General features: G+C 44.1%; 4 protein-coding genes and 1 non-coding gene across 9 annotated transcripts; 2 read left to right on the top strand and 3 right to left on the bottom strand.

Annotated features, from left to right (window-relative positions):
- Positions 1-59986: 59986 nt before the first annotated feature.
- Positions 59987-85346, top strand: FADS1 (fatty acid desaturase 1). Its single transcript, XM_069738773.1, has 12 exons — positions 59987-60473; positions 66524-66634; positions 66721-66918; positions 74469-74570; positions 76342-76470; positions 79780-79840; positions 79926-80002; positions 80363-80460; positions 80757-80853; positions 83172-83251; positions 83335-83460; positions 85037-85346. Exons 1-12 carry the CDS (start codon positions 60285-60287, stop codon positions 85086-85088), a joined length of 1320 nt encoding a protein of 439 aa, XP_069594874.1. The 5' UTR covers positions 59987-60284; the 3' UTR covers positions 85089-85346.
- Positions 85347-96601: 11255 nt separating this feature from the next.
- On the bottom strand, positions 96602-106418 carry FEN1 (flap structure-specific endonuclease 1). Of its 2 annotated transcripts, none has more exons than XM_069738357.1 (2): positions 106319-106418; positions 96602-97952 (listed from the first exon to the last, which is right to left on the bottom strand). In XM_069738357.1, exon 2 carries the CDS (start codon positions 97909-97911, stop codon positions 96763-96765), a length of 1149 nt encoding a protein of 382 aa, XP_069594458.1. In that variant the 5' UTR covers positions 97912-97952; positions 106319-106418; the 3' UTR covers positions 96602-96762. The 2 variants fall into 2 exon arrangements, with proteins under 2 accessions (XP_069594458.1, XP_069594459.1); XM_069738358.1 differs by having other exon boundaries at positions 106323-106351.
- Positions 106419-106590: 172 nt separating this feature from the next.
- Positions 106591-122020, top strand: TMEM258 (transmembrane protein 258). The gene is made up of 4 exons (XM_069739749.1): positions 106591-106693; positions 115863-115972; positions 117984-118118; positions 121846-122020. The coding sequence occupies exons 1-3, from the start codon at positions 106691-106693 to the stop codon at positions 118108-118110; spliced, it is 240 nt and encodes a 79-aa protein (XP_069595850.1). The 5' UTR covers positions 106591-106690; the 3' UTR covers positions 118111-118118; positions 121846-122020.
- Positions 122021-122508: 488 nt separating this feature from the next.
- MYRF (myelin regulatory factor) lies at positions 122509-268311 on the bottom strand. 4 transcript variants are annotated; one of them, XM_069739745.1, is made up of 27 exons: positions 267895-268302; positions 165197-165281; positions 159903-160226; positions 157711-157772; positions 154238-154517; positions 152300-152394; positions 151033-151156; positions 150536-150731; positions 146736-146812; positions 146522-146632; positions 141052-141142; positions 137166-137366; positions 136643-136751; positions 135957-136066; positions 135601-135746; positions 135404-135476; positions 132585-132673; positions 131812-131880; positions 130765-130845; positions 130596-130669; positions 130356-130508; positions 129492-129719; positions 128846-128933; positions 128682-128756; positions 128499-128601; positions 125162-125266; positions 122509-123209 (listed from the first exon to the last, which is right to left on the bottom strand). In XM_069739745.1, the coding sequence occupies exons 1-27, from the start codon at positions 267938-267940 to the stop codon at positions 123126-123128; spliced, it is 3279 nt and encodes a 1092-aa protein (XP_069595846.1). In that variant the 5' UTR covers positions 267941-268302; the 3' UTR covers positions 122509-123125. The 4 variants fall into 4 exon arrangements, with proteins under 4 accessions (XP_069595846.1, XP_069595847.1, XP_069595848.1 ...); XM_069739746.1 differs by having other exon boundaries at positions 152321-152394; XM_069739747.1 differs by lacking the exon at positions 130765-130845 and having other exon boundaries at positions 267895-268311.
- On the bottom strand, positions 193783-193864 carry TRNAS-AGA (transfer RNA serine (anticodon AGA)). Its single transcript has one exon. It is a non-coding gene; the product is annotated as a tRNA-Ser (tRNA).
- Positions 268312-288358: the final 20047 nt, after the last annotated feature.

Below are 288358 nucleotides of genomic sequence, written 5' to 3'. Positions count from 1 at the left end.
TATATACGGGGCCTCCATATAGCTGTAATTACAGGGTACTCTGACTGCTCTGTATACGGGGCCCCCATATAGCTGTAATTACAGGGTACTCTGACTGCACTGTATACGGGGCCTCCATATAGCTGTAATTACAGGGTACTCTGCTTTGTATACGGGGCCCCCATATAGCTGTAATTACAGGGTACTCTGACTGCTCTGTATACGGGGCCTCCATATAGCTGTAATTACAGGGTACTCTGACTGCTCTGTATACGGGGCCTCCATATAGCTGTAATTACAGGGTACTCTGCTCTGTATACGGGGCCTCCATATAGCTGTAATTACAGGGTATTCTGACTGCACTGTATACGGGGCCTCCATATAGCTGTAATTACAGGGTATTCTGACTGCACTGTATACGGGGCCTCCATATAGCTGTAATTACAGGATACTCTGACTGCTCTGTATACGGGGCCTCCATATAGCTGTAATTACAGGATACTCTGACTGCACTGTATACGGGGCCTCCATATAGCTGTAATTACAGGGTACTCTGACTGCACTGTATACGGGGCCTCCATATAGCTGTAATTACAGGGTACTCTGACTGCACTGTACACGGGGCCTCCATATAGCTGTAATTACAGGATACTCTGACTGCACTGTATACGGGGCCTTCATATAGCTGTAATTACAGGGTACTCTGCACTGTATACGGGGCCTCCATATAGCTGTAATTACAGGGTACTCTGCACTGTATACGGGGCCTCCATATAGCTGTAATTACAGGGTACTCTGCACTGTATACGGGGCCTCCATATAGATGTAATTACAGGATACTCTGACTGCACTGTATACGGGGCCTCCATATAGCTGTAATTACAGGGTACTCTGACTGCACTGTATACGGGGCCTCCATATAGCTGTAATTACAGGGTACTCTGACTGCTCTGTATACGGGGCCCCCATATAGCTGTAATTACAGGGTACTCTGACTGCACTGTATACGGGGCCTCCATATAGCTGTAATTACAGGGTACTCTGCTCTGTATACGGGGCCCCCATATAGCTGTAATTACAGGGTACTCTGACTGCTCTGTATACGGGGCCCCCATATAGCTGTAATTACAGGGTACTCTGACTGCACTGTATACGGGGCCTCCATATAGCTGTAATTACAGGGTACTCTGCTCTGCATACGGGGCCCCCATATAGCTGTAATTACAGGGTATTCTGACTGCTCTGTATACGGGGCCTCCATATAGCTGTAATTACAGGGTACTCTGACTGCTCTGTATACGGGGCCTCCATATAGCTGTAATTACAGGGTACTCTGCTCTATATACGGGGCCTCCATATAGCTGTAATTACAGGGTACTCTGACTGCTCTGTATACGGGGCCCCCATATAGCTGTAATTACAGGGTACTCTGACTGCACTGTATACGGGGCCTCCATATAGCTGTAATTACAGGGTACTCTGCTTTGTATACGGGGCCCCCATATAGCTGTAATTACAGGGTACTCTGACTGCTCTGTATACGGGGCCCCCATATAGCTGTAATTACAGGGTACTCTGACTGCTCTGTATACGGGGCCTCCATATAGCTGTAATTACAGGGTACTCTGCTCTGTATACGGGGCCTCCATATAGCTGTAATTACAGGGTATTCTGACTGCACTGTATAAGGGGCCTCCATATAGCTGTAATTACAGGGTATTCTGACTGCACTGTATACGGGGCCTCCATATAGCTGTAATTACAGGATACTCTGACTGCTCTGTATACGGGGCCTCCATATAGCTGTAATTACAGGATACTCTGACTGCACTGTATACGGGGCCTCCATATAGCTGTAATTACAGGGTACTCTGACTGCACTGTATACGGGGCCTCCATATAGCTGTAATTACAGGGTACTCTGACTGCACTGTACACGGGGCCTCCATATAGCTGTAATTACAGGATACTCTGACTGCACTGTATACGGGGCCTTCATATAGCTGTAATTACAGGGTACTCTGCACTCTATACGGGGCCTCCATATAGCTGTAATTACAGGGTACTCTGCACTGTATATGGGGCCTCCATATAGCTGTAATTACAGGATACTCTGACTGCACTGTATACGGGGCCTCCATATAGCTGTAATTACAGGATACTCTGACTGCTCTGTATACGGGGCCTCCATATAGCTGTAATTACAGGATACTCTGACTGCACTGTATACGGGGCCTCCATATAGCTGTAATTACAGGGTACTCTGACTGCTCTGTATACGGGGCCTCCATATAGCTGTAATTACAGGGTACTCTGCACTGTATACGAGGCCTCCATATAGCTGTAATTACAGGGTACTCTGACTGCTCTGTATACGGGGCCTCCATATAGCTGTAATTACAGGGTACTCTGACTGCACTGTATACGGGGCCTCCATATAGCTGTAATTACAGGGTACTCTGCACTGCATCCGGGGCCTTCATATAGCTGTAATTACAGGATACTCTGACTGCACTGTATACGGGGCCTCCATATAGCTGTAATTACAGGGTACTCTGACTGCACTGTATACGGGGCCTCCATATAGCTGTAATTACAGGGTACTCTGACTGCTCTGTATACGGGGCCCCCATATAGCTGTAATTACAGGGTACTCTGACTGCACTGTATAAGGGGCCTCCATATAGCTGTAATTACAGGGTACTCTGACTGCTCTGTATACGGGGCCCCCATATAGCTGTAATTACAGGGTACTCTGACTGCTCTGTATACGGGGCCTCCATATAGCTGTAATTACAGGGTACTCTGCTCTGTATACGGGGCCTCCATATAGCTGAAATTACAGGGTACTCTGACTGCTCTGTATACGGGGCCTCCATATAGCTGTAATTACAGGGTATTCTGACTGCACTGTACACGGGGCCTCCATATAGCTGTAATTACAGGGTATTCTGACTGCACTGTATACGGGGCATCCATATAGCTGTAATTACAGGGTACTCTGACTGCTCTGTATACGGGGCCTCCATATAGCTGTAATTACAGGGTACTCTGACTGCACTGTATACGGGGCCTCCATATAGCTGTAATTACAGGGTACTCTGACTGCACTGTATACGGGGCCTCCATATAGCTGTAATTACAGTGTACTCTGCACTGTATACGGGGCCTCCATATAGATGTAATTACAGGATACTCTGACTGCACTGTATACGGGGCCTCCATATAGCTGTAATTACAGGGTACTCTGACTGCACTGTATACGGGGCCTCCATATAGCTGTAATTACAGGGTACTCTGCTCTGTATACGGGGCCCCCATATAGCTGTAATTACAGGGTACTCTGACTGCTCTGTATACGGGGCCCCCATATAGCTGTAATTACAGGGTACTCTGACTGCACTGTATACGGGGCCTCCATATAGCTGTAATTACAGGGTACTCTGCTCTGTATACGGGGCCCCCATATAGCTGTAATTACAGGGTATTCTGACTGCTCTGTATACAGGGCCTCCATATAGCTGTAATTACAGGGTACTCTGACTGCTCTGTATACGGGGCCTCCATATAGCTGTAATTACAGGGTACTCTGCTCTATATACGGGGCCTCCATATAGCTGTAATTACAGGGTACTCTGACTGCTCTGTATACGGGGCCCCCATATAGCTGTAATTACAGGGTACTCTGACTGCACTGTATACGGGGCCTCCATATAGCTGTAATTACAGGGTACTCTGCTTTGTATACGGGGCCCCCATATAGCTGTAATTACAGGGTACTCTGACTGCTCTGTATACGGGGCCTCCATATAGCTGTAATTACAGGGTACTCTGACTGCTCTGTATACGGGGCCTCCATATAGCTGTAATTACAGGGTACTCTGCTCTGTATACGGGGCCTCCATATAGCTGTAATTACAGGGTATTCTGACTGCACTGTATACGGGGCCTCCATATAGCTGTAATTACAGGGTATTCTGACTGCACTGTATACGGGGCCTCCATATAGCTGTAATTACAGGATACTCTGACTGCTCTGTATACGGGGCCTCCATATAGCTGTAATTACAGGATACTCTGACTGCACTGTATACGGGGCCTCCATATAGCTGTAATTACAGGGTACTCTGACTGCACTGTATACGGGGCCTCCATATAGCTGTAATTACAGGGTACTCTGACTGCACTGTACACGGGGCCTCCATATAGCTGTAATTACAGGATACTCTGACTGCACTGTATACGGGGCCTTCATATAGCTGTAATTACAGGGTACTCTGCACTGTATACGGGGCCTCCATATAGCTGTAATTACAGGGTACTCTGCACTGTATACGGGGCCTCCATATAGCTGTAATTACAGGGTACTCTGCACTGTATACGGGGCCTCCATATAGATGTAATTACAGGATACTCTGACTGCACTGTATACGGGGCCTCCATATAGCTGTAATTACAGGGTACTCTGACTGCACTGTATACGGGGCCTCCATATAGCTGTAATTACAGGGTACTCTGACTGCTCTGTATACGGGGCCCCCATATAGCTGTAATTACAGGGTACTCTGACTGCACTGTATACGGGGCCTCCATATAGCTGTAATTACAGGGTACTCTGCTCTGTATACGGGGCCCCCATATAGCTGTAATTACAGGGTACTCTGACTGCTCTGTATACGGGGCCCCCATATAGCTGTAATTACAGGGTACTCTGACTGCACTGTATACGGGGCCTCCATATAGCTGTAATTACAGGGTACTCTGCTCTGCATACGGGGCCCCCATATAGCTGTAATTACAGGGTATTCTGACTGCTCTGTATACGGGGCCTCCATATAGCTGTAATTACAGGGTACTCTGACTGCTCTGTATACGGGGCCTCCATATAGCTGTAATTACAGGGTACTCTGCTCTATATACGGGGCCTCCATATAGCTGTAATTACAGGGTACTCTGACTGCTCTGTATACGGGGCCCCCATATAGCTGTAATTACAGGGTACTCTGACTGCACTGTATACGGGGCCTCCATATAGCTGTAATTACAGGGTACTCTGCTTTGTATACGGGGCCCCCATATAGCTGTAATTACAGGGTACTCTGACTGCTCTGTATACGGGGCCCCCATATAGCTGTAATTACAGGGTACTCTGACTGCTCTGTATACGGGGCCTCCATATAGCTGTAATTACAGGGTACTCTGCTCTGTATACGGGGCCTCCATATAGCTGTAATTACAGGGTATTCTGACTGCACTGTATAAGGGGCCTCCATATAGCTGTAATTACAGGGTATTCTGACTGCACTGTATACGGGGCCTCCATATAGCTGTAATTACAGGATACTCTGACTGCTCTGTATACGGGGCCTCCATATAGCTGTAATTACAGGATACTCTGACTGCACTGTATACGGGGCCTCCATATAGCTGTAATTACAGGGTACTCTGACTGCACTGTATACGGGGCCTCCATATAGCTGTAATTACAGGGTACTCTGACTGCACTGTACACGGGGCCTCCATATAGCTGTAATTACAGGATACTCTGACTGCACTGTATACGGGGCCTTCATATAGCTGTAATTACAGGGTACTCTGCACTCTATACGGGGCCTCCATATAGCTGTAATTACAGGGTACTCTGCACTGTATATGGGGCCTCCATATAGCTGTAATTACAGGATACTCTGACTGCACTGTATACGGGGCCTCCATATAGCTGTAATTACAGGATACTCTGACTGCTCTGTATACGGGGCCTCCATATAGCTGTAATTACAGGATACTCTGACTGCACTGTATACGGGGCCTCCATATAGCTGTAATTACAGGGTACTCTGACTGCTCTGTATACGGGGCCTCCATATAGCTGTAATTACAGGGTACTCTGCACTGTATACGAGGCCTCCATATAGCTGTAATTACAGGGTACTCTGACTGCTCTGTATACGGGGCCTCCATATAGCTGTAATTACAGGGTACTCTGACTGCACTGTATACGGGGCCTCCATATAGCTGTAATTACAGGGTACTCTGCACTGCATCCGGGGCCTTCATATAGCTGTAATTACAGGATACTCTGACTGCACTGTATACGGGGCCTCCATATAGCTGTAATTACAGGGTACTCTGACTGCACTGTATACGGGGCCTCCATATAGCTGTAATTACAGGGTACTCTGACTGCTCTGTATACGGGGCCCCCATATAGCTGTAATTACAGGGTACTCTGACTGCACTGTATAAGGGGCCTCCATATAGCTGTAATTACAGGGTACTCTGACTGCTCTGTATACGGGGCCCCCATATAGCTGTAATTACAGGGTACTCTGACTGCTCTGTATACGGGGCCTCCATATAGCTGTAATTACAGGGTACTCTGCTCTGTATACGGGGCCTCCATATAGCTGAAATTACAGGGTACTCTGACTGCTCTGTATACGGGGCCTCCATATAGCTGTAATTACAGGGTATTCTGACTGCACTGTACACGGGGCCTCCATATAGCTGTAATTACAGGGTATTCTGACTGCACTGTATACGGGGCATCCATATAGCTGTAATTACAGGGTACTCTGACTGCTCTGTATACGGGGCCTCCATATAGCTGTAATTACAGGGTACTCTGACTGCACTGTATACGGGGCCTCCATATAGCTGTAATTACAGGGTACTCTGACTGCACTGTATACGGGGCCTCCATATAGCTGTAATTACAGGGTACTCTGACTGCACTGTATACGGGGCCGCCATATAGCTGTAATTACAGGGTACTCTGACTGCACTGTATACGGGGCCTCCATATAGCTGTAATTACAGGGTACTCTGCACTGTATATGGGGCCTCCATATAGCTGTAATTACAGGGTACTCTGACTGCTCTGTATACGGGGCCTCCATATAGCTGTAATTACAGGGTACTCTGACTGCTCTGTATACGGGGCCTCCACATAGCTGTAATTACAGGGTACTCTGACTGCACTGTATACGGGGCCTCCATATAGTTGTAATTACAGGGTACTCTGCTCTGTATACGGGGCCTCCATATAGCTGTAATTACAGGGAACTCTGACTGCTCTGTATAAGGGGCCTTCATATAGCTGTAATTACAGGGTACTCTGACTGCTCTGTATACGGGGCCTCCATATAGCTGTAATTACAGGATACTCTGACTGCTCTGTATACAGGGCCTCCATATAGCTGTAATTACAGGATACTCTGACTGCACTGTATACGGGGCCTCCATATAGCTGTAATTACAGGGTACTCTGCACTGTATACGGGGCCTCCATATAGCTGTAATTACAGGATACTCTGACTGCACTGTATACGGGGCCTCCATATAGCTGTAATTACAGGATACTCTGACTGCACTGTATACGGAGCCTCCATATAGCTGTAATTACAGGGTACTCTGTACTGTATACGGGGCCTCCATATAGCTGTAATTACAGGGTACTCTGACTACTCTGTATACGGGGCCTCCACATAGCTGTAATTACAGGGTACTCTGACTGCACTGTATACGAGCCTCCATATAGCTGTAATTACAGGGTACTCTGACTGCACTGTATACGGGGCCTCCATATAGCTGTAATTACAGGGAACTCTGACTGCTCTGTATACGGGGCCTCCACATAGCTGTAATTACAGGGTACTCTGACTGCACTGTATTCGGGGCCTCCATATAGCTGTAATTACAGGATACTCTGACTGCTCTGTATACGGGGCCTCCATATAGCTGTAATTACAGGGTACTCTGACTGCACTGTATACGGGGCCTCCATATAGCTGTAATTACAGGGAACTCTGACTGCTCTGTATACGGGGCCTCCACATAGCTGTAATTACAGGGTACTCTGACTGCACTGTATTCGGGGCCTCCATATAGCTGTAATTACAGGATACTCTGACTGCTCTGTATACGGGGCCTCCATATAGCTGTAATTACAGGATACTCTGACTGCTCTGTATACGGGGCCTCCATATAGCTGTAATTACAGGGTACTCTGACTGCTCTGTATACGGGGCCTCCATATAGCTGTAATTACAGGGTACTCTGCACTGTATACGGGGCCTCCATATAGCTGTAATTACAGGGTGCTCTGACTGCACTGTATACGGGGCCTCCATATAGCTGTAATTACAGGGTACTCTGACTGCACTGTATACGGGGCCTCCATATAGCTGTAATTACAGGGTACTCTGACTGCTCTGTATACGGGGCCTCCATATAGCTGTAATTACAGGATACTCTGCACTGTATACGGGGCCTCCATATAGCTGTAATTACAGGGTACTCTGACTGCTCTGTATACGGGGCCTCCATATAGCTGTAATTACAGGGAACTCTGACTGCTCTGTATAAGGGGCCTTCATATAGCTGTAATTACAGGGTACTCTGACTGCTCTGTATACGGGGCCTCCATATAGCTGTAATTACAGGATACTCTGACTGCTCTGTATACAGGGCCTCCATATAGCTGTAATTACAGGATACTCTGACTGCACTGTATACGGGGCCTCCATATAGCTGTAATTACAGGGTACTCTGCACTGTATACGGGGCCTCCATATAGCTGTAATTACAGGATACTCTGACTGCACTGTATACGGGGCCTCCATATAGCTGTAATTACAGGATACTCTGACTGCACTGTATACGGAGCCTCCATATAGCTGTAATTACAGGGTACTCTGTACTGTATACGGGGCCTCCATATAGCTGTAATTACAGGGTACTCTGACTACTCTGTATACGGGGCCTCCACATAGCTGTAATTACAGGGTACTCTGACTGCACTGTATACGAGCCTCCATATAGCTGTAATTACAGGGTACTCTGACTGCACTGTATACGGGGCCTCCATATAGCTGTAATTACAGGGAACTCTGACTGCTCTGTATACGGGGCCTCCATATAGCTGTAATTACAGGGTACTCTGCACTGTATATGGGGCCTCCATATAGCTGTAATTACAGGGTACTCTGACTGCTCTGTATACGGGGCCTCCATATAGCTGTAATTACAGGGTACTCTGACTGCTCTGTATACGGGGCCTCCACATAGCTGTAATTACAGGGTACTCTGACTGCACTGTATACGGGGCCTCCATATAGTTGTAATTACAGGGTACTCTGCTCTGTATACGGGGCCTCCATATAGCTGTAATTACAGGGAACTCTGACTGCTCTGTATAAGGGGCCTTCATATAGCTGTAATTACAGGGTACTCTGACTGCTCTGTATACGGGGCCTCCATATAGCTGTAATTACAGGATACTCTGACTGCTCTGTATACAGGGCCTCCATATAGCTGTAATTACAGGATACTCTGACTGCACTGTATACGGGGCCTCCATATAGCTGTAATTACAGGGTACTCTGCACTGTATACGGGGCCTCCATATAGCTGTAATTACAGGATACTCTGACTGCACTGTATACGGGGCCTCCATATAGCTGTAATTACAGGATACTCTGACTGCACTGTATACGGAGCCTCCATATAGCTGTAATTACAGGGTACTCTGTACTGTATACGGGGCCTCCATATAGCTGTAATTACAGGGTACTCTGACTACTCTGTATACGGGGCCTCCACATAGCTGTAATTACAGGGTACTCTGACTGCACTGTATACGAGCCTCCATATAGCTGTAATTACAGGGTACTCTGACTGCACTGTATACGGGGCCTCCATATAGCTGTAATTACAGGGAACTCTGACTGCTCTGTATACGGGGCCTCCACATAGCTGTAATTACAGGGTACTCTGACTGCACTGTATTCGGGGCCTCCATATAGCTGTAATTACAGGATACTCTGACTGCTCTGTATACGGGGCCTCCATATAGCTGTAATTACAGGATACTCTGACTGCTCTGTATACGGGGCCTCCATATAGCTGTAATTACAGGGTACTCTGACTGCTCTGTATACGGGGCCTCCATATAGCTGTAATTACAGGGTACTCTGCACTGTATACGGGGCCTCCATATAGCTGTAATTACAGGGTGCTCTGACTGCACTGTATACGGGGCCTCCATATAGCTGTAATTACAGGGTACTCTGACTGCACTGTATACGGGGCCTCCATATAGCTGTAATTACAGGGTACTCTGACTGCTCTGTATACGGGGCCTCCATATAGCTGTAATTACAGGATACTCTGCACTGTATACGGGGCCTCCATATAGCTGTAATTACAGGGTACTCTGACTGCTCTGTATACGGGGCCTCCATATAGCTGTAATTACAGGGTACTCTGACTGCACTGTATATGGGGCCTCCATATAGCTGTAATTACAGGGTACTCTGCTCTGTATACAGGGCCTCCATATAGCTGTAATTACAGGGTACTCTGACTGCTCTGTATACGGGGCCTCCATATAGCTGTAATTACAGGGTACTCTGCTCTGTATACGGGGCCTCCACATAGCTGTAATTACAGGGTACTCTGACTGCACTGTATACGGGGCCTCCATATAGCTGTAATTACAGGGTACTCTGCACTGTATACGGGGCCTCCATATAGCTGTAATTACAGGGTACTCTGACTGCACTGTATACGGGGCCTCCATATAGCTGTAATTACAGGGTACTCTGCTCTGTATACGGGGCCTCCATATAGCTGTAATTACAGGGTACTCTGCTCTGTATACGGGGGCCTCCATATAGCTGTAATTACAGGGTACTCTGCACTGTATACGGAGCCTCCATATAGCTGTAATTACAGGGTACTCCGACTGCACTGTATACGGGGCCTCCATATAGCTGTAATTACAGGGTACTCTGCACTGTATACGGAGCCTCCATATAGCTGTAATTACAGGGTACCCTGCACTTTATACGGGGCCTCCATATAGCTGTAATTACAGGATACTCTGACTGCACTGTATACGGGGCCTCCATATAGCTGTAATTACAGGGTACTCTGACTGCACTGTATAAGGGGCCTCCATATAGCTGTAATTACAGGGTACTCTGCTCTGTATACGGGGCCTCCATATAGCTGTAATTACAGGGTACTCTGACTGCACTGTATACGGGGCCTCCATATAGCTGTAATTACAGGGTACTCTGACTGCACTGTATACGGGGCCTCCATATAGCTGTAATTACAGGGTACTCTGCACTGTATACGGGGCCTCCATATAGCTGTAATTACAGGGTACTCTGACTGCATTGTATACGGGGCCTCTATATAGCTGTAATTACAGGGTACTCTGACTGCACTGTATACGAGGCCTCCATATAGCTGTAATTACAGGGTACTCTGACTGCACTTTATACGGGGCCTCCATATAGCTGTAATTACAGGGTACTCTGCACTGTATACGGGGCCTCCATATAGCTGTAATTACAGGATACTCTGACTGCACTGTATACGGGGCCTCCATATAGCTGTAATTACAGGGTACTCTGCACTGTATACGGGGCCTCCATATAGCTGTAATTACAGGATACTCTGACTGCACTGTATACGGGGCCTCCATATAGCTGTAATTACAGGGTACTCTGACTGCACTGTATACGGGGCCTCCATATAGCTGTAATTACAGGATACTCTGACTGCACTGTATACGGGGCCTCCATATAGCTGTAATTACAGGGTACTCTGACTGCACTGTATACGGGGCCTCCATATAGCTGTAATTACAGGATACTCTGACTGCACTGTATACGGGGCCTCCATATAGCTGTAATTACAGGGTACTCTGCACTGTATACGGGGCCTCCATATAGCTGTAATTACAGGATACTCTGACTGCACTGTATACGGGGCCTCCATATAGCTGTAATTACAGGGTACTCTGACTGCACTGTATACGGGGCCTCCATATAGCTGTAATTACAGGATACTCTGACTGCACTGTATACGGGGCCTCCATATAGCTGTAATTACAGGGTACTCTGACTGCACTGTATACGGGGCCTCCATATAGTTGTAATTACAGGGTACTCTGACTGCACTGTATACGGGGCCTCCATATAGCTGTAATTACAGGGTACTCTGACTGCACTGTATACGGGGCCTCCATATAGCTGTAATTACAGGGTACTCTGACTGCATTGTATACGGGGCCTCCATATAGCTGTAATTACAGGGTACTCTGACTGCACTGTATACGGGGCCTCCATATAGCTGTAATTACAGGGTACTCTGCACTGTATACGGGGCCTCCATATAGCTGTAATTACAGGCTACTCTGACTGCACTTTATACGGGGCCTCCATATAGCTGTAATTACAGGGTACTCTGACTGCACTGTATACGGGGCCTCCATATAGCTGTAATTACAGGGTACTCTGACTGCACTGTATACGGGGCCTCCATATAGCTGTAATTACAGGGTACTCTAACTGCACTGTATACGGGGCCTCCATATAGCTGTAATTACAGGATACTCTGCACTGTATACGGGGCCTCCATATAGCTGTAATTACAGGATACTCTGCACTGTACACGGGGCCTCCATATAGCTGTATTTACAGGATACTCTGACTGCACTGTATACGGGGCCTCCATATAGCTGTAATTACAGTGTACTCTGACTGCACTGTATACGGGGCCTCCATATAGCTGTAATTACAGGGTACTCTAACTGCACTGTATATGGGGCCTCCATATAGCTGTAAATACAGGATACTCTACACTGTATACGGGGCCTCCATATAGCTGTAATTACAGGGTACTCTGACTGCACTGTATACGGGGCCTCCATATAGCTGTAATTACAGGGTACTCTAACTGCACTGTATACGGGGCCTCCATATAGCTGTAATTACAGGGTACTCTGACTGCTCTGTATACGGGGCATCCATATAGCTGTAATTACAGGGTACTCTGACTGCACTGTATACGGGGCCTCCATATAGCTGTAATTACAGGATACTATGACTGCACTGTATACGGGGCCTCCACATAGCTGTAATTACAGGGTACTCTGCACTGTATACGGGGCCTCCATATAGCTGTAATTACAGGATACTGACTGCACTGTATACGGGGCCTCCATATAGCTGTAATTACAAGGTACTCTGACTGCACTGTATACGGGGCCTCCATATAGCTGTAATTACAGGGTACTCTGCACTGTATACGGAGCCTCCATATAGCTGTAATTACAGGGTACTCTGCACTGTATACGGGGCCTCCATATAGCTGTAATTACAGGATACTCTGACTGCACTGTATACGGGGCCTCCATATAGCTGTAATTACAGGGTACTCTGACTGCACTGTATACGGGGCATCCATATAGCTGTAATTACAGGATACTCTGACTGCACTGTATACGGGGCCTCCATATAGCTGTAATTACAGGGTACTCTGACTGCACTGTATACGGGGCCTCCATATAGCTGTAATTACAGGGTACTCTGACTGCACTGTATACGGGGCCTCCATATAGCTGTAATTACAGGGTACTCTGACTGCTCTGTGTACGGGGCCTCCATATAGCTGTAATTACAGGGTACTCTGCACTGTATACGGGGCCTCCATATAGCTGTAATTACAGGGTACTCTGACTGCTCTGTATACGGGGCCTCCATATAGCTGTAATTACAGGGTACTCTGACTGCACTGTATACGGGGCCTCCATATAGCTGTAATTACAGGGTACTCTGCTCTGTATATGGGGCCTCCATATAGCTGTAATTACAGGGTACTCTGACTGCTCTGTATACGGGGCCTCCATATAGCTGTAATTACAGGGTACTCTGACTGCACTGTATACGGGGCATCCATATAGCTGTAATTACAGGGTACTCTGCACTGTATACGGGGCCTCCATATAGCTGTAATTACAGGGTACTCTGCACTGTATACGGGGCCTCCATATAGCTGTAATTACAGGGTACTCTGACTGCGCTGTATACGGGGCCTCCATATAGCTGTAATTACAGGGTACTCTGCTCTGTATACGGGGCCTCCATATAGCTGTAATTACAGGGTACTCTGACTGCTCTGTATACGGGGCCTCCATATAGCTGTAATTACAGGATACTCTACACTGTATACGGGGTCTCCATATAGCTGTAATTACAGGATACTCTGACTGCACTGTATACGGGGCCTCCATATAGCTGTAATTACAGGATACTCTACACTGTATACGGGGCCTCCATATAGCTGCAATTACAGGGTGCTCTGACTGCACTGTATACGGGGCCTCCATATAGCTGTAATTACAGGGTGCTCTGACTGCACTGTATACGGGGCCTCCATATAGCTGTAATTACAGGGTACTCTGACTGCACTGTATACGGGGCCTCCATATAGCTGTAATTACAGGGTACTCTGACTGCTCTGTATACGGGGCCTCCATATAGCTGTAATTACAGGGTACTCTGACTGCACTGTATACGGGGCCTCCATATAGCTGTAATTACAGGGTACTCTGCACTGTATACGGGGCCTCCATATAGCTGTAATTACAGGGTACTCTGACTGCTCTGTATACGGGGCCTCCATATAGCTGTAATTACAGGGTACTCTGACTGCACTGTATACGGGGCCTCCATATAGCTGTAATTACAGGGTACTCTGACTGCACTGTATACGGGGCCTCCATATAGCTGTAATTAAAGGGTACTCTGACTGCACTGTATACGGGGCCTCCATATAGCTGTAATTACAGGGTACTCTGACTGCTCTGTATACGGGGCCTCCATATAGCTGTAATTACAGGGTACTCTGACTGCACTGTATACTGGGCCTCCATATAGCTGTAATTACAGGGTACTCTGACTGCACTGTATACGGGGCCTCCATATAGCTGTAATTACAGGGTACTCTGCTCTGTATACGGGCCCTCCATATAGCTGTAATTACAGGGTACTCTGACTGCACTGTATACGAGGCCTCCATATAGCTGTAATTACAGGGTACTCTGACTGCACTGTATACGGGGCCTCCATATAGCTGTAATTACAGGGTACTCTGACGGCTCTGTATACGGGGCCTCCATATAGCTGTAATTACAGGGTACTCTGCACTGTATACGGGGCCTCCATATAGCTGTAATTACAGGATACTCTGACTGCACTGTATACGGGGCCTCCATATAGCTGTAATTACAGGGTACTCTGACTGCACTGTATACGGGGCCTCCATATAGCTGTAATTACAGGGTACTCTGACTGCACTGTATACGGGGCCTCCATATAGCTGTAATTACAGGGTACTCTGCACTGTATACGGGGCCTCCATATAGCTGTAATTACAGGATACTCTGACTGCACTGTATACGGGGCCTCCATATAGCTGTAATTACAGGGTACTCTGACTGCTCTGTATACGGGGCATCCATATAGCTGTAATTACAGGGAACTCTGACTGCACTGTATACGAGGCCTCCATATAGCTGTAATTACAGGGTACTCTGACTGCTCTGTATACGGGGCCTCCATATAGCTGTAATTACAGGGTTCTCTGCACTGTATACGGGGCCTCCATATAGCTGTAATTACAGGGTACTCTGACTGCTCTGTATACGGGGCATCCATATAGCTGTAATTACAGGGTACTCTGACTGCACTGTATACGAGGCCTCCATATAGCTGTAATTACAGGGTACTCTGACTGCTCTGTATACGGGGCCTCCATATAGCTGTAATTACAGGGTACTCTGCACTGTATACGAGGCCTCCATATAGCTGTAATTACAGGGTACTCTGACTGCTCTGTATACGGGGCCTCCATATAGCTGTAATTACAGGGTACTCTGACTGCACTGTATACGGGGCCTCCATATAGCTGTAATTACAGGGTACTCTGCTCTGTATACGGGGCCTCCATATAGCTGTAATTACAGGGTACTCTGACTGCTCTGTATACGGGGCCTCCATATAGCTGTAATTACAGGGTACTCTGACTGCACTGTATACGGGGCCTCCATATAGCTGTAATTACAGGGTACTCTGCACTGTATACGGGGCCTCCATATAGCTGTAATTACAGGGTACTCTGCACTGTATACGGGGCCTCCATATAGCTGTAATTACAGGGTACTCTGACTGCGCTGTATACGGGGCCTCCATATAGCTGTAATTACAGGGTACTCTGCTCTGTATACGGGGCCTCCATATAGCTGTAATTACAGGGTACTCTGACTGCTCTGTATACGGGGCCTCCATATAGCTGTAATTACAGGATACTCTACACTGTATACGGGGTCTCCATATAGCTGTAATTACAGGATACTCTGACTGCACTGTATACGGGGCCTCCATATAGCTGTAATTACAGGATACTCTACACTGTATACGGGGCCTCCATATAGCTGCAATTACAGGGTGCTCTGACTGCACTGTATACGGGGCCTCCATATAGCTGTAATTACAGGGTGCTCTGACTGCACTGTATACGGGGCCTCCATATAGCTGTAATTACAGGGTACTCTGACTGCACTGTATACGGGGCCTCCATATAGCTGTAATTACAGGGTACTCTGACTGCTCTGTATACGGGGCCTCCATATAGCTGTAATTACAGGGTACTCTGACTGCACTGTATACGGGGCCTCCATATAGCTGTAATTACAGGGTACTCTGCACTGTATACGGGGCCTCCATATAGCTGTAATTACAGGGTACTCTGACTGCTCTGTATACGGGGCCTCCATATAGCTGTAATTACAGGGTACTCTGACTGCACTGTATACGGGGCCTCCATATAGCTGTAATCACAGGGTACTCTGACTGCACTGTATACGGGGCCTCCATATAGCTGTAATTAAAGGGTACTCTGACTGCACTGTATACGGGGCCTCCATATAGCTGTAATTACAGGGTACTCTGACTGCTCTGTATACGGGGCCTCCATATAGCTGTAATTACAGGGTACTCTGACTGCACTGTATACGGGGCCTCCATATAGCTGTAATTACAGGGTACTCTGACTGCACTGTATACGGGGCCTCCATATAGCTGTAATTACAGGGTACTCTGCTCTGTATACGGGGCCTCCATATAGCTGTAATTACAGGGTACTCTGACTGCACTGTATACGAGGCCTCCATATAGCTGTAATTACAGGGTACTCTGACTGCACTGTATACGGGGCCTCCATATAGCTGTAATTACAGGGTACTCTGACTGCTCTGTATACGGGGCCTCCATATAGCTGTAATTACAGGGTACTCTGCACTGTATACGGGGCCTCCATATAGCTGTAATTACAGGATACTCTGACTGCACTGTATACGGGGCCTCCATATAGCTGTAATTACAGGGTACTCTGACTGCACTGTATACGGGGCCTCCATATAGCTGTAATTACAGGGTACTCTGACTGCACTGTATACGGGGCCTCCATATAGCTGTAATTACAGGGTACTCTGCACTGTATACGGGGCCTCCATATAGCTGTAATTACAGGATACTCTGACTGCACTGTATACGGGGCCTCCATATAGCTGTAATTACAGGGTACTCTGACTGCTCTGTATACGGGGCATCCATATAGCTGTAATTACAGGGTACTCTGACTGCACTGTATACGAGGCCTCCATATAGCTGTAATTACAGGGTACTCTGACTGCTCTGTATACGGGGCCTCCATATAGCTGTAATTACAGGGTACTCTGCACTGTATACGGGGCCTCCATATAGCTGTAATTACAGGGTACTCTGACTGCTCTGTATACGGGGCATCCATATAGCTGTAATTACAGGGTACTCTGACTGCACTGTATACGAGGCCTCCATATAGCTGTAATTACAGGGTACTCTGACTGCTCTGTATACGGGGCCTCCATATAGCTGTAATTACAGGGTACTCTGCACTGTATACGAGGCCTCCATATAGCTGTAATTACAGGGTACTCTGACTGCTCTGTATACGGGGCCTCCATATAGCTGTAATTACAGGATACTCTGACTGCACTGTATACGGGGCATCCATATAGCTGTAATTACAGGGTACTCTGACTGCTCTGTATACGGGGCCTCCATATAGCTGTAATTACAGGGTACTCTGACTGCACTGTATACGGGGCCTCCATATAGCTGTAATTACAGGGTACTCTGACTGCACTGTATACGGGGCCTCCATATAGCTGTAATTACAGGGTACTCTGACTGCTCTGTATACGGGGCCCCCATATAGCTGTAATTATAGGGTACTCTGACTGCTCTGTATACGGGGCCCCCATATAGCTGTAATTATAGGGTACTCTGACTGCACTGTATACGGGGCCACCATATAGCTGTAATTACAGGGTACTCTGCTCTGTATACGGGGCCCCCATATAGCTGTAATTACAGGGTACTCTGACTGCTCTGTATACGGGGCCCCCATATAGCTGTAATTACAGGGTACTCTGACTGCACTGTATACGGGGCCTCCATATAGCTGTAATTACAGGGTACTCTGCTCTGTATACGGGGCCCCCATATAGCTGTAATTACAGGGTATTCTGACTGCTCTGTATACGGGGCCTCCATATAGCTGTAATTACAGGGTACTCTGACTGCTCTGTATACGGGGCCTCCATATAGCTGTAATTACAGGGTACTCTGCTCTATATACGGGGCCTCCATATAGCTGTAATTACAGGGTACTCTGACTGCTCTGTATACGGGGCCCCCATATAGCTGTAATTACAGGGTACTCTGACTGCACTGTATACGGGGCCTCCATATAGCTGTAATTACAGGGTACTCTGCTTTGTATACGGGGCCCCCATATAGCTGTAATTACAGGGTACTCTGACTGCTCTGTATACGGGGCCTCCATATAGCTGTAATTACAGGGTACTCTGACTGCTCTGTATACGGGGCCTCCATATAGCTGTAATTACAGGGTACTCTGCTCTGTATACGGGGCCTCCATATAGCTGTAATTACAGGGTATTCTGACTGCACTGTATACGGGGCCTCCATATAGCTGTAATTACAGGGTATTCTGACTGCACTGTATACGGGGCCTCCATATAGCTGTAATTACAGGATACTCTGACTGCTCTGTATACGGGGCCTCCATATAGCTGTAATTACAGGATACTCTGACTGCACTGTATACGGGGCCTCCATATAGCTGTAATTACAGGGTACTCTGACTGCACTGTATACGGGGCCTCCATATAGCTGTAATTACAGGGTACTCTGACTGCACTGTACACGGGGCCTCCATATAGCTGTAATTACAGGATACTCTGACTGCACTGTATACGGGGCCTTCATATAGCTGTAATTACAGGGTACTCTGCACTGTATACGGGGCCTCCATATAGCTGTAATTACAGGGTACTCTGCACTGTATATGGGGCCTCCATATAGCTGTAATTACAGGATACTCTGACTGCACTGTATACGGGGCCTCCATATAGCTGTAATTACAGGATACTCTGACTGCTCTGTATACGGGGCCTCCATATAGCTGTAATTACAGGATACTCTGACTGCACTGTATACGGGGCCTCCATATAGCTGTAATTACAGGGTACTCTGACTGCTCTGTATACGGGGCCTCCATATAGCTGTAATTACAGGGTACTCTGCACTGTATACGAGGCCTCCATATAGCTGTAATTACAGGGTACTCTGACTGCTCTGTATACGGGGCCTCCATATAGCTGTAATTACAGGGTACTCTGACTGCACTGTATACGGGGCCTCCATATAGCTGTAATTACAGGGTACTCTGCACTGCATCCGGGGCCTTCATATAGCTGTAATTACAGGATACTCTGACTGCACTGTATACGGGGCCTCCATATAGCTGTAATTACAGGGTACTCTGACTGCACTGTATACGGGGCCTCCATATAGCTGTAATTACAGGGTACTCTGACTGCTCTGTATACGGGGCCCCCATATAGCTGTAATTACAGGGTACTCTGACTGCACTGTATACGGGGCCTCCATATAGCTGTAATTACAGGGTACTCTGACTGCACTGTATACGGGGCCTCCATATAGCTGTAATTACAGGGTACTCTGACTGCTCTGTATACGGGGCCCCCATATAGCTGTAATTACAGGGTACTCTGACTGCTCTGTATACGGGGCCTCCATATAGCTGTAATTACAGGGTACTCTGCTCTGTATACGGGGCCTCCATATAGCTGTAATTACAGGGTACTCTGACTGCTCTGTATACGGGGCCTCCATATAGCTGTAATTACAGGGTATTCTGACTGCACTGTACACGGGGCCTCCATATAGCTGTAATTACAGGGTACTCTGACTGCACTGTATACGGGGCCTCCATATAGCTGTAATTACAGGGTACTCTGACTGCTCTGTATACGGGGCCCCCATATAGCTGTAATTATAGGGTACTCTGACTGCTCTGTATACGGGGCCCCCATATAGCTGTAATTATAGGGTACTCTGACTGCACTGTATACGGGGTCTCCATATAGCTGTAATTACAGGGTACTCTGCTCTGTATACGGGGCCCCCATATAGCTGTAATTACAGGGTATTCTGACTGCTCTGTATACGGGGCCTCCATATAGCTGTAATTACAGGGTACTCTGCACTGTATACGGGGCCTCCATATAGCTGTAATTACAGGATACTCTGACTGCTCTGTATACGGGGCCTCCATATAGCTGTAATTACAGGGTACTCTGCTCTATATACGGGGCCTCCATATAGCTGTAATTACAGGGTACTCTGACTGCTCTGTATACGGGGCCCCCATATAGCTGTAATTACAGGGTACTCTGACTGCACTGTATACGGGGCCTCCATATAGCTGTAATTACAGGGTACTCTGCTTTGTATACGGGGCCCCCATATAGCTGTAATTACAGGGTACTCTGACTGCTCTGTATACGGGGCCTCCATATAGCTGTAATTACAGGGTACTCTGACTGCTCTGTATACGGGGCCTCCATATAGCTGTAATTACAGGGTACTCTGCTCTGTATACGGGGCCTCCATATAGCTGTAATTACAGGGTATTCTGACTGCACTGTATACGGGGCCTCCATATAGCTGTAATTACAGGGTATTCTGACTGCACTGTATACGGGGCCTCCATATAGCTGTAATTACAGGATACTCTGACTGCTCTGTATACGGGGCCTCCATATAGCTGTAATTACAGGATACTCTGACTGCACTGTATACGGGGCCTCCATATAGCTGTAATTACAGGGTACTCTGACTGCACTGTATACGGGGCCTCCATATAGCTGTAATTACAGGGTACTCTGACTGCACTGTACACGGGGCCTCCATATAGCTGTAATTACAGGATACTCTGACTGCACTGTATACGGGGCCTTCATATAGCTGTAATTACAGGGTACTCTGCACTGTATACGGGGCCTCCATATAGCTGTAATTACAGGGTACTCTGCACTGTATATGGGGCCTCCATATAGCTGTAATTACAGGATACTCTGACTGCACTGTATACGGGGCCTCCATATAGCTGTAATTACAGGATACTCTGACTGCTCTGTATACGGGGCCTCCATATAGCTGTAATTACAGGATACTCTGACTGCACTGTATACGGGGCCTCCATATAGCTGTAATTACAGGGTACTCTGACTGCTCTGTATACGGGGCCTCCATATAGCTGTAATTACAGGGTACTCTGCACTGTATACGAGGCCTCCATATAGCTGTAATTACAGGGTACTCTGACTGCTCTGTATACGGGGCCTCCATATAGCTGTAATTACAGGGTACTCTGACTGCACTGTATACGGGGCCTCCATATAGCTGTAATTACAGGGTACTCTGCACTGTATCCGGGGCCTTCATATAGCTGTAATTACAGGATACTCAGACTGCACTGTATACGGGGCCTCCATATAGCTGTAATTACAGGGTACTCTGACTGCACTGTATACGGGGCCTCCATATAGCTGTAATTACAGGGTACTCTGCACTGTATCCGGGGCCTTCATATAGCTGTAATTACAGGATACTCAGACTGCACTGTATACGGGGCCTCCATATAGCTGTAATTACAGGGTACTCTGACTGCACTGTATACGGGGCCTCCATATAGCTGTAATTACAGGGTACTCTGACTGCTCTGTATACGGGGCCCCCATATAGCTGTAATTACAGGGTACTCTGACTGCACTGTATACGGGGCCTCCATATAGCTGTAATTACAGGGTACTCTGACTGCTCTGTATACGGGGCCCCCATATAGCTGTAATTACAGGGTACTCTGACTGCTCTGTATACGGGGCCTCCATATAGCTGTAATTACAGGGTACTCTGCTCTGTATACGGGGCCTCCATATAGCTGTAATTACAGGGTACTCTGACTGCTCTGTATACGGGGCCTCCATATAGCTGTAATTACAGGGTATTCTGACTGCACTGTATACGGGGCCTCCATATAACTGTAATTACAGGGTATTCGGACTGCACTGTATACGGGGCCTCCATATAGCTGTAACTACAGGGTACTCTGACTGCTCTGTATACGGGGCCTCCATATAGCTGTAATTACAGGGTACTCTGACTGCACTGTATACGGGGCCTTCATATAGCTGTAATTACAGGGTACTCTGCACTGTATACGGGGCCTCCATATAGCTGTAATTACAGGGTACTCTGCACTGTATACGGGGCCTCCATATAGCTGTAATTACAGGATACTCTGACTGCACTGTATACGGGGCCTCCATATAGCTGTAATTACAGGATACTCTGACTGCTCTGTATACGGGGCCTCCATATAGCTGTAATTACAGGATACTCTGACTGCACTGTATACGGGGCCTCCATATAGCTGTAATTACAGGGTACTCTGACTGCACTGTATACGGGGCCTCCATATAGCTGTAATTACAGGGTACTCTGCTCTGTATACGGGGCCCCCATATAGCTGTAATTACAGGGTACTCTGACTGCACTGTATACGGGGCCTCCATATAGCTGTAATTACAGGGTACTCTGACTGCACTGTATACAGGGCCTCCATATAGCTGTAATTACGGGGTACTCTGACTGCTCTGTATACGGGGCCTCCATATAGCTGTAATTACAGGGTACTCTGCACTGTATACGGGGCCTCCATATAGCTGTAATTACAGGGTACTCTGACTGCACTGTATACGGGGCCTCCATATAGCTGTAATTACAGGATACTCTGACTGCACTGTATACGGGGCCTCCATATAGCTGTAATTACAGGGTACTCTGACTGCTCTGTATACGGGGCCTCCATATAGCTGTAATTACAGGGTACTCTGACTGCACTGTATACGGGGCCTCCATATAGCTGTAATTACAGGGTACTCTGACTGCACTGTATACGGGGCCTCCATATAGCTGTAATCACAGGGTACTCTGACTGCACTGTATACGGGGCCTCCATATAGCTGTAATTACAGGGTACTCTGACTGCACTGTATACGGGGCCTCCATATAGCTGTAATTACAGGATACTCTGACTGCACTGTATACGGGGCCTCCATATAGCTGTAATTACAGGGTACTCTGCACTGTATACGGGGCCTCCATATAGCTGTAATTACAGGGTTCTCTGACTGCTCTGTATACGGGGCCTCCATATAGCTGTAATTACAGGGTACTCTGACTGCTCTGTATACGGGGCCTCCATATAGCTGTAATTACAGGGTTCTCTGACTGCTCTGTATACGGGGCCTCCATATAGCTGTAATTACAGGGTACTCTGCACTGTATAAGGGGCCTCCATATAGCTGTAATTACAGGGTACTCTAACTGCTCCGTATCCGGGGCCTCCATATAGCTGTAATTACAGGGTACTCTGCACTGTTTACGGGGCCTCCATATAGCTGTAATTACAGGGTACTCTGACTGCACTGTATACGGGGCCTCCATATAGCTGTAATTACAGGGTACTCTGCACTGTACACGGGGCCTCCATATAGCTGTAATTACAGGGTACTCTGACTGCTCTGTATACGGGGCCTCCATATAGCTGTAATTACAGGGTACTCTGCTCTGTATACGGGGCCTCCATATAGCTGTAATTACAGGATACTCTGACTGTATACGGGGCCTCCATATAGCTGTAATTACAGGGTTCTCTGCACTGTATACGGGGCCTCCATATAGCTGTAATTACAGGGTACTCTGCTCTGTATACGGGGCCTCCATATAGCTGTAATTACAGGATACTCTGACTGCACTGTATACGGGGCCTCCATATAGCTGTAATTACAGGGTACTCTGACTGCACTGTATACGGGGCCTCCATATAGCTGTAATTACAGGGTACTCTGACTGCTCTGTATACGGGGCCTCCATATAGCTGTAATTACAGGGTATTCTGACTGCACTGTATACGGGGCCTCCATATAGCTGTAATTACAGGGTATTCTGACTGCACTGTATACGGGGCCTCCATATAGCTGTAATTACAGGATACTCTGACTGCTCTGTATACGGGGCCTCCATATAGCTGTAATTACAGGATACTCTGACTGCACTGTATACGGGGCCTCCATATAGCTGTAATTACAGGGTACTCTGACTGCACTGTATACGGGGCCTCCATATAGCTGTAATTACAGGGTACTCTGACTGCACTGTACACGGGGCCTCAATATAGCTGTAATTACAGGATACTCTGACTGCACTGTATACGGGGCCTTCATATAGCTGTAATTACAGGGTACTCTGCACTGTATACGGGGCCTCCATATAGCTGTAATTACAGGGTACTCTGCACTGTATATGGGGCCTCCATATAGCTGTAATTACAGGATACTCTGACTGCACTGTATACGGGGCCTCCATATAGCTGTAATTACAGGATACTCTGACTGCTCTGTATACGGGGCCTCCATATAGCTGTAATTACAGGATACTCTGACTGCACTGTATACGGGGCCTCCATATAGCTGTAATTACAGGGTACTCTGACTGCTCTGTATACGGGGCCTCCATATAGCTGTAATTACAGGGTACTCTGCACTGTATACGAGGCCTCCATATAGCTGTAATTACAGGGTACTCTGACTGCTCTGTATACGGGGCCTCCATATAGCTGTAATTACAGGGTACTCTGACTGCACTGTATACGGGGCCTCCATATAGCTGTAATTACAGGGTACTCTGCACTGTATCCGGGGCCTTCATATAGCTGTAATTATAGGATACTCAGACTGCACTGTATACGGGGCCTCCATATAGCTGTAATTACAGGGTACTCTGACTGCACTGTATACGGGGCCTCCATATAGCTGTAATTACAGGGTACTCTGACTGCTCTGTATACGGGGCCCCCATATAGCTGTAATTACAGGGTACTCTGACTGCACTGTATACGGGGCCTCCATATAGCTGTAATTACAGGGTACTCTGACTGCTCTGTATACGGGGCCCCCATATAGCTGTAATTACAGGGTACTCTGCACTGTATACGGGGCCTCCATATAGCTGTAATTACAGGGTACTCTGCACTGTATATGGGGCCTCCATATAGCTGTAATTACAGGATACTCTGACTGCACTGTATACGGGGCCTCCATATAGCTGTAATTACAGGATACTCTGACTGCTCTGTATACGGGGCCTCCATATAGCTGTAATTACAGGATACTCTGACTGCACTGTATACGGGGCCTCCATATAGCTGTAATTACAGGGTACTCTGACTGCTCTGTATACGGGGCCTCCATATAGCTGTAATTACAGGGTACTCTGCACTGTATACGAGGCCTCCATATAGCTGTAATTACAGGGTACTCTGACTGCTCTGTATACGGGGCCTCCATATAGCTGTAATTACAGGGTACTCTGACTGCACTGTATACGGGGCCTCCATATAGCTGTAATTACAGGGTACTCTGCACTGTATCCGGGGCCTTCATATAGCTGTAATTATAGGATACTCAGACTGCACTGTATACGGGGCCTCCATATAGCTGTAATTACAGGGTACTCTGACTGCACTGTATACGGGGCCTCCATATAGCTGTAATTACAGGGTACTCTGACTGCTCTGTATACGGGGCCCCCATATAGCTGTAATTACAGGGTACTCTGACTGCACTGTATACGGGGCCTCCATATAGCTGTAATTACAGGGTACTCTGACTGCTCTGTATACGGGGCCCCCATATAGCTGTAATTACAGGGTACTCTGACTGCTCTGTATACGGGGCCTCCATATAGCTGTAATTACAGGGTACTCTGCTCTGTATACGGGGCCTCCATATAGCTGTAATTACAGGGTACTCTGACTGCTCTGTATACGGGGCCTCCATATAGCTGTAATTACAGGGTATTCTGACTGCACTGTATACGGGGCCTCCATATAGCTGTAATTACAGGGTATTCTGACTGCACTGTATACGGGGCCTCCATATAGCTGTAACTACAGGGTACTCTGACTGCTCTGTATACGGGGCCTCCATATAGCTGTAATTACAGGGTACTCTGACTGCACTGTATACTGGGCCTTCATATAGCTGTAATTACAGGGTACTCTGCACTGTATACGGGGCCTCCATATAGCTGTAATTACAGGGTACTCTGCACTGTATACGGGGCCTCCATATAGCTGTAATTACAGGATACTCTGACTGCACTGTATACGGGGCCTCCATATAGCTGTAATTACAGGATACTCTGACTGCTCTGTATACGGGGCCTCCATATAGCTGTAATTACAGGATACTCTGACTGCACTGTATACGGGGCCTCCATATAGCTGTAATTACAGGGTACTCTGACTGCACTGTATACGGGGCCTCCATATAGCTGTAATTACAGGGTACTCTGCTCTGTATACGGGGCCCCCATATAGCTGTAATTACAGGGTACTCTGACTGCACTGTATACGGGGCCTCCATATAGCTGTAATTACAGGGTACTCTGACTGCACTGTATACAGGGCCTCCATATAGCTGTAATTACGGGGTACTCTGACTGCTCTGTATACGGGGCCTCCATATAGCTGTAATTACAGGGTACTCTGCACTGTATACGGGGCCTCCATATAGCTGTAATTACAGGGTACTCTGACTGCACTGTATACGGGGCCTCCATATAGCTGTAATTACAGGATACTCTGACTGCACTGTATACGGGGCCTCCATATAGCTGTAATTACAGGGTACTCTGACTGCTCTGTATACGGGGCCTCCATATAGCTGTAATTACAGGGTACTCTGACTGCACTGTATACGGGGCCTCCATATAGCTGTAATTACAGGGTACTCTGACTGCACTGTATACGGGGCCTCCATATAGCTGTAATTACAGGGTACTCTGACTGCACTGTATACGGGGCCTCCATATAGCTGTAATTACAGGGTACTCTGACTGCACTGTATACGGGGCCTCCATATAGCTGTAATTACAGGATACTCTGACTGCACTGTATACGGGGCCTCCATATAGCTGTAATTACAGGGTACTCTGCACTGTATACGGGGCCTCCATATAGCTGTAATTACAGGGTTCTCTGACTGCTCTGTATACGGGGCCTCCATATAGCTGTAATTACAGGGTACTCTGACTGCTCTGTATACGGGGCCTCCATATAGCTGTAATTACAGGGTTCTCTGACTGCTCTGTATACGGGGCCTCCATATAGCTGTAATTACAGGGTACTCTGCACTGTATAAGGGGCCTCCATATAGCTGTAATTACAGGGTACTCTGACTGCTCTGTATCCGGGGCCTCCATATAGCTGTAATTACAGGGTACTCTGCACTGTTTACGGGGCCTCCATATAGCTGTAATTACAGGGTACTCTGACTGCACTGTATACGGGGCCTCCATATAGCTGTAATTACAGGGTACTCTGCACTGTACACGGGGCCTCCATATAGCTGTAATTACAGGGTACTCTGACTGCTCTGTATACGGGGCCTCCATATAGCTGTAATTACAGGGTACTCTGCTCTGTATACGGGGCCTCCATATAGCTGTAATTACAGGATACTCTGACTGTATACGGGGCCTCCATATAGCTGTAATTACAGGGTTCTCTGCACTGTATACGGGGCCTCCATATAGCTGTAATTACAGGGTACTCTGCTCTGTATACGGGGCCTCCATATAGCTGTAATTACAGGGTACTCTGACTGCTCTGTATACGGGGCCTCCATATAGCTGTAATTACAGGGTACTCTGACTGCACTGTATACGGGGCCTCCATATAGCTGTAATTACAGGGTACTCTGACTGTATACGGGGCCTCCATATAGCTGTAATTACAGGATACTCTGACTGCTCTGTATACGGGGCCTCCATATAGCTGTAATTACAGGGTACTCTGACTGCTCTGTATACGGGGCCTCCATATAGGTGTAATTACAGGGTACACTGACTGCTCTGTATACGGGGCCTCCATATAGCTGTAATTACAGGGTACTCTGACTGCACTGTATACGGGGCCTCCATATAGCTGTAATTACAGGGTACTCTGACTGTATACGGGGCCTCCATATAGCTGTAATTACAGGGTACTCTGACTGCTCTGTATACGGGGCCTCCATATAGCTGTAATTACAGGGTACTCTGACTGCTCTGTATACGGGGCCTCCATATAGCTGTAATTACAGGGTACTCTGACTGCTCTGTATACGGGGCCTCCATATAGCTGTAATTACAGGGTACTCTGACGGCTCTGTATACGGGGCCTCCATATAGCTGTAATTACAGGGTACTCTGACTGCACTGTATACGGGGTCTCCATATAGCTGTAATTACAGGGTACTCTGACTGCACTGTATACGGGGCCTCCATATAGCTGTAATTACAGGGTACTCTGACTGCTCTGTATATGGGGCCTCCATATAGCTGTAATTACAGGGTACTCTACACTGTATACGGGGCCTCCATATAGCTGTAATTACAGGGTACTCTGACTGCACTGTATACGGGGCCTCCATATATCTGTAATTACAGGGTACTCTGACTGCTCTGTATACGGGGCCTCCATATAGCTGTAATTACAGGGTTCTCTGACTGCTCTGTATACGGGGCCTCCATATAGCTGTAATTACAGGGTACTCTGCACTCTATACGGGGCCTCCATATAGCTGTAATTACAGGATACTCTGCACTGTATACGGGGCCTCCATATAGCTGTAATTACAGGGTACTCTGACTGCACTGTATACGGGGCCCCCATATAGCTGTAATTACAGGATACTCTGCACTGTATACGGGGCCTCCATATAGCTGTAATTACAGGGTACTCTGACTGCACTGCATACGGGGCCTCCATATAGCTGTATTTACAGGGTACTCTGCACTGTATATGGGGCCTCCATATAGCTGTAATTACAGGGTACTCTGACTGCTCTGTATACGGGGCCTCCATATAGCTGTAATTACAGGATACTCTGACTGCACTGTATACGGGGCCTCCATATAGCTGTAATTACAGGGTACTCTGCTCTGTATACGGGGCCTCCATATAGCTGTAATTACAGGATACTCTGACTGCACTGTATACGGGGCCTCCATATAGCTGTAAATACAGGGTACTCTGACTGCTCTGTATACGGGGCTTCCATATAGCTGTAATTACAGGATACTCTAACTGCTCTGTATACGGGGCCTCCATATAGCTGTAATTACAGGGTACTCTGACTGCACTGTATACGGGGCCTCCATATAGCTGTAATTACAGGGTACTCTGACTGTATACGGGGCCTCCATATAGCTGTAATTACAGGGTACTCTGACTGCTCTGTATACGGGGCCTCCATATAGCTGTAATTACAGGGTACTCTGACTGCTCTGTATACGGGGCCTCCATATAGCTGTAATTACAGGGTACTCTGACTGCTCTGTATACGGGGCCTCCATATAGCTGTAATTACAGGGTACTCTGACGGCTCTGTATACGGGGCCTCCATATAGCTGTAATTACAGGGTACTCTGACTGCACTGTATACGGGGTCTCCATATAGCTGTAATTACAGGGTACTCTGACTGCACTGTATACGGGGCCTCCATATAGCTGTAATTACAGGGTACTCTGACTGCTCTGTATATGGGGCCTCCATATAGCTGTAATTACAGGGTACTCTACACTGTATACGGGGCCTCCATATAGCTGTAATTACAGGGTACTCTGACTGCACTGTATACGGGGCCTCCATATATCTGTAATTACAGGGTACTCTGACTGCTCTGTATACGGGGCCTCCATATAGCTGTAATTACAGGGTTCTCTGACTGCTCTGTATACGGGGCCTCCATATAGCTGTAATTACAGGGTACTCTGCACTCTATACGGGGCCTCCATATAGCTGTAATTACAGGATACTCTGCACTGTATACGGGGCCTCCATATAGCTGTAATTACAGGGTACTCTGACTGCACTGTATACGGGGCCCCCATATAGCTGTAATTACAGGATACTCTGCACTGTATACGGGGCCTCCATATAGCTGTAATTACAGGGTACTCTGACTGCACTGCATACGGGGCCTCCATATAGCTGTATTTACAGGGTACTCTGCACTGTATATGGGGCCTCCATATAGCTGTAATTACAGGGTACTCTGACTGCTCTGTATACGGGGCCTCCATATAGCTGTAATTACAGGATACTCTGACTGCACTGTATACGGGGCCTCCATATAGCTGTAATTACAGGGTACTCTGCTCTGTATACGGGGCCTCCATATAGCTGTAATTACAGGATACTCTGACTGCACTGTATACGGGGCCTCCATATAGCTGTAAATACAGGGTACTCTGACTGCTCTGTATACGGGGCTTCCATATAGCTGTAATTACAGGATACTCTAACTGCTCTGTATACGGGGCCTCCATATAGCTGTAATTACAGGGTACTCTGCACTGTATACGGGGCCTCCATATAGCTGTAATTACAGGATACTCTGACTGCACTGTATACGGGGCCTCCATATAGCTGTAATTACAGGGTACTCTGTTCTGTATACGGGGCCTCCATATAGCTGTAATTACAGGGTACTCTGACTGCACTGTATACGGGGCCTCCATATAGCTGTAATTACAGGGTACTCTGCTCTGTATACGGGGCCTCCATATAGCTGTAATTACAGGGTACTCTGACTGCTCTGTATACGGGGCCTCCATATAGCTGTAATTACAGGGTACTCTGACTGCACTGTATACGGGGCCTCCATATAGCTGTAATTACAGGGTACTCTGCACTGTATACGGGGCCTCCATATAGCTGTAATTACAGGGTACTCTGCACTGTATACGGGGCCTCCATATAGCTGTAATTACAGGGTACTCTGACTGCGCTGTATACGGGGCCTCCATATAGCTGTAATTACAGGGTACTCTGCTCTGTATACGGGGCCTCCATATAGCTGTAATTACAGGGTACTCTGACTGCTCTGTATACGGGGCCTCCATATAGCTGTAATTACAGGATACTCTACACTGTATACGGGGTCTCCATATAGCTGTAATTACAGGATACTCTGACTGCACTGTATACGGGGCCTCCATATAGCTGTAATTACAGGATACTCTACACTGTATACGGGGCCTCCATATAGCTGCAATTACAGGGTGCTCTGACTGCACTGTATACGGGGCCTCCATATAGCTGTAATTACAGGGTGCTCTGACTGCACTGTATACGGGGCCTCCATATAGCTGTACTTACAGGGTACTCTGACTGCACTGTATACGGGGCCTCCATATAGCTGTAATTACAGGGTACTCTGACTGCTCTGTATACGGGGCCTCCATATAGCTGTAATTACAGGGTACTCTGACTGCACTGTATACGGGGCCTCCATATAGCTGTAATTACAGGGTACTCTGCACTGTATACGAGGCCTCCATATAGCTGTAATTACAGGGTACTCTGACTGCTCTGTATACGGGGCCTCCATATAGCTGTAATTACAGGGTACTCTGACTGCTCTGTATACGGGGCCTCCATATAGCTGTAATTACAGGGTACTCTGACTGCACTGTATACGGGGCCTCCATATAGCTGTAATTACAGGGTATTCTGACTGCTCTGTATACGGGGCCTCCATATAGCTGTAATTACAGGGTATTCTGACTGCTCTGTATACGGGGCCTCCATATAGCTGTAATTACAGGGTACTCTGACTGCACTGTATACTGGGCCTCCATATAGCTGTAATTACAGGGTACTCTGACTGCACTGTATACGGGGCCTCCATATAGCTGTAATTACAGGGTACTCTGCTCTGTATACGGGGCCTCCATATAGCTGTAATTACAGGGTACTCTGACTGCACTGTATACGAGGCCTCCATATAGCTGTAATTACAGGGTACTCTGACTGCACTGTATACGGGGCCTCCATATAGCTGTAATTACAGGGTACTCTGACTGCTCTGTATACGGGGCCTCCATATAGCTGTAATTACAGGGTACTCTGCACTGTATACGGGGCCTCCATATAGCTGTAATTACAGGATACTCTGACTGCACTGTATACGGGGCCTCCATATAGCTGTAATTACAGGGTACTCTGACTGCACTGTATACGGGGCCTCCATATAGCTGTAATTACAGGGTACTCTGACTGCACTGTATACGGGGCCTCCATATAGCTGTAATTACAGGGTACTCTGACTGCTCTGTATACGGGGCCTCCATATAGCTGTAATTACAGGGTACTCTGCACTGTATACGGGGCCTCCATATAGCTGTAATTACAGGATACTCTGACTGCACTGTATACGGGGCCTCCATATAGCTGTAATTACAGGGTACTCTGACTGCTCTGTATACGGGGCATCCATATAGCTGTAATTACAGGGTACTCTGACTGCACTGTATACGAGGCCTCCATATAGCTGTAATTACAGGGTACTCTGACTGCTCTGTATACGGGGCCTCCATATAGCTGTAATTACAGGGTACTCTGCACTGTATACGGGGCCTCCATATAGCTGTAATTACAGGGTACTCTGACTGCTCTGTATACGGGGCATCCATATAGCTGTAATTACAGGGTACTCTGACTGCACTGTATACGAGGCCTCCATATAGCTGTAATTACAGGGTACTCTGACTGCTCTGTATACGGGGCCTCCATATAGCTGTAATTACAGGGTACTCTGCACTGTATACGAGGCCTCCATATAGCTGTAATTACAGGGTACTCTGACTGCTCTGTATACGGGGCCTCCATATAGCTGTAATTACAGGGTACTCTGACTGCACTGTATACGGGGCCTCCATATAGCTGTAATTACAGGGTACTCTGCACTGTATACGGGGCCTCCATATAGATGTAATTACAGGATACTCTGACTGCACTGTATACGGGGCCTCCATATAGCTGTAATTACAGGGTACTCTGACTGCACTGTATACGGGGCCTCCATATAGCTGTAATTACAGGGTACTCTGACTGCTCTGTATACGGGGCCCCCAAATAGCTGTAATTACAGGGTACTCTGACTGCACTGTATACGGGGCCTCCATATAGCTGTAATTACAGGGTACTCTGCTCTGTATACGGGGCCCCCATATAGCTGTAATTACAGGGTACTCTGACTGCTCTGTATACGGGGCCCCCATATAGCTGTAATTACAGGGTACTCTGACTGCACTGTATACGGGGCCTCCATATAGCTGTAATTACAGGGTACTCTGCTCTGTATACGGGGCCCCCATATAGCTGTAATTACAGGGTATTCTGACTGCTCTGTATACGGGGCCTCCATATAGCTGTAATTACAGGGTACTCTGACTGCTCTGTATACGGGGCCTCCATATAGCTGTAATTACAGGGTACTCTGCTCTATATACGGGGCCTCCATATAGCTGTAATTACAGGGTACTCTGACTGCTCTGTATACGGGGCCCCCATATAGCTGTAATTACAGGGTACTCTGACTGCACTGTATACGGGGCCTCCATATAGCTGTAATTACAGGGTACTCTGCTTTGTATACGGGGCCCCCATATAGCTGTAATTACAGGGTACTCTGACTGCTCTGTATATGGGGCCTCCATATAGCTGTAATTACAGGGTACTCTGACTGCTCTGTATACGGGGCCTCCATATAGCTGTAATTACAGGGTACTCTGCTCTGTATACGGGGCCTCCATATAGCTGTAATTACAGGGTATTCTGACTGCACTGTATACGGGGCCTCCATATAGCTGTAATTACAGGGTATTCTGACTGCACTGTATACGGGGCCTCCATATAGCTGTAATTACAGGGTACTCTGACTGCTCTGTATACGGGGCCTCCATATAGCTGTAATTACAGGATACTCTGACTGCTCTGTATACAGGGCCTCCATATAGCTGTAATTACAGGATACTCTGACTGCACTGTATACGGGGCCTCCATATAGCTGTAATTACAGGGTACTCTGCACTGTATACGGGGCCTCCATATAGCTGTAATTACAGGATACTCTGACTGCACTGTATACGGGGCCTCCATATAGCTGTAATTACAGGATACTCTGACTGCACTGTATACGGAGCCTCCATATAGCTGTAATTACAGGGTACTCTGTACTGTATACGGGGCCTCCATATAGCTGTAATTACAGGGTACTCTGACTGAACTGTATATGGGGCCTCCATATAGCTGTAATTACAGGGTACTCTGACTGCTCTGTATACGGGGCCTCCACATAGCTGTAATTACAGGGTACTCTGACTGCACTGTATACGAGCCTCCATATAGCTGTAATTACAGGGTACTCTGACTGCACTGTATACGGGGCCTCCATATAGCTGTAATTACAGGGAACTCTGACTGCTCTGTATACGGGGCCTCCACATAGCTGTAATTACAGGGTACTCTGACTGCACTGTATACGGGGCCTCCATATAGCTGTAATTACAGGATACTCTGACTGCTCTGTATACGGGGCCTCCATATAGCTGTAATTACAGGATACTCTGACTGCTGTGTATACGGGGCCTCCATATAGCTGTAATTACAGGGTACTCTGACTGCTCTGTATACGGTGCCTCCATATAGCTGTAATTACAGGGTACTCTGCACTGTATACGGGGCCTCCATATAGCTGTAATTACAGGGTGCTCTGACTGCACTGTATACGGGGCCTCCATATAGCTGTAATTACAGGGTACTCTGACTGCACTGTATACGGGGCCTCCATATAGCTGTAATTACAGGGTACTCTGACTGCTCTGTATACGGGGCCTCCATATAGCTGTAATTACAGGATACTCTGCACTGTATACGGGGCCTCCATATAGCTATAATTACAGGGTACTCTGACTGCTCTGTATACGGGGCCTCCATATAGCTGTAATTACAGGATACTCTGACTGCTCTGTATACGGGGCCTCCATATAGCTGTAATTACAGGGTACTCTGACTGCTCTGTATACGGGGCCTCCATATAGCTGTAATTACAGGGTACTCTGCTCTGTATACGGGGCCTCCACATAGCTGTAATTACAGGGTACTCTGACTGCACTGTATACGGGGCCTCCATATAGCTGTAATTACAGGGTACTCTGCACTGTATACGGGGCCTCCATATAGCTGTAATTACAGGGTACTCTGACTGCACTGTATACGGGGCCTCTATATAGCTGTAATTACAGGGTACTCTGCACTGTATACGGGGCCTCCATATAGCTGTAATTACAGGATACTCTGACTGCTTTGTATACAGGGCCTCCATATAGCTGTAATTACAGGATACTCTGACTGCACTGTATACGGGGCCTCCATATAGCTGTAATTACAGGGTACTCTGCACTGTATACGGGGCCTCCATATAGCTGTAATTACAGGATACTCTGACTGCACTGTATACGGGGCCTCCATATAGCTGTAATTACAGGATACTCTACACTGTATACGGGGTCTCCATATAGCTGTAATTACAGGATACTCTGACTGCACTGTATACGGGGCCTCCATATAGCTGTAATTACAGGATACTCTACACTGTATACGGGGCCTCCATATAGCTGTAATTACAGGGTGCTCTGACTGCACTGTATACGGGGCCTCCATATAGCTGTAATTACAGGGTACTCTGACTGCACTGTATACGGGGCCTCCATATAGCTGTAATTACAGGGTAGTCTGACTGCTCTGTATACGGGGCCTCCATATAGCTGTAATTACAGGGTACTCTGAGTGCACTGTATACGGGGCCTCCATATAGCTGTAATTACAGGGTACTCTGCACTGTATACGGGGCCTCCATATAGCTGTAATTACAGGGTACTCTGACTGCTCTGTATACGGGGCCTCCATATAGCTGTAATTACAGGGTACTCTGACTGCACTGTATACGGGGCCTCCATATAGCTGTAATTACAGGGTACTCTGACTGCACTGTATACGGGGCCTCCATATAGCTGTAATTACAGGGTACTCTGACTGCTCTGTATACGGGGCATCCATATAGCTGTAATTACAGGGTACTCTGACTGCACTGTATACTGGGCCTCCATATAGCTGTAATTACAGGGTACTCTGACTGTACTGTATACGGGGCCTCCATATAGCTGTAATTACAGGGTACTCTGACTGCTCTGTATACGGGGCCTCCATATAGCTGTAATTACAGGGTACTCTGCACTGTATACGGGGCCTCCATATAGCTGTAATTACAGGGTACTCTGACTGCTCTGTATACGGGGCCTCCATATAGCTGTAATTACAGGGTACTCTGACAGCTCTGTATACGGGGCCTCCATATAGCTGTAATTACAGGGTACTCTGACAGCTCTGTATACGGGGCCTCCATATAGCTGTAATTACAGGGTACTCTGACAGCTCTGTATACGGGGCCTCCATATAGCTGTAATTACAGGGTACTCTGACTGCTCTGTATACGGGGCCTCCATATAGCTGTAATTACAGGGTACTCTGACTGCACTGTATACGGGGCCTCCATATAGCTGTAATTACAGGGTACTCTGACTGCACTGTATACGGGGCCTCCATATAGCTGTAATTACAGGGTACTCTGACTGCTCTGTATACGGGGCATCCATATAGCTGTAATTACAGGGTACTCTGACTGCACTGTATACTGGGCCTCCATATAGCTGTAATTACAGGGTACTCTGACTGTACTGTATACGGGGCCTCCATATAGCTGTAATTACAGGGTACTCTGACTGCTCTGTATACGGGGCCTCCATATAGCTGTAATTACAGGGTACTCTGCACTGTATACAGGGCCTCCATATAGCTGTAATTACAGGGTACTCTGACTGCTCTGTATACGGGGCCTCCATATAGCTGTAATTACAGGGTACTCTGACTGCTCTGTATACGGGGCCTCCATATAGCTGTAATTACAGGGTACTCTGACTGCACTGTATACGGGGCCTCCATATAGCTGTAATTACAGGGTACTCTGACTGCACTGTATACGGGGCCTCCATATAGCTGTAAATACAGGGTACTCTGACTGCACTGTATACGGGGTCTCCATATAGCTGTAATTACAGGGTACTCTGACTGCACGGTATACGGGGCCTCCATATAGCTGTAATTACAGGATACTCTGACTGCTCTGTATACGGGGCCTCCATATAGCTGTAATTACAGGGTACTCTGCACTGTATACGGGGCCTCCATATAGCTGTAATTACAGGATACTCTGACTGCACTGTATACGGGGCCTCCATATAGCTGTAATTACAGGGTACTCTGACTGCACTGTATACGGGGCCTCCATATAGCTGTAATTACAGGGTACTCTGACTGCACTGTATACGGGGCCTCCATATAGCTGTAATTACAGGGTACTCTGACTGCACTGTATACGGGGCCTCCATATAGCTGTAATTACAGGGTACTCTGACTGCTCTGTATACGGGGCCTCCATATAGCTGTAATTACAGGGTACTCTGACTGCACTGTATACTGGGCCTCCATATAGCTGTAATTACAGGGTACTCTGCTTTGTATACGGGGCCCCCATATAGCTGTAATTACAGGGTACTCTGACTGCTCTGTATACGGGGCCTCCATATAGCTGTAATTACAGGGTACTCTGACTGCTCTGTATACGGGGCCTCCATATAGCTGTAATTACAGGGTACTCTGACTGCACTGTATACGGGGCCTCCATATAGCTGTAATTACAGGGTACTCTGACTGCACTGTATACGGGGCCTCCATATAGCTGTAATTACAGGGTACTCTGACTGCACTGTACACGGGGCCTCCATATAGCTGTAATTACAGGATACTCTGACTGCACTGTATACGGGGCCTCCATATAGCTGTAATTACAGGGTACTCTGACTGCACTGTATACGGGGCCTCCATATAGCTGTAATTACAGGGTACTCTGACTGCACTGTATACGGGGCCTCCATATAGCTGTAATTACAGGGTACTCTGACTGCACTGTACACGGGGCCTCCATATAGCTGTAATTACAGGATACTCTGACTGCACTGTATACGGGGCCTTCATATAGCTGTAATTACAGGGTACTCTGCACTGTATACGGGGCCTCCATATAGCTGTAATTACAGGGTACTCTGCACTGTATATGGGGCCTCCATATAGCTGTAATTACAGGATACTCTGACTGCACTGTATACGGGGCCTCCATATAGCTGTAATTACAGGATACTCTGACTGCTCTGTATACGGGGCCTCCATATAGCTGTAATTACAGGATACTCTGACTGCACTGTATACGGGGCCTCCATATAGCTGTAATTACAGGGTACTCTGACTGCTCTGTATACGGGGCCTCCATATAGCTGTAATTACAGGGTACTCTGCACTGTATACGAGGCCTCCATATAGCTGTAATTACAGGGTACTCTGACTGCTCTGTATACGAGGCCTCCATATAGCTGTAATTACAGGGTACTCTGACTGCACTGTATACGGGGCCTCCATATAGCTGTAATTACAGGGTACTCTGCACTGTATCCGGGGCCTTCATATAGCTGTAATTACAGGATACTCTGACTGCACTGTATACGGGGCCTCCATATAGCTGTAATTACAGGGTACTCTGACTGCACTGTATACGGGGCCTCCATATAGCTGTAATTACAGGGTACTCTGACTGCTCTGTATACGGGGCCCCCATACAGCTGTAATTACAGGGTACTCTGCTCTGTATACGGGGCCTCCATATAGCTGTAATTACAGGGTACTCTGCTCTGTATACGGGGCCTCCATATAGCTGTAATTACAGGGTACTCTGACTGCTCTGTATACGGGGCCTCCATATAGCTGTAATTACAGGGTATTCTGACTGCACTGTATACGGGGCCTCCATATAGCTGTAATTACAGGGTATTCTGACTGCACTGTATACGGGGCCTCCATATAGCTGTAATTACAGGGTACTCTGACTGCACTGTATACGGGGCCTCCATATAGCTGTAATTACAGGATACTGACTGCACTGTATACGGGGCCTCCATATAGCTGTAATTACAGGGTACTCTGCTCTGTATACGGGGCCTCCATATAGCTGTAATTACAGGGTACTCTGACTGCTCTGTATACGGGGCCTCCATATAGCTGTAATTACAGGGTATTCTGACTGCACTGTATACGGGGCCTCCATATAGCTGTAATTACAGGGTACTCTGACTGCTCTGTATACGGGGCCTCCATATAGCTGTAATTACAGGGTACTCTGACTGCACTGTATACGGGGCCTCCATATAGCTGTAATTACAGGATACTCTGACTGCACTGTATACGGGGCCTCCATATAGCTGTAATTACAGGGTACTCTGCACTGTATACGGGGCCTCCATATAGCTGTAATTACAGGGTACTCTGCACTGTATACGGGGCCTCCATATAGCTGTAATTACAGAGTACTCTGACTGCACTGTATACGGGGCCTCCATATAGCTGTAATTACAGGGTACTCTGCTCTGTATACGGGGCCTCCATATAGCTGTAATTACAGGATACTCTGACTGCACTGTATACGGGGCCTCCATATAGCTGTAATTACAGGGTACTCTGACTGTACTGTATACGGGGCCTCCATATAGCTGTAATTACAGGATACTCTGCACTGTATACGGGGCCTCCATATAGCTGTAATTACAGGGTACTCTGCTCTGTATACGGGGCCTCCATATAGCTGTAATTACAGGATACTCTGACTGCACTGTATACGGGGCCTCCATATAGCTGTAATTACAGGGTACTCTGACTGCACTGTATACGGGGCCTCCATATAGCTGTAATTACAGGGTACTCTGCTCAGTATACGGGGCCCCCATATAGCTGTAATTACAGGGTACTCTGACTGCACTGTATACGGGGCCTCCATATAGCTGTAATTACAGGGTACTCTGACTGCACTGTATACGGGGCCTCCATATAGCTGTAATTACAGGGTACTCTGACTGCACTGTATACGGGGCCTCCATATAGCTGTAATTACAGGATACTCTGACTGCTCTGTATACGGGGCCTCCATATAGCTGTAATTACAGGGTACTCTGCACTGTATACGGGGCCCCCATATAGCTGTAATTACAGGGTACTCTGACTGCATTGTATACGGGCCTCCATATAGCTGTAATTACAGGATACTCTGACTGCACTGTATACGGGGCCTCCATATAGCTGTAATTAAGGGGTACTCTGACTGCACTGTATACGGGGCCTCCATATAGCTGTAATTACAGGATACTCTGACTGCACTGTATACGGGGCCTCCATATAGCTGTAATTACAGGGTACTCTGACTGCACTGTATACAGGGCCTCCATATAGCTGTAATTACAGGGTACTCTGACTGCACTGTATACGGGGCCTCCATATAGCTGTAATTACAGGGTGCTCTGACTGCTCTGTATACAGGGCCTCCATATAGCAGTAATTACAGGGTACTCTGACTGCACTGTATACGGGGCCTCCATATAGCTGTAATTACAGGGTACTCTGACTGCACTGTATATGGGGCCTCCATATAGCTGTAATTACAGGGTACTCTGACTGCACTGTATACGGGGCCTCCATATAGCTGTAATTACAGGGTGCTCAGACTTCTCTGTATACAGGGCCTCCATATAGCTGTAATTACAGGGTACTCTGACTGCACTGTATACGGGGCCCCCATATAGCTGTAATTACAGGGTACTCTGACTGCACTGTATAAGGGGCCCCCATATAGCTGTAATTACAGGGTACTCTGACTGCACTGTATACGGGGCCCCCATATAGCTGTAATTACAGGGTACTCTGACTGCACTGTATACGGGGCCTCCATATAGCTGTAATTACAGGATACTCTGACTGCACTGTATACGGGGCCTCCATATAGCTGTAATTACAGGGTACTCTGACTGCACTGTATACGGGGCCTCCATATAGCTGTAATTACAGGGTACTCTGACTGCACTGTATACGGGGCCTCCATATAGCTGTAATTACAGGGTACTCTGACTGCTCTGTATACGGGGCCTCCATATAGCTGTAATTATAGGGTACTCTGACTGCTCTGTATACGGGGCCTCCACATAGCTGTAATTACAGGGTACTCTGACTGCACTGTATACGGGGCCTCCATATAGCTGTAATTACAGGGTACTCTGCTCTGTATACGGGGCCTCCATATAGCTGTAATTACAGGGTACTCTGACTGCTCTGTATACGGGGCCTTCATATAGCTGTAATTACAGGGTACTCTGACTGCTCTGTATACGGGGCCTCCATATAGCTGTAATTACAGGATACTCTGACTGCTCTGTATACAGGGCCTCCATATAGCTGTAATTACAGGATACTCTGACTGCACTGTATACGGGGCCTCCATATAGCTGTAATTACAGGGTACTCTGCACTGTATACGGGGCCTCCATATAGCTGTAATTACAGGATACTCTGACTGCACTGTATACGGGGCCTCCATATAGCTGTAATTACAGGATACTCTGACTGCACTGTATACGGAGCCTCCATATAGCTGTAATTACAGGGTACTCTGTACTGTATACGGGGCCTCCATATAGCTGTAATTACAGGGTACTCTGACTGAACTGTATACGGGGCCTCCATATAGCTGTAATTACAGGGTACTCTGACTGCTCTGTATACGGGGCCTCCACATAGCTGTAATTACAGGGTACTCTGACTGCACTGTATACGAGCCTCCATATAGCTGTAATTACAGGGTACTCTGACTGCACTGTATACGGGGCCTCCATATAGCTGTAATTACAGGGAACTCTGACTGCTCTGTATACGGGGCCTCCACATAGCTGTAATTACAGGGTACTCTGACTGCACTGTATACGGGGCCTCCATATAGCTGTAATTACAGGATACTCTGACTGCTCTGTATACGGGGCCTCCATATAGCTGTAATTACAGGATACTCTGACTGCTGTGTATACGGGGCCTCCATATAGCTGTAATTACAGGGTACTCTGACTGCTCTGTATACGGTGCCTCCATATAGCTGTAATTACAGGGTACTCTGCACTGTATACGGGGCCTCCATATAGCTGTAATTACAGGGTGCTCTGACTGCAATGTATACGGGGCCTCCATATAGCTGTAATTACAGGGTACTCTGACTGCACTGTATACGGGGCCTCCATATAGCTGTAATTACAGGGTACTCTGACTGCTCTGTATACGGGGCCTCCATATAGCTGTAATTACAGGATACTCTGCACTGTATACGGGGCCTCCATATAGCTATAATTACAGGGTACTCTGACTGCTCTGTATACGGGGCCTCCATATAGCTGTAATTACAGGATACTCTGACTGCTCTGTATACGGGGCCTCCATATAGCTGTAATTACAGGGTACTCTGACTGCTCTGTATACGGGGCCTCCATATAGCTGTAATTACAGGGTACTCTGCTCTGTATACGGGGCCTCCACATAGCTGTAATTACAGGGTACTCTGACTGCACTGTATACGGGGCCTCCATATAGCTGTAATTACAGGGTACTCTGCACTGTATACGGGGCCTCCATATAGCTGTAATTACAGGGTACTCTGACTGCACTGTATACGGGGCCTCCATATAGCTGTAATTACAGGGTACTCTGCACTGTATACGGGGCCTCCATATAGCTGTAATTACAGGATACTCTGACTGCACTGTATACGGGGCCTCCATATAGCTGTAATTACAGGATACTCTACACTGTATACGGGGTCTCCATATAGCTGTAATTACAGGATACTCTGACTGCACTGTATACGGGGCCTCCATATAGCTGTAATTACAGGGTACTCTGCACTGTATACGGGGCCTCCATATAGCTGTAATTACAGGATACTCTGACTGCACTGTATACGGGGCCTCCATATAGCTGTAATTACAGGATACTCTACACTGTATACGGGGTCTCCATATAGCTGTAATTACAGGATACTCTGACTGCACTGTATACGGGGCCTCCATATAGCTGTAATTACAGGATACTCTACACTGTATACGGGGCCTCCATATAGCTGTAATTACAGGGTGCTCTGACTGCACTGTATACGGGGCCTCCATATAGCTGTAATTACAGGGTACTCTGACTGCACTGTATACGGGGCCTCCATATAGCTGTAATTACAGGGTAGTCTGACTGCTCTGTATACGGGGCCTCCATATAGCTGTAATTACAGGGTACTCTGAGTGCACTGTATACGGGGCCTCCATATAGCTGTAATTACAGGGTACTCTGCACTGTATACGGGGCCTCCATATAGCTGTAATTACAGGGTACTCTGACTGCTCTGTATACGGGGCCTCCATATAGCTGTAATTACAGGGTACTCTGACTGCACTGTATACGGGGCCTCCATATAGCTGTAATTACAGGGTACTCTGACTGCACTGTATACGGGGCCTCCATATAGCTGTAATTACAGGGTACTCTGACTGCTCTGTATACGGGGCATCCATATAGCTGTAATTACAGGGTACTCTGACTGCACTGTATACTGGGCCTCCATATAGCTGTAATTACAGGGTACTCTGACTGTACTGTATACGGGGCCTCCATATAGCTGTAATTACAGGGTACTCTGACTGCTCTGTATACGGGGCCTCCATATAGCTGTAATTACAGGGTACTCTGCACTGTATACGGGGCCTCCATATAGCTGTAATTACAGGGTACTCTGACTGCTCTGTATACGGGGCCTCCATATAGCTGTAATTACAGGGTACTCTGACAGCTCTGTATACGGGGCCTCCATATAGCTGTAATTACAGGGTACTCTGACAGCTCTGTATACGGGGCCTCCATATAGCTGTAATTACAGGGTGCTCTGACAGCTCTGTATACGGGGCCTCCATATAGCTGTAATTACAGGGTACTCTGACTGCTCTGTATACGGGGCCTCCATATAGCTGTAATTACAGGGTACTCTGACTGCACTGTATACGGGGCCTCCATATAGCTGTAATTACAGGGTACTCTGACTGCACTGTATACGGGGCCTCCATATAGCTGTAATTACAGGGTACTCTGACTGCTCTGTATACGGGGCATCCATATAGCTGTAATTACAGGGTACTCTGACTGCACTGTATACTGGGCCTCCATATAGCTGTAATTACAGGGTACTCTGACTGTACTGTATACGGGGCCTCCATATAGCTGTAATTACAGGGTACTCTGACTGCTCTGTATACGGGGCCTCCATATAGCTGTAATTACAGGGTACTCTGCACTGTATACAGGGCCTCCATATAGCTGTAATTACAGGGTACTCTGACTGCTCTGTATACGGGGCCTCCATATAGCTGTAATTACAGGGTACTCTGACTGCTCTGTATACGGGGCCTCCATATAGCTGTAATTACAGGGTACTCTGACTGCACTGTATACGGGGCCTCCATATAGCTGTAATTACAGGGTACTCTGACTGCACTGTATACGGGGCCTCCATATAGCTGTAAATACAGGGTACTCTGACTGCACTGTATACGGGGTCTCCATATAGCTGTAATTACAGGGTACTCTGACTGCACGGTATACGGGGCCTCCATATAGCTGTAATTACAGGATACTCTGACTGCTCTGTATACGGGGCCTCCATATAGCTGTAATTACAGGGTACTCTGCACTGTATACGGGGCCTCCATATAGCTGTAATTACAGGATACTCTGACTGCACTGTATACGGGGCCTCCATATAGCTGTAATTACAGGGTACTCTGACTGCACTGTATACGGGGCCTCCATATAGCTGTAATTACAGGGTACTCTGACTGCACTGTATACGGGGCCTCCATATAGCTGTAATTACAGGGTACTCTGACTGCACTGTATACGGGGCCTCCATATAGCTGTAATTACAGGGTACTCTGACTGCTCTGTATACGGGGCCTCCATATAGCTGTAATTACAGGGTACTCTGACTGCACTGTATACTGGGCCTCCATATAGCTGTAATTACAGGGTACTCTGCTTTGTATACGGGGCCCCCATATAGCTGTAATTACAGGGTACTCTGACTGCTCTGTATACGGGGCCTCCATATAGCTGTAATTACAGGGTACTCTGACTGCTCTGTATACGGGGCCTCCATATAGCTGTAATTACAGGGTACTCTGACTGCACTGTATACGGGGCCTCCATATAGCTGTAATTACAGGGTACTCTGACTGCACTGTATACGGGGCCTCCATATAGCTGTAATTACAGGGTACTCTGACTGCACTGTACACGGGGCCTCCATATAGCTGTAATTACAGGATACTCTGACTGCACTGTATACGGGGCCTCCATATAGCTGTAATTACAGGGTACTCTGACTGCACTGTATACGGGGCCTCCATATAGCTGTAATTACAGGGTACTCTGACTGCACTGTATACGGGGCCTCCATATAGCTGTAATTACAGGGTACTCTGACTGCACTGTACACGGGGCCTCCATATAGCTGTAATTACAGGATACTCTGACTGCACTGTATACGGGGCCTTCATATAGCTGTAATTACAGGGTACTCTGCACTGTATACGGGGCCTCCATATAGCTGTAATTACAGGGTACTCTGCACTGTATATGGGGCCTCCATATAGCTGTAATTACAGGATACTCTGACTGCACTGTATACGGGGCCTCCATATAGCTGTAATTACAGGATACTCTGACTGCTCTGTATACGGGGCCTCCATATAGCTGTAATTACAGGATACTCTGACTGCACTGTATACGGGGCCTCCATATAGCTGTAATTACAGGGTACTCTGACTGCTCTGTATACGGGGCCTCCATATAGCTGTAATTACAGGGTACTCTGCACTGTATACGAGGCCTCCATATAGCTGTAATTACAGGGTACTCTGACTGCACTGTATACGGGGCCTCCATATAGCTGTAATTACAGGGTACTCTGACTGCTCTGTATACGAGGCCTCCATATAGCTGTAATTACAGGGTACTCTGACTGCACTGTATACGGGGCCTCCATATAGCTGTAATTACAGGGTACTCTGCACTGTATCCGGGGCCTTCATATAGCTGTAATTACAGGATACTCTGACTGCACTGTATACGGGGCCTCCATATAGCTGTAATTACAGGGTACTCTGACTGCACTGTATACGGGGCCTCCATATAGCTGTAATTACAGGGTACTCTGACTGCTCTGTATACGGGGCCCCCATATAGCTGTAATTACAGGGTACTCTGCTCTGTATACGGGGCCTCCATATAGCTGTAATTACAGGGTACTCTGCTCTGTATACGGGGCCTCCATATAGCTGTAATTACAGGGTACTCTGACTGCTCTGTATACGGGGCCTCCATATAGCTGTAATTACAGGGTATTCTGACTGCACTGTATACGGGGCCTCCATATAGCTGTAATTACAGGGTATTCTGACTGCACTGTATACGGGGCCTCCATATAGCTGTAATTACAGGGTACTCTGACTGCACTGTATACGGGGCCTCCATATAGCTGTAATTACAGGATACTGACTGCACTGTATACGGGGCCTCCATATAGCTGTAATTACAGGGTACTCTGCTCTGTATACGGGGCCTCCATATAGCTGTAATTACAGGGTACTCTGACTGCTCTGTATACGGGGCCTCCATATAGCTGTAATTATAGGGTATTCTGACTGCACTGTATACGGGGCCTCCATATAGCTGTAATTACAGGGTACTCTGACTGCTCTGTATACGGGGCCTCCATATAGCTGTAATTACAGGGTACTCTGACTGCACTGTATACGGGGCCTCCATATAGCTGTAATTACAGGATACTCTGACTGCACTGTATACGGGGCCTCCATATAGCTGTAATTACAGGGTACTCTGCACTGTATACGGGGCCTCCATATAGCTGTAATTACAGGGTACTCTGCACTGTATACGGGGCCTCCATATAGCTGTAATTACAGGGTACTCTGACTGCACTGTATACGGGGCCTCCATATAGCTGTAATTACAGGGTACTCTGCTCTGTATACGGGGCCTCCATATAGCTGTAATTACAGGATACTCTGACTGCACTGTATACGGGGCCTCCATATAGCTGTAATTACAGGGTACTCTGACTGTACTGTATACGGGGCCTCCATATAGCTGTAATTACAGGATACTCTGACTGCACTGTATACGGGGCCTCCATATAGCTGTAATTACAGGGTACTCTGCTCTGTATACGGGGCCTCCATATAGCTGTAATTACAGGATACTCTGACTGCACTGTATACGGGGCCTCCATATAGCTGTAATTACAGGGTACTCTGCTCTGTATACGGGGCCTCCATATAGCTGTAATTACAGGGTACTCTGCTCTGTATACGGGGCCTCCATATAGCTGTAATTACAGGGTACTCTGCTCTGTATACGGGGCCTCCATATAGCTGTAATTACAGGATACTCTGACTGCACTGTATACGGGGCCTCCATATAGCTGTAATTACAGGATACTCTGACTGCACTGTATACGGGGCCTCCATATAGCTGTAATTACAGGGTACTCTGACTGCACTGTATACGGGGCCTCCATATAGCTGTAATTACAGGATACTCTGACTGCACTGTATACGGGGCCTCCATATAGCTGTAATTACAGGGTACTCTGCTCTGTATACGGGGCCTCCATATAGCTGTAATTACAGGATACTCTGACTGCACTGTATACGGGGCCTCCATATAGCTGTAATTACAGGATACTCTGACTGCACTGTATACGGGGCCTCCATATAGCTGTAATTACAGGGTACTCTGACTGCACTGTATACGGGGCCTCCATATAGCTGTAATTACAGGATACTCTGACTGCTCTGTATACGGGGCCTCCATATAGCTGTAATTACAGGATACTCTGACTGCACTGTATACGGGGCCTCCATATAGCTGTAATTACAGGATACTCTGACTGCACTGTATACGGGGCCTCCATATAGCTGTAATTACAGGGTACTCTGACTGCACTGTATACGGGGCCTCCATATAGCTGTAATTACAGGATACTCTGACTGCACTGTATACGAGGCCTCCATATAGCTGTAATTACAGGATACTCTGACTGCACTGTATACGGGGCCTCCATATAGCTGTAATTACAGGGTACTCTGACTGCACTGTATACGGGGCCTCCATATAGCTGTAATTACAGGGTACTCTGACTGCACTGTATACGGGGCCTCCATATAGCTGTAATTACAGGGTACTCTGACTGCTCTGTATACGGGGCCTCCATATAGCTGTAATTACAGGATACTCTGACTGCACTGTATACGGGGCCTCCATATAGCTGTAATTACAGGATACTCTGACTGCACTGTATACGGGGCCTCCATATAGCTGTAATTACAGGGTACTCTGACTGCACTGTATACGGGGCCTCCATATAGCTGTAATTACAGGGTACTCTGACTGCACTGTATACGGGGCCCCCATATAGCTGTAATTACAGGGTACTCTGACTGCACTGTATACGGGGCCTCCATATAGCTGTAATTACAGGATACTCTGACTGCACTGTATACGGGGCCTCCATATAGCTGTAATTACAGGGTACTCTGACTGCACTGTATACGGGGCCTCCATATAGCTGTAATTACAGGATACTCTGACTGCACTGTATACGGGGCCTCCATATAGCTGTAATTACAGGATACTCTGACTGCACTGTATACGGGGCCTCCATATAGCTGTAATTACAGGGTACTCTGACTGCACTGTATACGGGGCCTCCATATAGCTGTAATTACAGGGTACTCTGACTGCACTGTATACGGGGCCTCCATATAGCTGTAATTACAGGGTACTCTGACTGCACTGTATACGGGGCCTCCATATAGCTGTAATTACAGGATACTCTGACTGCACTGTATACGAGGCCTCCATATAGCTGTAATTACAGGATACTCTGACTGCACTGTATACGGGGCCTCCATATAGCTGTAATTACAGGGTACTCTGACTGCACTGTATACGGGGCCTCCATATAGCTGTAATTACAGGGTACTCTGCTCTGTATACGGGGCCTCCATATAGCTGTAATTACAGGGTACTCTGACTGCACTGTATACGGGGCCTCCATATAGCTGTAATTACAGGGTACTCTGACTGCTCTGTATACGGGGCCCCCATATAGCTGTAATTACAGGATACTCTGACTGCACTGTATACGGGGCCTCCATATAGCTGTAATTACAGGATACTCTGACTGCTCTGTATACGGGGCCTCCATATAGCTGTGATTACAGGGTACTCTGACTGCTCTGTATACGGGGCCTCCATATAGCTGTAATTACAGGGTACTCTGACTGCACTTTATACGGGGCCTCCATATAGCTGTAATTACAGGGTACTCTGCACTGTATACGGGGTCTCCATATAGCTGTAATTACAGGGTACTCTGACTGCTCTGTATACGGGGCCTCCATATAGCTGTAATTACAGGGTAATCTGCTCTGCATACGGGGCGCCCATATAGCTGTAATTACAGGGTACTCTGACTGCTCTGTATACGGGGCCTCCATATAGCTGTAATTACAGGGTACTCTGACTGCACTGTATACGGGGCCTCCATATAGCTGTAATTACAGGGTACTCTGACTGCACTGTATACGGGGCCTCCATATAGCTGTAATTACAGGGTACTCTGACTGCACTGTACACGGGGCCTCCATATAGCTGTAATTACAGGATACTCTGACTGCACTGTATACGGGGCCTCCATATAGCTGTAATTACAGGGTACTCTGACTGCACTGTATACGGGGCCTCCATATAGCTGTAATTACAGGGTACTCTGACTGCACTGTATACGGGGCCTCCATATAGCTGTAATTACAGGGTACTCTGACTGCACTGTACACGGGGCCTCCATATAGCTGTAATTACAGGATACTCTGACTGCACTGTATACGGGGCCTTCATATAGCTGTAATTACAGGGTACTCTGCACTGTATACGGGGCCTCCATATAGCTGTAATTACAGGGTACTCTGCACTGTATATGGGGCCTCCATATAGCTGTAATTACAGGATACTCTGACTGCACTGTATACGGGGCCTCCATATAGCTGTAATTACAGGATACTCTGACTGCTCTGTATACGGGGCCTCCATATAGCTGTAATTACAGGATACTCTGACTGCACTGTATACGGGGCCTCCATATAGCTGTAATTACAGGGTACTCTGACTGCTCTGTATACGGGGCCTCCATATAGCTGTAATTACAGGGTACTCTGCACTGTATACGAGGCCTCCATATAGCTGTAATTACAGGGTACTCTGACTGCTCTGTATACGAGGCCTCCATATAGCTGTAATTACAGGGTACTCTGACTGCACTGTATACGGGGCCTCCATATAGCTGTAATTACAGGGTACTCTGCACTGTATCCGGGGCCTTCATATAGCTGTAATTACAGGATACTCTGACTGCACTGTATACGGGGCCTCCATATAGCTGTAATTACAGGGTACTCTGACTGCACTGTATACGGGGCCTCCATATAGCTGTAATTACAGGGTACTCTGACTGCACTGTATACGGGGCCTCCATATAGCTGTAATTACAGGGTACTCTGCTCTGTATACGGGGCCTCCATATAGCTGTAATTACAGGATACTCTGACTGCACTGTATACGGGGCCTCCATATAGCTGTAATTACAGGGTACTCTGACTGTACTGTATACGGGGCCTCCATATAGCTGTAATTACAGGATACTCTGACTGCACTGTATACGGGGCCTCCATATAGCTGTAATTACAGGGTACTCTGCTCTGTATACGGGGCCTCCATATAGCTGTAATTACAGGATACTCTGACTGCACTGTATACGGGGCCTCCATATAGCTGTAATTACAGGGTACTCTGCTCTGTATACGGGGCCTCCATATAGCTGTAATTACAGGGTACTCTGCTCTGTATACGGGGCCTCCATATAGCTGTAATTACAGGATACTCTGACTGCACTGTATACGGGGCCTCCATATAGCTGTAATTACAGGATACTCTGACTGCACTGTATACGGGGCCTCCATATAGCTGTAATTACAGGGTACTCTGACTGCACTGTATACGGGGCCTCCATATAGCTGTAATTACAGGATACTCTGACTGCACTGTATACGGGGCCTCCATATAGCTGTAATTACAGGGTACTCTGCTCTGTATACGGGGCCTCCATATAGCTGTAATTACAGGATACTCTGACTGCACTGTATACGGGGCCTCCATATAGCTGTAATTACAGGATACTCTGACTGCACTGTATACGGGGCCTCCATATAGCTGTAATTACAGGGTACTCTGACTGCACTGTATACGGGGCCTCCATATAGCTGTAATTACAGGATACTCTGACTGCTCTGTATACGGGGCCTCCATATAGCTGTAATTACAGGATACTCTGACTGCACTGTATACGGGGCCTCCATATAGCTGTAATTACAGGATACTCTGACTGCACTGTATACGGGGCCTCCATATAGCTGTAATTACAGGGTACTCTGACTGCACTGTATACGGGGCCTCCATATAGCTGTAATTACAGGATACTCTGACTGCACTGTATACGAGGCCTCCATATAGCTGTAATTACAGGATACTCTGACTGCACTGTATACGGGGCCTCCATATAGCTGTAATTACAGGGTACTCTGACTGCACTGTATACGGGGCCTCCATATAGCTGTAATTACAGGGTACTCTGACTGCACTGTATACGGGGCCTCCATATAGCTGTAATTACAGGGTACTCTGACTGCTCTGTATACGGGGCCTCCATATAGCTGTAATTACAGGATACTCTGACTGCACTGTATACGGGGCCTCCATATAGCTGTAATTACAGGATACTCTGACTGCACTGTATACGGGGCCTCCATATAGCTGTAATTACAGGGTACTCTGACTGCACTGTATACGGGGCCTCCATATAGCTGTAATTACAGGGTACTCTGACTGCACTGTATACGGGGCCCCCATATAGCTGTAATTACAGGGTACTCTGACTGCACTGTATACGGGGCCTCCATATAGCTGTAATTACAGGATACTCTGACTGCACTGTATACGGGGCCTCCATATAGCTGTAATTACAGGGTACTCTGACTGCACTGTATACGGGGCCTCCATATAGCTGTAATTACAGGATACTCTGACTGCACTGTATACGGGGCCTCCATATAGCTGTAATTACAGGATACTCTGACTGCACTGTATACGGGGCCTCCATATAGCTGTAATTACAGGGTACTCTGACTGCACTGTATACGGGGCCTCCATATAGCTGTAATTACAGGGTACTCTGACTGCACTGTATACGGGGCCTCCATATAGCTGTAATTACAGGGTACTCTGACTGCACTGTATACGGGGCCTCCATATAGCTGTAATTACAGGATACTCTGACTGCACTGTATACGAGGCCTCCATATAGCTGTAATTACAGGATACTCTGACTGCACTGTATACGGGGCCTCCATATAGCTGTAATTACAGGGTACTCTGACTGCACTGTATACGGGGCCTCCATATAGCTGTAATTACAGGGTACTCTGCTCTGTATACGGGGCCTCCATATAGCTGTAATTACAGGGTACTCTGACTGCACTGTATACGGGGCCTCCATATAGCTGTAATTACAGGGTACTCTGACTGCTCTGTATACGGGGCCCCCATATAGCTGTAATTACAGGATACTCTGACTGCACTGTATACGGGGCCTCCATATAGCTGTAATTACAGGATACTCTGACTGCTCTGTATACGGGGCCTCCATATAGCTGTGATTACAGGGTACTCTGACTGCTCTGTATACGGGGCCTCCATATAGCTGTAATTACAGGGTACTCTGACTGCACTTTATACGGGGCCTCCATATAGCTGTAATTACAGGGTACTCTGCACTGTATACGGGGTCTCCATATAGCTGTAATTACAGGGTACTCTGACTGCTCTGTATACGGGGCCTCCATATAGCTGTAATTACAGGGTAATCTGCTCTGCATACGGGGCGCCCATATAGCTGTAATTACAGGGTACTCTGACTGCTCTGTATACGGGGCCTCCATATAGCTGTAATTACAGGGTACTCTGACTGCACTGTATACGGGGCCTCCATATAGCTGTAATTACAGGGTACTCTGACTGCACTGTATACGGGGCCTCCATATAGCTGTAATTACAGGGTACTCTGACTGCACTGTACACGGGGCCTCCATATAGCTGTAATTACAGGATACTCTGACTGCACTGTATACGGGGCCTCCATATAGCTGTAATTACAGGGTACTCTGACTGCACTGTATACGGGGCCTCCATATAGCTGTAATTACAGGGTACTCTGACTGCACTGTATACGGGGCCTCCATATAGCTGTAATTACAGGGTACTCTGACTGCACTGTACACGGGGCCTCCATATAGCTGTAATTACAGGATACTCTGACTGCACTGTATACGGGGCCTTCATATAGCTGTAATTACAGGGTACTCTGCACTGTATACGGGGCCTCCATATAGCTGTAATTACAGGGTACTCTGCACTGTATATGGGGCCTCCATATAGCTGTAATTACAGGATACTCTGACTGCACTGTATACGGGGCCTCCATATAGCTGTAATTACAGGATACTCTGACTGCTCTGTATACGGGGCCTCCATATAGCTGTAATTACAGGATACTCTGACTGCACTGTATACGGGGCCTCCATATAGCTGTAATTACAGGGTACTCTGACTGCTCTGTATACGGGGCCTCCATATAGCTGTAATTACAGGGTACTCTGCACTGTATACGAGGCCTCCATATAGCTGTAATTACAGGGTACTCTGACTGCTCTGTATACGAGGCCTCCATATAGCTGTAATTACAGGGTACTCTGACTGCACTGTATACGGGGCCTCCATATAGCTGTAATTACAGGGTACTCTGCACTGTATCCGGGGCCTTCATATAGCTGTAATTACAGGATACTCTGACTGCACTGTATACGGGGCCTCCATATAGCTGTAATTACAGGGTACTCTGACTGCACTGTATACGGGGCCTCCATATAGCTGTAATTACAGGGTACTCTGACTGCTCTGTATACGGGGCCCCCATATAGCTGTAATTACAGGGTACTCTGCTCTGTATACGGGGCCTCCATATAGCTGTAATTACAGGGTACTCTGCTCTGTATACGGGGCCTCCATATAGCTGTAATTACAGGGTACTCTGACTGCTCTGTATACGGGGCCTCCATATAGCTGTAATTACAGGGTATTCTGACTGCACTGTATACGGGGCCTCCATATAGCTGTAATTACAGGGTATTCTGACTGCACTGTATACGGGGCCTCCATATAGCTGTAATTACAGGGTACTCTGACTGCACTGTATACGGGGCCTCCATATAGCTGTAATTACAGGATACTGACTGCACTGTATACGGGGCCTCCATATAGCTGTAATTACAGGGTACTCTGCTCTGTATACGGGGCCTCCATATAGCTGTAATTACAGGGTACTCTGACTGCTCTGTATACGGGGCCTCCATATAGCTGTAATTATAGGGTATTCTGACTGCACTGTATACGGGGCCTCCATATAGCTGTAATTACAGGGTACTCTGACTGCTCTGTATACGGGGCCTCCATATAGCTGTAATTACAGGGTACTCTGACTGCACTGTATACGGGGCCTCCATATAGCTGTAATTACAGGATACTCTGACTGCACTGTATACGGGGCCTCCATATAGCTGTAATTACAGGGTACTCTGCACTGTATACGGGGCCTCCATATAGCTGTAATTACAGGGTACTCTGCACTGTATACGGGGCCTCCATATAGCTGTAATTACAGGGTACTCTGACTGCACTGTATACGGGGCCTCCATATAGCTGTAATTACAGGGTACTCTGCTCTGTATACGGGGCCTCCATATAGCTGTAATTACAGGATACTCTGACTGCACTGTATACGGGGCCTCCATATAGCTGTAATTACAGGGTACTCTGACTGTACTGTATACGGGGCCTCCATATAGCTGTAATTACAGGATACTCTGACTGCACTGTATACGGGGCCTCCATATAGCTGTAATTACAGGGTACTCTGCTCTGTATACGGGGCCTCCATATAGCTGTAATTACAGGATACTCTGACTGCACTGTATACGGGGCCTCCATATAGCTGTAATTACAGGGTACTCTGCTCTGTATACGGGGCCTCCATATAGCTGTAATTACAGGGTACTCTGCTCTGTATACGGGGCCTCCATATAGCTGTAATTACAGGGTACTCTGCTCTGTATACGGGGCCTCCATATAGCTGTAATTACAGGATACTCTGACTGCACTGTATACGGGGCCTCCATATAGCTGTAATTACAGGATACTCTGACTGCACTGTATACGGGGCCTCCATATAGCTGTAATTACAGGGTACTCTGACTGCACTGTATACGGGGCCTCCATATAGCTGTAATTACAGGATACTCTGACTGCACTGTATACGGGGCCTCCATATAGCTGTAATTACAGGGTACTCTGCTCTGTATACGGGGCCTCCATATAGCTGTAATTACAGGATACTCTGACTGCACTGTATACGGGGCCTCCATATAGCTGTAATTACAGGATACTCTGACTGCACTGTATACGGGGCCTCCATATAGCTGTAATTACAGGGTACTCTGACTGCACTGTATACGGGGCCTCCATATAGCTGTAATTACAGGATACTCTGACTGCTCTGTATACGGGGCCTCCATATAGCTGTAATTACAGGATACTCTGACTGCACTGTATACGGGGCCTCCATATAGCTGTAATTACAGGATACTCTGACTGCACTGTATACGGGGCCTCCATATAGCTGTAATTACAGGGTACTCTGACTGCACTGTATACGGGGCCTCCATATAGCTGTAATTACAGGATACTCTGACTGCACTGTATACGAGGCCTCCATATAGCTGTAATTACAGGATACTCTGACTGCACTGTATACGGGGCCTCCATATAGCTGTAATTACAGGGTACTCTGACTGCACTGTATACGGGGCCTCCATATAGCTGTAATTACAGGGTACTCTGACTGCACTGTATACGGGGCCTCCATATAGCTGTAATTACAGGGTACTCTGACTGCTCTGTATACGGGGCCTCCATATAGCTGTAATTACAGGATACTCTGACTGCACTGTATACGGGGCCTCCATATAGCTGTAATTACAGGATACTCTGACTGCACTGTATACGGGGCCTCCATATAGCTGTAATTACAGGGTACTCTGACTGCACTGTATACGGGGCCTCCATATAGCTGTAATTACAGGGTACTCTGACTGCACTGTATACGGGGCCCCCATATAGCTGTAATTACAGGGTACTCTGACTGCACTGTATACGGGGCCTCCATATAGCTGTAATTACAGGATACTCTGACTGCACTGTATACGGGGCCTCCATATAGCTGTAATTACAGGGTACTCTGACTGCACTGTATACGGGGCCTCCATATAGCTGTAATTACAGGATACTCTGACTGCACTGTATACGGGGCCTCCATATAGCTGTAATTACAGGATACTCTGACTGCACTGTATACGGGGCCTCCATATAGCTGTAATTACAGGGTACTCTGACTGCACTGTATACGGGGCCTCCATATAGCTGTAATTACAGGGTACTCTGACTGCACTGTATACGGGGCCTCCATATAGCTGTAATTACAGGGTACTCTGACTGCACTGTATACGGGGCCTCCATATAGCTGTAATTACAGGATACTCTGACTGCACTGTATACGAGGCCTCCATATAGCTGTAATTACAGGATACTCTGACTGCACTGTATACGGGGCCTCCATATAGCTGTAATTACAGGATACTCTGACTGCACTGTATACGGGGCCTCCATATAGCTGTAATTACAGGATACTCTGACTGCACTGTATACGGGGCCTCCATATAGCTGTAATTACAGGGTACTCTGACTGCACTGTATACGGGGCCTCCATATAGCTGTAATTACAGGGTACTCTGCTCTGTATACGGGGCCTCCATATAGCTGTAATTACAGGGTACTCTGACTGCACTGTATACGGGGCCTCCATATAGCTGTAATTACAGGGTACTCTGACTGCTCTGTATACGGGGCCCCCATATAGCTGTAATTACAGGATACTCTGACTGCACTGTATACGGGGCCTCCATATAGCTGTAATTACAGGATACTCTGACTGCTCTGTATACGGGGCCTCCATATAGCTGTGATTACAGGGTACTCTGACTGCTCTGTATACGGGGCCTCCATATAGCTGTAATTACAGGGTACTCTGACTGCACTTTATACGGGGCCTCCATATAGCTGTAATTACAGGGTACTCTGCACTGTATACGGGGTCTCCATATAGCTGTAATTACAGGGTACTCTGACTGCTCTGTATACGGGGCCTCCATATAGCTGTAATTACAGGGTAATCTGCTCTGCATACGGGGCGCCCATATAGCTGTAATTACAGGGTACTCTGACTGCACTGTATACGGGGCCTCCATATAGCTGTAATTACAGGATACTCTGACTGCACTGTATACAGGGCCTCCATATAGCTGTAATTACAGGATACTCTGACTGCACTGTATACAGGGCCTCCATATAGCTGTAATTACAGGGTACTCTGACTGTACTGTATACGGGGTCTCCATATAGCTGTAATTACAGGGTACTCTGACTGCACTGTATACGGGGCCTCCATATAGCTGTAATTACAGGGTACTCTGCTCTGTATACGGGGCCTCCATATAGCTGTAATTACAGGATACTCTGACTGCTCTGTATACGGGGCCTCCATATAGCTGTAATTACAGGATACTCTGACTGCACTGTATACGGGGCCCCCATATAGCTGTAATTACAGGGTACTCTGACTGCACTGTATACGGGGCCTCCATATAGCTGTAATTACAGGATACTCTGACTGCACTGTATACGGGGCCCCCATATAGCTGTAATTACAGGGTACTCTGACTGCACTGTATACGGGGCCTCCATATAGCTGTAATTACAGGATACTCTGACTGCACGGTATACGGGGCCTCCATATAGCTGTAATTACAGGATACTGACTGCACTGTATACGGGGTCTCCATATAGCTGTAATTACAGGATACTCTGACTGCACGGTATACGGGGCCTCCATATAGCTGTAATTACAGGATACTCTGACTGCACTGTATACGGGGCCTCCATATAGCTGTAATTACAGGGTACTCTGACTGCACTGTATACGGGGCCTCCATATAGCTGTAATTACAGGGTACTCTGCACTGTATACGGGGCCTCCATATAGCTGTAATTACAGGGTACTCTGACTGCACTGTATACGGGGCCTCCATATAGCTGTAATTACAGGGTACTCTGCTCTGTATACGGGGCCTCCATATAGCTGTAATTACAGGGTACTCTGACTGCACTGTATACGGGGCCTCCATATAGCTGTAATTACAGGGTACTCTGACTGCACTGTATACGGGGCCTCCATATAGCTGTAATTACAGGGTACTCTGACTGCTCTGTATACGGGGCCTCCATATAGCTGTAATTACAGTGTACTCTGCACTGTATACGGGGCCTCCATATAGCTGTAATTACAGGGTACTCTGACTGCTCTGTATACGGGGCCTCCATATAGCTGTAATTACAGGGTACTCTGACTGCACTGTATACGAGGCCTCCATATAGCTGTAATTACAGGGTACTCTGACTGCACTGTATACGGGGCCTCCATATAGCTGTAATTACAGGGTACTCTGACTGCACTGTATACGAGGCCTCCATATAGCTGTAATTACAGGGTACTCTGACTGCACTGTATACGGGGCCTCCATATAGCTGTAATTACAGGGTACTCTGACTGCACTGTATACGGGGCCTCCATATAGCTGTAATTACAGGGTACTCTGCTCTGTATACGGGGCCTCCATATAGCTGTAATTACAGGGTACTCTGACTGCACTGTATACGGGGCCTCCATATAGCTGTAATTACAGGGTACTCTACACTGTATACGGGGTCTCCATATAGCTGTAATTACAGGGTACTCTGCTCTATATACGGGGCCTCCATATAGCTGTAATTACAGGGTACTCTGCACTGTATACGGGGCCTCCATATAGCTGTAATTACAGGGTACTCTGACTGCTCTGTATCGGGTGACGCAGCTCAGGATTCCTGTGTAACTCCCTATAACCTTTATGTATGATGTATTTCCATACACCGCCTCTTGGAGCACTCAGCCCTCGCCATACAGCGCGGTGCAGTCAGGTCGCCCGGATGTCACCAGTCAGTGGATGTAACTACCCCGTGCACACTGAGGCTTTGCGCCGGCAGCGCTCCTCACCGGGCGGCCAGTCTACAGCACACAGCATAACTGTATCAGCGCCGACACTGCCACCTGCCGGCCACCGTCATATTACATAACTTCTTGTCATTGCCTGTGTCAATAAAGCTTATTTTATCCACAGGGAATATAACGGGTTATCAGGCAGCAGCGCGTCATTTAGAGTGAATATCCAATGTGGATTGGTGGAATGAGAAACAACGTGATCCATATCTGGCCAATCATAGACGTCGGGAGGATACTACTGACAAGAAGGCGTGTGATAGGTTAGTACGGGAACCAATGGCTAGAGAGGTGGGTGTGTCTTGCCGCCGCAGTCCAAGAACTACTGGTGCTGAAGCTCAGAGCCGTGTAACCGGGCACTGGGAGGGAGCGCTCAGCCGCAGAGTGTAGCGCAGGCTGGTGGTGCGCACCTACGGGAGTACTTACGGTACACATAGGGGAACAGCTGTAAGTGGTGCGGATTCCCAGAGGACAATGGCGGGGATGTGCCAGCACGATAGGAGCGGGGCTCTGCACACACTATGAGTGCCTGCACCTGTGCTGTGCTCTGAGCATTGCAGAGTTTTCTAGGGAAGGTGCACAGAGACCATCATGGCTGCTGAGGTGACAGGTTCTGGAGGAGAGCTTCCATATTTCACCTGGGAAGATGTTCAGAAGCGCAGCAGCCGCGAGGAGCGCTGGCTGGTCATTCACAGGAGGGTATACGACATCACCAGGTTCTGCTATAAACACCCCGGCGGATCGCGGGTCATCAGCCACTACGCCGGCCAGGACGCCACGGTAAGTCCAGGTGTGACCGTGGTGCCACGATGTGTGAGGCTGCCTGAATTGTCCAGCGCGCTGCACGCCCTCGTTCACACTGTGCGGTAAGGGGGCGCAGAGGCTGACACCGTCCAGGGGTCTTCATGAGACGGAGAGCAGAGGAGGAGCGTGGGGGACGATCTGGCCAGACCTGTGCTTGGCCTGTGGAGCGCACCGCTTACAAGACAGTGCCTTTTACTTAGGCGACCGTCCACCTCTGATAGACTGCAGAGGTGGCCGGTAAACTGGCAATGGGCTATAACTATAGAATTATAAATCCCTTTAATAATGGTACATTGCAAAGTTGCCTGCACTTTGTAATTGTATACTTTTAATTGGGAGCGGAGCGTGCGGCTCCATGTGTTGCTGTGCGGCCGCACGCTCCGCTCTGGAGTGCTGGTGCCAGAGCTTGGTTTTCACATGCGAGACACGGACGTTTATCTCACAAGTGGAAAGGAGCCCTTATAGGTTTTGTCCTTTAAAAATCCCCTGCAATAAAACAATATAATGAGCTGACCCAGCTGTGACAATGTGTTTACATGTCATACATGATAGCATTTGACATTAGTCATCACAGGATCATTTGCAGTTTTTTGTCCTCTAATTTGAGAGCAGAGACCCTGATTCCAGCAATGTGTCACTTACTGGGCTGCTTGCTGCAGTTTTGATAAATTCAGTTTTATTATCAGGAGATTATCACTAGAGTACTAGTAAACCCGCTGCCATGTAGTCCTCCATATTCATAGGCTCTGTGTAACCCCGCCCCCACCACTGATTGGCAGCTTTCTGCCTATGCACAGTGTACACAGAAAGTTGCTAATCAGTGACGTGGGCGGGGTTATACAGAGCTCAGCAGTCGGAGAACTGCTAGATTTGCAGCAGAGAAAACTGATTTTATGAAAACTGTAGAAAGCAGCTGAGTATGTGACACATCACAGGAATTGGGGTCTCTGCCCCTACGTCATGCTGCTCTCAGGCAGTGAAAACCTGTTGACAGATTCCGGTTAGGCTAGGTTCACATTGCATTAGTGCAGTCCGTTCTGTAGATATATTATTGATCGGCCATCTGATGATTGTTCGATCTTAACAGGGTTGTCCAATACTTGAACAACCCCTTCTTAAAGGGAATTGGTCACCACGGTTTGACTGTTCAATCCAAGTATAGGCATCAGTGCACCCTTGTCGTGGCCAAACATTTATCTACACTGTAGCCCCCTCACTAAACTAAAAAATGATTAAATTCTCACACCAGCGATGCCAAAATGCCAGGATCCGTGGTGCTTGTGTGACATTGTCATGTGACTGCTGCAGCCAATCAGTGACTGCTGATTGGCTGCTTCACTCACGCTTCCCTTGGATGAAAGTCAGACATTCCGAGAAGCGTGAGAGAAGAACCCATCAGTGGCCAGTCATGCGTCATCGCAGAGTCACGTGAAGGCCGTGCCCACATAGCTGGAATGGCAATGGTACCGGAGGAGAGTAGAAGATGTGTTGTTGTTTTTTTTTTTTTTTTTTTTGACATTTTACTCTGGGTACTACAATATTTAAAAAGGGATGTGTAAGTGGTGGACAGCCCCTTTAAGTTTTACTGGATGAATGATCGTTTCCAATTGCATCAGTTACTGTTAGTGTGAGATGTCCGGCTCCTCTAGAGTTCTGATATATATGCTGTATGGCATTGATATGGCTGTACGGAGAACAAAAGTTGTAGTTGCACCTAGTAATGTTCAGATGGACACATAATATAGTGAATTAGGAATGGAAAGAGTCTCATGTAGTGATGGAGAGAGAGATGGGACTGGCCCTCGGGGGAGCCGGAGAATCCCCTGGTGGGCCGCAGTGCAGGGAGCAGCCACCCACCTACAGGAGCAGGATTCATCACATACAGACAAAGGCGGCAGCTCACCACTCATGGAACACACTATTATATAAAGGAAAGGTACATTTCTGAATGAGGGTAATGTAATATATGCAGGAAGCTGAACAGTGGCCCCAGAGACGATGTTACTGGAGGGCCCTTGTCAGCTTAGTCCACTGATTGTGGAAACTTCGCACTAGACCTCCAGCAGCTTGGATTGTGGCCTCTCCACTCTTCCTCCAGACTCTGGGACCTTGATTTCCAAAGTCTAGTGTGAAGTTACCACAATCAGTGATGGTTTGGGGAGCCATGTCATCTGCTGGTGTAGGTCCACTGTGTCTTATCAAGACCAAAGTCAGCACAGCCGTCTACCAGGAGATTTTAGAGCACTTCATGCTTCCCTCTGCCGAAAAGCTTTTTGGAGAAGGAAATGTCATTCTCCAGCAGGACCTGTCCACACTGCCAAAAGTACCAATACCTGGTTTACAAACAACAGTGTCACTGTGCTTGATTGGCAGCAAACTCGCCTGACCTTAACCCCATAGAGAATCTATGGAATATTGTCAAGAGGAAGATGAGAGACACCAGACCCAACAATGCAGACGAGCTGAAGGCTTCTATCAAAGCAACCTGGGCTTCCATAGCCCCTCAGCAATGCCACAGACTGATCGCCTCCATGCCACGCCGCATTGATGCAGTAATTGCGTAATCTCCGGTCCTCCCAAGACCTCCTCCTCTCCTCTACGCTTATTCGCTCCTCACCTAATCGCCTCCAAGACTTCTCCCAAATATCCCCCATCCTCTGGAATTCTGTGCCCCAACACGTCCTGTTATCCACTACTTTTGGATCCATCAAACGCAACCTGAAAACCCATCTCTTCAAGGAAGCTTACAACTTGTAAAGACCACACGGCCACCTCAACACCATCGGAGCTACTGCAACCCCCGACCTCCTGTCTCCCTCCCCATAATCCTGTAGAATGTAAGCCCGCAAGGGCAGGGTCCTCGCCCCCCTGTACCAGTCTGTCATTGTTAGTTTGTTTAATGTAAGTGATATTTTTATTTTGATGTAACCCCTTCTCATGTACAGCACCATGGAATTAATGGTGCTATATAAATAATAATAAATAATAATAAAATTGATGCAACAGCCCCCCCTCCCCCACCCCCCCTCTTGTTTCTTCTTCTCTCTCTCTGCTTTTCCTTACTTTCTTCTTTGTCCGTTAATTGTAGTACTGGTTAAAATTTTGTTATGGCTATGAATAGGAAACAATTCGGATACTCTACTCTGGCAATATACCCCATCCTAGTTAATAATACGGGTTCCAGTGATATGCATTCTTACTAAAAATGTATTTCATCGCCAATGGTGATACCTCAATACATGGTTAATGGGTGTTCTTGGGTTCTCACCCTAGAATTAACTCACTGATTTATGATTCTCTTTGAAGAGTTACTAGAATAGCTCTTTATTCTAGAGGAGACAAAGGAGCCATTGTATGGGATTGTACGGTAACGTTTATTGCATTTTCTTTTGGTTACAGTGTCAACAATCCAAATGTTATCCTAAGTTGTATCAATCTGCTACTATTTTACTTTGATAGTATCTGTATATGTGATTTCATTTAATAAACCTGATTTACACAAAATTGATGCAGAAGGACCCCCGACCAAGTATTGATCGCATTTACTGAACATACATTTCAGTAGGACAACATTGTGGATGTCAAAATCATTTTTTCAAGCTGGTATTATAAAGTATTCTAATTTACTGAGATAATGACTTTTGGGTTTTCATTGGCTGTAAGCCATAATCATCAACATTAACAGAAATAAACACATGAACTAGATCACTATTTGTAGTGATTATATAATGTACGAGTTTCACTTTTTGTATTGAAGAGCTGAAATAAATGAAGTTTTTGATGATATTCTAATTTTATGAGATGCACATCTATCTGTCTGTGAGTTTCTTTAGTCCCTGTGCCTCTGTATGGGGCCGCCGTGCTCCCTAATCCCGTCCCCTGTATACGGGGTGTACAGGGCCGTGCACAGTCAGGTGTTGGCGCTCCAGCCCTGGCTGTCATGTCGGTGCCTAGGATTGGTGCAGCCCTGTGGTCCCACTCTGTGCTCGGCCCACTTCATCTCTGTATCCCCGGGGTGGGGCCTCTGCTGCTGACGGAGGACAGGCATCCACCACAGATTAACCTCTGCTGTGCAGGAGAATCATGGTGATTCTAGAGGACGTGACGGTGCTGTGTGATCGCCAAGAACATGAGCATAGTACAAATAATCATGATTTTTATTTTATCCTCTTCCTCCACATATAATATTACTTAAAGTTCTATCTATCCTTAGGGACATTGCCCCTTAGTCTCACACATGCCGCTGTCTGACAATCCGTGGGGCTGCTGTCCCTCCACACCCCTCTAATTACATACCAAATCTAGCAGAAGAGAAATGTCTTATGATTGCTGCAGGATTAGACTAGAGGAGTTGTTGTACCAAGTACGGAAAGTGATCCCCCATCAGTACTGTAGGGAATAAGTTATTGATCACTGGCTCCAGCGCTGGGAGTAGGGATCAGCAGAGCCCCGTCTGAATGGTCCGAGGTTGGAGCTTCCACAGCCACTTAGCTCCATTCATTCTTTATGGGGCTGCTGGAAATGGTGATTTATCCATATATTTCCACCAGTCCTATAGAGAATGAATGGAGCGGAGGTGCATGCCCGACCTCTGTCCTCATCAGCTGGGGCTCTGCAGAGGTTGGACCCCCCTTCCCCTCCCCCCCCCACTTCCCCCGCCCAGTGATCAATGTTTTTCCTAATATAGTGATCGGGGATAACCTATACTTTGCTTAAAGGGAACCTGTCACCCCCAAAATCGAAGGTGAGCTAAGCCCACCGGTATCAGGGGCTTATCTACAGCATTCTGTAATGCTGAAGATAAGCCCCCGATGTATCCTGAAAGATGAGAAAAAGAGGTTAGATTATACTCACCCAGGGGCGGTTCTGGTCCGATGGGCGTAGCGGTCCGGGGCCTCCCATCTTCTTACGATGACATCATCTTCTTGTCTTCACGCTGCGGCTCCGGCGCAGGCGTACTTTGTTTGTCCTGTTGAGGGCAGAGCAAAGTACTGCAGTGCGCAGGCACTGGGCCTCTCTGACCTTTTCCGGCGCCTGCGCACTGCAGTACTTTGCTCTGCCCTCAACAGGGAGATAAAGTACGCCTGTGCCGGAGCCGCAGCGTGAAGACCAGAAGAGGACGTCATCGTAAGAAGATGGGAGGCTCCGGACCGGACCCCAACGCCCATCGGACCTGAACAGAACGGGGACCGCCCCTGGGTGAGTATAATCTAACCTCTTTTTCTCATCTTTCAGGATACATCGGGGGCTTGTCTACAGCATTACAGAATGCTGCAGATAAGCCCCTGATGCCGGTGGGCTTAGCTCACCTTCGATTTTGGGGGTGACAGGTTCCCTTTTAAAGAGTTATTCTTATTATATTAAATGGGTACAATTGCAATGTTCTTGTAAAAATATACCACTTTGCAAATTATTTATTACAAATACAAGAAAGAAGGGTTTTTAACTTTGTTTACTCGTTACATGGATTAATGGCCACCATTAAAGTCTTCTAATCAAGGAGTGCAGCGCTTCCAAGCTCCTTACATTAGTGCTGTGGAGTTGGCTGGAGCTGTGGAACGCACGGCGTGCTCCCAGTCCAGTCAGAGTCACTTCCATTGTGCTCCTCTGATGCTGCAGAAGTAAAGCTGCCTCTGCTTGCAGCATCAGAGAGCTCGCAGTTTGGGTCTGAAGTGTCAATCAATCAAGAGGCCACACGCCTCCCAGCAAGCAGGAGGCAGGGAGACTGGGGAGCCATGTGCTCCTGAGAACAGATGAGACAACCCCTTTAATTTGCAGTTTTGTATATTGGATCCAATACCAGTTATCACCTAGTTTACTTACCTTGGGAGCATGGGAAAGGTAAGTGACTAACTCTGTTGGGCTTTTTATCATTAAACCCGGTGAATACTGCAATTGCCACCTCCCAAGCCTAGTATGGCTGACAACAGGGAACAATAGATTGAATCTGACTTCAACAAATGGAAATCTTGTACAATATAGAAATTTTTATTAAATCTCAATGTATCGGACTGTCCCCCACACAGGACCCGTTCACTGCATTCCACATTGATAAGGAGTTTGTACAGAATCATATGAAATGTCTTCTGATCGGGGAGTTGGCGCCCGGAGAGTCTTGTGTGGAGCCCAGCAAGAACGTAAGCTTTCCACGTAACGGTGTCTGTGCCCTGTGTAATTTGTCCTTTTCCCCCCAATAATTGCTGGTGTTTTCTCTCTACCATAGGCCGCTCTTGTCAATGAGTTCCGTACCCTGCGTTCCACTGTGGAGAAGATGGGACTCCTCAAACCCAATAAATTATTTTTCTTTGGTGTCCTGCTGCACATCCTGCTGATCGATGCACTGGCCTGGCTGAATCTGTATTATTTTGGCCCTTCTCTTATTCCATTTCTCATCACCGCTTTACTTCTTGGCACTGTACAGGTAGGTAAACCGAGGAACACTGTTATCGTATTTTAGTTACAGGATCTTCAGTCTAAGCCAGGCTTTAAAAAAGGCTTTATAGTTAAAGAGGGTCTCTGGAAACAGAAGAACATAAATAACTATAGGAAATGTTGTTCCAAATAAATTCCAAAATACATTTATTTAGCAAATCGCAATTATTTTGTTTATGGAGATAATCACTATAGCATTAAATTAGCCTCCTCCTTGTTAAACTGATTAAAACCTGTGATAGAATGGCCTCTACTAACCTCTGTACCACTGGTATCTCCACTATTAGGTCAGAAAAGCAGTTTGAGCAGCCTCTTCTTACCTCACTCCCCTGGTATCTCCAGTATTAGATCAGTTAGACAGGGTGGACAACAGTGTGAGCAGCATCTTCTTACCTCAATAGCCCTGGTATCTCCAGTATTAGATCAGATAGACAGGGTGGACAACAGTGTGAGCAGCCTCTTCTTACCTCAGTAGCCCTGGTATCTCCAGTATTAGATCAGATAGACAGGGTGGACAACAGTGTGAGCAGCATCTTCTTACCTCAGTAGCCCTGGTATCTCCAGTATTAGATCAGATAGACAGGGTGGAGAACAGTGTGAGCAGCATCTTCTTACCTCAGTAGCCCTGGTATCTCCAGTATTAGATCAGATAGACAGGGTGGACAACAGTGTGAGCAGCATCTTCTTACCTCAGTAGCCCTGGTATCTCCAGTATTAGATCAGATAGACAGGGTGGACAGCAGTGTGAGCAGCATCTTCTTACCTCAGTAGCCCTGGTATCTCCAGTATTAGATCATATAGACAGGGTGGACAGCAGTGCGAGCAGCCTCTTCTTACCTCACCACCCATGGTATCTCCAGTATTAGATCATATAGACAGGGTGGACAGCAGTGTGAGCAGCCTCTTCTTACCTCACCACCCATGGTATCTCCAGTATTAGATCATATAGACCAGGTGGACAGCAGTGTGAGCAGCCTCTTCTTACCTCACCACCCCTGGTATCTCCAGCATTGGATCAGATACACAGGGTGGACAGCAGTGTGAGCTGCATCATCTTACCCCAGGATTCACAGGGCTTCCAGTACTAGATCAGAATATTCCTAGTGAACCCATCTATACATAAAAGGAAGGGGCTAAGTTCCTACTGCACGCTGTTCCTAATATTCTAGGATGGGTTTGTCAGTCTAACAAGATGGCGGACATTTTATTTCTAAAGCGATTGTGAGTTCCTAAGTAAGGGAATTTAGGAATTTTATTTGAAACTACCTGAAGACCCCGGCGTTGCCTGGGCATAGTAAATATCTGTGGTTAGTTATAGCACCTCACTTCTCTTATTTTCCCATTACGCCTCTCATTTTCCCAATCACATCTTTCATTTTCTCCCTCACACCTCTCATTTTCTCCCTCACTCCTCTCATTCCCCCCTAACACTTGTCATTTCGACCTCACATCTGTCATTTTCCAATCACTCCACTATTTTCCCTCACTCCTCTCATTTTGCACTCACACCTTTTCATGTTCACCTCACACCTCTCATTTTCACCTCAGTATATACATGTTTGTCATCTCCCTTATATATAGTATACACCTGTATGTCATCTCCTGTTTATACCTGTATGTCATCTCCCCTGTATATAGTATATACCTGCTGTGTCATCTCCCCTGTATATAGTATATACCTGTATGTCATCTCCTTCTATATAATAATAATAATATATAGTATATACCTGTATGTCATCTCCTCCTGTATATAGTATATACCTGTGTCATCTCCCCTGTATGTAGTATATATCTGTGTGTCATCTCTTCCTGTATATAGTATATACCTGTATGTCATCTTCTATATATAGCATATATCTGTATGTCATCTCCTGTATATACTATATACCTGTAGGTCATCTGCTCCTGTATATAGTATATACCTGTGTGTCATCTCCTCCTGTATATACCTGTATGTCATCTCCTCCTGTATATAGTATGTACCTGTATTTCATCTCCTCTATATAGTATATAACTGTGTCATATCTCCTGTATATAGTATATATATCTGTGTGTCATCTCCCCTGTATATAGTATATACCTGTGTGTCATCTCCTCCTGTATTAGACCTCGTTCACACGTTATTTGGTCAGTATTTTTACCTCAGTATTTGTAAGCTAAATTGGCAGCCTGATAAATCCCCAGCCAACAGGAAGCCCTCCCCCTGGCAGTATATATTAGCTCACACATACACATAATAGACAGGTCATGTGACTGACAGCTGCCGTATTTCCTATATGGTACATTTGTTGCTCTTGTAGTTTGTCTGCTTATTAATCAGATTTTTATTTTTGAAGGATAATACCAGACTCTTGTGTGTTTTAGGGCGAGTTTCATATGTCAAGTTGTGTGTTGAGTTGCGTGTGGCGACATGCATGTAGCGACTTTTGTGAGATGACTTTTGTGTGGCAACATGCGTGTAGCAACTTTTTGTGTGTCGAGTTGCATGTGACAGGTTAGTGTAGCAAGTTGTGTGGCGCAAGTTTTGCGCATGGCGAGTTTTGCGCGTGGCGAGTTTTATGTGTGGTGCCTTTTGAGTATGTGCAAGTTTTGTGTGAGGCAACTTTTGCATGTGTTGCAACTTTTGTGCATGTGGCAATTTTTCCGCGTGTGCAAGTTTTGCGTGTGGCGAGTTTTCCATGAGGTGAGTTTTGCACTTGTGGCGAGTTTTGCGTGAGCCTAGTTTTTGCATGTGGCGAGTTTTGCGGGTGGCGAGTTCTGAGCAGCGACTTTTGTGTTTCGACTTTTATGTGGCGAGGTTGGTGTATGTGTGGTGAAATGTGTGCTGAGGGTAATATGTGTTCAAGCACGTGGTAGTGTGTGGCGCATTTTGTGTGTGTGTTAATATCCCCGTGTGTGGTGAGTATCCCATGTCGGGGCTCCACCTTAGCAACTGTACGGTATATACTCTTTGGCGCCATCGCTCTCATTCTTTAAGTCCCCCTTGTTCACATCTGGCAGCTGTCAATTTGCCTCCAACACTTTTCCTTTCACTTTTCCCCATTATGTAGATGGGGGCAAAATTTGTTTGGTGAATTGGAACGCGCGGGGTTAAAATTTCGCCTCACAACATAGCCTATGACGCTCTCGGGGTCCAGACGTGTGACTGTGCAAAATTTTGTGGCTGTAGCTGCGACGGTGCAGATGCCAATCCCGGACACACACACACACATTCAGTTTTATATATTAGATGACATTTCTTTTAGGCCATGTTCACACTATGCGGTTTTTACTGCGGAACCGCCGCGATTTTGCCGCTGCGGGTCCGCAGCTGTTTTCCATGCAGGGTACAGTACAATGTTACCCTATGGAAAACAAAAACCGCTGTGCCCACAAAAATCCCGAAAATCCCGAAAAAAACCGCGCTGAATTGCTGCAGAAAAAAAGGACCATGTCACTTCTTTGTGCAGAATCGCAGCGATTCTGCACCCATAGAAATGCATTGATCCGCTTACTTCCTGCATGGGGCTGTGCCCACCATGCGGGAAGTAAGCGGATCATGTGCGGGTTATACCCGGGGTGGAGGAGAGGAGACTCTCCTCCAGGCCCCGGGAACCATATTTGAGTAAAAAAAAAAAAAGAATTAAAATAAAAAAAATCATGATATACTCACCCTCTGAAGTCTCAGCGCTGCACGCGGCCGTCCGGTCAGAGTTGCTGTGCGACCAGGACCTGCGGTGACGTCGCGGTCACATGACCGTGACGTCACGAAGTTCCTTCTCGCACAGCATCTTTGGAACCGGACCGCCGCCTGCAGCGCCCAGGAGATCGGGACGTCAGAGGGTGAGTATATCATGATTTTATTATTTTTAACATTACTATTGATGCTGCATATGCAGCATCAATAGTAGGGGTAAAATCCCGCAGCGGAACCAGCAGGACAAACCGCGATAAATCTGCAGGGATAACCGCAGCGGGTTTGCCCTGCAGATTTATCAAATCCGCTGCGGGAGAACCCGCAGGACAGGACGCAACGTGTGAATGTGGCCTTAGTTCTTTTTCCAGAGCATCCATTTAAACACTTTCCATTAAAGTTATATTTTGTGGGTTTAAGAAAATAAAAGAATAGCTAAAAATTCTATTTGCTAATGAATGTAAATAGGTTCAAACTTTTTAGAGGAGAACATGTCACCTGATTTTTCTGTAAGATTTCTGTGAATCCAATATTTTGAAATAAAAGACATTCGTAGCATTTTTTTTTCTGTCGGGTTTTATATAAACTGCGATGTTCTGTTTTGTTCAATCAGAGGCCAGAATTTGGACATAAAGGCTTTCATAAATTGGGCCCATGTTCTTTTCATTTTAGACTTAATGGAAATGATAAAATACATTTAAATTTTATTTTTGCGGATAAGATTTCTATAATTCAGAATTAATGATTGAGCTTATGCACAATTAGATTTTATTATGGAGTTTACAACAAAAAACAATTGTTGATATAGTAAAATGATGAAGTTAGAAGAAAAAAAAAAACAGGAAAGCAGGAAAATGAAGAACTACATCTGTTATATAAAACTGTATAATGTTTGCTAAATGACCGGCATTCTAGTTAATGGCTGACATTAATGACGTGTTCTCACGCTCTACATCCTCTAGTTGGACCCAATCTATTTTGTACAGACTAAAGTAATTTGACAGGAAGTGACCCTGTTCGGCTTCCGCTCGGAACATCTGATTTTTTTTTTTCCCCTTTTTTAATGCATGAATTTGGTGCTAGAAATCATCGTTTTTGCTATTTGATTTTATGAAATGTTTATAAATGAATTGAGACGAATTCAGCAACAGAACAATGAGAAACTGTCCCATCACCCAATGTGCTATATTCTATAAGCTCACGCATAGATTTCCAGTTAACTCCTTCTGCAGCCAGCTATAGACAAAACACAGAGGCTGTAGAAGGCAAATGATGCAACATTTTAATGAAACCCTTATGCAGAAATGAATTTTTAACCCCGAGTATAATAGAATAATATTATAGACTAGATGGTGGCCCGATTCTAACGCATCGGGTATTCTAGAATATGTATTTATGTATGCATATAGCAGCCACATAGTATATAGCACAGGCCACGAAGAATATAGTATGTAGTATATAGCAGACAAATACTACGTGGCCTGTGCTATATACTATGTGGCTGCTATATACATACATATTGTAGAATACCCGCTGCATTAATACAGGCCACTCAGTATATAACGGTGGCCACGCAGTATATAACACAGCCCACGTACTATATAACACAGCCCACGCAGTATATAGCAGCCACGCAGTATAGAACACAGGCGACGTAATATATAACACAGACCACGCAGTATATAACACTGGCCACGTAATATATAACACTGCCCACGTAATATATAACACTGCCCACACAGTATATAGCAGCCACGCAGTATATAACACAGGCGACGTAGTATATAACACAGGCCACGTAATATATAGCACAGCCCACGCAGTATATAGCAGCCACATAGTATATAACACTGCCCACGCAGTTTATAACAGTGGCCACATAATATATAGCACAGCCCACGGAGTATATCACACAGCCCACGCAGTATATAACACTGCCTATGTAGTATATAGCAGCCACGCAGTATATAACACAGCCCACGTAGTATACAGCAGTGTGGGCACCATATCCCTGTTAAAAAATTAATTAAAATAAAAAATAGTTATATACTCACCCCCTGGGATCCACCGAAGCTCCGGCGATACGCGCGCGGCTGCCGCCATCTTCCGTTCTCAGGATGCATTGCGAAATTACCCAGATGACTTAGCAGCGGCTCGGCGGACTACGGAGGGTGAGAATAGCAGGTTTTTTGTTTTTTTTATTATTTTTAACATTACATTTTTTTTACTATTGATGCCGCATAGGCAGCATGAATAGTAAAAAATTGGGGACACACAGGGTTAACAGCAGCGGTTACGGAGTGCGTTACCCGCGGCATAACGCGGTCCGTTACCGCCGGCATTAACCCTGTGTGAGCGGTAACCGGAGGGGAGTATTCAGGCGCTGGGCACTGACTGCGGGGAGTAAGGAGCGGCCATTTTCTTCCGGACTGTGCACGTCGCTGATTGATCGTGGCTGTTTTGCTGCGACCAATCAGCGACTTGGATTTCCATGACAGACAGAGGCCGCGACCAATGAATATCCGTGACAGACAGAAGGACAGACAGAAGTGACCCTTAGACAATTATATAGTAGATTGTCATTAATGTTGATATATTATCACATTATTATAACCCTTTTTTAATAGGTTTTATCCCACACTACTGTATGTTCTTGTCTGTGTCGTATTTATGGTGCAATTATTCTTTTAGAAGTTTTTAGGGGAGAATGCTTCCATAGGAGACCTGTCGCTTGCCATATACATGTAGTTTACTAAATTCTGTTTTGAATTTTTTTTTGTTATATTTTTGTGTGTTTTTATTCCAACTTATGGCCCCTCCTCCTTGTATGTAAACCTAACCTTGTTAGCCAAGTGGGTTTGTTCATCTACTTTTTGCTTTGGGCGTCTTTATGAGAATGATGACCCTCTTGGCTAACAAGACTAGGTTTGCATAAAAGGAAGAGGGGAACAGAGAGGCACAGGAACAAAAAACAACATCCGATCACCAACACTTCCACCAGGTAGCACAAGAACTTATTAATGGCAAGTGACAGGTTCCCTTTAAACATGCATGCATGACACATTTTTTTTCTCTTTAAATGGGTTGTCTGGGACTTTAACAGTAATGGCCTATTCTTAGGATAGGTCATCAATGTCTGATCGGTGTGACACCCAGCGCCTCTGCCAGTCAGCTATTATCGGTGTTGTGGAGCTGCACAACTGTGTCAGTGGACTAGGGCCGCAGACGGGTACTGCACATCCACTGCAGATGTGCAGTACCCGGCCGTGGCCACTATGCAGTCGATGAAGCTGTGCTGTGCAGCTCTGCAACTTAGCACTTCCTGACATCGGGAATAGCTGATCGGCGTGCGCGCTGGGTGTCACACCTCCACCGATTGATGACCTATCCTAAAGGGGATATCCGGGACTTAATAAAAAGGCAAAAATGTACCTAAGCACTAACAGGGAGGTAGTTGCTACTTACCTGCACGGCGCCGTTCTTCCCTGGCACAGAGCTGTCACAGACACTCCTGCTGGGGATTCAGCTGCCTCTGCTGACGTCACGTCTACATAGCGGAGGCTTCTTTTCCCTCCTCTCTGGCGAAGGGACGGGATTTCTGACCTCATTCTGATTAACAGCTGGATCCCGGCTGCCTAACTGGGGGAGCTGACTGTCAATCAAAATGACATCAGAAGTCACGCCCCATTGCATCAGCAGAGACAGCTGAATCTCCAGCAGGAGCTGTGACCGCTCTGTGTCACTACAGCCAGGTAAGTTGGAATTACCTGCCCGTTACTGCTTGGGTACAATTTTTGCTTTCTTGTAAAGTCTCGGATCCCTTTAACCCAATTGTCTACTAAATCTCTCTTTCTCTGTTCTCTCAGGCACAGGCCGGGTGGTTGCAGCACGACTTTGGTCACTTATCAGTTTTCAGTAAATCCAGATGGAATCATTGGGTGCATAAATTTGTTATTGGACAATTAAAGGTAAGAAATCATTAAATCCAAGCTTTCATTCTGAGATTTGACTTTATTCTTGTTATAATGGTTGTGCGTGTTCAGACAGGATGGCGCAGATTTACTTGGTGAAATACTTCAACATTTTGTTGCCGTTTGTGCCAAGGTTAGTCATACGTGCCCTCACCCAAACTTATCATGTGTTTTAGTCACTTGCCCTTCTCGCTCTGTGAAAGGGGATGACTTATCTGGAAAAGAGAATGTCTTCAGATAGCGGCAGGCACAGATTAAGATGTTACACTGTGTGCCAACATTTTCTTGCAAATATTTGGTGCAAAATAAGCCGACTTATAGGAGTAAATGTATACCAAGTAGTCTGAAGATGGACCAGATTTATCCTGCACGAGTCACTGATACATGTGGCTAATTTTTAGACCGTCTAGTCTAAAGTCCTCCATACATATTGGATGAAAGTCGGCCAAACAATCCAATTTCGGTTAGAACAGTTGATCATTGTGTGTATGGGGCTCCCTGACTCTACATCGATAGATGATGTTGGGGGTGAAATAGATTGGACAACTGGAATTTCAGTGTTTTTAGGAAAGATAAGTTGCTGCTAGTGGTGTCTAGTCGTGGATTTCTTCACTATCCCCTCTAAATACCCACAAAAGCTTGGTCGGTCCTAATGCCCATGTGTCAGCTGAATGAGGGTTCAGTTGGCATCTATCTCATGTGGATGCTCAACTTGGGTTAAAACTGTCTAAAAATTATACAGTTTTAGTAAATCTTCCAATTAACTCTTTATGGGATAATTTTTTTTTTCAGTTCTAGCACCGAGTGGCTATGGACAGTGGCTATGTTTTGTGATGTCCTCCTAGCCTGTATTTTGGGAGAGCTCCTGGTATTCTCACTGAGAATATCGCTAGGGCTCCATTAGCCCAAAGGTGGCCCCAAAGCGGTTCTTTTAGCCTCAGGTAGGCCAGAAAGTATACTGTTTAAAAAAGAGGACCGAATAGTATACTTTAAAAAGGACTTTCAATGGATTTTTATAAATTGAGTACTTCCTTCAATTGCCAATGCTCTGCAACAGTTTGTGTTTTTTTGTTTTTTAGCGTCTTTTCCCCTCCGTTCCAAAATTATACCCCCTAGAAATAAAGATGCAAACTTTCCCTTGAACCAACCTTGTGTATACCACACGAGGGGCACAGACGAAATAGAAAAACTGTTCCAGAATCAGTGGAGCAGTGACATTTGGAGGGGGGACACCGTTATAAAATCCAGTGACAGGTCCTTTTTACCGTGCCATTCACAATATACGGGCGATGCTACTACGTGGCATTCACAATTACGCCTCCCAGTCTGGACCTTAGTCACCAGGCACGGGAACTATATTCACACCCTGGATCTTCTACGGAGCCGTGCAGGACGTCTGTGTGCGGAAACCTTTATGCTGTGGAGTAAAATCTTCCCGTGTTCACATTGACCCTATTGTAGATCTCCTGACAGCTCCGATCGTTAACATGTCAGATTTATTACAGTTCTGATGGCAGTCACTGCGATCACTTTGGGCTCTGACTAGAATCACTATTTCATGGATCTAATTATGTATTGTAGATACGAGTGTTACTTGGATCATCACTGGTTTTGTACGTTCCCTCAGGTGGATGATTATATCTGCGGATTCTCCTATGAGAATTGACATCTCTCTTTTTCTTCCTCTGGGGATTTTTCTATAGTCTCACAATTGGCTGTTTGTGTATCTTTTGTATTGACTTCTCCGTTCCTTCTGTCCCACACCCAGGGTGCTCCTGCCAGCTGGTGGAATCACCTACACTTCCAGCACCATGCCAAACCCAACTGCTTCCGCAAGGATCCTGACATTAACATGCACCCTCTATTCTTTGCACTGGGCAAGAAGCTGTCAGTGGAGGTGAGTTCACGTGGTCTCTACATCTGAGAAAAATGAAAAGGGGACGGTCCATAAATCGTCTACGTACCTGCTAATCATTGCATAGATGGGCTAATTTCTGAGCACCAGTTGACACTGGCCAAGAAATTGTATGGGGATAGAACATTGGTTACTGTGATTGTTGTGTCTGCTGATTGGCAGCATGTGTGCACGGGTAGATGACAAGGAATGAACGTTTTGTTTTTTTTTCGGGCCTGTGTAAATGTATCTTTAGTCTCATCAATGATGCCAAGTGTCATGGTGTGCCGGGTGGTGTTAGTACCTGTAATAATGCCAAATGCCATGGGGTGCCCAGTGGTGTCAGTACTCTGTAATGATGCCAAGTGTCATGGTGTGCCGGGTGGTGTTAGTACTCTGTAATAATGCCAAGTATCATGGTGTGCCCAGTGGTGTTAGTACTCTGTAATGATGCCAAGTGTCATGGTGTGCCGGGTGGTGTTAGTACTCTGTAATAATGCCAAGTGTCATGGTGTGCCCAGTGGTGTTAGTACTCTGTAATGATGCCAAGTGTCATGGGGTGCCCAGTGGTGTCAGTACTCTGTAATGATGCCAAGTGTCATGGTGTGCCGGGCGGTGTTAGTACTCTGTAATGATGCCAAGTATCATGGTGTGCCCGGTGGTGTTAGTACTCTGTAATGATGCCAAGTGTCATGGTGTGCCGGGTGGTGTTAGTACCTGTAATAATGCCAAATGCCATGGGGTGCCCAGTGGTGTCAGTACTCTGTAATGATGCCAAGTGTCATGGTGTGCCGGGCGGTGTTAGTACTCTGTAATGATGCCAAGTATCATGGTGTGCCCGGTGGTGTTAGTACTCTGTAATGATGCCAAGTGTCATGGTGTGCCGGGCGGTGTTAGTACTCTGTAATAATGCCAAATGCCATGGGGTGCCCAGTGGTGTCAGTACTCTGTAATGATGCCAAGTGTCACGGTGTGCCGGGCGGTGTTAGTACTCTGTAATGATGCCAAGTATCATGGTGTGCCCGGTGGTGTTAGTACTCTGTAATGATGCCAAGTGTCATGGTGTGCCCAGTGGTGTTAGTACTCTGTAATAATGCCAAGTATCATGGTGTGCCCAGTGGTGTTAGTACTCTGTAATGATGCCAAGTGTCATGGTGTGCCGGGTGGTGTTAGTACTCTGTAATAATGCCAAGTATCATGGTGTGCCCAGTGGTGTTAGTACTCTGTAATGATGCCAAGTGTCATGGTGTGCCCAGTGGTGTTAGTACTCTGTAATGATGCCAAGTGTCATGGTGTGCCCAGTGGTGTTAGTACTCTGTAATGATGCCAAGTGTCATGGTGTGCCGGGTGGTGTTAGTACTCTGTAATGATACCAAGTGTCATGGTGTGCCCAGTGGTGTTAGTACTCTGTAATGATGCCAAGTGTCATGGTGTGCCCAGTGGTGTTAGTACTCTGTAATGATGCCAAGTGTCATGGTGTGCCCAGTGGTGTTAGTACTCTGTAATGATGCCAAGTGTCATGGTGTGCCGGGTGGTGTTAGTACTCTGTAATGATGCCAAGTGTCATGGTGTGCCGGGTGGTGTTAGTACTCTGTAATGATGCCAAGTGTCATGGTGTGCCCAGTGGTGTTAGTACTCTGTAATGATGCCAAGTGTCATGGTGTGCCCAGTGGTGTTCGTACTCTGTAATGATGCCAAGTGTCATGGTGTGCCCAGTGGTGTTAGTAGTCTGTAATGATGCCAAGTGTCATGGTGTGCCCAGTGGTGTTCGTACTCTGTAATGATGCCAAGTATCATGGTGTGCCCAGTGGTGTTAGTACTATGTAATGATGCCAAGTGTCATGGTGTGCCCAGTGGTGTTAGTACTCTGTAATGATGCCAAGTGTCATGGTGTGCCCAGTGGTGTTAGTACTATGTAATGATGCCAAGTGTCATGGTGTGCCCAGTGGTGTTAGTACTATGTAATGATGCCAAGTGTCATGGTGTGCCCAGTGGTGTTAGTACTCTGTAATGATGCCAAGTGTCATGGTGTGCCCAGTGCTGTTAGTACTCTGTAATGATGCCAAGTGTCATGGTGTGCCCAGTGCTGTTAGTACTCTGTAATGATGCCAAGTATCATGGTGTGCCGGGTGGTGTTAGTACTCAAATGAAAGTACACAAATGAAATATATCGGTATGTGTTAGTCTACTATATAGGAAAAAATGCAAATGGTGATGTCACTGTGGGGTAATAAGACGTATAGTGATATTTAGAGTGAATTATGTACATATTGATGTCACAGTGCAGACATCATGCACAGTGATCTCATAACACAGGAATAACGTCAGTTGTTGTGAATAATGTACATTGATCTGCAAGCACATGGATAATGTCCACTGATAATGTCATGACTCGGAAGGAATGCACACAGTAATGTCACTGTATTGGGACATTATACACAGTAATGATACAATATTGTTTTGTATATTGACCATCATACATGGTCACGTCAGGGCTTATGGATAATAAAAACTCCAGTAATGGGTTAAACAGGTTGTCCTACAAAGGACATTTATCACCTATCCACTCGCAGCTAATAAGTGTCAAAGCCGTGGGCTCCACATATAGGACCCCCGCTAATCACTGGAATAGGGGTTATGATCTCACCGGCCCTTCACACCTGCAGGGAGGAGGAATCTGAATGTAGCGTTGGTCCCGCGTGCAGCCGGCTGATCCAATCATTTCTGTTGGGTCTTGCTGCAATCGGCTGTTTTCTGGGAGCTTCATACTGTGGATGGGGCAGCAAAGCTCATGTGTGACCACTAGTGATGAGTGCGTGTGCTCAGATAAGGTGAGCGAGCTCTAATACCATGTTTGAGTCCCCGCGGCTGCATGGCTCATGGCTGATAGACAGGCGCAACACTTGCATGGATTGACGATTTGTCAGGCATGTGTTGCGCCTGTCTATCAGCCATGAGCCATGCAGCCGCGGGGACTCAAACATGGTATTAGAGCACGACGAGGACCCTCAGCACCAGAGCATGCTCAGATAACACCTTATCCCAGCATGTTCACTCATCACCAGAGACCACCGCTCTATTATAAGATGGTAGTTCTAACAATCTTGAGGATCCCGGAGATGGTGCCTCCATTTACGAGATATTTATCAGCTGCGGAGAGTTGATAAATGTCATTTATGGCACACCCTCTAAACATCTGGATTGCAGTAAAATTGTCTTTGACTAAAGGGCAGGGAGTCATCAGTACTGTATGGCAGTAACCCACATTGTCCAGGACTCTCACCCATGATAATCCTCTGCCATTTCCTGCAGCTTGGAGTTAAAAAGAAGAAATACATGCCGTATAATCACCAGCACAAGTACTTCTTCTTGAGTGAGTATCTGACCCTAGACCTGACCCATGTGCAGAATATTGTCCTGACCTTGGTGTCTTACATTCGGCTTTGTGTCCTCCGTAGTTGGTCCTCCGGCACTGATCCCGCTCTATTTCCAGTGGTATATCTTCTACTTTGCTGTACAACGCAAGCAATGGGCGGTGAGTGTGTCTTGGCTCTACCTAGAAGATGCTTTGTAGCAGTCATCTTACATCTCCTTAAGACTTAAAGGGTTTGTGCCACATTTCAAAGTTGTTCCCTATCCATAGGATATAACTTACTAATAGGTGGGGGTCGGACCGCCGGGACAGACAGTGTGCGCACACATCAGTAGTATAGCACTTGGCTTGGGTATAACCTATACTGTAATGTCAGTTACTACTATTGGATGTTCAGACATTTTTGTCCCAAAAAGTGCAGCCATCATGTCCTGCAAACGGGCAAAGGTTTATTGGGCACCAACGGGAAATCCTAAACTCCTCTAAAACAATTTGAGAGCCTTTTCCCCATTTCCTCCACAGGATCTGGCCTGGATGATTTCCTTCTACGTGAGATTTTGCCTGACCTATATTCCTCTGATTGGGATCAGCGGCACCATCACATTATTTGTGATAGTCCGGTACGTGACTATTTTATAATACGGGATTGCAGTGTTGGTGTGTGACCCAGATTCTTACGCAGTGTGCTCATCAGAGCAATAATCCAGTTTGGTAAGACGTCGTATCCTGAAGGTTTCTAGAAACGTCTTACATTGCAGAGAAGTCACCGACGTCCATGATGTCCTGTTTTATTACTGAAGTTTATGGCTTGTGTGCTTGATCTGACAGCAGGATGATATCAAGCTCCAAAATAAAGACCTGAAGATGGCCAGTTTGTAGGTGACACTCCTGTGACCCTTCTTGTACTCCATTTTAGATTCCTGGAGAGTAACTGGTTTGTCTGGGTGACACAAATGAACCATATTCCGATGCACATAGACTATGATGACAACAAAGAATGGCTGTCTGCACAGGTATTCATTCTGCGCTGTACTACCTACTACTCACTAAATGGCTGAAAAAGTACATGATCTGATTGCATCCACTGGTGGATTACGGCCCCCATGCACATTACGTGATAGTCGGGCGAACTTGTCAGTGTCGAAGGGGCCAACGTCTGAAGTTATGGGGTCTCCAGACTCTTAAGGTACCTTCACACTGAGCGACTTTAGAACGATATCGCTAGCGCTCCGTGACGTTGCAGCGTCCTGGCTAGCGATATCGTTGTGTTTGACACGCAGCAGCAATCAGGATCCCGCTGTGACAGCGCTGGTCGGAGCTAGAAGGCCAGAACTTTATTTCGTCGCTGGACTCCCGCAGACATCGCTGAATCGCCGTGTGTGACGCCGATCCAGCGATGTCTTCACTTGTAACCAGGGTAAACATCGCCGCGCTTAGTAACCTGATGACTACCCTGGTTACCAGTGTAAATGTAAAAAAAAACTAACACTACATACTTACCTTCCGCTGTCTGTCCCCCGGCGCTGTGCTTCTCTGCACTGTCAGCGCCAGCCAGCCGGAAAGCAGAGCGGTGACGTCACCGCTGTGCTTTACGGCCAGCGGGCGCTCACAGTCAGTGCAGGAAAGCACAGCGCCGGGGGACAGACACCGGAATGTAAGTATGTAGTGTTTGTTTTTTTTTTTTTTACATTTACACTGGTAACCAGGGTAAACATCGGGTTACTAAGTGCAGCCCTGCACTTAGTAACTCGATGTTTACCCTGGTTACCCGGGGACCGGCATCGTTGGTCGCTGGAGAGCTGTCTGTGTGACAGCTCTCCAGCGACACTGCAGCGATCGGCATCACTGTCTATATCGCTGCAGTGTCGCTTAATGTGACGGTACCTTTACACTACAGATGAAGTTACAATTTCCCTGAAGAATCCTCTTGTTTTCAGGGGAGATAAGCAGCTGCCAAATGTGTCTGCCAGTGACTTTCTTCTCTGTCCACAATGAAAACAAAAGAGTGCTCGGCCAACCGCTTATGATTATGGTGGTTGGGGAGAAAGATATCTGCCAAACTATTATTCAGCTGACAGCTTTAACGGAATCTGTCAGTAGGATCATCCCTCCTAACCTGTCTTTATGGGCATGTAGATCATAGGAAGCTGAATAACATAATACCTTCATATCTGATATCCAATGTCTTAATCCAGAGAAATCCACATTTTTCTTACTATGTAGATGAGCTGTTAAGATCTATGGGCCGGACATAGATCTCCCTGAGAATCTGCCTCCAGAGGTTATATTAAAGGAAAGGGAGAGTTACCAGTGTGAGACATGTAATGACTGACAGTTCTCCCATGATCTACATGTCTCACATTGGTAACGCCTCTGATCATTTAAATTAAGCTCAGATCCCCGGGGAGATCTTTTGTCCAGCCGATAGATCTTAACAGCTCATTTGCATATAAGAAGAACATGGGGAATAAGACCTTGGATCTCAGATACCAAGGTATGATGTTATTCAGCTTCCTATGACCTACGTGCCCATGTAGACGGCTTAGGAGATTTGATCCTACTGATGGAAGCCCTTTATTGAATCTGAGTTGAAGAAAGGTGCTAACATGTGGGCACAATCTAAAGATGTTATCGTTCTCCCTCCCCACCGCCTCCATACATGTGTACACTCTGTAAAGCATGCGTGTGTTCTCAATAGATAGGGTGGGTGTAAGCCACGGTCTGACACCTCCGCGGGCAGCTAATCTGCCCTTCATAAGTAGGACACATCTGTATGAAGCTGTTCTGACTTCCTCCCACAAGCTGGTGTCAGTGTAACGAATGATCATATATATTGAATTTGATCTGGCGCTATCCTAAATTATCCTTTTTATAACCATTATCAGTGCTCGATGTGCTCCTCCGACTGGGGTGGAATTGAATATACGGTATTCATCCATACTGATTAGAGGAGAATTTTATGAGTGCTATCGGGTCCTCAAACAGTAATATTAGTGTCCTAATACTTTTGCTCCTTGTCCTCAGCTGGCATACCCTATACCCTGGAAGGTTTTACCTTTTTTTCCTTTCCTTATGTATGGTACAGTTTGGCGCACCGATTTACCAATGATTTAGTGGTTAATATAAGTTGAGTATTATGTCCTCTGCAACCTGGGGTCTTAGCTGCTGTCCCAGTTATGTTGGGTTGTCCCCATAAGAAAACCAGATTATAATTTTTATAGTGGCACAGAAGTGAGTGAAAGCACCTTGTGGCTGTAGCCTGCTCGCCTATATGGTATTTGGACAACTAAACTACATGATTCACATTTCTCCTTTTTTCTGTCTCGGACAGCTGCAAGCCACTTGCAACGTGGACAAGTCTTTCTTTAACGATTGGTTTAGCGGACATCTCAATTTTCAGATTGAGCATCAGTAAGTACAAACCACCCTGGAATGGGGCTCGTACGTAATCCAACTGATCCTAATATTTCACCATCTTCAATTTCTGTCTCCAGTCTATTCCCCACAATGCCAAGGCACAACTACGCAAAAGTCGCTCCTCTTGTCCGCTCACTGTGCAAGAAGTATGGCGTAGATTACCAGTCCAAACCACTGTTCACCGCATTTGCTGACATAGTTGAGTAAGTGTCTTTATTTGGGATTTAACTATAATGACATCTCTTGTCCCTGCAATTTAAATAAATATATATATATATATATATATATATATATATATATATATATATATATATATATATATATATATATATATATATATATATATATATATACATACATACACATATATATTTTTTAAAGATGTTGACACCATCAGGGGCAATTTATTTTTTTCTTTACTCAAATCGGTATTTTGATGCGATCTCTTGGGCAGCTCCTAGCTCTGAAGTCTATCCTTCCTGGCTGCTTGCGGGGTGGGTGTTTCCTCCTTGACTGACAGTTCTGGTGGGTAGCTTCAATCTGCTGCTACACTAGCGGTCTTTCAGTCTGTTCTGCACCTATAGTGTTATCACTGTTTACATATACTGATAACAGGGACTTTGGACAAGCACATGGCTCAGGAAAGTAAGAGCAATGCTTAGCAGTTTGGAAATGTGATTCTACCTGACTGATAATAGCAGCTTGGTCAGGAGCTAAGAGAGTGGAGGAGGGCGCTGAGCAGATAACTGCTGAATAAAAATCAATGGATAGGGCTGACTGGAATGTTAGGAGTTAACTCTTCTCCTAGAATGTAACTAACACACACTCTTGGCCAGACTCTGGTGGCCAAGCTCCTCGAAAACAAGCTGTACACTATGTAAGATAAAATCTCTCTTGCAGGAGAATGACAGCAGATGGAGAACGCTAATCTGTTGATAATACTGTTTAATTATGGGGGAGGGGGGTTAAAAATGACTTTCACTATTCAGTTTCATTGCAAATTTTGCAGATTTGATTATCACAAGTACCTTGTTGCTTTTCATTTCGCTGGTTGTTGGAGATGATTGAAACTATAAAAATTCACATCCATCAAATAATGCAGATTTTACAGGGAAATTAAATTTGCAGTTATGCTATTCTCTGCAAATTTAATGTTCTTTTATCATGCTCTCAGATCTCGCCAAACCCCAGAACATACGGCAAGTAGGATTAAAAAACAAAAAACAAAAAAAAAAACCTGTGTGTATAAATACATATGTTATAGTGTTTTTTTTAAAGATTTATGACCACAAAGTACAGCTCAACTTTCATGTGGTCATAAGAACTAAAAAATAGAAGCATAAGTGCTCAGAGGAAGACAGATAAGTTACAAATTCTCCCAGTTAACCCTTTCAGCAATGTACAGTGCAACACAGATGCTATAGGAGGTAAACAATACAACCTTTTTTTATTGTAAGGTGTCCATATCCTTTAAAGGAAAGTCCAACTAATCTGTTTAACCCTACCCCTAATTGAAAGCTTTCTGTGTATACTGTACATAGGCAGAAAGCTGCCAATCAACGGTGTGGGCGGGGTTGTACAGAGCTAAGCATTCCGAGCACTGCCGCAGCAGAGAAAACAGGGATTCTATCAAACTTGCACCAAGCAGTCTAATAAGTGATACATCGCTGGAATCAGGGTCTCTGTCCCTATATTACGCTGCTGTCCGATTCCATAGCAAACACCTGGTGACAGATTCCCCTTACTATATAGAATGTTGACTGTCTTTGTTTCCTGCAGCTCTCTGAGAGAGTCTGGTGAACTCTGGCTAGATGCCTATCTACACAAGTAAGAAGAGCGCCCTCTGTCTAATGCTGCTGGATTCACTCGGATCTATTGGAGGTGAAGAATTTGGATTGGACGGTGATGCTGCGACCTTCTCCACATTCCCGGTCTGCAATGTGATTGGCTTATTTTGTACTCTTCAGGACTGAGGCTGAAATCTCAGTTCATGGGAGCAGTGACATGTGATTGCCTACTACCATAGATACTATTAATTTTGTATCCTGCATTTGTTTCACTTTGGCTATAAAATTAACAATGAAAGCAAGTCTGATTTCCGATGGTGTGTGGTGATTACCGTGGAGCTAAGCACATTCTTGCTGCAAATCCTCTGAGCTTAGCCCGGCTGCATTCCCAGCGCTGACTGGGTAGAACGCTGTGGTCCCATGCCGTGCCCTCATAGGAAGAGTCTTTCTTTTTTGGGGGGAGATTTGTGTACTTCATCACAAACTGTTCTAGGCTGATTGCACAGAAAAACAAATGGAGCATTTGTAAGAGTTTTTGGGTCAAAATGTATTTTTTTTATCCTTATGTAGCAGGCACTAGGCATGACATTTTTCATGCATTTGCAATTAGCTTTTCTATAAGGAAAAATGAACGGGAAAAAAATAGTTTAAAAAAATATTCCCATGTAACCTTGAATGAAAACCGCAAAAGACACTAAGTGGGTTGGTATCAAAGACTTTCGAAGAAAAGACTTCTTACACACTCGGTCACTTTTTAAAAGTTATAAGAAAAGAGAATGGGTTTTATCAAAACCTTCTGCTGACCTACAGGTTTACCATCACTTATGCCAGGACTTGATGAAGATTATAGACCGTCTTTCTGCATCTTCGGGAGTATATGGTGCTGTATAGGGGCATCAGAGGGCGGGCGGACAGGTATAAAATGTGTTTGAGGTCCCCGTGTGCACCACTTGGGTAGGATTTACCAAGACTGGTGTTTCATCATATGCCAGCCTGGAACTTGGGAGCATGGTAGAGTATACAGATGTATCACACTGCACAGTCCTCTGGCGTCCATTACATTTGTTGTGTTCCACTTCTTTGTGAAGTTTTTGGGCTGCACAAACATTTGCAAACTATGATACTTGTGTGAAATGTTTTTATGCCAATTTTTGGGCGTAGAGTTGATAAATCTTCACCTTCAGTGTCTGAAAAGTGTTAGGTTTTGGTGTCCAGAAACGGAGTTGTGATCTTAAAAACTATATAAAGGTTGAATCATGACAGTAAGTAGCCATTGAAGAGTTCAGATATTTTTATACTGGACTGTTATAATAAGTCTATGGGTCTGGCATCCTAAAGGGCATCTCCAGCAAAACTGCTAAAGGAAACCTGAGAGGATTCATGCTGCCAGTACCATGGGCCGCATGAATCGGACAATGGCTGCGTTATTGCGGTAGGGAATGTTGTATTCTGAAATACTGTGGCTTGTAAGAGAAAGCGTGAAAAGTCAGCCGGGACTATGCGTCTCGGACGTCTAGTCCAAACAAGGTCCTTGGTGGCTTCTCATGCCATGATCTCCTTGACGGACAGGTCTCTCCCCATGTGTGCGCGTAGGTAGAGCCCTGTCAGCCCAGGGGTCAGGGTGGGTTCTGGCCTTGGACTAGTCATCTGAAATGCAGTTCTTTCCAGTGTAGGTGGGTGGATCGATACGCAGGACTCCGTTCCATGGACCAGGTCAGTAATCTTTGCATGGAAGGCTTGCAAATCTCTTTCCTTCTGGGATTCCCGAGGCTGCTTTTCACCAGCTGTGCTGGTTGGACATCCTCTGTGTGACCCAACACAATGACGCTACGCCAGCCCTAGCTAGTCAGTGGCCATGCCAGGGATCCCGGAAGGTAAGAGATTTGCTACTCTCGCGGCTAGAGACTACGGACCTGGCCGACGGTCAGGAGTTCTGCGACTCGATCTGCCCATCTCTTTAAAGTAGTTTTTTTCCTTTACAATAAGCAGCGTTTCAGAATAAAACGCACCTGGCTGCAGTAACACTACCAGTGGTTCCGGCAGTATGAAGAATCGCTTTTAGATATGGAAATGGAATTTCTGCGGCCATCACAAATCTGAATGAGGATTTAAGCCAGAAACCATCCCAGCTACATTTATGCTACAGATTTGTGTCTCTCATAAATCCCCAAAACACATCTCCTATATGTGAGCATAACTGCAGTCCGCAGGAGTGTAGACACATGCAGTGACGGATTATTCTAGAGGTAAGTATATGACATTATTTATTAAATATAATTTTTTTTTTCTACAGATAGGGGAAATATAGGGAGGAATTTATCAAGGCTTTTGCACAATATTTGGCAAACGTGATGTGATACTTGATACTCGCCCCTCTGTATCAGTCCGTCATTGTTAGTTTGTTTACTGTATGTGATATCTGTAACTTGTATGTAACCCCTTCTCATGTACAGCACCATGGAATCAATGGTGCTATATAAATAAGTAATAATAATAATGTGGTACAAATAATGGTAAAGCAGACTTTAAACCCCCCCCCCTTCTGAGGAATCCCCCCTATTGTAGTGTATATTACTGACATCTGGTGGTTTAGTTTTGTACTGCACCCAGAGATCAGCTGCCTGAACAGTAGATATGGAGCATGTTAGGGTTAAACGGAGGGACACACCAGTAGGGTAGAGGAGCGTTGGGCTGGGCTAGATTTTATATTAAGCTAATTCTATAGAACACTACAGTAAAACTGTAAATATTTAAGGATTTTTCTAGTTAATCCCCAACCAATAACATTGAGATTGTCTAATCTATTATTTTTTGATTAGTACTTGCTCCACATTTTACAGCTTTATAACAAAATCTTGTGCTGCCACTTTACAGTTTCTATTAAATATAGAGCCGAGATACAATAGTGAGGTTTCCAGACGTCAGCTTTGGACATTGCACCCTACTAATTTATTCTTAATATAAACTGTTAGTTGATTCCATAGATTGTATTCTTAATGTGTTTTTCTATATCCTTGTAATAAAGGCTGCTAGGCTACGAAGCTTTGTGGTACGCCGTGCATTTTAGAGTTTATTTAGTAGTTGCTGGTTTAGTACCGGCATGTTTTGCTCCAATCGTTTTTATCCCCATTGTAACCTACTTTGGGGTTTAACCCCTTAATGACCGAGCCAATTTTTGCAATTCTGACCACTGTCACTTTATGAGGTTATAACTCTGGAACGCTTCAACGGATCCCGCTGATTCTGAGATTGTTTTTTTCGTGACATATTGTACAATATGTCACAAAAATAGTTAATAAACAACATTTCCCACATGTCTACTTTACATCAGCACAATTTTGGAAACAAAATTTTTTTTTTTAGGGAGTTATAAGGGTTAAAAGTTGACCAGCAATTTCTCATTTTTACAACACCTTTTTTTTTAGGGACCACATCACATTTGAAGTCATTTTGAGGGGTCTATATGATAGAAAATAACGAAGTGTGACACCATTCTAAAAACTGCACCCCTCAAGGTTCTCAAAACCACATTCAAGAAGTTTATTAACCCTTTACGTGCTTCACAGGAACTGAAACAATGTGGAAGGAAAAAATGAACATTTAACTTTTTTTTGCAAACATTTTAATTCAGAACCATTTTTTTTATTTTCACAAGTGTAAAAACAGAAATGTAACCATAAATTTTGTTATGCAATTTCTCCTGAATACGCCAATACCCCATATGTGGGGGTAAACCACTGTTTGGGCGCACCACAGAGCTTAGAAGTGAAGGAGCGCCGTTTGACTTTTTCAATGCAGAATTGGCTGGAATTGAGATCGGACGCCATGTCACATTTAGAGAGCCCCTGATGTGCCTAAACAGTGGAAACCCCCCACAAGTGACACCATTTTGGAAACTAGACCCCTTAAGGAACTTATCTAGATGTGTGGTGAGCACTTTGAACCCCCATCTGCTTCACAGAAGTTTATAACGTTGAGCCGTGAAAATAAAAAAAATCGCATTTTTTTTCTACAAAAAATGATCTTTTTGCCCCCAAATTTTTATTTTCACAAGGGTAATAGGAGAAATTAGACCACAAAAGTTGTAGTGCAATTTCTCCTGAGTACGTCGATACCCAATATGTGGGGTAAACCACTGTTTGGGCGCACCGCAGAGCTTGGAAGAGAAGGAGTGCCGTTTTACTTTTTCAATGTAGAATTGTCTGGAATTGAGATTGGACGCCATGTCGCGTTTGGAGAGCCACTAATGTGCCTAAACAGTGGAAACCCCCCACAAGTGACACCATTTTGGAAACTAGACCCCCCAAGGAACTTATCTAGATGTGTGGTGAGAACTTTGAATGCCCAAGTGCTTCACAGAAGTTTAGAATGCAGAGTCGTGAAAATAAAAAAATATTTTTTTTTCCACAAAAAAAGATATTGTAGCCCCCAAGTTTTTATTTTCACAAGGGTAACAGGAGAAATTAGACTGCAATAGTTGTTGTCCAATTTATCCCGTGTACACTGATGTGCCATATGTGGGGGTAAACCACTGTTTGGGCGCACGGCGGAGCTCGGAAGGGAAGGAGCGCTGTTTTGGAATGCAGACTTAGATAGAATGGTCTGTGGACGTTATGTTGCGATTGCAGAGCCCCTGATGTACCTAAACAGTAGTAACCCCCCACAAGTGACCCCATTTTAGAAACTAGACCCCCCCAAGGAACTTATCTAGATGTGTGGTGAGAACTTTGAATGCCCAAGTGCTTCACAGAAGTTTAGAATTCAGAGTCGTGAAAATAAAAAAATATTTTTTTTTCCACAAAAAAGATTTTGTAGCCCCCAAATTTTTATTTTCACAAGGGTAACAGGAGAAATTGGACCCCAAAAGTTGTTGTCCAATTTATCCCGAGTACGCTGATGCCCCATATGTGGGAGTAACCCACTGTTTGGGCGCACGGCAGAGCTCAGAAGGGAGGGAGCACCATTTGACTTTTTGAGCACAAAATTGGCTGTCGTGTTTGGAGACCCCCTGATGTACCTAAACAGTGGAAACCCCCCAATTCTAGCTCCAACCCTAACCCCAACACACCCCCAACCCTAATCCCAACCCGATCCATAATCCTAATCACTAACCCTAACGATAATCACAACCCTTACCCCAAAACAACCCTAATGTCAACCCTAACCATAACCCTAATCAAAACCCTAAATCCAACACACCCCTAATCCTAATCTCAACCCTAACCCTAATCCCAATACACCCCTAATCACAACCCTAACCTTAACCCTAATCCCAAACCTAACCCTAATCCCAAGCGTAACCCTAATGCCAACCCTAATACCAACTCTAATCCAAACCCTAACCCCCAAATCTAACCCTAACATTAGCCCCAACCCTAACCCTAAGGCTACTTTTACACTTGCGTCGTTTGGCATCCGTCGCAATCCGTCGTTTTGGACAAAAAACGGATCCTCCAAATGTGCCCGCAGGATGCGTTTTTTTTGCCCATAGACTTGTATTGCCGACGGATCGTGACGGATGGCCACACGTCGCGTCCGTCGTGCACTGGATCAGTTTTGTTTTGGCGGACTGTCGGCACAAAAAACGTTCAATGTAACGTTTTTTTGTACGTCGCGTCCGCCATTTCTGACCGCGCATGCGTAGCCGTAACTCCGCCCCCTCCTCACCAGGACATAGATTGGACAGAGGATGCGTTGAAAAACTACATCCGCTGCCCACGTTGTACACAATTTTCACAACGTGCGTCGGTATGTCGGGCCGACGCATTGTGACGGCCCCGTACCGACGTAAGTGTGAAAGAAGCCTAACCCTAAATTTAGCCCCAACCCTAACCCTAAATTTAGCCCCAACCCTAACTGTAACCCTAGCCCTAATTTTAGCCCCAACTGCTCTTCTCCTGTCGGCTGGTAGATGGCGATAGATGGCGGGCGCACTGCATTTTCTTTTCCCCGGCAGCCAGGAGGAGCAGCAGGAGGATCCAGGGACACCGGTAAGTATAATAGGGTCCCCGAATCCCCCTATTTCTCTGTCCTCTGATGTGCGATCACATCAGAGGACAGAGAATTACACTTTGATTTTTTTTTTTGCGGTCGCCAGTAAAGTTAATTACCGGCGATCGCAAAACGGGTCGGTAAAATCGACCCCGATCATGTTCTTTGGGGTCTCGGCTACCCCCGGCAGCCGAGACCCCAAAGATTCTCCCGGTGCCGGCCGGCGGGCGCACTGCGCATGCGCCCACCATTTTGAAGATGGCGGCGCCCACCGGGAGCCACGAGGAGCACCTGGGGAGATAGGTGAGTATCGGGGGGCTATCTGGGACCCCTTTTCTCTGTCCTCTGATGTGCGATCACATCGGAACACAGAGAAATTAAAAAGAGATCGCGTTTTTTTTTTTTTTTTTTTGCGATCGCCGGTAAACGGTTAATTACCGGCGATCGCAAATGCGGGGTCGGTTAAAACCCCCCGAATCATGTTCTCTGGGGTCTCGGCTACCCCCGGCAGCCGAGACCCCGGAGAAAATCCGACTCTGGGGGGCGCTATTCACTTTTTTCACAGCGCCGTTAATTAACGGTGCTGTGCTTTAAGTACCCTTAGCGGCCGCCGTTAAAAGGCGTATCGGCGGTCGCTAAGGGGTTAATTTGCCTCCACAAACCGTTACACACCTCTATAGGACTGTAGCTCAGCGATGGAGGTGATCCATTGCCTTATACAGTGAAAGCGGCTGAATATTGCCGATTCCATTCCGGACCATGAGCGTGGCAATGTGTTATACCAATGGGATTCAGGACCGCTGATTGCAGAGCTGTGTGCGGGTTTACATAGAGATTAGGCCACTTTCCAACCCAGTGTGAAATCTATGGCAGTACGTCCTGAGCCAACATCTGCCAATAAAGGTAAACTGTGGCAGACATAAAATTTTAACTGCCATATGGCCTCCATAAAAATGTCCCCCCACCTCCCAAGGAGTATTTCGTCTTACTCCCACAATGTTAATTGTAGACATTACTTTCTGCCAATAGTAGCGCTGATAACTACATGCTCCATAACGCTTTGCTTAGGTAGGGACGGAGGTCAGATCACAGAAGAAATTGATATATAAATCAGGTGAAGAGAAATCTGCGGACCATCACTATGCAGCACTGTTATGTCACTGTGCAGCTGTATGTAAGGGCTGAGAAAACGTGCAGACCACCCAGTGCGTGTACAGATCCTCTGCTGACGGCGGATATTATTTACAAATATAGATGAGACACTAAGCAGATAAACATTCACATTGGAAACTGTATATCACTGCCATTATCAGTCACAACTGCTGAGATGCTTCTGGGTTATCAGGTAGCACCCTGAGACACTACCCACTCTTAAAGGGACTGTTCACACCAAATACAGGCGCTCAGTGCTTCACATCGGGGCCAGTATTTATATACATCTTCTCATCTGATTGTTTCCATCTATCCTCACACTGTTCTGAGTTTATGATGCCAGAGCTGTCAATCACAGAAGAGGGGATGGAGACAGACAACACACAGGTGTGAAGGGTCACTTGGCCCCACCATGAAGCCCCTGCACTTGGTTTGAACAGTTATTTTGCGCTGATAGAGTCCCTTTTAAGAACCCTCGGGTCTGGGGGCCTCGATGACCTTTTATCCGGCCCCTCGAGCAGATTCCTAGACACTGCAGTACTTGGGCCTGTCAGCTGTATGTTGCCGGCCCATTAATTTCTTCTTGCTCTGTGAGCTCACACATGCAGTCTTCACTACTGAACACTGAGGCACGTGCAATGACAGAGCTTTGTGGGCAGAATTATCACACAATCTATACGGCCCCCGAAAGGATGGTATAAATATCCAAATGGCCCTTGGCAGAAAAAAAAAAAAGCTCCATCCCTGATTTAAGGTCTCATTTGATCAGCACAATTTACCATCCATAATACAGACAAGTCCTGGCTGCTGACTGTGAGGAAAATGTATAAGTTTTAGTTTCTCTTGCCAGCACATATAGGGTGGGCGTTGACCCCCCTTCACTCTGTATTTAGCTGAGGGATTTTTGCACTTCTGACCATGGTCCTGAAAGCACATGGCAGCTGTAAAACCCCCCTTCTCTCTTTGCTTCTATGTGTGTGTGTGAAGCTATTCTTCTCAATGCTCTGCCCTGCCCCCAAGCCAGGAAGGTTTATTGCGCTAGTAGCAGCACAAATCTCCCTCCAGCTAGAACTGGTCTGATATCCCTCTCAAGACATGCGGTTCTTTGTCCTGTTATAATGAGATATTGGGCCAACGATTTTGGCTAGGAAAATAAATCCATTTTGCGAATCTCCATCGGCGGATCTATCAGCCACTGTAAGCGCGAGCCTCTACTTCTAACAGGTAAAAATGTACGGATTCCTCCGGAACTGTGTGTCCCAACTAGCCCGAATTTAGTACCAATAGAAAGCCAATGATAAAAGATGAATGAGGGGTGTTCTGGGATTCTGACATGTTCTGGAGCGGAAATAAGGCCATTATAAAAATTTGTGTTAAATTTGGTAAGTTTGAGGAGAGAGGAAGGTCTGAGGAAACCGAACCTTTTAGTGATGTCACCAGGCTGAGCTATAAGTTTCATGCAAGGCACCCAGCAGTGAGTCTTACCTGAGGTGTTCCAACCCAGACCTCCTGATGCACTGGGACATTTGGGGTTCCGCCTACCAGCATGGTTTTGCCTGAAATGAACTGAGCACATGTGAGTGTTTACCCTTTCTCATTGAATCCCTTTATTTTATAATTACCTTGTACATATTTTCAATTGTCTCATATTGTAACATCTTTATATACCTTTGTAAACACTGCCTTAATCTTTCAAAGTAAAATATTTAATACTAGTTTCGTTCTCCTGCTCTAAAACGTACCCTACGTAGTCTGAAGGCAATTACGCTACTGTTTTGGGTTAGCTTCGGACCCGGTTAATCAAAGCTGGTGGCAGCATACCGTGTTCTGTGCCTTTGGGAGTCGTAGCGACTGCGGCGTTGATAATTATTGTTCCTGCCTGAGTGGGAGTAGTTATATCGCCTCGCTGCAGCGTGCCCAATAGCCAGTACATAGCAGGCAGCCTTTCTGGCGACTAATTACCCTAGTTGCAGTACCTAATCTGACCTGAGGGTAAGGGGCGCCAGAGAGCTGCAAGTTTTCAAGCCGAACTGTAGAGCGCGATATACATAAATCCCTGCAGTTCGTGTTATATTGAAGAGCAGTGGGATAACTAAAATAAGCCCCTGCTGTAAACGGATAGGCCAATAGCCTTGTTTGTTTTCATCACATTGTTAGCAGTGGAGGGATAACTAAGATAAGCCCCCCTGCACAAGTGATAGCCATCTGTTGGCCTAAAGTCACCCCGATCCGTGACGTAGGGGTGACGGTCACCGTGTGAATCGTGACACTGACCATAACAGCATCATGGCTCCCTACCATATTGGTAGCTTGGGTCATTAGACAAATTGTTAGACCAGAAGTCACAGTTACTTTACTGCCATCCAAGACTTAAAGGGGTACTCCGGGGAAATTAAAAAAAAAATCTCCTAATGCTCATACCTTCAGGAACGATTAGGATAACATGAATAGTGCGGTTTTCCATCCTCACAGTAGCTATAATTCTGTGATGCTGTAGCTGCTCCTCGGTGCACCTCCCCCCCCCGCACACACACACACTTTTGTGGGACGTTCGGTCGCTCATCCGGGAATGAGGCCCTATCCTAGCAGCAACCAACCTGCTGATGTTATCTGCTTGTATTCACTCATAACAGTGTGTGTGGCCTGCTAGTTGCTGCCAGCCCTGCTGATCTATCAGTGGGCATGCCCTTCTTCACACTGCACGCAGCAGCCAGCCCGATATTTCCTTCCCTGTCCTAGATCATGGAGCACGCCATGTCCCCAAATATCAGACTGAATACAAGCAAATGGTATCAGGGGGCTGGCTGTTGCAAGCATTTTGGAGCAGACCCCACCGTCTGATGAGTTAAGGTACCTTCACACTGAGCAACTTTAGAACGATAACGATAGCAATCCGTGACGTTGCAGCGTCCTGGATAGCGATATCATTGTGTTTGACACGCATCAGCGATCAGGATCCTGCTGTGACATCACTGGTCGGAGCTAGAAGGCCAGCGATGTCTTCACTTGTAACCAGGGTAAACATTGGGTTACTAAGCGCAGGGCCACGCTTAGTAACCCAATATTTACCCTGGTTACCATTGTAAATGTAAAAAAAAACAAAAAAAACCCACTACATACTTACATTCCGGTGTCTGTCGCGTCCCCCGGCGTCAGCTTCCCTGCACTGTCAGCGCCGGCCGGCCATAAAGCAGAGCACAGCGGTGATGTCACCGCTCTGCTTTACGCCCGGCGCTTACACAGTGCAGGGAAGCTGACGCCGGGGGCCGCGACAGACACCGGAATGTAAGTATGTAGTGTTTTTTTTTAACATTTACAATGGTAACCAGGGTAAACATCGGGTTACTAAGCGCGGCCCTGCGCTTAGTAACCCGATGTTTACCCTGGTTACCCGGGGACTTCGGCATCGTTGGTCGCTGGAGAGCTGTCTGTGTGACAGCTCTCCAGCGACCACACGAAGAAACAGCGACGGTACCTTTACATAACATCCCATAAGGGAGGGGGAGCAGCTCCAGTGTCACAGTAATACAGGTAGTGTAAGGCTGGATAACAGCGCTATTCATGCTATGTGGGTCTTTTTTGGTTAGTACCAGCTCAGACTAGTTTTTTTGTTCAGTCAGTTTATCATTACTAGCCATCTCCTAGGAGAGCTTTTATTTTTTACAGTGTACAGCTGGTTTCCATGGAGTTCAGCCACATGTACCTGCCCAAGTGTTCACATTTTGTACATTCCCGGAAAGGAGTTAACTCTTATTACAGTCAGCCCTCTCTCCCGCCGCCCATCGAGATATATATATATATATCAAAATTTTTACAGCTGCTCACCTCCCACCTCTGCTTCTGACCTAAATGCTGTTATTAATCATAGTACAGAGCACGAAGCATCATGGCTCTAACTATCCCCAGTCGTGTGCTTGTTTAAATGCCCTGTTATCTCTATAGGTAAAAATAGTGATAGCAGTGTACACTCCAGGACAAAGCACTAATAGCTGAATGTGTTACAGCAGAACTCATTCTGAGCTTTATAGTTCTATTGATACTACAGCTCTGCTGCTCACCAGAACGGTCACACAGTGAGGCAGCCCAAATGCCAGGAAATAAGACACTGCAGGGTTGTAAGCTGCTCAAAAGACAACTCTATCAGTTTCAATGACAGGCTGAAAGTGAAAGCCTCTGCCTGTGTCCTCTACAGCCTGAAATCACTTAACAGCAGGAAGCAGTAATTTTTAATAGTGGATTGGAACTATAAGTTTAGTCACTGAGGTGCAAACCATAAGATGAGCTTTTACATGTCCGAGTCATAGTACAGCTGCGGCATTTAGTAATCAGAAGGCAACGCATGCTCAAGGAACATCAAGTCGAAGAAAAAAACGCCTTTAGCAACAGAATAAAAAACTGAATAGTGCAGTCAGTATACAGAATACCTTGTATATTTCATTGCTCACAGAAAACTAACAATATATACATATTTTTTGCTTTATTTCAATCGTCAGAACATATAATTGTCATTCACACATATACTACTACTTAATAAACTGTCCCATCTCCCTTTTACAACCAGTCCATGTGGTCTCATCATTTGCCCCTCTTGAACTTCCCAGATGGGGTGCTTGCAGTCTTTGCCTTTTTCTTAGCAGATCCTTTAACATCAGTTACCTTCCTTTTGCTAGAGGTGATGGACCCAGTCACCTTGAAAAAGTCATCTAGTCGGCCCTGTGTGCTGCCATGACGATTCTTGACCAGCTTCTTGGCTCCATTACGTATACGGTCCTCACTGAATTGCTTTTCTCCACACATGAACGCCACCAAGCCTTCTTCATCCGGATCTACCCACTTCAATTCCACATTATCTACATCGACCACTTCAGGCTCGAGGAAGAGCTGGCGAGCTTCTTTGTGCAGCCAGTTCTCGGGCACGGGGTATTTTTTTAAATCAATGTTATCCATGATTTCTTCTATACTTTTGTGCTGCCGGATCAGTTCAATAGCCCTCTTTGGACCGATACCACGAATGGTCTCACAGTAGTCACTGCCTAGCAGGATACAGAGGTCGATAAACTGATCTTGTGAGATGCCTATATCCTGCAGGGCCCGGCTGAGATGAAACTCCTGGATCGGCAGCTTTTTGGCCTCACTAGCAGTGAGGTGACGCAGCAGGAGAGGAGTGCCGAAAGTCAGCGCATCCATATCTTCAGTGGCTGCAGCGTACACTTTTCCACCTTTTACCAAAGCAGCACACGTGGCCTCAGCCTCACAAGGTGCATCAACATAAGGAATACCCATTAATTTAAGAAGTTGTTTGCACTCTTCATTGTGTTGCTTGGTCACCTTTACGAGCCTCTTATTGAACTTCTCGATGTTCTCCACTTCGCCTGCTTCTTGCGCTGCCTCTAGCAATTTCTCAGCTTCTGCCCTCCTTTCGCTGCGCTTGGCCAGCTCACCTGACTTCAGCTGAGGTGGTTTGCCATCAAACACATAAACGGGCTTGATGCCGTGCTCCACCATACGGATTGTACGATAGAACATACCCATCAAGTGACTGGTGGTTTCACCTTCCTCGTTCTGAAGCATGTTACCATCCTGCCGCACAGCAATAAGAAACTGGTAGATGCACATAGAAGCGTCCACTGCCACTTTACGCCCAAAGTAACTCTTTATGTCATTCTCTTTTATCGCTCCGGGCGCCACATCAGCAATCAGCTTAGCCAGGCCTTGAATTCCCATTGTAGACAAGTGGGTGATAGAAAACTTTCTAAACTGTCAACCTGAAATACAAGAAAGACTGCATTACTGAAAGTGGCTATAAAAGGTAATTGTATAATGACTGCAAAAGTAAAGACCGCAAATCATGCAAAAAATAGAGGAATTATTCAACCTGATGCTTCTGTTATTCAAATGCACATATAGTAGAATAGATCAATAATGGCACATTCACAGGTTTTTACATTCTATTTGTAGGGACTGAAAAACAGAATTAATGTTAAAGCTGAATGCTGATGCAAATGGAAGCAATAATCATTATACCTTTGTAGAAAGGAAGAAACTTTCGTCTATTCTAAAAAGTCAAACATAACAGAACCCAGACGATAATGCTAATTGGAATAATTTAGGTGGGTGCGGATGCTCCAGACTTCACCTTAGTAACATTTAACGAATACCCAACAACAAAGGCCCAGTGTGCCGACATATGATCTTCAAAAGGGTCATCCATTGAATATTTACCGTATATACTCGAGTATAAGCTGAGATTTTCAGCCCATTTTTTGGGGCTGAAAGTCCCCCTCTCGGCTTATACTCGAGTCATATACCGGGGGTCGGCAGGTGAGGGGGTCGGGGGCTGTGTAATTATACTTACCTACTCCCGGCGCGGTCCCTGCAGTCCCTGCTTCCCCAGCGCTGCAGATTCTTCTGTATTGAGCGGTCACATGGCACCGCTCATTACAGAAATGAATATGCAGCTCCACCTCCCATAGGGGTGGAGCCGCATATTCATTGCTGTAAATGAGCGGTGACGCTGCCCACTCAATACAGGAAGATGCAGCGCCGGGAGAAGCAGGGACCACGCCGGGAGCAGGTAAGTATACGGGGAGGGGAGTGCTGCGCGATATTTGCCTGCTCCTCGCTCCAGTGCGGTAACAAAATTTTGATCATGGGTGGTGACGCGTAGTTGAGGTCTTCCACAGACAACTTCTGTCCCCCGACTATAAAATGACAGTTTTAACTGGAAAACACTCCTCAATTAAAGGGGTTGTCCACTACTATGATATTGATTGCTATATTCTTTTTAATAGACACTGATCTAGATTACGGTAGTGTCTAGAACAGCAATCTACAGACTGGCCATACATACAGCTGTCGTGCTCCGGTCAGGAAATCCCCAGCCAGTCCGTGATCACACAGAGATCCACAGTTGTCTGCCCTTAAGATTAATATGCCTGCTCTGCTTTAATGATTAAGACCGCACTATTAAAATGTATTTTATATACCGCAGTGGTTCATGCAGTTTGATCAATTTAGTGCCTATTGCCAGGTTTTAAGTCAAAACATTGAAGCGTGCCTATATTGTTCAATTTTACACTGATCAGCTTATTGCCAAGGGACCTAACAAATAGTAAATCAACCCATATGTACTAAAAAGTGATTGCCCACAACCAGACAACCCCAGCTTCATCAATCCAGGACCGAAATGAGTTGCAGCCAGCATGTGAAAATATCACGTCACTGTCAGCAACAGCGAGGCTGACATTGGAACCGCGTGGCTGCAGGAAGTGAGAGTACTCAGATTTTATTGAAATTTGGGTCTTGAATTGTATAAGCTGGTGTTGACCGGTAACTGACAACACCACTTTAATCGGGGAATTACATCTCCCGAGCAGGGCAAGTCCCAGCATTTACAGACCAAAGTGATCCTGCAGAGAAGGCAGAAGCTGTTTATTGCTGCCTCTGTCTTATTGTTCACTGGCTTTATAACGCTTCTTATATATAATTGTGTAAGGGTCACTTCCGTCTGTCTGTCTGTCTTTCTTTGGGCTCTCCCTTCGTTGCCCTTCACTTGCTAGCTGCCCAGTCCTTGCTATATTGTCTCTATATTTTGTGAGCCTTCTGTCTGGATCACCTTCTAGCTGCCGCAGCATGTTCCCCTCTTATGCTCAGGACGGGTGACAGCCGTGCTCCTTCTTCCTATTTGGGGTAATTATTTGGCCGTATTTGCATGTGCCCTACTCATTACATACCAGGACTATTTGCTGTGGGTAAGCTGCAGCCTGTCAGGGTTCTGCTATTGACAGATATATCTTTTGCTGATCAGGACAGGGCGGCTTTGCCAGTAATCACTGGGGAACACAATTTTTTAAGAGTTAGGTGAGACAACTGTTCTTAATTAATTTTTGGATGCCGAATCCAGAAATGATCTCAGTTTTTCTCTATCACGTCAAGTTTTTGAACTATAGGATTTTTGTCTTCTCAAAACTATGTAAACTACTGTACCTAAAAAGTGTTGTTTTGTTTTTTTAAATAGTACAAATATGAACAAAAAATGAAATATATAAGAAATAGGCATGACAAAGTTGTGGCTACTCTTACAAGTTGCCACGTAGCTCTATATGAGTCGAATTGTAATCAGATAACAAGTCTTATTACAGATATCAGTGCAATTGTGCTTCTCTGGCAGGTAAGTTGTGGAGGAAAAACTTGACGTGCTAGAAAAAAACTGACTACATTTTTGGAATTAGCATGCCAATTTTAGTATAAATCAGCTCAAAAACCTAACTCAACAGAAAATGTTTTTCAAATTGTTCCCTGTGTTATTTATGTGTATACTATGTGATTATCTGCCATATTTGATGCATGTTTTCCACTACTATATGGAAGTATTGTGTATTGGGCACACGTATATGGAGGGAGTTTTGTGTGTATGGTTTTAATTGTTTTTATATGTTACCAATAAAGCTTGTTTGACTTATTATAACTTTTGGTGGTGTGCATACATTATAGTGGCTTTTCTTTTCTTGTTTATTATCTGCTCTGCGTATTAGCCATTGTTTTGCACCCCCAATATATATTTATTTGATATCATTGTGGTGCGCCAACTAATTTTTCTATGATGCATCTGTCTGTCCTTCTGTCACGGTTATTCATTCGCTGATTGGTTTCGGCGGCTGCCTGTCATGACAGCCGCGACCAATCAGCGACAGGCACAGTCCAGAAGAAAATGGCCGCTCCTTACTCCCCGCAGTCAGTGCCTTTCGCCCGCATACTCCCCTCCGGTCACCGCTAACACAGGGTTAATGCCGACGGTAACGGACCGCGTTATGCCGCGGGTAACGCACTCCGTTACCGCCGCTATTAACCCTGTGTGTCCCCAACTTTTTACTATTGACGCTGCCTATGCGGCATCAATAGTAAAAAATGTAATGTTAAAAATAATAAAAAAAAAAAAAACCTGCTATACTCATCCTCCGTAGTCGCTCGCCATCCTCCGTTGCAGGTTGCGGTGGCAAAGATGGTATGGGAGAAGGACCTGCCATGACGTCACGGTCATGTGACCGCAACATCATCACAGGTCCTGCGCTCATACCAACCCTGGGACCGGAAGCTGCCGTGGACTACAAGGGGCCCTCAGAAAGATGAGTATATGTTTATTTTTTAACCTGTGACAAACCTGGCTGGGCAATATACTACGTGACTGGGCAATATACTACGTGGCTCTGTGCTGTATACTACGTCACTGGGCAATATACTACGTGACTGGCCAATATACTACGTCGCTGTGCAATATGCTACGTGGCTGGGCAATATGCTACGTGGCTGGGCAATATGCTACGTGGCTGGGCAATATGCTACGTGGCTGGGCAATATGCTACGTCACTAGGCAATATGCTACGTCACTAGGCAATATGCTACGTAACTGGGCAATATGCTACGTAACTGGGCAATATACTACGTGGTTGGGCAATATACTACATGACTGGGCAATATACTACGTCGCTCCTTCCGGTCCCAGGGTGTGATGATGTCGCGGTCACATGACCGTGACGTCATGGCAGGTACTTGTCGCATACCATCATTGCCACCGGAACCTGCCGGTTGCATGGAGCGGTCACCGGAGCGTCGCGAGGAGTGGCCCATATGACCTGTCACCACGCCCATATGTCCTGACCAGCGTGAGTGACAGCCCAAAACGGCGACTTTACAAAGGTATTTCGGCAGCATAGGTGGGGAATAAAGGCTCCAAAATACACTAATGTAAAGCCCAGCTCTGCCCCTATTTAACGCTATTTTTAGCTCTTCTTGAAAAAACGGGGTGACAGGTTCCCTTTAAATGAAGATAATAATACCAAACAATTTGTGTTTGCAATCATTTTCAGGAAGAAACTGAGTATTATCTGACAGAATTGCAGGGGTGTCAATACTTTTGGCCATGACTGTAGTGTATGGAGCCATCATACGGATATGTCGACTCGTCACCATACGGATACGTCGCCATCATACGGATACATCGTCAGCATACGGATACGTTGTCACCATCGAAACCTTCAAAAAGGAACTGAAGACCTACCCCTTCCGACAAGCCTACAGCCTGCAGTAACCACCGATCGACCAGCTCTATCCTCGCCTACTATATTCTCACCCATCCCTTGTAGATTGTGAGCCCTCGCGGGCAGGGTCTTCTCTCCTCCTGTACCAGTCGTGACTTATATTGTTTAAGATTATTGTACTTGTTTTTATTATGTATACCCCTCCTTACATGTAAATCGCCATGGAATAAATGGCGCTTCGCTATAATAATACGGATACGTCATCATCATATGGATACGTCGTCACCATACGGATATGGAAACATCATACGGATACATCATACGGATACGTCTCCACCACACGGATACGTCATCATATGGATGTCGTCACCATACGGATATGGAAACATCATACGGATACGTCTCCACCACACGGATACGTCATCATATGGATGTCGTCACCATACGGATATGGAAACATCATACGGATACGTCTCCACCACACGGATACGTCATCATATGGATGTCGTCACCATACGGATATATCGCCGCCACGATACGGATACATCGTCACCATACGGATACATCATACGGATACGTAGTCACCATACGGATACATCATATGGATACGTCGCCACGATACGGATACGTCGTCACCATACGGATACATCATACGGATACGTCGCCACGATACGGATACATCATACGGATACGTAGTCACCATACGGATACATCATACGGATACATAGTCACCATACGGATACATCATACGGATACATAGTCACCATACGGATACATCATACGGATACATAGTCACCATACGGATACATCATACGGATACATAGTCACCATACGGATACATCATACGGATACGTCGCCACCATACGGATACATCATACGGATACGTCGCCACGATACGGATACATCATACGGATACGTAGTCACCATACGGATACATCATACGGATACATAGTCACCATACGGATACATCATACGGATACCTAGTCACCATACGGATACATCATACGGATACGTCGCCACCATACGGATACATCATACGGATACGTCGCCACCATACGGATACATCATACGGATACGTAGTCACCATACGGATACATCATACGGATACGTAGTCACCATACGGATACATCATACGGATACGTCGCCACCATACGGATACATCGCCACCATACGGATACATCATACGGATACGTCGCCATCATACGGATACGTAGTCACCATACGGATACATCATACGGATACGTAGTCACCATACGGATACATCATACGGATACGTAGTCACCATACGGATACATCATACGGATACGTAGTCACCATACGGATACATCGCCATCATACGGATACGTCGCCACCATACGGATACATCATACGGATACGTCGCCATCATACGGATACGTCGCCACCATACGGATACATCATACGGATACGTAGTCACCATACGGATACATCATACGGATACATCGCCACCATACGGATACATCATACGGATACGTCGCCACCATACGGATACGTCGCCACCATACGGATACATCATACGGATACGTCGCCACCATACGGATACATCATACGGATACGTAGTCACCATACGGATACATCATACAGATACGTAGTCACCATACGGAAACATCATACGGATACGTAGTCACCATACGGATACATCATACGGATACGTCGCCACCATACGGATACATCATACGGATACGTCGCCACCATACGGATACGTTGCCACCATACGGATACATCATACGGATACGTCGCCACCATACGGATACGTCATACGGATACGTAGTCACCATACGGATACATCATACGGATACGTAGTCACCATACGGATACATCATACGGATACATCATACGGATACGTCGCCACCATACGGATACATCATACGGATACGTAGTCACCATACGGATACATCATACGGATACGTAGTCACCATACGGATACATCATACGGATACGTAGTCACCATACGGATACATCGCCATCATACGGATACGTCGCCACCATACGGATACATCATACGGATACGTCGCCATCATACGGATACGTCGCCACCATACGGATACATCATACGGATACGTAGTCATCATACGGATACATCGCCACCATACGGATACATCATACGGATACGTCGCCACCATACGGATACATCATACGGATACGTCGCCACCATACGGATACATCATACGGATACGTCGCCACCATACGGATACATCATACGGATACGTAGTCACCATACGGATACATCATACGGATACATCATACGGATACGTAGTCACCATACGGATACATCATACGGCTACGTCGCCACCATACGGATACGTTGCCACCATACGGATACATCATACGGATACGTCGCCACGATACGGATACGTCATACGGATACGTAGTCACCATACGGATACATCATACGGATACGTCGCCACGATACGGATACGTTGCCACCATACGGATACATCATACGGATACGTCGCCACCATACGGATACATCATACGGATATGTCGCCACCATACGGATACATCATACGGATACGTAGTCACCATACTGATACATCATACGGATACGTCGCCACGATACGGATACATCATACGGATACGTCGCCACGATACGGATACGTCGCCACGATACGGATACATCATACGGATACGTCGCCATCATACGGATACGTCGCCACCATACGAATACATCATACGGATACGTAGTCACCATACGGATACATCATACGGATACGTCGCCACCATACGGATACATCATACGGATACGTCGCCACCATATGGATACATCATACGGATACGTCGCCACCATACGGATACATCATACGGATACGTAGTCACCATACGGATACATCATACGGATACGTCGCCACGATACGGATACATCATACGGATACGTAGTCACCATACGGATACATCATACGGATACGTCGCCACCATACGGATACATCATACGGATACGTCGCCACCATACGGATACATCATACGGATACGTAGTCACCATACGGATACGTCGCCACCATACGGATACATCATACGGATACGTAGTCACCATACGGATACATCATACGGATACGTCGCCACGATACGGATACGTCGCCACCATACGGATACATCATACGGATACGTAGTCACCATACGGATACATCATACGGATACGTCGCCACCATACGGATACGTCGCCACCATACGGATACATCATACGGATACGTCGCCACCATACGGATACTTCATACGGATACGTAGTCACCATACGGATACATCATACGGATACGTCGCCACGATACGGATACGTCGCCACCATACGGATACATCATACGGATACGTAGTCACCATACGGATACATCATACGGATACGTCGCCACCATACGGATACGTCGCCACCATACGGATACATCATACGGATACGTAGTCACCATACGGATACATCATACGGATACGTCGCCACCATACGGATACGTCGCCACCATACGGATACATCATACGGATACGTAGTCACCATACGGATACGTCGCCACCATACGGATACATCATACGGATACGTAGTCACCATACGGATACATCATACGGATACGTCGCCACGATACGGATACGTCGCCACCATACGGATACATCATACGGATACGTCGCCACCATACGGATACATCATACGGATACGTCGCCACCATACGGATACATCATACGGATACATCATACGGATTCGTAGTCACCATACGGATACGTCGCCACCATACGGAGACATCATACGGATACGTCGCCACCATACGGAGACATCATATGGATATGTAACCAGACAAATAAAGTTGTGGTGCTTGGAAGAAGGCGAGGAGAAAAGGAAAACAGAAAATGTCCCAATCAAGAAGGGGTTAAAGTGACTCCGTCCACGCAGAACATGGGTGAAGCCCCTCCAGTGACGTGATACAGCGGTCTGTACGGTAAGCCCCTGCATACCGGCCGATGGTGGTCGGCAGACAGGTATGCCTAGGAGAGAAACCAGTCCCCAGGCAAAGTGACGGCCAGCATTCACACACCAGCGGTCCGCCATAGAAACGCATAGTAAACTGATGAATGCCGCAGCCATTATCTCTCCTCACACTTACCAACCTCCTCCAGATCTTCGCGGGCTTAAAGTGACGTCACTCAATTTCCCGCCGTTCTGAATCCGAGTGCCTTGGGGGACAACGCGTGTTCTGATTGGACGTCCTGTGCCTAAAAGCGTTCTGATTGGTTACTAGAAAAACGTCAGCCTACAGGTCTCTAATTGGCTTAGGGGCCATAATGTGGTTGGCAAGATAACAGTTTGCGCCTCGCACTGATTGGTCGCTCTTTGAAAAGGCTTCCCTGATTGGTACATTTTCTCACGTGTTCTTGAGGTGACGTGTTCCGGCGCTCCCATAGTTCCTTGCTGTGCCCTCTGACACCTTTTTGATTGTAAGAGACGTGGCGGAACCGGGAGCGCTGTCACCGAAGAAATGGTGAGAAAGAATCTGTCCGCAGCGGCGGTATCGTGTTAGTCACGAGCTGAGGTGTGCCGGTATTGCTGGCCGTTGTGTGGTGGACGGCTGTGGCGTGTGACACTGACGTATTATCACGTCCTACTTTTCCCCTTGAGAGGATCTTGCAGTTTAAATAATCTGCAACCCTTTTTTAAGAATAAGCTGTCATGTCCACTGCTTGCTGTCAGTGAGAGGAAACGTGTTCTCTTTATAAGTGTTCCCGAGCCGGCACTCCCCACAGCAGAGCTTTGCTACAGTGTGTCAGTCCTGTCAGCTACATAGGGCTGCACAGCCCTGACTGGTGCTGGCTGACACAGTGTAACAAGATGCAGCTGTGTGAGTGCAGCCTGGCAATGCCCTGCTGGTCTAGGGGGTGGGCAGGGGGATGATGGTACCAAGTGTCTGAGCTGGGATCTTTACCCGAGGAGACTGTACATGGGCCGCGCTATCTCTGCTGATACTTGCTTTATAATGAAGAAAAAATTATGCAAAACGAAAGTATCAAGAAAATCCGAGCATTATTAGAAGGCGTTCCACCATCCTGAGTGCGGACACTGTAAAATGTGAAGGAACAGACCGCAATGGTGTAGAAATCGTAGGGTAGGTGCAGGTGATCAGGAATTGCAGTGCTTTGGAAGCAGCACATCTACGCGGTGTCCAAAGCGCTGCTGCTATTGAACGCAGGTGAATCCGCGTGTGATCACTGAACAGAGCCGAATCACCGTGCCCAATACATTAGGTGGGTGATGTTTACGAGCCTTCTCAAGAGAAGTAGACGTGCTGCAGTCTGGAGAGACACACCACATGTCTGTCTCCGCAGGTGCACAGGTGATCCGCCGGGGTCTCTGGACGCATAGTGGACATGGGACTTCTTAAAGGGAACCTGTCACCCCCAAAATCAAAGGTGAGCTAAGCCCACCAGCATCAGGGGCTTATCTACAGCATTCTGTAATGCTGTAGATAAGCCCCCGATGTATCCTGAAAGATGAGAAAAATAGGTTTAACCCCTTTACCCCCAAGGGTGGTTTGCACGTTAATCACCGTGCCAATTTTTACAATTCTGACCACTGTCCCTTTATGAGGTTATAACTCTGGAACGCTTCAATGAATCCTGGTGATTCTGACATTGTTTTCTCGTGACATATTGTACTTCATGACAATGGTAAAAATTATTTGATAGTACCTGCGTTTATTTGTGAAAAAAACGGAAATTTGGCGAAAATTATGAAAATTTCGCAATTTTCCAACTTTGAATTTTTATGCAATTAAATCACAGAGATATGTCACACAAAATACTTAATAAGTTACATTTCCCACATGTCTACTTTACATCAGCACAATTTTGGAACCAAAATTTTTTTTTGTTAGGGAGTTATAAGGGTTAAAAGTTGACCAGCAATTTCTCATTTCTACAACACCATTTTATTTTAGGGACCACATCTCATTTGCAGTCATTTTGAGGGGTCTATATGATAGAAAATACCCAAGTGTGACACCATTCTAAAAACTACACCCCTCAAGGTGCTCAAAACCATATTCAAGAAGTTTATTAACCCTTCTGGTGCTTCACAGGAATTTTTTGAATGTTTAAATAAAAATGAACATTTAACTTTTTTTCACAAAAAATTTAATTCAGCTCCAATTTGTTTTATTTTACCAAGGGTAACAGGAGAAAATGGACCCCAAACATTGTTGTACAATTTGTCCTGAGTATGCCAATACCCCACATGTGGGGGTAAACCACTGTTTGGGCGCATGGCAGAGCTCGGAAGCGAAGGAGTGCCATTTGACTTTTCAATGCAAAATTGACTGGAATTGAGATGGGACGCCATGTTTCGTTTGGAGAGCCCCTGATGTGGCTAAACATTGAAACCCCCCACAAGTGACACCATTTTGGAAAGTAGACCCCCTAAGGAACTTATCTAGAGGTGTGGTGAGCACTTTGACCCACCAAGTGCTTCACAGAAGTTTATAATGTAGAACCGTAAAAATAAAAAATCATATTTTTTCACAAAAATTATCTTTTTGCCCCCAATTTTTTATTTTCCCAAGGGTAAGAGAAGAAATTGGACCCCAAAAGTTGTTGTACAATTTGTCCTGAGTACGCTGATACCCCATATGTGGGGGTAAACCACTGTTTGGGCGCATGGCAGAGCTCGGAAGCGAAGGAGTGCCATTTGACTTTTCAATGCAAAATTGACTGGAATTGAGATGGGACGCCATGTTTCGTTTGGAGAGCCCCTGATGTGGCTAAACATTGAAACCCCCCACAAGTGACACCATTTTGGAAAGTAGACCCCCTAAGGAACTTATCTAGAGGTGTGGTGAGCACTTTGACCCACCAAGTGCTTCACAGAAGTTTATAATGTAGAACCGTAAAAATAAAAAATCATATTTTTTCACAAAAATTATCTTTTTGCCCCCAATTTTTTATTTTCCCAAGGGTAAGAGAAGAAATTGGACCCCAAAAGTTGTTGTACAATTTGTCCTGAGTACGCTGATACCCCATATGTGGGGGTAAACCACTGTTTGGGTGGATGGGAGAGCTCGGAAGGGAAGGAGCGCCGTTTGACTTTTCAAAGCAAAATTGACAGGAATTGAGATGGGACGCCATGTTGCGTTTGAAGAGCCACTGATGTGCCTAAACATTGAAACCCCCCACAAATGACACCATTTTGGAAAGTAGACCCCCTAAGGAACTTATCTAGAGGTGTGGTGAGCACTTTGACCCACCAAGTGCTTCACAGAAGTTTATAATGCAGAGCCGTAAAAATAAAACAAAATTTTTTTCCCACAAAAATTATTTTTTTAGCCCCCAGTTTTGTATTTTCCTGAGGGTAACAGGAGAAATTGGACCCCAAAATTTGTTGCCCAATTTGTCCTGAGTGCGATGATACACCATATGTGGGGGGAACCACTGTTTGGGCACATGGGAGGGCTCAGAAGGGAAGGAGTGCCATTTGAATGCAGACTTAGATGGAATGGTCTGCAGGTGTCACATTGCGTTTGCAGAGCCCCTAATGTACCTAAACAGTAGAAACCCCCCACAAGTGACACCATTTTGGAAAGTAGACCCCCTTAGGAACTTATCTAGATGTGTGCTGAACGCTTTGACCCACCAAGGGCTTCACAGAAGTTTATAATGGAGAGCCGTAAAAATAAAACAAAAATTTTTTCCCACAAAAATTATTTTTTAGCCCCCAGTTTTGTATTTTCCCGAGGGTAACAGGAGAAATTCGACCCCACAATTTGTTGTCCAATTTGTCCTGAGTGCGCTGATACCCCATATGTGGGGGGGGAACCACTGTTTGGGCGCATGGGAGGGCTCGGAATGGAAGGAGCTCCATTTGGAATGAGGACTTAGATGGAATGGTCTGCAGGTGTCACATTGCATTTGCAGAGCCCCTAATGTACCTAAACAGTAGAAACCTCCCACAAGTGACACCATTTTGGAAACTAGACCCCCTAAGGAACTCATCTAGATGTGTTGTGATAGCTTTGAACCCCCAAGTGTTTCACTACAGTTTGTAACGCAGAGCCGTGAAAATTAAAAAAAAAAATCTTTCCCCCCAAAATTATTTTTTAGCCCCCAGTTTTGTATTTTCCCGAGGGTAAGAGGAGAAATTCGACCCCAAAAGTTGTTGTCCAATTTGTCCTGAGTACGCTGATACCCCGTATGTTGGGGGAAACCAACGTTTGAGCGCATGGCAGAGCTCGGAAGGGAAGGAGCGCCATTTGGAATGCAGACGTAGATGGAATGGTCTGCAGACGTCACATTGCGTTTGCAGAACCCCTAATGTACCTAAACAGTAGAAACCCCCCACAAGTGACCCCATATTGGAAACTAGACAACCCAGGGAACTAATCTAGATGTGTTGTGAGAACTTTGAACCCCCAAGTGTTTCACTACAGTTTATAACGCAGAGCCGTGAAAATAAAAAATCTTTTTTTTTTCCCACAAAAAATATGTTTTAGCCCCGAGTTTTGTATTTTCCCAAGGGTAGCAGGAGAAATTGGACCCCAAAAGTTGTTGTCCTATTTGTCCTGAGTACGCTGATACCCCATATGTTGGGGTAAACCCCTGTTTGGGCACACGGGAGAGCTCGGAAGGGAAGAAGCACTGTTTTACTTTTTCAACGCAGAATTGGCTGGAATTGAGATCGGACGCCATGTCGCGTTTGGAGAGCCCCTGATGTGCCTAAACAGTGGAAACCCCCCAATTATAACTGAAACCCTAATCCAAACACATCCCTAACCCTAATCCCAACAGTAACCCTAACCACACCTCTAACCCTGACACACCCCTAACCCTAATCCCAACCGTAAATGTAATCTAAACCCTAACTGTAACTTTAGCCCCAACCCAAACTGTAGCCCTAGCCCTAACCCTAGCCCTAACCCTAGCCCTAACCCTAGCCCTAACCCTAGCCCTAACCCTAGCCCTAACTCTAACCCTAGCCCTAATGGGAAAATGGAAATAAATACATTTTTTTAATTTTTCCCTAACTAAGGGGGTGATGAAGGGGGGTTTGATTTACTTTTATAGCGGGTTTTTTAGCGGATTTTTATGATTGGCAGCCGTCACACACTGAAAGACGCTTTTTATTGCAAAAAATATTTTTTGCGTTACCACATTTTGAGAGCTATAATTTTTCTATATTTTGGTCCACAGAGTCATGTGAGGTCTTGTTTTTTGCGGGACGAGTTGATGTTTTTATTGGTAACATTTTCGGGCACGTGACATTTTTTGATCGCTTTTTATTCCGATTTTTGTGAGGCAGAATGACCAAAAACCAGCTATTCATGAATTTCTTTTGGGGGAGGCGTTTATACCGTTCCGCATTTGGTAAAATTGATGAAGCAGTTTTATTCTTCGGGTCAGTACGATTACAGCGACACCTCATTTATATCATTTTTTTATGTTTTGGCGCTTTTATACGATAAAAACTATTTTATAGAAAAAATAATTATTTTTGCATCGCTTTATTCTCAGGACTATAACTTTTTTATTTTTTTGCTGATGATGCTGTATGGCGGCTCGTTTTTTGCGGGACAAGATGACGTTTTCAGCGGTACCATGGTTAGTTATATCTGTCTTTTTGATCGCGTGTTATTCCACTTTTTGTTCGGCGGTATGATAATAAAGCGTTGTTTTTTGCCTCGTTTTTTTTTTTTTTTTTCTTACGGTGTTTACTGAAGGGGTTAACTAGTGGGCCAGTTTTATAGGTCGGGCCGTTACGGACGCGGCGATACTAAATATGTGTACTTTTATTGTTTTTTTTTTTATTTAGATAAAGAAATGTATTTATGGGAATAATATTTTTATTTATTTTTTTTTCATTATTTTGGAATATTTTTTTTTACACATTTTAAATTTTTTTTTTTTACTTTTTTACTTTGTCCCAGGGGGGGACATCACAGATCAGTGATCTGACAGTGTGCACAGCACTCTGTCAGATCACTGATCTGACATGCAGCGCTGCAGCCTTCACAGTGCCTGCTCTGAGCAGGCTCTGTGAAGCCACCTCCCTCCCTGCAGGACCCGGATCCGCGGCCATCTTGGATCCGGGGCTGGAGGGAGCAGGGAGGGAGGTGAGACCCTCGCAGCAACGCGATCACATCGCGTTGCTGCGGGGGGCTCAGGGAAGCCCGCAGGGAGCCCCCTCCCTGCGCGGTGCTTCCCTGCACCGCCGGCACATCGCGATCATCTTTGATCGCGGTGTGCCGGGGGTTAATGTGCCGGGGGCGGTCCGTGACCGCTCCTGGCACATAGGGCCGGATGTCAGCTGCGATAAACAGCTGACACCCGGCCGCGATCGGCGGCGCTCCCCCCGTGAGCGCTGCCGATCGCATATGACGTACTATTGCGTCCTTGGGAAGTAAAGCCCACCCCACATGGACGCAATAGTACGTCTAATGGCAGAAAGGGGTTAATTATACTCACCCAGCGGCGTTCCCGCTGCGGTCCGGTCCAATAGGTGTCGCGGTCCGGGGCTTCCCATCTTACGATGACGCCCTCTTGTATTCACGCTTCAGCGCAGGCGTACTTTGTCTACCCTGTTGAGGACAGAGCAAAGTACTGCAGTGCGCAGGCGTCAGGAAAGGTCAGAGAGGCCCGGCACCTGGACACTGCAGTACTTTGCTCTGCCCTCAACAGGGTAGACAAAGTACACCTGCGCCGGAGCCGCAGCGTGAAGACAAGAAGAGGACGTCATCGTAAAAGAAGATGGGAGGCCCCGGACCGCCCACGCCTGGGTGAGTATAATCTCTCTCTTTCTCATCTTTCAGGATACATCGGGGGGGGGGGGCTTATCTACAGCATTCCAGAATGCTGTAGATAAGCCCCTGATGCTGGTGGGCTTAGCTCACCTTCGATTTTGGGGGTGACAGGTTCCCTTTAAAATCCCATCCACTACGTTGTAACATCTGGCCGCTGCACAAGTACAGAGTGTCCAACCCACAGTGTTTAGTGATCATCTGCACATACCCTTATAGTCCTATCTTATTCACATAGATCAGAAGAAGAATGTTTGATTGACAGCTGACTGCACAGATGTGCTGCAAAGTGAGTTGTCAATCAAACTGCCAGGGTGGGCTCACATCTGCGCCTCACTGCATAGTGAGCAGAAACTGAGGCCGCGCCTCTATGACGGAAAGTCTGAAGGGAGAAATAAAGTTGATTTCCTCCCGATAGCCTCGCTCTGTTTGGTACCCGGACAGCACTGTAACCCTATTAGCCTGCAAATTAACCCTATAACTGTAAACGGTGTTTGGGGACATTACAGATTACCTTTATCTTGCATTTGTGTTCTGTGTTCAGACAATGAGTTCTGGGAGTATCCCTGGGACCATGGAGATATTTACACCACCAAATCGTGTCGGGTTTTAATACCGTGCTGCCTGAGGGCTTTTAATCACAAGCATCCAATATTTACTGTGAGCCTTGTTCCTTGTGCACAAGGACTTCTCCAGAATCTCTAAATCTTTTCTTTTAATATTCTAAGCTGTAGATGGTGGGATTTTCAAAAGTCCTTGCAATTTTATGGTTTTCCACACGCACAGTTGTTAAATTTGTGAGCCTCTAACCATCTTTGTTGGGGGAGGCTCTGCCTCTCTAACATGCTCCTTGTTAGACAGTCATATGACTTCTTGAAAATTGATCCACCCCCAGCTGTTTTTCATTACTACCATTTACTTTTCCAGTCTTTTTAAAATGTTGTGTTGCTAATAGAATATGGCTATTATAGATTTCCATATCACTGCAAAATATGCAGGAAACTGTAATACTGCCCCATTGTAGTTCCCTGCACAGTGGACAGTTGGGAAAGTAAAGGAGGCACGGCTCTTAAAGAGAATCTGTCACCAGGTATTTTCTGGCCCATCTCAGGATAGCATGGTGTTTGAGCAGAGACTCTGATTCCAGCGGTGTGTAACTTACTGGGCTGCTTACTGCAGTTTTGATACAATCCCTGTTTTATCTGCTGCAGATGTAGCAGATCTCTGAATGCTGAGCTCTGTATAACCCTGCCCGCACCATATAGAAGCAAAAATAAGCTCATTGTATCCATAGGATGATTTATATTCCTCTGAAATATCATCCTACTATTTTTTTGTGGATTGGTGGACCAGATCCTCCTCTGCACTTTCTCTACATATACGCCATATCCGCGCCTAATGATTGTGGGATTGGTTGTAACTGGTTCCTATAATGTGAACACCGTTATAGAGCCAGTGATTGTGTTTACTGAGGGATCTGCTGTATTCTGCTCCTGTAATGTGAAAACCGCTTTAGAGATTGATGTGGTTATTATATGAAGCCATCAATGACAACTACGGTAATTATATTTACCTTAGCCAGTTTTGACGCTCAAAGATCACCTCTGTACCCCTGCCTAGTCTATATATCTACTTCTGCCTAGTCTGTATATCCACTGGGGATATTGATAGCTACTACGTACTAGGAATGGACTTGGCATTAACACTGCTCCAGCATTCACTTGACTATAGGTTCAATCTTTGATCCTTATCTGGGTCAATGAAAAAAGTGTCTCAGTAATGGTATATGTACCTGTGGTTAAGGAGGCCACATGTTATATTTAACCCTGTAGCAAGTAGTTTGGGGGGATCTCTCTTGATACCAAATCTGGTTGTTGTGTCCATTATTGTGGCACATTTGCACTTTTTGTTATGTGACTCTTTTAGATTATGGTTTTTAAAAGTTAAATTTCAGATCCCAGTTTGCTGTATCTGTTACTGTATCCGTTGTGCTTATATACTAACTGTGAGTTACCATTCCCACATATAAAAGGGATGTGCTCCTGCACAGGGCAACACTGCCGGATCTAAACTGAACGATGAGTGATTGTGTGGGAACACGAAATATAAACTATAATGTTAACGATCCTTGTTTTTACAAGCACTTTGCAATTTAACAAACTTGAGACAACCCCTTTGATAGATTTCGAGAATGAAAAACTGGAGCAGTGCAATGATGAGCTTCAAGGAAACTTGATCCAACTTGGTGATCCTCTGGGGAATACAAGTTTTTACTAAAACAGACCTGTTCTTAATGAGGATAGGGACACTTAATGGTATCTCTATTAAATAGATAATCCCAATAAAGCAAGTTATCCCCTAACCAAAGGATGGGGGCTGGGGGGATACTAGATGGAGGTCATGACTGGAAGCCCCAGTGACCCTAATATCAGGACTCTGCAGCCTCTCTCTGAATGGAGCAAGGGGGCTCATGTTGGACTTCTGCTTTATTCATCGTCTGTTGGTTTGCGGGAGAAAGCAGAGGTCTGTCCTCTGTTATTTCTGGCAGTCTCATTGACCATGAATGGGGTGGATACTGAGCATGTGCACCCTCGCTGAAGAGCTTGTTCTTGGTGGTCAGACCGCCAGTAACTTATCACCTTGGTTGTTGCTCGGAGGGTGAATTGGGGACTCCTGTGTGCCGGTGATAAATGTCCATTTATTATAAGTGTCTTATGAGAATGAGCCCCTGTGATTGTCCAGCTGCCGTCCGTACCCACTTATTAGCTACACGTGACATATCTCCGTGGGTGTTTCAGCACTGGGCAATGTCATGCTGCTGTTCATGTCTTATTTACTTGGTCTCATCACTTTCTTATCTTTTTATCCCCAGGAGCTGGAAGCAATGAGCAGATATACAAGTCCGGTGAATCCGGCCGTGTTTCCACACCTTACAGTCGTGCTTCTGGCCATTGGAATGTTTTTCACGGCGTGGTTCTTCGTGTATCCTTTTACTGCAGACCGATAGAACAAGGACCCTTTTGTGCATGACACTATCTTCCAAAGGAAGTCAGAAAGTGGAGCGATGTGAGAAAGTCTGTTGTACAGTACAGGGGGCTCAGCATGTGGCAGCATTTTGCTATAAAGTCCTGACATGTAAATGTAATATCGCACTTTCCTTGTTTTTTTAAGGCCATATTCACACCTGCATTCGGGAAAGTTTTGTTTTTAGGAACAGGTAAGAGGAATTTATGCATAACTGCAAAAGGTTGCAAAGGAGCTCCAGAGACTATGATCATGTGGATATGTTTGGAATGAAAAAAAAACCTGACACAACAGAACCCAGACAGACCCCATAATAGTCCACAGGGCCTCTCTGCTTCCAATGCAAAGGATTCATTTTCAGCATAACTTTTGTTTCTGTTCCTAAAAACAAAAGAGACAGACTATCCAACCGCAAGTGTTAACGAAGGCATACTGGGAACATATACCTCCTCCTGCTGCCTGGGAACTATCAACAAGCTGGCGTCAAATTTGATATATTTCCATATTTTTTTTATGTATTTGGTGCATTTTTGCACTCTGAACATTTATACCATATTAACAGGATATGTTATAATTGTCAGATAGGTATCAATTGTTTCACATACAACATATTTGGAAATTTTTTTTTTTTTTTAATTTTAAGAAACCAATATACCCTCCTGCAATTTTGTTTCTCTGGGTATGTAGGTAACCCTGCAACAATAGGATTTACCTATTGAACTCAGGGAGGAAAAAAAGAACATCTACAGCAAACCCTTTTTGCCCCAGAAAGTAATATTCGCAACCAGTCTATTTTTGTCAGTAAAAAATATGCAGCTGAAAGATGAGGTTTCTTATTTGCATGACTTGTTACTTTAGTCTGCTGCATTTTTACCTGTGTGCATCCATAGGTACAGTCTGTAGCTTTTCTTCAGTGTATGATTTCACCCCAAAATCTCTCTCAAATCTGCAGCGGCTGTGGATGGGTGCAGAACGCCCTCCTATTTCATGCACTCTTCTGGGCTGCAGAAATAGAATAGTGCTGCAATTGTTTGTTTTATCCATTCAATGCGGAAAATCGCTTGTGTTCTCTTGCACATGGATAAGTATTGGTCAGCGTGTGTGCAGGGGCTGTCCATTACTCACACTGACCCCAAATACAGCGGTCCGAAGGAGGCCTTGTAGTGCACCTCCAACAATCTGCTTAAAAGCCTATAAAGTCCTGGTAATGGCACAGTATCTGTGCCGGCGGTGTGCCCACATCGTCCACATCATGTGTCAGTCTAATTCATTCTGCACCAGTGGAGGGGATCATGCATCAATGATTATCCAAAATGTAGGGTCCAAAAAATCATAGCTTTAGTGCCGATTTCTGGAGCAAAATGTTTGAAAAGTTGTAAAATTTAGGCGACTTTTTGGGGTCTTCACCCCAGTTTCTCCCTGCTCTGCTGAAATGGGTGTAACCGGGGCGGGATACCAAAGCTTGTGTAACTCGTGAAGAGCTGCAGCAGTATGTACACTGGAAATGTCATTCCAATACCTGACAGGAGTGAGACTTCTGGCGCAGTGCACGGAGGCGCACGCCACTCGTCTGACGCTCCAGATGCATGAAGAAACATGCACGTTAGTGATGAGTGAGAGTGCTCGAATAAGGTGTTATCTGAGCATGCTTGGGTGTTATCTGAGTATCTTGGACGTGCTCGTATATTATGTTTGAGTCCCTGCGGCTGCATGATTCGTGGCTGTTAGACAGCTGTGACACATTGTTGTGGTTGTCTATCAAACAGGAAATCCCTGCATGTGTTACAGCTGTCTAGCAGCCATGAATCATGCAGCCGCAAGGACTCGAACATATACACCTGTAGCTGCAATAGGCTAGAAGCCACGTATTGCCCCAAATCGTAGATTTACACAGTGAACCTTTTATGTGGAAAGTCCTGCGTCCTAGTGTCCTCTTCAGAAGCTGCTCTTCCTTAATGGATTACTAAAGCTACGAGGTGACGTCCACCAAATACACAAGGGACGTTTACAAGGAGCTCCTTATTTCACTGGTGGCCTCGCTCTTCATGGGATTTGGAGTTTTGTTTCTTCTCTTGTGGGTCGGGATTTACGTGTGACCATGGTGGTAAGTAGAAGATGGTGACCCTGAGACTCTGGCTTATTTCATACCGTGTTGAGTAACAGCGGAGAATATTGTTCCCATTTTTTTTCCATAAGCCTTTAATGGTGACATTAGAAGAAGCACAAAAAAGGCCACAACTAATCTATCTTGGGGTATGTGCATACAAAGTCTTTTTTTAAGCAGGTCCTCCCTGAAACCCACCCCAAAAAAATGCTCAGAAAACGCTCAAAACCATGAACATCTGCCTTTCTGTATCATAGCTACTCGCTGTTCACATGTTCAGGCTTTTGACGTCTTTTAACCACTTCAGGTTTCCAAAGACTCATCAAGAAAAACAACAACTGAGCCAACCAGGGTCAGGGCGTTAGGACCCACTACGAGGTTTGCCGTGACGGGGCAGTGGGCTTCATACAGTCTGATCAGAATGTTAAACTGAAAACCTCATATTCAGTTATATTAATTTTTGCCTAGCGGCTTTAGATCAACGTATGATTTTGGGATGTGCGGTTCATGCTTTTTTTTTTTTTTTCTTTTTTGCAAAGCATGACCCAACCATTCTCTTGTGTATTGCACACGGACGACACTCTGCTTTATCAGAGGGAATAGTCAAGACGCTCAGACTTTTTTTGAGCGTTTTCTCAGGGTCTTCACCTCAGTTAGTGATTTCTTCATTGCTGAATGGAGTAATAAAACTTTTAAAAAAAATTCCTGTCAGAAAGAATAGATCCAAAAGTTTTGGAAAAGCATTAGAAAAAAATACCAGTGGTCAGCAGCGATAAAACAAACGCTCAGGAAATGACCAAAAAGTGTGCTTCAGGACAAAAAATACTGACTCGTCCTTAAAGGGAATCTGTCAGCAGTTTATTGCTATGAAATCTGATGACAGCATGAGAAGGGGCCAAGAGCCTGATTTCAGCGATGTGTCACTTAGCAGGCTGTGTGCTGTAGTTTCCATACAACAAATGTTTTATCACCACAAGATTATCACTGCCCAGACTAGTTTCCCAGTGCCAAGTGGTCCAACCGCACACCCTCTACTGATAAACAATAGTGATGAGTGAATAGCATTGTTGCTCGGGTCTCGAGTATTTGTTAGTGCTCAGACATTTAGTTTTCATCGCTCCAGCTGCATGATTTATGGCTGCTAGACAGCCTGAGTACATGTGAGGAATGCCTTTTTGTTAGGGAATTCTTCACATGTATTCAGCCTGTCCAGCAGCCGTAAATCATGCAGCTGGGGTGAAGAAAACTAAATGTTCGAGCACTAACAAATACTCGGAGACCACCCGAGTAACAATGCTATTCGCTCCTCCCTAGTAAACAACTCACTGGTAATATACAATGTACACAAGAGCTGTGGTGTGGGCAGCTTTCTGAGCTCTGCTTCATCTAAGAACTCTGTGATACAACCGCTTCACCCAGTAAACTAAGTGACACATCGCTGGAACCAGGGTCCCTGCAGCTACATTATGCTGCTTTCAGATGAGGTAGAATAAGCCTAGTGGCAGATCCCGTTTGTGTCCTTCTCTTGGACTCTGCGGGTTGGCACAAGTGTATCAGATGTCTGGTGCACACAGCCTTGGATGGATGGGTTGCTGGATCAGGCTCGCTGTAGAGATGGAGCATTCAGGTCGTCCCATTATCCCCACATCGTACATATGCAGAGTCCTAGACAGATCACAAGCACCATACTCCTATAGCCCCTCCAGTGTGTACCCCCAGAAACCTGCTGCTGAAACTAAAAAGGGGACATCTCCATACAACCCCTTTAATGTATCTGAGCAATGTAGGCTAGGCAGGGATTGCTTCTTCCCCTTCCAGCACTGCTTGTAAGCGTCCACACATCCATATGCCATCAGTGTCCTGCACAATGTAATATGCAAATTGCCTCTTCTGAGAAAAAGAGGACGTAAACTCTATAGCGCCACCTGTTGGAAGTAGCGATCCTACAAGTCACAATCAACCCTTTAACGAGTCCTGCAATATGACTTAGGATAAAAGCCAAATCAGTATCTTAATTTGCAGACAATTGATTCATTGGATATCACACAGACTCGCGGAGTAATGTGCTATTCTGAGCCTCCGCATCACATCTGTATAGGAAATGCTGAGTTTCATAGATCTCGCCCATCCGTCATTGTTCACAGATGTGTATATGGATCTGTGGATCCGACTGCTGTGGAAAAAAAATAAAAAATCGTCACCACTTTGGACTTCTCAAACAAAAGTGTGAATGCACGCTTACCCCGTTGTAGACGGGGAGGCTACCTAATCAACCAGCAATCGTTTTTCCACTGTGGATTTCACCCATTGCACAAAAAATGTAGCTATACTGTAGTAAATCTCCCTGTATGTGGCTGAGATGTCTGTGGTGGGAGTAAGATTTCTGGCACATGGAGGAGCACGTCACGGGTAAGCTGTGCCAAAGTCATTGTGGCACGCGGCTCTTACTGAATTTGGCGCTTCGTATTCCTGCACAGTCATCGTTAAGACTGGCGTACGAGAGATCAGGGCCTGTGTGTTTGAGGTTGTTTGCTATAGACCATGCTTTTTACTGCAATGACTTATTAAAAGGAGTTGCCCCCAGTAAAATAACACTTGTACTCACCTCTGGTGCTGGCAGCGTTCAAGCACAGTTTCTCCCGGGGCTTGCGTGATATTAAGTCACGTGATTCTTTTGGCCAATCAGCAGCCACTTCTCACCACATATATCTGGAGGAGATAAGAGCTGCAGTAGCTCTCGCTTCCTCTGGATGTAAGCGATTAGTCCAAAGTTTGGGAGAGTGAAGTGGCCACTGATTGGCCAAAGGGATCACGTGACTTAATATCACGCAAACCCCGGGAGAAACTGTGCTGGAACGCTGCCCGCACCAGATGTGAGTACAAGTGTTATTATTTTACCAGGGGCAAACATCTGGGTTGAAAAAGGGTTGTCCAAGTAGTGGATCACCACTTTTAGGTGACTTTTGGACATAAGCTATAATTGTGGGGAAATGTAACTCTTTTGTATTTTAAAGGAACCTGTTATTTATAGAAACACCAGTTACTCTGTAAGGCACTGTGGAATATGTTGGCGCTATATAAATAAAGATTATTATTATTAGTGATGAGTGAGTATACTCGTTGCTCAGGAGTGTTTAGTGCTCAGAAATTTAGTTTTTGACACGCAGCTGCAGGATTTGCGGCTACTAGCCAGCCTGAGTACATGTGGGGGTTGCCTGGTTGTTAGGGAATCCTCACATGTATTCAGGCTGTCCAGCAGCCATAAATCGTGCAGCTGCGTTGACAAAATCTAAATCTCCGAGCAGGCCGAAATACTCGGTGATCACCTGAGGGGAGACCCAAGCAACAATGCTATTCACTTATCACTAATTATTACCCGTAAATTAGTCCTATTTCAATGACCCCTATATCTACAGGTAAATAACGTGTCTTTAGGTGACAGATTCCCTTTAATTCCTCTACAGCACCACCACCACAGGAGAAATGGATAAAATTCATGGGCTGTCTTGTATGCTTGGTCCAGCTGAGCTACAGATGAAATATGAGTGTCCCCCTTTACTAACTACAGGGTTTTTTTTTTTAATATATGACCAGGGGTTTTGTACACGCGCCAGCGCCCATAATCCAGTCTTTTTCCTATAGAGGCTCTCTGGATCATAAGCTGATGGCTGCAGATGAGAGCGGTATGATGCCACTTACTGACAGTTTTTTTTTTTCTGTTTTACAGATTCTAGCTGGAGCGGTAATGTTTGGGTTTTTCTTTTTTCCCTTCACTCTGGGGACCAGTACTGGCCGTGGATGGCGGCGTCCACTCAGTCGTTGCACTGTCATTTCTGCAATGGAGATTTTTCTCACGGTGACTTGCTCACCACTTACAATAAAACACTTTATTATTACATACACCAGCGCCTGTCGTCTCCGTGTTTGTACAGTCACACAACAGCACAAAGCATTACTCAGATATTTATATTGTGGTATTTATACGTTGCAGGATATTTTTTTTTTTCAGACCCACAGACCAGGGTAGAGATGGGGGAGAACAGTGCTGTCAAAGGAAGAGAAATATAAATACAAATCAGACATTTAAAAAAAAAAATATTAAAAATGTTTTGAGCTCGTAAGTCAAAAGATCCCATTTTACCCCTTCCACTACTTTTGGTACAGTACATGCCGTGTAATGAAAGGGTTAAAATGCTAACACGCGATTAGTGTCTTATAATTAATGTAAAGGGGGGGATATTTACAGGATTTAAAAAGGAGAATTTTTTTTTAAGGGGTCCAGTTTTTAGGTCTTCTTAAAGTCCCCAATGCATCTCTTTGGACAGCAAACGCACGCTGGGTGCTCAGTCTTTGGTGTGCTGCCTCACCATCAGGCTTTTTTTTTTTTTTTCGGATGCCCCTTTAAAAGGGCGGACTTTGGTCCTCAACTGTCTTGTTAAGATTAAGTGCACTTCTGTGGTTAGGGAATTAAATACAAAACACAAAACGAGAAAAAAAAAATCACACAAAATACAATAAGACGCAAAATCTGTTCCAGTTTTCAGTAACTTGCAGCGGCCTCGGGCTTAGTGGCAGCATCTAACAGTTCAGATTGCGCCAGTACGAAGGACTGAGGACGCCGTCCCGGTAACTTCGATTAAGTATGGGGATGGTCAATATTAGGTGGAAGATTTGTAACAGAATCGTAATAATAAACATACAGAAAATCATTAGGATGGAGAAGAATCTGCACCCATCTTCAGCCATTCATTTCCTCCTCCTTGAATAAGAAATCCCATGTTTCTGGCTTGGGGATAGTTCCCTGTGTCTCCAGTGTGAATGCCTTAAGATTTCCAGTTGGTCCCATTAGGATCCAGTGCTACTTGGTTTGGTCCAGTGTTGCACATCCAGTGACGGGTAGGATTGCCCCGTGGCTGCCTGCAGTCTGGGGGAGGAAGGGGCAAAGGGAGGACACATGGTCTGTATCCACGTGAATGGGGGACATTTCCCAGCTGACCAATGAGCGCTTCAGTTGCAGAGTCGGTAAAAATTAAAATAATAGTCTGTAACTTCTGAAGAATCCACAGTCGCGTCATAACAGGTTGATGCGCCCTATGAGAGAAAGAGACACTGGTCAAGATTTCTAAAAGGGGTTGTTACTTTTCAAGCTTCATCGTACCATAGTTTTGGTGACCCTATGGCAAACTGCGGTTTCTCACCTTCTGTGGGTCCAGTGCTACCTCTCCACCAGTTCTTATTGATGACCTGTAGCAGTGATGTTACATCTACAGTGTTCGAAACCGCTGCAACCAATCACTGAGCTCAGCAAATCATGCTATCAAAAGTAGCAGTGTGTCCTGAACTCATTGATTGGCTACAACAGTTCTGTAGATGTGACGTCACCAATGCAGGCGATCAACAAAGACTGCACCAGCGGTGGAGAGGCAGCACTGCACCCGGGAAAGGAGAACAATGGCTCCATTCAATATTTTACACTTCTGCAACCCTATGAGAATCCCTTTAACGAGCAGTAGATGCATATGCCGAAAGGGCCTAAAGGAAGCACATTATACCGCTACAATTAGAAGAGGGTGAGGCTGACGATACGGGGAAGTCCCAGATGGGCTCAGATCTGCCAGAACAGTAGCCATGTTTACAAGGTAGCTTTCCATTGTATGTGATAGACAGAGGTCCCAAAGTTTGGGATTCCGATCTGACATCCATATGCCCAATAGGCCAGCGCAAGCAAGAATATAACAGTAATGCATATCAGCATGCCATTGATACTGCTTACATGTTACCACTATTCCGCCACTGGAACTTGTACATGTCATGTTGCTGAATGTGCTGATCTATTACTTTGATGTTGCTCTAAAAGGGCGTGTGGACGTGGGTTATAATTTGAGATGCTCTTAAACATTCGTGTGCACCATGTTTTAGGTCCTGTGTTCTGCAGTGACCAGTTTTCACATTTTGTAATATTATAATTTAAAATGTGTCCTCCGGCATCTACTAGAGGGGATAATGGAGTTTTATGTCTACATAGTGTGCAGTAAGCGCCCTCTAGTGGAGGCTGCAGGGAATCAGGATCTTGCTTACAGAGGACTACTGATGAGCATGCATGCTCTGCTGCCAATGGAGTGCTAGAGTAATGTTTTAGTCCCCGCGTCTGCATGTCTCACGGCTGTTCAACAGCTGCAACACATGCAGGGATGGCATAACAAACAGGCCATCCCTGCATGTGTTGGACTGTCTACAGTGTTCCCCAAGTTCAGTCCTCAAGAGCCACCAACAGGTCATGCTTTTAGTATTTTCTTGGTATTGCACAGGTGATAATTGCATCACCTGCACTGACAATAATTCCATCACCTGTGCAATACTAAGGAAATCCCGAAAACATGACCTGTTGGTGGCTCTTGAGGACCGGAGTTGGGGAACACTGGTCTAAGAGCTGCAGGGATTTAGTCACTCGTTTAGCACCAGAGCATGCTCAGATAATACCTTATCCAGGCACGTTCCCTCATCACTACAGAGGACCTGTTGCAGGTAAAGAGACTGCTTTTACTCTAGTAAACACCATGAACACAAAATTTAAATGTCTATCTCTGGACCTGTATGGTAGAATAAAAAAAAACCTGAATCCACGTGACCTGGTGACAGGTTGTCTTCTAAATGAACCAGTCTGATTGATCAAGCAGTCCACCATCGACATGCTATAGTTCAGAGCTTGCTAAGCAGATTGGAGATGCGCCAAATGTTAGCGGCGTGCGCCTCTTAACGAATTTGGTGCATCTTATTCCTGCACGCCCACCATTGACTTGTGCATGAAAACGCCAGTTGTAATGAATAGGAGCGCTGTAACATGCAGGCAGATGGGACAGCATTTTCCCCTAAGTTTAGGGGATTCTTTTAAGAATTGGCACAGAATTGTGAACCTGTCCTCACAACTAAACTAAAAAAAAAAAAGTGTTCCAGAGTGTGGACATGTATGGCGGTATGTTATATGGGCATAAGTATACGGTATATGAGCGGAAGACACAGATCCAGGACAGCGGATCACTCACCGGAGGAGACACTTGAAGATGGAATGAGAAATCCTGGGCGGGAGACAGCTGGAGAGACCACAGGTGATGTGTTGATGGGGCTGGTGCGGCACAGACTCCTGAGACCTGGTGTAGAGACCATGACACGGTGACCATACAGTGGGAAGAACTACAGGTAATTCATTACAGCACCACAAGTCCCAGGTAACGGACACTGGACTGGAGGCATTATTAATCTCACCATAAAGCACAGTCCCCTCATGTTTCCTGGCTACTTAGTTTTTTTTAATTTAAAATCACATTATAGGATCCGTATATCACCGGATATGTCTGGAGCTGGCTGCAAATTAATCTCCGCATGACAGTTTTCTTTTCCTGCCATCAGATGGGTCACCATGATATGAATCAAGGGTAAATTACTAGTATTAACGTGCTGATCTTTGGGGGTCCCGAAAAAAGGGATCTGCGTAACACAGTAGTGATTTCAGCAGGGGTGCACTTTTTTTTTACCTCATTTATTGTCTATGGCATTACTATAAAGTGCTGAATTCCACCTTCTCCAGCAGTTCTATAGACAATGAAGGTTGAGGTCCCAGCTGCTGTAAGTGGCAGCCAGATGAAGACATAATGCATTGGAAAGTGGGGAAAAAAATCCAAGTGCATTGAAATGTAAAAAAAAAAAGTGGAATTTCACAATTGTTTTTGTTTTTTTTAACTTACAATGGTCATTATACAATAAACCTGACAACGCGATATCATTCTCTAGGTCAGTTCCATTATGCAAATAGCAAACGTACAGTTTTGTTTGGTTTTTCATTTAAGTGTTGGAAAAAAAATGGTAAATTTGTAAAAAAAAATAAAATAAAGATCATTGTGTCACCATTTTCCGAGACCCGTAACATTTTCCATTTTCGGGATTTGGGGCTGTGTGAGGGCTTATTTTTTGGTGCCCTGAACTGATGTTTTTATTGATACCATTTTGGGGTAGATACAATGGTTTGATCGCTTCCAATTGCATTTTATTGCAATGTTGAGACGACGAAAAAAAAAAAACAGTTCTGAGATGTAAATTTTTATTCTCACTTCACAGTTTACCAATCGAATTTAATGTACCATATTTTATATTTTGATAAATCGGACTTTATGAACCCGCCAATACCAAATATGTGTATTTTACTTATTTTTTTAAATGCTTTATATCACTGCAATTGTTACTCCTTTTAGGGGACTTGAAAGTGCGATCGTCTGATCACTTGTGCTGTGTATAGTGCATAATCACTACTATGTATAGGGAAAATCACAGTCTATGAACGGCCACAGGCTGGTTTTCACAGGAGAACAGTCATGACAAGCACGGAGGTGTTCAGCAGACCCCCAGCTGTCATGGCAACCCATCGGCATCCCGCAAATATATATCGCGGATGGGCATGTAAAACAATGTGTCCCCATGCCAGTGCACATTACATGCCTCAGTCAGAGATGGACAGGGGCATTTAACGGGTTAATAGCTCTGGGCAGAGTGGAGCTCCACCCTCGGCTGTTAGTGGCAGATGATGGCTAAATAATTCAGCCAGGAAAGATGCAGGCTCGGCTTGAGAGCCCGCATCAGTCAGGAACCCGACATATGACTTATAAAAGCAGCTTATAATGAAGGACTAACAATATACAGCAAAAAGATCTCTTCACAACCAATATAATAACTTTTAATCGATTATTAAAATATTTCTATTGTAAAAGAACCTGAGCTCAAAACATACATCACAATATACCGTAATAAAGTGCTCAAACCCTAATAAAAAGGTCCCTCCTGATGCATTTCTTTCCATTGGAGGCGGTTCTTAGGAATCCCCTCTGACAAATAAACTCCCCTGATGAGACCCCAAAGCTGGGGCATAAACGCCAAATTCATTAAGTGGTATCCGCAACATGAGTTTGGGACATCTTCCAGCTGATGTGCACCACAGCAATGAATGCTCTCCATTATGGCGTAAATTATTAATTTGCCAGCTGCCCCTTTCCACAAAAGTCCGACTACTATTCAAAAGGTGTGTGGAGCTGGCTGAGAAGGCCGGAGCATCACCAGACGTTCCAACATTTATGTGCACACAAACATGGGCAACATTTCAGACAAGTATCCTCCACAATTCTGGAGAAGATTGATGAATTTGGGCCATTGAATGGAGCTGCTGATTACATCAGGCCGGTGTTTATAAATGCTGAGTGGGGGTGCCAGCAGTCAGAACCCACCGACACTAAGGAGAGGGGTCGTCAATATTTTTTAAACTGGAGAACCCCTCTAATATAAGGTGTGCAGTTTTTATTATGAAATTTAATGAACTGGATTTGCCAGAGGCCAAAGCCTCATTCAGACGCCAGTTTTCTTGCCGTACGAGAAAAATAGACTGGGTTTCATCAGTTTTTTTTCAGGGATGAAAAAAAAAAAGTCTCCAACTTATCCTATCACTCAACAGAAACCAGACAGCACAGATGACATCCGAGTGTGGTCTGATTTTTTTTCACGGACACATAAACTTGCATTGATGATTTTCATCCAACACTTGGACCAATATTGCCATCTGTGATTTTGCACAGCCCACTTGGTCTGAGAAAAAAAAGTGACATGTGAACAACCCCATAAACTGTCACAGGAACGAGTGCTATCCGTGAAAAACAGACGTGTGTATGAGCCCTAAGGCAGCATGCACACATCCGTGTTACACGTCCAACTCGGACAGCACATTGACCCAAAAGAGATTCACTCATCAGTTTTAAAGATGGATCCATGTCTCCAGTCCGGGAGACTCTGAACATGTCCTGTCCTCGTTTGTTTTATGGAAAAGAATCAATTTTTCAAAGTCTATGGGGATCCCAATAAATGGCTGAAACACCAAGGAGGGACATCTTTCAGTTTTCCATCCAAGTTTCTTCCGTTTTTAACTGATACATTAAGAATTTATGGATATAAACTTCACCTCCTTGAAAAAGAAAAGGTAGAAAAAACGGAAGCAACTAGGATGATAGTTGAGAAAAAAAATTGATCCTCTTGTAACATACTTAGTCCAGAGAACAATTCTCATGAGCCATTGGGGACTCCGCACCAACTCGGTAAGACCCCCACAAAGTCCAAGGCACCAGAGAATAATAGACAGCCGTTATTCCATCCTTAAAAGTCGCATCGTGAGATACAAAAGGGAGGTAGACCAAACAACGTTTCGGCCCAAAATGGGCCTTTTTCAAGCCGGAGATGCAATAAAGTTGCAGCCAAGGGTGGTCCTATGGTAGTCCCCACATGGATGTGTGAATGCAGCCTTATTCACTGGGACAAAGGTGATACATTTCGGGTTTGCTATACCCCTACCTTAGAGCAGCTCTGGATTTCAGATGATCCCCGGGTCACAGACGTCTCGCAGTTTCTTCCAGCTGTTGCTTCACACAGATTTACTGATATGGGAGTAGAGGCGCTAGACGGAGAGAGTTTAGTTTAATACTACAAATGACCCGTAGTCACAGAAGACGACATGTCTGGGGTGAGGACACCTACTTGAACTCCAGTGTAATGTGCCCCGATAAAGAGCTGTACTTCTGTAATGGGAGTACGTATGTGTAATTCCCTGCCCTGCGGAGAGAGAAGACATTGAATGTGACAATCTGTGGTTGTCTTGTGCCGTCGGAGACACGGACGTGACATGGGAGCACATAAATCACCTGCAAGTGTCCGGGGAGGCACATAAGTGATCCGTGAGGAGCGTGTCAGTCTCCAGGAGCCGAATGGAAGTAAGAGAAGCACGAGATCCTGGAAAAGATGTGACGTAACATGAGTCACAACTTAGAAAGATAAAGCAATGTACCTTTAAATGGACATTCCCATCTCCAAGATCCTATCCCAATATGTAGTAGGTGTAATAATAATAATATTACCAAATACCTCCAATTAGAAATGTAGTGTAGTTTTTCTGTTTTTCTACGTCTCTTTCCTCATGTGCAGGCATTGCAGGACCTTAGGTATCCATGGTTACAACCCCTAGCAACTAGCTGTCACTTCATCAGTGGTCGTAGCCATGGATACCTAAGGTCCTGCAGTGCCTGCAAATGAGGAAAGAGACGTAGAGAATCAGAAAAACTATACTACATGTCTATTTAGAGGTATTTGCTAATATTATTACACCTATTACATATTGGGATAGGATCTTGGCCATTAAAGGGGTATTGTCATCTCCAAGGCTAAAGTTGAGATACCAGATGAAGCCTGTAGACAAGGCAGAAACCCATACAACTAGAATGTAAATGTCTCTGGATGTTTTTCACATTCACATTTTTCTACACCATGTAATAATCTTTTGGTACCGCTCACCATTTCCATAGGTAACGTCAGAGACCGTGGTTGACCTAGTGTCCTCCTCTTCTACGTTTCGCCTGTTCCGGACGTCCTGTCCTGGTAGGCTGTTAGGACTGTGCTTGGTTTTTCCCTGGGTATATTGAGGAGGGGGGCTTACGGGGCGCGCCGGTGTTTGGAGGTGGTTCCGACTCTTGTCTAGGAGTCTGGATTTAGCCTTTCTGTTAGTGGTAGCAGATGCGTTGTCTGTGGTGGGGATGAACAGATCAGTTAATAAAGTGCACAATAGGGCAGGAATGTTAAGACGAGGAGCGAAGACCATGGGTGTAACTAACAGTAGCACAAATAATGGGGCCCATTGCTCCTCCCCCCTGAATTGTATTTACTGATGATTATAGGGGTACATGCTGTGTCCACTGCGGGATTTTTCTAAGGACAATACATTTTGGTTATAGAAACAGTGCAGATTTGCTACACATATTACCCTTTTTTTGTTCTCTGCAGGGTGAGCGAGATTTTAGATTTTCTGCATTTAATTCTGCAATAGAAAATTCACTGCATAGTTGCCCTTTAAAAAAGTACCCTGGATGATGAAAAGGGGTGTTTGAAATTGAACAGGTCCCTATTGTAGCTTCCCTCTCTTTTGCGGCATCATTACAGGGATTATTCCTGTGCAGCCATACTGTCACATCACTGTGTGCATGACAACTGAATGGTTATGATCCTGCTCCGATGTCACGGCGTGCATAGTGATATTGGTGTATGCACGATTCCTGTGCTCGTATGGATAGCACATACTGTATTAGGCCCCCACTATGGGACACACGCCATGTAACCAGGCAGACACAGCCATGTGAGTGTTTCGTCTATTATGGATCTCACCGGTTATTGAAGTCTCCACTCGAGAAGCCGTCTTTCCTACTGTAACTGCTGGAGATGTGGAGGAGCTCGGGGCACTGGAGCAGCAGAAGGTACTGCATGGAGGATTCAGGCAGAGGTCTATTATGATGGAAAGGTTCCGGCTATGCCACCAATCTGCAGACGAAGAAATACGCAGGTATTAGTCTGACCACACAGATGGACTGGCAGCATTGAAATAGAGACTGGATCCCAGTGGATCACCTGTGCCCTCTGTGACCCGTAGTGGAGGTGTGGTGGAACTCTTCAGCTGGGTGGTATCAAAGTTCTGGCTTGAGCTGAAGAAGTGAAAAACAAACAAAAGAGAGATCTGTAAAATGAATGTATGGCGCCGAATTCTAGCAAATATGGCATCAGCCAGCAAGAGACATACCGACTACAGAGAGAGAAAGGGAGAGTGAGCCGAATCTGTCTGCGGAAAGTCAGAGTGCAGGTTCCAGATGGAGCGAGAGGACTGCCGGCACAGAGCAAGCAAAGGAGACAGGAGGAGGACGGACAAGAAGGGAGAAGTCAGTTCTAGACACCATACAGTAGCACAGCGCCAACAACCCAGCAGATAAAGGGTTAATGATCAGCGATTAGCAAACTGATTACCGATGAGCAACTCAACTCTCGCTGACCAGGTCCTGCGTCCGGTCTGGTCCTCCATGGCAGCCGGTCATCACTTTAGGCATCATGAGTGGCTCTAACGCCTAGAAGTCCAAGATGTTCACCTCGATATCGGGGCCAAGTAAGCACCAGAGGTGTCCATAATGCTGGGCTGAAGATGTGGGGTAGAGAAGTGAAGACCGGCTGCCATGGAGGGCCGGACCAGGGCAGTGCGAATCAAATTGCTCATCTCTGAATCTGATCCATCAAGTTTAGGGTTGATATTGAGATTCAACTCATCAAGGTTATAACTAATTGGTAGTGCAGGAGGAGGTTGTTGGGCTCAACTATTATAGACCAAAACTTTAAAGGGAATCTGTCAGCAGGTTTTCTCTATTTAATCATAGAGTAGAATAATATAGGTCTGTGTGTCGTAGTTTCAATACAATTAGTGTTTTATCAGCAGGAGATGAACACTGACCAGCAGTCAGGCTAATTTGTGTAACCCCGCCCCCACCACTGATTAACTGATCGGAATGTACAGTGTACACAAGGAGCAGCCAATCAGGCTTGTGGGCATGGGGCCAAACACAGCTCAGAAGTCTAAGCTCTGCTACATCTACAGTGGAGAAAACAGGTATTCTGTAATAACTACAGATGCAGCCCAGCAAGTGACACATCGCTGGAATCAGGCTTTCTTGCCCTACATTATGCTGCTCTCTGATTATGTAGCAAAAGCCGGCTGAAGGATTCCCTTTAAGTTTTGCATAATTTTCCTGAAGGCACTGTAAATTAGCTCTAATTCTTAAAGTGACAGAGACATTGTATTTACCCATCCATGTCCAGGAGATCATCTTCACTGCGCAAATTCAACACGTAAAGAGTAGTCATGGAGATAACACTGCGACAGATAAAAATGTGTTTAATGAATGGAAATTCCATGAGAATTTGATATTTTTACCAGCTAGTATATTTAATATTTAAACTTTAAATTAATGTTAAAAACTTGGTAAGGGGCGGAGTCCACATTGTGAATTTTCATAATCATCCATTTCAGGTAATATCCTTGAGGTCTTTAACATTGTTGATGTGATTTACTGGTCTAGAGGATTTCATGGAACCATTGCATCTTCTGTTAAACCTCATTTCATATGGGGGGGTATATACGTATGATAAACACGTATAGGTTCCACCCATGTGCCATTACATATATGTAATTATATTAGAAGTATATTGTCTGAATTAAATATTTTTACCATATTTAAATATTTATTTTATTACTATTTTATTACTATTTAAAATTGATGGTTAATATTGAAAATCTGGACTATTCTCAGGGCTGTGCTTTGGTTGGAAACTGGTAATAATGGACAGCTATACAGGCACAGTGGAGCGGTTTTTCTTAAGGCAGGAGGCAGCTTTCAGTGGATATTTTGGATTATATGTATTGAATTAATAAAACAAACATTTTTTTACATTGATGTTACAAGCACTTCTTTATCCTCTAGGTTAGAGGTCAGTATGTGTTCAATGTTTAACCCCTTTGATTAACGGGCTTGTTTTTCTTTTGGATCAGTCTGGTTTCTAACTATCTGGGCCACTTACCTGAAAGCCATTATAATTACTAGGGCGATGATGGTTGCTTGAAGGAAACGTTGACTAACACAGCTATGATCAGTGGGGGCCGGAACCGTCTGCGGAGAGAAAGGAAATAGATGCCAAACGCAAATTTATATTATATATATATATATATATATATGTATTATAGGATCAACCTCCTAAGCCGTCTATATGCACGTGTAGGTCATAGGAAGCTGAAGAACATGGGACCATGATATCTGTGATCCAATGTCTTATTCCAGAAATCCACATTTTTCTTGATATGTAAATGAGCTGTTAAGATCTATCGGCCGGACATAGATCTCCCTGAGAATTTTTACCACACTAAAGTGAAAAAAAGGTCCATGAGCACTGAGGGTAGCCACCCCAAGGATATAGTGTTGAGGTGAGACAGCCCCTTTAGGGTATGTGCACACGTATCTGTGAGGGCTGCGGATTTTTCCGCAGCGGATTTGATAAATCCGCAGTGCAAAACTGCTGCGGTTTTTCCTGCGGATTTATCACGGTTTCTATTGCGGATTCCGCTGCGGGTTTACACCTGCAGTTTTCTATTGGAGCAGATGTAAACCCGCAGCGGAATCCGCACAAAGAATTGACATGCTGTGGAACGTAAACCGCTGCGTTTCCGTGCGTTTTTTTACGCAGCATGTGCACTGCGGATTTTGTTTCCCATAGGTTTACATTATACTGTAAACGCATGGGAAACAGCTGCGGATCCGCAGCAAAATCCGCAGCGTGTGCACACACCCTTAATGTTTGAGGCTTCTGTCTAGTGATGAGTGAATATACTCGTTACTCGAGATTTCCCCAGCACGCTTGGGTCTCCGCCGAGTATTTTTTAGTGCTCAGAGATTTAGTTTTTCTTGCCACAGCTGAATGATTTCCATCTGTTAGCCAGCATAAGTACATGTGGGGGTTGCCTGGTTGCTAGGAAATCCCCACATGTACTTATGCTGGCTAACAGATGTAAATCATTCAGCTGCGGCGATTGAAAACTAAATCTGAGTACTAAAAAATACTCGGAGGACCCCCGAGCGTGCTCGGGAAATCTCGAGTATCGAGTATATTCGCTCATCACTACTCCTGTCCTCTTCTTTATATAGTTACCTGTACTTTATAACCAGTAGGCATTTAATAGAGGATGTTGATCACCTTATCTGATGGATACTATATTTACTAAGTGGGTAATTATGCCTCGCTCACAGCAAATAGCAAATGCATTTTATCATGTCCAAAAAACTTTATATCATCTCCATCTAATACATTGTTTAAACTTAAAAATCTTATTATTGGATCTAAAACATGAAAAACAAAATAACATCTGTTTTAATAACGTATGGTGAATTAAAAGCAGGAAAAAAGCATAAAAATACTCCAGGGAGACCACTTTATTGTAGCTTTTACCTCCTAACATGTAACATTTGGCCAATGTATGGTCGGATACTGCCGGGAACTCTTATTTTTGCACTTTATAGAGGTTTGCGAGCGACTACGTCGCTGTGCGATTCCATCTGGACTACGTCGCTGTGCGATTCCATCTGGACTACGTCGCTGTGCGATTCCATCTGGACTACGTCGCTGTGCGATTCCATCTGGACTACGTCGCTGTGAGATTCCATCTGGACTACGTCGCTGTGCGATTCCATCTGGACTACGTCGCTGTGCGATTCCATCTGGACTACGTCGCTGTGGGATTTCCATCGGCCTACGTCGCTGTGGGATTTCCATCGGCCTACGTCACTGTGCGATTCCATCTGGACTACGTCGCTGTGCGATTCCATCTGGGCTACGTCGCTGTGCGATTCCATCTGGGCTACGTCACTGTGGGATTCCATCTGGGCTACGTCACTGTGGGATTTCCATCGGACTACGTCGCTGTGCGATTCCATCTGGACTAAGTCGCTGTGCGATTCCATCTGGACTATGTCGCTGTGCGATTCCATCTGGACTACGTCGCTGTGCGATTCCATCTGGACTACGTCGCTGTGAGATTCCATCTGGACTACGTCGCTGTGCGATTCCATCTGGACTACGTCGCTGTGCGATTCCATCTGGACTACGTCGCTGTGGGATTTCCATCGGCCTACGTCGCTGTGGGATTTCCATCGGCCTACGTCGCTGTGCGATTCCATCTGGACTACGTCGCTGTGCGATTCCATCTGGACTACGTCGCTGTGCGATTCCATCTGGACTACGTCGCTGTGGGATTCCATCTGGACTACGTCGCTGTGCGATTCCATCTGGACTACGTCACTGTGCGATTCCATCTGGGCTACGTCACTGTGGGATTCCATCTGGGCTACGTCACTGTGGGATTTCCATCGGACTACGTCGCTGTGCGATTCCATCTGGACTACGTCGCTGTGAGATTCCATCTGGACTACGTCGCTGTGCGATTCCATCTGGACTACGTCACTGTGCGATTCCATCTGGGCTACGTCACTGGGATTTCCATCGGACTACGACGCTGTGCGATTCCATCTGGACTACGTCGCTGTGCGATTCCATCTGGACTACGTCGCTGTGCGATTCCATCTGGACTACGTCGCTGTGCGATTCCATCTGGACTACGTCGCTGTGCGATTCCATCTGGACTACGTCTCTGGATTTTGTTTTGTAGCTAAAGTCCCTTTCTTTGATTTCCTAGAACGTATTAGGAGCCTCCCACAAAACTAGATACAGTTTTTAAGCTTTTAGTGTATGGATTTTATGGATTTGGCCAAAAATGCTTTTGAAAACTTCTATCTACATCGTGTCCAACTCATCCAAAAACTCACAGACCACTAGATACAGTATATGCCTACCTTGCCTATGACTTTGGAAGGACGTTGCTTGAAGGGGATGCTCCCTGCACGGCTGAACTGACTTCCGGTGTGACTAAAGGGTAAGAACAAAAATGATCGTGGGAAGAAGGGGAGGAAGAAGAAGAAGAAGAATTATTTTTAATAATGGGCAAGGAAACCATAAAGAATGATGAAAATAATAAGAATTGAATCTTAACCTGTTGGTGCTTTTCATGCTGTCGAGCCTCCGGAGTTTGGCAAGTTTTCGACTCCACCTTTCTAGTTCATCAATCCGAGTCTCCAAGTTATCCGTCAGCTTGCAGAGCTCTTTCACAGCTCCGACGTTCTCCATAAATATTCTTTCCTGCCAGTTAAAAAAACAAAAAACGATTGTCACTTCACGTAAATGTGCCTGACCTGAACTTGTGATGTCGGATCCCATCTTGATGAAATGTCTGACATAAGCCGGGGATCCCTGACATCGGATAGATTTGGGGATCCTATATTAGTTTCCTGCACCCTGTAAGACTCGCGCTCTGCACACATTCAGCTCTTTCATAGATGAAGACCGTACCTTGTTTACTACTAAGAAATTCTCTATAGTTTCTCCGTTGGCGCACACCACATCCCCAGTCTCTTTTACAGCTTCAGGGAGAATCTCCTGAACTTCCTGAGCAATGACTCCTACAAGAAAAAAATTAAAGGGAGTCTGTCACCAGGTTTTTTCTCCTCCATCTGAGAACAGCGTAATGTAGTGGCAGAGACCCTGGTTCCAGCGATGTGTCACTTACCGTGCTGCATGTTGTCATTTTGATAAAATTACAGTTTTCTCTTCTGCAGATCTAGCAGTTCTCTCAATGCAGAGCGCTGTATAACCCCACCCACAGCACTGATTGGCTGATTTCTGTGTATACTGTACATGGGCAGATAGCAGCCAATCAGTGGTGTGGGGGCGGGGTTATACAGAGCTTATGAATATGCTTGACTACCTGGCAGCAGGTTTACTAGTCCCTGATGATCTCCTGCTGATAAAACAGGGATGTCATCAAAACTACACCAAGCAGTCCAGTAAGTGACACATCACTGGGATCAGGGTCTCTGCCCTTACATTATGCTGCTCTCAGGTTAGGCAGCAAATATCTTGTGATAGATTTCCTTTAAGCTAAAATCCGGGGCATTTACTATTAATAAGAGAATACAGAGAGTGTTGACTTGACTCATGTAGTCATTCATAGTCACACAACTGTCTATGTGATGTACCTGTCTCTGCCGCGTCATCTAGGCCGACTGTACTAGCAAACTCCGGCTTGTAGTGATACTGGACAAGGCGCATCTGAGAGATCCGCTTCAACTGCTCGGTTGTATCAACCTGAAATAAGAGACACGTGATCAGTGAGGAGTTAACGGATAATGGTGAAAAATCTACAAAAATCTACCCAAATCTGTTAGTAGGGTTGTTTCACAGCAATGCATACAAAATGTCATTAGGTTGTGAGAAAACTTGTAAAGAGTGTGTAATGAGAAGCCATGATTGCTGCAAATCCCCTGACAAATTAAAGCGTCTGATAAAATTGTAGGTTATTATCCTCTATCAGCAGTGGATGTCGTTAATGTGGGCTTTATTACAGGGTTTCCCTAATGACAAGCTGCCCGTGGGATGTCCCTCTGGGGATCCAGCTTTTCATTCCTATACAGCACTATCATAGGGTGAATTCATCATTACATGGTTCCCCTTGAAATGAATGATGTCAGCACTAAGCACAAGTATTCGTGGACTTCTCACCTCTTCAATGTCCTCCTTGGCTCTGATGTCGGAAGGATGCAGTAGTGATCCCATGATCTTGACATTCCCATGAACCACAAGGGCTTCATCTGGCCGCTCAGTGTTAATGCCGATACGTCCATGGTGAAAAACAGTGTCTGGAAGTTGACCACGCTGCCAAAGCACTTCACTGTCACTCTCAAACTGACCAGGATTTGATGCCTGTGAAGTATAAGTTCAGTGAGAGAGGGTGGAAGAACTTAGTGATAAAAAGCGGGTCACATCAGAACCAGAGCAGTGTAAAAGCAGGACATTAATAAAGTCTTAAAGAAACTAACAATCTCGAATAGGGAATTGCTGCTGCATTTAAAATAATTGTCCTCAGAGAAAAGGAGCTGATCTGCAGTACCCAGCAGCTGCCGCTACACACACAATGGAGCTGATCTGCAGTACCCAGCAGCTGCTGCTACACACACAATAGTGATGATCTGCAGTACCCAGCAGCTGATGCTGCACACATAATGGAGCTGATCTGCAGTACCCAGCAGCTGCTGCTACATACACACAATGGAGCTGATCTGCAGTACCCAGCAGCTGCTGCTACACACACAATGGAGCTGATCTGCAGTACCCAGCAGCTGCAGCTACACATACAATGGAGCTGATCTGCAGTACCGAGCAGCTGCTGCTACACACACAATGGAGCTGATCTGCAGTACCGAGCAGCTGCTGTTACACACACAATAGTGATGATCTGCAGTACCCAGCAGCTGATGCTGCACACATAATGGAGCTGATCTGCAGTACCCAGCAGCTACTGCTACACATACAATGGAGCTGATCTGCAGTACCCAGCAGCTGCTGCTACACACACACACAATGGAGCTGATCTGCAGTACCCAGCAGCTGCTGCTACACACACAATGGAGCTGATCTGCAGTACTGAGCAGCTGCTGTTACACACACAATAGTGATGATCTGCAGTACCCAGCAGCTGATGCTGCACACATAATGGAGCTGATCTGCAGTACCCAGCAGCTACTGCTACACATACAATGGAGCTGATCTGCAGTACCCAGCAGCTGCTGCTACACACACACACAATGGAGCTGATCTGCAGTACCCAGCAGCTGCTGCTACACATACAATGAAGCTGATCTGCAGTACCCAGCAGCTGCTGCTACACACACACACAATGGAGCTGATCTGCAGTACCCAGCAGCTGCTGCTACACACACAATGGAGCTGATCTGCAGTACCGAGCAGCTGCTGCTACACACACACAATGGAGCTGATCTGCAGTACCCAGCAGCTGCTGCTACACACATAATGGAGCTGATCTGCAGTACCCAGCAGCTACTGCTACACATACAATGGAGCTGATCTGCAGTACCCAGCAGCTGCTGCTACACACACACAATGGAGCTGATCTGCAGTACCCAGCAGCTGCTGCTACATACACAATGGAGCTGATCTGCAGTACCCAGCAGCTACTGCTACACATACAATGGAGCTGATCTGCAGTACCCAGCAGCTGCTGCTGCTACACACACACAATGGCGCTGATCTGCAGTACCCAGCAGCTGCTGCTACACACACAATGGAGCTGATCTGCAGTACTCAGCAGCTGCTGCTACACACACAATGGCAGCAAAGCCACAAAAGAGGACTAAAAATCCTCAAAAAATTCAAGAATTAACACTCATACAATAGAAACACAAGAGAAATATAGAGCAAAAATAGTCCCAAATATAAAAATATCAAAAGTTTATTTAAAAAAAAATTAACATTTAAAAATGGGTAGCAACAATCAAATTTCAGATTATTGCTACCCCTTTTTTCATGTTCAATATTTTTCTGAATAAACTTTGATATTTTTATATTTGGGACTATTTGTGCTCTATTTTTCTCTTGTGTTTTCATTAATCATGGGAGCTTCCCGAGCTGTTATAGCCCACCTCACCACTAGGTATAGGGTTTAACGGATCATTAATATGTTTTCTGTTCTAAGGATTTTACGTATACACACATAATGGAGCTGATCTGCAGTACCCAGCAGTGGCAGCTACACACACAATGGGGCTGTGCAGTGCAATTCTTACATCTAGCCACCACTGGAGCGAATAACAGCTGATCAGTATGGGTGCCGGGTCGTGGAACCCCACCGATTTAACATAGATGACCTTGTCTAAAGGATACGTCATCAATATCTTATGATTGTTCAATCCATTTAAATGGGTTTTTGAGGGAAAAAATTATTTTGTTAATAGCATTGCTATGTGGAGTGGCAGATAGGGGGCGCCGAGCACGGTCTGGAGACTCCCATCAGATCGGTCAATAATGGAGCGTTGGACAACTTCACAGCTTTTTTTGGGGGGGGGGTTTCAGGGTATTCGGTGCTGCCTGGGGAATATATGGCCTTAGAAATGTCTTACAAGGCTGGAGAAGTGGTTACAACGGTTTCTATAGTGAAAACCTGATGACAGCTTCCATTTAAGATGCTAAAAACCTTATAATCAACACAAATGCCAGATAAATCGATCCCAAACTAGGAATTTGCCAGATTCTTTACATACTTATGTGAGATGAGGCCAGGGAGGTAGCCATGGCCGAGAGCAATCCCGGTATCACACCCTGGCCCCGTCTCTATACAGTAATGTCTCTTCCTCTGCATACCTGGATACTGCATCTCTGTGCCGGCACGGTCCCCCCTGAGCTGTACTGGGCTCCTTGCAGGCGGTTTCACAATAACAGAGATACAGTCCGGTTTTACTTCAACATCAACAGCTTTACTCAGCACATCCAAGACATTTCCAGTATCATCTTCAGGCTTCACAACAGGCGACGTTCTTTCTGTCCCTTTCCTTTTCTCCCTCTCACTAAGCTCGTTCCCGGGACGGACCGTACTTTTAGGTCCCACATCGTCCTCTCTGTCCAGATTCCTTGCCTCTTGTGGGGTGTCCTTAACCGCTTCGCCCCGGATCTAAGGACCGTTGCCCACGCAAAAATGTGCCACATGATGAGCGACCTGCCCGTTCTGCTTAGCCTCCTTCTTAGCACATACAATCCCAGTAATACTGCATCCGCTAGCCCTGCTGCTGTTGTTCCTTCAGATGAGAACCGGCCCCGCGATGCAATAGGCTGGGTCTCACTCTCCTTGAACCTTGCTTGGCATGGTGTCGCCCTGGGCTAGCCAGCCCACGTGAGCTACACGGGCGCCCGGCCCTGACTACACCAGGAAGCCCTGTCTATCTTAGGCTACTTTCACACTAGCGTCGGATTTGGCCCGTCGCATTGCGTCGGGCCGAGATTCCGACGCTAGCGTTTGTTGTGCCGCACAATGGAGGCAGCGGATGCATTTCTCCGGCGCATCCGCTGCCCCATTGTGAGGTGCGGGGAGGTGGGGGTGGAGTTCCGGCCACGCATGCGCGGTCGAAAAAAGCGGTCCGTAGGTTGCAAAAAATGTTACATTTAACGTTTTTTGCTCCCGGCGGTTTGCCACAACACGGCGCAACTGTCGCAAGACGGTTGCGACGTGTCGCAATACGTCGCAATGCGTCGGTAATGTAACTATGGGGCAAAAACGCATCCTGCAAACAACTTTGCAGGATGCGTTTTTTCCCCTAAACGACGCATTGCGACGTATTAAAAAAAAAAATGCCAGTGTGAAAGTAGCCTTAACCCACCATGCCCCTCCTATGTTAACTATTTGCAAGACCTAATTCTAGAAACTGAAGTGTGCCCCATCTTGTGGTGAAATGTGGGTACTACTCTTCCCCTGAATACCACAATGCACACATATATGCAGTTATAAATTACAACATTACAATACAACAGTAACATTAAATATGTTTAAAGGGGTTGGGGAAAAGTGCTATATGTATATATTTCAACCCCTTACACTCACACGGACAATTATGCGTTCAGATCCATGGGCTGCAACAAGATATGTTTGATTCTGTGTGTGGACTTGTAGAGCCACCACCAAGAGAAAATACCTGCAAAATGCATAAAAATGGATGAAAATAGCAGAAAGTAATATGCTGGGGTTAAAGAGTAACTGTCATTTTCATTTTTTTCATAAATCAATAATACACATGAAAATAAGCAACTGTGTAATATGTCCGATCAGAGCAATCGCTCATTCTCTAATCATCTCTGTTCAGTGAAGACAGATTTTCCCATAACTGAGTTAGGAGATGACACTTGATGCTTTTCAAATTCTATGGAGGAAGGAGCTAGAGACCGACGCTGACATTGTGCTGCAAGTTCTCCTGGAATTACAGTTACAGTTCTCCATAGAACCTTATGAGCTCCAACTGTCATCTATCTCAGGAATGGGTAAATCTGTCTTCACTAAATACAGATTGTACTGATGATTAGAGCATGGATGATCAGTACAGGAGGAGAAAGATGCAGATTTCTCTGATGAGATATATTACAAAATGTCTTATTTTCATGTGTACTGTTAATGAAACAAATAAATACATTAAATAACGGTTACTCTAGAAGGCAAAAAGCAAAACATTTTATTGTAGCTTTGGTCATTTTTAAAAGATACATTTGCCATAAAAGATTAATTAAGAATATATTATCCCATTGTGATAATGCCATCTCTGCACACCTATGATTTCATGTAGTAGGATGCAAAGGGTTATTTCCACTTGAATCCCAAAGAAAAAGTGGTCCGCTCCATCGAGGGCCATATATTAGGAGAGTTTTCTTTAAAAGAATTGTTTTGATGGGAGAACCTCTTCTTTATAGGCACTGAGTAGTAACCCATAGAGTGCCTACAGCTCTGGGTTTGGGAGCACAGAAGCTCTACATTATGGGCTGCTGCCTCTGCCATGTACAAAGGGCCTAAAGCTGCTGCTATTATCACTAATGTGTTTTCTATAATGGGATTCTATCTTACAAAATCTTGAAAATTCACCCATAAGTGCTGATCTCATCAGACATCTTTTAGGACATAGGTAGGTCTATGGATGGATGCAAGCGAGCACACCTTCTGCTTACTGATAATGTAGCGCCATATGACATTTATTAAGCTTCAAGCTTCAAATCACTGAATTACATAACCCTATTCAAAAGAGGAGACTTATGCTTAAAAAAATTACACAGCTTCCTTAAAGGGAACCTGTCACCCCGAAAATTGCGGGTGAGGTAATCCCACCGGCATCAGGGGCTTATCTATAGCATTCTGTAATGCTGTAGATAAGCCCCCGATGTATCCTGAAAGATAAGAAAAAGACGTTAGATTATACTCACCCAGGGGCGGTCCCGCTGCTGGTCAGGTCGGATGGGTGTCTCTGGTCCGCTCCGGCGCCTCCTATCTTCTTTCCATGACGTCCTCTTCTGATCTTCAGCCACGGCTCCGGCGCAGGCGTACTTTGCTCTCCCCTCTTGAGGGCAGAGGATAGTACTGCAGTGCGCAGGCGCCGGAAAGGTCAGAGGCCCGGCGCCTGCGCACTGCAGTACTTTGTCTGCCCTCAACAGGGCAGAGCAAAGTACACCTGCGCCGGAGCCGTGGCTGAAGATCAGAAGAGGACGTCATGGAAAGAAGATGGGAGGCGCCGCAGCGGACCAGAGACGCCCATCCGACCGGACCAGCAGCGGGACCGCCCCTGGGTAAGTATAATCTAACATCTTTTTCTCCTCTTTCAGGTAACATCGGGGGCTTATCTACAGCATTACAGAATGTTGTAGATAAGCCCCTGATGCCGGTGGGATTACCACACCTGCGATTTTCGGGGTGACAGGTTCCCTTTAATTTGAAATTGACAACAAACAGTATTAAAATTAAATGACTTCAAAGAGGTAATACAAAAAACAACAGACCACGCAGCATAGCCCTACATTATATACATACACATACATATATATTATATGCATACAGGGTCCCCCGACGCGCGTTTTGCATGAACTTCTTGAGGGGTCAAGAAGAAGCTCACACAAATCGTGCGTCATGTGCTGATGTATATAATAGGATTAGCGGGGAACCATCTCTGTTCTATACTTTATGTACCTATTAGGCCAATTGATCCTTGGGAAAACATACTGAGTGCCCGTGTTTAATATAGGCAATCTTGGGAATGGCTTTCATTTTTAGCTCACTTGACATTTATGTTTGCAGGCCAGTAGATGGGATTCAATATCTGTACTGATGTCTGTTTAGTCACAGTTCATTCTGTAGATATATTTAATTGAGTATATAGAAATACTTGTTTGCACTCAGCATTTTATTCTTATTTCTTTGAGGATTATTAAGTAAGGATATTAAATACCGACCCCGTGATGACATTCAACATGTGGCACTTTAAATTAAAAATTCTCTGTTGTTTTATATATGTAAGAAAACCAGAGCAGCACAACGTCCCACACACAGAGAAACTTACAATAGGCTCATTTGTTTTGATCTAGCAGTCTGGGAAAGAGAGGGAGGTGCTATTTGCATGAAAAAAGTCTGTGTAAATCCAACATAGTAAGAAAGGATTGCAAATGCACTCACCGACTGCAGTTCAAAGTGTTTATTCCAACAACAAGTGAAACATCTTCACGGCACGGGGGAAAGGAAATTAGCCAGGGAGAGTGCGGCAGACGAGACGACGGCCGTTTCGCGCTGCACAAGAGCGCTTCTACGGACCCGTAGAAGCGCTCTTGTGCAGCGCGAAACGGCCGTCGTCTCGTCTGCCGCACTCTCCCTGGCTAATTTCCTTTCCCCCGTGCCGTGAAGATGTTTCACTTGTTGTTGGAATAAACACTTTGAACTGCAGTCGGTGAGTGCATTTGCAATCCTTTCTTACTATGTTGTTTTATATATGTGTTTTCTGTACTAGGCACTTTACGATTTTTTCTATGGATTAATAGAAATCCTGCCGTTACCTGTGTGATATTCATACTAAGCTGGCTACAGCACAATATAAGAGAAATGCATATAAGAATTAGTGATGAGCGATCCTGCTCAGATAAGGTGATAATCATGCACGCTCTGGTACTAATAGAGTATCTACGGCGTGCTCTAGTACTATGTTCTAGTCCCCGCCGCTGCATTTCTCACGGCTGTTTAACAGTCATAACACATGCAGGGATTGACTAACAAACAGGAAACTCTTGCATGTGCTGCGGCTGTCGAACAGCCGGGAGACATGGAGCTACGGAGCCTCGAAGATAATATTAGAGCACGGCAAAGATACTCTATTAGCACCACAGCGTGCTCGCTGATCATTAATAATGATCTTATTCTTATGTAAAGCTCTGTATAATTTCCATACAGTTGTACATGTGATAGATATAAGTATGTATGTGTATATTAATAAATATATATATATATATATATATATATATATATATATATATAGACACACATATATAGCTATACAACGTGCGTCGGGGGATCCGGTGTGCATTTTTGTAAGGGCTACTGTCGTCGTACACTTGATATACACAGGATTCGGCCGGCTGGGCGCGACCAATCAGTGAAGCCAAGGCCTGCTCCAGGTTTTTGAGGGCCCCAGGCGAAAGAGTCTCACCCACGTAGCATATAAGCATATAGCACAGCCATGTAGCATATAACACAGCCCATGTAGCATATATCACAGCCACGTAGTATATAGCACAGTCACGTAGTATATAGCACAGCCCACGCAGTATATAGCACAGCCCACGCAGTATATAGCACAGCCCACCAGTATATAGCACAGCCCACGCAGTATATAGCACAGACCACGCAGTATATAGCACAGTCCACGCATTATATCGCACAGCCCACGCAGTGTATAACACAGCCCACATAGCATATTACACAGCCCACGCAGTGTTTAACACAGCCCACGTAGTAGATCGCACAGCCCACGCAGTGTATAACACAGCCCATGTAGTATATAGCACAGCCCACATAATATATAACACAGCCACGTAGTATATAGCACAGCCACGTAGTATATTGCCCAGCCACATATATTGCACTACTACGTAGTATATAGCACAGCCACGCAGTATATTGCCCAGCTATGTAATATATTGCACAGCCACGTAGTATATAGCACAGCCCACGTAGTATATAACACAGCTCACGCAGTATATAACACAGCCACGTAGTATATTGCACAGCCACGTAGTATATTGCACAGCCACATAGTATATAGCACAGCCCACGTAATATATAGCACAGCCCACATAGTATATAGTACAGTCCACGCAGTATATTACTCAGCCACGTAGTATATTGCCCAGCCACGTAATATATTGCACAACCACGTAGTATATAGCACAGCCCACGTAGTATATAGCACAGAGACGTAGTATATAACACAGCCCACGTAGTATATTGCCAGCCACGTAATATATTGCACAGCCACGTAGTATATAGCACAGCTCATGTAGTATATAGCATAGAGACATAGTATATAACACAGCCCACGTAGTATATAGTACATCCACGTAATATATTGTACAGCCACGTAGTATATTGCACAGCCCACGCAGTATATAACAGAGGCCACGCACTATATAGCACAGCCCATGCAGTATATAACACAGCCCACGTAGTATAAAGCAATGCAGGCACCATATCCCTGTTAAAAAAAATAATTAAAATAAAAAATAGTTATATACTCACTTTCCGGCGGCCCCCGGATCCAGGCGAGGCGTTTACCGATGCTCCTTGCGACGCTCCGGTCCCAAGAATGCATTGCGGTCTCGCGAGATGATGACGTAGCTGTCTCGCGAGAGCGCTACGTCATCATCTCGCGACCGCAATGCATGACCTGGAGTGTCGCGAGGAGCGGGGAAAAGGCCGGAAGGTGAGTATATAATGATTTTTTATTTTTTTATTATTTTTAACATTAGATCTTTTACTATTGATGCTGCATAGGCAGCATCAATAGTAAAAAGTTGGTCACAGAGGGTTAATAGCAGCGTTAACGGACTGCGCTACACCGTGGCATAACACGGTGTATCGCAGCCATTAACCCTGTGTGAGCACTGACTGGAGGGGAGTATGGAGGGGGCACTGATGGAGAGTAGGAAGGGGCAAATTCGCGGCCGGACTGTGTCCAATTAGCGACGCAGGATTTCCATTACAGACAGACAGACAGAAGTGATCATTAGACGATTATATAGATAGATATAGCTATGCGGCATGATGTATTTTCTTTTGTATTACCTCTTTGCCTTTAATTTTATTTTTTAATATAGTATGTTGTCAATTTCAAATAAAAAAAAAAAAACTTTGTAATTTTTTCATCAAAAGTCTTTTATTTTGAATAGGATTATATAATGTATTTTTGGAGGTGCTTTAAATAATTAATTGTTAGCCCTTGTATTGTTAATCACTGAATTACATAGTCTATCGATGCCTGTATGTCCGCCATACTCACCTCTGGTCTGGATTGGGCTTTCCTTTTTTTCTCATGTTGTTTGCTGTAGTTTCGCTGAAATGGAGCCGCCCAACTGTGATTTTAGTGACCTGTTCTGGTGGAAGGGACAACCTAAGACGACCACAGAGAGAGAATAGGGACATATTTTGAGTTTCCAAGTATAAATTGCACCTAGCACACATCTAAACATATTTTTGACCTTCCCGTTACTTACGTGACTGGATGAAAAGGACGCTTGCTGCGATCAGACTGCGATTGCTCAATACTGATGCTTTGATTGATGGCCTCCAGCTGCAAACGACACAAGGAGAAGGACACAGGTTAGAGTTGTACAAGCTAATATGGATGCTAAAAACATAGTAAGCTGAGCAAGATAATGTCAGAATTACTAACAGACAAAGCCGAAGGATCCTGATCTTGAAGAATCAGAGCTGATGACTTATCTCCAGTCTATGGCCTTCATTAGGCTGGGACTATACAGATTACTACAGTATGTGTCAGTACACCGCTATGTGTAGCTCTAACGTCAGGGACTATCAGGATAACTTTTGTCTAGAAGCCTTACTAGGACATCACAATTAGCGAAGAATAGACAGTCTTCTAAGGCTGTGTTCACATGTCCCATAACCATCTGTTAGAACGGATCCAGAAGCAGTCAGTTGTTAAAAAAAAAGTTGAGTGGACACAAAGTTTTTAATCTGTATATAAATAAATGATTTTTACTGGTTCTGTTATTTTTAGCATTGAGGTCTAAGCAAAAATGGATCCATTAATTAGTCATCCATTTTTTTCCATGTGTAACGAATTCAGTAAGCGAAAAACGGATCCATTACAAATGAAAGAAAAACGGATGGCTAATTAATGGATCCGTTTTCCATAGTTTTCAATGTTAAAAATAACAGTTTTTGAAAAAACGTACTAAAAAGTTGTGTCTGCACAACTTTTTTCCCAACGGATCGCTGCTATATTCGTTCTTTCTGATCACTACTGGTCATGTGACCTCATCACAGTTCATTCCAACCCTAACACACCTCTTCAACCTCGCACTCACAACTGGTGTCTTCCCCTCATCCTTCAAGATCACACCCATCCTCAAAAAGCCCTCCCTCGACCCATCCTCTGTGTTCAGCTATCACCCGAAATCTCTTCTCTCTTATGCCTCAAAACTACTGGAACAGCATGTCCATCTTGAACTGTCCTCCCACCTCTCCTCCTGCTCCCTCTTTGACCGCTTATAATCTGGCTTCCGATCCCATGACTCAACTGAAACTGCCCTAACTAAAGTCACCAATGACCTACTAACCGCCAAGAGCAAGCGACACTACTCTGTCCTCCTCCTCCTGGACCTGTCTTCTGCCTTCGACACTGTGGACCACTCCCTCCTGCTGCAGACCTTCTCATCTCTTGGCATCACAGACTTGGCCCTATACTGGATCTCGTCATATCTATCAGACCGGACATTCTGTGTCTCCCTCCCCCACACCACCTCCTCATCTCGCCCCCTATCTGTCGGTGTTCCCCAAGGCTCAGATTTGAGACCCCTGCTCTTCTCCATCTACACCTTCGGCCTGGGACAGCTCATAGAATCCCACGGTCTGCAATATCATCTCTATGCAGATGACATGCAGGTCTACCTATCTGGAGCTGACCTCACTTCTTTACTGACCAAAATCCCACACTGTCTGTCTGCTATCTCGGCCTTCTTTTCTGCTCGCTTTCTAAAACTGAACATGGACAAAACAGAATTCATCATCTTTCCCCCATCTCATTCTACCCCTCCACCAGACCTATCCATCAATGTCAATGGCTGCTCACTTTCCCCAGTCACACATGCTCGGTGCCTCGGGGTGATCCTCGACTCTGCCCTCTCTTTCAAGCCACATATCCAAGCCCTTCCCCCTCCTGCCGTCTCAATCTCAAAAATATTTCCTGGATCCGCGCATTCCTTGACCACGAAACCACAAAAACGCTAGTGCATGCCCATATCTCCCGCCTTGACTACTGCAACCTCCTACTCTCTGGTCTCCCCTCTAGCACTCTGGCACCACTCCAATCCATCCTACACTCTGCTGCCCGACTAATCTACCTGTCCCCCCGCTATTCCCCAGCCTCTCCTCGATGCCAAGCCCTTCACTGGCTTCCTATCGCCCAGAGACTCCAGTTCAAAGCGCTAACTATACATACAAAGCCATCCACAACCTGTCTCCTCCATACATCTGTGACCTCATCTCCCGGTACCTACCTACATGCAACCTCTGATCCTCTCAAGACCTCCTTCTCTACTCCCCTCTTATCTCTTCTTCCCACAACCGCATCCAAGACTTCTCCCGTGCTTCCCCATACTCTGGAACTCTCTACCCCAACACATCAGACTCTCGCCTACCATAGAAATCTTCAAAAAGAACCTGAAGACTCACCTCTTCCGACAAGCCTACAGCCTGCAGTGATCCTCAACCTACTGAACCACCGCACAACCAACTCTACCTTCTCCTAGTGTTTCATCACCCATCCCCTGCAGACTGTGATCCCTCGCGGGCAGTGTCCTCCCTCCTTCTGTATCTGTTAGTGCCTTGTTTTTTGCTCATGTTTATTGTATTTGTCTATACTTGCCCCCTTTTTCACATCTAAAGCGCCATGGAATAAATGGCCCTATAAAAAATGTATTATAATAATAATAATGTGAACATAGCCTTACAGGATTGCAATGTAATGCTCGGACTGGCCGGCGGCTTTCCTGACCTGAGCGTGAGAGCATGTATTTCTATGCAGCGGTCATACTCGGGTCAGGAAAGCCGGCGGCCAGTCCAAGCACTGCGTTGCGATCCCCGTCCGAGACTATACAGTCGTTTGACTCTTCCCTTAGGCAGAGCAATAGTAAATGCAAAAATTGTATCTTGCTTTGGAGGACTTGTCATAGTGTAACTTCACAGCTGCCATGCAATAGTACATCTATGATGTAGCACATATGCTGAAGAGGCAGCAGTTGCACCTGATAACTGGAGGGTCCAAAAACCAGACTCCCGACCATCAGCTCACCTTCTGGCAAGCTTTGTAATAAAAAAAAGCAGAATGTGCAGGTTCTTTAAGTGTAAGGCTACTTTCACACATCAGGTTTTTAGCATCTGGCACAATCCGGCAGATTGTTAAAAACTGATGCGACGGATCCGTTTTTACAACAGATCCGACTAGCATATCCATAAACCGGGAACGGCAGATTTGACGGATCCGGCGAAAACCGGACGAAACACAATGTCATCCGGCGCAATGCGGCACTAATACAAGTCTATGGGAAAAAAACAGATCCGGCGGCAACGTTCGCCGGATCCGGTTTTTTGAAATTTAGCGGGATTGAGCCTAGCAGCAAAAACCTGATGTGTGAAAGTACCCTAATAAAAGGAAAGCTCTGTTATTTTAGATTATATCTTTATTTTCCATGTTTAAATTTATTGCTGCCTGTCAGTGTTTATGGTGTTAAAGGGAATCTGTCAGCAGGATTTTACCCTTAGCTATTTATCTGTGCATGTAATTCTTTCACCGACAAGTCCAGCAATATCTTTACATGGCCAGTCCGTTCCTCCATTACTGAGAAATCAGCGATTGAATTGATATACAAATAGCCATGGTAGATCAGAAGCCTCTGTCATTCCAGCTCTATTACACACCCAGCGCCATCTTCTGTTTAACCGACTGTGTAACCATGTGAAAGAGCCATCAGTCAAGCAGGAAGCCATGCTGCTGGGTGGGGAATAGAGCCGGAGTGACAGAGGCTTCAGATCTACCATAGCTGTTTGTATAACAATTTAATCGTAATGGAGGAACAGACTGGTCATGTAAGGGGATTGGTGGACTTGTATTCGAAAGAGCTACAGGCACATATAAATAATTTTGGGAGTGAAATTCTGCGGACAGTAATGATGAAAATGGGTGAACCTTCCTAGTGCTGACACCTATGCCAAGTTGGCCCCACAACCATGTTCCCCTATGTAAGTTGGGTGCGTAGTACTTAATTCTCACCTTCACACCATTTAGCTTTAAGTAGAAGCACTCAATAGGTAGGATGCCTTCTGGGGTCTTGACATATTTGGGTTCTCCGATCATGCCGATGTACACAGTCACCTGAAAATGGTTTTTCTTTTGGCACACAAAGGCATCATCTCCCACTGAGAAATTAAACCCTTTATCTGCATCCACCTTGTAAGTGGGCATGGGGCTGCAAAAAAAAGACCATTATATCATAAATTACAACAATAAGTCCGAAGCTAAACTTATACTCTGATGAATCAGTGCATGGCTCCAGTACCAATACTGGACCACTCCCGGGGGGCTGCATTTAAGGCAAAAAAATAACCATCTACAGAGGGGTCTCAGCTACTAGTGCAGGAGAGTCAGGATGGAATGATGTGGGACAGAGCTAATTTACATACTTTTCCTATAAGTTATTGCCTATGGGTCCCTTCAGTGAGATATAATCCCTCCCCCGGTATATAATGATGTAACAGGCTTAGACTTACAGTTCTTTGCAGTTACTGTCATACAAGGAGACCCACTTATTCTGTAGGTGCGGCTGCCATTTGATAGACTGATAATTGGGGTCCAGGTAGGAGCCATTTAGACTGTCATTATCTTGCATAAGACCTGGATTAAAAAAAAAATAATTATACTAATAATTATAATATAATGATGAGGGTTGTAGCCATAATCCAACCCCAAATCCCCCCTTGTTATTGGATGTTATGTAATTGCAGTGATGGTAGTGCCTTCAGTGAGTGCTCTCTATATTAAGTGTCCATACATTAGTGCAGTCACGCAAATCAACATGGGTTCTGTTCACACATATTTCATTATGTAGTACAAAAAGGTATTTTATAAGCACAAAATCAGATTTTTTTTTTTAGCAAAAAACTGATTTAGAAGTTTATTTTTTGGATTACACGTAATGTAACATCTGACAATGACCTACTGTTAAATCAGGTTTTTCTGTTAAATATATATATTTTTTTGCAGAGTTTTTTTTCAGCTGTATTAAGAAAATTGAAAAATTTTGCAATTTTCACATTGGTCACTGAGGCCATTTTAGACTCATGTTTGGCAAAATAGTTGTCGGCAGTCTCAATATCATCACAGGAAAGATTATAATGACTGAAATGAATGATAACACCTCTACGCACAGCTGATAACACAGGACGCACCAATCACAATGTGATGTCACAGCTGACTTCCTCCCTCTCCCTTCACAATGATCTTTGCACACACTCATTAGATGCTTTAACGACAGCCAAGTTGCTGCTAATATACATGTGTATTTCCTGAAAGAACAGGAAGACTGTACAAATTGCACGATATCTATTTTTTATTAAATGTCATGATATAAAAAATACAAAAATACATATAATATATAAACCAGACTTAAACAATAAGTCATTTTCTATATCCCCTCTAGGGACATTTGCTTTGCTGTCTTGGCAATGCCGATCATTTGGCCATAATCAATCAATGCATTTATACTACAAAATGAAATGTTCACAAACAACTCCATTTAAAAAAAAAAGAAAGCACACACTATCACAATGCGTCTTCGGTCACGCTGTGGTTGTATACTGATGCCAATAGTCCGCGCTCAGACTTTGGTATGTGAATAGTACTTTATCCAAGCCTGGGTGTATGTGAATGCTTCTCTGTGACCCTCAGACAGTAAGTACGTGAAGGCCAGCGGACGTCTTGTCCTTTATGTGCCTGCTCTACATACATGTGTGTGGGTCTATGTCAGTGTGTCAGTACCCGGCTCCTGTTTCACCATGCCTCCACTGGGTACTTGATCCCTCAGATTAGGAGAATCTGAGTGTTTCCTCTTCTTGGCAGGATGCACGGGCAACCTGCAGTAAAAAAAATGTATATATTGTTAAGAACCTGAAATCAATAAGTCTTTTTCAGTCAATCTTGTTTTGTGGAATTTTTTAGAGTTAAACCTCAAATATAGAAAAAATTTAAAAAAAGTAGTGTGCCATTTCACTTTTTTTGTTTTACTATGAAGCGAATATATTATTTCATTTTTTTATTATGGTGTTCTTTTTATTTATTATTGTCTTTTTATTTTATTGTTTTTTGTTATCCGTTTCTATTAAGACTAATCGGCTTGTGGCCCATGCCGGGCGCCCATATGATCAATAGGGTCAATCAGCGAGCCGCATATTTTAATATAAGGCGTCCATCAGTGCCATGTTTTTATCATAAGGAAGGCGAAAAGCGGTATAACCCATCTGGTTGTTGAAAGAAGATAAAAATTGTCTATGGGTATGTGCACACGTTCAGTATCTGCAGCAGAAAAATGTGCTGCAAATACTACAAAAATGCTTTGAAAAACATGCGCATTTTTTAGGCTTATTTTTGGGGGCGTTTTTTCCCCCCTATCATTAAATGGGTGAAAAATGCTGCAAAAAAGCTTGAATGAATCGACAGGCTGCAAATTTGCAAGAAAAAAATAAGCAACGTGTGCAAAAGATTTCAGATATCTCACAGTTTGCTGCTACAGTAAATGCGACAATAACGCAACGTGTGAACACAGCCTTAGGCCGGTTTCACACGTCAGTGGCTCCGGTACATGAGGTGACAGTTTCCTCACGTACCGGAGACACTGACTCACGTAGACACATTAAAATCAATGTGTCTCTGCACATGTCAGCGTGTTTTCACGGACCGTGTGTCCGTTTGGAAAACACGGACACATGTCAGTGTTCGTGGGAGCGCACGGATCACACGGACCCATCAAAGTCAATGGGTCCGTGTAAAACACGTACCGCACACGAATGTGGTCCGTGTGCAGTCCATGTGCCGTGCAGGAGACAGCGCTACTGTAAGCGCTGTCTCCCCCCCCCCCCCCCCCGCGTGTGGTGCTGAAGCCCCATTCATTTCTTCTCTCCAGCAGCGTTTGCTGGAAAGAAGGAATGAAAAATCTTTTTTATAAATTTATTTTTGTTTTTCAAAAAAAGTTGCCGGTAATCTGCCCCTCCCACCCCCTGTGCGCCCCCCCGCTGGCATTAAAATACTTACCCAGCTCCTCTGGCGCTTACATCCTCTAAGCGTCGCTGCTTGTCCTGTATGAGCGGTCACGTGGTGCCGCACATTACAGTGATGAATATGCGGCTCCACCTCCCATAGGGGTGGAGCCGCGTATTCATTACTGTAATAAGCGGCACCACGTGACCGCTCATACAGGACAAGCAGCGACGCTGAAAGGATGTAAGCGCCGAGGGAGCTGGGTAAGTGTTTTAATGCCAGTGGGGGGGGGGGGGGCGCACAGGGGGTGGGAGGGGGCAGATTACAGGCAACTTTATTTTAAAAACAAAATAAATAATAAAAAAAAAAGATTATTAATTCCTTCTTTCCAGCGAACGCTGCTGGGAAGAAGGGATGAATACCGGCTTCTGCACCGCACGCAGGGGACAGCACTTAACTCTAGCGCTGTCTCCTGCACGGTCCGTGTGGTCCTCAGTCAGCACACGACTGCTGCACGTGTGCCACACTGATGTTCAACGTAAGCACACGGACACACGGTCACGGATAATTCCGGTACCGGAATTATCTGAACGTGTGAGACTGCCCTTACAGACAAACTGTTGAGCAGGACTGGTCATTAAAGGGTCCATTTCAATAAGTGAGTGAATGGAAAGATCCCCTAACTATTCCCATGACCAGCAGAGTCCCTCCTGTGGTACATACTCGGATCCATGCTGCTGCTGGAGAAGCTGCTGAAGCATCTGAGATTGCTGCGTGTGATGGAGAACGGTGGGTGGAATACCAGGTCCAAGCGGTGGGTATGGGGGCATTAAGGACTCCACTTTCAGGTACAAGTCCCGCTGCATGTTGGGGTAGTGCTGCTGGTGTGCAGGGTGCGGTGGAGGTGGGCCCTGAAGGTGAGAAGGTGGCGGGTGCTCCAAGCGAGAAGGTGGGTTGATGTGGCAAATATTTTCTGGGGTCATAGTGCGAAGCAGATGAGGATCTATAAAATAAGAAGAAACACACAAGTAAGAAATCAACTACTAACCAGCAGAAACTCTAACATCATGGACATTGTCTATGCCAGTAAATGTGGTCTTATTGTGGAAAGCTAGACATGTGCTGGGCTGGGAGAGAGCTAGAAGTAGATGGAACATTGAATTGTAGCTAGAGATTTGATAATACAAGAGTCACTTGGATGGGAATCGCAACCCAATGCGATAACATGCATAGAAATACATGCAGTCACACTCCGGTCAGGGGAGCCAACGGCCAGTCCAAGCATTGCGTTGCGATCTTCGTCCAAGTTATATGGCCGTCTGACTCTTCCCTAACTGCTGCTAATTTCAGCTTTCAGCAGAATCGTTCAGCACTCAGACATTGCGGACGGATAATTGTTTTACTTTGGACACACAGTGTTCATAAGGAATATGAAGGATTATGGGAGAAAATTACATAAAACAAAGAGGTCACACATACAGTATTATCAAACTCCAACAACTAACAGAGCACCATGTTCTCAACACCGTCTCCACATAAGCTGGCAGCTGTTGTACACCCCAACAATAACAGTTACACAACTGAGCTGATCGTGTTGATTTTAACTTTATATGTATAACGGATAGCCATCCTCCACCATCTCCATATGTCCCATCAGCGCAAAGTGGTAAGCAGCTAAAGGCCAACGTACTTTTAACGAAATCACTGCCTAATGCACATAAAATAGTGAAATAATCACAGAGGACTATGGAAGAGCTCTACGGTCCTGTAAAACGTAACAACAATGTTATGGTATAAAAAACAAAACAGTTTTTCTTTTTACTATGTCAGAATTGTCTAGTTGTTAATTGTGTTCTTGCTCATTCAGTTTCTCTTAGCGTGTCGTCTCTTATAGGTGTAAGCAGGAGTCTTGACAAACATCTAGGTGTCAGTAGAGAGTCATCAGTCTAATGGTAAGAGCAGAGGCCTGCAGAGTGCTGGCTGAGTGCATGGAGGCACAGGCGGAGCCAGCACCCAGAGCAGCTGAATAGCCTGGCACCCGCAGCGTATACAGCGATGCAAGTCGTCCAAGGTACTGGTCTCGGATATGGACAGTCCTGTGCCCAGAGGTGGATGTCCTTTGCCCGAAAGAGAGGAATGTGGACAGTCCTGTGCCTGGAGGTGGATGTCCTGTGCCTGAAAGAGACGGATGTGGACAGTCCTGTACCCGGAGGTGGATGTCCTGTGCCCGAAAGAGGACTAGCATGTGTAATGATTGCAAACAGGTGGATATGGTGCCAGGCTGCTATCTGGAGGATATCCTGGGCTGTGTATGGCTGTGTGAGTAAAGGCAGTTAACTGGTTCATGCAGCTTTACATGAACACCCGAGCCTTACACTATGGCCGGTCCGAATAACTAAAGCAATTGTTACCATCCACCTCTCGTGTCTCCCCTTTTCCTCATAGTCTGTAAGCTTGCGAGCAGGGCCCTCATTCCTCCTGGTATCTGTTTTGAACTGTATTTCTGTTATGCTGTAATGTCTATTGTCTGTACAAGTCCCCTCTATAATTTGTAAAGCGCTGAGGAATATGTTGGCGCTATATAAATAAAAATTATTATTATTATTATATTATAAAGACACTGTAAGAGACTGTGATACAGTGATGCTGGACACCCACAGGAACTAGTCAGAGGAGGGTTGGCGCGTGTAGTGTCTGCAACATATGAGGCTGTGTGTATGGAGACTGTAATATGGCGTGCGGTCGCCCAGGGAAACTGGACAAGGGAAGTCTGGCCTGTTTAGGGACTGTAAATCTAAAGCCATATGATATGTATTGCTATGAACTGGTGTGAACTGAACACTGATAATATACACTGAAGTCATATGCATTTGTGTGAATTCGACTTTAATGCTGTGAGGAAAGACATTAAAGAGACTTTTGTGTTGGAACTTTGTGGGTCACTGCCTCTTCACTACGTACAATGCTACTGCAGCCTGACAAGTTACACGTGTCTAATAGAAACAGGACAGCAACTCTATCAATAGGAAAGTCATGGAATATTTACATGATTATTGGATAAAACTGGAAACTTTCATTGAGTCATGTAAATATTTTAACATAGCATGTGATGGGTGGATGGATAGATTTGAGCTTGTTGGTAAATGCTAGAAAATATAAAGCTTATTCCCTTGAGTTTGTGGCGCTGAATAGTCAATCAATCTCAGTTCCAACTTCTTAACCCGAGAGAACTACCGTTTTGCTGGTGAGAAGAGCAGTTGAAGGGTGGCCACCAGGTCCCCATTAGGAGCGTCCTGCCAAATAATCCACCTTCCCAATCCTACTGGATCCTCGGCATGGAAAGAGGAACCACATAACACCATCACCTATAACAGTATGGTACTTTACTACCTCAGTAGTTACAAAATATTCAACAAGGGGAATGTGTGTGGGCCAGACCACTTCTCCTGATAAATTTAGGGAGGGGCAGGAAAAGAATTCCAGACATTTCTTTGCTCTGATAAACAAGGATTCAAGTTTGCGCTCACTGGATGAGCTCCACAAAGACACCAGCCCAAATATTGTCACCTGCTGCCAAGTTCCCGAGACACCTGTCATGTCAACAATAAGGAACGGGCGTGAGGTATCTTCACCAATCTATAGACAAGTTTACCTTCTTGAAGATCTCTCACCTGTCATCAGTCATCTGTTCACTCCCCCATTCCCCATATAGAGTCTTGAGAAGTGTTGTGGTATAGCAAGGTGACCATGATAGGGTTAATGAAGTTATTAGAGGTGGACCTCTCTGTGGAATGTCCATCTCACTTTTCACTTTCCAAAGTCCACACCTTAGAGGGTAGATCAGTCTTCAGAGTTCGGTTTAGCCTATCCCTTTTTTTAGCAATCCTAACACACAAGTCATCCCTTTTACCGTCACCCCTCCCTCTGCACATCTCACCTCTTTAGACCTCCTTGTACCAAGTTGCCACAAAACTCTACCTACTTCTTCTCTCGTCTTCTACATTCACTCTCCAGGTCATTCTTCATCAGAGGTTCCTTCCCCGGACGCTCACTTCTCTCCCATCGGCTCACACCACAGGATAGCCGCCGTATTTACACACATGATCTGCTTCTTACCTTCGCTCTTTCCTGACCGATAACTCCAGCTGGATAAAAAGCTCTAATGAAGGAGGGGAAAATTCTAAACAGGCACTTACCATTCAGCTGCGGGGGGGAGTACGCCTCTGATCCGGAGTCTGGGGGAGAGTCAGGTAAAGTGCTGACGAGAAAGAAGATGAAGAGAATGTTTTATGGTTATCCCATGTATTGTTCATGTATTCCTACTATCTTTCAGTATATATAGCTTTCATATCCATTTTATATCCTGTTCTTAGAGTTAGAGACACTTTAAGGAGGAACTGTCATCAGGTCAAAAGTGGCTAATTTTTGCTCTTATTTTATTCCCTCTTCTCCCCTGAGCATTCAGTTTTTTGCTGTTTTTAAATCCGCCATACGGCTCCAGAGATATGGGCTTTTTAATTTAGTGCTAATGTTTCTAGTCTTTATCAAGGTGGGTGTGGCTCACAGGATTCTCAGGAGGCGTGTCTTTAGAATGTTCTGCATAATTAAACTGTCAGCCATGCCCCTTTTGGTAAAGGCCATAAACAGTAGCACTAAATAAAAAGGCCCATATCTCTGGAGCCGTATGGCGGATTTGAAAACAATAAAAAACAGTATACTCAGGGAAGAAGTGGGAGTAAGATGAGAGCAAAAACATCTTGGGCCCCTATGTGACTGCACTGGGTGCACCAATGGTATGTCAGTCTCTGCTATGAGGGATGTTGGGAGTTGTAGTTTTAGTGAGCCATAAATTATAGCACAGCTTATTAATGGACATTAACATGTAAATTTCTGAATAGTATGATGCATATTTGCACACCCAATTCAGGGGGTATTAGGTGTACACCTTGTGACAGTTACAGGTATTCCACAATTGCTGAAAAATACTATTGTTTTCTCAAAAGTTGCAAAAATAATACTTAAAAAAAATCAATCACATTGTGTGAATACAACCTTAAAATAATATAATATAATATAAAATAAATAATAATGATAATACTATTATTATTTCTGCTTTGATGCAATTAAAGCCTAATTATTGAGATGAACTTTCTAATATACTTTGTACTTAAATTGTTCTCCATTTTCATGATCTCTTACAGCTGAACGTGTCCGGGGAATATTTTCAGTGGCAGGCTTCAATCGTTTTCGCCAAATCTAAGGCCTGGGTGCGATATGATGCCTCGTGTGTATTAGTGATGCTCCTGCCCCTCTTATAATGTGCAACAACCAGGTGACATCATAGAGGTCTCTTCTAAAACTGACCATAAACCTAATAGGCATATTTATTCATTTATTATGGGATTTTTTTTTACTTAAATGCATGGATTTGAGGCTAAAAAATTTTTTGCAATTGGGTCACATAAAACATTTTCAACAGTTTGGCTTTTTCACATTCTACTTTGATGTGATCTGTGGTCATAACTTAGCTGAGAGGAGATCACAAAAAGACAGGTAAGATTTACAATCTCCCAGTCAGACCATAAGGGCTCATACTCACATGCGAGAAACTCGGATGAGTCTCCCACGTCAATACCCGGCGCTGCACCCGACACTCGGGAGCGGAGCGTGCGACCGCGTAGCAATACATGCAGCCGCACGCTCCGCTCCTGAGTGCTGGGTGCAGTGCCGGACATTGACATGCGAGACTCATCCGAGTCTCTCGCATGTGAGTATAAGCCCTAATAGCAGGCTGACTGATGGATTCTCAGTTAACTCGTTCTGCAGCCAGCAATAGAAAGTGCCACACTGAGGCTATAGAAGGCAAACGGTGCAAAATTTATAATGAAACCTGAATGCAGATAGATCATTTTGAGCCCAAAATACAAATATTTATGTAAACAAAAATAAAATAAATTATTCTGAAAGATTGATAGCCTGACGTGAATAATGTGAGACAAATGCTGTCTGACAACTTTGGTTTAAATGGTTTTTCAGGGCGGAGATATTGTTGACCTTCTCCATGGGTTCACGTCGGTGGGGGGGCCCAACAACCGGCACCTCCACCGATCAGCTCCGGCAGTGGCTGGATATAAACTTTAGGTGAAAGTTGCAGCTTTCATCTGGTTGCTGATAACAAGTGATCGGTGAAGGGTCCGGTTGTCGGACCTTCACCAGCCTGATCTTCTATAGATAGATCCTCAATATGTTAGTCCAATAAAACCATTATAAGATCCTGAATGTGTTGGGCATTCTCTCCCGGTTACAAATAAAGGGGTTATTGAGCTCAAGGCTCATGTCACAGTCCAACTGTATCCCTCAATGTTCCTCCATATTTGCTGCTACTCACCCGGCTGCATAGCTGGTCTTCGGTTCCGCTTTGATGGGCAGCTCGGGTCCGCTCATGCACATAGGTGGACCCTGGTATCCTTTGGGATTGACCATGACATTGTTGTTATTGCAGTTGAGGTGTGAGTGGAAAGGAGGCCCCCCACATGTGCCACTCATACCAGGCCGCACTGGCATTTGCGGACCCATGTGGAGGACTCCGCCCGAGTGGGCTGCTCCACCATGCCCTAAATTTGAAATCACCCCAGGTCCATGGACTCCACCGGAGGTACAAGGCTGACCAGGGTTTGCATAGCCGGAAGAAGTGGGTATGTCGGGAAAACAGCTGTGTGGAAAACAGTAAGAAAATATATCTTAATATATAGAAACAACAACAAACAGCATATGTATAGGGGATATGTAAAGTCTACACACTGCAAGGCTTATGTCATGTACAAAATCATATCAAGAAGAGCCAATTCAGAAATATTTCCACGTTTAGTGTCACTCATAAACAGCACAAAACCATTGGCTATTTTACACCAAAAGCTATGGGCCAAAAACAGCTTACAACACAGCCAAGGGATCTCACTGATGGCAGTTATCAGTCAGGAGAAGGGTAAAAAAAACTTCCAAGTCATTAGATACACCATGGGACACTGAAGTCAGTCATCAAAAAGTGGCCTAAATTGGGCACAACAGTAGCATTACCTAGAACTGGACATCCCTCAAAAAGTGATGAAAAACAAGAAGAAATTTGATCAAGGAAGCTGACAAGAGGCCTACAGCAACATCATAGGAGGCAAGTACTGGTTGTATACCGAATCAGACAACAATCCAACAATACTTTTCATATGCCTGGTCTGCAGGGTTAGGATGGAAAGACAGCAACCTCATCATATATTGAAAGACATCCAAACTAGGTTATGTTTTGCCACAACCTACATCAAGTCTGACAAAAGCATGTGGAAAAGAGTGTTATGCCAAAAACCTGAAGATGAAGAGTAATTTCACTTTCAGCATGACAATGACAAAGCATACCTCCAAACTAACAAAATAGTGGCTTCACCAGAAGAAGATCAACATGTTAGAATGGCCCAGCGAGAGCCCAGACCCGAATCCAAATAAAAATCTGTGGGTGACCTGGAGAGGGCGCTGTACACAAGGAGACACCCTCACAATGTGACAGATTTGGAGCTACAATAAGGAAGAGTGGCCAAAGATTGCCAATTCTAAATGGGCTATGCTGACAAACTTCTACCCAGAAAGACGGAATGCTGTAATAAATTCAAAGGGAGCTTCAACAAAGTATGAGTTGAAGTATGTGAAAATGTATGCAAACACATTATTTTAGTTCTTTATGTTTCTTTTTCCACCAGAAAAGATTAATTTGTTTGTCAGTTTAATTAAACAGATTATGGGTGTGTCGTGGCTCGATTTGGGAATTTGATCTGATAACCTGAGCTGCATGGTCAATTCCTCTTTCTGCTGAACTATTGCCTTTTATTCACTGTCCAGATGCTAATGGTTCCAATTGTCTTTGTTCCCCCTTCGTGGTTTGCTCCTCTCCAGATGTTTTCCATTTTTTCATTTTGGTCTGCCCGATCACATTCTGGGTTGTATTTTATATGTTCACCCTTCACTGCACTTCCTTGCTGGCTATACCTCTAGGTGGACTTGGGTTTAGGAGTTCCAGCCCTTATTATTATTATTATTATTATTATTATTAGGAGTCTACCTTGCATGTTAAACACCAGTTGAATTTATGCAGTGAGTCTGTTTTCATTCCCAGGTCCTTTTCAGATTTCTGTGAGGTTATACATGTTCTGTTTACTTTTGGCTCTCCTTTTTACCCTATATGAATGTGTTTCAATATTCTCACCCTGGGTTTTCACATTTTCACACTTTCCTCTCCTCTTGATGGCAGTGTGATGTACTTCCTGAGGAACCAGAGGGAAGGCCACAAGAAACCCCTCGATGGCCTTTTAGGTAGTCAGGTCCAAGGTGGTATTTTTTAGCTATGTGGCTTGGGTCTTTCTAGTCTGTACAGGGACCAGTTGAGTGTAGGTGAGGCGTCTCCCTCTAGCAGGTCTTCCCTTATTTTCTATTAACAGTGAGCATGTATTACATTCATAACGGTGACTTTAAAGATGGAAAAAGTTTTGCAATTATTTTTCTTGGCATGATTTTTCTTACATGACAAAACCCTGTAGACTTTTTATATCCACTGAAAGCAGTGCAATGAATGTATTTACACGCTGTGCATATGACTAAAGTTTTAGGAGTCAGCATTTATAACTCCATGGTCCCCATGTGGCTGCACATGTACAGCTATTGCCATTGTCTTCCATGGGAGTTCCAAAAATAGTTGCACAAGTGTGGTTGACTATTTTCTGGAATCCCATAAAATTGAATGACGACAATTGTGCATGCTCCACTTCTCCATCCACAGTGGTGACAAGACAGCACCCTAAAGGTTGGATCTGTACAGACATTCCTGGAATATCCTGCGCAGATGCCATAAAGCATAATTATACAGACATGATTGGGTTAAACGGACCCCATGTAGTTCTTTTATTTGTTTTGGACAATTGAACACTGGACAGAAGGTTCTGGCTGGTTGCTGGAATTCTCAGTACTGGGAAAGTTTTATTTTGGGGGTAAAAGTTGTAATTTAAAAGGAATTCACCATGGCAAGCTACAAAATTCTTTTCATCTTCTACGTTACGTGCCTGATCGTAGAATTTTGGGGATATGAATGGAAAAAAAAATTATAAATCAGTAAAGCAAAGTTTTTGAACTGTAAGAAGATACTGGGGTATGTAGAGAAGATACTGGGGTACGTAGAGAGAGGATTTCCAATGTTTGACGAAACCCAGTGTTGCAATACTAGTCATTCAGCCATCATACCGCTAGATCATTCATTTCATATTAATAAAATCTTTCAAGATGCACTTGAAAAATAAAAGCTGGAGTCTGATGAGTTACTATGAGAAACACTTCTATTTTTCTGTGTTAGGTTTCATGGAAGAGTCACACTTTTTTTTTTTTACAAGTTTGACAAAGTGCAAAATCCTCTTTGTCCAGTAGAGGGAGACAATAAAGTATAATGTGTGCTGCAGGTATCAGAATTGCGCACAGGATTCTGTTTTCCGTTTAGTTTAGAGATGAATAACCAATCCAGCAGATCCGAAGTCCAGCAACCCCGATGTGCAATGCTTTACATAAAAAGAGTTTACGTCACAAAATATCTGACGCTCTGCATGGGCTGGTCAAGTGGTCATACCTTATACGGTTTACTTTAATAAAGTGATTTTAGCACCTTTGCTTCAGTACAGATAATGCGTTACTTTTTTCAATTTTTTTTTTATCCAACTGGGAATTCCAATTTTTTTTTTTTTTTTTTAGAAATATTGAATATTTATTGTATAATATATGGTAAAAAGCCTTTCTTTTCCTACTTCAAACAGGTTTTTTTTTTTTTTAAATCACTCAATAAACCCTCTGAAATAAATCTATGTTGATCTGCGGCATTTTTTGTCATTTATTTTATGCTGTAGAATAACATCGGTCCGAGTGCGATCCCGTGATTTCTCGGATCTAAACTACGGTCATCTGCACGAGCCATAAGGTCACTCTGTGCGCAGAGCTTCAGGTCTAATCACCCAGGGAGGGGTTATATTCACTTTTTTATCTTTAATTACTATTTCTTTGAAAGGTCAAAAAGATCTTTAATTAAATTATTTAGTTGATTTTTTGGTCCATTTTCTCTATGACTGGAGCTATTATAAGAGCCTCCGTTAAGGGGAGAAAAAAACCTTCAATAAGTTACAATCAGGTCTGGGTAGACAAAACTACAGGATCCAGGTTATGAAAAGGAATCTGTCACCAGATTTGTGCTACCCCATCTGTGACCAGCATAGGGTAGGGTCAGAGACGCTGATTCCAGCCATGTATCACTAAGGCTACTTTCACACTAGCGTTAACTGCAATCCGTCACAATGCGTCGTTTTGCTGAAAAAACGCATCCTGCAAAAGTGCTTGCAGGATGCGTTTTTTCCCCATAGACTTGTATTGACGACGCATTGCGACGGATTGCCACACGTCGCATCCGTCATGCGACGGATACGTCATGCTTTGGCGGACCGTCGGGAGCAAAAAACGCTACATGTAACGTTTTTTTGCTCCTGACGGACCGCTTTTTCCGACCGCGCATGTGCGGCCGGAACTCCGCCCCCACCTCCCCGCACCTTACAATGGGGCAGCGGATGCGCCGGAGAAATGCATCCGCTGCCTCCGTTGTGCAGTGCGTTAAACGCTAGCGTCGGAATCTCTGCCCGACACATTGCGACGGGGAGATGCCGACGCTAGTGTGAAAGTAGCCTTACTGGGCTGCTTGCTGCAATTTTAATAAAATCAACCTTAATCTGTTACAGATCTAGCAGTTCTCTAAATGCTGAGCCCCGTATAACCCCACCCACATAACTGATTGGCAGCTTTCTGTGTACACTGTGCATAGACAGAAAGCTGCCAATCAGTGGTGAGGGCGGGGTTATAGCAAACTCATGAATATGGAGGACTACCGGGCAGCAGGTTTACTAGTCCTCTAGTGATAATCTCCTGCTGATAAAACATTATCAAAACTACAGCAAGCAGCCCAGTAAATGACACATCACTGGAGTCAGGGTCTCTGTCTCTACATCATGCTGCTCTCAGAAGAGGGAGAAAAAACTTGGTGACAGAGTTTTATTAATAGGGGCTTAAATATTAAATATTTCCGATTCGACCTAAAGGGTATGATGGGGCAGAGAAGAGCATTGGTGGTGAATGTGATCTGCACACCTCAAATCTCAAGAAACAAGACGCTAAATGGCTTTAGGATTCACAATAATGATGTAGAGAATTTCAAGATCAAGTTTCTGTCCAAATGGGAAACGTTCATAGTCATCATAAAATTTGGGAATTATTATTTGTGCAATTGTCTAATGTAGTCTTTACAGTGGCTCCCATCTGTATCACTGCACAGATCTGGTTATTGTAGGATAAATGGTCTAGTTATCACAAGCAATGGCTCATGGCAGCGCGTCCAATGCCTCATAAAATTATTGTTTTATTATCACATTATTATACACAGACAATGATGGATGGATGGTCGTGAGCGTTGAATGTGTTTTCAACCCTTAATATATTTTTCAACCCATGTGTAAAGGCAGCAAGACACTAAGCAATGCTGCAACCATTGTGGCCGCCTGTACTCGGCTTATGGGGCAAGTACTGGCCGTCATAACATAGAATCTGTAGCGATGAAGAACTCACATTTCTGAAGAATCCTCTTTACTGATGTATTCCTCTAGGATACTTGTGTCAATTGATGGTTCCAGAGCGCCACTGATATCATGTCCTGAAATGCAGAATATAAAAATATATTAGGATTCAAATTAGAATTGAAAGAAAGAAAGAAGGTCCAGCGGACGCCCCACCAGGTGCATAGGTGCATAGATCACATAGTCTAAAGAAGGTCCAGCAGACTCTCCACCAGGTGCATAGATCACACAGTCTAAAGAAGGTCCAGCTGACTCTCCACCAGGTGCACAGATCACACAATCTAAAGAAGGTCCAGCGGATTCCTCACTAGGTGCACAGATTACACAGTCTAAAGAAGGTCCAGCAGACTCTCCACCAGGTGCACAGATCACACAGTCTAAAGAAGGTCCAGTGGACTCTCCACCAGGTGCAGGGACCACACAATCTAAAGAAGTTCCAGCGGATTCCTCACTAGGTGCACAGATTACACAGTCTAAAGAAGGTCCAGCAGACTCTCCACCAGGTGCACAGATTACACAGTCTAAAGAAGGTCCAGCAGACTCTCCACCAGGTGCACAGATCACACAGTCTAAAGAAGGTCCAGCGGACTCTCCACCAGGTGCACAGATCACACAGTCTAAAGAAGGTCCAGCGGACTGCCCACCAGGTGCACAGATCACACAGTCTAAAGAAGGTCCATTGGCCTCCTCACCAGGTGCACAGATCATACAGTCAAAAGAAGGTCCAGCAGACTCCCCACCAGGTGCACAGATCACACAGTCTAAAGAAGGTCCAGCAGACTCTCCACCAGGTGCACAGATCACACAGTCTAAAGAAGGTCCAACGGACTCCCCACTAGGTGCACAGTTCACACAGTCTAAAGAAGGTCCAGCGGACTGCCCACCAGGTGCACAGATCACACAGTCTAAAGAAGGTCCATTGGCCTCCTCACCAGGTGCACAGATCATACAGTCAAAAGAAGGTCCAGCAGACTCCCCACCAGGTGCACAGATCACACAGTCTAAAGAAGGTCCAGCAGACTCTCCACCAGGTGCACAGATCACACAGTCTAAAGAAGGTCCAACGGACTCCCCACTAGGTGCACAGTTCACACAGTCTAAAGAAGGTCCAGCGGACTGCCCACCAGGTGCACAGATCACACAGTCTAAAGAAGGTCCAGCGGACTCCCCACCAGGTGCACAGATCACACAATCTAAAGAAGGTCCAGCGGACTCCCCACCAGGTGCACAGATCACACAGTCTAAAGAAGGTCCAGTGGACTCTCCACCAGGTGCACAGATCATACAGTCTAAAGAAGGTCCAGCAGACATCCCACCAAGTGCACGGATCACACAGTCTAAAGAAGGTCCAGCAGACATCCCACCAAGTGCACGGATCACACAGTCTAAAGAAGGTCCAGCAGACATCCCACCAAGTGCACGGATCACACAGTCTAAAGAAGGTCCAGCAGACACCCCACCAGGTGCATAGATCACACAGGCTAAAGAAGGTCCAGCAGACATCCCACCAAGTGCACGGATCACACAGTCTAAAGAAGGTCCAGCGGACTCCTCACTAGGTGCACAGATCACACAGTCTAAAGAAGGTCCAGTGGACTCTCCACCAGATGCACAGATCACCCAGTCTAAAGAAGGTCCAGTGGACTCCCAACCAGGTGCATACATCACACAGTCTAAAGAAGGTTCAGTGGACTTCCCACCAAGTGCATGAATCACATGGTCAATGTGCAGAAATAAAGGAAAGGACATCCATCTCCAGCAATATAGTATAATCCCATGATGGCTTTAATGAACGATCCACAGAAAATGAAACACACAGGTACAATAACCAACGCGTTTAAGATCATGTATGGGCCTTATCCATGATCACACTTGATCCGAAATGCGTCAGTTTCGTCTTTAGATCGTTTAATAAAAGAGTAATGGGATTTTAATGCATCGCAGGAACTGGATGTCTTTTTTGCTCAAACTAGAATTGTAATTTATTATATTTGTACAGATCTGCATTATAATAATGTTTCTATATGGACATCAAGCAACTTGCAAACAATAATAAAAAAAAGACAAAAGGTCGCATTCATCATTTTTCCCTTTTTTTTTGTCTTGTGTATTTTTGTTTTGTTTTAGACAACTACATCAAAATTAGAGCTGAAGAGTGATGTAAATTCAACAAATGCCTTTTTCTTGTTTTGTTTTTTTACACCTTTTTAGATCAAAACAGAACACACGTTAGTTTTCAGCGGCGCAAAAGAAAAGAAAAATGTAAAAAATTAAACAAAAATTTGTGCTCCACTAAGGTACTGGAGTACAATTGCGTAAACATTTTGGGACATTTTGAAAAAGTTACAAATGGTGACTGGGGCTACAATATCCAAAATCTGTCCAAAATGCTATACAAAAACACAAACAAACCAAAAAATAACTTTACCTGGTGTCATCTGTGTTAACGTATAAAACGGTGTATATTAAAAAAACGAATAGAGCACAATTGTAAAAGTCACTATTACAATCATTTATTCCAGACAAAAAGACACAAAGGCAATATCAAATCGGAGACTTGGACTCAAAAAAATAAAAATACTTGTGTTTTAACCCTGTTCTGAGAACTTCCACCCAAAGTTTTTTTGTTCTTTTTTTCTAGTAAAGTTTAATAATTGCACTTTTTTAACCTTGTAACATCTAAGGATTATTTTCTTGGAGATCAGCAAGCGTGAGTCATCTAAAGGAAGATTTTTTTTTAGATTCTACGCCAATACAAGATTTTATGATGCTTACCCAGTGGTATATATATACGGTATTAGTCTAAAAAGGGAAGACCAGAAAGGCAAGCAGGGGACCAAAGCACTTCCAGCACCCAAGAAACAAGATGGCTGAATCAGAACAAAAGAAACCTATTTAACCCTTAGCACTCTTCATGGCGGATGCCTGATGAGTGTCCATTGCAGATGTTCTAGAACGAGTCTCTTCTCTACGGCGTTTTCTCTCTGTTGATACAATGTGCTCTGTTTTATCTGCCTCCCGTGTGTGGGATGTTAACATCCTCGCCGGGCGTGTGCCAACCATGGATACCACTCGATTTCCAGAGAACATGGTTTACCGCCCCCGCAAGAGCAATGGAAAGTGTCCCAATACGTAAAAAACAAAGAGGATGCATGAAGCCAAGGAAGGATAGACACAGACGTAACAAAAAAGCAAAAAAAATACACTTTCCTAAGTATTTGTGCCTCGCACTGAGGTCCAGGGATTTGGGCCTCGTTTAGACGTCCGTAGTTGTCCTATTTTCAGCAGTGCTTTGGATCTGATTGTTTAATCCGTCATTATAACATGAAAAAAATAAAATTGCAAAGCATCTATAGTCACTTGCAAACGTCTTCACCCCCGTTGGCATTTTTAGTTTTTCTACCTCACAACCTCTCTTAGCAGGTCTGTTGTTGTGCACCATGTTCTTTCCATTTGACGGTAATGGATATTTCTTCAATATGACTTGCGTTTATTTGTGAGAAAAAAAATGGACATTTGGTGAAAATTTGGAAAATGTCGCAATTTTCAAACTTTTAAGTTTTATGCTATTAAATCAGAGAGTCATATCACACAAAGTAGTCAAGTAGATTACATTTCCCACATGTCTACTTTACACTAGAACAATTTTGGAAACATGATTTTTTGGGGGGTTAGGATGTTATAAGGGTTAAAGGTTGACCAGCAATTTCTAATTTTTACAACAAAATTTACAAAACCATTTTTTAGGGACCACATCACATTTGAAGTGACTTGGGGGGTCAATATTATTATTATACATTCTTATAGCGCCATTTATTCCATGGCGCTTTACATGTGAATACGGGGCAGATATAGACAAATACATTAAACATGAGCAAAAAACAGGGCACCAACAGGTACATAAGGAGGGAAGACCCTGCCCGCGAGGGCTCACAGTCCAATATAACAGAAAATACCCAAAAAGTGACACCATTCTAAAAACTGCACCCCCCAAGGTGCTCAAAAGCACATTCAAGACGTTTATTAACCCTTCAGGTGCTTCAAGCAAGGATTTTATCCAGGGGAATAGTGAGCATTTTGAACTCACAGATATGACACAGAATTTGATACCATTAGCCCCTTTCTGCCAGCTGACGGAATAGTACGTCAGCTGGCAGTATCCCCCGCTTTGGAGGCGGCTCCGGCAGTGAGCCCACCTCAAAGCAGCAACATCTCAGCTGTTTTCAACAGCTGACATGTGCGCACAATGGAAGCGAGCGGAATCACGATCCGCCCGCGCCCATTAACTAGTTAAATGCCGCTGTCAAACTCTACTCGTCACGTGATTGGGGGTCATCGGTGCGTTGCCATCACAACCAGAGGAATCCTTGAGACCTCTATGGTTGTTGATCACAGATTGCAATGAGCGCCACCCTGTGGTCGGCGCTCATACCAAGCCTGTAATTCTGCTGCATAGAGGTGATTTGTGCTTCTAGCCTCCCATGGAGACTATTGAAGCATGCCAAAATTAAAAAAAAAAAAAAAAGAGTTTAAAAATGTAAAAAAATAAAAGTTCAAATCACCCCCTTTCGCCCCAATCAAAATAAAAAAAAAAAAAAAATCAAACCTACACATATTTGGTATCGCTGCATACTGTGCGAGACAAGATTGCATTGCGCACGTGCGAACTATGGAGGATACCTACTCAAATTCCCGAAAATATTGCGGACAGCGGAGAAGGATGGGGTGGAGGAAAGAAGACGAAACACCGCCCATCTGACCGAACACAGGGCATTTACATAGCCCGCCAATTCGAGGTGACAGATTCCCTTTAACCCTTACACAACCCTAACCCCAACCCTAACACTAACAACCCTAACCCCAACTGCAAAGAATGGAAAAAATTTGAAAAAAATATATAGATATCATTTTAATCTAACTAAGGGGATTACAAAGGGGGATTTGATTTACTATTTTTTTTTTTTATCACTGTGATAGTCTCCATCACAGTGACCAAAAGGAACCAATAGGAAAAATTTCCTACTGTTGCCGGGTGCTGATAGGCAGATCTCAGCGGGCGCACTGGGCATGGGCCTGACATTTTTTCTTCCAGGAAGATAACACCGGGTTTGGGGGACTGATCAGGAGGAACTGGGGGATGGCGAAGGCCTCAGGGTGCATAATTTCTCTCTCGTTTGTCATGTATATCCTGTCAGAAGAAAGAGAAATCATTGAAACAGCCGACTCACTTTTTCTGGGTGTTTTTTTGTGATCGCTGTTATTATTATTATTTATTGTTATAGCGCCATTTATTCCATGGCGCTTTACATGTAAGGAGGGGATTCACTGACACTGGAAAATCTGTCCCTGATCATGTTCTCCGGGGTCTCAGCTACCCCCCCCCCTCCCCCACTCGGTAGCCGAGACCCCAGAGATTTTCCGACTCTGGGGAGCACTACAACCTTATTCCCGATCACCGTTTTATAACGGCGATGAGTGATTAAGTATCCATAGCAGCCGCTGTTTTAATGCGTGTTGGCGGTCGCTAAGGGGTTAATGGTGCTGCAGCCTCTGTGGCCTTCCCGAAAAGGTAAAGTGTATATACTGACCGACATGTGACACTTAAGATTACACACAGGGGGACGTCCTGTCACTAAGCATGGGCCTCATGAAAAGAATTGCTTCCACCAGAACTTTTTAGGGGCTGCATAGCAAAATGGGTGACTATATATGCACATGCCAATGTTTAGTTATTTTATCCCATAAATGTAATTTATGCCTATATTTTATCGTAGATTATTTAGTGTTGAGGCATCACACAGAAATCAGATTACAAAAATATTGTAATGAAACAAAATAGGTAAAAAGCCAAGGGGGTGAATACTTTTGCAAGTCACTGTAAACATTACAGTGTTAATCAGACAGCTGTGTGCAGTCACTCATTTTCAGGGACCGATGGACTTGTATGGGTAATTTTGATCCATGACTCCGACCAAAAATGGACATGTCTCTGTGACTTTTTCATTTACACGTGTACCTACAATAAAAGTACAGACCTCTCCATTCTTTGTAGGTGGGAAAACTTGCAAAATCTGTAGTGCGTCAAATACTTATTTTCCTCACTGTACTTGTAAATTATACAGTACCTGGTTTGATGGTAGCGAGCGATCCAATCAGGACTGCAGAATAAGTTGGCACAACAAATTGGGTCATAAATAAACGTACTTGCCATCGGTTACTGAAGTGGCATGAACACAAGTTAACAATGTCATTAACAGGAACTCCACCTTTGGAGCCACTTTATAGATTAGATTAAAGAATTACATAATAGGAAATTAAACGATACACCGGGCTTGCAACCAACTGTGTGATGGAATGAAAAGGTCAATGGGTTTGATTCATCAAGATTGACACTTTGTACACACTCTTGGTGAAGGATGTACTGCAGTAAGAGGCATCAAATTCTTTAAGACGCATGTGCATCTCAATGGAGCTGGTGCATCCTCCGATTGCCGCGCGCCACCGCCAGAAGTGTTAAGCCAGTAAGTGGCATAAATTGTCAAAAATTATTCTGACTTACTTGGTCACACCCCATCACTGCCTACTTTTCTAAAAGTGATCACAGCTGACCTGGAGTGGCGTAAAAACATAAGAGTTCAAACACCATAAAGGGTCTCAAACCAAGTACAGGCGCTCGGTTCATCATGGTGGGGCCAAGTATTTAACTACACCTTCCCACCTGCTTTTTTTCCAACCTTCTCCACACTTCTCTGGCTCTATGAAGCCAGAGCTATCAATCACAGAGGGGTGGTGGAGATACACTCCAATGATTGGCCCTGCCATGGAGCCCCGAGCGCCTGTACTTGGTTTGAAGAGTCACTCTGACAGTCCCTTTAATTAATGGGGCCTGATGGGTTTCTCAAAACATTCAGCACAGATCTTGTTTGTTCCAGCAAACGCAAAGACACAAGGTATTTCCAAACGCACATTCTACTTGTGAGATGGGAAAGTCACTTGTGGATAAACTGGGAAGTATTTTGTCTACCATGGTAATAATTCCGGAGTTAGACTAATGTGCATAGAAGTTTAAGAAAGTTTAAAAAGTGAGATGTGAGAATTTCCTCTCTAAAGTGAAGGTCTGCTACTCCCAGGATCCTCAAGAACGCCACAGCCCTTGCTATCATGGGGCCGACATTTAACTAATGTGTAAGCAGTAGTAGGACAAGAGAAGGAGACAACAAGAATATGTTTTTGGAGACTTCGGAATAATAAGAACATATAAGGTTTTCTTTTAATGGATCTTCATAGGCTGCATACTGCTTGTGCGCACGGCAGGTGGAAGTTGTCTGTGAATTCCTGTTCTAGATACTTGTTTCTGGGACTTGTTTGTGAGGAATGCGGGAACTGTGCACATCACCAGACGCAGCCTTCCCTCGCACCTAAAGCCAGCTTTACATGATTAGAGGCTAATACATCGCTTGATGGTCACGGGACTCAGCCAAGGGATTAGGAGAAAAACAAAAACTTTAGAGAAAGCTATAGAAGCCACAGACTGAGAGTCATATTACAGGACCACCAAGATAAGGTCACATTGGGGGACAACCAGGATCAGGTCGCACAGCAGGACTAAGAAGATAACTTTACGTAGTGGGACCACCACGACGGGCCTCGGTCCTACAGATCAAGTCCATGGCTGCTGTATTACTGCAGCCAAGGGCATAGACCCTCCAAAGTCTATGCCCAAGCAGCTTTGCAAAATGTGAAAATACCCGAAATTTAACAATTATTTGTATTTCTTACTGGTGAGGTATCAATATATTTTGTACTTTGACCAGTCTGTGTCCTCAGTGGGGTTCACAATCTAATTTAGTCTAGACAATTTCATAGGAAGCCAATGTTTTTGGGGTGTAGGAGAATCCGAGCACATGAAGGAAATCCAACTAAATACTAGAAGATCATGAAACACTATGCAGATATAGCCTATGGTTAAAGTTGATCCTAGGACCTTGGTGTTACCCACTGGGCATAGACAGGTTACCAGAGTCATAATGATAGTAGAATGGCCTCTATCTAACTTTTGTCCCTAATGTGAATCGGCATCCACCTCATAGGAAGTTTTGTCTTCCTCTGGATCAGTGTAGAAGGATTATAGGTCGGACTTGATGGTCTGGTCTTTTTGACCTTGTCTCCTGCATGTGGTGGACACATAGGTGTATGGTTCGTCACAGCACAGTCTTGTTGTGAGCCAATCACCTGTGTGCCCATCACATGACCAGGACACATTTTCATAATTTGAAAGAAAACAAAAGATTTCTATTAATTCACTACATTTCTTGGACACCGTATAGATCTGATACACAAAGAACATTACAGAAGGTCATAATTATTCGTTAAGCAATGGCCAACTTGTATCTGTTAAATCTGGACTATCCTTTTAAGTTCCAAAAATCTTTATGGTTTACAAACAATCTTAGTGCTACTAAAACACTTGACCATTCCGATAGTTAAAAAGAAGCAAAACCGCCCATATACTTGGTGGAGTCGAATGTAATCGGATGGAGCACCATGTCGGGCAGGACGCAGACTGTAGTTAGTCGGCCCTGTTTGCCAGGACTCCACGCATCTGTTTTCATGAAGACGAACAGGTCTGCTTCTCTTAACTGTCAGCCTTTCATTCCATGTACACAATCTTTCAGAGCTCTTTACAGGCTGCCAGCTATTTAGTAAAAACAAACCCATTTTATTAACCCATCCAGCATATTATTGGAATGAGACATGGCATCTGGTACTTTTCACCAAGCTTGCAATTATGCCAGATGTGGTCATCAAGGCTCATAAATATCCCCAAGTTGCAATATTTCATGCGTTTTCTTAATTCTCCACCGAGGACCCTCTTTGTGCTCTGCACAGTCTCCGTACAGCAGGCAGACTAGATGGTACCATGTAGACTGTCACCTGTGCCCTCCAAGCAATGGCATTCCCATATCTCTTAATCATGAATAATCCCATGCAGTCACCCCTTAGACGCAACTCATCCCACCCTGGAACCCCTTAACAAGAAGCAGATGTGTGAATGCGAGAGGGGAGCAGGGTCAAACATTTTAATGAGCTGAGGAGTAGTGGTGAGAAGGAGGCTCCTGCCTCTCCTGACAAGGATTTTTAGGATTCTTTTGTTCCCAAGGAGTGAGACATCAGACAAGAAGGAGACTTCTAACAGAAATGAGACATCTGATAGGAATGGAAAGTTACATTTTCAGATAATAGTAAATCAAGTGGTCTCTCTTAACGCATACGTAACCAGACACAGAAATCACCACAATGCGTTAATCCGACTAAACCAACTTTTATGTCCATTTAATACGTGATTGCAGTGAGATGCTTGATTAATGGTTCATGACTTATTGCAGATAAGGTGTATTTGCAAATGTCATAACCTTTAAGACTATTGGTCCACAGTACCACACCTCATGGTGAGATCTCAGAACTTCCACAATTCGTGGCATGACTATTTGGCCATAACCAGATGGTCACTTGGAACTTCTTTATAACATGAACCGTTGACGTTAAAGAGCAAGCTGTAGTAATGCCATGGTTTTACCATGACCTTGATGTGCAGCGCCCCAGAGATCTGGTCGTTGCAGTATGACACTCTGCCGCTAAGGAGAGTGGCGGTACGTCTGATGGCACTGAAGGAATTCTCCTGACCAGGTATCACCAGCACACATTACACTTCACACTCCGGCCACTAGGGGGAGCAAAAGGTTTTATTTATTGGGCCACTCCTCACACTGGTAAAACTAGGGGTTGGATAGAAAGTTAGTCAGAAGCTGACTGGGTTGGATTCAGGCAACATCCCGTGGCAGGGGGTGTTGCAGGGAGAAGGCACAGGGGGGTCCCTGTCAGGCGTGGGAACCTGGCAGGTGCCTAGCGAACAGAGCAGAACGTAACGGAGCCGCACCTGCACCTCCTTCCGACGGTATCCTAAGAAAGAGACAAGAAGGGAAGGATATTGTGGTACAGTGTAAACGAGATCAAGCAAAAAGGAGTACCAGTAGGAGTCGTGCCGTGAGACCGAGGCAACATCCTACTGAGGCTCGTAGCCGGTGGCCGGAACACCGCGGGAGTAACTGACTTTAGGCCTTACTTCAAACTCCGCAGGACAGTTAATTATAGGTTGGCTGTCTACCTTAAATTTCCTAAGAAGACATAGGGGGCAACATTGGGAGAGGGGCGTCTCTAGGGTCCCGGAAGACCTCCAGGCCTTCCCGTCATACGGGTGCGTCCTAGCCATAACATATCTGGGGGATGAGAAACTAGCAACATCTGGAACTAAAGAAAGAGAGAGCTGTAGAGAACGAACGAACGAGAACAGCAGTTGTGAGGACTATTCCGAATGCTCAACAGGGTAGGACTACAACACACATGCGCTAGTGGTAGGCAACGATTTCCATCTGCGAAGGAAACTCTGGAAGTGCCCATCGGACCGGCCGGTCTCAGATAGCCCTGTTAAACGTGCTCTGGATTGAGGATCCTGAAGTCTTCAGTAAAGAGGTAAAGAGACTGCAACCGTGTGTCCTCGTTATTGCCTGCACCTCACACCACCACCATCCACCTTACTGGGAAGCCCTGGGGACACACTTCACCTGTGGGAAGGTATACCATCCAGCTGCTATTCCATCACCCCAGCGGACCCCATAGCAACGTCGGTCACCCTGACTGAACACCACAGGTGGCGTCACGAACCACTGACAGACTGTACCACCTTTATTGGACGCCCCTTAGCAGGGTCGCGGACCGGGTCTAGTCACCGTGATCCAGATGCACTCTAGCTTAGTGATGTGGACCATGTTGGGTCATGGCATCCTTTACTAAATGTATATCGGTGATGGCCAATTTACACTGCCCGATTCTCTTTTCCAATTGCTTCCTTCCAAGCAATCCTATTTGGCCATTGTGAAGGCACACTAAATTCAGAAATCTATGATCAAATGATCTTGATGCCATATAAAATTGTTGCCCTCTACTGTACATCTCACGAGGAAACCATGATGGTTCCCGACATCGGAGAGGAACATACTGATGGAATCGATATTTCATTGAGAGAAAAAGGGAGGGAAATTAGTCGGCACGTGACTGCAAGGATGTACCACAAATCTCATATGAGACGAATGCCCAAACTGGAAAGCAGAGACAAATCCTAACAGTGGCTATATTTCACACTTTTAGTTTTCAGCATGAAACAGGTCACTGACATTGCTGTCTGGTCCAGAAAAAAAACCCTAGAGTATGTGCAGTCAGAATCCACCTGGAACCCGCCAGAAAAAGTGCTCCTTAAATGTTAAAAATAATGAACATGTGCACAGCATTGTCAAAACGACTTGCTGTTAGTAATGAGCGATTATACTCGTTAATCGAGATTTGCCAAGCATGCTCGGGTGGTCTCCGAGTATTTCGGCGTGGTCGGGGATTTAGATTATGTCAACGCAGCTGCATGATTTGCAGCTGCTAGACAGCCTGAGTACATGTGGGGGTTGCCTGGTTGCTAGGGAATCCCCACATGCATTCAAGCTGTCTAGCAGCCGCAAATCATGCAGCTGCGTCGACATCAACTAAATCCCCGAGCAGTCACAAATACTCAAAGACCACCCGAGCATGCTCTGGAAATCTCGAGTAACGAGTATTCTTGCTCATCACTACTTGCTGTGCATATGTTCAGTCTTTTTTAACATTTTTCATATCTACTTCAGGCTTTAAAATCCATGAATCGGCTGAAAGAAGTGACTGGACTATTCTTCAGGTGGATTCTGCTTTGAAGCAGCCACTATTTTACATATAAGTTTAAAAAAAAAAGATGTGGCAAAAATGCAAAAAAAAAAAAAAACACAACAAAAGCTGCTTCAGGAAAAACAGAGCCAAAGTTTCTTGAAGAGTCTTCTGCTTCAAAAACTCTGCAGGTTCTCTGGCTTTGAGGGGATGCTGTCTGTACATACCTTTATTGTATCAGAACCTATGTGTAAGTGCTCCCTTTTAACCCATTATTGCTTCAGCCTAAGACCTCATTCACACTTCAGTGTTTTTCATGCACGGAAAAAAAATTGTATGAGTGTCAGTGTTTTTCACTTATGGATAAACATATGACAAAGCTTCTCATATCCGATGGTCATCACAGACTGCACTGATGTCATCCGTGTGCGGGCCGTGATTTTCATGAACCCATAGACTGGTATTGGTATTTTTCATCCATGCTTTCAGTAAAAAAAAAAAAAAACGTCTCCGTGATTTTTGCATGGACACACAGACATAGGATCAGCCTCAAAGACTATAATGAGTATGTGTTGTATCCGTGAAAAAGAAGGATAGAACGTGTAAGTGCATCATGGACGTCTGACTGAGGCCGTAAGCTGACCATACACATCGGCTGAATGTGCGATCTCTCCCGCCTTCCCCATACGCAGCTATGCATGCATGTGTTTTTAATGGGGAGAGAGGAGAAAGCCACCACTTGAAGACTTAAGCGCCCTAGGGTCTTGGTCATTGCAGTAATATCATTCTCCTCTAGGGGGGAGTGATGTTACGTTTGGAGGCTCAGAAAGACAACTGAATCCAGGTATCACAAACATACAACACATTTCGCACTCCAAGCCACCAGGGGGAGCTATGCTCCTATTTATTAGGCCACTCTTCACACTTAGGTAAAACTGGTTGCCTGGAGAGGAAGTTAGGCAGTTGCTGGCTGAGCTTCACTCAGGTAGTTGGTCCCTGACAGGGGTGGGATCCTGTCAGAGGCCTAGACTGAAGGTCACGGAGCTGCGCCTGCCCTGAGTGCGGCAGTTCCTAAGAAAGGACACAACAAGAGAACTGCATTGTAGAGAGGGTGTACACAGGCTGCCTCCTTCTGAGGCGCAGGATCCCGGTAGCCGGAACAACGAGGAAGCAACAGTCCTTTATGCCTTGCTCCAGAGACCGGCAGGACAGCTAATTTCAAGTTACTGATCCGCCCCATACCCTGGAGGCAAGGTGGCACCCACGAGGAGCCGGGGCATGATAGAGTCCCTGTAAAAAGCCTCAAGCCACCGGTCATACGGGTTTGTCCTATCCATCTGGGTGACAGAGAGAGAGAGAGACATAACATCAACAACATCTACAACATCTGTGAGGATCTTATGAGAGGCTTAGCAGTAAGGTACTACAACACCAAGGCGCTAGAGGAAGGCTACCGATTTCTATCTGGATAAGGGGAATCTGGATTTGCCTCCAAACCGGCCAGACTCTGCCTGCCCCGTGATCTGTGCTCTGGACTGTGGATGCTGAAGCCTTCAGTAAAAGGTAAAGAGACTGCAACCTTGTGTCCTCGTTCTTCACTGCGCCTCTCACCAAACCACCATCTACACACTGGGAAGCCCTGGGGACATACTTCACCTGTGGGAAGGTATACCATCTAGCTGCCATAACATCACCCCAGCGGACTCCTCAAGGCAGCGTTGGTCACTGACCGAATACCACAGGTGGCATCACGAACATATCCCTTTAAAGACCTTTCCCCTTTAACAACGGACGTCCCGAGGGCCACGGACCGTGTCAGCCATCGTAACATCCCCCTGTGAACCGAATGACCCAGTACCGAGTACCCCACTGCCCACGGGGGCGCTCCAATACTATCGGGCAGGGGAGCACAAGTAGATCCCCTTGCTCATTAGTAGATTTGAGCAAATTTTTCAATATTCGGTTCGGATTACAATTATTGGTGAATATTGTTTTTGTAATATTCTCCGAATACAGCCAAACGTCATTGGAGTCACTGGGAGTAGAAAATTAATGAATATGTTCGGAACCGATCATCAAACATAAATTTGTCACGAATAGGGTACCAATATATGGCAATTTCATATTCGGTGATCGATTCCGAACATATTCACTCAACTCTACACATGAGATGGTCATCCAGTCCCGGTGAAATCAAAGGTTTGCTGGTTTAACTGGCGTTAATCTTATGTGCATGGCCACCAAAGAGAACTATATCAATATTATTAGTGTCAGCTATCCATTTCCACAACGTGTAATATTCCCCATAATATGAGGGTTACACCACTGACATGCAGCATGGATAGTAAGAGATGATTTCAATTATATCAATATACTGCAGCGTTTTACAGACATAATGTCCCCATTGGGGCTCACAATCTAGATTTCCTATCAGTATGTCTTTTGGAGTCTGGGAGGAAACTGGAGAACCTGGAGGAAACCCACGCAAACACGGGGAGAACATACAAACTCCTTGCTGATGTTGTCCAGGGTGGGATTTGAACCCAGGACCCCAACAATGCAAAGCAACAATGGTAACCATTGAGCCACCATACAGTGCTAACCACTGAGCCACCATGCAGTGCTAACAACTGAGCCACCATACAGTGCTAACCACTGCGCCACCATGCAGTGCTAACCACTGAGCCACCATACAGTGCTAACCATTGAGCCACCATACAGTGCTAACCATTGAGCCACCATACAGTGCTAACCATTGAGCCACCATACAGTGCTAACAACTGAGCCACTGTACAGTTCTAACTACTGAGCTACCATAGAGTGCTAACCACTGAGCCACCATACAGTGCTAACAACTGAGCCACCATACAGTGCTAACCACTGCGCCACCATGCAGTGCTAACAACTGAGCCACCATACAGTGCTAACCTCTGAGCCACCATGCAGTGCTAACAACTGAGCCACCATACAGTGCTAACAACTGAGCCACCACACACTGCTAACCACTGCGCCACCATGCAGTGCTAACCACTGAGCCACCATACAGTGCTAACCATTGAGACACCATACAGTGCTAACAACTGAGCCACTGTACAGTGCTAACTACTGAGCTACCATAGAGTGCTAACCACTGAGCCACCATACAGTGCTAACCACTGCGCCACCATGCAGTGCTAACCACTGAGCCACCATACAGTGCTAACCATTGAGCCACCATACAGTGCTAACAACTGAGCCACCATACAGTGCTAACCACTGCGCCACCATGCAGTGCTAACCACTGAGCCACTGTACAGTGTTAACCACTGAGCTACCATGCAGTGCTAACCACTGAGCCATCATGATCATTGCTATTTCTAACTATTAAAATGTAATTTTTTTTTAGAATAAAGTCTTTAATGCATTTTTAAAGAAAAACCAACATGTTTTTGCCATGTCCGGAGCGATGATACAGGTCCTGGGTCCTTGGCCAGGGTGTTGCCTGAGTGTTGCTGGCTGGCACAGTGTTCCCATGGATATGTTCAGCACATTATGACATTCTTATGTCTCGCTTAAAAATGCTACATCTGCACATTCCAGCGTCGCCCTGTCCCCCAAACCCACCCCCAACCCCTTCTCTAATCTCATCCCTTACTCCCCCTTCACTTAATGTGTTTTTGTAACACTCAGTGCCCATTGGCTCAGACACTTTACACCAGAAATTTTTAAGAAGGTACAGAGAGATTTTTATCCAAACACTTGGTAAGCCCCTAGCCTAGGGGGATCAGAGCAGCAAAGGCCAGGACTCCCTGATGCCAAATATCCCCAAATAGACCGGAGTCTTCATCCTCTGCACTGTCATTGAGAGGACGAGCAGCACACGTGCCGCTGTCACCCTGCAGCCAGGACATGCAGACACCAACACTCCTAAGGAGAAAGGAAGGGTCTCCAATATGGCACCTGATAGGTGTACTATATGCAATGTAATGTTAAAGATCGAAAACCCTGAGTGCTGCGCTCATCCACCCATGAAAAATTCACATACTCTTATACATTCCTCACAGTGCTTTTATAGTACAATTTACAATTAATTTATGTCGGCTCTAGTATTCGGTTTGATAATTGGTGTTTGTGAAAAGTACAGGACCCTTTAAATTATAAGCTCTTTTATAGTGTTAACAGGGGTGGACACAGACACAAGAAGGCCCCTGTGCAGTCCGATAATTAAAATTCCACCTGCTCTGGAGGTAGAAGAGTGCCCCCTTCTTTCTCGGAGCCCTGTGCAGCTGCCCACGTTGCACCACTTGTAAGTCCGCCCTTGAGCGCTAGGCACAACATTGTGATGACCCGTGCACACCAAAGCAAAGAGAGACATTGTGATCTCTAACCTTTCAGTTCTCAGAGAACAGCAGTGACAACTAGGTTCAGTATACAACGTTCAGTAGGTTTAGTGCATCAAAACTGGGAAAGCTCAAGGGTATTCCAACTTCTCAGAAAAGACTCCAAGGAACATCATGAGTTTTCAAGAGTCTATTTATACAACGCGTTTCCGAGTCGGTTCAACTCCTTCCTCAGGTACAATACAAAAAAAAATCTCCTCCCCTTTATCCCAACTGACGTACTTGGCACGTTATCAATTAAAAACAAATTAAAATTAAAAACCAGTAGCAACAATGGTGGACAAAGGCTTTGTCAAAGGGACAATGTGGGTCAGAAACGCATCACCTGAGAGTGCAATGTGTATGGGGTTTTGTTTTGTTTTATCCTAAAATGGTTTCTATGTATTCATTTTAAATTGCTGTTTTTTATTGAAAAAGTCTGCGTAATACGTCAATTCTGACCTGTATAAAGGGGAGGAGATATTTCTTTGTATTGTACCCAAGCAAGGAGCTGAACCAACTCCGAAACGTGTAGTATGAGTACACTCTTTCATAGTGATGCTCCTTGGAATTTTTAGTAGCACCTGGGATACACCGTCCATCTATCCACGATGAGTTTCCATTCTCCACCCAAGGGGTGCGAGTTTGGCCTCCAGGCCAGCAGCCATACATTTAGCTTTCTCTCCCGCGTACCGGAGTTGTGCCGCACACAAGTCATCCAGGTGAGGGACACTGTCCAATTACCCATCCATCCTCCGTTGTGATAATACACATGGAGCACCTCTTCAACTTTTCAGAAAAATCACCATTTAAATTCCATGTCGCCCCCATGCGGAGATGTGTCTGTAGTGGCAATAGTACATCCAGGGCCGGACTGGCCATTTGGCAATTCTGGCACATGCCAGAAGGGCCGGTCTGGTTGTGGGCTGCCTTGCTGCTGCATTGTTAACAAAATTTGTGTTATCAGGACACCCATAATGTTAAGAGTTGTGACGGAGCACAAAGTCGCTGACTCCATCACTTACCCCAGCAGCCACGGGTATCATCAGACATATTGGCATATTGGTCTTGTAGTAAATCTTGTTTTCCCTCTATCCAGGGTAATATTAGTAATATATCCCATCTGGTGCTTGGAGATGGAGAAAACATGGGCCTGTGTGATTTCAAATGCCAGGGCTGAATTTCAGCCCCAGTCCGTACCTGAGTACATCACATTTACAAACACGTAAGGAACGATTCCCTGATAGAGCGTGATAAACAGAATTTCTTCCAAAAATAAAGAACAAAAGGGAGAATTCTAGATTTCCAAATGTTTCCTCAATATGTACACAACAGTGCTATATACTTTACACAAGGCATTGATCAATGATGTGCCTTCAGAAGAGGCGACACCAATGGCCCATCCAGCGGTAGGTCATGTGCGGACCCCCGATACTTCTGTTGTCCCCTCCGCAGGACAAAGGGGAACTAAGCACCGCCATTGTTCCCACAGGACTCCTAACCTAACAAGTATTGGGCTCTCAATAATAAATGGCAATGTAGAGTAGACCCCGCAGCAGCAGGACGTCACAAACCCCGTATGACCCAAGATCCAGGTTTTTTTAAGTTCTGTTCTCTTCTGCCAAACATGCTCCCATAGTATATATGTCTTGGAGTCAAGGGCGCATCTACCCGGCTCACACACGCTTAGCATTCCAGCTTAATTAGCCTCTTTATTATCTGCTGGTAACAAAGACCAGTTGCTCCCAGACAAGAGATATGCATACCTTAGACCGCCACCAATCACATAACCCCCACACCAGTCCTGTAAAAGACCCTGGCAGACAGAGAAGCCCCCAGGGATAACTCCCCTCTCAAAGCACTTCATTGGGGAAGGTTAACGGGAAAGAAAACAGGTTCCTGTAATATAACTGTCCATTACTGAGACGGTCCTTGGAAAACTAGATAATTTACATAAAATAATGCCGAAGTTCCCAGCATTTTCTACAAGCCGCTGGTGTTCCTTGGTCAACTTGACCGCACATATTGTTTTGGTGATGTCGCTCAAGTCTAAATCTAAATCAAGGTCAAAAAGTAAAAAAATAATAATGGATAGAGGTAGAGGCTGCAGAAACCAATGAAAAACGGGACTGTAGGCTCCATTATACCCTATGTAGTATAACAAGCATCCAAGCCAGCATTAAATGGGAACCAGTCAGGTCAAATAACGCTATTAACCTGCAGATATAGGGGCAATCTGCAGGTTAATAGGGTTTGGAAAGTGCCTAGCTGACATATTGAGAAAAAAGTAGCTTTATTCCTTCCGAGAGCAGCCGGCTTTCAGTCATACGGGTGTGCCAGGGAAGTTATAGTCTCGCTGTAAGCACACTCGACACTTTGACTGACAGCCAGCTCAGTAGTGAATCAGTGCTGAGCCTGCTGACAGTCAAAGTGTCGGAGCGTGCTTACATTGCTGTGAGCGGCGACTGTAGCCTCCTGTTTGACTGAAAGCTGGCAGCTCGAGGGAGGAGAATAGTTAATTTCTTCTTTGGAGCTGTGCTTTCAGGACTGCAGGCGGGCACTTTCCCAATGATATTACCCTTTAGATTCATCCTGTATCTGCAGACAAATACAGTAGCTTTATCCAACCTGACAGGTGCCCTTTAAATGCAAAAAGAAATAATCCCCCCCCCCCAGTTTTGCCTCATGTCACCACACCTCTCCGACTCTGGTTTGCCAAGATCATGATATTTAAGGAGAGCGGTTCATATCACATATGGGGAAGATGTCACCAGGCACTTGACCACTTCTTTACAAGTTAGAAATAAAGCTAAGTAGCTTTCTATGGGTATGGCGCCGATGCATCATCTTCAGGGTCACTACCGGCACCTGTAATCACAGTCTAAAGCCAGATCCACACACACGTAAAAACATGGACAGTACTTGCAGGCGGCCCCAATCTGGGCTTAGTGCTTTATATTGGCCTATAAAGAAGTTACCTGAAATGGGAGACCGGGCAGCGTCTATCAATGCAAGAACAATTTGTGCTTCTCGGACCAGCCAAAGGATAAGGCCAGACAGACTGGACATGGAGTGGCTGTAATGCGGCTGAACACTGCTGTGGCCAGGAGCTGTTGTGTTTTTCAAATTGCTTGTTAAATGGAAAGTGTCATGGCCTATTACTTAAAGCAGTTTTTGTGTTAAAAAAAATAATAATATATTTTGGCAATTTTTTTTCCTCATATCAAAATCAGGTCCTAACACTATTTTTTTGTATTAAAGCATCTAATGAGCGTGTGCAAAGGTCATTCTGAAGGGAAGGGGGCAGGTAAAGCTGTGACATCGCCTATTGTGACTGGTGGATCCTGCATCTCAGCTGTGTATAGAGAAGTTATCAGACATTGTAATCCTGCCTCTGATGATAAGGAAACTGCTGTAAACTCTTCCTGAGAGGACAGTAAGCACAAGTCTAAAGAAGCCCCAATGCAAGATTGCCAATTTTGTTTTTTTTAATAAGCAAGATGCGCAGAGTAGACGAGGGTCTCCTGACCCAAACTTGACAGACACTTAGAGGTGTCTGTCAAGTGATGGTTTCAATGATGGTTTAGGGAGCATGTAATCTGCTGGTGTATAGTACAGACCTAAAGTTTGGACACACCTTCTCATTTAAAGATTTTTCTGTATTTTCATGACTATGAAAATTGTGAATTCACACTGAAGGCATCAAACTATGAATGAACACACGTGGAATTATATACTTAACAAAAAAGTGTGAAACAAACTGAAAATATGTCTTATGTTCTAGGTTCTTCAAAGTAACCACCTTTTGCTTTGATGACTGCTTTGCACACTCTTGGCATTCTCTTGATGAGCTTCAAGAGGTCGGCACCGGGAATGGTCTTCCAACAATCTTGAAGGCGTTCCCAGAGATGCTTAGCACTTGTTGGCCCTTTTGCCTTCACTCTGCGGTCCAGCTCACCCCAAACCATCTCGATTGGGCTCAGGTCTGGTGACTGTGGAGGCCAGGTCATCTGGCGTAGCACCCCATCACTCTCCTTCTTGGTCAAATAGCCCTTACACAGCCTGGAGGGAGGTGTGTTTGGGGTCATGGTCCTGTTGAAAAATAAATGATGGTCCAACTAAACGCAAACCGGATGGAATAGCATGCCGCTGCAAGATGCTGTGGTAGCCATGCTGGTTCAGTATGCCTTCAATTTTAAATAAATCCCCAACAAAGTCACCAGCAAAGCACCCCCACACCATCACACCTCTTCCTCCATGCTTCACGGTGGGAACCAGGCATGTAGAGTCCATCCGTTCACCTTTTCTAAAGGTGTTCTAATTTACTGAGATAATGACTTTTGGGTTTTCATTGGCTGTAAGCCATAATCATCAACATGAACACTTGAAACAGATCACTCTGTTTGTAATTACTCTATATAATATAGGAGATTCACTATTTGTATTGAAGGACTGAAATAAATTAACTTTTTGACGATATTCTAATTTTGCGAGATGCACCTGTGTATGCCTATGAGGCGATTGAGTTCAAGTGGGGATACTCATGGTCGATCTATGCATCGCGGACCATGACATAAGTATGTGAATATACCCTTACTATTAAAGCACTTTACTTCTTAAAACAAACACAAATCACAATAAGCGATTCCGTCTAACTGCTAATGGAAGAGAATCCTCGACTACAGTAAATGTCTAATTAGTGATTATAGGCGTCATAAGTCAGGGAGGGTTGGTTCTCTGCTTGGCATGTCATATGAAGTATTTATGTTACTCACTTATATAGCGCCATTAATTCCACAGCGCTTTACAGACATCATCGCTGTCCCCATTGGGGCTCACAATCTAGAATCCCTATCAGTATGTCTTTGGAATGTGGACGGAAACCGGAGAACACGGAGGAAACCCACGCTGACACGGGGAGAACATACAAACTGCTTGCAGATGTTGTCCAAGGTGGGATTAATGTAGAACCCAGGACCCCAGCGCTGCAAGGCTGCAGTGCTAACCATTGAGCCACTGTGCTGCCCCCAAGTTGAACTAAAAATCGATGTGTATGAGTTGCTTTTATTCTGGCGGACACTAATCATTTTATTAGTTGGTTAGCAATTCGGGATGAAGGCCTCATAAACAAGACCCCATTAAGCAGCGATTAGCCGGGGCGGTCACATTCTGAAATGGTTTTCTCTAACGACGCAACTCTGTTGATATTTTATTCAGCCTTTTATTAGTTAAATCTGTTTCTGGATGGTGGATGAGCGCCAACGTTGCTACAATTATAGCTACACAGAGGTTGCCAGAAGTCACCATACCCTCGGGTGCTTTTATTACCGTTACCCAAAACCCAGATACAAAGAGATGACAACAATATGAAAAAAGTAGTCTTAGAACTCGCCGTTAGTAAAAACGTATCCCACGGTAGAGCTGAGTGTGGGGGGTAATGTGCGCCTGATTGGCGATGTCATGGTACATAGGGTAGAGCGGACATCATGCCCTCTCGCTGTATCTGGAGCAGTGTACACAGGAATGCGCAGTTACAGCTGGAACAGACGTCTTCTGTAAACAGACACTACATATCGGACCGTCTTATAAACACCTCATCTCTTAATTCCATTAACATGTCTATAAAATCCCGTCTGGCATTGTATACCGCGTGCCTCTCCGCCCCCTGTGTATCAGTGAATGATGAGACATCGGCTGGGAAATAGGCTTCTCGGCAAAGATGTAAACACAGGGTGAAATGCAACATCTGACGAAGGCTTGCTCCAGAAGAACCTACCCTACAGATGAAGTCCAAATGGTTTACACAAATCCTATACACTCGTACCTTGGTCGGCTACTGCACAGATAGTCATCTACACCCACACCAGCATCCCTGCCCGCACATCCAACCTACTATATAATCTGACTATTAGTATTATTTTTTGGGGAGCAATATTTAGAAATTCTTTTACAACGGAAAGGGAATTGGTAAAAAAAATGCAAGTAATCCCCATTTGGCATTAATTGGTGGAAGAGCAAACATCATGGTGGATATGACATCACAGTGAATCTTTGGTCAAAAGGGTCATCGTGATTTTAAGTGAGTCATTGGTGACAGGCGACAACGCATCGGCTGCAGTAGCGGCCTCTCTCGCACTGATTTTTTACAATGTGTAAGTATAGAGAGTTTGGTAAAATATAATCACCCAGGCTGTTTGGCTACTGGGTTGCTGATCTGTAGGAAAGCCAAGATCTAGTCATGTCTGTTTGCAGTCACACAAGGAAGGCGGTCAATCACTGATTAGGGTAAGCCCATGAGCAGATTTACAAGAAATAAAGGTGATCATCAATTAGATTGTTTTATTTTTACTTGGGAACGCTTGATTTTGCTCAAATAACCCCCATTAAAGTCCTATTTACAGTCACCAATAATTATGATTCTGAAGCCATGCAGTTATACAGTTATTAAATAACACCACCATACTGCCACTACTCTGTTGTTGGGTGTCCTGGACCAGGGGCTCCTTCCCTGTCCCTAACATTGGGGGGCGCCCTAGCTCACCCTGCTCCCCGGATTACTTCTGATGGTGAAGATGCCAGGGCCACGTACAGGCTCGGACTGGCTCCTAGGGGAACAGGGGAATTACCCAGCGGGCCCTGTGCAGACCTGGGCCCCTCACCCCACTGCATGAGCAGTACTTGTCATAATTCACTTGATTCACTCTGTACAGAAAAAAAGCAGCATCTCATCATCATTCATTAACCCAACTACCCAGTTTATTATAATATAGAGATATAGGTCAATTTGTGAACAAGGGTAGTGTAATATTTGTATGCAGGTGAAAAGTGGGCCCCCCAAAGTCAGTGTTACTGGTGGGCCCTTGGCACCCCAGTCCGACACTGGCCACGCATATTCTCTTAGCTCCTGAATCCGCCTTCAGTCTGTACCCTTCCCCCACCCAGGGAACAGGGGAGTAGTAGTGTAGCATAATACACCAGAAAAACAAGGTAATACAAACAGAGGTAACGAAAAAAAACAAACATGCAAATATACTCACAGATACAACAGATAAATGCACTGGAGAGTGGTAGATGAGGTAGAACCAAAGTATGAGCAAAATGGGAATTATCACACACTCAAAACCTAGCAATAGTCACAGAAAAATCCACCAACCTCCTTCTCCTATAATAACCAACAACTACCTCCTGCCATGCAGCATAAGCTAGCTCTGACAATGTGTCAGATGTTAGGGCTGAAGCCCTGCTCTATGTAGCAGAGGCAATGGATGATTGCAGCTTCTAGTCTCCCATGGAGACTATTGAAGCTTGTAAAAAGTAAATATAAAAAAAGGTTTTTAAAAATATATAAAAAAAAAAAGTTAAAATCACCATTCGCCCAATTCAAAATAAATAATAATAAAAAAATACACATATTTGATATCGCCACGTTCAGAATTGGCCGACCTATCAATAGCTAAAAATAATTAATCTGATCGGTAAACGGCATAATGAGAAAAAAGATCAAAACGACAGAATCACTTTTTTTGTTGCCACAACATTGCATTAAAATACAATAATGGGTAATCAAAAGATCTACACCAAAATAGTATCAATAAAAACATCAGCTCGGCACACAAAAAATAAGCTCTGGCCCAATCAGAGATCACAAAAAATGGAGACGCTACGAGTCTTGGAAAATGGCAACTTTTTTTTTTTTTTATACAAACTTTGGATTTTTTTTCACCACTTAAATAAAAAAAGAATCTATACATGTTTGGTGTCTACGTAATCGTAATAACCTGCAGAATCATAATGGCAGGTCAGTTTTAGCATTTAGTGAACATAAAAAAAAAAAAAAACACAATTGTGGAATTGCAATTTTTTTTTTGCAATTTCACTGCACTTTGATTTTTTCCCCCATTTTTCCAGTAAGCTATATGGCAAAATCAATTGTGTCGTTCAAAAGTACAACTTATCCTGCAAAAAACAAGCTCTCACATGACCATATTGACCGAAAAACAAAAAAAAAAGTTAAGGGGAGCAAAAAACAGAAACTCAAAAAACCCAAGGTGGAGAAGGGGTTAATATGATGAAGTGCTTCTAATTAGTGCAGGAGTAAATCAGACACCTGAGGTCCATAACATCAAGCTGCTAAGCAAGTTTCAGGGATGTCCAGAGCATGAGCAAAAGAAGCCAAATGTCACTGCAAATGTGCCGAATGCTGCTGGAGCTTGTAAGTTAGGACTGCCCGACTTCTCCTGACATTGGGACCGCCCACATGACTATTCACAGGTAACACACAGAACTTTACTACAGGAAAGTGGGTCTCAGAGGAGGAACCATCATGAAGCAACTAGAGGGCACCATGCAGGGCAACTATGTATGACAACTGTATAGTCACTCCCAGTGCTAGAGTGGAAGGTGGGTAAGTACATCATGTAAAATTCCTCCTGAGTAATGTGCTTATGGAACGCCTGCCAGGGCCGTGGGGTACTCGGTGCCAGGTCCAGTACTTAAGGGGACGTGTCACGGCGGCGACCCGGTCCGTGGCCCTGAGTGCCCATGTAAAAGGGATATGGATTAACGTTTATGTTCGTCACGCTACCTGTGATATTCGGTCAGTAGGGACCGTCACTGCTTAAAGGGGTCCTCTGGGGTGATGTTATGGCAGCTAGATGGTATAACTTCCCACAGGTGAAGTACATCCCTAGGGCTCCCAGTGTGTAGATGGGAGATGGTGTGTAAGGAGGTTGCTTTCCCTGCTCCTTACCTGGAACCACTTAGTCAGACAGCTGGGTTGTTGGGGGGAAGACTTTCTGCCCTGGACAGAAGGGACCATGTGACTGCTGGGGGCAGAGAGGAAGAGAGAAGGGTGTGGTCAGAAAAGAGCGGGAGAGCAGAGCGCGTGGGACAGCACGCCAGAGAGAGAGAGCAGGCTGCAGCGCCGTGCTCCCCATGAGAGAGTGCTCCCTGTGAGGGCACAGAGGCTGAGATACCAGCCTTAGGCTACGTTCACATTAGCGTTTTGCGTGTTTGCGTCGGGCGACGCAGCGGCGACGCATGCGTCATGCACCTCTATATTTAACATCGGGGACGCATGGACATGCGTTGTGCTGCGTTGTGCGACGCATGCGGGTTTTTTGCCGCAAGCATCGGGCGCAGAAAACGCAACAAGTTGCATTTTTCTTGCGTCCAAATTTCGGCAAAAAAGGACGCATGCGTCACAAAACGCAGCGTTTTGGTGCGTTTTTATTTGCGTTTTGCGTTGCGTCGCCGACGCAGCGGCGCACAACGCAAATGTGAACATAGCCTTAGTGCAGGCTGGATGTGAGAGTGTGGACTTGGAAACCTCCGTAATCAGAGAAGACGGTTCCCTTTACAGTGACCTGAGCGCGCAGCCCCAGGGACCGCACTGACAAGCCAGGACCCCTGAGTGTGACAAAGTAAACTGTTCAGTGTGTGTGTAGCATTGCTGCTGCAGAGAGAGACTGCCAGCCTAATATACAGAGACTCCCAGCAGAGTGGCTGTGTTACTTCCTGCTTCCAGCTTCACTAGGAGAAAAGACTGCAAAGACTTAACCCCGGAGTCTCCAGTTCCCAGGAGACAGAGGAGAGACTTCAGGATCTTCAAGCGCTGCTGGTGACTGTACCCACGTTGGAATAAGGACCCTCCAGTCAGGACCGCCCTGGACTGATAAGTTACAAGAACATTAGTTAACCATTTCGATTCTGCTTAACTGTTTACTGTTTGCTTTATCTCTATTAACCCCCTGTTTACTCCCTGCGAGGAGAATCTTACTCCTGTTAATAAATTCCCCTCAACAGTTGGTCTGTCTGTCCCGCGGTGACATACTCAACCCTGCACTCTATTACAGGTGAATAGTGCAGTAAGAAAACAAGGACACAGGTTTGCAGTCTCTTTACCTGGTTTACTGAAGCTTCAGGCAACTGCAGTCCAGGGCACCAGATCACAGGATAGCCGGCCGCCTTGGAAGCGAATCCAGAGTCCCCTTCAACAGGTAGAGATGAAAGCCTTCCTCAAAGCGCGGTGGTGTTGTAGTCCCTTACTGCCTATGGCTTCTGATAAGGTCTTCACAGTTCTTCTCTGTCCCCCATAAAGGTTAGGACATAACCCGTATGACAGGTGAAGCAGGCCTTTTTACAGGGTCTCTATCATGACCCAGGCCCTATAAGTATCACTGTGTCTCCTGGGTGTAAAGGCAGACAGGTAACTTGAAGTTCAGCTGTCCTGCTGGTTTCTGCTATGCCACTTAGAGTTCAGCATGGCCACGGCCTTCCGGCTACCGGTAATCTGCGCCAGCCAGGGAGGTAACCAATTCACTGCTCTGCTCCACCGGTTTCACTCTCCTGTGCCTTTTCTCTCCTGCACACTTTCCACAAGTTGTTCTTTCCTTCTAAGTCACCTCTCTCCAGGAGCTGTAGTACCTCAGACTACATGGCCCCTTCAGACCCTCTGACACTCTATGTTTGTCTGCTCTCTTCTCTGTTCTCTGACAGTCTGCTGAACTGACTTTTTCCCTCCAGACCAGAATGTATTTATAGGGGAGTTCACCCTAAACCAGGTTCAGAGCTCCCCCTTCTGGCCTGGAGTATGAATGCGTTGTGTGCATGTGATTACATTGATGAACTTCATCGCTTACAAGCGTGACATCACTCTCCCCATGAGGAAGGCAATGCCACTGTGACGACCAGGACCCTGATCAGGATTTTCAATGTTCATCCTCGGCACAACTTACAAGTCATTTAAGTGAAGCCAGTAGGGTTGAGCGACTTTTACTTTTTTAGGGTCGAGTCGGGTTTCGCGAAACCCGACTATCTCAAAAGTCGAGTCGAGTGAAATCGGCCGATTATGGCGAAAAGTCGGGGATCGACCGAAACACGAAACCCAATGCAAAGTCAATGGGAATTTTTTTTTTCTTCTCTCTCTCTCTAAGAGACCCTAAGACCTATGTCATCACTCTGCCCACGCTCATTCACGCTGAAAAAATGGCGCCAAGCACGTCATACGAAACGCGACTTTCGCGCGAAAGTCGCGTACCGCATGGCCGACCCCGCACAGGGATCGGGTCGGGTTTCATGAAACCCGACTTTGCCAAAAGTCGGCGACTTTTGAAAATGAACGATCTGTTTCGCTCAACCCTAGAAGCCACGATTGTCTAGTAGGCCTACTTATGGCAAAGTGACCGCCCGCTCTCACCTCCACCGGAGAATCCTGACATGGCACGGTGTACACGCTGTGAGGATTCAGAAGACTGCAGATTCTTAGCAAAAGACAGGACAACCCCTTTAACGGTTGCCTTTTGGAACCTCCTTAGAACACGTGTTACAAATCACATGTTTTTTATTCGATTTTATCTTCATTTTAAAATGTGAAATGTTCGTTTGTATCCAAGTTTTGGTAAAAATTGGAGATTCGAAACAAGCCTCAAGGATGCTTTGTTCATAACTTGCTAGATGTACATTTTATATATTTTTCTATAATTATAGTTTGAAGATTTTATAGAAATGCTGGACTATCCTTTTCTCTGTATCTCCAAAGACAAGGCCATCTCGGATTCAACAGTTTGAAATGTTACTAAGACATTTACTAATCGCCGAGCAGTGAAGAAGCTTTCAAGCTTTCAAGTCAAGGTAGAAAGTGGAAAGTTAATGAGAACCCCTTAAAGAAACTTGGTCTGAATTTTGGCAAAGAAACTACATACAACATACAAAGAACTTCAGATTGAACAGAAGTCACAAGGAATTATTGCTTCAAACCGTACCATATATTGTACACTGATCAAAACACGGTTCTACTGTATAGGTAAAGACAAAGCTGAACCTCATTAAGATAGGAAAACAAAAGACCAACTGAGCTTTGACAATTCTTCTGGGAGAATGTTTCATGGACAAATTAAACCAAACCTGAGCCTTTTTTTTCTGGCAATGTATATTACTGTTATTTTCATAATTGTCTAAATAAAGCCTGAAAAGAAAAGTGCTCCCTGCCTACAGTGAAGCATGGTGGAGGATCCATAATGTTGTGAGGCTACTTTCCTTCCTCTGGGGGGCCTTGAATGTGTTACTGGAACAGTGAATAAGTGGATTATCAGAGCATTGGCGAGCTAAATGTGCTCTCAAAATTAAGAAATCTAGGTTTGAGTAGAACAAAATAGGTCTTACAGCGGGTATTAACCCAAAGTCACACCAAAAATACCCAAGAATGTTTCAAAAAGGAAAAATTCCATTCTTTTCTACTGGCTAGCAATGAATCCTGATATAGTAACATAGTAACATAGTTAGTAAGGCCGAAAAAAGACATTTGTCCATCCAGTTCAGCCTATATTCCATCATAATAAATACCCAGATCTACGTCCTTCTACAGAACCTAATAATTGTATGATACAATATTGTTCTGCTCCAGGAAGACATCCAGGCCTCTCTTGAACCCCTCGACTGAGTTCATAGTAACATAGTTAAAAAACTATAGGAACATATTCGTAGTCGGCAGGATTTGAACCTGTGTGGGGAAACCCCAATGGATTTCTAGTCCATCGCCTTAACCACTCGGCCACGACTACTCAGACTGATATAAGCCAGTTAAAAATATTTAAAGAGAACAGAAATCTGCAATTAGGACAAGAAACCTTGAAAACTTTCAAGAGCATGAGAGCTTTTCTGTGTTAGAAACTATACTCAGGCAGGTGCAAAAAGCTCACAGATAGCTACAAAACATGTTTGGCGGCTGTCATTGTTGCCACAGGTTGCGCAACCAAGTATTAAGCCATGTCCACACGTTAAGTATTTTACATCAGTATTTGGTCAGTATTTTACATCAGTATTTGTAAGCCAAAGCAAGGAGAGGAACAATTAAAGGAAAAGTATAATAGAAACAAGTCACCACTTAAGCCTGGTTTTGGCTTAGAAATCCTGAGGTAAAATACTGACCAAATACTGAACGTGTGAACTTGCATTTAGGAAAGGTTTACTTTAATCCTGTCCATGTCATGTGTTTCTCCTTTATTTTTGTTTTGAAATAAAGTAAGACTAACAGGTCTGTGAGAGCTAGGTGATCAAATATGTATTTCATGCAATAAAATGCAATTTTATTATGTAAAAATCATACAATGGGATTTTCTGTTTTTATTTGTAGATTCTGTCTCTCACAGTTGAAGTGTATCTACGATAAAAAATTACAGACCTCTCCATTCTTTGTAGGTGGGAAAAACTTTCAAAATTGACAGTGTATCAAATAGTTATTTTCTGTACCGTAAATCAGAATCTTCATGTAGGAATTATTAATATAAATACCGTACATTGCTTCAGCATTGAAGTTGCAACACCACGAGCCATGGAATTAAGGAAATCATAGGATGGATACAAATGTTAGTCATCTGCAAATTAGGAAAAATGGAACAAGATTTTTGACACATTTTGATTTATTCATTATCGAGTATGAGAGCCTTGCTGAAATCCCCGCACTTACATCCTCGGCTGCTGTGAATGAGGTTAATAACCCCTTACCGACATCAGGCATTTAAGTACACCAATGTCAGACTCCCTCCCTTTGATGAGGGCACAGGCGGTGAGCCCACATCTTTCCCGGGACATGTCAGCTGTTTTGAACAGCTGACATGTGCCAGCAATAAATAAGGCAGCACACTGTGGCGCTAAAACATGCAAACCTAAAAATTGTACTGCATTGCTGCACTAGAAATATGAAAAAATGAGAGCGTTTAGCGCATAAATTGGCCAATTCATGTGTACCTGGTAGCCACATTAAGGCATCTCTTGTATACCAGGTCCTAAACTTTCCTTTCTTCGCTGAGAATAAATGTCTTCATTTGGATGGGAACCTGTCAATCCTCTTCTTAGACTAAATTTCTCTCTCTCTGTGGAGGGGTAATGGACCTGCTGCGATTAAAACACATGTGGCTAAGAGGTGGAGTAGTGCTCAGTCAGAAGGCTAATGAATACAAATTTAATGTTTGCATGATTTAGCGCTGCAGTGTGCTGCCTTCTTTGTTTGACTGTATACGAGTTGATGACTCTAGGTTCAGCACCTGTTCACACTTAGTCTATGTTTGGATGTGACGGTCAGTTTTTTTAAATTTGTATTCCTTAGCCTTCTGACTGAGCACTCCTCCACCTCTTAGCCACAGGTGTTTTAATCGCAGCAGGTCCATTACCCCTGGACGGAGAGAGAGAATTTTAGTCTAAGAAGAGGTTTCACAGGTTCCCATTCAAATCAAGATGTTTATTCTCAGCGAGGAAAGGAAAGTTTAGGACCTGGTATACAAGAGATGCCTTAAGGTGGCTACCAGGTACACATGAATTGGCCAATTTATGCGCTAAACGCTCTCATTTTTTCATATTTCTAGTGCAGTAATGCAGTTCAATTTTCATGTTTGCATGTTTTGGCACCACAGTGTGCTGCCTTATTTGACTTTATACGAGTTGGTGACTCTAGATTCAGGCCAGTTCACACTTAGTCTATGTTTGGATGTGACGGTCAGGTTTTTTTTTTAATTTATGTGCCAGCAATAGCCGCAGGTGGAATCGCGATCCACCCACGGCTATTAACTAGTTAAAGTTTGAATTTTTTTTTTCACCTCTTAGATAAAAAAGAACCTAGACATGTTTGGTGTCTTTGAACTTGTAATGACTTGGAAAGTCCTAATGGCAGGTTAGCTTTAGCATTTAGTGAACCTAGTAAAAAAAAAAGCCAAACAAAAAAAAGTGTGGGATTGAACTTTTTTTGCAATTTCACTGCACTTGGAATTTTTTTTCCCATTTTCTAGTACGTGACATGGTAAACCCAATGATGTCTTTCAAAAGTACAACTCGTCCTACAAAAAACAAGCCCTCACATGGCCATCTTGACGGAAAAATAAAAAAGTTATGGCTCTGGGAAGGAGGGGAGCGAAAAACGCAAAACTGAAAAAAGCTCCTGGGGATAAGGGGGTAATGACTGCTAGAGGATTATTCTGCCATGCTGAATGCACTTGGGCAAAACATCAAGATCCGCTGCTGGCAGCTTCCTCTGACAACCAATGATCGGAATGTGCTTGATGTGAGACAAGTCCGGAGACGCTGCAGGCCATAGTAGCATGAACAATCGAATAAGCAATTTACATCCTATACATGTTAGTGATAAACCTATGATTTCCAAAGCTCCATGATTTTCCATTTTTTGAACTGCAATTTCAATGTTGAGGAGGGCATATGCAGTATATAAACTTCTGTCCAATGCTGGGGATATTGAAACTTTAAACTGCTCTGCATCTGCTTCATTGCCACCTGGCCCCACATCCCAATCCAGCTGTGTGGGTTGGCACAGTTCTGTATCAGTGAATTGCTTGGTCAGCCTGCAGTGTGTTCAGCAGAAGAGACAACACTGAGCCTTGTTTGTGAAATGTGCCCAAACGAAGCTCTGTCAATGACAAGCCTCTTAGTATGGGACCATAATGTGCCATTATCATCGGTTTTCAAAAAAAATGACAGCGTCTATTTAGGTGGCCATGAAAGAAGCCACTGTAAGCAGAGGTTGGAGTTGGAGACCCTGTTGACAAACATCACTACAATCTCTGACAAGTGCTCTACGGCCTGAAAAGTTAGGCTAATATGAAACGTGAAGAAAACAAAATAGTCATATATTACATAAAATTCAAACTTAGGTTCAACTTAGGACAAGAAGACCATAAGGAAATTAGTAAAGGAAGATGTTAATACAAAGTTTGCTTGATCAAAAAAATTTGGTACAAAGATATCAGAAAAAGCTTTGTAAGGAAAGATAAGCAAATGGTTAAATAATGTTGAGGAATTAGTGATGACATATAATAAATAGATCCATCAACATCATCAGTGTTGACACTTTTGAGGTTGTCTAAAGACGTGACGCCTGGTAACACAGGATACCGGACGCAGACGTCCTGCTTCCATGGAAGACTTGGACCAGGTCACCAAAAAACTTTTTGCTCAACTCTATCAAATAGTTAAAGTAGTTGCCCATATTGGAATTGTTAATTAAAATTGTAAAAAAGTCATGAAAAAAAGCAATACTTATGTCTACAGATCTTACGTTCCTTCTGTTGACCTGCAACACTCAGTGACTGAAGCAGCAAGTATACACCGAAGGTGACCGGGCAGCATCAAAACTGCAAGGAACTGGTGAAAGGAGTATCATTTTTTCTTTATGCCATGCTATTTTTAAAAATTAAACCTTTCCACCCCTTTCATAGTGGGTTTTTCAAAATAGCATTTGTCACTCGGTAGGACAGAAAAAACCATGGAATACTTCACAGGATTTAATAACGTACTGCCTGGTTCCCTCACAGGACCCTGTGATCAAGTTTATAAGTAGGACACCCTTTAATCAAGAGGGGATTGCCAATGCAAACAAACCTTTTAATTCAATCTCCTTTTGCTAGATTGAATCCATCAGCAATATCGGTCGTGAAATATGAAAAATTCAATACAAGCTTTATTTTTGAAATATGAAAAAAGCACCATCCATTGGAAGCGTCTGACATAAAAATCAATGAAAAGTAAGAATTGGCCAATCAGTGGCAAGATAGGTTAATACCACCACATCATCATAAAGAACTAAAGGTACCTTCACACTGAACGATATTGCTAGCGATCCGTGACGTTGCAGCGTTCTCGCTAGCGATATTGTTGTGTTTGACACGCAGCAGCGATCAGGATCCTGCTGTGCCATTGGTCGGCGCAGAAAGTCCAGAACTTTGTTTCGTCGCTGGATCTCCCGCAGACATCGCTGAATTGGCGTGTGTGACGCCGATTCAGCGATGTCTTCACTGGTAACCAGGGTAAACATTGGGTTACTAAACGCAGGGCCGCGCTTAGTAACCCGACGTTTACCCTGGTTACCAGCGTAAACGTAAAAAAACAAACACTACATATTTACCTTCCGCTGTCTGTCCTCCGGTGACGTCACCGCTGTGCTTTCTGGCTGACGCTCACAGTCAGTGCAGAGAAGCACAGCGCCGGGGGACAGACAGCGGAAAGTAAGTATGTAGTGTTTTTTTTTTTTTTTACGTTTACGCTGGTAACCAGGGTAAACATCGGGTTACTAAGCGCGGCCCTGCGCTTAGTAACCCGATGTTTACCCTGGTTACCAGGGGACCGGCATCGTTGGTCGCTGGAGAGCGGTCTGTGTGACAGCTCTCCAGCGACCACACAGCGACGCTGCAGCGATCGGGATCGTTGTCTGGATCGCTGCAGCGTCGCTTAATGTGACGGTACCTTAAGAAGCAAGCATTTTCCTTAAAAAAATATACTTTTTAAGGAGTCAGGTAAGATGCGTTTTCAAGAGCACCATCAGAATCGACTCCCAAGAGTTAGAAGAGTTAGGAATTAGCAGTCATTATATGTGAATTCCTAAATTGAGGTGTGAACCCAGCCTGAAAGGGGTAATCGGGGGAAATACTCTCTTAACTCCCATGAGCCTGGGCTAGGTTAAAATAAAAAAAAATACTACATCACCTCTGAAGCAGCATCAGGGTGGCTGTGTTTGACTCGGGGATAGTGAGTAACAACTCTCTTTTTTTATTTTAATCCAGTGGAGGCCCCCAGTACAGAAAGATACTCCCAGAAAATCGTTTAACCTGTTTTTAACTACTTGCTAAACCCATAAAACCCCTTTAGAAACGTAAGCATGGTCACAATTACAGTCCTTGATGTATTAGAATGTAAGGAGAAAAAGTTAAGAGCGAACAACTACTTTTAAATTGCAATAATAAAAATTGTACAAAAGGTCACTTGCTACTAAATAAGTTGCCCAAATTGAGGGTGGCCAATATCTAATAAATTAAATATTCTGAAAAGTATCCCAAGAAAAATAAACATATGTTGGGACTTTAAAGAATTTTGAGATGCTAAATAAAATAACAGCTTTAAAAGTCCATGTTCACAATTGCTTTTTAGGTCTTGATGCATCTAATAGGAGACATGAAGCTGGAGCGCCCCGTCAGGGTGGCTGACCTGGTCCGTGGCCCTGGGACGTCCGTATAAAAGGAAAAGGTCTTTAAAGGGAATAAAGTTTGTGTTCGTGACGCCACCTGTGGTATTCGGTCAGGGTGACCGATGTGGCTTTAAGGGGTCCTCTGGGGCGATGTTATGGCAGCAAGATGGTATACCTTCCGACAGGTGAAGTATGTCCCCAGGGCTTCCCAGTGCCTAGATGGTAGAATGGTGAGAGGTGCAGTGAAGAACGAGGACACAAGGTTGCAGTCTCTTTACCTTGTTTACTGTTGGTTTCAGCAGCCACAGTCCAGGGCACCAGATCACAGGGCAGGTAGAGTCCGGCCAGTTTGGAGGCAAGTCCAGAGTCCCCTTGTCCAGGTGGAAATCAATAGCCTTCCCTTGCGCTGTAGTGGTGTAGTCCCTTACTGCATAAGCTTCAAATAAGGTCCTCACAGATGTGGTGTCTCTCTTTCTGTTCCCCGTAGTCGGATAGGACAAAACCCGTACGACTGGTGACTTGAGGCTGTTTATAGGGACTCTAGCACGCCCCGGCCTCTGAGGGGTGCCACCGTGCCTACTGGGTGTAGGTGCGGACAGGTAACGTGCAATTAGCTGTCCTGCTGGTCTCTGAAGTAAGGCATAGAGGTCCTTACTACCTCGGTGTTCCGGCTACCGGTTATCTGCGCCTCAGAAGGAGGCAGCCTGCTCCTGGCTGGTCCCCTCCTGGGCTTTGCTTTCCTGCACGCTCACTGCAACGTATCCTGCTTTCTGAAATGTCTCCTTCTGGGAGCTGCAGCTCTTAGAGCATGCACAGCTCCGTGGACCCTCTGTCCTCCTCAGACGGATGTCTGGAACTTTTTAACTTTCCATACAGACTACCAGTTATATATATATGGGGAGTCACCTAGTAAACAGGATCAAAAGCTCCCCCTGGTGGCCTGGAGTGTGAATATGTTGCATGCTTGTGAAATCTGGATGCAGTTATCCTTCCTCGCCTCCAAACGTAGTATAACTCTCCCCGAGAGGAAAGCAATGCCACTTTGACGGCCAGGACCCTGGGGCGCCACAAAGCCACTTTGCAATACTTTGCAAGTAAATATCTATGAGTCTCCATGGTAACAGACAACAAACACTGTGTAGTCAGATGCTGCAGTCATAGCTATCCATCTCCATTCTGTCTTTGCTAACTAGGAAATACACATTAATATAAAAGTAGGGATAAATTGCAGTAAATATGGAGGCTGAATACAACTATACTTTTTTTTTTTTTTTAAAGTCATTAACTGCCAAGTTGACACAAATTTCTTGAGCTTGGCAAAACCTTAGAAGCAGGTCCGAATTTTCCTAAAGCTCAATAAATATAAAAATAGCGAAGGTTTGCGCTCACGATTATTCTGAGAAAACATTGTAAACACAAGGATAATCAAGTTCTTCCCGAGTAAAATGCTTTGTAAATCTATTTTAGGAGCTTATTGTGCTTGATGAAATATAGTTAGCATTGTACTTCATGTACAAGTATGAAGTACTTTATTTGCAAAGAATCCTGATTATCTTTGTGTTATTGTTTTCTAAATATAGTTGTGAGTACTGCAAACATGAATTTTACATGTAAGATTTGTTTTTGCTACCATGGAGATGCAATTATTTATTATGCGCCATAATATTCCACAGCGCTTTACAGACATTACTACTGTCCCCATTGGGGCTCACTGTAAATTCCCTATCAGTATGTCTTTGGAGTGTAGGAGGAAACCGGAGAACCCGGAGGAAACCCACGCAAACACGGGGAGAACATACAAACTCCTTGCAGATTTTGTCCTTGCTAGGATATAAACCCAGGACCCCGACAATGCAAGGCTGCAGTGCTAACCACTGAGCCAATCTGTGAGCTCAATCACTTTTTATGCTATTAGGAAGCTGTCAGTGTTCACAGTTTTTCCTGTTTTCTCTATCAGTAATGTAATTCATATTTCAGGTTTTCATGCTATGGCGCTACAGAGCGCAACTTTATTTGTTGCTTATATATGGAGTTGGCTACTCTTAGTTTGCACCTGTACACACCTGTTTTCTGTTTGGAACGGACGGTCAGTCTTTTATTATTTGCATGCATAGGCTCTCTTACAGAACACTCCCCATCAGCATCTGCCGGCTTTCATCATAGCGGGATCCTATCTACCCACATAAATGCAGGTTTCAGCCTGGGAGACAATTCACATTTAGGATAGGTTCCCAGCAACGAGAATCGCTTTATCGCGGCTGCTGGGTACACATGAATTGACCAATTTATGCGCTAAGCGCAGTATTTAAAAAAGGAAGTAGGTCACTGAAGGTTCACCGACCCATCATTTAAGCCCATAAGGATGACGATAAAGCCAAAGCACCAAAAAAAAGACCCCCCACAGGCCACCTCTGAGCACTATGGCGCTAGAATTTATCAGGTAAGTACAAGTTCTTTTATTTTTTATCACATTTTCCCCCTTTGGTTTTACCTAAATGGTTTTTGCACAAATATGGCGTTGTCTTTCAAGCATATTTATTCTGGTACTTGTAGTTCCAGAATATTTTCACAACCACAGAATACATATTGCTTCAATATCAATCCACTATTGGCACAGCAAGGGGTTGGGGAAAATGACAAACACTCCTGACCTTCTGACGGGAATTGTGCTATGATGTGAAAGCATGTGCGAGAATTCCACCTGAGACTTAATCCTCCCTAAGGAGAAACATATGTGGATATATGGGAGCGCAGCTCATGCCTACAGAAATGTTTAACTTATTCACTGCCAATTATGGTTGTAATGGACTGAAGAAAGACTGAGTATAATAGAGATCGACTGACATCACCCACAGATAGAACAAGCTTAAGGGAAGAGTCAGACGGCCATGTAACCCGGACGGGGATCGCAACACAATGCTCGGACTGGCCGGCGGCTCTCCTGACCCAAGCGTGACAGCTGCATAAAAAAACATGCCCTCATGTTTGGGTAGGGAGAGCCGCCGGCCAGTCCGAACATTGTGTTGTAATCACCATCAGATATATGACCGCATGGCTCTTCCCTAAAGGGAAGCCATCAGCAGACAATGACCTATTGTTTAAATGAGTCCTTTTATGTTGAATGTATTTTTAAACTGTTTTTAGCAACAACAAAAAATTATATAATAAATATATAATTTTCTTTTGCTAAAAACATTCAATTGAGCTGAGCATTCTTGCAAATGGGCAAGTTGAAAGAGATAACTGATGGCCGATTGTTCGGCTGACTGCTATCTAAGGTGTATAGGCCTCTCTGTGCGAGACCCCCGGGGGACAGCTATTTCACCACATCCACTGTGGTTTTTGATAAGTGCAGTTTACACAAAGCCAGATATGGGCGGCTATAACATCCTGACACTTTACCATTCAAAGGATGAAAAAAAAAAAAAAAAAAAAAAAATCGACAGGTTTTATCTCACAGGATGAATATGGAAGATCTCCGATCCTGTGGTCTGGAAGCTTCACGGTGTGGAGTAATCAGGGCCATGACCTGAGTTTTCTCTATGATTAGGGAACTTCCACCAAGGGAAAGAAAATACAATCCCCAAAAATCCCTGCTATAAATAGCCGGGTATCTCATAAAGAGGGTGTTCCTTATAGTAAAACCATATGACCAAGACCTATTATTGGCTTAGCAGAACTGGAAAACCCTTGAAATATTTGCATTCTTGGTAAATAAGATAGAGGTGAAAGAGAATGTGCAATTAGCACAAATTTGGGTAAAATCTAAGTTTTAAAGAAAAAAATATCACTTAAAAAACACTAATATGTGCTGCAGAGCAGGAGGAAGCCGCTTAACTTATACATACGTGGGAAAACAATCACTGCAATCTATATTGCTAGACTTAGGAGTCCAGTAGGTGATCCAGTAGGGATTCCAATAGGGAGTCCAGCAGGGAGTCCAGTAGGGGGTCCAGTAGGGGGTCAGTAAGGAGTCCAGTTGGAAGTCCAGCAGGCGATTTAGTTGGGAGTCCAGCAGGCGATCCAGTTGGGATTACAGCAGGCAATCCAGTTGGGATTACAGCAGGCGATCCAGTTGGGAGTCCAGCAGGCGATCCAGTTGGGAGTCCAGCAGGCGATCCAGTTGGGAGTCCAGCAGGCGATCCAGTTGGGAGTCCAGCAGGTGGTCCTACTCATTGATTGACTGCCCTTCCTATATGATTGTGCACACAGAGCATGCGGTCAGTCACAGGACAACATGACAGATTCCTTCTTTGTCTTGGGTTTCCCTTTAAAAATACTTTCAAGGTAGAATTCAAAGTATTAAGGTACAAATAAATCCCTCACTATAATAATGACCATATACGTAACTTTTTAGGTTTCAGCAACCACAATATCCATATATTTCCATATTCTGAAGTGTGATGATTCTTTGTCTAGCTAAACATTTGCAGTTCGTTGACATTTTTGAGCACGCTTGCATGAGTGTCTTGTTTTTGTCACGTCACAACTTCCAAATGAGCCAAGATATCCAATGCAAAATGTTCTTCCACTTAAGCATCTTGTTGCTGAATTTGCTTAGGAGCAGTGCCCATGTTAGCTCACATTCCTGTTTATGAGGATTCCCAGCTCATTCCATTACCAGGGACAATTATGGGTTTGTTGCTTAATTAAAGGCTTCTGACAATAGCCAGATATATATATATATATATATATATATATATATATATATATATATATATATATATATATATATATATATATATATATTAGACTAAAGTTGGCCAAATCATTAATTCTAGCAGAACTGGCCAACTGTCTAAAGGATCCCGAATTTCAACAAGTCCAATCCTGTTTTCTGATTACATGAATCACCATATTCGGTGTTTGGCAGCAGATTATTCCCTTATTATTCCTGCGGAAAACCCATGCAGCTGCTGGACCAAATGAGCATATGTATGAAAAAAGTCAAGAGAAATACGTATTTGCGTGGCTGACAGCCATTGCTACTGATTGACCACCGTATGGATATGTGCACCTAAAAGTTTTTGAGGCATGTTACTTCTTTGAAGCAGCTTCTGAGGGAAAATGTTCCAGACTAGACAATGTCTAATCAGAAGGCTGCAAAACTCTTCAGATCCACTTCAAGAAGCAAAAAAAAACTCCTCCAAAAACCCTCTAAGTCTACGTTCACATTTGCGGTGCGTCGGGCGCAGCCGCGGCGACGCATGCATCATGCACCCCTATATTTAACATGGGGTCGCATGGACATGCGTTGTCTTGCGTTTTGTGACGCATGCGTCTTTTTTTGCGTCAGGGTGCAGAGGACGCAGCAAGTTGCATTTTTTTTGCGTCCAAAAGCAAGCCAAGCCAAAAATGGATGCATGCGTCACAAAACCATGCATTTTTGCATGCGTTTTGCATGCGTTTTGCATGTGTTGTGTGTTGCATCGCCAACGCAACACACAACAACGCAAATGTGAACGTAGCCTAATGAAGGAGCATTTCTGCAGCAGTTCCACTTGAAAATTCTTTGTGTTTTCAAAACACACAAAAAAAACTCTTTATGCATACACCCCAACTATCTAAGCATTTAGGTTTTAAAGTTAAAAATAATACTTTTAACGATGTGCCAAAAACAAAAATAGCAGATTAGAGTATTCTTGGAAGATATCTGCACCTTTGTAGGAATCTCTTACTCATTGTCTTCAGGAAATCCGTTATGTTGGATTTCCTCTGGGAATATTTTACCCCATGTAAAGCATCTCCCTGCACTTGTCTTTTCCCTGATTAGGATTGAAAGCCCCCAACAAACTGTTCATGGGGGAATTGATGCAGGCTCAGCACAAGAGCCCGCACCAAAGGGGGAGACCTGACATATGACATACCTATGCATCATATGTCGTAAAGGTGTTAATGGTCCTATCAAGCAACACACAGTGGTGATTATAATAACCAATATATTTACCATGATGACTTCTCAAAATCTGCCAAATATTATTTAAAAGAGCAAAATTTTTTTTCCCCCATATATCAGTCTTCATTACCTTCTTTGGCTTCCTACTCTCCCAAACACCATGCTGCTCTGATGTTTCAATGCCTAGTCCATGCTCCTTTAGAAGTTCCTTTCAGCTGCTGCCCATCCTTACAATGCAGTAAAACACTCTGTGTCTGGGTATCTCAGTATGGGGAATGGTCAAGAGAGTCTCAGAGATGGAAAGTTGGTACACAGATTGTTTGAATGCAGTAATGGCTCTTGCTGAGCAGCAGTTGAAAGGAGTTCTAAAGGAGCAGGAGTGGGCACTGAAACAGCACTGCAGAATTGTGTTTGAGAGAGAAGGAAACAAAATGAAATCTGTTATAAAAATGAAATAACTTTGCAAAGGCTTATTAATAATCATATAAATATACATTTATTAAAAAAAAATCCAGGGAGGGCACAGCCTTAGAAGGTTGCGTGTTTTTATTCCAAAATTAATCTGTTTTTTTTTGGTCTGTCTTTAGTATGGCAACAGTTTTTCTTGTATTGAAAAAGAGAAAAGAAGTTGAATATGTAGATATGATCTGCATATGAATTTAAAAAAAAAAACAGACATGTCTCCATTTTTTTGGGGTGGGGGGGACAAAGAGAAAACACATACGGGAATAACATATCTGAGAGAGGTGTCTGGCCTTGCTTGAAGATAACATGAGTTTTATAAAATACAGCTGTGGCTCCTGTTACAGATTTTGCATTGGGACCCAGGAGATTCTAGGTTCAGTTGTGTTGGAATGTTTGTGAACCCTTGAAGCACCACTCCAGTGATCATTTTTTAAGTTTTTTTTAGCGCTGGAGCAGAACTCTAAATGCAAGCCCCATTTTTTACTCCCACCTTCCAGCTGCTTCATCTTTTACTGACGCCACTCCGGTCCTGCGGCACCATCTAGTTGTGCCCGAAACTTCTGACAGTCTGGAAGTCAGAAATTGCATCATAAGAGATCAATACAAGTCTATGAGCACCAGAACGAGGCCAGAATGAGGTTCTCATAGACTTGTAATGAAAAATGACCTCTGCGCCACTCCATGAAACATTGGAGCGGCCGACAGGTCACTTCCCCGAAGACCAACGGGAGCAACACTGGAAAATAATAAACTCAGTAGCAGGTGAGTATGAGACAGGCGGCAGGGGAATTACATTTAACCCTGCTGTTGTCTTCGGTCTGGGGAGACCGATTTTGAACTTTGGTATTTTTGAGGTGTTCAAGATGCGGTCCTGAAACTTGTGGTTGATTGACTTAAATGAGGATTGGTCGGTCGGCCACGGGTTTCAGAGCCGCATCTTGAATATTTTAAAGAATATTGAAGTTCAAGGTCGGTCATTTTTGACCGAAGACAACAGCAGGGTTAACCAGTGGAGCAATAAACAAAGAGAAAAAAAAATGATGGAGTGGTGCTTTAAGAATTTTCCATGTTGTGCATAAACTTGACCTAAAACTACATCATAAGTCCTAAAGTAGGACACAAGTCCTAAAATTAGATAAAGAGAAACAAATCATACAAACAAGTTTAAAATATTAGACTGTCGTTTTTTCAATAAGGAAAATGATCCAACATTGTCTGTGTGGCAAATGTATGGGAACCTTTGCTATCAGTTTCTGACTCTCCTTCTATTATACTTTTCCTCTGATTGTTCCTCTCCTGATTTTGGCGTCAAATACTGACCATATACTGAGCGTGTGAACACGGCCTTACAGGTCACCATCTCACACCTGATTGTCATCCCATCGATTGAATACCAGACTAATTTTACTAAATGGTTCACATACTTTTGCCACTCACAGATTAATATTGGATTATTTACTTCATTAAAAAATAAAAACAAAATCTAGTATCTCCAACTCATTTCTTTTATTTGTTTCTCTTCATCCACTTTTAGGACTTGTAAGAAAATTTGATGGAATAAATGGTGCTATGATAATAAATAATAATAACAACGTAGTTTTAGGTCAAACTTATGAAGAAATATGGAAAATTCACAAACTTTCAAACACAACAGTATGGATCTGGTGTCAGTCCTTGTCTCAAGATAACAAAGGGGTGCCGTGTTGCCCGAAGTTAGAAGCCAGTATACACTTTAGATAGATGCTATATAATTACTAGCAATGTACAATTAATGTATTTAGTGTAGAATTAGGAATGTGGAAGTGAACTCTAGGTGGCGCTGTTATCTCCAAAGAAATGAAAAGGCGTAAGACGCGTGGCTTTTTGAATCCCCAGCATCCGCCATGACTGTACGCTTGCGAAGAGGCGGGGGTACCGACGCGCAGTTTTTCCGTGTTCTCATGCACATCCCTCCACGGCAGTAAACAAAAGTGTGGTTAATCATTTTCTAACTGTGTAATATCCCTGGGTGCTTGTTATCAGCTTGGTGCAAAGTCCAAGGGCGAGGCGGGCTTTGGAAGTGCGCGGGTGGCGAAGCTGGTATTATAGGGCCTTTCATACATTACTGTCTCCGCAACTTAGCGAAAAAAAGGGAAGAAAATAGTATGTCATCATGTCCTTGAGATTATAATTATGGGACCTGTTCCATTGTTTGATATGGACTAGCGATAATTGTATCGAAACAACATCAATTAGTACTGATAATCCAGCAACTATTGAAGGTCGGGCCATAGACGTGATAAAAGCACAATTGCATCAAAGCTTGTTGAGATAAGACCGCGGCTAACGTATAGACGATGGAACATTTCTGTAATTCTGTCTCGTAATCACGTAAGAAACCAAGTTGCCAACAACTTGATATAATAATAGTGATGTCTCTATAATAATATGCAAATTGCCTTTTTTAGAGAGGAAGAGGACTTGAAATCTAGTGTCACCTGTCATTGAAAAAGTAAGATCCATAAAATATCTCCAGAGAAGAGATAAGAATTGACAATTCACATTGAACATATGAGGAAGAGAGAAAACTAGTTATAGCTAGAGAGATTAAATCACTAATTGAAACAACCTTTGAAGCAGCGTCCCCTTGCAGTGGCCAGGTAATTAAACAGGAAGATCTGTTCTGGGAAAATTACATCCAGGCTGAAATTTGTTTACCATAGGAGAAATATGCTTTACCAGGCTATGGCTTCTTTTAATAAAGCACAGATTTCAGACTAGCCAGTGCCGGTAGTTAGGAATGAATATTGGAGTTTGTATAAATATGATATTTAGGGGATATAGATTTTCAGCGTTGTAACGAAATGACAGATACAGCGCACTAACAATACTGTAGGGCCACTAGAACGCCTTCATCTTAATATTGGTCGGATAGATGATGCGAACCAGGTCATATTTGGTCTCCATGTAAAAGTAAAATCACAATAAAAAATATGATGTCAATATCTAACACCTGGGACCTTCTTGGGTGAAGACATCCTGTAAGTTGGGGATTTTATAAAATTCTACAGGGCCGAGCACATCCCACAAACAGACCCCCCATGAGGTCATCAAGGGGAGGTGTGTGGGCATAACTTAGAGCTAATAAAAAAGAAGCAGAAACTGGGTTTGGGTCTTAGTCATCCTGGGAAGACATAGTTAGCTGTGTGAGTGATCAGGGAATTTGAGCCATTTCTATGACCAGTTTAGTCAATTTCTTTTGTTATCCCTTTTATTTTATGTAAATGTATATATCGCATGGTCTTGTTTCCATTTTGCATAATGTTGTATATTTTATTTTATAAACAATGCCTATCTGTATGGATTAAATATAAAATGTAATAGCACTGTCCCTCTTGCTCTGTAAATCGCCCCTTAAGCCATACGCTACCAATAATGGGTGTTCAATCGGCCTGTATACAATTGGTGGTGGCAGCTATGGGTTTGTTTTGTTATTGGGGAGCTGATATATTATTCCATGCCTAGGAATTGGAGGTGTATGTATTATACGATCACTGTTAGTTTTCCAATAACCAGCCTGCGTAATTGTCCTGATGGTTGGAGGCGATGGAGTTGCGTTCCCTTGACAACTGGTGGCAGCAGTTGTATTTCCCCATTTCATCTGTGACAGTGGTGGGTTTTTCTTGACACCGCCCCGGCTGTGTACCCTTGACGATTGGTGGCAATGGTGTATTCAGTGTGATCTTCCCAGAGCCATCTGTGACAAAGTGGTAATAGTGGTGGGTTCTGTGTGTGAACCCCGGCTGTGTATCCTTTACACCACCTTATGGATGTAGCAATCCTAAATGTTAGTGTTGACGCGTTGACCCTGTAACAAGCCTTGCCACATGACAAGATAAAAATCCAAACCAGACTCGTGTTTCGGTTTCTTTGCCTCTCAGCAGCGCAAAGCAGGAGGTCGATTTGTATGGGCCTGACGGGAGGTTTAAGGGTGAAAGTTTCTCCTTGGGGAGCGTGCCATGCTGCTGTAAGGAGACTCAATCGGCCGTACAATTCTTCTCTGGCAACTTAAATATGAAAAAATAACCTCTTCAGTGAGGAAGAGAACTTGAGCTCTATTGCCACATACTGGATGTAACAATCCTAAAAGTTAAAATTTACCATTATATGAACCTTGCCACTTGTCTTAGAATAATAACAAAAATGCAATATTTAAAGTCACTTTAATGTCAAACCCTTTTGTGTTGACTCAATATGGCAGCTGTGGCTACTGTTCTTTTTCACAGTGTAAAAAAGCCTTATTGTTACCTTGAAAACATCAAAAGTCCTTCCATTGGCAGATCTGTTATGATGTGTCTTAATTTCTTATTTTTGATGGTATTCATACGGATGGGTGGATTGACCTACAGGGGCTATATGGGATAAGCCCTCCCATAAATGTTATTTTCCTCTAAACCTATGTATACATGTATGTAGTGCACGGTGTGTATTAACACTGCTGTTGTCTTCGGTCTGGGGAGACCGATTTTGAACTTTGGTATTTTTTGGGGTGTTGAAGATGCGGTTCTGAAACTTGTGGTTGATTGACTTAAATGAGGACGGGTCGGTCGGTCACGGTTTCAGAGCCGCATATATTTTATAGAATATTGAAGTTCAAGGTCGGTCGTTTTTGACCGAAGACAACAGCAGGGTAAAATTACTCACCTACAGCCGTCTTCTCCAGTATCCAGCGGTGTTTTGGTCCTCTTCTCAGTGACGTCACCGCTCTTCAGACTCTCGGAATCACACTGCTCTTTGAGTGACCCGGAAGTGGCTTTCATAGTGTAAGTCTATGGGGCGTCAGAACAAGGCTCTATAGGCCGACACTGGAAAACAGACACCTGGGTCAGGCGTAGAGTGAGCCGGCTAGTCACAACTGCGTTGATATCACCGAGAAGAGGACCAGAGCAGCACTGGATACCGGAAAAGATGGTGGCAAGTGATTATATTAACACACTGACAGTCCACTACGTATGAATTAAACATTTTACTCTTGCATACAAAAAAGAAATCTAAATAAAGGTAAAGGGACATGTAAAAGTTTTACTGCCAATTTTATTTAAATCTGCACTGGAAACCACATAAAAAGCACCAAAATCCAGGTGTTATATTCTGATTTAGTGGTGAAATTCTCAGTAATCATTGCAAAAGGTGAAACCCGCCATGAAAAAACTTAACGGGCTACAGATCTCTAAATCCGCCATGTGTACAAGAGATTTTCAAAGTCTCAATTACTAAGCTGGTAATGCGTTGGACACCCGCTCTGATGGCATATTGATGCGCTACGGCCAAACACTGGCTGCTCATTTGCCGCAGCCAAAACACTAAACCGCAGTCATCAAGTCACTCTCCAGGAATATCAGCGCAGTCATGGCTGAAAGGATGGAGCTGCGGGAAGCGAGTATAGGCTGGTTTCATATTAATCGAGGTCCTGCATTGATTAAGCTGAGGTTGTCCAATAATGGACAACCCCTTTAACTCAGAATCCTCTAATGGGGTATATTAAAAATAATAAATAAATTACTTAGACAACTTCTTTCAAAGGAAATCTGTCACTGTGATCTTACCAACATGATAAAGGTGCAAAGACCCAGATACCAGCAACATATCACTTACTGGGCTGCGTTCTGCAATTTTCATAAAACCCCTTTTTATCTGCTGCACATCTAGCATTTCTCTGAATTCTGAGCTCTGTATAACCTGTGTACACTGTGCATAGGCAGGAAGCTGCCAATCGTGGTGGGGGTGGGGTTATACAGAACTTATGACTTGAGGACTAAATAGAAGCAGGTTTACTAGTCCTCTAGTGACATTATCATTCTGATAAAACAAAACACTGATTTTATAAAAACAACAGAAAGCATATAGGTAATTGTAAAGTAGTGTATTATGGCTCTGTACAAGTTTTGACTTGCTCACAGCCACAATATGGCACTCATTGCAGTCTATTGTATGGAGGATTTTTTACGCTGGCTTTTGTACCAGTGAATATCAGATCAGATCATCGTATAATGCCCTTTTGACATAAATATGCAAGAGGTCTTCACGATGGGGTAGAAATTGGAGAAAAGTGGACTGGTAGAAGCAGTGATAAAGACACCTGTAGCTTTAACGTCTCCTGTACACCGTGTCTGGAACATACTTTCCCCACTTATCTCTTGATGAAATCATTGATAAATATCAGGAAGAGTGCACAATTATCACCCAGACGATCTGCAGTTCATGACACATCTAGTGGATCATTGGAATGTTGTTCAGTGCTAGAAATAACATTTTATAATAGGAAATGTGGAATCGGCCGGGGTCACACGGTCATCCATTCTCTAAATCGGACCATTGGTTTGTTGTTCCAATTGATCATTCATAGTTGGTCTTGGAAGGTCGTTGTTTCGGCTGACAAAGTCCCAAGTTAAATGGAGAGCTTTGCCGTGATGTTTGGCCTGGTCGGATTGCAGATCCATCTTTTGCTGGTGATTTTTGGAGTACGACACCCCTCAATAACCAAAATGATGAAACAAGACAGATAACTTCTCCACATATATCTGCGTTTAGTCATTCTTAGTCATAATCCTTTACTTCACAGAAAAATGTCAATAGCCACCAGAAAGTGGTCCAAAAAATCCTTTTAGGGTGATCAAAAGCATCCTGTGAGAATATCCTTCAGAATCTTGCCAGTCCAGAACTACTGTCATGGCAGACACTGCAGGGACAATCATGCGATCTTGCTAGACTAGCCCAGAGTTGGAGGGGTTTAGTGTTAGGGAAAGAGAGCACTTCCTGTAGACAGATAGGGGCAGGTTCAAGTGGAAGTAGGAAGTGCGTGAGCAGTGCTGCCTGTTGGGTGAACCACTAAGAGAAGGAGACTAAGGAACAAGGGAGCAGCACATCCGAAGAGACAGCGTGACCTTTGGAGTAGAACGGGGTCCTTGTATAGGACGACGTGTCATGAGAAGCCCTGAGCTTGGTGAACACAAAGTAACAGGACTAAATTTGTGGGACTGGTGGGGGTTCTGAACGGTAGATTCAGGGTGCCAGTAGTAGCAGAAACAGGACACAGAACCACCGAGCAGGTAGAGAGACTTGCTCCACTGGCCCTTGAGTAGACTACAGTGGAAGGAAACTGTGTGTGAAAATCCTTTTCACTATGAAGGAAATGTCCAAAAAAACTTTGTACCCTTGACGAGTGACCGTTCAGTGAAGACTGTTTTAGAACAGGAGTCTCCTTTATTGAACTTTGAAACCTATGGTCCTGGCCGACCAACACCAATAGCTACAGACGGCCTGCATGGGTGCAAGGCCCTCACAGCACCAACACCCAGCCAGGACCCACTTTCATGTGGCGCGCCGGGCCGTAACAAGAGAAGACTAGTGCCTTGCCCGCAGCTACCACCCCGCGCCACGCTACACTTGGTGTAGTCAGCAGGATCGACTCTTGCATCTGAGTGCGTGTCTCAATTACGGTACTTGGAAAAGAGATGGCTCCAGGACGCACTACAGGAAAAAGGCTCTGGACAAAGTTCTGATGGACAATTCTGGATACCAGCATCATATAGATGTTACCTTAGCATGTACCACCAACTTAACCAAATACATCTTTCATGGCAGATGTGTAGTTCACTACTAGCAATGGCCTCTTTCAGGAGGACAATACTCTCTGCGCAGTGAAAAAAAATGTTGAGGAACAGGACAAACAGTTCACAGCGGCCTTATAGTGTTCTGTAGCCGGTTGCTATGGGAAACAGTTTTTATTTTATGTTTGTTCATAAATCTGTCTTATTGTGCAAGCTAAATCAACAGTTGCCCATAGCAACCAATCAGATTGCAGGTTCCATTTGCCAAAGAGTCTTCGATAATGAGAGCTAGAATCTGATTGGATGCCATGGATAACATCTCAACTTTCACCTTGCACTAGTTTTGCTGAAACTTTCCTTGTGTCATTTGAACAGGCGCCTTAACAAATTTGTAAAAAAAAAATAAGAATCTAATTTTTGCAAAAATATACTTTTTAAAACCTATTTGATCCTAATGATCTTTGATGGTCAAGCAACTGAAACATTAACTCATTCTATAAATTTCAATGTAGATTAACCCCATATTGCCATCGCAAACCAAGAGAGAACTACTTTGTTCCTGGAATTATTGCTTTCAATCATCTAGACCCCAATATACACGGAGAGAAAAAAAAAATGGCGTTTCAACAGTATTTTTCATGATGTCATCAGAGTTTCCATTTCAAAAACCTGACCTGCACATCCAAACATAGACTAAGTGTGAACAGGTGCTGAACCTAGAGTCGCCAACTCGTATATAGTTAAATAAATAAGGCAGCACACTGCAGCGCTAGAACATACAAACTTGAAATACGAAATTTGAACTGCATTACTGCACTAGAAATATGAAAAATGAGAGCGTTTAGCGCATAAAAATGGCCAATTTTATGTGTACCTGGTAGCCACTTTACGGCATCTCTCTTATACCAGGTCCTACGCTTGCCTTACCTCGCTGAGAATAGACGTCTCCATCTGAATGGGTACATGTGAAACCTCTTCCTAGACTAAAATTATCTCTCTCTCTATGGAGGGGTATTGGACCTGCTGTAATTAAAACACCTGTGGCTACAAGGCAGAGTGCACGATCAGAAGGCTAGAGAATACATTTCAAAAACCTGACCTGCACATCCAAACATAGACTAAGTGTGAACAGGTGCTGAACCTAGAGTCGCCAACTCGTATATAGTTAAATAAATAAGGCAGCACACTGCAGCGCTAGAACATACAAACTTGAAATACGAAATTTGAACTGCATTACTGCACTAGAAATATGAAAAATGAGAGCGTTAAGCGCATAAAAATGGCCAATTTTATGTGTACCTGGTAGCCACTTTACGGCATCTCTCTTATACCAGGTCCTACGCTTGCCTTACCTCGCTGAGAATAGACGTCTCCATCTGAATGGGTACATGTGAAACCTCTTCCTAGACTAAAATTATCTCTCTCTATGGAGGGGTATTGGTTTTTGAAATGTATTCTCTAGCCTTCTGATCGTGCACTCTGCCTTCTAGCCACAGGTGTTTTAATTACAGCAGGTCCAATACCCCTCCATAGAGAGAGATAATTTTAGTCTAGGAAGAGGTTTCACATGTACCCATTCAGATGGAGACGTCTATTCTCAGCGAGGTAAGGCAAGCATAGGACCTGGTATAAGAGAGATGCCGTAAAGTGGCTACCAGGTACACATAAAATTGGCCATTTTTATGCGCTAAACGCTCTCATTTTTCATATTTCTAGTGCAGTAATGCAGTTCAAATTTCGTATTTCAAGTTTGTATGTTCTAGCGCTGCAGTGTGCTGCCTTAGTCATCAGAGTTTCATCAGTTTTTTTTTTCACTGATAAGTTAAAAAAAAAAAGTTTCTCCACTTTCTCCTATCAGTCAGTGGAGAACTGACTGCACACTGATGGCATCCGAGTGCTGTCAGTTTTTTCCCTCACCCATAGATTTGCATTACCAAATTTCATCCAACACTCAGATCAATGTCAGACATAACTCCACAATTTTGCACGGACCACTAAATTCAAGGAAAAAAATCTGCCATGTGAGTGGCTCCATAGCCTGTCCTAGGTATGAGTGCCATCCCAGAATAATGGACGCGTTATTCACTCCATAAAGTTCAATGTAGAATAATCTCACCCCGAGATTGCAAACTGATAGAGGACTACTTTGCTCCTGGAATCAATGGTTTCCAATCGTCTCGTCCCCAATAATCACATTTTTTATGATGCAGTACGTCTGCATTATATGTTGTAAAGATGTGTCACAGCGCTATCCCTTTATATGACCATCACTTATAACAGCAATACATCATTGTCATAAAGTGTGTACATTAATTCACGCATCATAGCCTGAAAGCCAAAAAAAAAGACTAAGGCCAAGTCCACACTGGGCATTTTTGCAGCTTTTGTTTTCTGCAGCAAAACCCGAGTGCTTGGCAGGAAAGAAGCTGCGGAAAAAAAACAAAACAAAAAAAACAAACGGGTTTTGCTTTGTTTTTGGTGCATTTTTTTCATGCATTTTTTTCCGTTCAATCCAATGGGTAAAAAAAAAACATCATCTTTGTCCAAAAAGCATGCAAAGCACAAAACACTGATGACAAAGAAACCAAGGTGTGTGCATGCGATTTCTGAAATGTTATAGACATAGCTGGTGCTGTAAAATGCAGCTGAAAATTAGCATAAAAAAACAGATTAAAAAAAACGCAGCAAAAACACTTAAAGTGAACTTAGCCTAAAACACTAATATGCAATAACAGGCAAAGAAGCCTGCAAAAGCGGACATATTATGGATCATACAGCACCAAAAAAACAAAAGAAATATCATTATATATATATTATATTGTGCTACGACTAGCGACACACATGCGTATGGTCGTCCTAGAAAGCCAATATCAAGAGAGACGTGGAAGAGGCGTTCTGACAATGCAGATGAGCCGAGTTTGTTTTCGACACCACTAATTATGATGAAAAGAGTCTTCATTTACTAATTATGATGAAAAGAGTCTTCATTTAAATTGTCGCCAAGCAGAAAAAAAAGACAAATGACAAATTCATTGCTACACACTGAAATGCTCATATTGCACCTATGTATAAATCAGAGCACATAGAACAAATACACTCAGTTACATAGTATACAGGTGTAGTAGTGAATCTGCGGAATTTGTCGCCATGTGATCTATCCTTACTACATCGCCTCAGCTAAGCGTTAGCACAATACAAACACAATACAGCCTCGTGACAAACCCAACTCTGCTACATCTGTACGTAGTAATCCAGGGACACAAAAGAAAAAAAAAAAAACACCACACATTGATCATAAGAAGTAATGATACAAACAACCCTATAAAGATCCCTGTCCGCAGGGTCGCTGACCCCCGTTACCTGCTCTGATCCAAAGCATCCTGGCCTACACATGGGGTCTGACCTGTCTCCCACACCTGCTGTCCCACTACATCAGTGGAGGCCCCCTCCAGGGTAGGGTGGCTACTTTCCCTGGTTCCTGGGAGAGGATTTGGGTTTGGGAGGGGATTACATTATGGGCAGTCATGTGTTACAGCTGTACCAGGACGCCCAGGTTCCCTCTGTCACCAGCTCACGCCGAGAGCGCAACCTCCAAGCTTCTTAGGGACAGACCTTAGCATGGTCACCCAAGGCTTCTAAGTGCAGAACAAGCAGCCCCCGCCATACCTTCCTTCTATATCATCTATGCAATTCGGAAATACATTTTCCTTTTCTTTGTTTTAACACTTTAATCTCCTAGCTGCAAAAGTTCAAAGATCTTCTTGCAAACCAATAAATACTCAGACGTCTATTTTTTTTCTCAAATATTTCTTAAAAATTTACTATTTTTTTCATCAGCGGATCTGATTTCTATCCATATTTAGCCTTTGTGCCCATTTCTATCATCGCATTATGGCATCTGTTTTTCTTATATGAAAAAGAAAAATTCAAGTTTTCCCTCTCCATTGGGTCACGTTCACGCTATTAGTATTTGGTCAGTATTTTACCTCAGCATTTCACTATCAATATTCGGTCAGTATTTTACCTCAGCATTTCACTATCAATATTCGGTCAGTATTTTACCTCAGCATTTCACTATCAATATTCGGTCAGTATTTTACCTCAGCATTTGTAAGCCTAAACCAGGTGTGGAACAATCAGAAGAGAAGTATAATAGAAACATATGCACCACTTCTGGATTTATCACCCACTCCTGGTTTTGGCTTACAAATACTGAAGTAAAATACTGACCAAATACTGATAGTGTGAACGTGGCTTTAAATAGTAAAAAAACAGACGGCACTCAGATGACACAGGGATGGTATTTATGTGCTGTCTCTTTTTACTCGGAACCCTTAATTTCCAAGGGTAAGTTTGATTCATGACTTAGATAGAAAAAGTTTTGTTTTTTTTGCAATCAGTTTGCAAAAAATCACAAACACGTGAACAACCCCCTAGACTGTAATACTGTAGGAGCATGTTCCATCCATAATACGCCGTATAAAATTCAGATTTTCTTCGCCAATTAGAGACAAAACCAAAAAGTAATGGTAATAAAATGGTGTAAGCGAAAGGGCAGGAAAAGGAAAAAGACATAAACCAAGGACCGTTCTGTGTAAGGTCTCATTCAGACGTCCGTGTTACATGTATGTGTGGCATACATTGGCTTCATGGATACAACACAAACCCATTATAATTTATGGTGCAGTTCACACTTTCCTGTTTTGACAGACCATGAGACCACGCAAAACTAATGGCGAAATGTCCGTTTTCTCCAACATCATGGATGAAAAGGGCCATGAAAAGTGTGTACAGTCCATGTGCTGTCCATATTTAACATTGCAAAGTATAGGAGAAGCTTTGTCATTTATATATTTCTTCATCCATTTGTGAAAAACACTGATGGTAAAAAAGGAAACATGGACCAAACACTGATGGTAAAAAAAGGAAACATGGACCAAACACTGATGGTAAAAAGAAAACACGGACCAAACACTGATGGTAAAAAAAAGGAAATACGGACCAAACACTAATGGTAAAAAGAAAACACGGACCAAACACTGATGGTAAAAAAAGGAAACACGGACCAAACTCTGATGGTAAAAAAAGGAAACACGGACCAAACACTGATGGTAAAAAAAGGAAACATGGACCAAACACTGATGGTAAAAAGAAAACACGGACCAAACACTGATGGTAAAAAAAGGAAACACAGACGAAACACTGATGGTAAAAAAGGAAACATGGACCAAACACTAGTGATAAAAAAGGAAACACAGACCAAACACTGATGGTAAAAAAGGAAACACGGACCAAACACTGATGGTAAACAAAGAAAACACTGACCAAACACTGATGGTAAACAAAGGAAACACTGACTAAACACTGATGGTAAAAAAAGGAAACACGGACCAAATACTGGTGGCAAACAAAGGAAACACTGACCAAACACTGATGGTAAAAAAAGGAAACACGGACCAAACACTGATGGTAAAAAAGGAAACACGGACAAAACACTGATGGTAAAAAAGGAAACATAGACCAAACACTGATGGTAAACAAAGGAAAAGCGAACCAAACACCGATGGTAAAAAAAGGAAACACGGACCAAATACTGATGGTAAAAAAAGGAAACTCGGACAAAACACTGATGGTAAAAAAAGGAAACACGGACCAAACACTGATGGTAAAAAAAGGAAACACGGACCAAACACTGATGGTAAAAAAAGGAAACAGGGACCAAACGCTAATGGTAAACAAAGGAAAAGCGAACCAAACACTGATGGTAAAAAAGGAAACACGGACCAAACACTGATGGTAAAAAAAGGAAACATGGACCAAACACTGATGGTAAAAAGAAAACACGGACCAAACACTGATGGTAAAAAAAGGAAACTCGGACAAAACATTGATGGTAAAAAAGGAAACATAGGCCAAACACTGATGGTAAAAAAATGAAACACGGACCAAACACTGATGGTAATAAAAGGAAACACGGACCAAACACTGATGGTAAAAAAGGAAACAGGGACCAAACGCTAATGGTAAACAAAGGAAAAGCGAACCAAACACTGATGGTAAAAAAGGAAACACGGACCAAACACTGATGGTAAAAAAGGAAACATGGACCAAACACTGATGGTAAAAAAGGAAAGATGGACCAAACACTGATGGTAAAAGAGGAAAGACGGACCAAACACTGATGGTAAAAAAGGAAAGACGGACCAAACACTGATGGTAAAAAAGGAATGACGGACCAAACACTGATGGTAAAAAAGGACTGACGGACCAAACACTGATGGTAAAAAAGGAAAGACGGACCAAACACTGATGGTAAAAAAGGAAACACTGACCAAACACTGATGGTAAACAAAGGAAACACTGACCAAAAACTGATGGTAAAAAAAAGGAAACATGGACCAAACACTGATAGTAAAAAAGGAAACACGGACCAAATACTGATGTGTTATGACCTGGTGGTTAGGACAATAACGGACCTGGTGGTTAAGAGCACACGGAATGACCTGATAGTTACTAATCATATAGGACGAGCTCTGAGACGTGGGAACTCTGCTGACCGCAATCCCTAATCCTATCACACACACTAGAAATAGCCGTGAATTGCTCCTAACGCTCCCTATGCAACTCGTCACAGCCTAAGGAACTAGCTAGCCCTGAAGATAGAAAAATAAAGCCTACCTTGCCTCAGAGAAATTCCCCAAAGGAAAAGGCAGCCCCCCACATAGAATGACTGTGAGTAAAGATGAAAATTACAAACACAGAGATGAAATAGATTTAGCAAAGTGAGGCCCGACTTACTGAACAGACTGAGGATAGGAAAGGCAACTTTGCGGTCAGCACAAAAAACTACAAAAAGACCACGCAGAGGGCGCAAAAAGACCCTCCGCACCGACTCACGGTGCGGAGGCACTCCCTCTGCGTCCCAGAGCTTCCAGCAAGCAAGACAAAAAATCAAAATAGCAAGCTGGACAGAAAAACAGCAAACAAGAGAAAAACAAGCAGGAACTTAGCTTCTGCTGGGAAGACAGGTCACAAGAACGATCCAGGAGTGAACAAGACCAATACTGGAACATTGACAGGTGGCATGGAGCAATGATCTAAGTGGAGTTAAATAGAGCAGCAGCTAACGAATTAACCTCGTCACCTGTGGAAGGAAACTCAGAAGCCGCAGCCCCACTCACAACCACCAGAGGAAGCCTATGGACAGAACCAGCCGAAGTACCATTCACGACCACAGGAGGGAGCTTGACAACAGAATTCACAACACTGATGGTAAAAAAGGAAACATAGACCAAACACTGATGGTAAACAAAGGAAAAGCGAACCAAACACTGATGGGAAAGAAGGAAACACGAACCAAACACTGATGGTAAACAAAGGAAAAGCGAACCAAACACTGATGGGAAAGAAGGAAACTTGGACCAAACACTGATGGTAAACAAAGGAAACACAGACCAAATACTGATGGTAAACAAAGGAAACATAGACCAAACACTGATGGTAAACAAAGGAAACACTGACCAAACACTGATGGTAAACAAAGAAAACACGGACCAAATACTGATGGTAAACAAAGGAAACACTGACCAAACACTGATGGTAAACAAAGGAAACACGGACCAAACACTGATGGTAAACAAAGAAAACACGGACCAAATACTGATGGTAAACAAAGAAAACACGGACCAAATACTGATGGTAAACAAAGGAAACACGGACCAAACACTGATGGTAAACAAAGGAAAAGCGAACCAAACACTGATGGTAAAAAAGGAAACCTGGACCAAACACTGATGGTTAAAAAGGAAACCTGGACCAAACACTGATGGTAAACAAAGAAAACACGGACCAAACACTGATGGTAAACAAAGGAAACACTGACCAAACACTGATGGTAAACAAAGGAAACACGGACCAAACACTGATGGTAAACAAAGGAAACACGGACCAAACACTGATGGTAAACAAAGGAAACACAGACCAAACACTGATGGTAAAAAAAGGAAACACGGATCATACACTGGTGACACCGGACGTGTGTACGAAGCCTAATGCTTAGACATACTAGGCCCACCAGATGGAGGGTAGTAATATGCAGCAACTCTGCTTTCTGGCCAATAGAGGATTCCACATCACTACTTTCTATGACACCAATGTGTCCTAATTGGATAGAACGTATTGACAGGTACAGGCACCGTAAGGTATGTTTCCACGTTCAGGAAACGCTGCATGTTTGACGCTGCATACAGACGCAGCGTCAAACACGCAGCGTCCAGATGTTACAGCATAGTGGAGGGGATTTCATGAAATCCCGTCTCCACTATGCGTGGTAACACGCATCCAGCGGCCCTGCGATTCCGGACATGCGCCACGTCTTTTTAGATCGCAGCATGTCCGTTTACCTTCTGGCGATGCTGCGCCGCCGCAAGGTATAACACAGGGCCCTATGTGTGGGGTGCGATGATCCCGGATGCGTGCAATGAACATATCCGACATCATCGCGTCTCCAGAAAGGGGAGGAGCTTTGGGCGGAGCTAGTTTGCCACTCCGTCAAAACCGCCGGCCATCCTGAACGTGGACACGTACCCTTAGGCCGGCTTCACACTCAGCGTATGAAAATACGGTCCGTAAATTACGGCCGTAATACGCTGAAAAGTCCCGAAAATAGTGGTCCGTAGCTCCTCCGTAGGCAGGGTGTGTCAGCGTTTTTTGTGCATGGCATCCTCCGTATGTAATCCGTATGGCAGCCGTACTGCGTGGTTTTCTCGCAGGCTTGCAAAACCAACATACCGCTATAGAAGTGATCCATGTGTCCCAAAAAGAAAAAAATATATATATATACTGTCTATATATATATATATATATATAGACAATATATATATATATATATATATATATATATATATGTCAGTAGACACATATATGTATATATATTAATATTTTTTCCAGCGCTATACAGCTTGAAAGCCGGTAATTCAATTACCGGCTTTTTCTTTCTCCTTCCTAAAACCCGACATGATATGAGACCTGGTTTACATACAGTAAACCATGTCTTCTCTCCATTTTTTTTGCAGATTCCACACTACTAATGTCAGTAGTGTGTATCTGCAAAATTTGGCCGTTCTAGCTCTTAAAATAAAGGGTTAAATGGCGGAAAAAATTGGCGTGGGCTCCCGCTCAATTTTCTCCGCCAGAGTAGTAAAGCCAGTGACTGAGGGCAGATATTAATAGCCTGGAGAGGGTCCACGGTTATTGCCCCCCCCCCCTGGCTAAAAATATCTGCCCCCAGCCACCCCAGAAAAGGCACATCTGGAAGATGCGCCTATTCTGGCACTTGGCCACTCTCTTCCCATTCCCGTGTAGCGGTGGGATATGGGGTAATGAAGGGTTAATGCCACCTTGCTATTGTAAGGTGACATTAAGCCTAATTAATAATGGAGAGGCATCAATTATTACACCTATCCATTATTAATCCAATTGTAGTAAAGGGTTAAATAAAACACAAACACATTATTTAAAATTATTTTAATGAAATAAAAACAATGGTTGTTGGAGTATTTTATTCTACGCCCAATCCAGTCACTGAAGACCCTCGTTCTGTAAGTAAAAAAACATAATAAACCAACAATATACTTACCCTCCGCAGATCTGTAACGTCCAACGATGTAAATCCTTCTGAAGGGGTTAAAATATTTTGCAGCCAGGAGCTTTGCTAATGCAATGCTGCTCCTTGCTGCAAAACCCCGGAGAATGAGGCTAAATATAGATCAATGATCTATATTTAGCTTCATTTGCGGTGAGGTGCCCTCTGCTGGCTGTTTATAGATCGTGGGAACTTACCTAGAAAGCTCCCAGGCTCCCAGCTCCCAGGCTTTCTAGGTAAGTTCCCACGATCTATGAACAGCCAGCAGAGGGCGCCTCACCGCAAATGAAGCTAAATATAGATCATTGTTCTATATTTAGCCTCATTCCCCGGGGTTTTGCAGCAAGGAGCAGCATTGCATTAGCGGAACTCCTTGCTGCAAAATGTTTTAACCCCTTCAGAAGGATTTACATCGTTGGACGTTACAGATCTGCGGAGGGTAAGTATATTGTTGGTTTATTATGTTTTTTTACTTACAGAACGAGGGTCTTCAGTGACTGGATTGGGCGTAGAATAAAATACTCCAACAACCATTGTTTTTATTTCATTAAAATAATTTTAAATAATGTGTTTGTCTTTTATTTAACCCTTTACTACAATTGGATTAATAATGGATAGGTGTCATAATTGACGCCTCTCCACTATTAATTAGGCTTAATGTCACCTTACAATAGCAAGGTGACATTAACCCTTCATTACCCCATATCCCACCGCTACACGGGAATGGGAAGAGAGTGGCCAAGTGCCAGAATAGGCGCATCTTCCAGATGTGCCTTTTCTGGGGTGGCTGGGGGCAGATGTTTTTAGCCAGGGGGGGGGCAATAACCGTGGACCCTCTCCAGGCTATTAATATCTGCCCTCAGTCACTGGCTTTACTACTCTGGCGGAGAAAATTGCGCGGGAGCCCACGCCAATTTTTTCCGCCATTTAACCCTTTATTTTAAGAGCTAGAACGGCCAAATTTTGCAGATACACACTACTGACATTAGTAGTGTGGAATCTGCAAAAAAAATGGAGAGAAGACATGGTTTACTGTATGTAAACCATGTCTCAAATCATGTCGGGTTTAGGAAGGAGAAAGAAAAAGCCGGTAATTGAATTACCGGCTTTCAAGCTATATAGCGCTGGAATAAATATTAATATATATACATATATGTGTCTCACTGACATATATATATATACCTATTCTATGTGTACACATTTATTCTACCTATTGGACTGTAAGCTGTCAGTGTGATTTTACTGTACACCGCACTGAATTACCGGCTTTTCTCTCTAACAGCGCTGCGTATTTCTCGCAAGTCACACTGCTTGTCCGTGTGTAATCCGTATTATTCACGCTTCCATAGACTTTCATTGGCGTATTTCTTGCGCAGTACGGTGACAAACGCAGCATGCTGCAATTTTGTACGGCCGTAGAAAGCCGTATAAGGGCCCCTTTCCACTTGTGTGAGAAAAAAACGGTCCGATTTACGGACCGAAAAAACGGATGTAACGTGTGCGATTGTCATGCGAGTGTCATGCGAGTGTAATGTGATTTTTTAATCGCATCATCCGTTTTTACATCCGTATGCAATCCGTTTTTTTTCTCTGCAACTATTTTTATACAGTCATTTACAGGACTATTTACAGTGTTCTGTGCCACAGAATGGTAAGGTATCCGTAAAAAACGGATGGAATACGGATGGTCCGTATTCCATGCGTTTTTTTTCTCGCACCCATTGACTTGCATTGGCGAGTCTCATCCGAGAATCTCAGCAATACGCAGCATGCTGCGATTTTTTTCTCAGCCGACACAGATTTTTCTCAGTCCGATTTCGGCTGGGAAAAAAATTGCAAATGGAATGTCACCTATTGAAAAACATTGGTCCGAGTGCAATCCGATTTTTTATCGGATTGCACTCGTCCGTTTTTCTCACAAGTGGAAAGGGGCCCTAATACTGATCAGTAAAATACGGCAGATAGGAGCAGGGGCATAGAGAATAATTGTGCCGTATTTTTTGCGAGTTTTACGGACGTAGTTTCTGCGCTCTTACGTCCGTAAAACTTGCAAGTGTGAAGCCGGCCTTAGAGGGGTTATTCCATTGCTTAGACTATGTTCCTAGGGAAAGTATTCGCTGTAGATCTCCAGCAGCAGGAATCCACAATGAAACACAGAGCTGTTCTTTCCACTGTGGATATCATTGCAAAATAGGTGTGAGGAAGCCACACATTTCCCAAACTCACACCGACATCCGCAGCATATAATATTAACATGCCACGGATCTCAAATCCACAGCTCGGGTCAATTTACACTGCAGAAATATTTCACAGCATGTGCATTAAAATTTTATTTTACTAATTGATTTCCACATCACTCTCCCCATTGGGGCTCACAATCTACATTCCCTCTTTGGAGTGTGGGAGGAAACCAGAGTATGCGGAGGAAGGAGTGGGATTTGAACCCAGGACTCCAGTGCTGCAAGGTTGCAGTGCTAACCACTGAGCTACCATACAGTGCTAACCACTGAGCCACCATACAGTGCTAACCACTGAGCCACCATGCAGTGCTAACCACTGAGCCACCATGCAGTGCTAACCACTGAGCCACCATGCAGTGCTAACCAGTGAGCCACCATACACTGCTAACCACTGAGCCACCATGCAGTGCTAACCACTGAGCCACCATACAGTGCTAACCACTGAGCCACCATACAGTGCTAACCACTGAGCCACCATACAGTGCTAACCACTGAGCCACCATACAGTGCTAACCACTGAGCCGCCATACAGTGCTAACCACTGAGCCACCATACAGTGCTAACCACTGAGCCACCATGCACTTTGCTGACACCATAAAAATATTTTCCACAAGTAAATATACATAGACAAATCTGGTGTTTTCACCCAATTGGAGCACAAACTTAGATTACGTTCCATGAACATATTTTCTCCCCTGTGTACAACAAACCTCACATGAACTGCACACCGACCAATATTAGCCACACACAGAGACCTCAGATCCACATCGAAAGAAGTACAGCATCCGATTTAAAGACTCTACGTTCATCAGACTATACCTAAATCAATAGTACAAGGAAATATAAGAAACATTGTAATATATTTTATCAGGGAAATCTGCTTCCTTCTCCAATTTTGAGTCACTTCTACACGTCCCCTCTGCCTCCTGAACTCATCCATCATCCACTTTGGGAAAAAAAAACAGGTCAACTTCCTCTTCCTCAACAAAAGATAGACTGCCAGCACAGTGAGGTGTCAGGTTACACTTCCTATTATACTCTATGGAGAGAGGAGGGAGAAGGAGGAGTAAGGAGCAGAGTGAGGAAACAGGCAGAGGTGGACACAAAAAAAATCACGCAGAGCTTTCTAGCAAGTCGTTTACCTAAACCATGAGCTAGATTAGATGTAATATATTTTATCAGAGAAATCTGCTTCCTTCTCCACTTTTGAGTCACTTCTTCACTTCCCCTCTGCCTCCTGAACTCATCATCCACTTTGAAAAAAAAAAACAGTTCAACTCTCTCTTCCTCAACAAAACATGGACTGCCAGCACGGTGAGGTGTCAGGTTACACTTCCTATTATACTCTATGGAGAGAAGAGGGAGAAGGAGGAGATAGGAGCAGAGTGAGGAAACAGGCAGTGGTGGACACAAAAAAAAATCATATGGAGCTTTCTAACAAGTCTTTTACCTAAACCCTGAGCTAGATTCATATCCGCACTGCACAGTACTCCAGATTCACTAATGTCATGTGTTGCAGCAGAACACCTTGGCCGGGTATGACCATTACATGCAAATACATGACAGCTTATTCTGAAAATGTACTTGACAGCTTAGTTACCCTAAAGGGAATCCATCATCAGGTTTTTGCTACTCATCTGAGAGTAGCATATTGTAGAGGCAGAGACTCTAGTTATGTATCACTTTCTGGTCTGCATTCTGTCATTTTGCTAATCACGATTTTCTCTGCGGCAGATCTAGCAGTGCTCAAACGCTGAGCCCTGTATAACTCCACCCGCACCACTGATTGGCAGCTTTCTGTGTACACTGTGCATAGGCAGAAAGTTGCCAATCACTGGTGGGAGTGGGGTAATGCACAGCTAATGAATGCGCTTGACTACTTGGCACCAGGTTTACTAGTCTTTTAATGATAATCTCCTGCTAATAAAACATTGTTTTTAACTAGACTAAGCAGTCTAATAAGTGACACATCACTGGAATCAGGGTCTCTGCCTGTACATCATGCAGCTCTCAGAATAGGTGGTAAAAATACTGGTGTATATTCTAATTGCCACATTGCTAAGGTATACCATCACTGTTTTATGGGTGGTGGTCTGATTGATTTTAAAATGATCGGGTTTTAAAATCTTAAGACATAACAACTAGCATCTGCATTTTGTGAACTTCTTCTAGCTGGAACACTAAGGATTCACCGGTTGATAATCCATTGTGCTCCTGGGTTTGATGCGAATGTGACTGATAGGGCAATCACAAGTGATAATCTTTATATTATTTTACAATTCTTTAAAGGGCTTTTCTAGTTTTCAGCGAAAGTCTTGTACAGTGAAACATTATGTGACTTTTGAATACACAGTTTGGTGGGAATTTATTAAAGGCTTTATGCCATTTTATTAAATATGCACAAGATTTATGTGCTGTAATGTTACTAATTTTTGACTTTTCAAATCTCGCATCAAAAGTGGTAAGAAAAGAAGTCGGCATTTAGCAGCAGGAATGTCCTCGGCAAAAAGAAAGATTTGCACCAGAAAGTGGCAGAAATTGTAGTGCCAACAGATCATTTCTAGCCGAAGATGAGTGGTCCTCCTAATAGATTGTGGACTTCGGACTAAGGCTGGCCAGTCTTAATAAATGTTTCCCTCTGTGTTTTAATCACTGACCCTTTGCTGTCGATGAATAGGAACGTTCTTGTTTATATTTGGAGATTGAAAGCCTGAACCGACCTAATGCTTCTTACCGCTGAAGGTTTGCTATAATTGTACAGTCTAGACAACCCTCTGAGAGCCGCAGTCTGGGCTTCAGATTGCTGCATTCTATCAGTACTGATACACTGTAGCAAAATGTTAGGAGAGGAACAAGACTTCAGCTACTGGTAAAAAAAAAAAAAAAAAAAATCGGAGAATGTTGCAAATATCAGGAAATGAGCCTCTTCTGTAAAGGGAAACACAATGTGTCACTTATGGGTCTACTTTTGATAATCTCCTGCTGATAAAACACTAATTTTATCAGTAAATGACTAGTAAACCTGCTGCCAGGTAGTCCTCTATATTCATGAAATCTGTATAACCCCACCCCATCACTGATTGGCAGCTTTCTGCCTATACACAGTGTACATAGAAAGCTGCCAATCAGTGGTGAGGGCAGAATTATACAGAGCTCGGCATTTAGGGAACTGCTAGACCTGCAACAGAGGAATCTGGGATTTTATCAGCAGAGCACTAGTAACCTGCTGCCATGTAGCCCTCCATATTCATGAGCTCTGTATAACCCTCAAACCACCACTGAGTGGCAGATTTCTGCCTATGCACAGTGTACACAGAAAGCTGCCAATCAGTGGTGTGGGCAGGGTTACACAGAGCTCGGCATTCAGAGAACTGCTAGATCTGCAGCAGATAAAGAAATGATTAAAAAAGCACCCAGTAAAGTAAGTGATACATCACTGGAATCAGGGTCTCTGTCCCTATATAACGCTGCTTTCAGATAGAGTAGAAAAACCTGGTGACTGATTCCCTTTAAATCAAATCCTGGTATATTACATGTAGTCTGTTGCTAAGGAACAACTTGTCGAAATCTAGATTTTTCTCCAGAAAATCTCAGCTGGATCATACCAACAAAAATGGTCAATACATATTTAATTTTTTAAAGGCAGTGTGTCTGAATATTAGCTTTAGTAAAAACCCAATTTTATGTTAATATTTAAAAAAAAATATGTTTTATTTGTAGTTATTTTTTTTTCAATATCACTTCATTAAAAAAATGCAATTTTTATACCGATCACTTAGCCTTATATCAGACTCCTACTTCTTGTTCTGCACAGATGACTTTCAGAAGTCTCATTACCATCACAGACACCATTACGTTAAAGGTAAGATATACACAGTAGATAACGCAGAATTTAGAGTGGGTGATATTACAGCTCACAAGATCAGATAACAAGAAGCAGAAGTCTAATATTAGGCCTCCATTCGAAAAAAAAAAATAAAAAAAAAAAAATGATAAAAAAAAAACCTGATTAAAATCAGAGGTTATTTTCTGTTGGCTTATTAAGTGTAGAACATTTGGCATTATCAGAAGTCATGGTGAAATAACGTGGACGTAGGCAGATGTTCAGATCTACTAGATTTATAAAATAAATCTCTACAAAACAAAGACAATAAGAATACATAAGGAAAAAGAGTCTCATTTTGCTTAATAAATATAATAATATTTTTTGGTTACTTTTTACGATGCTGTAAATGAGAAGTTTTCTCTGGAGACGATAAACTCCATATAACATCTGGGTAAATAAATACTCATGGATGATCTCGTTCTTTGAATTTTACGGACAGAAGCTGAAGAATGTGTGAAATGAAAACACGGCACAGAGCTGCCCCAACAAAAGCGAACAGCTGAGAAGTCTGCTGAGAAAATATACATTTCATCGGCCCAGCGACCTGAGCATCCGTGCTCGCTGCCAAAGAATACTTTACAGAGCAATGATCTGCAGTCTTCCTATAATTTATACTTTCCTACCTGTGCGCATGCTAGAAAACAAGAGAAATTCTTGGAAATGGCTAAATACATTATTCAGCCCCTTCACGACCTATGACGTATAGGTACGTCACAGGTCGCGTCCCTGTATTTGATGCGGCACTGAGCCTACATCTTTCCCGTTACATGAGATGATCTGATCAGCTGCTATGTGCCCCTAACAGCCGCGGGTGGAATCGTGATGCACCCATCAATCTCTGACAGCGGCATTTAACTTGCACCAAGACACCCTGTCTCATAACCGTGGGGTGCCAATGGGTTGTCATGACCGCCGAGGGTCTGCAGGAGACCCCGTGCTTGTCATTGCAGATCTCCAAAGAGCGCCGGTCTCGGGCTTAACCCCTACTATGTGTAGCACAAGTGAACAGTCTCTTTAGGAGACTATTGAAGCGAGAAAAAAGTAGAACATTTTTTTTATTTTTTATTTTAAAATGTTGAAAAATATAAAAATTCAAATCACCCCCGTTTTTGACCCATTCAAAATAAAAAAAATAAAAAATACACAGGTTTGATATCGATGAGTTCACAAGCTCCAGATCTATTAAAATATAAAAATAATTAATCAAATCGGTAAATGGCGTAATGAGAAAATAAGTTGACACGCCAGAATTACGTTTTTGTTTCGCCACTACATGGCAATAAAATTCAATAACAGACTATCAAAAGATCGTATCTACACCAAAATGGTATCAATTAAAACGCCAGCTCGGCACGCAAAAAATAATCCCTCACCCGGCTCAGATCCTAAAACTTAAAGACGCTATGGCTTTCAGAAAACGTGCCTTTTTTTTTGTTCTTACAAATTTTGGATTTTTTTTCACCACTTAAATAACAAAGAACCTAGACATGTTTGGTGTCTATGAACTCGCAATGACCTGGAGAATCAAAATGGCAGGTCATTACTAGCATTCATTGAAAATTGAAAAAAAAAATCAATTGTGAAACTGCACTCTTTTGCAATTTCACCGTACTTGGATTTTTTTTCCCATTTCCTAGTACACTATATGGTAAAACCAATGGTGTCGTTCAAAAGTACAACTTGTCCTGCAAAAAACAAGCCCTCACATGGCCATATTGTAGGAAAAAAAAAGTTATGGCTCTGGGAAGAAAGGGAGCAAAAAACGAAAATGCAAAAACCGAAAATCCCAAGGCCGTGAAGAGGTTCAAGGATTTCACAAGCATACAATGACTCAGATCGCTTTTTTGGGGAGTCTTTGAGCTTCTCAGAATTTGGGCAAAGCATCATTGAGGATGGTCATTGACTAAAGCTCTGTCCACCTCTGTGTTCTCCATTTTCATAATTTGGCTCTGACAAAGGAGCATAACCATAAAAATGATGGCAAGGCTGGATCCATCTCACAGACCCCAACATCTCCTGACCGTCCGGTTCCTGTGAATCAATTCCCACCATCTCTACACCAGCTATGCTATGAGTTTGCATCCCCTCAATAGGTTGTCATTCCCTAAGAGCAAACTAGGATCCATGAAAATGGTGAGAAATCAAAGTATATTAGAAAGTTGTGGACCTGACAATGAAACAATCAATGTGCATCATTCACGTAGAGTGGAAATCTCAAGAGGAACAGACTTCTTGGCAGCTCTGGGTTATCAGGATCATTGAATCATTAAACACCTTGATTTTATTCGTTTTATCTACCAAAACATTGGAAATACAAATATTAATATCATTGCTTCACCTTTTGTTATTCAGGAGGGTTATTTAACATAGGAATAACATTGGAGATGAGCGAATAAATTAAGAGTGGAATTTTACCAGAATTTCACAAGAATCCCAAATCGCCAAAATGCTAATTATTTGTTATTCACTTCCATTGGCCACCATTTTTTACCCCATCAAATGTTAAAAAAATATACTGGCTCTTCAGTGTCATCCATCCGGTTCTTGCTGATCGTTTTTACTCAGCCGTAATCCCCGAGATTCTCAGCTTTTATGTTGGCCTGGGAGGGTTCTGTGCCCAGAACGCATGAAAGGTCACTACATGTCGAGACCTTGCTCGCACATGCACAAAGCCCTACAGCCCCATCAAAAACAGAAATCCCGGCCCAACGTGACATGCTCGGGGATTTCAGAGCGAGCAGAGGTGATCAGAAGATGTGATGAGGACCGGATGGGTGACAGTGAGAAGCTGAGTGGCCAGAGAGGTGAGTATAAGGATTTTTTACATTTATTTTACATCTTGCATTGCTTATGCTCTGGGATCTCAAGAGACCCGAGAGCATAAGAAGGAACATTACATTTGTTCAGAATAACTTCTCTGCAAATCAAATTTCACGGGAAAAATTGTGCAAACAGGTGAATTGTAATTTTGAGTGATCTGCTCATCTCTAAATATAACATCTTACATGATCACCGACGTCATCCATGTAAATCATATACCAAAATCTCCAAGAGAAGATTCCATGCATAGAATCCGACATCAACGCATTGGCAAACTACAATTCTGCCAGGATACGCGGGGTCAGGCTAGACCACCAGAGCACTGGAGAATCCTCCAATAGGACTTGAATTTCCACCAGACTTTAGAGCTAATCACTTCCAGTTCCAAGTAAGATTTCCTTCCTTCAGGCTGATGTATACATCATATACGAGACCTTATTAATGAGAGATCTTGTGCAACACCAAAGAATGGCCCTCATTCAGATGTCCATTAATTTCATACTTGTATCGATTAGGACTCGTGCACATGACCGGTTATATTGGACGAGTCCTATCTGTGGCTTTCATGGATAGCACTCATATCCATGATATTCTATGGAGCTGTGCACATGTCCGATTGCGAGTATTGGATCATGCAAGTCTATGGATCCATGAAAATGTCAGATTTTCACGGACTGATTGAATTATGAGGATGGGGAAACTTTTTTTTTTCTTCCTCCAACTCCGAGAAAAACTGAAGACACTGCCTGGTCAAACTCTGATGAGAGTCTCATCAGAATAATCAGACCATTTTTCTCGGATGGAGAGAAGACGGTGGTGTGCACCTACTCAGACAAGGATATACCCATCAGAGTTTAGGGGAAAATTCACTTTTTTTGTTTTGCTGAGCAATTGTCCACAAAACATATATACGGCAAGTCCGTTTTTGAATCGATTTGTGGATCAAAGTTGCATAATCTTAACAAACTGTGTAACACTTAGATGCCATCCATGTGTCGGCCAAGTACTTGTCTGGTTTTTACTGAGCAGTTGGTAGAAGCTTTGAAAGAAATCTATAGTTTAAAAAAAAACAAATTAATGTAAGAAAAATAGATGACGACACACACGTTTAAAAAAATAACAGAAAATGGATCCAGCACACTGAAAAAAAAAACAAAACAAAAAAAAACATTGGTCAATTACTGTTAGAAAACGGATATCTGAATGAGGCCACTAAAAGTGGCAATGCTCGGTATACTAGAGGGTGCCATATTGGGGGAACAGTACTGAGGGCATCCTTCTACTCAATAAGGAGATCCAGCTAATGTTTAGTGTCCTACAGGCGATGGCTTCACGCTCCTCCAGAAGGAAGAACACCTCTCCATTTCCCACACAAAACTCTTTTTTTTTGTGTGCTTGTCAAAAATTAAAACTTTTAAAAAACCCAGAACATTTGTCAGGCATTGAAAATTGCGAGAAAAAAAACATGCTGATCCCAAAGTGATTTCTAGTGAGGTTTACAATTTTACATTTATGACAAACACAAGGGCAGCGGTTGTGTCTTCATTAAAAGGTAAAAAAAAAATCTAAAATGAAATGTACAAAATGAAACCGACCGAACATCTCCCATCTTGTAGGACCCATTTCCAACCTGAGCACCTCAACATGTTTTCAAAACAATGTTTACATCACAGAAGACATCCATGACCCAAAGGAATGTGCGAGGAATCCAGACCCTCAAAGTAACAGTCTGTCAGCAGGGTCTTCCATCATGGCTCTGTATACACTCGCTATTCCCTAAGACACTGACATCAAACAAAGCCACCTGGAGTATGTTACAGCAGAGGAATCTCCGCTCAGGCTATTACTGCTGCCAACCCAAGCACAACTGGCACTAACTTTACCTGCTGGAATGAAACATGTGGTGACTAAGAGAATAATCATCATGACTGTACTGCGGCCGGTAAGGAGAGATGGATGCTTCATGTTACATGAGCTGTGGTCCATTAGTCAAACACTTCATAGTGTAGATGCACATGTCGATATCACCTGCCAACACATAACCCAGTCCCAATAGGTAACTTACATTTATATTTTGTAAGGTTTTTAGATATTTCAAAAAAACTAAACTAAACTTTTTAAAGGGAAATTGTCAATAGCATCAACCCCCCACCTTCCTCCCCCCCCCCCAAGGCCACCTATATGAGCATGTAGGTCATAGGAAGTTGAATAAAATGATACCTTGATATCTGCGATCTGCTATCTTATTCCAGAGAAATCAATATTTTTATTGTATGTAAATGAGCTGTTAAGATCTATGGGCCGGACATATATCTCCCTGATTATCTGCCTCCAGAGATAATTTTAAATGGAATAAGGCATTACCAGTATAAGACCTGTAATAACCGACAGGCTGATCTCATAATCACACACAGCTCTGCAGGGAGATCAGAGCTAACACAGTACAGCAGAAGTGAACTTTGTCCCATTACAAACACATTTTCAGCTGTAGTCCTCTATTAGTGCGTCAGCTTCCATATCACAGGCAGACAGTTGGGGGAAAGCCAATACAGAAGATCTGACATCATTATGAGAGGATAAGTGCCGCAGCAAATGTGTGTGATGAGACAAAGTTCACTTCTGCTGTACCATGTTAGCCCTGCTGTAATGCGATAGCTCTGCCGTCCTGTTAGCTCTGCTGTAATGTGATAGCTCTGCTGTACTATGTTAGCTCTGCTGTAATGTGATGGCTGTGCTGTATTATGTTAGCTCTGCTGTAATGTGATAGCTCTGTTGTACTATGTTAGCTCTGTTCTAATGTGTTAGCTCTGCTGTACTATGTTAGCTCTGCTGGAATGTGATAACTCTGCTGTACTATGTTAGCTCTGCTGTAATGTGATAGCTCTGCTGTACTGTGTTAGCTCTGCTGTAATGTGATAGCTCTTTGGTACTATGTTAGCTCTGTTCTAATGTGTTAGCTCTGCTGTACTATGTTAGCTCTGCTGGAATGTGATAACTCTGCTGTACTATGTCAGCTCTGCTGTAATGTGATAGCTCTGCTGTACTGTTAGCTCTGCTGTAATGTGATAGCTCTGCCGTACTATGTAAGCTCTGCTGTAGTGTGATAGCTCTGCTGTACTATGTTAGCTCTGCTGTAATGTGATTGTTTTGCTGTACTGTTAGCTCTGCTGTAATGTGATAGCTCTGATGTCCTATGTTAGCTCTGCTGTAATGTGATAGCTCTGCTGTACTACGTTAGCTCTGCTGTAATGTGATCACTCTGCTGTACTGTTAGCTCTGCTGTAATGTGATAGCTCTGCTGTACTATGCTAGCTCTGCTGTAATGTGATTGCTCTGCTGTACTGTTAGCTCTGCTGTACTGTGATAGCTCTGCTGTCCTATGTTAGCTCTGCTGTAATGTGATAGCTCTGCTGTACTACGTTAGCTCTGCTCTAATGTGATAGTTCTGCTGTCCTATGTTAGCTCTGCTGTAATGTGATAGTTCTGCTGTCCTATGTTAGCTCTGCTGTAATGTGATAGCTCTGCTGTACTATGTTAGCTCTGCTGGAATGTGATAACTCTGCTGTACTATGTTAGCTCTGCTGTAATGTGATAGTTCTGCTGTCCTATGTTAGCTCTGCTGTAATGTGATAGTTCTGCTGTCCTATGTTAGCTCTGCTGTAATGTGATAGTTATGCTGTCCTATGTTAGCTCTGCTGTAATGTGATAGCTCTGCTGTACTATGTTAGCTCTGCTGTAATGTGATAGTTCTGCTGTCCTATGTTAGCTCTGCTGTAATGTGATAGCTCTGCTGTACTATGTTAGCTCTGCTGTAATGTGATAGTTCTGCTGTCCTATGTTAGCTCTGCTGTAATGTGATAGCTCTGCTGTAATGTGATAGCTCTGTTGTACTATGTTAGCTCTGTTCTAATGTGTTAGCTCTGCTGTAATGTGATAACTCTGCTGTACTATGTCAGCTCTGCTGTAATGTGATAGCTCTGCTGTACTGTTAGCTCTGCTGTAATGTGACAGCTCTGCTGTACTATGTAAGCTCTGCTGTACTGTTAGCTCTGCTGTAATGTGATAGCTCTGCTGTCCTATGTTAGCTCTGCTGTAATGTGATAGTTCTGCTGTCCTATGTTAGCTCTGCTGTAATGTGATAGCTCTGCTGTACTATGTTAGCTCTGCTGGAATGTGATAACTCTGCTGTACTATGTTAGCTCTGCTGTAATGTGATAGTTCTGCTGTCCTATGTTAGCTCTGCTGTAATGTGATAGTTCTGCTGTCCTATGTTAGCTCTGCTGTAATGTGATAGTTCTGCTGTCCTATGTTAGCTCTGCTGTAATGTGATAGTTCTGCTGTCCTATGTTAGCTCTGCTGTAATGTGATAGTTCTGCTGTACTATGTTAGCTCTGCTGTAATGTGATAGTTCTGCTGTCCTATGTTAGCTCTGCTGTAATGTGATAGCTCTGCTGTACTATGTTAGCTCTGCTGGAATGTGATAACTCTGCTGTATTATGTTAGCTCTGCTGTAATGTGATAGCTCTGCTGTAATGTGATAGCTCTGTTGTACTATGTTAGCTCTGTTCTAATGTGTTAGCTCTGCTGTATTATGTTAGCTCTGCTGTAATGTGATAACTCTGCTGTACTATGTCAGCTCTGCTGTAATGTGATAGCTCTGCTGTACTGTTAGCTCTGCTGTAATGTGACAGCTCTGCTGTACTATGTAAGCTCTGCTGTACTGTTAGCTCTGCTGTAATGTGATAGCTCTGCTGTACTATGTTAGCTCTGCTGTAATGTGATAGTTCTGCTGTCCTATGTTAGCTCTGCTGTAATGTGATAGGTCTGCTGTAATGTGATAGCTCTGTTGTACTATGTTAGCTCTGTTCTAATGTGTTAGCTCTGCTGTAATGTGATAACTCTGCTGTACTATGTTAGCTCTGCTGTAATGTGATAGCTCTGCTGTACTATGTTAGCTCTGCTGGAATGTGATAACTCTGCTGTACTATGTTAGCTCTGCTGTAATGTGATAGTTCTGCTGTCCTATGTTAGCTCTGCTGTAATGTGATAGTTCTGCTGTCCTATGTTAGCTCTGCTGTAATGTGATAGTTATGCTGTCCTATGTTAGCTCTGCTGTAATGTGATAGCTCTGCTGTACTATGTTAGCTCTGCTGTAATGTGATAGTTCTGCTGTCCTATGTTAGCTCTGCTGTAATGTGATAGCTCTGCTGTACTATGTTAGCTCTGCTGTAATGTGATAGTTCTGCTGTCCTATGTTAGCTCTGCTGTAATGTGATAGCTCTGCTGTAATGTGATAGCTCTGTTGTACTATGTTAGCTCTGTTCTAATGTGTTAGCTCTGCTGTAATGTGATAACTCTGCTGTACTATGTCAGCTCTGCTGTAATGTGATAGCTCTGCTGTACTGTTAGCTCTGCTGTAATGTGACAGCTCTGCTGTACTATGTAAGCTCTGCTGTACTGTTAGCTCTGCTGTAATGTGATAGCTCTGCTGTCCTATGTTAGCTCTGCTGTAATGTGATAGTTCTGCTGTCCTATGTTAGCTCTGCTGTAATGTGATAGCTCTGCTGTACTATGTTAGCTCTGCTGGAATGTGATAACTCTGCTGTACTATGTTAGCTCTGCTGTAATGTGATAGTTCTGCTGTCCTATGTTAGCTCTGCTGTAATGTGATAGTTCTGCTGTCCTATGTTAGCTCTGCTGTAATGTGATAGTTCTGCTGTCCTATGTTAGCTCTGCTGTAATGTGATAGTTCTGCTGTCCTATGTTAGCTCTGCTGTAATGTGATAGTTCTGCTGTACTATGTTAGCTCTGCTGTAATGTGATAGTTCTGCTGTCCTATGTTAGCTCTGCTGTAATGTGATAGCTCTGCTGTACTATGTTAGCTCTGCTGGAATGTGATAACTCTGCTGTATTATGTTAGCTCTGCTGTAATGTGATAGCTCTGCTGTAATGTGATAGCTCTGTTGTACTATGTTAGCTCTGTTCTAATGTGTTAGCTCTGCTGTATTATGTTAGCTCTGCTGTAATGTGATAACTCTGCTGTACTATGTCAGCTCTGCTGTAATGTGATAGCTCTGCTGTACTGTTAGCTCTGCTGTAATGTGACAGCTCTGCTGTACTATGTAAGCTCTGCTGTACTGTTAGCTCTGCTGTAATGTGATAGCTCTGCTGTACTATGTTAGCTCTGCTGTAATGTGATAGTTCTGCTGTCCTATGTTAGCTCTGCTGTAATGTGATAGGTCTGCTGTACTACGTTAGCTCTGCTCTAATGTGATAGCTCTGCTGTACTATGTTAGCTCTGCTGTAATGTGATAGTTCTGCTGTCCTATGTTAGCTCTGCTGTAATGTGATAGCTCTGCTGTACTACGTTAGCTCTGCTGTAATGTGATAGCTCTGCTGTCCTATGTTAGCTCTGCTGTAATGTGATAGCTCTGCTGTACTATGTTAGCTCTGCTGGAATGTGATAACTCTGCTTTACTATGTTAGCTCTGCTGTAATGTGACAGCTCTGCTGTACTGTTAGCTCTGCTGTAATGTGATAGCCCTGTTGTACTATGTTAGCTCTGTTCTAATGTGTTAGCTCTGCTGTACTATGTTAGCTCTGCTGGAATGTGATAACTCTGCTGTACTATGTCAGCTCTGCTGTAATGTGATAGCTCTGCTGTACTGTTAGCTCTGCTGTAATGTGATAGCTCTGCTGTACTATGTAAGCTCTGCTGTAGTGTGATAGCTCTGCTGTACTATGTTAGCTCTGCTGTACTATGTCAGCTCTGCTGTAATGTGATAGCTCTGCTGTACTATGTTAGCTCTGCTGTAATGTGATTGCTTTGCTGTACTGTTAGATCTGCTGTAATGTGATAGCTCTGCTGTCCTATGTTAGCTCTGCTGTAATGTGATAGCTCTGCTGTACTACGTTAGCTCTGCTGTAATGTGATAGCTTTGCTGTACTATGTTAGCTTTGCTGTAATGTGATTGCTCTGCTGTACTGTGATAGCTCTGCTGTCCTATGTTAGCTCTGCTGTAATGTGATAGATCTGCTGTACTACGTTAGCTCTGCTCTAATGTGATAGCTCTGCTGTACTATGTTAGCTCTGCTGTAATGTGATAGTTCTGCTGTCCTATGTTAGCTCTGCTGTAATGTGATCGCTCTGCTGTCCTATGTTAGCTCTGCTGTAATGTGATAGGTCTGCTGTACTACATTAGCTCTGCTCTAATGTGATAGCTCTGCTGTACTACGTTAGCTCTGCTGTAATGTGATAATTCTGCTGTCCTATGTTAGCTCTGCTGTAATGTGATAGCTCTGCTGTACTATGTTAGCTCTGCTGTAATGTGATAGCTCTGCTGTAATGTTATAGCTCTGCAGTAATGTGATAGCTCTGCTGTAATGTGATAGCTCTGCTGTAGTATGTCAGCTCTGCTGTAATGTGATAGCTCTGCTGTACTATGTTAGCTCTGCTGTAATGTGATAGCTCTGCTGTACTATGTTAGCTCTGCTGTAATGTGATAGCTCTGCTGTACTACGTTAGCTCTGCTGTAATGTGATAGCTCTGCTGTACTACGTTAGCTCTGCTGTAATGTGATAGCTCTGCTGTACTACGTTAGCTCTGCTGTAATGTGATAGCTCTGCTGTACTATGTAAGCTCTGCTGTAGTGTGATAGCTCTGCTGTACTATGTTAGCTCTGCTATAATGTGATAGCTCTGCTGTAATATGATAGCTCTGCTGTCCCATGTTAGCTCTGCTGTAATGTGATAGCTCTGCTGTACTATGCTAGCTCTGCTGTAATATGATAGCTCTGCTGTACTGTGTTAGTTCTGATGTCACTGCAGAGCAATGTGTGACTATGAGAGCAGACCGTCAGTTATGACATGTCTCACACTGGTAACACCCTTTTCACTTAAAATAATCTCTGGAGACAGATTCTCTGGGAGATCTATGTCCGGCCCATAGATCTTAACAGCTCTTGTACATACTGTCTAAGAAAAATGTGTGTTTCTCTGGAATAAGACATGAGATTGCAGATATGAGGGTATGATATTATTCAGCCTCCATGACCTACATGCCCATAGAGATGGTGTAGGAAGGCTGATCCTACTGACAGATTCCCTAGAAAGATGTTTAGTCTCAATAGGGAACTTGAAACTGTGATGAATAATTGCTGGTACAATACACAGGTATACTTACTGAAGATTATTGTTCTGTCAGTGCTCTGCTACTTAACAAGGACCCAAACATTGGCCAACACATTAGTTCCTCATCTGCCACGACAACCCATTAGCACCCTGTGATCGCACTGCAATGCAGCGAGACCCTTTTTCTAACTACTTAGATGTAGTGGTTGATCTTGACAGCGTCACCTAAATGGATTAAGCTGCCACAATCAGAGAAATGACTTTACATTTATGGAGCAGGTTCTGCTTCTGGGTCTACTCCATGCATCTGCAACTGGTACGTGACATACATGTGAATCATGTGTTGAGAAGGGATGATAAGGACATCACTAGTTAACCCTGACCCAAGACTGGATACCCATTATCATAATGTACTGTCAGAGGGGTATCTTATGGCCTTCTGAAGAGGGAACACTGGACCCTCTCAGTCCCTAAGATCTGAGAATGTGCAACCTCCTACAGCCCCAGCCCAGTTTATACAGTGGCACGGAAAAGTTTGGACACCCCTGGTCAAAATTACTGATATTGTGAACAGTTAAGCAAGTTGAAGATGAAATGATAACAAAAAGGCCTAAAGTTTAACATAGCAAATTTTCTATGTATTTTAGGCAAAAAAAAATGTATTTTTTAAAGGAAAATGGGCCAATGCAAAGGTTTTGGCACCCTAGGAGATTTGTGTGCTCAGATAACTTTGACCAGGGATTCAGACCTTGATCAGCCTGTTAGGGTTATGGATCGATCACTATGATCATTAGGAAAGTTCAGGTGATTCAAATTTCCCATCTTTATAAAAAGCCAACCTCCTCTAACCTTGTACCAAAACTACAGCCATGGGTTCATCTTAGCAGCCGCCTAGCACTCTGAAAATGAAAATAGTTGAGGCCCACAAAGCAGGAGAAGGCTATAAGAAGATAGCAAAAGCGTTTTCAAGTCACCCTTTCCTCAGTTCGCAATGTAATTGATAAATGGCAGCTAACAGGAACAGTGGAGATCAAGATCAGGTCTGCATGACCAAGCTAAATGTCAGTGAGAGCTGCTTGTAGGATTGCTAGAGAGAGGCAAATGAGAATCCCCATTTGAGTGCAAAAGACCTTCAGAAACATTTAGCAGACTCTGGAGTTGTGATACATTATTCTACGGTTCAGAGACACCTGCACAAATCTGGCCTTCATGGAAGAGTCATCAGAAAAAACCTCTCCTGCGTCCTCACCATAAAATTCACCATCAGAAGTATGCAAAAGAACATCTAGGCAAGCCTGATGCATTTTGGAAACAAGTCCTGTGGACCGATGAGGTTAAAATAGAATTCTGGCCTCAATGATCAAAGGTATATGTGGAGAATAAAGGGCACAGAATTTTGGGAAAAAGAACATCTCGCCAACCATTAAACATGGGGGTGGATCAATCATACTTTGGGGATGTGTTACAGCCAATGGCACCAGGAACTTTTCACGGGTAGAGGGAAGAATGGATTCAATGAAATTTCAACAAATTCTTGATGCAAACATAACACCATCTGTAAAAAAAAGCTGAAGGTGAAAAGAGGATGACTTCTACAAATGGGTGATGATCCTAAACACACGTCAAAATCCACAATAGACAACCTCAAAATGTGCAAGCTGAAGGTTTTACAATGGCCCTCACAGTCCCCTGATCTGAACATCATTGAAAATCTGTGGCTAGACCTCAAAATAGCAGTGCATGAAAGACGACCCAGGAATCTCACAGAGCTGGAAGAATTTTCCAAGGAAAAATGGATGTAAATCCCTCAAACAAGAATTAAAAGACTCTTGGCTGACTACAAAAAGCATTTACAAGCTGTGATAGTTGCAAAAGAGGGTGCCACTAGGTGCACCATGCAGGGTGCCAAAACTTTTGCATCAGACTCTTTTCCTTTTTGTGATTTTTGAAATGTAAAAGATGAAAATATAGCAGTTTTTTTGCCTAAAATACAAAGGCAATGACTAACACTCTGAAACTTTAGCTTTAGCCCTTTTTAGAGATCATTTGATCTTCAGCTTACTTAACTATTCACAATAACAGTAATTTTTACTAGGGGCGCCCAAACTTTTACATGCCACTGTAGTAGAGACAGCATAAGGTCAATGTTACTACTTATCTCAGCTCTTAGCAACAGGAGCATTTTCCAAACATATGTTAAAAAACTGGAAGAGATCCCAATTTGTAACTGGATGACTTTGCGGTTAGCATTTTCGCACCTTTTCCTTATTAGTTTGGGGTTGTTGTTCCATTTGTTGCCTCCACCTCTTAAAATGTAGAAAGCATGGTAAGCATGTCAACTTCAATGCAAGGCAGACACAAAAAGACTTAAAGGGAATATGTCAGCAAGTTTTTGCTGTGCAGTCTGACAGCAGCATGATGTAGCGACAGAGACCCTGATTCCAGCGAAGTGTCACTTATTATACCGGGTGCGTCAGTTCTGTTAGAGTCACAGTTTTCTCTGCTGCAGATCTAACAGAGCTCAGTTGTTGACCTGTGTATAACCTTGCCTACACCACAGTTTTCTGTATACATTGTACAGTCACAGAGCTGCCACTCAGTTGTGAGGGTATGGTTGGACTGAGAGACAAAAGGACACTTGTCCTGTTGTGATAATCTCCTGCTGATAAAACACTGATTGTATTGAAAGAGCCAAACATAGCCCAGTAAGTGACACATCTCAGTAATCAGGGTCATACGGCTTATAGTAAGAATGTGTCCCACCGTCTAAACTCTGCCCTTCTTATCACCAGGTTGGGATGTCACATGGGGACGGGCATTTAGAGGTCTGCTATAGAGTTCGGTCCTGGGTCTTCCAGTTATACCCCTGATATTGGAGTTATTCTTCCCTAAGACAATGCTTATGGGGAGTATACTCCATACTTGTTATATCGTCTATAGGCATTCATTTTAGGCAGAAATCTGCTTATGCAAATGTGGCGTAGGGATGAGCGGACCCGTAAAACTTCGGGTTCTGGCACCCGACCCGAATGTTAATCCAAAGTTCAGTTCTGATAGCAGAATTGTATCCAAACCCCATTGAAAACCATGAGGACCCAGGCTTCTAAGCTGAAAAATTCTCTCTCTTTCACTCCTCCCGGAGCTTCCAGAAACTCTGAATATTGCAACGGACTTCCAGGAGAAGTCCATGTTTGGCTTTTACCATGCACACTAACTGTGTGGTATGAATCCTGAACTTAAAATTTTGGAGTTTCCTTATCTCTAGTCACCAATTTCACACATATGTGAAACTCGATACTTGCTTGGATACCCGGACCACCCGTCTCAACTGCCTGAATTAGCTGGGACAGGCACACCATAGCTGCAACATAGGGGCCCAAGAGCTAAAAGGAGCCATTACCAGCTCCAAAGCAGGTGGAACTGTGCATTGTGAGGAGCTTTTGGACCCATTTATTGCACAGGGGCCCTCTCCTGCCTGTGTCCACCCCTGTGATAGGGATACATGACCAGTTGGCTGATATCAGGAGACCCAGCTGTCCAGCCATGTATTCTCACCCGAGCACTTTCCTTGTGAAATCGGCCTTAGGTAGGTCAAAATGTAATGTGACAAATGATGGCTCCGTCGCTGACTACTTGTCCTGACAGAGTAACTGGGCGATGAGAATTTTACCAGTATCCATAGCTCGTAAAGCCGCACCTCTGTTATCCAATAATGTTACATTATGGCTTTTCTATAGACTTAACTAGTTCTCTGTTTTTCTAGCAAAGAAAACACAATAAAATGAACAAACAGAGCGACATTTGCTGGGCTCAAGTCACAAAACACTAAGCAATGATTCTGCAAATGTCCATTAAGTTATCGCACCTGCCATCTGTAGGCTAGATAACAGAAATCCCTCAACACTACAATGTCTTGTATCAAGTGCCTGTAATGTTTGTTTAACCAAAAGAACAAAATGTATCCTCCAAGGTTTTAGGTGAGTCAGACATATAGTAACAAAATTCCCCCTGCCGAAAAAAAAATACATATTTTTAATAAATCAAATATAAATATTCATTATCGGGATCAATAAAAAATATGGTAAAACTGAGGAATAGATATCAGACAATCATCAGCTCTCAGACACCCAGGAGATTCAGCAAAACATCTATTGATTCACACTGTATCCAACACAGTATCCAGAATGACACAGCGCCCATAATAACATGGCAGAAAGCGCCCATAATAACATGGCAGAAAGCGCCCATAATAACATGGCAGGAAGCGCCCATAATAACATGGCAGAAAGCGCCCATAATAACATGGTAGAAAGCGCCCATAATAACATGGCAGAAGGCGCCCATAATAACATGGTAGAAAGCGCCCATAATAACATGGCAGAAAGCGCCCATAATAACATGGCAGAAAGCGCCCATAATAACATGGTAGAAAGCGCCCATAATAACATGGCAGAAGGCGCCCATAATAACATGGCAGAAGGCGCCCATAATAACATGGCAGAAAGCGCCCATAATAACATGGCAGAAAGCGCCCATAATAACATGGCAGAAAGCACCCATAATAACATGGCAGAAAGCGCCCACAATAACATGGCAGAAAGCGCCCACAATAACATGGCAGAAAGCGCCCATAATAACATGGTGCGCCCATAATAACATGGCAGAAAGCTCCCATAATAACATGGCAGAAAGCACCCATAATAACATGGCAGAAAGCGCCCATAATAACATGGTGCGCCCATAATAACATGGCAGAAAGCGCCCATAATAACATGGCAGAAAGCGCCCATAATAACATGGCAGAAGGCGCCCATAATAACATGGCAGAAGGCGCCCATAATAACATGGCAGAAAGCGCCCATAATAACATGGTGCGCCCATAATAACATGGCAGAAAGCGCCCATAATAACATGGCAGAAAGCGCCCATAATAACATGGTGCGCCCATAATAACATGGCAGAAAGCACCCATAATAACATGGCAGAAAGCGCCCATAATAACATGGTGCGCCCATAATAACATGGCAGAAAGCGCCCATAATAACATGGCAGAAAGCGCCCATAATAACATGGCAGAAGGCGCCCATAATAACATGGCAGAAAGCACCCATAATAACATGGCAGAAAGCGCCCATAATAACATGGTGCGCCCATAATAACATGGCAGAAAGCGCCCATAATAACATGGTGCGCCCATAATAACATGGCAGAAAGCGCCCATAATAACATGGCAGAAGGCGCCCATAATAACATGGCAGAAGGCGCCCATAATAACATGGCAGAAAGCGCCCATAATAACATGGTGCGCCCATAATAACATGGCAGAAAGCGCCCATAATAACATGGTGCGCCCATAATAACATGGCAGAAAGCGCCCATAATAACATGGCAGAAAGCGCCCATAATAACATGGCAGAAGGCGCCCATAATAACATGGCAGAAAGCGCCCATAATAACATGGTGCGCCCATAATATTGTTATTATGGGCGCACCATGTTATTATGGGCGCTTTCTGCCATGTTATTATGGGCGCACCATGTTATTATGGGCGCTTTCTGCCATGTTATTATGGGCGCACCATGTTATTATGGGCGCTTTCTGCCATGTTATTATGGGCGCCTTCTGCCATGTTATTATGGGCGCTTTCTGCCATGTTATTATGGGCGCTTTCTGCCATGTTATTATGGGCGCTTTCTGCCATGTTATTATGGGCGCACCATGTTATTATGGGCGCCTTCTGCCATGTTATTATGGGCGCTTTCTGCCATGTTATTATGGGCGCACCATGTTATTATGGGCGCTTTCTGCCATGTTATTATGGGCGCTTTCTGCCATGTTATTATGGGCGCCTTCTGCCATGTTATTATGGGCGCTTTCTGCCATGTTATTATGGGCGCACCATGTTATTATGGGCGCTTTCTGCCATGTTATTATGGGCGCCTTCTGCCATGTTATTATGGGCGCTTTCTGCCATGTTATTATGGGCGCTTTCTGCCATGTTATTATGGGCGCACCATGTTCTTATGGGCGCTTTCTGCCATGTTATTATGGGTGCTTTCTGCCATGTTATTATGGGCGCACCATGTTATTATGGGCGCTTTCTGCCATGTTATTATGGGCGCTTTCTGCCATGTTATTATGGGCGCTTTCTGCCATGTTATTATGGGCGCACCATGTTATTATGGGCGCTTTCTGCCATGTTATTATGGGCGCACCATGTTATTATGGGCGCTTTCTGCCATGTTATTATGGGTGCTTTCTGCCATGTTATTATGGGCGCTTTCTGCCATGTTATTATGGGCGCTTTCTGCCATGTTATTATGGGCGCCTTCTGCCATGTTATTATGGGCGCTTTCTGCCATGTTATTATGGGCGCTTTCTGCCATGTTATTATGGGCGCACCATGTTATTATGGGCGCTTTCTGCCATGTTATTATGGGCGCACCATGTTATTATGGGCGCTTTCTGCCATGTTATTATGGGTGCTTTCTGCCATGTTATTATGGGCGCACCATGTTATTATGGGCGCTTTCTGCCATGTTATTATGGGCGCTTTCTGCCATGTTATTATGGGCGCACCATGTTATTATGGGCGCTTTCTGCCATGTTATTATGGGCGCCTTCTGCCATGTTATTATGGGCGCTTTCTGCCATGTTATTATGGGCGCTTTCTGCCATGTTATTATGGGCGCTTTCTGCCATGTTATTATGGGCGCACCATGTTATTATGGGCGCTTTCTGCCATGTTATTATGGGTGCTTTCTGCCATGTTATTATGGGAGCTTTCTGCCATGTTATTATGGGCGCTTTCTGCCATGTTATTGTGGGCGCTTTCTGCCATGTTATTGTGGGCGCTTTCTGCCATGTTATTATGGGTGCTTTCTGCCATGTTATTATGGGCGCTTTCTGCCATGTTATTGTGGGCGCTTTCTGCCATGTTATTATGGGTGCTTTCTGCCATGTTATTATGGGTGCTTTCTGCCATGTTATTATGGGTGCTTTCTGCCATGTTATTATGGGCGCTTTCTGCCATGTTATTGTGGGCGCTTTCTGCCATGTTATTATGGGCGCTTTCTGCCATGTTATTATGGGCGCTTTCTGCCATGTTATTATGGGCGCTTTCTGCCATGTTACTATGGGCGCTTTCTGCCATGTTATTATGGGCGCTTTCTACCATGTTATTATGGGCGCTTTCTGCCATGTTATTATGGGCGCTTTCTGCCATGTTATTATGGGGGCCTTCTGCCATGTTATTATGGGCGCTTTCTGCCATGTTATTATGGGCGCTTTCTGCCATGTTATTATGGGCGCTTTCTGCCATGTTATTATGGGCGCCTTCTGCCATGTTATTATGGGCGCTTTCTACCATGTTATTATGGGCGCTTCCTGCCATGTTATTATGGGCGCTTCCTGCAATGTTATTATGGGCGCTTTCTGCCATGTTATTATGGGCGCACCATGTTATTATGGTCGCTTTCTGCCATGTTATTATGGGCGCCTTCTGCCATGTTATTATGGGCGCACCATGTTATTATGGGCGCTTTCTGCCATGTTATTATGGGCGCCTTCTGCCATGTTATTATGGGCGCTTTCTGCCATGTTATTATGGGCGCTTTCTGCCATGTTATTATGGGCGCACCATGTTATTATGGGCGCTTTCTGCCATGTTATTATGGGCGCACCATGTTATTATGGGCGCTTTCTGCCATGTTATTATGGGCGCCTTCTGCCATGTTATTATGGGCGCCTTCTGCCATGTTATTATGGGCGCTTTCTGCCATGTTATTATGGGCGCACCATGTTATTATGGGCGCTTTCTGCCATGTTATTATGGGCGCACCATGTTATTATGGGCGCTTTCTGCCATGTTATTATGGGTGCTTTCTGCCATGTTATTATGGGCGCCTTCTGCCATGTTATTATGGGCGCTTTCTGCCATGTTATTATGGGCGCTTTCTGCCATGTTATTATGGGCGCACCATGTTATTATGGGCGCTTTCTGCCATGTTATTATGGGTGCTTTCTGCCATGTTATTATGGGCGCACCATGTTATTATGGGCGCTTTCTGCCATGTTATTATGGGCGCTTTCTGCCATGTTATTATGGGCGCACCATGTTATTATGGGCGCTTTCTGCCATGTTATTATGGGCGCCTTCTGCCATGTTATTATGGGCGCCTTCTGCCATGTTATTATGGGCGCTTTCTGCCATGTTATTATGGGCGCTTTCTGCCATGTTATTATGGGCGCACCATGTTATTATGGGCGCTTTCTGCCATGTTATTATGGGTGCTTTCTGCCATGTTATTATGGGAGCTTTCTGCCATGTTATTATGGGCGCACCATGTTATTATGGGCGCTTTCTGCCATGTTATTGTGGGCGCTTTCTGCCATGTTATTGTGGGCGCTTTCTGCCATGTTATTATGGGTGCTTTCTGCCATGTTATTATGGGCGCTTTCTGCCATGTTATTATGGGCGCTTTCTGCCATGTTATTATGGGCGCCTTCTGCCATGTTATTATGGGCGCCTTCTGCCATGTTATTATGGGCGCTTTCTACCATGTTATTATGGGCGCTTTCTGCCATGTTATTATGGGCGCTTTCTGCCATGTTATTATGGGCGCTTTCTACCATGTTATTATGGGCGCCTTCTGCCATGTTATTATGGGCGCTTTCTACCATGTTATTATGGGCGCTTTCTGCCATGTTATTATGGGCGCTTCCTGCCATGTTATTATGGGCGCTTTCTGCCATGTTATTATGGGCGCTTTCTGCCATGTTATTATGGGCGCTGTGTCATTCTGGATACTGTGTTGGATACAGTGTGAATCAATAGATGTTTTGCTGAATCTCCTGGGTGTCTGAGAGCTGATGATTGTCTGATATCTATTCCTCAGTTTTACCATATTTTTTATTGATCCCGATAATGAATATTTATATTTGATTTATTAAAAATATGTATTTTTTTTTCGGACTGCCGATACTTTTGTTCTCCTGGAAATAAACCACTGCCAGCAGATTCTGACAGCAGCTCTCTGTTTGAGGACACCGGAGCGATGGGTTGAGCTGAATGCTCCTATGTATGGGGGAGTGAGGGGGTTAGCTGAGCCAATGTGCATCCAGCAGTTATCTATTTTGTATGGAGGGGATTTAGAATGAAACTTTGGGCATACAGCAAAACAACTGCAGCAAGGACATCAGCGGTGCCACCACTACCAAAGAGAAGAAGACCTTTGAGCAGCTGCAGGGGTACAGGTCACTAATAATTTAATAACTGTTTTTTTTAGCAAACATCAAGGCAGCGAATTGCTATACAATTTAAGCAAAGTGGAAAAGCCGCAACTTCAAAGCAACCGCCCCCTCTTATCTGAGATCACACCAAGATTGCAGGAACCTATGCCAAGATCCCTACTATACTATCATCCAACTGCTACAAAAAGGAAGTGTCATCCGTTATTTCTTATGTGATAGACGTCCTGCTCAACAGGTAGCGAGGGCCGAGCATGGCAGGGAAGGTTCACGGAGCAGCACCCTGCTCTTATCGCTGGCACACAATATGTCCCCCATTGCGGAGGGTCTGCTCTCTGTGGAGCGGATCCGATGGCTTTTTGGACACTATTTTTTTTTAATTAAACATTCAAAAATCTGTGCTAATTTATTTTTTTATATATACTTTTATGCAGGTCTGAGTTTTATTTTTTATTTCAAATACAGTCATAAAAAAAACTAAGAAAACACTATTTTCTAGTGTTTTACTTATCGGGAATCGGGATATAATAATAAAAATAATAATAATAAAAATATTAATTTAAAAAACCATCCGGTCTTTACAAGTTCTCAAAATTAACTAAGTACAATCTCAGAGGAACAAATTATTGTATATTAACAAATACTAGACCAAAATACAGAAATAGTGTGAAAAATGAAGTACTCCCCATGACTCAATAGCTCGTAGAACCACCTTTGCAGTAATAGTTGACTTTATCAGTCTCTCACATCTGGAGTAATTTTGTCGTGCTCTTCTTTACAACTTTGCTTTGCCCACTACTAGGACAACATTGTCTCACTCTGAATATTTGTCCCCGTTAAAATAAAAACCTTTATACTCACTTCCCGTACTGGCGCCAATCCAGCGGTGACGGCGCTCATGTTCCCAGAGCACACCTGAGCTCGTTACGTCACATGATCCCTGCGCCCAATCAGTGACGGCGTCACTGTCACTGAGAGGGGGTCGTCCTAGCAGTGGACAACCCCTTTAATTTCATCGAGATTCATGAACATAAAAAATTTTGGATCCAGAGGAAAATAAATGAAGATCAAAAACAGCCCAATTTTGATTTGGTGACGAGTCCTCTTTAAGGAATTTTTCAGCAGAGAATGTTGGAGCTAAATATTATGTTAACTCCTTCGCACCAGGATGATTTTCTGTTGTTTTTTTTAAACTTTTCATTTATTCCTTCCTTTTTTCTAAGAGCCATTTAAGTGGTGATTTTTTTTTTTTGAAAATTTGTAAAAAAAAAATATATATATACGGTACATATATTTTGCTTATGTCATCATATTCCAAGAACCACAACGCTTAAAATTTTTGGGATATAGTGCTGCGTGATGGCTGATTTGTTTGCGCCCTGAGCTGATATTTTTACTGATATCATTACGGGGTGGATATGATGTTTTGTTCGCACCTTATTGCAATTTACTGCAATGTTGCAGCAGCCAAAAAAAACGTAATTTTGGCGTTTTGAATTTTGTTCTCATTACATCGTTTACTAATTGGCTTAATTTACTTGATATTTTGATATATCGGACTTTTATGAATGCAGCGATACTTGTATGTGTATTCTTTATTTTTTTTTAATCGTTTTATTTTTAATGGGGCAAAAGGGGGTGATTTGATTTTTTAATTTTTTTTTAAATGTTTTTTTTTAATATTTTTAAAACCTTTTCCTTTTTACTGTATTTAATAGTCCCCTTAGGGGACTTGAAGCTGCGGCCGTCTGATCGCTTGTGTTATACATAGCAGGTCTTCAGAACAGCTACGTATAGCAAAAATCACGATCTCCTGTGAACGCCGGGTACAATAAACATATGTCATATGTCGTGAAGGGGTTAAAAGATGGAGATCCCCCCATCAGGGCAAAATTTATATATAACCTTAAGAATGTCTAGTTCTACTTCATAGGAACTATGTTTTTTGTATTTATTACACCTAGAGTTTTTGGACTTTCTTCATTAATTATTTTTACAGAAAACAGAGGCAAAAATAACAAATTGCTACTTAAATTGTCACTCCTTCTGTGGCCAGTGACAGACACTTCTTGCCTCCTATCCCTTCCATGTGTAAAATGGTTTATTATCTAAATTTCTTATTAAAGAAATTTCTTCTAAAAACTTTCATGATTTAGGGATGTGTCCCTTTAACTTTTCATAAAAGTCTACTTGGGGGCAAAAGAAAATCAAAACCCTCGATGAATTGTTGGAATTTGGAGATATTTTTACACTCTAAAGTCTCTTGGATTGAGAGAATTTCATCCAGTCTGATAAATCCTCTTTAAAAAGAGCCCCTGGCTTTTGTTCTATAAACAGCATATGATTTAGATGGTTTATATACCCTGACGGGCGCTGGGAACGCCATTAATCTGCGCCGATTCCACCTTGTTATTTTATAGGGTCCAAACGTGGAAATTTTTAAACAGCTGAAACCGAAAAAGATAAGAAGTCTTCTTCTTAGGGTTGGACTGTGGAATGAAGGGGTTACACCTTGTACACATGGCGTCTCCTGGAATATCCCAGCTCTACACCTCCCCCAACTTTCCTCTTTTTTTCTCTAAACATTTTTTCCAATACCCATTTTTTTAACAACCTCTTATCTCATAAATTAGCTGAGAGCTGGGGATGCCACATATTTCCAGACTGCCGTAACTCTTCCCTTCCAAAAGGCCCAGTTTCTATTGAAATGCCAGCCAAGGGTCATCCAAGCTCACCTCGCACCTCTCCAACAATATGGTGCTGGCGGCCAGGTCCTATAAACAGTCACAAACAAGCTGGACAACCGCCCTGACCTTGTATCCCAGAAAACACCTGATCTGTGTCAGATCCTGACAGCCGTAAGGTTACCCTTCACAAGAGAGAACATACCGAAATCACTTTTAAGTGGAAAATATATTAATCCTTGATGGTACTGGGTTTCGCCATACAGGACAGAAGACCACGGTGTTCCTCTCCACAATTTTTACATTACCCCTTGCTGGCTCAAAAGGGGGCTACTGCACAGATCACCTTATATCACAGATGTCAAACTCAGGGTGAGTGTATTTGGCCCACAATGCTGGGCAGCCCCCCGCACGGCCTCGCAATAGCAACTATTTCGGATGCTGAACCAGTTGAAAGCAATGATGACAACAACAACAATGTGACCGTGCGATGAGCAGTGCAAAGGTTCAGAGCAATCGCTGCCGAGACTGGAGCAATGAGGGACCAGGGAGAGGTGAGTATTCTTTTTTTTAATGTGGAGCCATTATACTGTATAGAGGGATGTATGGGGATCACAGTTGGGGAATCCTACCTGTTACCCTGTGGGACAGTCCAAGCCTGTTTGTTTTTATAAAATTATCATTAAATATACATATATTATAAAATTTATTCCACACATATATTTAACACCTGGATTTATGAGTCACTACATGGATACCATTCACACCTCCACCAAATGGACTCCAGATAACTAGGAACATCATTCCCACTGCCTCTCCACTTGTAAGGAAATGCCTAATTTGATTTCCTTGGCTTATCTTTAGGAGGCATCACACCTCCCACCCCCTGAACAAATGTCCTACTGTAGTATTCCTTAAATGTTGGGCTTTTTCTTATTAATCTATTTGTAATCTGCCTGAAGAAGGAGCCAATGTGCTCTGAAAGCTGCAAACATATTATTTTCTGGTTAGTCAATAAAAGTATCACTCCGAGAATACTTTTATCATCATTGGACAGAAAATTATTCACATCGAAAATATATATTATAATATATATATATATATATATATATATATATATATATATATATATATATATATACAAATAAATGCTAATAATGCTAAACTATTAGATGCTGATAATAGGATGAGTATTATTATACTGGGTGTGCTCATGGCTTTGTGTCTTGCGGTGCTACATTATGGCTACAACTCACGCCAAATCAAAAAACGGAGTGTTATTACCATCAATTTTATGGAAAAATTTAAAATACAAAACACATCACAGTATTTCTCCCCTCACTGTGGCACCTCTCACAACAATGCATTACATCCTTGGGGAAAGCGAGTGCCGACATCGCGGGAACAGCGCCGGCACAGGAGGATAAAATAAGCTTTATTATTTTATCAGGGCAAAACATTTAGTTTAAGAAGGGGCTGTCGTAGCACTGGACGACCCCTTTAAGGGTTTGCTCACACGAGCGTATATCACCAATTTGACATGAGAAAAAAATTGCAGCATACGGTGAGTAGATCCGCTAATCAGAACACACTCAGACATTCTAGTCTACGGGTGCATGGATATAATTGGATTGCATTCGGATAACATCTGAGTGCAAACCACTGTCCGCAAACTGACAGAATGGAGAAGATGGCAACATTTTGTTCTCCATCTTCTCCTCAACCAAGAGAATCGGATCACACTCTGATCAGAGTTTGATCAGGGTGTCATTAACATAATGGATCTAATCTACGCTCGCAAGATCGAGCTCTTAGAATTCCAAGCACAAGGGAGCTAGGTGCACCATTGGTGCGTCTAACCAGCTCAGAGCCCCGCTCTGCCCACTGGGTTTGCATGTCCCTCCCTCCCTGATGATTGGCAGCACTGGTTGTCCATAGAGTCTACAGAGGAAGCCAATGCTGTCAATCATCAGTGATGGAGCCTCTTGGCCACACCCATGGTGCACTGCACATCCTAATTAGCATGTTACATTAAACTTCAGGTTTGGCAGCAATTCAAGCACTAAGGCCTCACTCCCACTTGCGTCGAAACTCGGCGAGTGCAATGTGAGGGAACAATGTTCTACAATGATTCAATGCTCAGATTGTCTGCGAGAATTGGATCGCACTGGCCAATGTGAGGCGATGAGTGCGAGAAAAATGGCACACGGCACATGGACCAAGTGTGTGCCGTCCAATTTTTATCCACACATCTCAAAGGAAACCCGACATTCCATCAGACACGTACAGTAAATTTACAGCCAGAACCATCAGAATAGAATACATAGAAATATGTCAGCGAGATATAGTGCTTTTAACGTGTAGTTCTGTGTACTTTTATTTAGCCAATAATTAAATTAATAAATGGAAAAAAAAGGCGTGGGGTCCCCCTCATTCTTAATAAACAGCTGAGGGGAAGAAGACAGCTGTGAGCTGGTATAATTAGTCTGGGAAGAGACCAATATCCATGGTCCCTTCCCAGCCTATTAATATCAGCCTGCAGCTATCTGCTTAGCCTTTTCTGGTTATCAAAAATAGGAGGGCCCCCACTTAATTTTTTGGGGGGTCCCCCTTTTTCAATAACCAGTGAAGGCTACGCAAACAGCTGTGAGCTATTAATAATAGGCTGGGAAGCTCCATGAATATTGACCCCTTCCCAAAATAATAACACCGTCTCACAGCTGTCTGCTTTCCCTCAGCTGGTTATTAAAAATAAGGGGGAACCTTCGTCATTTTTTGAATTATTTATTTAATAGGCTAAACACCCTTTAGGCTACTTTCACACTAGCGTCGTACGACGCACTTTGCAATGCGTCGTTTTTGGAGAAAAAATGCATCCTGCAAAGTTGTCTGCAGGATGCATTTTTTCCCCATAGACTAACATTAGTGACGCATTGCCACACGTGCGACGGTTGCGTCGTGTTGTGGCGGACCGTCGCCAAACATTGCTTGCAATGGTTTTTTGTGTGTCGTGTCTGCCATTTCCGACCGCGCATGCGCGGCCGGAACTCCGCCCCCTCCTCCCCGCAACTCACAATGGGGCAGCGGATGTGTTGTAATAATGCATCCGCTGCCCCCGTTGTGCTGCGTTGTCACAGGATGCATCGGTACGTCGGCCCGACGCACTGCGACGCTAGTGTGAAAAGTAGCCTTAGTGGCACATGAAATGCACTAATGGGTGCTAGATTGTTATATGTAGAGGGCTTGTGACATTAGATATCTACAGGACAGCTATCACATCTATTCGATCTGTATATAAGATGGCTTTATTAGTTTGTATACTAGCTTTAAATGACAGGGAATGGCAGTATGTAAAAGCTGATGTTAAAAACGCATTGCATACACATGTCGTATGGATGCTGGGTGAGAAAAATCACATTGTACTTGCATGACACTCGTCCAACTTTTTTGGATCAACGTTGGACAGATTGTTTATACTCTAGCGTGACTCCAGCCTAAAGGTGTCCGTTTCATAGGGGTCATAATAATCCCTACAAGGCCATTTGCTTAGTTTATACTGTCAGACTCCATTTCATACAACACATAAATCATGAAGAATAACAAATCACGATATCTTTAGTCTGACATCAATTTAGCGGAAGATGTATCATCAAATCTATAAAACACTAATAATGTGCTCTTTGTGCAAAAAATCCTGTTGGCAATGCCCTGTCTGTTTCTTCTAGTCCAATAACGTTGCTTAGAAATAAACCCACCTCCTGGCATGATTAGGTGGTGTTTACTTAGGGATTTCCAGTAGATAAGGTGCATTGCACGTAGGATATCAGGAAAAACATTACAACTGTGCATTTCCACGTACAACCTTTTCTATGTCGACATACAGTCACATTTTTTTCATTGAGGGCTCTAGATCGTGATTATTTTTACCATATGCACAAAAATGTGGAGAAAGAAAAATGATGATTTCCCTTACAACTGACTTGCTAATTAGTGCTATGGCGTCTGCTCACAAGAGAACTATCACAGCTACGCTCTGTGGACAAAAGTATTGGAGCCCTCCACATTGCACCTACAGGAGCTTTTCTCACCCCTCATTCTACATCCATACACATTAATATGGAGGTGGTCCCTTCACAGCTGTAACAGTTCCCTCGCTTCTGGAAAAACGTTCTACAAGATTTTGGAGGCATGTGAGGGAATTTTTGCCTATTCATCCAGAAGAAATTTGTGAATGTCAGACCCTGAAACTGGAAGAAAGGGCTGGGCTCATGATCACCATTCAAGTGTATTCCAAAAATGTTGGGTTGGGCTTTGGTCAGGGCTCTGTGTGGCCACCCCAAACGCCTCCAACCATGCCTTTATGGACCTTGCTTTGGGCACAGTCATGGAGAACAGAAAAGGGCCTTAAATGTTCCCACAAAGTAGGAAGCTACAATTGTCCAAAGTCTTGGTTTGCTGAAGAATTAAGATTTCCCTTCACTAGAAATAAAGGGCCGACCCATGAAAAAAAAACCCCATCAAGTATTATCTCTTCTCCACTAAACTTTACACGTGGCACGATGCAGTCAGGTAGGTCACCTACTGGTGACATTTCCCATGCCCAAACTCGTACATCAGAGTGCCGGATAGTGAAGTGTGATCATCACTCCACATGACACATTTCCACGGCCCAAGAGTCCAACATTGGCAACGTGCTTCACAGCACCCCATCCAACGATTAGCATTGTGCTTGGTGATGTAAGGCTTACAGGCAGCCATGGAAACCCATGCCATGGAGCTCCAGGTGCCCAGTTTCTGACTTTTATGCACCTTGGCATTCGGTGACCCCTCTCTGTATCTTTACTGGCTCTGACTTTGTGGCTGAGTTGTTGGGGTTCCTAAACACCGCTCACTGTTAATTGTGGAATATTTAGTAGGGATGAAGATTCACACCCTGACTTGTTACACCGGTGTCGTCTTATTACAGGACCACGCTGGTGTCACTGAGCTCTTTAGAATAACCCATTTATTAAAGGCAGACAGCAGAGTGAAGGCCTGGCTGTTATACATGGGACTGAGTGATAAACCTAATTGAAAGATTAAGAGATGCGTCCCATACTTTTGTCCATTTTGTGTATATCAGATCCTGTTTTTCTTTTAACCGCCCTCCAACGAATCCTGACTGATCACACCGTAACTGGGTATTTGAGGTTTCTGTTAGGGTTTGGAGTGCGCACCTTGCCACTTCATTTTGCTTTGCTTGGTCCCATACTGATAGTTACATAGTTATTAAGGTTGAAGGAAGACTATATGTCCATCTAGTTCAACCCATAGCCTAACCCTAACATGCCCTAACATGTTGATCCAGAGGAAGGCAAAAAAAACCCATGTGGCAAAGAGTAAGCTCCACATTGGGGAAAAAAATTCCTTCCCGACTCCACATACGGCAATCAGACTAGTTCCCTGGATCAACGCCCTATCAAGGAATCTAGTAACATTATACTTTTCCAGAAGGGTATCCAGTCCCCTCTTAAATTTAAGTAATGAATCACTCATTACAACATCATACGGCAGAGAGTTCCATAGTCTCACTGCTCTTACAGTAAAGAATCCGCGTCTGTTATTATGCTTAAACCTTTTTTCCTCCAAACGCAGAGGATGCCCCCTTGTCCCTGTTTCAGGTCTATGATTAAAAAGATCATCAGAAAGGTCTTTGTACTGTCCCCTCATATATTTATACATTAAAATAAGATCACCCCTTAGTCTTCGTTTTTCCAAACTAAATAGCCCCAAGTGTAATAACCTATCTTGGTATTGCAGACCCCCCAGTCCTCTAATAACCTTGGTCGCTCTTCTCTGCACCCGCTCCAGTTCAGCTATGTCTTTCTTAAACACCGGAGACCAGAACTGTGCACAGTATTCTAAGTGTGGTCGAACTAGTGACTTGTATAAAGGTAAAATTATATTCTCCTCATGAGCATCTATGCCTCTTTTAATGCATCCCATTATTTTATTTGCCTTTGTAGCAGCTGCCTGACACTGGCCCCTGAATATGAGTTTGTCATCCACCCATACACCCAGGTCTTTTTCATTGACGGTTTTGCCCAGAGTTTTAGAATTAAGCACATAATTATATATCTTATTACTTCTACCCAAGTGCATGACCTTACATTTATCCCCATTAAAGCTCATTTGCCATTTATCAGCCCAAGCTTCTAGTTTACATAAATCATCCTGTAATATAGAATTGTCCTCCTCTGTATTGATTACCCTGCAGAGTTTAGTGTCATCTGCAAATATTGAAATTCTACTCTGAATGCCCCCTACAAGGTCATTAATAAATATGTTAAAAAGAAGAGGGCCCAATACTGACCCCTGTGGTACCCCAATGCTAACCGCTACCCAGTCCGAGTGTGCTCCATTAATAACCACCCTTTGTTTCCTATCCCTGAGCCAGCTCTCAACCCACTTGCACATATTTTCCCCTATCCCCATTATTCTCATTTTATGTATCAACCTTTTGTGTGGCACCGTATCAAAAGCTTTTGAAAAGTCCATATACACTACATCCACTGGGTTCCCTTGGTCCAATCCGGAACTTACCTCTTCATAGAAACTGATCAAATTAGTCTGACATGAACGGTCCCTAGTAAACCCGTGCTGATACTGGGTCATGAGGTTATTCCTCTTCAGATACTCCAGTATAGCGTCCCTTAGAATGCCCTCCAGGATTTTACTCACAGTAGAGGTTAAGCTTACTAGCCGATAATTTCCGAGTTCAGTTTTTGTTCCCTTTTTGAATATTGGCACCACATTTGCTATACGCCAGTCCTGTGGCACAGACCTTGTTATTATGGAGTCTTTAAAGATTAAAAATAATGGTCTATCAATGACTGTACTTAATTCCTGCAGTACTCGAGGGTGTATCCCATCCGGGCCCGGAGATTTGTAAATTTTAGTGATTTGTAGACGCCGCCGCACTTCCTGCTGGGTTAAGCAGGTGACATTTAATTGGGAATTTTTATCACTAGTCATTTTGTTTGCCATGGGATTTTCTTGTGTAAATACTGATGAAAAAAAGTAATTTAACATATTGGCTTTTTCCTCATCCTCATCCACCATCTCACCCAGACTATTTTTAAGGGGGCCAACACTATCATTTTTTAGTTTCTTACTATTTATGTAGTTAAAGAATATTTTAGGATTATTTTTACTCTCTCTGGCAATGAGTCTCTCTGTCTCAATCTTTGCTGCCTTGATTTGCTTTTTACAGAATTTATTTAATTTTCTGTATTTATTTAATGCCTCCTCACTACCTACTTCCTTTAATTCTCTAAATGCTTTCTTTTTGTCACTCATAGCGCCCCTTACCGCTCTATTTAGCCATATTGGTTTCCTCCTATTTCTAGTATGTTTATTCCCATACGGTATATACTGTGCACAGGTCCTAGCCAGGATTCTAATAAACGTCTCCCATTTTCTTTGTGTATTTTTGTGTCTCAGGACCTCGTCCCAGTTAATTGCACCAAGATCCTCTCTCATCCGTTGGAAATTTGCCCTCCTGAAGTTTAGTGTCCTTGTAACCCCTCTACTACACATCTTTTTAAAGGATACATGAAAACTTATTATTTTGTGATCGCTATTTCCCAAGTGACCCCCAACCCTTATATTTGATATGCGGTCTGGCCTGTTGGTTAATATTAGGTCTAGCAGTGCCCCCTTTCTTGTTGGGTCCTGAACCAGTTGTGAAAGGTAATTGTCTCTCATAGTTGTCAAAAACCGATTACCTTTGCTGGAACTGCAGGTTTCTGTTCCCCAATCTATTTCAGGGTAGTTGAAGTCCCCCATAATAATGACTTCTCCTCGAGTCGCAGCTTCATCTATTTGCTTTACGAGGATATTCTCCATTGCTTCCATTATTTTTCGAGATTTATAACAAACCCCTATCAGTAATTTATTATTTTTTCCCCCTCCCCTTATCTCCACCCACAGGGATTCTACATTTTCATTAAATTCACCTATATTATCGCGCAGGATGGGTTTTAAGGACGATTTTACATATAGATACACCCCTCCCCCTCGCTTATCTGTACGGTCATTTCTGAACAGGCTATAGCCCTGCAAGTTAACAGCCCAGTCATGGCTCTCATCCAGCCACGTTTCAGATATCCCCACCATGTCATAATTATGCTCCAACAACATTAGTTCTAATTCGTCCATTTTGTTGGCGAGGCTTCTGGCATTAGTATACATGCACTTTATGTTCCTCTCTGTACTTCTATTTCTTAAATTATTAACTGTTCTGACCCCACCCCCCATGCCACCGCCACCCCCAACTTCCTTATTTGTGCCCAGGTCTCTGTCTGCACTATCTTCCCCTCCTATAAAATGAATACCCTCCCCCCCAATTCCTAGTTTAAACACTCCTCCAACCTTCTAGCCATTCTCTCCCCCAGCACAGCTGCACCCTCCCCATTGAGGTGCAGTCCATCCCTAGCGTAGAGCCTGTAGCCAACTGAGAAGTCGGCCCAGTTCTGCAGGAACCCAAACCCCTCCTTCCTACACCAATTCTTGAGCCACTTATTAACCTCCCTAATCTCCCGTTGCCTCTCTGGCGTGGCACGTGGTACCGGCAGTATTTCGGAAAATACCACGTTGGAGGTCCTTGCTTTCAGCTTGCAGCCTAATTCCCTGAAATCATCTTTAAGGACCTTCCACCTACCTCTAACTTTGTCATTAGTGCCAATGTGCACCATGACCGCTGGGTCCTCACCAGCCCCTCCCAATAATCTGTCCACCCGATCAGCGATGTGTCGGACTCGAGCGCCAGGTAGGCAGCACACCGTTCGACGATCCCTGTCTTTGTGACAGATTTCCCTATCTGTTCCCCTAATAATTGAGTCGCCCACTACCAGCACCTGTCTGGCCTGCCCTGCTCTCCTATTTCCCTCCTTACTGGAGCAGTCACTCCTCCGGCTTTCAGAGGACATGCCTGGCTGCAGCAGTGCTACCCCTGTACTGGCACCCCCCTCATCTGCCAACTTAGCAAACTTATTGGGGTGTGCCAGGTCAGGACTAGCCTCCCTAGCACTCTTCCCTCTACCCCGCTTCCTAACTGTCACCCAGCTTCCTACTTCACCATCCTGCAGCTCCATCCTACCATCCCCCCCTCATCTGTCCCATTGAGCGTCTGCTCCGTGAGCAGAAGACTCCTCTCCATATTGTCTATGGATCTCAGTGTTGCCAGCTGCACATTTAGATCTCACAATAATCAATGTATAAAATTAAAATTCTCGTTAACATTAAGATATTTGGTCAGTTCCTAAATCAAGTTGTGCTGGGAAAAAAAAGGACAGTGTAATTGCTAAGTTGTCAAATCACGTACTGCCGAGATGATCCGGAGCGGTTAGTAGCCAGATCCATGGTGCCACCAGGTATGGACCGCTCCATGGTGGGAAGGCTGGAGCAGATAGCTTTATATGAAGGCCACCTGTTTAGATTTCCATTATCTATTTTACAACTTCCCTTCCTCTTTCTCTAGTTGGCAGATATGGAACAAGAGCGAGGTTATACCTTTGTCACTTATCAACCTTCTTTCACTTTCATTCCACGTGAGATTTACACTGGGACATCGTCTCATCCGCAGCCGTGCCACACAGCGGACTCTGATCTAGGAATCCTCCGGCATTGTGTAATACCTGCACGATCAGTGTCGGGCGGGCAGATATTCAGAACCCCAGGGCAGGGGGGAATCTCTGTCTCTGTAAAGGGCCCATATACTGTTCTTGCACAGGAACCTTCCTCTGTCTGCGTCCGCCCCTGACTAAATCAACACCACGCCATGACCATCTCAATACATAGTGTTATCCAATGGCTAATAATATTACAAGGCAATTGTGGTTGTTAGAGGGTTATTCCCATAAATGCAAGTTATGGATGTGTGCGCCGGGGGGTCCTTCTGACTACCGGGACCCTCAGCGATCTTGAGTCCAGGTACCTAGAACCACAAGAATGGGCGCTGTTTTTCATTGAGGTGTGCTTGTTTGACCTCTGCTCCATTCATTGTCTGTAGGAATGCCAGATATGAGATAACTTGCAATTCTGAAAATACGTAGAAAACCATAAAAAAAACCTTAAGATTTCTTTATCAAAAACTTTATCAAGTTTTTTCTCAAAAACACAAAGACATAGTCAATTCGCTTAGAAAATTTCTTGTATTTTTGAGTAAACACTTGATTATACTTACCTGACTTCATGTATTTTTTTTTACAACCCTCGGCTGTCCTGAGTTATTATTTCTAGGTCCTTACTGGTAATTTTAGCAATACAAATAAAAGTTATTTTTAAGGGTTTTTTTTCTATTTTTTTTATGGTTTTCAACTTTGATATTAGGTTTTCTAATTGTAGAAGTAACACTGTACGATACCTGGTGATGCCAGGCAATCTGTGCCCACCCTTCTTATAATAATAATAATAATAATTTTTATTTATATAGCGCCAACATATTCCGCAGCGCTTTACAAATTATAGAGGGGACTTGTACATACAATAGACATTACAGCATAACAGAAATACAGTTCAAAACAGATACCAAGAGGAGTGAGGGCCCTGCTCGTAAGCTTACAAACTATGAGGAAAAGGGGATAAGGTGGCCGATACACCCTGTGTGACTTCCCAGTTCACATACCCCTGAGCCCATCGCTGACAATCTTATGGCTGAAGCAGCATAACAAACTGGAGTGTTACTCCCATCTTCATAGATGGATATGGTCTGACAGAGCTTGTTCAGCACTTTTGCAATTTACTGCTTATTAAAATTTGCAGCCATTCTTGTGATGTTAACATTTTTCTTTACAGGTCGTTGTCTAGGAGACCGACCACCGCTGCTGCCTGGCTTGTAAGCACTGTGCTGAAGCCGGCTGAGATTAGGAGATAACAGTGATCCTGGTCAGCTTCAGAACAGTGCTTACAAGCTCAATAGAAAAGGGCCTATAAGCACAGCAATTGTCCTGCTAACTAGCAGCAGTGGTCGGTCTCCAAGGCAACAAGAAAGTTGTTAATATCTCAAAAAACAGCTCAGAATTTTAAGCAGTAAATTGCAAAATTTCTTTCATTTGAAATAATTCCGCCAGCAAACATTTATATAGATCTGAATAATCCTTTACTGAAACATCAGTTTATTTAGGAAATGTTATCCCCCTTGTCAGAGAAATTAAGTCAAATTTAGAAATTGTTAAAGGTGGTTTCCTAGCAAATGATTATTTGGGGGGTCCATCACCAATTTTTACAAGAAGGATATCTTGGTCAGTTTGGGAAATAACAATATATACAATCAACTTTTATGTCTGTAGGGTCCTTGTGCCCAATAGGGGAGGCCAGGGGATTAATTACAGTAATTGCACCCGGGCCCTGGAGCCTAAGGGGCCCAAAAAGTCCTTGTGGCTTATATGAAAAGAAAAATACTATTAAAGATCTGCAATAATTTTGGGCCCAGTTGGAGCTTTTGCATTGGGGCCCCTGAGCCTTAAGTTACACCACTGTGGAAGACCCTGTTATAAAGGATGTGAGGTATGTAATATATAGGATTATTTTATACCTAAAAAGTTACCAAAACTAGCAGTGAGGAACTAATCAGATTGAAGAAAATATAAGGGGCGAATCTGATTCCTTGCCAGTACAAACGCATTCTTTTTTACTTTCCACTAGTTTCTTTAGATGTCCCCATTGATGGAGATCTGTCAATCAAAACTACAGCAAAAAAAAAAGTGCAAGTGTTTCCCATAGGAAGAAATTAACCAAAGCAGCAATGAAAACATGATCTGACTGGTTGCTCCGGGAAATTCCTGCACTTTCCATTGCTCAATTTGGACAGGTCTCCTGATTGCTCTTTTATTCCTGGCAGGAATTCCTTCCTTACAGTGTTTATATAAGGCCTCGTTCACTAATCAGTATTATCGATCAGTATTTCATCAGTATGCGTAAACCAAAACACAGAAAAGACGTCAATCTTTCCATTATAGCTTTTTTTTCTGTAAGTTCCACTTCTTGTTTTGCCACAAACACTGATGAAATACTGAGGTGTGAACGGGCCGTTCAGTATTTGGTCAGTATTTGTAAGCTAAAACTAGGAGTGGAACAATCAGAGTGAAAGTATAATAATTTTTCATCCGTTTTGATGACTGGTAATTCAGAACACTTTGCCCAATAATCCCATAATAATGGAATTCCACATATAAATTACGGTATTTCCTAAACTCTAGAAACAAATCTATATAAATGTTTCAAATTGTTCTTGTACAGTAGATATAATTCATTAACCTTTCAGCTAACATTTCTGGAATATTCTGGCACCACACGTCCCATTCAAGAGTCAGCAATGGGCCCGATTCATTATCGCATTGGCGTTTATGGTGCTTTGCCTCTTTTTTTTTTTTGTATTCACCATATTTCAGCTTTCCATTTGCGCCTTTTTTTTTTGTTTGCACCATATTCAGTTTTCTATTTGCGCCCTTTTTTTTGTTTTCACCATATTCAGCTTTCCATTTGCGCCTTTTTTTTTTTGTTTGCACCATATTCAGTTTTCTATTTGCGCCCTTTTTTTTGTTTGCACCATATTCAGCTTTCTATTTGCGCCTTTTTTTTTCGTTTGCACCATATTCAGTTTTTTATTTGCGCCTTTTTTTTTTGTTTGCACCATATTCAGTTTTCTATTTGCGCCTATTTGCACACAGATGTTGGCGTCGGCTGGATGATGTACATGCAAGGAACCCCGTAATCACCCCCTGATGAGGATTTACCGAAACGCGTCGGGAGAGGAGGGGATAGTGTCCACCGCCAGATGGAGTACCGAACAAGGAGTTAATATACGGTTCCGGGCGGGTGAGACCGTTCTGTATTTTCTATTACCAGTCTTACTATCATTGGACAGGAACTCTAATTAGGGTAACACGCGAGTGGTGGGCTGAAATGCCAAGTAAGTTGTGTTATAGAGTGTTTACTGTTCGCAACCCCCGTCCATAGCACTCTGTATATGGGTTATCAGTGTATCCGGTTCTTTTCACCCTATAAAGTGCGGACGTAGAGAGGGGTGTCATATACCCGTGTTTTATACCTATTGTGTCCTCTAATCCGTGCCTGAGGGCTTTCTGGAGTATGGTAGAGGATATTGGTGTATGCTGCGCTTGGTGTTGTATTGAGACTCTATGAGTTATATCTGTAGCGCAGCTTACATGTGTTTGTTTGTCTGTTGGTCTGCACCTTGCACTTTTTGTACCTATTTTAATTGGTTTAGTAAAAGTTATGTTTTAGTCCTATAGGAGTTGACATTTCTATTTGCGCCCTTTTTTTTGTTTTCACCATATTCAGCTTTCCATTTGCGCCTTTTTTTTTGTTTGCACCATATTCAGTTTTCTATTTGCGCCTTTTTTTTTCGTTTGCACCATATTCAGTTTTCTATTTGCGCCTTTTTTTTTTGTTTGCACCATATTCAGTTTTCTATTTGCGCCTTTTTTTTGTTTGCACCATATTCAGCTTTCTATTTGCGCCTTTCTTTATGTCACTTTTATATGTGTAAATCATTTTTGTTTTGTTCACCACTATGGGTGGAGTTTAGGGTTTTCAGATATTTTCACCCGATTCATCGCTTGTGACTTTTTAAAAAGTCATAGAATGAAAATGTATCACAAATGCATTAAAGACCCCTCCCTGCGGTCATTTTAGGAATGACTGTCATTTTGGCGCCATTTTTGAAAAACATGCAACTTTAAAACCGGCAAAATTCATGAACCGCATGCGTCATTTTGTGACATATGGTACAAAAAATATCAGTGGATGCTCCAAAAAAAAAAAAAAAGAAAAGTGACATAAAGCAAAATCCAAATGATGAATTGGACCCAATTTAAGTTCACATTGCACAAGATCTATAGATAATTCATTTATAAATACCGAAGGCCAAAAGTCAATAATGTCACACAATGGCTTATTATTTACCTGCCATATTCCACACAATGCCTTGTGATGTATAAGAAAGAGTACAGCACATGCGACTATATTGGTACAGACAAACCGAGCCGCCACGGCAAGTGTGGCCCGTCATTCCTATGTGGCAGCCAAAAAATAGCTAATCAATGGCGCAACATCATTCACCCCTTTATGCTCTAAAGTAATGAGCTAAATCACGGCAGATGCCTTCAAATTCATTAAATTGTGGCAAATATGATACAAAGGTCCCCAGTATAATTCTGTATTTTTATAAATGTTAATGTGTGTGACAAATTCATAAATTTCCGGTATATACATGTGTACATATTTCATGGTTACACTATTAGAATAAAAGAAACCCTAATTGCTTTACCTAAAGAAGTCAAAACCATTAATACAATTATTATAATGAGGAATATTTTGTTATTTGCAATATATGAACTCTTACTAGGTCACCCTTTTTTCAAGTGTAATATATATGTGTGTATATATATATATATATATATATATATATATATATATATATATATATATATATATATACATACAGAGAGATACACACAAATAAATATATATATATATATATATATAAATACATATATGTATATACGTACACACATAAATATATATATATACGTATATATATACACATATTTAATTGTTTGGGATAAGTGGGGGTATATTAGTATATATATTACTTTAAAAAATATTATTAATAATTTAACACATTTAAATGGTGCTATAAAATACGTCTTCAATGCAATACATTTTTTTGCTCTTCTTTCTTGTAACGTTAATACATTCATGTTTTACTCATTGAAACTGATGTCATTTTACGCGTCGTTTGTCCAATCCCTTAAACAACCTCCCACCCCCCCCTCCATAATAAGAAATGATGATGGTGCAATATGAATGATAATGTGGTTACCAATTACACAGGTAGAAGTGATTCTGCATACATACATTTATTTGTATTATTGCCTATTAACATTGTTATTTTCTCAAGGCGTAATTAAAAAAAAAAACTTTTTTTTTATCCCATTTGAATAAGTGTATAGCAATAAGCAACCAAACCATTGGCTATTGTTACTGGAAAAATTGAATTTTCCAATAAAATAAATCATGTAATTTTACACAAATCTGCCTGGCAGATACTGGAAAAACGCAAAGGTGAGATCCTTCCACATTTTTTTTCTAGCTGTCATATGTTGAATAAACCTTTCAATACATTTACACTTAACAAATTACAGGCAATAAATAATGAAAAGCAATAGTGAAATTGTTACATTAAAAAAGAGAGGGAAAAAAACATAAAAATAATAATATATTGAATTAATTTAGAACTAATACAGAAAACGTCACTTCCACTTCTTCCTCTCATTCTAACCATATAAAAGCCGTCGTTGGTCACATTCCTCCAGACTATTCCGCAGAAGATAATTGACGTCAGATTTTCACCGCCATGACTTCTTGTGACAATAGTCGTATCACTTTGGGTCGGTCCTAGTGGACGTGGTAAATGGCGGCTGCGCACATTAGGTAGGACATACATGTTGTTATGTGAGGGGCGATCTTGCCCTACAAGAATATGACCCCAAATCTCCCCCGGGAGAGTTACGTTATTCTGCTCTGTGACCGCGTCAGATCCGTTCTTGAAGGACAAATGACGTAACGTGGCTGAAGGCGTGATGTGCCAGTCGGAGCGACTATTTTTACGTCTTATTGTTTAAGATCAATGGAAATTTACTCGTACAAGAAGATAATATTGATTATGGATGTAGATTAATTCATACATGTAGCACATTTGATACAATTTTTGATACAATTTTTGTGTTTTTCATCACACATATTTCTCCATTATTGGTGCTGACATCATATTAACTCAGTCGTCACTTTGCATTTATCTATTAAGCCATGACAAAATGGTGCTAAACGTGGTGTGAACAGAGCCAACGATACCAGTGAACCCAAAGACGCCACTCCACTACCACAGTCCAGCTCATTGTCAATAAACATCTCCAAAACCACAGATTTCGGACTCGGGACACCCAAGACGGTCAATCTTACCTTCAAAGAAGCGTTGTAAAGCCTCAGTCTCATCCACAACTTCCATGGCTCTGTCCTAGAGGTTTTCCGACAGTCCTAGGAGGGTACAGTCCAAGTTGCCATGAAGCTACAGGTCACTTGCCTTGCCCAGAACCAGGCAGCAGATCTTCCTCAGGTGTGAGGCTGCTGACAGTAGGTTACACAGGTCACACCAGACACAAAGGGATCAATGGCGGGACCTCAGCTGTCCACTGACACTCTTCTCCCAGGGTTGGGACCCTCTGCCTCCAGGGAAGGACTTCTATTCCTACTCCAGACTTTCTGTCCTTATTCAGACTCTATGTTAAGGTTCAGGCCATCCAGCATGGCTTTCTGCTTTCTGAGGGACCTTGAGGACTATTCCTTCTCTCCTTTCTTTTGGGCAGTGTCAGGGTTAGTATAGTAACTTGTCTCCCTACTGCTCCTTCCCAAGGGAGGATGCTTCCAGCAAGATGTTTCTGTCTCCCCCTACTGGATACTCTGCAATATTTCCTAAAGTTCACATAGTGGATGCTTTCCTGAAACGGAAAGTACTTGCAAGCAGCTTAATACAAAGAATAGCAGGTGGCTAGCATGTATGTAAAGTTCACATAGAAATATATCGAAATCTGCATTTGGTAACCATGTATATATTGTAGGCTCTATCTTATGCCCTTATACTTCATTGGGAGCAAAGTAGAAAGACATTTTTTGAAAAATACTATAAATAGAGTTAAATCACAGCATCATATTCACAATGTCTTTAGGTAGGTCCAAGCCTACATGGACAATATTAGTATATTACACTACTCTACATTGGAACTGCATCATCAAAAAGGAAAAGTCGTGGAATTGTGAAAATCACAAGATGGATAGATATGTTACTGATATGAAGAAATGGAAACGACTTTTCAAAAACTATCTCAAATTACTCTTTATCGAGTATGAGCGCCATGTACAGAAATCCCATCACTTACAGCCTCAGCTGCGATGGGTGAGGATACTAATGGTTGTCTGAGGAATGCTCTGCCACTCTGAATTAACTTGGGCAAAAATCATCAAGATCCTCTGCTGGCAGCTGCCTTTGTAAATGTTAACCAATGATGTCCTAGATGTGCTCAATTGGAGACAAGACTGGAGACGCTGCCGGCCGTGGTAGCACATTTAGGCCACTTAGGCTGCTCACAGTAGCACGAGTAACATGCCGCTTGGTCTAGTTAGGCTGAAAAATGTTTCCCTGGGACACTGAGAAATGGCTGTTCTACTGGTTGCGCGACCAAATCAATGTAACGTCGAGCTGTTAGTGTACCTGCAGTAAAGACTAGAGGGGTCCGGCTACTGCACATAATGTACCTGCAGTAAAGACTAGAGGGGTCCGGCTACTGCACATAATGTACCTGCAGTAAAGACTAGAGGGGTCCGGCTACTGCACATAATGTACCTGGAGTAAAGACTAGAGGGGTCCGGCTACTGCACATAATGTACCTGGAGTAAAGACCAGAGGGGTCGGGCTACTGCACATAATGTACCTGGAGTAAAGACTAGAGGGGTCCGGCTACTGTACATAATGTACCTGGAGTAAAGACTAGAGGGGTCCGGCTACTGTACATAATGTACCTGGAGTAAAGACTAGAGGGGTCCGGCTACTGTACATAATGTACCTGGAGTAAAGACTAGAGGGGTCCGGCTACTGTACATAATGTACCTGGAGTAAAGACTAGAGGGGTCCGGCTACTGTACATAATGTACCTGGAGTAAAGACTAGAGGGGTCCGGCTACTGTACATAATGTACCTGGAGTAAAGACTAGAGGGGTCCGGCTACTGTACATAATGTACCTGGAGTAAAGACTAGAGGGGTCCGGCTACTGTACATAATGTACCTGGAGTAAAGACTAAAGGGGTCCGGCTACTGTACATAATGTACCTGGAGTAAAGACTAGAGGGGTCCGGCTACTGTACATAATGTACCTGGAGTAAAGACTAGAGGGGTCCGGCTACTGTACATAATGTACCTGGAGTAAAGACTAGAGGGGTCCGGCTACTGTACATAATGTACCTGGAGTAAAGACTAGAGGGGTCCGGCTACTGTACATAATGTACCTGGAGTAAAGACTAGAGGGGTCCGGCTACTGTACATAATGTACCTGGAGTAAAGACTAGAGGAGTCCGGCTACTGTACATAATGTACCTGGAGTAAAGACTAGAGGGGTCCGGCTACTGTACATAATGTACCTGGAGTAAAGACTAGAGGGGTCCGGCTACTGTACATAATGTACCTGGAGTAAAGACTAGAGGGGTCCGGCTACTGTACATAATGTACCTGGAGTAAAGACTAGAGGGGTCCGGCTACTGCACATAATGTACCTGGAGTAAAGACTAGAGGGGTCCGGCTACTGCACATAATGTACCTGGAGTACAGACTAGAGGGGTCCGGCTACTGCACATAATGTACCTGGAGTAAAGACTAGAGGGGTCCGGCTACTGCACATAATGTACCTGGAGTAAAGACTAGAGGGGTCCGGCTACTGCACATAATGTACCTGGAGTAAAGACTAGAGGGGTCCGGCTACTGTACATAATGTACCTGGAGTAAAGACTAGGGGGGTCCGGCTACTGCACATAATGTACCTGGAGTAAAGACTAGAGGGGTCCGGCTACTGCATATAATGTACCTGGAGTAAAGACTAGAGGGGTCCGGCTACTGTACATAATGTACCTGGAGTAAAGACTAAAGGGGTCCGGCTACTGTACATAATTTACCTGGAGTAAAGACTAGAGGGGTCCGGCTACTGTACATAATGTACCTGGAGTAAAGACTAAAGGGGTCCGGCTACTGTACATAATGTACCTGGAGTAAAGACTAGAGGGGTCCGGCTACTGTACATAATGTACCTGGAGTAAAGACTAGAGGGGTCCGGCTACTGCACATAATACTTGGTGTTACAATTTCAATGTTAAGGAGTGTAGTTAGTTCTCAACTTTTCCACAAAAGGAGACGCTCATGGAGGTATTCCCATAGGATTTTCTACGGAGCCACTCCCATGAATAACATTGCTGTCATCCTTAAAGGGGCTGTCCAGGTTTGGAAAGAAAGTCTGCAGTCTCCATCCATGTGACTGCAGCCTTTTGAAACCTCACAGCGTGCACACTACGCGCTGTCAGGATTCTCCAGTGTCAGTAGCAAGAGCAGCCACTCATGTGACCGTAAGTATGCGATTTGCATATATAAGGTCACGTGCCGACTAGATTTGCTTGTCCTTTTTCAATTCACTTGTACTGAGCAATGTCACGCATGTCTAGTCAGAATGTGACCGCAAGTAGGCAAATCACACACTAACAGTCACGTGACCGCTCGATCTCATCGCTGGCACTGGAGAATCCTGACAGTGTGCATTACACATGCTGTGAGGATTCAGAAGTCTGCAGTTACATAAAGTATATGCTCTTTTAGTGGAAATGTGCCCCACAGAGGAGGGCCCCCAATTCAGCACCCCCCGCTATAAAACAAAACATTCTAGGGCATCCGAGTATTGTGCTCTATGCCATTTATTCCATGTAACGCCACATTCCTCTTGTGCCAGACATGTTCTGTTTGTACAGTAGCAGAGCTGTCCTAGTGCAGATATGTCTTTGGCTACCAACAATGAGGGTCAGAAGGGCCCAGATAAGATACAATAGGGATATAGGTTTGTGCTGCAGGTATCTCATCATCTATTTGGACAAAGAGCTGTCATGTCACTTCCTTCCGAGTGGAGTTTGTCTGAGGATTAAAAAACGCCTGGATGAAGAGACTCTTACAACCCCTGGCAAAAATTGGAATCACCGGCCTTGGAGGATGTTCATTCAGTTGTTTAATTTTGTACAAAAAAGCAGATCACAGACATGGCACAAAAGTGAAGTCATTTCAAATGGCAACTTTCTGGCTTTAAGAAACACTAAAGAAAATCAAGAACAAAAAATGTAGAAGTCAGTAATGGTTACTTTTTTAACCAAGTATAGGGGAAAAATTATGGAATCACTCAATTCTGAGGAAAAAATTATGGAATCACTCTGTAAATTTTCAGACCCAAAAATAACATCCACATCAAATTAGATCTGCACGTTAGTCTGCATCTAAAAAGGAGTGATCACACCTTGGAGAGCTGTTGCACCAAGTGGACTGACATGAATCATGGCTCCAACACGAGAGATGTCAATTGAAACAAAGGAGAGGATTATCAAACTCTTAAAAGATGGTAAATCATCACGCAATGTTGCAAAAGATGTTGGTTGTTCACAGGCAACATGGGAAGGCTGTTAAAGGCAAACATACTGGTAGACCAAGGAAGACATCAAAGCGTCAAGACTGGAAACTTAAAGCAATATGTCTCCAAAACAGGAAATGCACAACAAAACAAATGAGGGATGAATGGTTGGAAACTGGAGTCAACGTCTGAGACCGAACTGTAAGAAACCGCCTAAAGGAAATGGGATTTACCTACAGAAAAGCTAAATGAAAGCCATCATTAACGCCTAAACAGAAAAAACAAGGTTACAATGGGCTAAGGAAAAGCAATCGTGGACTGTGGATGACTGGATGAAAGTCATATTCAGTGATGAATTGTGAATCTGCATTGGGCAAGGTGATGATGCTGGAACTTTTGTTTGGTGCCGTTCCAATGAGATTTATAAAGATGACTGCCTGAAGAGAACATGCAAATTTCCACAGCCATTGATGATATGGGGCTGCATTTCAGGTAAAGGCACTGGGGAGATGGCTGTCATTACATCTTCAATAAATGTACAAGTTTATGTTGATATTTTGGACACTTTTCTTATCCCATCAATTGAAAGGATGTTTGGAGATGATGAAATCATTTTTCCAGACGATAATGCATCCTGCCATAGAGCAAAAACTGAAAACATTCCTTGAAAAAGACACATAAGGTCAATGCCATGGGCTGCAAATAGTCCAGATCTCAATCCAATAGAAAATCTTTGGTGGAAGTGGAAGAAAATGGTCCATGACAAGACTGCAACCTGCAAAGCTGATCAGGCAACAGCAATCGGAGACATAAAAGCCAGAGGTGGTGCAACAAAATACTAGTGATGTTTTGGAGTGGATTTTTTGTTTGTTTGTTTTTCATGATTCCATAATTTTTTCCTCAGAATTGAGTGATTTCATAATTTTTCCCCTATGCTTGGCTAAAAAAAGTAACCATTACTGACCACCACATTTTTTGTTCTTGATTTCTTTTAGTGTTTCGTAAAGCCAGAAAGTTGCCATTTGAAATGACTTTAGTTTTGTGCCATGTCTGTGATCTGCATTTTTTCTACAAAATTAAACAACTGAATGAACATCCTCCAAGGTCGGTGATTCCATAATTTTTGCCAGGGGTTGTAGACTGGTGAGGTGGCTCGTGATCTCCTACACAAGAAGTGATGGAGCTTTGGGCTACATTAAAAGGGTGCACAATGGACCCACCATGATCTTCACATCTCCAACAATGGAAATCTTATGTAGAACAGTGGGCACCATATACCAATGGGTGAGAATATTATTCCCTGTTCACAGGAATTTTAAAGGGAATCTGATGGTATGATCCACCTCCTAAGTGGTCTATATGGGCATGTAGGTAATAGGAAGCTGAATAAAATGATACTTATATACCTGCGATCCGATGTTTTATTCCAGAGAAATCCACATCTTTCTTAATATTTAAATTTGCTGTTAAGATCTATAGGCTGGACATAGATCTCACTAAGATTCTGCCTCCAGAGATTATTGTAAATGAAAGGGAGAGTTACCAGTGTGAGACATGTAATGACTGACAAGTTAAGTAAATAAGGCAGCACACTGCAGCGCTAGAATATGCAAACTTCGTATTTCAAGTTTGCATATTCTAGCGCTGCAGTGTGCTGCCTTATTTACTTAACTATATACGAGTTGGCGACTCTAGGTTCAGCACCTGTTCACACTTAGTCTACGTTTGGATGTGCCGGTCAGGTTTTTGAAATGTATTCTTTAGCCTTCTGATCGTGCACTCCGCCTCCTAGCCACAGGTGTTTTAATTACAGCAGGTCCAATACCCCTCCACAGAGAGAGAGAATTTTAGTCTAGGAAGAGGTTTCACATGTACCCATTCAGATGGAGACGTTTATTCTCAGCGAGGTAAGGCAAGTTTAGGACCTGGTATAAGAGAGATGCCGTAAAGGGGCTACCAGGTACGCATAAAATTGACCATTTTTATGCGCTAAAAGCTCTCATTTTTTCATATTTCTAGTGCAGTAATGCAGTTCAAATTTCGTATTTCAAGTTTGCATATTCTAGCGCTGCAGTGTGCTGCCTTATTTACTTAACTATATACGAGTTGGCGACTCTAGGTTCAGCACCTGTTCACACTTAGTCTATGTTTGGATGTGCCGGTCAGGTTTTTGAAATGTAATGACTGACAGTCTGCTCTCCTGATCTACTGTACATGCCTCACGCTGGTAACTCTCCCTTTCATTTAAAATGAACCCTAGAGGCAGTTTCTCGGGGAGATCTATGTGCGGTCCATAGATCTTAACAAATCATTTACGATACGATAAGAAAGACATGGATATCTCTGCAATTAAACATCGGATCACAGATATCAAGGTATCATTTTATTCAGCTTCCTATGGCCTACATGTCTATATAGATGGCTTGCGAGAGTTGATCCTACTGATGATTCCCTTTAGACACATGGGGACCTGGTGCCTCCTCAGCCCTTTGTGTTGGTGTCAGTTGAGTGTCTTAGTTCCTTTCCCACTACAACAAGAACTAAAACATTTAGTATTTAGTACAATTTGAGCCCTTTTTTTTGTTTGTATTAAGTTGCTAACTAGAAGAAAATTGGTGGTGTATTATTATTATTATTATTATTATTATCATAAGGAGATGGATATAGGCAGCTACAATATACTGGTGGCCATTCTTATATCTTGGATAAACAAATGGACAAGCGTTCCAAAATCCTTGTCTTTCCCCATACATACATGGACGGTCAACGTACTGTGAGATTACGCTACCTGAGTGTGTTGGGGGACACTCGCTTGGCACATGATTCAAGCACTCAGGCACGGTACCTCACATGAGTCTGGTTTATTAAACTGCATAAACCATATGATGTACAGTCCATTACAATCCAGCCACGAAACATTAAAGGACATCAGACAGTACATGTAGCAGATAGGCTTCTCTGCTGTATATTACAATTCCCCCAGTCCGGGGTTACCTTTCAGGAGTTCACTCCTCACACTGACTTCACGTCAGTCCCAGGTCCTCAACACAGACCATCCAGGTCTACGGTCTCCAGGTGCTTCCAGGAGGACTCCACTCCTAGGAGCCTCCAACACCGACCGTCCAGGACCTTGCAGCACCCAGGCCACTCTGTAGTGTCCAGCCAGGACACATGGAAGTCTGTCCACAGTTGCAGTCTCCCAAACACTCCCACCGTGTGCTACACACACCTACTTTTCATAGGTGTAACCACACCCAGGTACCTGTCACATGGCTAGTCAGGTGAGTGTGACATCACCACAGGTCCTTCAACACAAAACCAACTTACATATTCAGACACGCCTCTTTGGGTGGGTTTGTAGGTGACTAGACCCACCCATCTCTCCAATCACCTGGAAGCCTTCCCAATGTAAACAAATCCCTCAGTAGTAGATCTGCTTGAGCAAAACATACCCAGGCTTCCATCACAGGGCCACCTACCTCTGTGATACATAGCGTCCATCAATCACATGACCAGTTGCTGTTTCAACCCAATTATGTCTCCATGTGCATCCCGAAGTGCACATGCAGCGCCCCCTGGCTGCAACACTTGTCACTGCACCACAGTACGTATTGTTGGTATCTCCCACATGTCCAGAATATGTCCATTATATTACATGATATTGTTACTAGGGTGGGGACACCACCTCATTTTTTTGGCCAGGGTCAACCACTGACCTTGATCTAACCTTCTTTACTATGTCTGGCAGTCCCATAGTCGGAAGAGCTGAGCCCACAGTAATCAGCAAGTTATCACTTATCTCGTGTTCAGGTGATGACTTGTGTTGTGAATTCTGTGGCAGAGCTCCCTCCTGTGGTCACAAGTGGTACTTCGGCTGATTCTCTCTGTGAGCTTCCGTTGGTGGAGGAAAGTGGTACTGCGGCTTCTGAGTTTCCTTCCTCAGGTAATGTGGTGAAGTCGTTAGGTGCTGCTCTATTTAACTCCACCTAGTGCTTTGATCCTGGCCTCCAGTCAATGTTCTAGTATTGGACCTGTTTCCTCCTGGATCGTTCCTGTGGCCTGCTGCTCTGCATAGCTAAGTTCCGCTTTGCTATTTTGTTTGCTGTTTTTTTCTGTCCAGCTTGTCTATTTGTTTTTTCCTGCTTGCTGGAAGCTCTGGGACGCTGAGGGTGTACCTCCGTGCCGTTAGTTCGGTACGGAGGGTCTTTTTGCCCCCTTTGCGTGGTTGTTGTAGGGTTTTGTGTTGACCGCAAAGTTACCTTTCCTATCCTCGCTCTGTTCAGAAAGTCGGGCCTCACTTTGCTAAATCTATTTCATCTCTACGTTTGTCTTTTCATCTTAACTCACAGTCATTATATGTGGGGGCTGCCTTTTCCTTTGGGGTATTTCTCTGAGGCAAGGTAGGCTTATTTTCTATCTTCAGGCTAGCTAGTTTCTCAGGCTGTGCCGAGTTGCATAGGGAGCATTAGGCGCAATCCACGGCTGCCTCTAGTGTGGTTGGAGAGGATTAGGGATTGCGGTCAGCAGAGTTCCCACGTCTCAGAGCTCGTTCTATGTTTTTGGGTTATTGTCAGGTCACTGTATGTGCTCTGACCTCTATGTCCATTGTGGTACTGAATTACCTTATCATAACAGACTTGCTGAGTTTGGAAATAACACAGAATATCCTTTTATGACTCAAAATACTAGTCTGTGACACTAATGAAAAAGACACATGTAGGCGCCGCATGCATCTGCTGACACCCCTGATGTGTGAGAGCAGCCTAACAAAATGGCTTTGAATGCAAGAACTATGGAAATTATCTAAATAGTGACCTAGGTCCATCAAATTCATCCTTTCTCCACTAATTACACATTTTGTCACTTAATTATCTATAACCAGCAATATTGTGGGTACTGGGGAAATCATCCATTCCTTATATAAAAGCTATTATAGTGTCGGCGATTACTATCTCCTGTGATCGGCATTCCACAGGCTGATTGCTCTAACTGTGAAGAACCCTTTCCTGTTTAGCTGTTGGAATTTCCTTTCTTCCACCTGTAATGAGCGCCCCCTGGTCCTCAGTATGGTCTTTGGAAGGAATAAGTCATGTGCCTTGCTCAGGCGTGTACTACAGAGGACAGAGAATGAACTTCAATCCAATATTTTGGCCAGCATGCAGCCAGCGGGTAAGGAAAGGGTGAATCAAACACCTGAAAACTCCGCCCATATGACCAAAAACCAGTCCCACCAAATTCAGGTGACAGGTTCCCTTTAACAAATGTGGAATTATATACTTAACAAAAAAGTGTGAAACAACTGAAAATATGTCTTATATTCTAGGTTCTTCAAAGTAGCCACCTTTTGCTTTGATGACTGCTTTGCACACTCTTTGCATTCTCTTGATGAGCTTCAAGAGTTAGTCACTGGGAATGGTTTTCACTTCACAGGTGTGCTCTGTCAGGTTTAATAAGTGGGATTTCTTGCCTTATAAATGGGGTTTGGACCATCAGTTGTGTTGCGCAGAAGTCTGGTGGATACACAGCTGATAGTCCTACTGAATAGACTGTTAGAATATGTATTATGGCAAGAAAAAAGCAGCTAAGTAAAGAAAAACGAGTGGCCATCATTACTTTAAGAAATGAAGGTCAGTCTGAAAACTTTGGAAAACTTTGAAAGTGTCCCCAAGTGCAGTGGCAAAAACCATCAAGCGCTACAAAGAAACTGGCTCACATGAGAACCGCCCCAGGAAAGGAAGACCAAGAGTCACCTCTGCTTCTGAGGATAAGTTTATCCGAGTCACCAGCCTCAGAAATCGCAGGATAACAGCAGCTCAGATTAGAGACCAGGTCAATGCCACAGAGTTCTAGCAGCAGACACATCTCTACAACAACTGTTAAGAGGGGACTTTGTGCAGCAGGCCTTCATGGTAAAATAGCTGCTAGGAAACCACTGCTAAGGATAGGTAACAAGCAGAAGAGACTTGTCTGGGCTAAAGAACACAAGGAATGGACATTAGACCAGTGGAAATCTGTGCTTTGATCTGATGAGTCAAAATTTGAGATTTTTGGTTCCAACCACCATGTCTTTGTGCGACGTAGAAAAGGTGAACGGATGGACTCTACATGTCTGGTTCCCACCATGAAGCATGGAGGAGGTGTGATGGTGTGGGGGTGCTTTGCTGGTGACACTGTTGGGGATTTATTCAAAATTGAAGGCATACTGAACCAGCATGGCTACCACAGCATCTTGCAAGGGCATGCTATTCCATTTGGTTTACATTTAGTTGGACCATCATTTATTTTTCAACAGGACAATGACCCCAAACACACCTCCAGGCTGTGTAATGGCTATTTGACCAAAAAGGAGAGTGATGGGGTGCTGCGCCAGATGACCTGGCCTCCACAGTCACCAGACCTGAACCCAATCGAGATGGTTTGGGGTGAGCTGGACCGCAGAGTGAAGGCAAAAGGGCCAACAAGTGCTAAGCATCTCTGGGAACTCCTCCAAGATTGTTGGAAGACCATTCCCGGTGACTACCTCTTGAAGCCCATCAAGAGAATGCCAAGAGTGTGCAAAGCAGTCATCAAAGCAAAAGGTGGCTACTTTGACGAACCTAGAATATAAGACATAATTTCAGTTGTTTCACACTTTTTTGTTAAGTATATAATTCCACATGTGTTAATTCATAGTTTTGATGCCTTCAGTGTGAATGTACAATTTTCATAGGCATGAAAATACAGAAAAATCTTTAAATGAGAAGGCGTGTCCAAACTTTTGCTCAGTACTGTATATAAAATTAATATTTATTTCTTTTACATGTTCATGTTCCATTTCTAGACCACTGTTGGATGTATGTTTTGAAAGTGGTCCCAATATATACCTCCAGAAAAAGTTTCCTTATTGCTACCATAACATGTATAGGGCATCCTTTTTACGGTGTTAATTAGTATGGAATATTTGAGCTAACTATAATAATCTATAAATAAAAGAACGATGTTGCCTTGCTTATGTCAAATGAATACACTTTTTACATATGCCACGTAAATGTGGCCCCAAGCCTACGTTCGGAGTTATCATCAGTAGTATTCCATTAACTAGGAAAAGAACTTAGAATACAGTTTAGTTGCCAGCTAATAAGGAGAGAAGATGTTGACCCAAAACAGAGCAGCCACATAAATCTGTCTAGAAATGTATAAAATAATTTAGTATGGCGGAATTTAGAATTAGTGAGACAGGTATTCGGCCGATTAAAACATTATTATTATAGTTTCCTAACGTTTTGAGCAGTAGAACACCTGGGAAAACATTCTTGTGTCTAAGAATCTCTACCTGTTAATTTTTTCTCAAAACAGAAGAAGATAGAAATAAGAAATTATAAATTACTGTTCTTGTAAAAATAGTTCTTATTTACAATCACAATAATAAACTGACAATGAAACATTATGAAAAATGACAAGAGAACATGATAAAAAATATAGTCATGTCCCAGGCATTAATTTATACATGTTAATATATATGTTTAAATTTATATGTATAGATTTTAACTAAAATAGAAATCTCAGGCTTTTTCTGTAGAATTTGCAGCTGTATGTAGAAAAATCAGACACTTTTGTCTTAACGGGCATCTGTAAGTAAAATTAAGCCATCTATATGAGTGTGAAAGTCACAGAAAGTTGAAAAAAATTATATCTTGATATCTGCAGTCCAATGTCTTATTCCAGGGAAATCCATGTCTGTTTATTATGTAAATGAGCTGTTAGGATCTATGGGCCGGCGATAGATCTCCCTGGGAATCTTCCTCCAGAGATTATTATAAATAAAAGAGAGAGTTACCAGTGTGAGACATGTAGATCAGGAGAGCAGACTGTCAGTCATGACATGTCTCACACTGGTAACTCTCCTTTTCATTTATAATAATCTCTGGAGGCACATTCTCAGGGAGATCTATGTCGGCCCATAGATCTTAACAGCTCGTTTACATATTAAGAAAAATGTGGATTTCTCTTAAATAAGACTTTGGATCACAGATGACAAGGTATCATTGCATGCAGATTTATTTTACCTACATGCCGATATAGACGACTTTGAAGGGTTGTTCCTATTGACGGATTCCCTTTAAGCGTCACTTTATTAGGTACAGAATGTAAGTTTTGTGTTTTTTTGTGAAATCACTGTTTCACTGCCTGACTACACGAAAGGAGTGTCCTATTTGCCTTATTGATTGGTGTTATAATGGGAAAGTCTACATGCGGTTATAGGGGTAGAAGGTGCATTCCTGTATAAAGCATGGGTCGGGCTGCAAAAAGGAACTTTAACGATTTTCTCTAAATGAATCATGAAATCAGACAATCTCTCCCACAGCTGCAGACAGGTCTGCACTTTATGAAGATGACTAAACCTTAAAACGCTCTTATCTTGATTATTTTTCCAGGTCTTGTTGAGAAATATTTTGTGACAGCATTGTAAAATATAATTTTGCAGGTTAAATATATATAGTAATGATTTACACGCAGTGCTGACGTATTCCGAATCTCGCCTCTGAGAAGCGCGCTCCAACTAAGCTGGTGTCTTGTCCCACTGTATGACGCACACATGCACAGGCTTGTATCGGAAAATAGTGGTGGTGGTTGTGTGCAGAGATTTCCCTACACAGAACCATCAGTGGAAGGGGGGAAATATATAGGAAGATGGGGGATGGGATTATTGTATGCCATGTTTGTGCAAAAATCTACAACTTTTACTGTTTAACTCATCTCTTGCCAGTAGGGTTGAGCGAAACGGGTCGGCCATTTTCAGAATTCGCCGACTTTTGGCAAAGTCGGGTTTCATGAAACCCGACCCGACCCCTGTGTGGGGTCGGCCATGAGGTCGGCGATCTTCTGAATCTGGTATCGGAATTCCGATACCGAGTTCCGATATGTTTGCAATATCGGAAATCGGTATCGGAATCCATATTTAAGTGTAAAATAAAGAATTAAAATAAAAAATATTGCTATACTTACCCTCTGACGCGCCCTGGTACTAACCGGCAACCTTCCTTCCTTAGAATCAGCGCGTGAAAGACCTTAGATGACGTCGTGGCTTGTTATTGGTCGCGCGACCGCCCATGTGACCGCTCACGCGACCAGTCACAAGCCGCGACGTCACCGAAGGTCCTTCAAGCGCTGATTCTTAGGAAGGAAGGCTGCCGGAAAGAAGCAGGGCGCGTCCGAGGGTGAGTATATACCTAATAGGAATATACTCACCCTCGGACGCGCCCTGGTTCTTTCCGGCAGCCTTCCTTCCTAAGAATCAGCGCTTGAAGGACCTTCGGTGACGTCGCGGCTTGTGATTGGTCGCGTGAGCGGTCACATGGGCAGTCGCGCAACCAATCACAAGCCGCGACGTCATCTAAGGTCTTTCACGCGCTGATTTTAAGGAAGGAAGGCTGCCGGTTAGTACCAGGGCGCGTCAGAGGGTGAGTATAGCAATATTTTTTATTTTAATTCTTTATTTTACACTTAAATATGGATCCCAGGGTCTGAAGGAGAGTTTCCTCTCCTTCAGACCCTGGGAACCATTGGAAACCCAATGCACTGCATTGGGTTTCGTGTTTCGGCCGACCCCGACCCCGACTTTTCTATAGGATTGGCCGATTTCACTCGACCCGACTTTTGAGAAAGTCGGGTTTCGTGAAACCCGACCCGATCCTATAAAAGTAAAAGTCGCTCAACCCTACTTGCCAGATATGCATCACGGTTAATGTCCCGGGTAGCCCCAGTTTTAATAAAATTCCCTCCTATAATAAATTCTTATATGAAGTAAAAGAAAAATACAAAATACATGGAAAAAAATTACAATTATATATCTAGAAAATACATAAACTGCACAGAAACTCCCAGCAAAAATATTTCCCAGACTCCTAGAAGAGCAGTGAATTCTTTCTCCCTGGCACCATGTCCCCCTAATACACTTTTTTCTTAAACCTGTTCCAGCAGCCACCTTCAATCCTAGGTGCCATCGCAGACAGGCTCGGACTGGCCCACAGGACAACAGGGGAATCTTCTGGTAGGCCCCATAGTGCTGATAAGTAGTGCTATTGCACTTGACTCACTATTTGCATAAAAGGTATCTTCTATCCATTCAATAAAGAAGATAGCCAATTAATATTACACAGAAGCAAATGTAAATCTGCGTACTAGGCTCAGGTCATTTTTTCCATGTGGCTGAACAGTGGGCCCCAAGAGTCAACGTTATTTGTGGGCCTATGCCAACCGAGTCCGCCACTGATCCAGCACGCGCTGCTCATCTAGAGCGTTCGCCATTACCTGTATCCTTATGCACACGGCAACCTGTCTAAGGGATTCAGGTCATTGTATGACTGAAACATCTTCTTTATTTTGGATTGCCTGCACACAATATAATTATCTTCTTTCATTATTTACCTGAGTGCCAAGTTTTCACCAAGATTTACATGGGGTATACTCCATCCACATGAGTGTCGTGATTACTATCCTGATGACACTGATCACAGACAACAAGGGTTGTCAACAGTCCAGAAATTTCAGGAAAAAATGGGCACTTTTTTCATCCGGTCCATAAAGAATAATTGATGTGTCTGGAAGAGCTTGTATGGATTTTTTTGGGTTCCAATGATCATGATCAGGGTCTTATTCAAGAAGCCAGAATTTCTTCAGGAGGTCTGAATTTATTTATTAGGATTGGATTAGGGGCCATATTTTCAGCTCTGGCAAAAATTCTAGGGAATCTGTCACCTAATTTTGGCCCTATAAGCTTCGGCCACCGCCATCAGGGGCTTATCTACAGCATTCTGTAATGCTGTAGATAAGCCCCCAATGTAACCTGAAAGATAAGAAAAATAAGTTAGATTATACTCACCTGGGGGGGCGGTCCGGAGTGGTCTGGTCCAATGGGTGTCATAGGCCCGGGTCCGGTGCCTCCCATCTTCATATGATGTCGTCCTCTTCCTTGCTGCTGTCTCGGCTCCTGCGCAGGTGTACTGATTTGCCCTGTTGAGGGCAGAGCAAAGTACTGCAGTGCGCAGGCGCTGGGAAAGGTCAGAGAGGTCCGGCACCTGCGCACTGCAGTACTTTACGCTGCCCCCAACAGGGCAAATCAGTATGCCTGCACAGGAGCCGCGACAGAAGCAAGGAAGAGGATGATGACATCATATGAAGATGGGAGGCGCCGGACCCGGACCTGCGATGCCCATCAGACCGGACCACACCGGACCGCCCCCCAGGTGAGTATAATCTAGCTTGTTTTTCTTTTCTTTCAGATTACATCGGGAGCTTATCTACAGCATTACAGAATGCTGTAGATAAGCCCCCAATGGCGGTGGCCGAAGATTATAGGGCCAAAATTAGGTGACAGATTCACTTTAAGAGACCACCACATCAAATCCCTGTCATGGGCAGCCCAATCTCCAGCCGTGAACCCCATTGAAAACCTCTGTAATGTAATCAAGAGGATGATGGAAAGTCACAAGCCATCAAAGAAGGAAGAACTGCTTACATTTGTGTGTCACAAGCAGTGTGAAAGACTGGTGGAAAGCATGCCAAGACACATGAAAGTTGTGATTAAAAATCATGGTTATTCCACAAAATATTGATTTATGAGCTCTTCCTGAGTTATAACATTAGTATTATTGTTTCTAAATGATTATGAACTTGTTTTCTTTGCATTATTTGAGGTTTGAAAACACGGTTTTGATTTTTTTTTTTTTTTGACCATTTCTCCTTTTCAGAAAAAAAATACAAAATTTATTGCTTGGAAATTCGGAGACGTGTTGCCAGTAGTTTATAGAATAAATGAAAAATTTACATTTTACTCAAAAATATACCTATAAAGAGAAAAATCAGACAAGCTGAATATTTTGTAGTGGTCTCTTAATTTTTTGCCAGAACTGTATTTAAGGGGTCTGGTCGATGGAATGCATTCGTGATGAATGGGTCAGTTGTGATTCAAATGCTCTAGATTAAGGACATGTCCTAAATAAATGGATGAGGTACACAGCAAAAAAAATCTCCATGGTTTCATTTATTTATTATTCTGTATGTGAAAAACACTGATGGTAAAACTGAAACATTTTACAAACACATATGAAACTTGGATCCAAAACACTGATGACTAGAGTTGAGCGAATATGTACGGAATCGGTTTCCGAATCTGAATTTGCCATATTTGTGCCATATTGTTATCCTATCTGTGCTGAATTTATGCTTTATGATCGGTTCCGAACACATTCAGTCATTTCTACTCCCATTGACTCCAATGACGTTCGGCTGCATTCAGCGAATATTGCAGAAACAATATTCGTCGTCGATAAAAATCGGAACCGAATTTCGAAGAATGCCCTCAACTCTACTGATGACACTCCGAACATTGACATCTGAATGATTCTTTTGTTCTTGATCACTTTGCTTACAGGTGATTGGCTTTGTTCTTTTTTTTTTTTCTCGGATACTGAAAGGTTTGCCAATAAGAGCACACCATGGAGAAAGTATATGCAGATGATTTAATGGCCAAGGAACGCGGGAGTCCAGTAAAAGAGCGTTAAGCTCTCTGGTCCTAGAATGAAGACTAGCACTAGCATGGAGCACCGCTTTCCTTCTTTTTTTTCTATGGGGCTCCTTTTCCTCTATATATGCCCGTAAAATAGAGTATATAGTCTTCCGGAACTAAAATTCATGTCAATAAGACAAAAGAAGAACAGTTTATACAAGACCCTGTTTGTGCTGCTGGTCTGGCGCAGTGGTGGGGGGCACAGAGGACAGAAACACAATAGTCTGCTGAGAATAACAGAGTCCCATCCCAAAGAATAGACCCATTACTACCCCTAGTGACTCCTCCCTGCACAGCTGTGAGAAGGGCACTGATAGATAAATATATATATATATTTGTCCAGAGGACACGTGCACTTTGGGCCCCGGACAAAACCTCATTGTTTCTTTTCCGCTGTATGGAATAGAATAGCGGCACAGAGCAAGACTCTTGCCCGTCCTTCTGGCGGTGGGGGGAGCAGCATCTTCAGCCGATATTACAGGGGCTGTTATCTTTTATGAATCGCTCTCCGCATCTGGCCAGGAATAGTTGAGAGTGTGTGACTTGTCCCAGTGTCCTGCCACTAGAACAGATGCAAGAATATTGCAAGGCTTGTTAACTCTGACATTGCCTTTCTAAAGGAACAGCAAAGCATGACAGATTGTAGCCCAGCTTCCAATTCACAAAGATGAGGCTCGTGGCAACAATATGGAAAAAGTAAGGCAACACACTATCGGAGGCACAACATACTATCGGAGGCACAACACACTTTTTATTCCCAAGCCAAACAAGATGGTAAAAGTTTTCTGGAAATTTTTTTATAATAGAAAATTACTACTTTACCAATTCTCTTCATAATGGCTCCAATGTTAGAACTTTACTAGGATGCAAAGTAGCGACTTAAAAGCAAAATAAGCAGATGTGACGTGATAGAGAGGGCATAGCGTATCATGTAACAGCTGGACGTTTCTAGCAGGAGCTACTTTCTTTTTGATCTGTAATCCGGCTTATCTCTAAGGAAGCCTGATAGATCTGTGTCTACGGAATCTGCTTAAAATAATTATTAGTCCTGTATTTTCACGTTCAAACTATACTTTTCAATTATTTGGGGTAAAATTTAGCAAAAATATATATACTAGCTGAAGAGCCCGGCGTTCCCTGGGCATAGTAAATATCTGTGGTTAGTTATAGCATCTCACTTCTCTTATTTTCCCATCACACCTCTCATTTTCTCCCTCACTCCTCTCATTCCCCCCTAACACTTGTCATTTCAACCTCACATCTGTCATTTTCTGATCACTCCACTATTTTTCCTCACTCCTCTCATTTTGCACTCACACCTTTTCATTTTCACCTCACACCTCTCATTTTCACCTCATTACCTCAGTATATACATGTTTGTCATCTCCCTTATATATAGTATACATCTGTATGTCATCTCCTGTATATACTATATACCTGTATGTCATCTCCCCTGTATATAGTATATACCTGCTGTGTGTCATCTCCCCTATATATAGTATATACCTGAATGTCATCTCCTTCTATATATAGTATATACCTGTATGTCATCTCCTCCTGTATATAGTATATACCTGTGTGTCATCTCCCCTGTATATAGTATATATCTGTGTGTCATCTCCCCCTGTATATAGTATATACCTGCATGTCATCTTCTATATATAGCATATACCTGTATGTCATCTCCTCCTGTATATAGTATATACCTGTGTGTCATCTCCCCTGTATATAGTATATATCTGTGTGTCATCTCCTCCTGTATATAGTATATACCTGCATGTCATCTTCTATATATAGCATATACCTGCATGTCATCTCCTCCTGTATATAGTATATACCTGTGTGCCATCTCCTCCTGTATATATATGTACCTGTATGTCATCTCCTCCTCTATATAGTATATATCTGTATGTCATCTCCTCCTGTATATAGTATATACCTGTGTGTCATCTCCTCCTGTATATAGTATATACCTGTATGTCATCTCCTCCTGTATATACAGTGGGGCAAAAAAATATTTAGTCAGTCAGCAATAGTGCAAGTTCCACCACTTAAAAAGATGAGAGGCGTCTGTAATTTACATCATAGGTAGACCTCAACTATGGGAGACAAACTGAGAAAAAAAATCCAGAAAATCACATTGTCTGTTTTTTTATCATTTTTTTTGCATATTATGGTGGAAAATAAGTATTTGGTCAGAAACAAACAATCAAGATTTCTGGCTGTCACAGACCTGTAACTTCTTCTTTAAGAGTCTCCTCTTTCCTCCACTCATTACCTGTAGTAATGGCACCTGTTTAAACTTGTTATCAGTATAAAAAGACACCTGTGCACACCCTCAAACAGTCTGACTCCAAACTCCACTATGGTGAAGACCAAAGAGCTGTCAAAGGACACCAGAAACAAAATGGTAGCCCTGCACCAGGCTGGGAAGACTGAATCTGCAATAGCCAACCAGCTTGGAGTGAAGAAATCAACAGTGGGAGCAATAATTAGAAAATGGAAGACATACAAGACCACTGATAATCTCCCTCTATCTGGGGCTCCACGCAAAATCCCACCCCGTGGGGTCAGAATGATCACAAGAACGGTGAGCAAAAATCCCAGAACCACGCGGGGGGACCTAGTGAATGAACTGCAGAGAGCTGGGACCAATGTAACAAGGCCTACCATAAGTAACACACTACGCCACCATGGACTCAGATCCTGCAGTGCCAGACGTGTCCCACTGCTTAAGCCAGTACATGTCCGGGCCCGTCTGAAGTTTGCTAGAGAGCATTTGGATGATCCAGAGGAGTTTTGGGAGAATGTCCTATGGTCTGATGAAACCAAACTGGAACTGTTTGGTAGAAACACAACTTGTCGTGTTTGGAGGAAAAAGAATACTGAGTTGCATCCATCAAACACCATACCTACTGTAAAGCATGGTGGTGGAAACATCATGCTTTGGGGCTGTTTCTCTGCAAAGGGGCCAGGACGACTGATCCGGGTACATGAAAGAATGAATGGGGCCATGTATCGTGAGATTTTGAGTGCAAACCTCCTTCCATCAGCAAGGGCATTGAAGATGAAACGTGGCTGGGTCTTTCAACATGACAATGATCCAAAGCACACCGCCAGGGCAACGAAGGAGTGGCTTCGTAAGAAGCATTTCAAGGTCCTGGAGTGGCCTAGCCAGTCTCCAGATCTCAACCCTATAGAAAACCTTTGGAGGGAGTTGAAAGTCTGTGTTGCCAAGCGAAAAGCCAAAAACATCACTGCTCTAGAGGAGATCTGCATGGAGGAATGGGCCAACATACCAACAACAGTGTGTGGCAACCTTGTGAAGACTTACAGAAAACGTTTGACCTCTGTCATTGCCAACAAACAACAAAGGATATATTACAAAGTATTGAGATGAAATTTTGTTTCTGACCAAATACTTATTTTCCACCATAATATGCAAATAAAATGTTAAAAAAAACAGACAATGTGATTTTCTGGATTTTTTTTTCTCAGTTTGTCTCCCATAGTTGAGGTCTACCTATGATGTAAATTACAGATGCCTCTCATCTTTTTAAGTGGTGGAACTTGCACTATTGCTGACTGACTAAATACTTTTTTGCCCCACTGTATATGTACCTGTATGTCATCTCCTCCTCTATATAGTATATACCTGTGTGTCATCTCTCCTGT

This window comes from Ranitomeya imitator, chromosome 9 (genome assembly GCF_032444005.1).
Source record: "Ranitomeya imitator isolate aRanImi1 chromosome 9, aRanImi1.pri, whole genome shotgun sequence".
NCBI classification, from domain to species: Eukaryota; Metazoa; Chordata; class Amphibia; order Anura; family Dendrobatidae; genus Ranitomeya; species Ranitomeya imitator.
The sequence above is the reverse complement of the archived record's forward strand: the minus strand, read 5'-3'. Positions and strand labels throughout refer to the sequence as shown.

Bases quoted from the DNA above. Each gene is read 5' to 3' on its own strand.
- FADS1 (XM_069738773.1), top strand. From the start codon at position 60,285: ATGGCTGCTGAGGTGACAGGTTCTGGAGGAGAGCTTCCATATTTCACC. The intron at 79,841-79,925 runs GTGAGTATCTGA...TGTCCTCCGTAG, and splicing joins GCACAAGTACTTCTTCTTGA to TTGGTCCTCCGGCACTGATC. The intron at 83,252-83,334 runs GTAAGTACAAAC...TTCTGTCTCCAG, and splicing joins AATTTTCAGATTGAGCATCA to TCTATTCCCCACAATGCCAA.
- FEN1 (XM_069738357.1), bottom strand. From the start codon at position 97,911: ATGGGAATTCAAGGCCTGGCTAAGCTGATTGCTGATGTGGCGCCCGGA.
- TMEM258 (XM_069739749.1), top strand. The intron at 115,973-117,983 runs GTATCCTTTTAC...GGATTACTAAAG, and splicing joins TTCACGGCGTGGTTCTTCGT to CTACGAGGTGACGTCCACCA.
- MYRF (XM_069739745.1), bottom strand. From the start codon at position 267,940: ATGGAAGTTGTGGATGAGACTGAGGCTTTACAACGCTTCTTTGAAG. The intron at 132,674-135,403 runs GTAGGCATATAC...TTCTCTCCGCAG, and splicing joins CTTCCAAAGTCATAGGCAAG to ACGGTTCCGGCCCCCACTGA. The intron at 131,881-132,584 runs GTAAGTGGCCCA...TATCTGTCGCAG, and splicing joins GTAATTATAATGGCTTTCAG to TGTTATCTCCATGACTACTC.